The sequence below is a fragment of the Pelophylax lessonae genome, assembly GCF_965119305.1.
Source record: "Pelophylax lessonae genome assembly, chromosome: 4".
NCBI lineage: Eukaryota > Metazoa > Chordata > Amphibia > Anura > Ranidae > Pelophylax > Pelophylax lessonae.
Window position 1 is genome coordinate 423,889,559 of NC_138771.1, and position 288,358 is coordinate 424,177,916.

General features: G+C 43.6%; 3 protein-coding genes across 4 annotated transcripts; 2 read left to right on the top strand and 1 right to left on the bottom strand.

Annotated features, from left to right (window-relative positions):
* Window positions 1-2,920: 2,920 nt before the first annotated feature.
* Window positions 2,921-25,239, top strand: SRA1 (steroid receptor RNA activator 1). The gene is made up of 5 exons (XM_082256862.1): window positions 2,921-2,997; window positions 5,497-5,619; window positions 15,975-16,195; window positions 23,900-24,008; window positions 24,948-25,239. Exons 1-5 carry the CDS (start codon window positions 2,973-2,975, stop codon window positions 25,142-25,144), a joined length of 675 nt encoding a protein of 224 aa, XP_082112988.1. The 5' UTR covers window positions 2,921-2,972; the 3' UTR covers window positions 25,145-25,239.
* Window positions 25,240-38,079: 12,840 nt separating this feature from the next.
* C1QTNF2 (C1q and TNF related 2) lies at window positions 38,080-148,739 on the bottom strand. Of its 2 annotated transcripts, none has more exons than XM_082256864.1 (3): window positions 148,554-148,739; window positions 52,285-52,491; window positions 38,080-38,736 (listed from the first exon to the last, which is right to left on the bottom strand). In XM_082256864.1, exons 2-3 carry the CDS (start codon window positions 52,415-52,417, stop codon window positions 38,081-38,083), a joined length of 789 nt encoding a protein of 262 aa, XP_082112990.1. In that variant the 5' UTR covers window positions 52,418-52,491; window positions 148,554-148,739; the 3' UTR covers window position 38,080. The 2 variants fall into 2 exon arrangements, with proteins under 2 accessions (XP_082112990.1, XP_082112989.1); XM_082256863.1 differs by having other exon boundaries at window positions 52,285-52,542.
* Window positions 148,740-180,720: 31,981 nt separating this feature from the next.
* SLU7 (SLU7 homolog, splicing factor) lies at window positions 180,721-219,984 on the top strand. Its single transcript, XM_082256002.1, has 15 exons — window positions 180,721-180,883; window positions 181,660-181,813; window positions 181,901-181,981; window positions 184,066-184,230; window positions 186,981-187,049; window positions 190,010-190,057; window positions 193,091-193,216; window positions 193,317-193,414; window positions 193,970-194,037; window positions 194,795-194,934; window positions 203,279-203,440; window positions 205,322-205,426; window positions 207,937-208,008; window positions 208,608-208,712; window positions 219,740-219,984. The coding sequence occupies exons 1-15, from the start codon at window positions 180,732-180,734 to the stop codon at window positions 219,917-219,919; spliced, it is 1,725 nt and encodes a 574-aa protein (XP_082112128.1). The 5' UTR covers window positions 180,721-180,731; the 3' UTR covers window positions 219,920-219,984.
* Window positions 219,985-288,358: the final 68,374 nt, after the last annotated feature.

The following is a 288,358-nucleotide window of genomic DNA, read 5'->3' on the forward strand; positions in this document are numbered from 1 at the left end:
GATAAATATGTATACTGCACTATCTCCTGCAATAGCTGATAAATATATATATATGTATATATATATTGGCCAATCATGGCTCTGACAGGGAATTGTGCTGTGATTGTCCAAAGCATACAGGTCCAGCTGCATGTTTTGGCCAATCACAAGCATTGCATTATGGCGGACGAATTTCCCGCGCATGACTACATTTGTTTGTTGTTCTACGAACAAACAAACACCTGGTGTTTGAGTAGTGCCAGTTTATGCAGTAATAACCCCTAGTATTGGTGCCAGTTTACATAGTAATAAAGCCTAGTATTGATGCCAGTATATGCAGTAATAAAGCCTAGTATCAATGCCAGTTCACGCAGTAATAAAGCCTAGTATTGGTGCCAGTTTACGCAGTAATAACCCCTAGTAATGGTGCCAGTTTACACAGTAAAAACCCCTAGTATTGGTGCCAGTTTACGCAGTAATAGCCCCTAGTATTGGTGCCAGTTTACGCAGTAAAAGCCCCTAATATTGGTTCCCGTTTACGCAGTAATAAAGCCTAGTATTGGTGCCAGTTTATGCCGTAATCACCCCTAGTATCGGTGCCAGTTTACTCAGTGATAACCCTTAGTATTGTGCCGGTTTATGTAGTAATAAAGCCTAGTATTGGTGCCAGTTTACGCAGTAATAACCCCTAGTATTGGTGTCAGTTTACACAGTATTAAGGCCTAGTATTGGTGCCAGTATATGCAGTAATAAAGCCTAGTATTGATGCCAGTTCACGCAGTAATAAAGCCTAGTATTGGTGCCAGTTTACACAGTAATAACCCCTAGTAATGGTGCCAGTTTACACAGTAAGAACCCCTAGTATTGGTGCCAGTTTACGCAGTAATAGCCCCTAGTATTGGTGCCAGTTTACACAGTAAAAGCCCCTAATATTGGTAATAAAGCCTAGTATTGGTGCCAGTTTATGCAGTAACAAAGCCTAGTATTGGTGTCAGGTTATGCAGTAATCACCCCTAGTATCGGTGCCAGTTTACTCAGTAATAACCCCTAGTATTGGTGTCAGTTTACACAGTATTAAGGCCTAGTATTGATGCCAGTATATGCAGTAATAACGCCTAGTATTGATGCCAGTTCACGCAGTAATAAAGCCTAGTATTGTTGCCAGATTACACAGTAATATCCCTTAGTTTTGTGCCGGTTTATGCAGTAATAAAGCCTAGTATTGGCGCCAGTTTACGCAGTAATAAAGCCTAGTACTGGTGCCAGTTTACACAGTAATAACCCCTAGTATTGGTGCCAGTTTAAGCAGTAGTAACCCCTAGCATTGGTGCCAATTTACGCAGTAATAGCCCCTGTAATGGTGCCAATATATACAAAAATAGCCTCTAGTATTAGTGCCAGTTTATGCAGTAATAACGTCCTAGTACTGGTGCCTGTTTACACAGTAATAGCTCCTAGTATTGGTGCCAGTTTACGCAGTAATAGCCCCTAGTATTGGTGCCAGTTTACACAGTAAAAGCCCCTAATATTGGTAATAAAGCCTAGTATTGGTGCCAGTTTACGCAGTAACAAAGCCTAGTATTGGTGTCAGGTTATGCAGTAATCACCCCTAGTATCGGTGCCAGTTTACTCAGTAATAACCCCTAGTATTGGTGTCAGTTTACACAGTATTAAGGCCTAGTATTGATGCCAGTATATGCAGTAATAACGCCTAGTATTGATGCCAGTTCACGCAGTAATAAAGCCTAGTATTGTTGCCAGATTACACAGTAATAACCCTTAGTTTTGTGCCGGTTTATGCAGTAATAAAGCCTAGTATTGGCGCCAGTTTACGCAGTAATAAAGCCTAGTATTGGTGCCAGTTTACACAGTAATAACCCCTAGTATTGGTGCCAGTTTAAGCAGTAATAACCCCTAGCATTGGTGCCAATTTACGCAGTAATGGCCCCTGTAATGGTGCCAATATATACAAAAATAGCCTCTAGTATTAGTGCCAGTTTATGCAGTAATAACGTCCTAGTACTGGTGCCTGTTTACGCAGTAATAGCTCCTAGTATTGGTGCCAGTTTACGCAGTAATAGCCCCTAGTGTTGGTGCCAGTTTATGGAGTAATAACCCCTAGTAATGGCAGCAGTTTATGCAGTAATAGCCCTTAGTTATGGTGCCAGTTTACGCAGTAATAAAGCCTAGTATTGATGCCAGTTTACGCAGTAATAACCCCTAGTATTGGTGTCAGTTTACGCAGTAATAAAGCCTAGTATTGATGCCATGCTCTCAGCATGGAGGAGGAAAGGAAGAATAGTGAGACCTGCCAACCACAGTGATGAAAGTGTTAAGGCCAGCTGCGACAGTCTTAACTCTTTTATCAACTTCATGGGAGATCTTTGTGATTTCCCTGCGGGTCTCCTGAGCCGATGCTTCCTATATCGCTCCTGTCACAGACGGAGTGCTTTTGATATCACTCCGCATGTGACAGGAGCTGGAACTATACAGGAAGCATCGGCTACGCTTCCTCTAGTGCGGCTCTGTTCTTCTCAATAATGCTCAGGGATGACGGGTTGGGAACCCGCAATCTGGGCTTACCGACCCGCCATCCCAGAGCAGGAGGTGAGATCCTGTTGGGGGGGGGGTTTGGGAGAGACAGCACAATGTTGGGGGGGGGGCCCTTTGCCCCCCCCAGTTGTGCCACTGATTGCTGCTAAATTCACAATTTTGTTATAAACTTTGCAGATAGTAAATAATCACTTTGAATAACTTCTGCATTCAAATAAGAAGCTGCCTTCAGCTCATCTCTGTCCCTGTAAATGAGACTGTTCTCTGCATCTATGCCTAGATAGTCATTCTACTGCACTGGGCGCTCTTTAGCTACACACTAAAAGAAGTAGCAGCACAGTGTTTTGGTCGTACAAATAAAGCTTTGAAGGAAAAAAAAAAAAAAAAAGCAGCCACGAAGCAGCAGTGAGAGTTCCTGGAGAGGGAGGGGACAGAGAGCCATGGCTGAGCTGTATGTAAAGCCGGGTAAGAGGATGTGTGCATATACAGAACGCTGCTGGGTGATTGTTATTATTGATGATAATGACTGAAGTCTACAGCTTCAGTCGGGGCTCATTCAGATAAATCTGCTAGATGTGTTGTTAAACGTGTGAACTTTATACCAAGGATCCCAGGTGCGGTGGGGACATATTCCTTCTAAGCAGCATGTCTTAGGGCTCATTCACATTGCCAGCTGTGTTGATATGTATAGATTAACACAAACACGCATAGAAAACAGTTGTTTTTGAAAAAAAAAAAACTGTTCTGTGTGTGTGTTTTTTTTTTTTTGTGACCCTTCAATAAAGTTAAAGTAGTGCTTCTATTTGGCCAATGCAACATTCCCCCATACATCTTGTTTTAGGGCTCCGTCACACAGGAGCTTAGCCCTGTGCGTTGCACAGCACTACTGTTATTTTACTACTGCTGAGCTGTGTCCAGGCAATCCATAGAAAGTGAATGGGTGTGCATTGGCTAAGATTGACAGATATGCATCGATAGGCGCATGGACCCGGATGCACAGGTTCTTTGTCTGCGTCCATTTAGTCATGAGATTCACACAGCTCTGCCACACAGCACAGTTCTGCTTTTCTTGCTGCAGTTTCACTTGCACTTACAAGTCACTTCCCCACCCTGTGAGTGGAAATGAGAATCAGATACACTGATGAGCTTATCTCTCTGTCCCTTCGCTCATCCTATCGTCATTCTCCCTTCATCCTCACTTCTCCAATAAATCATGCTTTCTTTATTCTAGCTTCTCCCCCAGTCTTCATGCTGTTTTCATCCTCACTTCTCCCCCAGTCTTCATACAGTTTTCATCCTCACTTCTGCAATCCTCATGCTTTCTTTATTCTAGCTTCTCCCCCAGTCTTCTTGCTGTTTTCATCCTCGCTTCTCCCCCAGTCTTCATGCTCCCTTCATCCTCAATTCTCCAATCATCATGCTTTCTTTATTCTAGCTTCTCCACCAGTCTTCATGCTCTTTTCATCCTCGCTTCTCCCCCAGTCTTCATGCTCCCTTCATCCTCACTTCTCCAATAAATCATGCTTTCTTTATTCTAGCTTCTCCCCCAGTCTTCATGCTCCCTTCATCCTCACTTCTCCCCCAGTCTTCATACAGTTTTCATCCTCACTTCTGCAATCCTCATGCTTTCTTTATTCTAGCTTCTCCCCCAGTCTTCTTGCTGTTTTCATCCTCGCTTCTCCCCCAGTCTTCATGCTCCCTTCATCCTCAATTCTCCAATCATCATGCTTTCTTTATTCTAGCTTCTCCACCAGTCTTCATGCTCTTTTCATCCTCGCTTCTCCCCCAGTCTTCATGCTCCCTTCATCCTCACTTCTCCAATAAATCATGCTTTCTTTATTCTAGCTTCTCCCCCAGTCTTCATGCTGTTTTCATCCTCACTTCTCCCCCAGTCTTCATGCTCCCTTCATCCTCAATTCTCCAATCATCATGCTTTCTTTATTCTAGCTTCTCCACCAGTCTTCATGCTCTTTTCATCCTCACTTCTCCACCAGTCTTCATGCTCTTTTCATCCTCACTTCTCCACCAGTCTTCATGCTCTTTTCATCCTCACTTCTCCACCAGTCTTCATGCTCTTTTCATCCTCACTTCTCCACCAGTCTTCATGCTCTTTTCATCCTCACTTCTCCACCAGTCTTCATGTTCTTTTCATCCTCACTTCTCCACCAGTCTTCATGTTCTTTTCATCCTCACTTCTCCACCAGTCTTCATGCTGTTTTCATCCTCACTTCTCCACCAGTCTTCATGTTCTTTTCATCCTCACTTCTCCACCAGTCTTCATGCTGTTTTCATCCTCACTTCTCCACCAGTCTTCATGTTCTTTTCATCTTTACTTCTCCACCAGTCTTCATGCTGTTTTCATCTTTACTTCTCCACCAGTCTTCATGCTGTTTTCATCCTCACTTCTCCACCAGTCTTCATGCTGTTTTCATCCTCACTTCTCCACCAGTCTTCATGCTGTTTTCAGCCTCACTTCTCCACCAGTCTTCATGTTCTTTTCATCCTCACTTCTCCACCAGTCTTCATTCAGGTGTGAATGGGGCAATGAACACTTTCTTTACTAGATCAACAATGTTGCTCCTCCGTAGATACAGTGTGAAGATTGAGCATTGAGGTTTCTGGCTGGACCATCAGGTGAACAAGGAAAAAAAAAAGTCTGAAAAAGAAATCAAATGCAGCCATCACATCTAAGTACTGTTAAGGCTTCATTCACATGTCAGCGTAGCGATCGCGGGCAGAATCACCGCAATTCTGCCCGCGATCCGGAAATCATTGCAAATCGCGGGACGCCTGTGCGTTGCCCGTGATTTACAATAGCACCCCAAACGCTGTGCGATGTTACTGCGATTTGCGCCTGCTGAATCACGGTAACATCGCGCAAAAAAAATTGCTACTAAACAAACACTAAAATAAAGAACAGTATTTTAACTTTAAAACCTGTGACACATTTTTCTTTTTTAACAGGGAACAAAGAAAAGGGCTGGAATGACCCTCCCCAATTCTCTTATGGCTTGCAGGTGTCTGGAGGTGGAAAACGCACACTGTTGAATAAAAGAGTACCAGTACCTTTACAGGATCCTCCTACAGGTCAGTAGAAGCCAGTAAAAGATTCATAGTGAGCTCTTCTGTGTGAATCACAGTAAGCAGTGAATGTGTTTTTTGGTTGAACTAGATGGACTTGTTTGTTAGTTTTTTCAACCAGACTAACTACTTACGTAGAGTTGACTACAAATTTACATTTTAAAGCAAGCCATACATGATGCGATTTTTCTTTCCTGCAACCATGAGTTGATTCCTGCAGAGCTGTGGTGTTCTGCCAGTATGGGGGAATGCAGAAGCCTTCCCGGCCGGCAAAACACAGTGATTACTGCTAGCGGCTATAACGGAGTGCCCGCTGCTGATCATCTTATCGATCCTTTTACCGGCACATATCCTGCTCGCTGACCACCCGAGCCTCTTCAAGTCACTGCTGGTGTAATCTGCCTGTTCCTGACCCATGCCATGACAAGGGGAAAGAGCCGAGATGAGCCAGCCACGGCCAATACCCAAAATGGCACCCAAACTCCCCTCCTGCAGCATGCCAAGGACACAGTAAGTAAGGCAGGCAAGTCCAATAAAAAGGACCCTCCGCAGGACATGCTTTATTATACCCAAAAGCTACGCAGCCACAACAGTCTGGAGGCTCAGGGGAGTCTGCATTTGTCAGCAACACAAGCTTTACTGCTCCCCAGAGGAGAACACACAGATCTTGAGCTAGGCCCAGATGCAGACTTGATGGCAGAGGGGTCTGATCTACAGGAAGTGGAGGAGGAGGACGATTCACAACCCAAACTTAACGAAATGCTTAAAGCGGAGTTCCACACATTTTTGTGTTTATTAAAACTCAGCAGCTACAAAAAGTGTAGCTGCTAAATCTTAATAAACACACACTCACCTGTCCCAGGGCCCAGCGATGCAGCTGGCGGGAGCCTCGGTTATCTCCCTCTTCTCGCCATGACGCCGGGATCTCTAGTGTGCGACTTGTGACGTGCCCCAGAAGATTGCAGGGAGTGAGAGCCGCCTAGGTGGCCCGAGCGTAAGTGAGAGCGGGTACCTGTAAAATCTAGCTACCCGCTCCGCCACCCCCCCCCCCCCAAAAAAAAAATGTCATGCGAAATATGGCATGTCAGGGGGCCAGGAGGCATTAAAGCAGAAGTTCCATTTTTGGATTTTTGGGTTGGACTCCCCTTTAAGGCAGACCATACCTGCACTGCATCTCTGCATTCTGTCCCAAGATTAGCTGGGTGGGCTGAAGATGGAAGTCTCCCCGTTAAGGCAGGATTTACAGAAAATCAGTGAGCTCACTGGAGAGCCAGGTCGGCGACATTGAGGACAAACTACCCCGTTGAAGTCAGAGACCCAATGAAGTTCCCAATTGGCTAAGGCCAAAATATCTGTAATGAAGGTTTTTAAAATCGTCTAAGATTAAATGTGAGAGTCGTGGGGCTCCCGGAGCGGGTCGAGGGTAAGGATCCAACCGACTTTTTTGAACAATGGCTACTTACTTTATTCAAGGATGCTTTTACGCCACTATTTGCCGTTGAAAGGGCTCACAGAACCCAGCTCCGCTCTGGCCTCCCTCCACGACCTTTCCTAGCCAGACTTATAAACTATTGGGATCGTGAAAATATCCTATGCCTTGCCATAGAGCGCCAAGACATACGCAATAATGGGGACAGAGTCTCCTTTTACCCTGATTATTCAGCTGAAGTTCAACATCAACGCTGCGCATTCTTTCAAGGTTAAGAAGTAGGTCCAGCATCTTACTTATGGAATGTTGTAGCCAGCCAGGCTACGAATTACAGCCTTTGGGCAATCCCATTTGTTTGCGAAAGACTCCAGTACATCCTCCTGGTTGGACGTAAATTAATCCTCCATAAGGAACTGACCATCTGGGTCAGTGGACACCTGAAAATATGTAAAGGCCCTTCAACGTTCCTGCAGCATGATCTTACCTTTTCTTCATCTTGTATCGTTGATTGTCCACATTGAAGGCTCGCTTTTGTGCTCATTGTTGACGGTAACACCTACCTTTTGACTTTATCAGGGTAATACTCCTAACTACCTTAACTACAATGGATACACACTCTATCTTCTCTGCTTTGTCCCATAGCGTTCTCAGCACACCCTATACTGCCTGGAGTAGTGTTCTACTCTCACTTCAGCTTCTGGTACTTTGTTTTTTTATTACCTGCCAGTCAGATAGACATGTGTAACGGTCCTTCTCGCTGGCTGAACTTTTCTTTTGGCACTGTTGCACCTTGTTGCCACAGTCTTAACCCTCAAATATGGTTTCAAATGCTTATGGATATGTGCTATCTATGGTATTCAGGTGGGATATGCCTGTCAGTACACATCACATTCATATGGAGTCAGACTTCTAGTGCATTGCCAAATTACTTTGGATGCTTTGACGCAAGAGGTGGAGGGTGCAGGCAGATATATCTTTCTCCATTGTAAAATTTTCTATTTTGTCTGTGTTCTAGCTATTGTGTATGTTTCACCCCCCACCCCCCTTCTCCACACTGGTCCTGAGGCAGTTGGTGCGCTTCCTTCTTGACAGACCTGATGTATTGTTAATGATTTTGGACGATTTTAATGAGTATCTATGCCCTACGTTAGACAAACATCCACCTGTGGCTGTAGGCCCTCATTCTAGGGGAACCATGTTAAACAGATTTATAAATGAAGTGGGTTGGCTGGACGACCTCTGGAGATGTAGACATCCTGGGGAATGTCAATTCTCTTGATTCTCTAAAACTTGTATGTGGCTATCCAGAATAGATTTATGCCTAGTCACTTCTAATTGTGTACCATATGACTCTACTGTAAATTGCCCTATGCTACTAGGACAGTGTCTAATTACTCTCCCCTGGTTGCATGGTTTACCGCTTAACCTCAGTCAAATGTCCCCTCGAAGCTCATACTATTCCCAGATACCACGACTATTGCATCCCACATTACTGAATATTGTTGTATGCATGCAGACTTTCATGACCCCCTTCTTTGTTGGGATGCCTATAAATGTTATCTACAAGGATTATTCATCTCTTAAATTAAAGCAATGCAAAATGCCAATTGGGGACAGGATTCTCACTTTACCCAAAGGGCTCAGGAGACAGAGAAGAGATATGTCTCTGACCCCTCTCCTGTAAATTTAGGAGGCATGGCTAGAAGCTCAGAGAGTGCTTTAAGAATTGAGGGTTTCCACAGCAGAAAGGAAACAGGCCTACTTTGAGGAGGGTGAGCAGACTGGCAGCCAAAATGGTTAATGCACAGCAAGGAGCAACCTCTTTTTCTGCTCGCTAGGTAGATAGGACACTGACTAGCTCTCCTAAACTAATAATGGATGAGCTTGTTTAGTTTTATGAATAATTGTATCAGCCCAAAACACAGATGTCTGTGCCCACTATTGGTCGATATCTGGATCAGGTCAAACTTTTACAACTCTCCTTGGCACACAGAAGGGAATTTGATTCTCCTATTAGAGTGAAGGAGATTGCACCAGCTATAGCCTTCTTTCCCAGTTGCAAGGCCCTGGGGGATGATGGCATTCCCATTGAGGTATACAAGCTTTACTCTATGACCAGGGCACATGTCTTACTACTCTTAACACTGGGTAAGGAATCTACAGATCCAAACTCCTATAGACCCATATCTTTGCTACCTGTGGACATTAAAATCCTGGCAAAAATACTGGCCACACGCTTAAACAAGTGTATTGCAACGGTCATACACTCTGATAGAGCTGCACAATTAATCTTTAAAAAAAAATCACAATCTCGATTCAACCCCCCCCCCCCCACGATCTTAAATTGGAATTTCCTCTATTCATACAGAGCACATACTGTCTCTAGATGCCAATGAGGCATTCAAAAGCGTGGCAGACTGAGAAGCTTTGACTTCCGGGATGTTTTTGTCTCCTGGGTACAGCTGCTGTATAATTTCCTGGCGGCTTCCATCAGAGAGGGTGGTAAGGTTTTGAGGCCTTTTAGCGTAGACAGGGGTGCCCGCTTTCCCCCCCATCTCTTTGCCCTTGCCTTTGGCAGCTATGGTACGTGAAGATAATCAGATAGAGGGCTTTCAATATGGGGAATTATGTGAGAAAAACCCTTTATGCTAATGACATGTTGTTCCTCGAGGATACTGATACCTCCCTAAGGGAGGTCATAACCTCCTTTGGATCATACTCCGGACTGACGATTAACATGGCCAAATCAGCCTTATTGCTACTTGACACTGATGTTTCCTCATCATTAACCACTTTTTGTCCTGTACCAGTGGTTTAGTTGAATCCACATGTTTAACACATCTGACTGTATTCTACATATTCTCTGTTTCAAAAAATCTGGCTGAAGGTGTGGTCTATATAGGGTTTTACTGGGTTCACAAACTACCGTCCGCTATGGCATAACTCCATGTATACGAAACTAGCAAAACTGCCAGGGGATGTGGAAATGCTGGGGCATCACCCATTTGAGGCAGGTTTTTCAAAATGAAATGTTTTGCTCCTTTGAGGACTTCCGGGGCCACCTTCCACCTCCCCTCCACAATGCACTTTTTCTACCTCCAGCTTCGACATGCTGTCAACTCCCAGGGCGTATCAGCTGACTGGTCTCAGTCTCCCACACCAGTATTTCGGTATGTTCAATCTGTACAAGATACCAAGGGGTTTATTTCTAATTGCTATGAAATGCTGCTGCCATCCTACCTTGAACAGCAGGATATGGGTCCGATAGACATCGAGCTTTGGGATAATGTTCTTGAGTCGATACTACATAGCTTGCTTAACACGGTGCAAAGACTCTCCCAATTGTATATTGTGCTTCAAGCGCATCATACTCCCCTAAAACTAAATCGTATGGGTATCCTGCAAACTCCAATATGTGCTAAGTGCACCACTATGGATGGGGATCTTCTACATCTTCTATGGCAATGTTCCAAATTACACCACTACTGGGTGGTGATGGTCAGCACTATTCAATGTTTCACACTTCAATACCAATTGAGCCCACCAGATGTGTCTTGGGGATCCTAAATGATCTTCCACTCTGGGACCTTCAAAAATAGCTGTTAACAGAGCCATGTTTTAGGCCCGTAGGCTTCTCTTGCTACAATGGAAATGTGATAGGGCCCCCACTCACAAAGAATGGGTTTCGTGGACAAGCCATCTCGGGCTGGAGAATAAAGAGGAAGCATGTACACTCCAAGCCTCACACTGAGCACCACAGAGGTCGCGGCAGCATCGTAGGAGCAGTGCGACCTGGACATACTAGTGAAAATGCCAGGAGAGCTGCTTAGGGGAGAGGAGACGGAGCAAGGCATCGGGAGCGGTCAGTGTGCTGTACCAGCGCCTAGCGGTGCCAGTAGCCCAGGACCAGGCCAACCACCTCATTGAACAGGAGGAAGGGATGGCGACTGCAACTGCGGACAAGTCTAAGTCGGAGCCTGGTGAGTAACCACTGTTGGGGAAAGGGGGAAGCAGGTGAGGGACCCAGGTTACCAGAGGGGTCTCTGAACTGGTTGGGTTTCCTCTACTTACCAACCCCCCCCCCCCCCTTTTAGTGTAAGCCCACAGTTAGGGGAAAGAAAGTCACTGGTATGATCTCCCTCTTCTCTTCATCCCCCAGCGAAGCCCAGGAGGCCCCTGATAAACAGCCTTCTGCCGCAGCAGGGCCTAACTCCTGGAGGAGGAAGATAGGGGAGAAATAGAAAGTCAAGTCAGGCCACAGTTTAGATTGGGAAATGGATCTGGACCTGTTAGGTGAGACACATGAAGATGTCAGACTAAGCAGGGCATCTCTTTGTCCTAGAAGATCTGGAAGGGCTCCTGCAGGAAGGCTTGGGATGCAAATGCCTCGCTCATGGGTCCAGCCCTAGCAGCAGCCTGTGTAACCAGAAATAGACTTTTGGGTTCAAAGGCTGACCAAGCACCTATCTCGGGAGCCTGACTCTAATGATTTTGGTGACTCCCTATCAGTGATAGGAAAAGCCGTTGCATAACTTGCGGATGCCGCAGTTGAATCTGTAAGAGCTTTGGCTAAGATGGCCGCATTAATCAACTCAGCTTGAAGCACTGTCTGGGTTAAGGCATGGGAAGGAGATGTCATCTAAAGTTAAATTGTGGCCTTCCCTTTTAGAGCTCATTACTGTTTGAGCCAGGCCTAGATGACATTCTGTCTGGAGCCTCTGAAAAGGGGAAGACGTTCCCCATGAAGCCCGAAAAGGAAAAGGGCAATTCCAGCAAAGAGCCAAGAAAGAGCCCAATAGGAAATAGGACAAAGGTAGCGGAAGGCAAAGGAACAATTTACTGTTTTCCTCCCCCAGTGTCACGACCAAAGAGACTAAATGACGCCAGGATCAGGGTAGGGGGCTGCCTATCTCATTTAGTTTCCCAGTGGGAGAAAATATCAGACAGCACCTACATCTGCCAGACCTTACGAGAAGGCTATCGACTGGAATTTTCGGCAAACCCCCCCCCTTTATGTTTACCCTAATACATCCCAGGGATGCTTTGAAAAAGTTATCCCTTCTGGAGGGAATCCAGGAGTTGGCGGAACAGCAGGTGGTGGTACCTGTGCCAAAAGAACAACAAAACCAGGGATTCTACTCACACTTACTTGTTGTTCGCAAGCCATCAGGAAAATCTTGCCTCAGTATAAATCTCAGGAATCTGAACAAGTTCTTGGAATACAAAAGATTTTCAACGGAGAGTATCTATTTTGTGCACAAAAACCTCCTGAAGGAGACCTTTATGACGATACTGGACCTAAAGGATGCCTACCTGCATGTCCCAATCCACCCAGATCATTAGGCATTCCTGATGTTTGTGGTCGTCGCCAAAGAAGAGTTCTTTTATTGGTAGTTCAGAGCCCTTCCATTTGGCTTAGCAGCTAGCCCAAGGATTTTTGACAAAATCCTTGACTAAAAAGTGGCCTTCCTGCATCTGCGAGGTATAACTCTAATTCCCTACCTAGACAATCGGTTAATCTTCAGTCCCTCAGTGGCTCAGGTCAGATCAGACACCAACAGGGTAATCTTTGTCCTGGAGACATGGGGTTGGATAATCAGCACTGAAAAATCCTCACTTGAGCCAGAGCAGGTCAAGACCTTTCTAGGCTACTTGGTAGACACGAGACTAGAGAAACTCTTCTTGCCAGAAGACAATGTGGTAAAAGTGCTCCAGAAGTAAGGTGCTGAGAACTCTGGGTCTGATGTCAGCGAGCATACCGGCCTTTGTTTGGGCACAACTTCATTCAAGAGCCCTCCAATTCTTTCTTCTGTCCTGTTGGGACAAGAAGAGAGAGTCCCTGGACCAGAGATATTGCTCATCCCTCAGGTGAGATCTTCCCTAGAGTGATGAACAGTGCCCGACAACCTAAAGGGAGGCAGACCGTGGGCCCAATGGGACCCATTAAAGGTCACCACAGATGCAAGCAACCCGGGGGGGCCATCTAGGAAAAGTCAAGGATAAGGGTCAATGAAATGGCTCACTAGGTTGGATGTCATCCAGCTACAGGGAGCTCAGAGCGGTGGGTGAAGCCTTGAAAGCCCTCAAGGAAGACATCATGAACAGGGAGGTTCATGTTAGCTCCGGCAATGCCCCCACCACCATGGCTTACCTGAATCATCAGGGAGGAACCGGATCCAGACCGCTCCTAGACTCATCCAAGGGGATCCTGGGCTGGGCCAAGGGAAATGTTTTTTCCATCTTAGCTGTCCATATAAAAGGGGCAAACAACCTGGAGGCAGATTTCCTCAGTTGTCAGCCGATAAGACTGGGGGAGAGGGTGCTGAACCCGGAGGTGTTTCAGACCTTGGTACAACGTTTTGGAAATCTGGAAATGGATCCATTCGCCAACAGACAAAACAGAAAGGTGAAGAGATTTTTCTCAATATCCCGAGAGGAGTCAGAGGGTTTAGACGCCCTGACAGTGCAGGTTGGTATATGCCTAACCCCCCCCAGCCCAACCAGTCTCCAGGCTAGGTCCTTCTTATTGCGCTTTGGCGGCTGAGGAGGGCTTGCTTTCCCACCCTGAGATTCCTTGGCGGTGGCAGAGCCGCAGAGGCTCCCACAGCCAGGATCTTCTCAGGCAGGGCCCAGTGTTGCACCAGAGGCCAGAATTCTTCCAGCCAACAACATGGTTAGTGAACGCCAGCTCCTAAAACAAAAGGGCTCCTCTGACAGAGTGATAGATACTCTTCTTCTAAGCAGGAAGCCTGTGACTAATTAAATTTATTCCAAAGTTTGGAAAACTTTCTGTTCCTGATGTGAGCAAAAAAAGGTGACCTCTACCGCTGTTCTGGTAATCCTGGAGTTTCTCCAGGATGGCATTGAGAAAGGGTTGGCAGTCAGCACCCTTCAAATACAAAGCACATCCCTATACAATACTCAGTTTATCTTGATGAAAGATTAGCAAAAGACCTCTTGGTTAAGCTGTTCTTGGTGGCTGTGGAAAGGGTTACCCTGGTCACAAAGGTTAGATTTCTACCATGGGACCTGACAAGGGTGTTATAGGCATCTAAACATCCATTTGAACCTAAAATGATCTTTTTTTTTTTGTTCAATTACTACGGCCAGGAGGGTTTGGGATCTTCAAGGTTTGTCAATTAAAGATTCCATTCTGTTGATCCAGCCAGACAGTGACCCTAAGGCCAGATCCTTTACATATACCGTAGAGCATACTTATTTCATAGGACACAAGATATAACCTTGCCAACCTTTTGTGATATCCCAAAGAAAGGAAATTTCACTGCCTGGATGTAAGGAGTTGTCTCCTCACCTATTTGCACAGGGCAAAAAAGTTCAGGAAGGGACTTCAGGCACCCAAAACTTCAGTCTCAAAGGGAATTTTCTTTGCTTATGAAAGTTCAGGGATCCCTGCACCAGCAAAAGTTAAGGCTCATTCAACCAGATCACTATCAGCTTCCTGGGCTGAGAAAGCTGGGGCCTCCTGGGAACAAATTCGCAGTGCAGCCACCTGGTCCAGCCAGGACACCTTTTTGAAGTAATACCGTGTGGAATTGCTGTCACAGCAAGCCTTAGCAATTGGTCAGAAGGTTCTGCAGGCTGTGGTCCCACCCTGAAGGTAAGCCTCTGGTTACTTGATTATTTGCTCAGGTTTGCCCTCTTGGAAGGTGATAGGAGAAAACTTACGTTTAGACTCTCGCTACCTGTTTTTCTACGAACCTTCCAGGACAAGCAGGCCTACTTCCTGCCCATTTGAAGGAGGGAAAAGTGTTGAACACAAGGTACCTATGTGGAATGATTCTCCTTGTGAACCGGTTTACCGGAGTACTTTATTACAAACTGGGAAACAACGGGAAGGTTGGGGGCTTTTAACAAGCTGTCAATTGATTGTGTTTCCTGTAGGGAGGAGCCCCTCATCTCTTATGTGTGCCGTCCTGGAAGGTTCATAGAAATACCATTACCTGTAAGTCTAACTTAGGTTTTCCATTATCGTGGATGCCTGCACAGGTTGGTAGGCTCTGGGGTGACTGGTTAGCAGTACCAGGTTTTACACACGTTGACCTGGTGTTTGATTGAATACTGGGCTGATCTTTACTCTATAGTAATCAAGGGCACTGTTGTTCTATATTTCTTACTGAGCATGGGAATATTCCCCTATTTATGGTGCCAGACTATATGGCTTTGTAACGTTTTTCTTTATATTCTATATGTGTGCCCACTGTTCTCTGATTGTGGTATGCTTTATATGGCATTTAGACGCTCTGAAATATTGTCGTGTATTTTGGCTGTGTGTGTTATGTTTGCTTGTTAAACTTCAATACACTCAATTCCTGATTTTTTTTTTAAAAAAAAGGAAAATCAGACAGGCTGGTCATATTGAAGTTGATTGATCGACTTCAGTACAACCAACCTGCCAATAGATGGATCGAATCTCAGCCAGGACCTGCTGAACCAGCTGAGATTCGATCCTCCTTTGGCCAGCTTTACTGCAAGTTACAAGCAGGTTCGGAAAAATACATGATGCAATTTGACAACATTGGGGTCACTTATTGATGATGAAGATCATAGATAGACCTGTGAAGCTCTGTCAAAGAGGGAGGTATGCGCTCTTCCAGTTAAGCTCAGTAGGCGGTAAACCTAAAAGGTACGTTAAAGGTTTACACAGGATACAGGTATCAAAGAGTTGATGAATTAGGCTATGAACAGCTTCCCAGTAAGGTTTGATACAGGGGCAATACCACCATATGTGTTGAATTGTTCCAAGATCCCTCTGGTAACATCAGCAGAGGGGTATAGGAAGCATACCTTGTCTTGGGTATAGTACCATTGTATCTTGTATTGATTCTCTTTATATAGTGTAACCATTGGTCATTGTGTTACAAATAGAAGGAATTATAATTTGTGCTAAGAGCATGTTTCTGTTTTATTTTAGCATCTTCTGGGCAACCACTTTCTTCGTCCACCCCTCCAAAGATGCCACCAACAGGTTCGAAAAACATTGGCCCTCCTCCTCTGGTTCAAGCCTCCTCACCCCTCAGAGCAGACAACTCAAAGTCGTGTTCCAGTCAAACAGAATCTGAGGCTCCTGTAGAAGTTAAGGATGTTCTAACCCCACTCCATGAAATCTTGGAGGCCTGCAAGGACTTAATTAAGGTGTTTCCTGTTGATCTAAACTGGACCATCACAACTTTGTTTGTTTAAAAGAATTATGCTGATTATTTTTTACAAATGTACTATTCATTTTCTAGACGATAAGGTAGATCAGGCATCAGTAAATGGCGAACCGCAGGCCAAATCAATGTTTCATCCGTCCCTAGAAAGGGGGTGAGGACAGGAATGTGAAGGGGGTGCTATAAAGGGGGTGAGGACAGGAGTGTGAAGGGGGTGCAATAAAATAGATGAGGACAGGAATGTGAAGGGGGCTGCTATAGAGGGGGTGAAGACAGTTATGTTATTGGGAGTGCAATAAAATGGATGAGGACAGTTATGTGAAGGGGGGGTGCTATAAAGGGGCTGAGGATTGTAATGTGAAGGGGGGGATGATGTGCAGGGGGACCGAGAACACTGATGTAATAAAATAGATTGTGAAGTGAAGGATCTGAGACTAGGTACACATTATTGCGTAACGCCTGTAGGTGGCCCATTTTTTTCAGTGGGCTGCCTTATAAGCAGAGACGCAGAAAAATAAGTCCCTGGCCTTTTTTTTTTTTTTTTTTTTTTACTGCGCCATACCAAGCTGCATGGTATTGTGGCACCATGTGGTGTGGCACTCGTAAAAACGTGCCACGTTTGCCATTGTGCAGAGGTGTCATTTAGAGTTAAACACATGATTTTGATCTCAACTGGAAGAAAATTTTACTGACTGGACCTTCATGAATTTTAATTCAATACCCCTGGGGTAGATGTTTGTAGTGTATACATTTTACTTCTATTGTCAACTCTGTTTTCTAGTGCTTGAAAGCTTTGATCTGTGTGATCTCCAGGTCAAGCACCCTGCATGAGATAATAAACCCTTTTTTTTTCTAGGAGTCTTCATGTAGGCTTTGGGAAATCCCTAAAAACATACAATTCAAGACTCGGGTTGCAGGGTCTCTGAGTCTTCTTGACTAAAACTTTGAGCTGAAGATCAGAGATGTGGGGAATGTAACTCACATAGTAGCTCATATTTTTGCTGTTCTAGGATCCGCACTGACAAAACAGCTTACTTTTCCCCAAATATTAATATAGATTTTGGAAGGTACACTGACCTGGAAATAGTAAGGTTTTGACCTGTTTTACCATACTTGTTTCTGTTCAGTGGCTTAGAAACTCTTGTAGCAAGACGGCCAATTGGCTTTTTCAGGACAACAATGGCAGCCTGCATATCTCTATTGGGACAGGTTTCCTTCTATGAACTGACTTGTTGACTTAAATAAGTACTGCACCCTTAGCATTTTTAAGTTTAAAACATTAAGCACAATAAAATAACTCTTTCCCAATAAACTGTTTGCAACTTTTAGTGCTGCTGGCTCCTGCTCTCTGTTCTGCTTTCCTGGACTACTAGTCTTCATAGGAAAGAGTCAACAGTGGACACTGCAGCCTTTTAGCTTGAGGACGTGAGGAAGGAAGGGCTTGCATGCAGGGCTGTGTGTTTCTAGCAAACAGTATAGGGAGACAACTTTAGTCCATGCATGCAAGGATAGCTCCATAGGGTACTGCAAGAGAAATGATCCTCCCTGAAACAGGAACCTGGGACACAGGGAAAGGACTAAAAGATTAAGAAGTTGCTTACTCAGGAAGTGATTAGATCAGCTGCTGAAAGTGATTTAAAACAGAGTTTAATATCACTTTAACTGCACCTCTCCTCAGCATGAGCATCAAGTTGCATTGTATGTTTTCAGTTCTTCTGTACTAACTGTGCTGTCATTTGCTGGGATATAGAAGAGGAGCTGAGGCAAATGCCTTATTTTAAAGAGTAACTTCACTTTTGTTGAGAAGAAACAACCCCCTCTGGGTGATCTACACTGATCAAAATTATAAAGGCAACACTTTTGTTTTTGCCCCCATTTTTTATGAGCTGAACTCAAAGATCTAAGACTTTTTCTATGTACACAAAAGGCCTATTGCTCTCAATCTGTCTAAATCTGTGTTAGTGAGCACTTCTCCTTTGCCAAGATAATCCTTCCACCTTACAGGTGTGGCATATCAAGATGCTGATTAGACAGCATGATTATTGCACAGGTGATCCTTAGGCTGTCCACAATAAAGGCCACTCTAAAATGTGCAGTTTTACTGTATCGGGGGGCGAAAACCAGTCAGTATCTGGTGTGACCACCAATTGGCTGACAAAGAGCAACACATCTCCTTCGCATAGAGTTGATCAGGTTGTTGATTGTGGCCTGTGGAATGTTGGTCCACTCTTCTTCAATGGCTGTGCGAAGTTGCTGGATATTGGCAGGACCTGATACTAGGTTCTAATGAAGAAAGTGGCAGGGTCTGAATCCCTTTACACTTGATTTTGCTTTGGGAGTGTCTCCCCAAAAATGAAATTTTGTTGCAGATGGTGCCCAAAAAAAACTTGTATTTTCTGGGAAAATCAATAAGCCAATCGCATAAGCAATGCAATACACCACCTGTTTACAGAACACCTCCAGGTTGCTATATTAACCAACCTCCCACTGAAGATGGAAGCTGCCATCAGTGGAAGTTTACCATCGAAAATACTGCGGACCAGATGGTCCCCAGCAGTCTCTAAGACCTTCGGAGGCCGGGCGCGACGTTATGACGTCACGTCTGTCCTCGGCAGATGTAAACAGTTTAACAGAAAATTGCTTTTTTTTTTTTTTTTTATTATATCTGAGCCTGGGTTCACACTATTGCAAACACAGACATCGCATGGGATTCATACGGCATTGCTGTGCAGATCACATGTGATGTTTGTGCGATGCAAGTTCAGCCATAAAGTTTGTATGGCTGAACTCGCATTGAATTCGCATGAAAATGCTGCAGGAACCATTTTTTTGCCCCCACTGAAATCGGATGTTCACACCCATGCGATCCGATTCCTGTCTGAATCTACAGTTTGCACTGCGATCTGCGGACCGATCTGGGGATGTCATTAGCTTTGTATTGACACCCGCAGCGGTTCTTAGAGGGCAGTGTGAACTGCCTGCTAGAGAGATGCATCGTAATAATGTGAACTCAGGATCAGTCTTTACAGGCTAGAGGAGAAATGTGAGAACCCACATCTCTCTGTAAAGAGGACCTGTTATGCCCTATTCCTATTACAAGGGATGTTTACATGCTTTGTAATAGAAATAAAAGTGACCAAAAAAAAAAAAAAAAAAATTTTGGGAAAGTGTAAGAATAAAAAAAAATGTTAAACGCATTTAAAACACTTCTGTGCAAATACTGTGTAACCTAAAAAGTTGCCGTAATGACATTTTATTTTATTTTATTCCCTAGGATCTCTGCTAAAGGAACATATATAATGTTTGGGGGGTTCTGAGTAATTTTCTAGCACAAAAATATGATTTTTACATGTAGGAGAGGAGTGCCAGAATTTTCCCAGTATAGAAGTGGTTAATTTTTTTATTTGCGATTTATTTCCACAAAAGTGGAGTTACCATTTTAGTATAGAATTCTTCCCCACCCACAAAAAAAAACATAGGGTCCATATAGATGACTTAATTAAAAGGGTAGTGGTGCGCTTCAGGGATCAGCTCTAATGGATCTCTATTTGGGTTGGTGGTAGTGGTGTGTACAATTCTTGCTTTAAAGGTGCTCCGCTTGATAAATATAATATTTATATTTTTAAAATAATTAGGTGATGAAAGTGCAGGTGTGTTAATAAAGTCAGTAAATATCAAGGTTTTTCTTAAAATAAATAAATATATGAGTACGGTGTGTATCAATAGATAAATAAATAAATAAATATCAGAGTGCTACTTCTTTACCAGTGACATCAATAAATAAATTATATAAATCCAGTGTTGGTCTTCAATCTGATTCATAAACAGTAAAACAAATATATATTGTGCTCAAAATAAAGTGCTACATGCAATTTTTCTATTAAAACGGTGCTAGAAAAGATATCTGTGAATAGTTCGATTGTAATCCTTCAAATATCAATATTTAAATGAGATAGTCCAAAAGAAAAAATTATATAGAGAACATCCAAAATAGCTTGTGTGAATACGTTCCTCGCTTATATCCGTGCTTCACTCATGCAATAAAGTGACTATGATCTCCTTCACCTTGTGTGTCACCTCTGAGTGCTCTAGCCTCTCACCTTATAGGCAAGATCAATTTGCCTTTGGTATCTATCCAAGCTCAACGATAGACTCAATTTCTCTCAATCCGGATCCTTTCTTACTTAATGGAGCTGCTTTCTTGGATCCCTCTAAGTGTTTGTCTTGATCGTTTTTAGTACTATCCTCTTTGTCCGATCTTTAGTGTGCCTCAGAGACAAAGACTATTCATGGTGCAGTATATCCAACTCATTTATTAAAATATAAAGATTTACACTTACAATTTAGGCATGATACTTCAGCATGTAAACAAAAAACCAGCCGCCGCTGTGGAGATCGGGCTCCGTTGTAACGTCACTTCCGGCTCCTCCTACGCGTTACGTCACGAGGTCACGTGACTTCCTCAGATACCAAAGGCAAATTGATCTTGCCTATAAGGTGAGAGGCTAGAGCACTCAGAGGTGACACACAAGGTGAAGGAGATCATAGTCACTTTATTGCATGAGTGAAGCACGGATATAAGCGAGGAACGTATTCACACAAGCTATTTTGGATGTTCTCTATATAATTTTTTCTTTTGGACTATCTCATTTAAATATTGATATTTGAAGGATTACAATCGAACTATTCACAGATATCTTTTCTAGCACCGTTTTAATAGAAAAATTGCATGTAGCACTTTATTTTGAGCACAATATATATTTGTTTTACTGTTTATGAATCAGATTGAAGACCAACACTGGATTTATATAATTTATTTATTGATGTCACTGGTAAAGAAGTAGCACTCTGATATTTATTTATTTATCTATTGATACACACCGTACTCATATATTTATTTATTTTAAGAAAAACCTTGATATTTACTGACTTTATTAACACACCTGCACTTTCATCACCTAATTATTTTAAAAATATAAATATTATATTTATCAAGCGGAGCACCTTTAAAGCAAGAATTGTACACACCACTACCACCAACCCAAATAGAGATCCATTAGAGCTGATCCCTGAAGCGCACAACTACCCTTTTAATTATATCATTTACTGCTTTAGTATCAGTCCCAGTGGCGCTGCAGCAGGGAGTCTCTGGCCACCTCAGACAGCGCAGGGATCACACACACCCCCTGATCCATATAGATGACTGTTTGAGCCTGACCAAATCCTGCCTAGATCAAGCGTAGCTTAACTATGTTTCTTGTTGGGGTCGGTGACTCCACTTGCGTATACATTTGTTGTCCAATTCGGAAGAAAACAGTAATTGTAATTTCATTTATATGCGTATCTTAAACTGAACACTGTACATTCCTTTACATTAGGTGGCTTTATCTGTTTGTAACTCTGCAATTCCTTAACAAATACACTGCGGAGGACATGGCTCCCAAAATCATCACTGACTGGAAAATTTTGCATTTCATTTAGAAATCAAAGTCCCAGAGTCTGGAGGAAGGTGGTGAGGCACAGAATCCAAGTTGCATGAGGTCCAATGTGAAGTTTCCACAGTCAGTGATGATTTGGGGAGCCATGTCATCAAAGTCAGAACAGCCCTCTACCAGGAAATTCCACAGCACTTCATGCTTCCCTCTGCTGACCAGCTTTATGGAGATGCTGATTTTATTTTTTAGCAGGACTTGGCACCTGCCCACACTGCCAAAAGACCTAATACCTTATTTAATGATCATGGTATCACTGTGCTTGATTGGCCAGCAAATTCACCTGACCTACACCCCATAGAGAATCATTAGCAGTGTGCGATGTCTGCTTCCTGGCGGGAGTGGACAGGTGGGTTGGGACTAGGATCCCGAACACGCCTGAGCCCATCTCTGTTCAGAAGTGCCATAGGCTGATTTGCCTCCATGCCACGCCGCATTGATGCAGTAATTCATAAAAAAGGAAGCCCCAACCAAGTATTGAGTGCATACTCTACTGTACATGGACATACTTTTCAGTAAGCCAACATTTCTGTATTAAAAATCCTTTTTTTATTGGTCTTATGTAATGATCTCATTTTCTGATATACTGAATGTTGGGTTTTCAGTAGCTCTAAGCCAAAATCATCAAAATTAAAAGAAATAAATGCTTGAAATATCACTCTGTGTGTAACGCATCTATATAAAATCTGAGTTTCACATTTTGAATTGAATTACTGAAATGTAACTTTTTGATTATATTCTAATTTTAAGAGATGCACCTGTATATGTAACAAATGTAGAAAAAAAACATGTTTTTTTTGTGGGTGTGGAAGATTTCTATACTAAAAATAGTAACATACTAAAAATATTTAACCACTTTACCACCGGAGGATTTTGCTGTCTTACGTCCAGGCCACTTTTTGCAATTGGGCACTGTGCGACTTTAACTGACAATTGCGTGGTCATGCAATGCCGTACCCAAACGAAATTTACATCCTTTTTTTGCCCACAAACATAGCTTTCTTTTGGTGGTATTTGCTCACCTGTGCGATTTTTACTTTTTGCGCTATAAACAAAAAAAGAGCGACAATTTTGAAAAAATAACAATATTTTTCACTTTTTTTTTATATGAAATTCCCCCCCCCCCCCCCAAAAAATGTAAATTTTTTTTTATCATTTTAGGCCAATTTGTTTTCTGCTACATGTTTTATAATAAGCGTATTTTGATTGGTTTGCGCAAAAGTTATTGCGTTTACTAACTAAGGGAAAGATTTCTGTCATTTTTGGTGTTTTTTTTTTTTTAAACGAGTAATGGCGACGATCTGCGATATTTTTTTTTGCGTTTTTTTTTTTGCGGGACTGCGACATTGCGGCGGACAGATCGGACCCTTGACTGACATTTTTGACACTTTTGGGGGTACCAGTGACATTACTACAGTAATCAGTGCTATAAATATGCACTGTTACTGTAAAAGGGGTTAATTTTTATTGGAGAGTGATTGGTTAATGTATGCCTGGTGCTTACTGACGTGTGTGGGGGGAGGTGACTGAGTGACACAGGGACAGATCGCAGGTTCAGCCATGCTGAACCCTGCAATCTGACCCTGTCTGTCACTTAGGAGATCCGCCCGCTTGTACACAAGCGGGCGGATCGCCACACTCGATTCCCCGACGATCGGGGAAGAGCGGCAGTAATCACCGCCACTCCTCCCCTGGCCCGACTCCCGCTGTAACTGAATACAGCGGGAGCGAGCCTCTGGCGGCACGCGCGCGCCGCCCACAAGGGGAGGAGTCGCTGGACGGAATCGAACCACTTTGCCGCAGTAGCACCAATGTGAGCGGTCGGCAAGTGGTTAAACATTTTAATATCCGTTTTAGTCAGGTAGTTTTAAAATGTATGAATATTAACATTTACCACTTGCACCCAGCAGATGGCAAGCTCTATGCACAAAGAGAGCATTTTATAGCAGTGCGCTAAGAGCAGTGCTGGAAGAGCTATACACTCCTCTCTTCTAGCAGAGACAAGACCATCTTAATTATAAGTGTATTCAGGTTTTCAATAAGCATACAGGCAGCATTAGGCCTTATTATCTAACAGTCCAATATGCTTTTCAAATTGTCATAGATCCAATGACCAGTGGAAATGTGCTGGCCATTTGTTAAAATGGTTCAGCCTGCGGTTTTAAAATTCATATGCAAAATATTTTATTTTCCAGAAACAAGTGTTACTTGATATAAGTAAGAGACTTTCTATGCTGGAAGAAATGTGGAACAGTGGAAAGCTATCAAGTCCCGTGCAGAGAAGAATGGGAATACTGGTAAAGGGTAGGTACCCTGCTCACACTTTCTACCTTTTTATACTAAAATTGAAGAAGCAGTTTAGATAGATTTGTATCCTTTGCTTAGGGCAAACTTGTATTGATGAACTGCAGGTGTCATCATGCTAAACATCTGCAAATACCCCAAAAAAGGCTGTTCTGCCAGATTGTAAGGACACTAATCCCACAACCCCGAAAACCCAGAAAACACTGATCAATCAAATCCTGCCCTTATGTACAACCACTTATGAAAATCGAAGTTGCACACAACCTATTGATTGTATATGGGGACTCTGGTTGCCATGTACCCCCACTGTCCCTGATGTGACTTAAAGTCTTTGTAATTTTTCAGGATTTATGGGTCTTCTTTATGTTCTCTAACATGCAATAATGTTTTCTTCCAATTAACGCTGTAATTGAAAACCTGTGTATATGTCATATATATATATATATATATATATATATATATATATATATATATATATATATATATATATATATCAATGTTATACTTTGCTGTATTGATGATCCACCTGAACAACAAGAGACCATAATGAGATCCTTAACACTCGGTTCACACTGGGGCAGCACGACTCTGTACTACTTCGGGGGCGACTTGTGCATTCCCATGCACCACGACTTTGGAGCGACTTGCACGGACTTCACATAATGGAAGTCTATGCAAGTCGCTCCGAGGTCGCCCTGAAGTAGTACAGGACCCTTTTTCTAAGTCGGAGCGACTTGTGTCGCTCCTATTAGAACGGTTTCTGTAGCAGTCAATGAATCGCGAGGGAGCGCGACTTGTCAGGCTACAAGTCGCCTGACAAGTCGCGCTAGTGTGAATCGAGTCTAACTGTATTGTTTTTTTTTGTTATTTATATATGCAAAAGTTAATAAAAAGCATCTTAAAAAAAAAAAATTGTGACTGTTTTTTTTTTTTTTCCAGAGTTGAAAAGTCACAACTGTAACTCTGCCGATGAAATCCACAGGTCCCTGATGGTAGATCATGTAAATGAAGTTAGTCAGTGGATGGTGGGAGTGAAACGTTTAATTGCTGAAGCAAGAAATTTACCTCATGAGGAGCTGCCTGCAAAAGATGAGGCTGTAATAGAGGGCACTGACAGTGTCCAACAGGACACATAGGAGACCATTTTAGTACATGGTCATATTACTATGCAGTCCGCTAACAGTATCACATGACTTTTTCAGTAAATATTAACTTTGTTTTTATGGCACTTTTCTGGCCAGGCTTTTATCCTGGATTAAGGGGATACTTTTGTTCAATGGCATTGTTCATATTTTGCGATGGCAGCCATTTGAGGACTGAGTCAATATTAGTCACTATGCAGATTTTCATTTAATCAGGACTTGTGAATAACTGAGGCTATCTATATCTCATCTTCCACAATGGCTTCCTTCACAGTGTTCTTTAACATTGACTAGACTGCTGCTGACCTGTAAAAAAAAATTGCAAAGCATCTATGTTGTTGAAGCCATGAATGGCTATGAAGAGGAAACTGATAGAGCTTGGAGTTATTAATTTTTATGCAAGATTATTAATCCGTGACTGTTAACCATCTTCTTTTTTTTTTTTTTTTTTAATTGCTTAACACCAAGCCTTTAATTAAATGATTATTACACTAAAATTGATGTCATTTATTTAATGAATAGACATTCTGATAATCTGGTATTTTTTAATAAATGTTGTTATTCGAACCATATTATAGTTATATTTATTTACTGTACATAAAGTTAAACATATTTCCAGTTCATACAAATTTAATTTATGCTGATGACAAGCAGAATTGCTTTCACAGGATGCTGCAGTTCGAAAATTTCTTCATCAGAATTTAAAATTGTCTAGAAATGGCATCATAATAGCTTCAGTCACACTTTTTCACATGAAAGGTTAGAAAAGCAACAAAAAAATACAAAAATACAAAAATAAATGAAAGCAAGTAGTACTCATTTATATTTCCTCCTTTCAGTGGTGTTGTCCCGTAAGTGTTTAGGTCTAGGAGACCTGAAAAACAGTTTTACTTACTTAATGCTTGGCTCATGCATGCTCCCTCTATACTGCTAGACTGGTCTCCACAGCCTTTTCTTCCCTGTGTTCCAGCTGACACAGGTCCTCTGACATCACCAAGTACAATACAAATCCCAAAAAACTGCACTGGACATAGGGATGCTGAGGAACAGTCTACAGTGTGGGAAAGTAGAGATGAGCACTAGCTTAAAGGGGAACAGAGGACTGGGTAGGTAAAACTGCTTTTCCCTGTACCGTAGACCTAAACAAGCATTTAAATCTTGCAGTGTAGGGGCGGCCTCACTGCAAGGGGAATTTTTACTTTCCCCAGAGATGAGCTTCATTCCCACCCTTAAAAACCTAACCTAAACCCTCCTGACCTTGGCACTAACCTAATCTTTAACATATACATAAATCCAATAACGAGCTTCTCTTATTTGCTTCCTTTTGGTCGGTTTATTATACCATTGTAAGGGTTTTGTTCGGTATGTGCAAAAAAAAATAAAACTACCTGTTGATATTATGAGAAATCTAATGCTTTCATAAATGCTCTGCAGCATTATCTCAAGCACTATTATCAGCCATGATTCAAGAGAAATGGCCGCACACCAGGCAATAGCTCACGACGAAAGGCTTTATTGAACAAGAATGCAAGGTACAGCAAACCGAATGGTAGACATGTTTCACACGACTCACCGTGTGCTTGTTCACTACAACAACTGCAACAGAAGATCCAATTTAAATATGTGAGCTACAAGTGTGTCCACTCAACTTAATTTTAAAGTCTGTTGCTTCCCATGTGGTAGTGGGGATTGCTCTTGTTGTGCACACATCATAAAAGGCGATGTAGTTCAGTCATACAGCAATAATAAAGAACATAAGATTAGATCCTTCTATAATTGTAACACTACATACGTCATATATGTTGTAACATGTAAAGTTTGTCATGTACAATATATTGGATGCACGATTAGACGCCTGAGAGACCGATTTTATGAACATCTATTTAGTATTTCCAAAAATCGTTCTACAAATGTGGCTTGACCTTTCCTTAACCACCATGGAGGTTATACGTCTGTGGTGGGTGCACAGATTTTAGAGACAATCCATTCACCGAAAAGAGGAGGAGATTTGTTAAAATTATTATGCAAACGGGATGTGTTTTGGATATTTTTCTTTAAGACTAGGATTCCCTATGGCTTAAATCATGAATGGGATGTTACACACTACTATGAATAGATTATTACTAATAAGATATATGGGCATACTCTCCTTATAATGTGATTTGACACACAAATATTCATAGGATTATTTCGGGTTTTTTAACCATGTTCTTGGTGCCATAATAATTTTTTATATATTCTATTTTTTTACTGTCTATATATCAGATTGTAAGGAGACAGATTTTTCTTTCCCCACACACTAGATTGGAAGCAGATTGATCGTTACGATCATCCTCCCATGTCTTCATTAAGCATATAGAATTGCCTCTAAAAAAAGTGTGCAAGAGTTGGGTGTCTATATCAGATTGGAAGGAGACAGGTTTTTCTTTCCCCACACACTAGATTGGAAGCAGATTGATCGTTACGATCATCCTCCCATGTCTTCATTAAGCATATAGAATTGCCTCTAAAAATAGTGTGCAAGAGTTGGGTGTCTATATGAATAGCTTGGTCTATCTCATTTTCTGGCTTTTTGTCCTTTTTTGGAGTTGTTTCTCTCCATTAAGTGTTTTTATTACATCTAATTATGGTTTTACTAGCATTTAATATTAGGATTTGATACATATATGTTGGCTTCGTTTTAAACATGATTATTTCATGTGCTATTTGGACACTTTCGTTTTATTCACTTAATATTTTCAGGATTAGATATTTATACTTTTGTATTAGGATGATTCTATTTTATATTTCATCATCACATTTCATTTTATTTTTATAGTCTATATTTAATTCACGTTTTCTCTTTTTTTTTTCTAACCAATGGTTTTTATTATTCTTTATTCTGTAATCATATATTCACAAGACACTATTTTTTATTTTTTTATATACATGTACACATATTCTTTTGTTACATATATACATTTTTTCAGATAAATTCTTTTTGTCACTATAAATGATTGTTGATTTTCTGTTCCTATGTCTGTGCAATATGGGTATATGTTAAATATAGATCTATGCCTGCTATATGTACATGTGTGTATATATACATATATATTATATGCCAAATGCTATGTTGCTTTTATCTGATTGTCTCATGTAGCAGAATGGAAGCAACAGACTTTTCGATTAAGTGGACACACCTGTAACTCACATATTTAAATTGGATCTTCTGTTGCAGTTGTTGTAGTGAACAAGCACACTGTGAGTCCTGTGAAACATGTCTACCATCCATTTTGCTGTACCTTGCATCCTTGTTCAATAAAGCCTTTCATCGTGAGCTATTGGCTGGTGTGCAGCCATTTCTCTTGTATCCTGTCTGCGGTGGCGATCCGAGGTCCTGCACCCAAGGCTGGCTGTGAAGTTCCAAACTGCCTGAGCGGTGTACATCTCTTTCTCTATTATCAGCCATGCCCAGGTTACCTCTGTGGACTACCGAACTCCTCACCCTCTCCTCCTCTCCATAACCTAATCCTAACACACTTCCTGTTCTAAGGTGGCAACGTTGCTCCTTTATAGATACAGTAAGGTGGGAGAAAGTTGTCACCCAAGCACAGCTAGTATGTTACTGGCAGGATCACCATATGAAAATGGGAGAAAACCTGAAGAAAAGGAATTTAGTCACTACTACAAATAACTGGTTTACTGATATGTATTACATTTTTGTTCTTGGGTTTTTATAAACTTTAAAGCCTTAACATTCTAAACTCTTGTTCTGTGCCACAAAGATTAAATGTTAGGTGTACTGACCCAGGAAAAATGCTATGACATTTATGAAAAAGAAAACACTCTTACATTGTTACTGCAACTAAAAAGTAACCAGCAAAGTCAAAAAATTTTTATTAGTTTAACACTGACTCTGGACCCTATTTAAAATCCACTGGGAATCAAAATCCTTGTTAAACCAAAACCTAAATAGAAGGAAGATTTATAAAGCACAGTGGTAGGTTTTACAAATGTAGGTGAAGCCCTGTGACCTTCAATTAAAAGAAGGGGGGGGGGTAAAAGTGCCTGGAGGCATTGATAGTAACTAATCAAATTTTAGCCCTTGGCAGATATGGAATTCTGTGATAAAGGTTATATAAGTTATACCCTTTTCATGTATTTTGTTTTGTGCTACTCTTATTATGCTAATTTACCCTTTTTTATGCTTTGTAGAAATAATGCCATTATAGCATTTGCAAATACCCATTCATTTTAACAGTAACGCCTGTCACCATTTATCCTCGTGGTTTAAGCATCCCATAGATTATTTTGTTTTCCTATCTTCCACCACAGGTGGGAGCCTTCCCTGCTGGAATAACACAATGATCGCCGCTGGCAGTGATCACCTGAAACAAATCTGACAAAAATCAATGGATTGGATTCAGTACAACCAGCCTGCCCATAGATGGATACAATTTTGGATGGCCCCTGCTGAAGCAGCCGAGATTCTAACCATCTATGACCGGCCTTATGCCCCATACACACGTGCAGATTATCTGCAGACTTACCAAAACCATATAATATGAGGTCAAACCTAAACACTTTCAATTTGTATGCAATCCGGCAGGCCCTTGCACTACATAGAAAAGGTAAGTCTGCAGACAAAAGTCTGCAGATAATCTGCACGTGTGTATGGGGCATAAGGCTTTAGTGGAGATTTACTAAAATCAGAACAGAATATGGTGCAGCTGTGCATAGTAACCAATCAGCTTCTAACTTTAGCTTGTTCAATTAAAGGGTAAAGGGCCATACACACTATAAGATTTTCTGAAGACTTTTTCCTTCAGATTTACCTTTTCTATGTAGTTCAAGGGCCTGCCAGATTGCATACAAATTGAAAGTGTTTGACCTCATATTATATGGTTTTGGTAAATCTAAAGGAAAAGTTTTCCTAAAATCTTATAGTGTGTATGGCCCATTAGGCTCCTTTCACACGGTCCGCTGTCTGGTGTGGACCGTTCTCTGCTCAGTGATCAATCCGCTGAGAAGATGGTGTCAGAGCCCCGCTGCTCTCTATGGGGGAATTGGATGAGAGCGGACTGCCTGTCCGCTCTCATTCGATCCGATGCCCTGGATGGATGGAAAATAGGGTTTCCATGCGTCCGGATTTCACAGGCAGGATCGGATGCGGATGGCAGCGGGTGTCAGCGGACAGGTCTCCGCTGACATCCGCTGCCCCATAGGGATGCATGGAGAATCCAATCAGATCTGCCTAAAAAACTGACAGGCGGATCTGATCGGATCGTTCGTGTGAAAGAGGCCTTGCTCCACTTTTATAGAAAAAAAAAATAGTAAATAAATAAAAGTATAGCATTTACAGTTGTGACATAAATCATATTGTAATTGAATAGTATCAAAAATTTACCTTTCCTTTTTAATCTACAGCTCTGTAATTTTCTGTGAAATTATGGCTACCTGTAGGTGTACTGTACACACAATGTGTACAGAACACCCCCTAGATATTTAATTTCCTGCTTGTGTGATTAACTCACTGATTTTCCTAGAAGTCCACATTGGATTTCAGGCATCCCCTGCAACAAAAATGACAATTTTTGTTATGATCCTCCCAATATGAAAACACATCTAAAGGGATGCAGGCCCTGCAATTTTCCTTATTAGAGCTTTGGGGGTGCAGCAGCTGGTTGATGGTTATGAAACCACTCCCATTACACTCACTTCTGCACAAACACACAGGGATTTCTTTTGAATAACAAAAGGTAGAAATCTGCAACAAAGTTTGTCAAAATTCTTGTAATGTACAGTCAGGTCCATAAATATTGGGACATCAACACAACTCTAATCTTTTTGGCTCTATACACCACCACAATTGATTTGAAATGAAACAAACAAGATGTGCTTTAACTGCAGACTTTCAGCTTTAATTTGAGGGTATTTACATCCAAATCAGGTGAAAGGTGTAGGAATTACAACAGTTTGTATATGTGCCTTCCACTTTTTAAGGGACCAAAAGTAATGGGACAGATTAACAATCATAAATCAAACTTTCACTTTTTAATACTTGGTTGCAAATCCTTTGCAGTCAATTACAGCCTGAAGTCTGGAATGCATAGAAATCACCAGATGCTGGGTTTCATCCCTCGTGATGCTCTGCCAGGCCTCTACTGCAACTGTCTTCAGTTCCTGCTTGTTCTTGGGGCATTTTGTCTTCAGCAAGTGAAATGCATGCTCAATCGGATTCAGGTCAGGTGATTGAATTGGCCATTGCATAACATTTCACTTCTTTCTCTTAAAAAACGCTGGTTGCTTTCGCAGTATGCTTCGGGTCATTGTCCATCTGCACTGTGAAGCGCCGTCCAATGAGTTCTGAAGCATTTGGCTGAATATGAGCAGATAATATTGCCCAAAACACTTCATAATTCATCCTGCTGCTTTTGTCAGCAGTCACATCATCAATAAATACAAGAGAACCAGTTCCATTGGCAGCCATACATGCCCACGCCATGACACTACCACCACCATGCTTCACTGATGAGGTGGTATGCTTTGGATCATTATCAGTTCCTTTCATTCTCCATACTCTTCTCTTCCCATCACTCTGGTACAAGTTGATCTTGGTCTCATCTGTCCATAGTATGTTGTTCCAGAACTGTGAAGGCTTTTTTAGATGTTGTTTGGCAAACTCTAATCTGGTCTTCCTGTTTTTGAGGCTCACCAATTGTTTACATCTTGTGGTGAACCCTCTGTATTCACTCTGGTGAAATCTACTCTTGATTGTTGACTTTGACACACATACACCTACCTCCTGGAGAGTGTTCTTGATCTGGCCAACTGTTGTGAAGGGTGTTTTCTTCACCAGGGAAAGAATTCTTCGGTCATCCACCACAGTTGTTTTCCGTGGTCTTCCGGGTCTTTTGGTTTTGCTGAGCTCACTGGTGCGTTCTTTCTTTTTAAGGATGTTCCAAACAGTTGATTTGGCCACACCTAATGTTTTTACTATCTCTCTGATGGGTTTGTTTTGTTTTTCAGCCTAACGATGGCTTGCTTCACTGATAGTGACAGCTCTTTGGATCTCATTATGAGAGTTGACAGCAACAGATTCCAAATGCAAATATCACACTTGAAATGAACTCTGGACCTTTTATCTGCTCCTTGTAAATGGGATAATGAGGGAATAACACACACCTGGCCATGGAACAGCTGAGCAGCCAACTGTCCCATTACTTTTGGTCCCTTAAAAAGTGGGAGGCACATATATAAACTGTTGTAAGTCCTACTCCTTTCATCCGATTTGGATGTAAATACCCTCAAATTAAAGCTGAAAGTCTGCAGTTAAAGCACATCTTGTTTGTTTCATTTCAAATCCATTGTGGTGGTGTATAGAGCCAAAAAGATTAGAATTGTGTCGATGTCCCAATATTTATGGACCTGACTGTATATAGATCTCCCAGAAGGAAATGTTTTTTTCTCAACAAAAGTAGAGTTACGCTTTAAGCTTTGACAATAAAACTTAGAAGCTAATTGGTTACTATACACAGCTGCGCCAGATTATTGGGCACCAGTTTTAGTAAATCCTCCCCCTTTGTGCCCTAGGGTGACAGCAGTAACTCAGCATGATGTATCTCTTGAGGAGCGATATTGACACCTTAGGAAAGGACTACAAAACACCTCCCCCTTTCCTCTTCGTAACATGGGAGGTGGGTAATCCGAAGTCCATAGAGAGCTGGAAACAATGCCAGCTGATAAGAGTACGTCACAGGCAGATAGTAGAGAAAGTTTCAGCTTACAAAGTTCATTGTAGAAATAGAAGAATCTGGATGGCTGCATTCAAACGCAAGCACCTTTATTAGGTAAAATAGTTTATACAGCGACAAAAGGTACAAATGACAACAGTAGCAGTTGACGCATTTCACACCCTTTTCTGGTGCTTAATTATAGCTGAATGAACCACAAACTCAGAACAGATATATATGCAAAGATATGTAAAGACAATATTTAAAAGCATTTTGATTTATTTGGGACATTGCTTGATGTTAATAAATTTGCACATACACTAACCTTGAAGAAGCACTACTTTAACCACTTGCCGACTGCCGACAGTAATCCTACTGTGGCAGTGTGGCTCCCCTTGGTCCAGCGACTTAGACCTACAGCAGGAGTCGGGCCAGGGGAGGAGAGGCGCCTCTCTTCCACGATCGTCGTGGGGAAAGTGTGAGAAGACCCATCTGCTTATGTAAACAAAGCAGGCGGATCTTCTCAGTGACAGACAGGGAGAGATCACAGGATTCAGCATAGATGAACCTGCGATCTCTGTCTTTCCGTCACAGAACCCCCACACGTCAGTAAGCATGAGGCATATGTAACCCTTTGATCACCCATAGGTTAACCTCTTCCCTGCCAGTTTCATTATTACAGTAACAGTGCATATTTATAGCACTGATTCCTGTAGTAATGTCACTGGTCCCCCCAAAAGTGTCAAAAATGTCAGTTAGGGGTCCGATCTGTCCGCCACAATGTCGCAGTCCCGCAAAAAATCGCAGATCGCCACCATTACTAGTAAAAAAATACAAAACATTAAAAATGACATAAATCTTTCCCGTAGTTAGTAAACGCGCAAACCAATCAAAATACGCTTATTGCGATTTTTTTTTTTTTTTTACCAAAAAATATGTAGCAGAAAACAAACTGGCCTAAAATGTTAAAAAATTTTGATTTTTAAATTTTTTTTTTGGGAATGTTATATAGCAGAATGTGAAAAATATTTTTTTTTTTCCAAAATTGTCACTCTTTTTCGGTTTATAGCGCAAAAATTAAAAATCGCACAAGTAATCAAATACAACCAAAAGAAAGCTCTATTTGTGGGGGAAAAAGGATGTCAATTATATTTGGGTACAGCATCGCACGTGCAATTTTCTGTTAAAGTAACGCAGTGCCGAATCGCAAAATAGGGCCTGGTCAGGAAGGGGGTCAAATCTTCCTGTCTTTAAGTGGTTAATGAGCCAGGTGGTGTTGAGGGTATTTTGGAGGATACATCTTTCATGGGTGAGTGTCCTCCCTCTCCCCAATTATTCTCTGATGTGTGCGCTTTAAATGATTTAGTCGAGTTGGCTGACGAATCATGTCCTTGCCCTGGGGACCGGGTGGATGGGCATACTATTGTCCATTTAAATTAGGATCAGATTTTTACCCTGTCGGCTCACGGGTTATGGACATGGATCTTTCAAAAACTTGTGGAGAGGGATTTGACTAATTTAGCCCGCAACTCCCATGGTGATTTTATTTTGGATAACCTTACTGCTCCAGAAAAGACTGTGCTTAGGAGCCTTAATGAGGATGGTAGTATAGTCATCAGGAATGCAGACAAAGGGGGCTCGGTTGTAGTCTTGGACTCAGAAGTCTAAGAAAAAGAAACAATACGCCAGTTATTCGATACAGTCACCTATCATAGGCTTTAGGGGGATCCCATGCCACATTTCAGGAAGGAATTATCTACATTGTTGGATAGGGCATTTGCTGTGGGGGTTTTTTTCACAAGAAGAAAGAGATATGTTAATCCTGGAATTTTTGAGTCATGCCTGTTTTCCATCATCTCCCTAAAGTTCATAAGAGGTAAATCCCCTAACGGGAAGACCCATAGTTGTGGGCATCGGGTCCCTCAATGAGAGCCTGGGTCTATGGGTTGATCATCAACTACAGCCCCTGCTGTCAAATTTACCAGGCTTCCTCAGGGATGCTAAACAGCTTTTGAGTAAATTAAATAACTGTGTGGAGTGATGAATATAGATGGATTACTTGTGATGCCACAAGCCTCTATTCCCCATCTCTAGTCAACCTTTTCATGGGGTGGTGGGAGAGGTCCCACATCCTTGGACCTGGCAGTCTCCACCAGTAACACCCTTTTAAAGGTGGATTCTAGCCTTCCTATACATACTGTAAGGGGGATACCCATTGGCCAGTTTCTTAGACTGAAATGTATTTGTAGTAATGATACAGTCTTTAAGAAAGCGGCTGCTCATGTGATGCACAGATTTGAAGATAGGGGAAACTACAGACACATCCTTAAGAGGGCTATTCGAATTGCTGAGGATACTCCACATGATAGTCTGCTATTGGATAAAAGTAGTAATCAAAATAAGAATATTAGGCAGAGGGATAATCATGGTGGCGGTCCTCAGCAATTGAACATTTCTGTTTTTTCACTCCCTTCAGCTTAGAATTTGATAAAATTAGGAAAATTGTCCTTAAATATCTTCCAGTGTTATCCAATAATCTGATTTATGCCCAGATAATATCTAAGGGGATCAGGACGGTTTCCCGCAAAGCCCCCTCTTTGGACAAAGTTTTGTCCCCTAGCTTGCCAGCACCAGACCTCATTCGCACTGGTTACAATTTAAAGGTACTTGCAGGTGTGGTTTGAGTGGATGTTCCTATTGCCCCTATATCAAAAGAGGCGATACGGTCCATTCAGCCTCCACTGACAGGATGTTTAAGATCTCATCAATTATTAATTGTAATACCAAGTATTTGTTTTATGTTATTACATGTGATTCTTTCCACATTCAATATGTGGGTCAGACAACCCGCAGGTTGAGAGACTACCTTAAGGACTATCTTTATGACATAGAGCGGAATCATGCCACTAATGTGTCTAAATGCTGGAATGAACATCACAATAAATAGGTTTCCAGTCTCGTAATTCAAGGACTGGAAAAAAATCTCATTGCCAATTAGAGGGGGTGAAAAGTTCAGGATGCTATGGAAAAAAGGTATTTTGGATTTTTAGTCTTAATACTAGGAAGTCAAAAGGTTTGAATTTCGAATGGGATGTATCCTATTTTTACGAGTAACCATTTGTTACTATACTATATACTTTTGGTTTTATTAATTCAGTATTCTCTTATGGCATTTATATATGTGGTTCTGTGATTTTGTATCAGAAATTATTTTATTATTTGTTTTTCCTTTTTTGTGGGGTTCTTCTGTATAATTTTATTCATTGTTGCTCGAATGCAGAGGGTTTGTTTGAATTTGATTGATTTGATTTTACCCACTCTTTCTTAGTCACCCCCCCCCCCCCCATTTTATCTTAAATGTGGGGATGTATACTGTGGCTTTATATATTTGTGAGTTACCATCTACAAATATATACATGCATTTCTCTCAGCATTCCTGCAATAATTATGAACCCATTTTGGGTATTTAAATTTTTACTTCTTATTTGTCATTCTTACATCATTTTTCGTGTTTTGTATTCTGAGATCTTTTATGACTACATAATGCCTCTCCCTGTTTGGGTGGTGGCTGTCACCTACCTGTGAGGTCTTTGAGCTGCTGATCAGACAGTCTTTAAAGCGGAGTTCCAGCCATTCACTCACCTGTCCAACGGTCCAGCGATGCGGCCGCCCGAAGCCTCGATCCTCTCCCTCGGCGCCGGCATCACTGCTGTGGGCACCCGGCTGTTACAGTTTGCGGCTTCCCAGCCGGGTACCCACTGCGCATGCGCGAGTCGCGCTGCGCGCCGTGATTGGCCTGCAATCTTCTGGGACCTCTGACGTGTCCCAGAAGATTGCAGGGAGGGAGGGGGAGAGGAGAACTTCCGTTCAGGGCGCCGCGGCGCTCCGAGCGGAAGTGGGAGCGGGTACCTGTCAAAACTAGGTACCCGCTCCCCCCCCCAAACAAATGACATGCCAAATGTGGCATGTCAGGGGGTCAGGACTCCCTAAAGCGGAAGTTCCACTTTTGGGTGGAACTCCGCTTTAATAAGCTGGCTGGAGAGGGACTCCTGAGCATTTGTAGCCGGGACACTCCATTCTCATACTGAGAAATACTGAGAGCCACAGACACCTTATCCCTAAGGATATCTATATCAAGTTCCTTACTGGGACACAAGCTTTATCGACCCTTCTGGCTATATAGCTTAAGGGTCATCTCAGTCCGGTAAGTTGAACATCCAGAGGGGGAGGACCTATTCACAGCACTGGATTGATGGCATGATTTTGCACTTTCCTTTTGGCACTTAAGCACTTTTTGGGACTCCTTTGGACTTTTTGTGGTTTATACTTACTTATTGGACTACCACTGTTTATCTTTGCTTATATTGGACTGGCACTAATTTTCCACTGATCCCAATATTTATAACCCCGTAGTGGGGATACCACAGGATATTATTTGCACATGAATTGCACATGAATTGCATGTTGCACTTTAATATTATTCATTTATGAGTGGTATTTATTATTTATTTATTATATTTATTATTGTATACCTCTTTGCGCTCGTATTTGGCACTGTATTTTTAGAAATTTGGTCACCACCACATTTTTTGAACAGCTGCATGTAGGTATAGCACATTATATTTATCCATAGCGCGGTACACCTTTGATTTTAATTTACATATCTTTGCATATATTTCTGTTCTCTGAGTTTGTGATTCGTTCAGCTATGATTAAGCGCCAGTAAAGGATGTGAAACGCATCAGATGCTGCTGTCATTTGTACCTTTTTGTTGCTGTATGGACTATTTTACCTAATAAAGGTGTTTGCATTGGTGTGCAGTTCTATTTTTACAGTTTGCTTTCAGAGCCAGCACCCTTGCTGCATGGTGGAGGTGTGATTGAAGGACTGACACCTGGAGCAGTTAATAAGTTCATTGCTAGGGTGTACATACACTTAAAATACAGAAATACTTTGACAATATAATAGTAAGATTCACATTTACCATTTATTTTAAAGGAATTCTAAATTACTTATTACTAACTTATAAATAAAACAATTCATTTTTGCTGTCACTTATAGATAGAGATGACCTTTCACATAGTACTAACCGCTGTTTAACTTGAGCATACTGGATGCTTGAAAGCTACATGTTTCTACCAACATAAAGGTTACAACTCCCAGTTGCTTTACAGAAAATCAAACAAGCATTTGCAATGGCAAGAATGTTCAGTTCAACTCAACTCACACCTGCTGTTTCCTTGATCATGTTCTTTTTATCCTTCTTTTCATCAAGATATTCTTGCTCAGGATAGATGAGGAAACCTGTAAACAAACTGTCTGTCCAGTATGGATCATAAAAAAGTCCATTCTGTTCAGAATAAAAAATCTGTAGCCACACTTCATCTCCAGCTTTCAAAGGAAGAATGGTAGACCCTGATGCTATGTCATGGTTTCCAGTGTTGGCATCAAAAGTCTTGATTTTGTATTGGCCATTGTGAACTAGCCCAATAGCCAAGTGCTTGTTTGCCAGGGTGATGTCGTATGTGAAGAAATAAGTACCAGGTATGCTACATAAGTATTTGCCACTAGTGACATTGTAGTGTCCACCTTCATTCATAAGAACTTTATCAAACTTAATAGGTAGCCGTTCTCTCGGGTAACTTTTTGTGACGGCAACAGAAAATGCTGACTTTGCTTTTTTTGAGCCGCAGGTACATGGTCCAGGCATCCCTGTTTCGCCTTTCTTTCCTTTTGGTCCCTTATTTCCTGTTTCCCCCGGTGTCCCAGGATCACCTCGAATACCTTTTGGACCTCTTGGGCCAGCTCGTCCAATGGCTCCCTGCTTACCCTTACCACCTTCTTTTCCTGGATTTCCAACTCTGCCAGGAGTACCTGCAGAACATAAATGATTACTGTTTTTGTTGTATAGTATTACAATTGCTTACAGCTTAGCCTTATTACAAAGTGTTGGGAGCCCCTGTTAAGATTTCCTGTTTTTTTTTTTTTAATCTTTTTTCCTTTTTTATTGATAGAAAACATAACAAGCTACAATACAAAACAAACAAAAAGACATGGCCAATATGTCACAGTGCAGCAAGGCAAAAAAAAAAGATGACCTGTTTAGTTTATTTTCTCGTGTAGCACTGCCCCCTTGAGGACGGCTGGATTTCACACTTACAGGTCCCCCTGGGTTACCAATAGCAACTTTGACATTTCGAGTCTTATCACTTTACTTCTTGGCTCAGTCAATAATCCGTCCAGGGGTATATAGTTGTTTTGTATTTTATTTGATAAATTAGGGATAGGAGAATAGTGGGATACTCCAAATAACAATTGGTTGACGACTCCTATCTTCAGGTACAGCCAGGCTGTTCATTCACCCTGCCACTAAAGGTGAATTAGAATTAAGTCTCTTTCCTAAGACGACTTGGTGAATTATTGACTGTCTTAAGGACACTCTCCTCAGCATGCTCTCTCTCTCTTTACTGCTGACACCCGTTCTCTGACTATCCTACACGTTGGGTGGCCCCCTCAGGTCAGGTCACTTGAAGTGAGTCCCTGTACTCAAGATACTGTTTTTCCAGGGTCTCCAGTGCCCCCCTTCAGTCAGCTCTCCTGGACCTCTGGGTTCAGCTCCTCTCATCCATTCCTCCAGCCTTCAGGACGGCCTCCTGCGACCACGTGCCACTGCTACAGAGGAGGAGGCAGCCGCCCCCTCCCTCCGGGACTCTGCTCTCCAGCCAAAGACCCCGCAGCACATGTGCTCCTGGCTTTTATACAGTATCCCAGAATGCACCGAGGCGACCCGCCCCTGTCAATCACCAGGACTGTACCAAAGCCTATGCATCCAATTGTCAGGTTTCCTCCCACTGTCCAACATGCCTACCTATTGGACCAGTGTGAAACACTCTCTAGACATAAATAACATACTGAACACAATTAGCAGACTTCACTAACAGATCCTGCTCTCTAATAGGCAGACAGCAATATAGATTTGCCTGCTGCTCCTCTGATAGGCAGATAGAGCCAAAAACTATACTCTCTCACTAGCACCTACCTAGGAGGGTGCTAAACTTGTTTAAAGAAGAGTAGTTTCAGAAAGTAAACTTAATACTGAATGCCAGGCAAACAGTTGATCAAATAATTGGAAAACATATATGGGAATTGTTATACCTGCCAAAAGTTTTTGTAAGCCTATGAGACTGTACAGCACTTCCCAAGATCTCTCTACAGTCTACAAAACAGTTGTGCAATCCTAAGATAGACCCACAGCACACTGATAGACAATACTGTGCATTGCAGTATAGCCTCATAGACTCATTCAGAAAGTCACTTATCCTTTTTCCAGTCTGGTAACTGCTGCACAGAAGGTTAACATGAGGCTCACATCACAAAAGATTCATGTACTTTTGCCAGCTCTAACTGAGCATTAAATGGTGGCTTTTGACATACAGTGGGTACGGAAAGTATTCAGACCCCCTTAAATTTTTCACTCTTTGTTATATTGCAGCCATTTGCTAAAATCATTTAAGTTCATTCTTCTTCCTCATGAATGTACACATAGCACCCCATACTGACAGAAAAACACAGAATTGTTGACATTGTTGCAGATTTATTAAAAAAGAAAAACTGAAATATCACATGGTCCTAAGTATTCAGACCCTTTGGTGTGACACTCATATATTTAACTCAGGTGCTTTCCATTTCTTCTGATCATCCTTGAGATGGTTCTACACCTTCATTTGAGTCCAGCTGTGTTTGATTATACTGATTGGACTTGATTAGGAAAGCCACACACCTGTCTATATAAGACCTTCCAGATCACAATGCATGTCAGAGCAAATGAGAATCATGAGGTCAAAGGAACTGCCTGAAGAGCTCAGAGACAGAATTGTGGCAAGGCACAGATCTGGCCAAGGTTACAAAAAGATTTATGCTGCACTTAAGGTTCCTAAGAGCACAGTGGCCTCCATAATCCTCAAATGGAAGACGTTTGGGACGACCAGAACCCTTCCTAGAGCTGGCCGTCCGGCCAAACTGAGCTATCGGGGGAGAAGAGCCTTGGTGAGAGAGGTAAAGAAGAACCCAAAGATCAATGTGGCTGAGCTCCAGAGATGCAGTCAAGATATGGGAGAAAGTTGTAGAAAGTCAACCATCACTGAAGCCCTCCACCAGTCGGGGCTTTATGGCAGAGTGGCCCGATGGAAGCCTCTCCTCAGTGTAAGACACATGAAAGCCTGCATGGAGTTTGCTAAAAAACACCTGAAGGACTCCAAGATGGTGAGAAATAAGATTCTCTGGTCTGATGAGACCAAAATAGAACTTTTTGGCCTTAATTCTAAGCGGTATGTGTGGAGAAAACAAGGCACTGCTCATCACCTGTCCAATACAGTCCCAACAGTGAAGCATGGTGGTGGCAGCATCATGCTGTGGGGGTGTTTTTCAGCTGCAGGGACAGGACGACTGGTTGCAATCGAGGGAAAGATGAATGCGGCCAAGTACAGGGATATCCTGGACAAAAACCTTCTCCAGAGTGCTCTGGACCTCAGACTGGGCCGAAGGTTTACCTTCCAACAAGACAATGACCCTAAGCACACAGCTAAAATAACGAAGGAGTGGCTTCACAACAACTCCGTGACTGTTCTTGAATGGCCCAGCCAGAGCCCTGACTTAAACCCAATTGAGCATCTCTGGAGTGACCTAAAAATGGCTGTCCACCAACGTTTACCATCCAACCTGACAGAACTGGAGAGGATCTGCAAGGAGGAATGGCAGAGGATCCCCAAATCCAGGTGTGAAAGACTTGTTGCATCTTTCCCAAAAAGACTCCTGGCTGTATTAGATCAAAAGGGGGCTTCTACTAAATACTGAGCAAAGGGTCTGAATACTTAGGACCATGTGATATTTCAGTTTTTCTTTTTTAATAAATCTGCAACAATGTCAACAATTCTGTGTTTTTCTGTCAGTATGGGGTGCTATGTGTACATTCATGAGGAAGAAGAATGAACTTAAATGATTTTAGCAAATGGCTGCAATATAACAAAGAGTGAAAAATTTAAGGGGGTCTGAATACTTTCCGTACCCACTGTATATTTGTTTCAACTTGAAGACATTCAACGCACCACATGCAGAAGTAAACTTTAATTAAGCAATTTGTAATAATGCCTCAACTGGCATGAAATACAGCCTTCAACTTTTTCCGGCTAGCTTCCCCGGTTCCTTGAAGATTTTTTTCTCATTTTTCCTTGATGAATACTTCTATTTCAGAAATACCTCTGACTTGTTTGGGGTCTGCTAGCCCTTTCTACCAATCCCCCTACTGGTTTCCGCTCACCCAACAAATAAAATTGAAAATACTAACAACCTACAAAGCCATCCACCACTCCCCCCCACAGCTACATCACTAACTTTGTCTCAAAATACCAACCAAACTGTTCTCTTTGCTTCTCACAAGGCCTCCTGTTCTCAATCTCTCATTACCTCCTCTCATGTTGGCCTCTTGGACTTTTCTAGAGCCTCTCCCATCCTCTCAAACACCTTACCCTAGTCTGTCCGACTATCTCCTAGTCTACCTACCTTTAGGCGATCCCTCAAAAACAATCTATTCAGAGAGGTCTATCCTGCCTCCATTTAATAAACTGAACTTTTACTTTTTCCATCAGCTGATCCCCACGGTTATTACCTTTTTAAGTCACTTGACCCTTCCTTTTAAATTGTAAACTCTAGCAAGCAGGGCCCTCTGACTCCTGTTGTATTGAATTGTTTTGTAACTACTGTTTACCTCCATTTTGTAAAGTGTTGTGCAGTCTTTTGGCTCTATATATTTTAAATCCTGTATTATAATAATATTTGATGCAGAGGCTTAACAATATGGGTCGCAATTGCAACCTGGCCTCTATGCTTCAGGAGGTCTGCGCGGCTCCCCTGTCATATTTGGTTCTACACCTGGATAAGTGGGGAGGTGGGGGCAGCATATAGCAAAACCGATGCCCTCCATTTTCCTCTAGCACCTGCTGAAAGCCAGCTTCTCCTCCTCTCCCTCCCGCTGGCATTCAGAAGCTTCAGGAGGAAAATGGAGAGCATGGGTTTCTCTAAATGCTACCCCTCCTATCCAGGTTTCTTGTTCCCTGCTGCTCCCAAGCCCCTGTTTGCTCCCCTTGCCCCCCTTATCCCCCTTATCCCCTGGGATGGAGAGTGGGAGAAGGGGCCGGTAAATGTCATTGGTCTTGATCGCTCCTGTGTCCATTCATAACTGAAGCACAGTAAACTGTGTTGGCTATGCTTCAGTTTGTGAATGAATGGGAAGCTCTGTACAGAATTATTCCAGTTCATTCATTCTATGCAGCTGAGGCTTCAGAGATGGAGATTGAGGGCTGTGTCCTCAATATCCTTTCTCTGTATCAAAGGTGAAACATCAAAGATCTGTTTAGACTCCTGATTTTTCACCAAAGCCCCCCAATGGGACTCTATGAAATTATAATATAAAATAAAAGCTATTGATCCCACCCTCTGCCCTACTGACCATGTCCACTGCATTTCTGCCAAAGTCCACTACCATACTGACACAATTCACAGCCCTACTGACACCAGTGGTGGGACCGCGGGAGGGGGGCAAAGATAGAAAGAAGGGGGCCTGCTGCTGAACATGTAAAAGTGTCCAGCTGCAGGACTGTAATAAAGGGCCCCGGAATCAGAGGGAAGGGCCCCAAACGGGGGTCAGGAGGGCCCTTCATGGTTTCTTGCATCAGGACGCTGAATTAATAGAATAATAACAGACAGACCAAAGATTTTAAATAATAATCAAGTATGGGGACAGTGAAGATCCATGACCAGCAGAGATCTAGAGGACCAGGAAATATCTCACATACAGTACTTTTTGGTAGATCAATTCCATCACCAGATGGAAAAGAGCTGTTTAAATGCTTGTTTTTGCCCCCCTAAATTTACCTTTTGGGAATAATAACCAGATTTCAAGTTTTATTTACACATTCAAGTGATATCTTCCATACTTCAGATGCATAAACATGATCTGCATTGAAGAGTATGGAATACATTTGGTTGAGTCTGATTATCAATCAATTGCCAGACTGGGCAACGGGCTGGATAACTAGATCCAGTGGTCACCCCAGTCTGGCCAGCGAGCGCTAGGTCAGCTGCGACATAGCCCCTCTGGACCCCACTGGACGTGGGCTGGCCTGCGAGTTAAACACTTTGCGAGGTCGCATATGACCGGATCTCAGCCTGAGTCCCAGCGCTCCTCCTGGCCAACAGCCCTGCCCCCATTTCCATAGAAAGGGGTTCTGTCTGGGGCAGTGCCTGCCTGGTTCCTGGTATGGGGAGTAGCTGTCCACCCCCTCCCCCTGGAGGGTTTTGGAATGGACGTGGACCCCTCCTTCGGACAGTAGGACTCTTCCCCTCTTCCCGCAGGCACCCCCCCTCGCAGAGTCCCTCATCCTGCTACCCCTTCCACATACGCTGGGGCTTTTTGGGTGGTCTGCCCACTTTCCTGGGGTGGGGGCAGAGAGCTGACTGGCGATGGGGGCCGGGGGTGTGCCACCGGCGACCAGAGGATCGACTTTGTGGGGGGGTGGGTGGGGGGCTGTACCATTGGGGGCTCCTGCCAGGGCCCCCCAGCCTGCCTGGATCTGTCCTAGAGGCCTGGTCTCCCAATCCTAGGTCCCTGTATGCCGCATGGTGCCGTGTGGGGCTGCCATTTTGTTGTAGCCTGTGTGTTCTAGACTCGGTGGCCATGTTTGTGTATTTTGCTGCGGTTTGCCAATGAAAATAGCGGCGGCCATGACAGTGGAGCCCTGTGGGTGGCGATTTTGGCAGTAGGAGCCCTCCCGATCCCCTGGATAATTTTACTTCCTGATCACCACACATGTAGTGCAGATTATCCTGGTGGCTGCAGGTGCTTGTCTCTGCGGGTGGTGAGTCTGATGGGGTCCTCTCCCTCTCTGCTGGGGATCGCTGGTGCTTTGTGCCTGGTGACCGGGTGGTGCTGCCAGCGTGGTAGGGGTTGTCCCTTAGCAGTGTTTTGACACTTTTTTGTGGGGTCCCCCTGGTGACTCATGGAGTCTTTGGATCACATTTCAGCACCTGATCCCCTCTCTGAAGCCACAGGGCCTTCCAGGTCCCAACCATCCATCCATGCACTGCCGGCGGTCCTGGAGTCCCTTGTGTCCCTAGCAAAAATGCCCCCCCGCCTTCCTCCCCCTGCCTCATCTATCTCATCAGATCCTGAATCCTATCCGGCTGCCGCAGACGTGGGTCACCCTGCTGGGTCTCCAACCACGTGCCTGGAATCCTCTGATAATGAGGATGATTCCTCCATGTCTGCAATCGCGCATGAAAAGGTGCTGGTGGATGCACTGATTGTATCTGTGTGTGAGACCCTGAAGATAGAGGACGCAGCTTAAGCTGCGATAGAGGCACAGGTACCCTTTGGCACTCACAAGCCATCCAGAGCGGCAAAGGTGTCTCCTTTCTCGGCCTATTTGGACAGAATTGTCATTAAAGAGTGGGGACGACCAAAGCGTCCCTGTGGGGTCCCTAAGCACTTTACTAGGCGTTACACCTATGAGGAGTCTCTTGTTAAGAAGTGGACTGTGCCGCTGATGGTGGACACTCCAGTTTCCAGATTAAACAAGGCAACCATGATTCCGGTTGCAGAGTCCCCTGCCTTTAAGGATCCGGCTGACCGGAAGGCGGGAGCTGTGGCCCACAATATGTACACTCTGGCTTGTTCAGCAATGAGGCCGGTATTCACCTTTGGCTTAGTGTCGCAAACTGTGACAAAGTGGGCTAAGCTCTTACCCTGGAGGGGGAACAGCTCCTGACTGATCTTCTTTTCCAAGGAGATCGCCTGTTTGGAGCTACCCTGGATGACATCATTAAAGGTCTCACAGGGGGGATGAGTACTTTTCTACTCTACTAAGGGCAAGGAACCTCGTCGTAGACATGGGCCCTCCTTCTCAGCTCATAAGAAGTTTTTTCGTCTCTCAGGGTTGACTGACACAGGCTCAAAGCCTTTCTGGGGGTCTTCAGGAGGATCCAAATAAACCTGGTCTGGCAAGCCAAGATCGGGCTTCTCCAGACCCGTGGACAAGGCTCCTTCAGCATGAAGGTGTGCCCTCACCTGTATCGGGGGTGAGGGGACATCTTCGCTGGTTTCCTGGACCCATGGACTTCCCTAGTGCAAGACAAGTGGGTCCACAAAATCATTCAGTCCAGCTACAAGATCGAGTTTTGCTCTTGTCCCACGGCAAGGTTTTTTCCTTCCAACTTGCGCCTGTCCCCAGACCACTTACAGGACCTGTTTGGGTGGTACAAGACCTGTTCCTTCAAGGGGTGATTGTCCCGGTTCCAACTTCGGAACATTTTCAGGGTTTATACTCAAACCTGTTCACAGTCCCCAATCCTGGACCTCAAGGTGCTAAACTGCTTTGTGCTGGTACAGAAGTTCAGAATGGAGTCCATTCGAACGGTGGTGGCATCCCTGCATCAGGGGGATTTCCTCACCTCTATCGATATCAAGGATGCCTACCTTCACATTTCAATATGTGCCAGTTACCAGTGTTTTCTCCGCTTTGCTGTGGGAGAGGAGCATTATTAGTTTGTGGCGTTACCCTCGCCCCTGCTCTTTGGGTCTTCACAAAAGTGTTAGCCCCGGTGCTAGCCTTGCTATGCAAATGGGGGATCGTGGTACTGGGCTACCTGGATGATCTCCTCCTGCGAGCGGAGTCTCCCTCTGCTCTGGTGGACAACCTGGAGATCACAATATGATATCTGTGGGAGTACGGCTGGATTCTGAATTTCCAGAAGTCTTCTCTGGTTCCGTCCATGAAGCTGGACTATTTGGGCCTGACTTTGGGCTCAGCCTTAGCCAAAGTGTTCCTCTCTCTCTGGACAAACTCCAAAAAATGCAGGCTGCAATTCGCCTCCTGCTGTTCAATAGATTGTCATCCCTCTGGACTTGCACGCGGGTGCTGGGCCTGATGGTGTCTACCTTTGAGGCGGTTCCATTTGCACAGTTCCATACGTGGTCCCGGCAAGGGAGATTCTGATCAAATAGGACAAGACTCCCCAGTCTCTGGAAAATCAGATGCGACTCAGTTGGGGAACAAGGGAGTGCTTGATATGGTGGCTCCGTTCTCCAGTGCTTCGGCTGGGAAAATCCTTCCTCCCCTTGTATTGGACAGTGATCACCACGGATGCCTGTCTGGCTGGGGAGGTTTCCTTGGCAAGTATTCTGCTCAGGGGATCTGGATGCTGGAAGACTCCAGACTACCGATCAATGTCTTGAAACTCTGATTGATCAGACTGGGTTTGGATCATTGGACAGATCATCTTCAGGGTTGTCCAGTGCGCAATTAATCAGACAATGCCACGACTGTGGCTTATGTCAGTCATCAAGGGGGCACAAGAAGTGTCCTTGCAGCTCTGGAGGTAGCCAGCATTCTAAGGTAGGCAGAATGGTTCATTACAGCCCTCTCCCCTGTACACATTCCTGGGGTGGAAAATTGGCAGGTGGATTATCTCAGTTGGCAGGAGTTGGACCACAGGGAGTGGTCCCTTCATCCAGGGATGTTTCATCAGCTTTGTCCCTGGTGGGCACCCCCAAGGCGGATCTGTTGGCATCTCGGCTCAACAGAAAGGTGCAGAGGTTTGAAGCATGGTCAAGGGATCCTCTAGCAGGCGCCACAGAGACGCTGGTGGCCTCGTGGGGTCAGTATCAGCTGATTTACCTCCTCTCAAGCTTCTGCCCAGACTTCTATGCAGGATTGAGGCAGAAGAGATTCTGGTCATCTTAGTGGCTCTGGACTGGCCTCACCGGGCTGATCTGGTGTTGCTGGTCACAGACTCTCTTTGGAAACTTCCTCTCAGGGAGAAACTTCTGCCCAAGGGCTGATCTTCCATCCTGCTTTACAGTCAATGGCTTTGATGGCTTAGCTGTTGAATGCCAGGTGCTGAAGGATAGGGGTTTAGCTGAGTTGGTGATTCTTACTCTGTTGAAAGCTAGGAAATATACTTCTAGGAAGATATACCATTGTACATGGTAGACATACATTGCGTGGTGTGAGTCTCTTGGGGTTCATCCTCACTCCTTCTCAGTGGCTTGGATCTTAACCTTCCTTCAACCAGGGGTTGAACAGAAATTGACCTTGAGTACCATCAAGGGCCAGGTGTCAGCCTTGGTGGTCTGCTTCCACTCCCTGGTGCGTACCTTTCTTCAGGGTGTATCTGACATTTGGTTCCTCCAGTGCGGGCTTCGTTTCCGCCTTGGGATCTTAATTTGGTGCTTTCAGCTCTGCAGAAGCCTCCTTTTAAAAATATTCAGGAGATTCCCCTCCTTACACTGTCCTAGAAGGTTGTCTTTTTAGTGGCTATCACTTCTGCACGCAGGGTGTCGGAACTGGCAGCGTTACCCTGTTATTCACCTTACCTGGTGATTCACAGAGATAAGGTATTTCCTCGCCCCTGTCCATCGTTCCTTCCTAAGGTTTTCTCTGACTGTCATTTGAATGAAGACATTGTGTTGCCTTCCCTGTGTTCCAGGCCTTAACATCTGAAGGAAATTGTCTTGCATGTCTTGGATGTAGTCCAGGCAATTAGGGTGTACCTGTCAGCTACGGAGTCTTTCAGGAAGTCAGACTCCCTATGTCTGCTCACGGATGGACCTCAAAAAGGGTTGTCCGCTTCCTCTGCGACCATTTCCAGATGGATCAGACAGGGGTCAGGTTCCTTCTTTCCCTGTCAAGACATACTCTACTAGGGCACTTAGTGCCTCCTGGGCCTTTTCGTCATCAGCGTCAGTGGTCATCGGGGCACACTTTTACAAAGTTTTTTAAGATGGATGTGTTGGCATCTGCGGATTTGGCCGCAAGGTTTTGCAGGCTGCTGTTTAAGAGGACCTGATCCTCTTTGAGGGTGTATTGTTTTGGGCTCCAGTTGTTTGGTTGAGCCCATGTTGCCTGGTTAGCTAATGTTTAGCCTTGGGAATTTTTTGGTTGTTCCCACCCTTCATGTTTAACACTCCCAATGGTTATGAATACGAGGAGCTGTGTTCGTCAATGAACGAAAGAGAAAGTGGGAATTTTGACTTACTGTAAAATCTATTTCCCTGATGTTCATTGATGGACACAGCACCCACCCCTCTGCGGAGTTATTATTTTCCTGACACAGCTTGTTAAAAAAACTGAGTGGCTATAGCAGAGAGAGGGAGTATACCTTCTGGGACTGCCCAGATTTTTTTTCTGCCTAGTGTCATACTCTTGTAGGGGGCAGTAAACCCAATGGTTATGAATACAAGGAGCTGTGTCCGTCAATGAACATCAGAGAAATGGATTTTACGGTAAGTCAAAAATCCCATTTTTTCCTTGCACCTGATTGGAAGATAGAAATCAGCACAGCTTCCCCTCATTCCAGATCTCCCCCTCAGATCTACAGCAACTGCGCTTCCAAGTGCACTTATAGTGCACAGTCAATTTGCCTTTAGAAAGGCAACCCCACTGTCTGTTCTTAGGTGGGTATGTTCATTCCCCCACTGTATCTAAAGAGGAAGCCTTGGTTGCCACCCAGGGTGAACTTCAAACATGTCTGCCTTTGTCATTCTTTATTACATGGGACTGATGAGATATGAAGATAAGATTGCTTGCAATCTGTTGGGTCACAGGAAGTGCCTAGGACACCGCATTTCTGGCAAGATCAACAGGGATTCTCTGCACTTGCTGAAAATGCCCTTAGCCTGAAAAAGAAAACAAATGTAGCAAACCACATCTAAGCTGTATTGTATTACATTATTGTTCATGAGTTTATTCGTGCTTTAACCAAGTAAGTTCTATACTTTTCTGTGCATGCAGATCATATTTCTGCAAGCAATGCTGCAAAGAGGAACAGTGCACCACTATGCCTGTGACACACTAAACCTTGCTTTGGGTCCTTGGCAGTGATATAAAGGTTTTGCTTTGTATACTTAGAATATGATTTGAATGTATCAGTCATAAAAGAATCATAACTGTTATCACAAAAATAAGCATTTGAAGTATAAAAAAACACTTGGATATGTATGATGAAATCAAATACTCTTTGGCAACTGTCAGGTATCAGAGATATTGATTCAGTGGCGGTTCTACATTAAATTGCTCCCCGGGCGAGACTCCCTCCCGGCGCCCCCCCCAAAAAAATAACATGACAAAACTTCATAAACTGCAGAAATTATACCCCCTGTTGCGTTTAGTGGGCATTACTGATGAATGGGGCCTTGCTGCAACCATGTGCACTGCATGCAGTTGCAGCACAATGGTGGTGCATATAGGGAGAAAAAACTAGCAGTGAAAAGGTGACATTGCCTCCATACTGTCTGTAAATGCCTCTGAAAAGCAATCTGAGAATGGATTGCTTTTCAGTGGAGCAGCATTCTCTTTCTTAATGATCTAATGGCTTCAGTTCTTTCCGATTCAGTGACTCTGGCTCTGCATCAAGCATGCAAATCAGCTGCATGCTTTTTCCAGGTCAGGGACTCAGAAAGAAAAAAAAAGAGAAGACAATAGATCAAAAATACTGCCAGACTAATAGCCGGTCAGAGATGGCAGCCTTGGAGCTTCTAATAAGCTTGCTATTGGGTTCTCTCATTTCTAGTTATGTGCCTGCTGATAAAGCATATTATTCCCACAAGAACATGTACCTTACAGAAAAATGACAGCTTCCAATGCCTGCACAAGTATCCCTATAAATCTCAATATATACACTGAAATGCCTAAATAACCATCTAGATAGGTCACTGGACATGTGCTGAGCCACACAGGAACAGAGATGAATAAGAGCTGTTCTCTTGAAATATAATGCTCTTCAGTCTTTGCCTTGTTACCTTACTGACTGTGCACTGGGAGCTCCAGAAAGTAATTGCACTTGTATCTGAATAATCTTCTGTGAAGTATTTTTACTGGGGACAAAGCCAGTTATTGACAGAGGCAACAAGATTGGATTGCAAGCGGTTAAAAAGATTTGTGACAGCTTTATCCATTGTTTCCCTCTCTTGGACTCCATTTTATCTTCTCCTTATGGCTAGCTTTCACTAACTTAACAGAGGACATGGCATGAGAACGGGTTGATTCATTTGCAAAACAGTCTGACAAGTCTGACTCACTCTGCTCTCTCCCCCACTGTCGGCGGACACTGCACACTGTCACTGACTCACTGTTGAGGAGGAAGTCCGTAGCTGAAGGCTGTCTGCTGAATCTGAGCGCGCGCTGTTCAAAGTCATTGCGAGGGCGGAGCTGCGGGCAGGGCTATTGGACAGGCACAGAGGCCAGCCCCCACCACAGTTCGCCCAATCGCAGGGCGCCCGCCGGCCATCCTGAGCATGAAGAGGATTGTGACAGCTGCACTCAGCGCAGGGAGACAAGCTATAAGGTCAGACAGCCCCTCCTGCCTCTCCCACTGCGCGAGACAAGTCCCGGCCATGGCACAGGCTAGCACAGATGATTTTTCTTTTTACTCCACCAGGTTCGTGTGCTGAGTGCCGCCCCCCCATGTGATGCCGCCCCGGGCGGCTGCCCCATCCGCCCGTGCCTAAAACCGCCACTGTATTGATTGGTCTTCTAGAATGCTAAAGGCTCTGGATCTTTCTTAAGATCACACTGCAGTTAAGGAATACAGTATGTTCCAATGCTATACATATTTATCTGACCCCAGGCAATCCAAAAGATAAGTGTTTGGGGGGGTCTGCTCAGAGTCTCTCTCTCTCCTGGGGCCTTTGCCCCTGGTAGTCAGCCTGTGTAGCAGAAGAGCTATTAGGCCCCAGCCTGTGCTTGACTGAGGGCCTTGGAGGAACTTGAACATAAAGAAAATTGCTCGAAGACACTGTCTGTGAAAGCTCGTCTGAAAGAGGGAACCTTCTTTTAACTGGGAGTGTCTCAAGAAAGCTGACTGTGGAGCTGTCTCTTAAAACCTTTTGTCTAGAGCTCCAAGTGTGCTTGTGCTTTGAGGGTTAGACACCAGAAGCTGCTACAGTGACTGTTACTGCATTTACAGAGTCTCAGACTAGCTGGCTGTCCCCTCTACCTCCAGCAGGACTTTGCTGGAGAATCTGTCCTCTGATGCCTGTGTGTGTTTTGGAGTATCCTGCACCCTCATCCCCCTACCCACCTGTGTTGCAGTAAATCTTCAAAAAGACACCCCTAGTGTTTTGCTAGTGTGATCTTAAAACTGGTACCTGGGCCTGGCAGCCTCTGAACAGGTAAGGGAGGTCTGTCCAGCGGCCCCTGTAGGGGGAACTACACACACCAAACTAAAAAAAAAAAATGTTCAGCTTGTTGTCACCTTTGTGTTTTTTTAATATGAATCTTACTCCAAGTATCTCTTATGCCATGTGGGATGAGATTGTTCTATAATAATGTGTAGTCAAGAAAAAATAAAGGAGACATTTTAGTAGCATACCATCATCTCCTTTTTCTCCTTTATCCCCATCCTTTCCATCTTTGCCATCTTTCCCTGGAAAGCCCATTCTTCCAATAGTGCCCGTGGATCCAGGATGACCTGGAACTCCAGGTGGTCCAGGAGGTCCTGGCATGCTGCAGAGAAGCTCAGAGTTGCCTTTGGAATACCGTAACTCTCCTTTTGCAGAACTTGTGAGCAGGTTATTGGCTGCACATGGAAAAACCCAAATCAGAACCATGAGTGAAATCATTTCTCAACCTATAAAGTAATGAGAGAAAAAGAGAATACAGGTTAAAACCTGGAAATTAATGTAGCCAAGGAAAGACTGCATGAGTATTATTTCTGGGGATAATTAACGTGGCTCAATAGATAAGATAGCTATCCATTGGCTGTGCAGGAACATTTAGAGGCATGCCACTGGTATCAACAGGAGAAATTGGTTGATTAGCGGGAATGCCAAAATGTTATCTGAGGGGGAGTTGCCATATGTATGTCATCAATCAAGAGGAATATACTTGTGCTGTAATCTTTCCAAGGAAAGGGGGACTGCTGTTATCAGTTTCTGGTGGCAGAATGCAAGGGGTTCATGGGTACTATGTTGATGGGTACTATTGTCAACTTGCGTTAATAAGGTTATTTAGTGCTAACATCAGTTCTATGGATAGATGCAAGTGCCACCATGAGTCTGGAGGTTACATTGCCGATAGCATAGACACAATCTTACTAATATGCCACCGTTCGAAGGAAAATGGATATAAGACCAAGCTACTATTCAGCTATCAAAACACATGCTCCTGGGTCTAGCTTCATTGGGCTTTAGGTCCCTTTCATACTTGTTAGACTCCAATGTTGCGCCGACTTTGGAATGCAACTTTGATGCAACTTTGGATGGGTGCAACTTGGATATGACTTTGGCGTTGACCAGTTTTAATGGACAATTGTTGCACACAAGTTGCATTGTATAACATTCAGGTATGACTTTCATGCAACTTCTGAGGGTAACATTTAAGTCTATGGCCCTCAAGTTGCATGAAAGTTGGACCAAAGTAGTTCATGAACTAATTTGAAGTTGTTGCAACTTTATGTTGCGCATATATGAATGGTTATCATTGGAAAACATGGGGAACGACATGTCGTGCAACTCTGATGTCCAAAGTTGCAAGACAAGTTGCACAAGTGTAAAAGGGGCCTTAATTAAAGTGTCACTAAATCCACATTATCAATAAATGCTATATTATATGCTGTTTACACTCACTTAATCACTATGAGATTTTCTGTATTCTGCAAACCACTTGGTTGATCCTGCTGCTCTCTATCTCCACCTTCTGTTCATGTCCCCAATTCAGCTAGGGGTTTTGCAGCTGTGGTGGCTCTCTGCAAATGCTCAGTTTTCAGTGAGTTTCTATGCTGAGCATTTCCTCCCTATCTCATCTGAGCAGCCCAGCTAAACACAATTTGGGCAGGATATTACCTGTACATTAATGGTGGCTTCACCTCCCTCTTATTCTAAGAGGCTGGAGGGACGTGACACAGTCTGTGACTGGCAGAAATACACCCACACCATGTTATTTCCACAAAATAATAAAAATTTAATTTCAAATATATATTTATATGACAATTTAAAACAGTTTATTGATATTATTTAATTATTTTTACTCTGCATTCCAAGACCTGTTTTGTTTTATATTTTGAACATGTGACCAGCAGCAGAGGACTAGAAGCTCCTCCTGCTGATGTTTTCCTGCAGACTGGGTAAGAGCTGGATCATGTGATCGCTGTATAATGATTAGGAAAAGGGTACTTAAATGTTTTTTTTTTTTTTAATTTAAATAATTACAGTGCCATCATTCACATACAGAAATAGAAGGGACAATATTAATTAAACAGTGTGTGTTTAATATCACGTTAATGAAATTTACAATGAAACATTTGCTTGATGGCCTCTCTTGCTGATTACAATTTTTCTTGCTTGAATAATTAAAAATGCTGGATATCTATACTGATATGGACTGGGTAATGTGTTAGGAAGGAAAGGATGCCACATTATTTGATGGAAATTAAAATTACCATCCTACAGAGGGCTGAATTCAAAGACACCCTGAAAATCAAAGTAAAAAAATGATGCAGCAGGCTAGTCTATTTGGCTAAAATTTCATTGCAGCAACTCAAAATGGCACTCAACATCGGGGCATGCACCTAATGAGATGACAGATGGTGTCCTGGGGTATTTCCTCCCAGATCTGGACCAGGGCATCACTAAGCTCCTTAACAGACTGAGGTTCAACCTGGTGACATCGGATGGACCAAAACATAATGTCCCAGAGGTGTTCGATTGAATTTAGGCCAGGCCAATGTGGGGGTCATTCTATGGTATCAATTCCTTCATCCTCCAGGAACTGGCTGCATACTCTCATCACATGAGGCCGGGCATTGTCATGCACCAGGAGGAACCCAGGACCTACTGCACCAGCGTAGGGTCTGACAATGGGTCCAAGGATTTCATTTCAATACCTAATCACAGTCAGGGTGCCATTGTCTAGCCTGTAGAGGTCTGTGTGTCCCTCCATGGATATGTCTCCCCAGACCATCACTAACCCACCACCAAACTGGTCATGCTGAATGATGTTACAGACAGCATAAAGTTCTCCACTGCTTCTCCAGACCCTTTCACGTTGGGGAAACCAGTCAGGGACCAGCTTTGCTGGAGCAGAGCAATGCCCCTAGCTGTTAGGGGTTGAACTCCTCCAGTAAGGGCGGGAACAAGGCTAATGGTAAGGAAAGACAGATTCGGCCCTCTGGCATGATGTCAAGGAGACAATTGTTCAAATCACAGAAACAACGATTTCTCTAACCACAGAGTGTTGTTTATTACATATTTCTAACTGCACCATGAAGAAATACAAAACAAATTGCTGACGCGACACCTGCTCACGGCGGCCAAGTCCATTATTCCCAGACTATGGAAGTCCACGCATACCCCTACGCGCACTGATTGGCTCAAGGAGATAAATAATTTTTACGCCCTAGAAGAAACTAGGGCTATAGCCAATGAATACTCAGATAAATTTAATGATAACTGGGGGCCATGGATTGTGTTCAAACACTCAGATTCCTTCAGGAGTTTTTTCCATCTTAAGATACAACAGGTGGGCGTGTCCAGGCATTCTGACGTGATTTCCTTTCCGTTATGTCTCAACATTGGTAAGCAACCACCGTTCCTTCACCATTCTACTCCTTCCTGTCCTCCTTATTGTTTGCTTAACTCTTTCTACCATCTCTCTTTAACCCATCTTTTACTGAAAATATTTACATTTGTTCGCTATACGTTACTATAGCTAAAAAACCGATGTAACAATTTCTTTGTTAATTGTTGGTTGAGACCTTCCGTTTCACAAGTTGAACATGTTATGATCATCTTACAATGGCCTTATGTTTATTACTTGAATTTGTACAACTGTTTCATATTGAATTTCATCATACTTTATGCAAATTTCTGTATGTGCCTTTTACTCCAATAAAAATGTTATTAATAAAAAAAAAAAAAAAAAAAAAGGAAAGACAGATTCTGGTGGTAGGGGACTCAATTATTAGAAGGACAGAGAGGGCAATGTGTCAAAAAGACCGTAAGTGCCGAACTGTCTGGTGTTTACTGGTGCTTGGATTCGGCACATCACGGACCTGGTGGACAGATTATTGGGTGGGGCTTGGGAAGACCCAGCTGTCATGGTACACGTGGGTACCAATGACAAGGTTAGAGGGAGGTGGAGAGTCCTAAAAAACTATTTCAGGGATTTAGGAGCTAAATTGAGGAGTAGGACCTCCAAGGTAGTAATTTCAGAAATACTACCTGTACCTCGAGTCACGCCAAAGAGGCAGCGGGAGATTAGGGAAGTTGGCTGAGGAGCTGGTGTAGTAAGGAGGTTTTCGGGTTCCTGGAGAAATGGGCAGACTTCTCAGTCGGCTACCGGCTCTTTAGTAGGGATGGATTGCACCTAAATGGGGAGGGGGCAGCCGTAGTGGGAGAGAAGATGGCCAATAAGTTAGATGGGCTTTTAAACTAGGTGATGTGGGGGAGGGTACAGATATAGACTTAGCAAGCGGGGAGCAAGGTTTCCCCGCTTGCTAATTAAATGGGGGCATTAGCGTTAGGATGTTCAGAAATCCTAAACTCAGGGTGGATAGGCAGACAAATTGCGAGTGCAGCCTCAAAACATTTAACGAGGATATAGTATGCAGCCGGACAAAACTAAGAGGGTTTTATGCCAATGCTAGAAGCCTGGCCAACTAGATAGGAGAACTGGAGCTGCTAATGTATGAGGAGGATTTTGACTTTGTGGGAATTTCAGAGACTTGGTTTGACAGCTCTCATGATTGGCTGGCGACCATTCAGGACTATTCCCTATATCGCAGAGATAAAGAAGGTAAAAAAGGGGGAGGGGTATGTCTGTATATCAAGAACAATGTGCAGGTAAATATGAGGGACGATCATAATAATGGAGCTAGGGAGGAGGTAGAATCCCCATGGGTGAAACTTCAAAGGGAATGCGCTATAGGGAAAGTAATAATGGGCATATGCTATAGGCCCCCAAACCAGAGGGAGGAGGGGCAGATGGACCCCCTATCACAGCTTGGAATGGCAGCAAGGATGGGAAATGTCATTATAATAGGGGACTTTAATTATCCTTATATAGACTGGGCAGAAGGAACCGCGCATTCATCCAAGGCTCAGCAGTTCCTGAATGTTTTGCAGGACAATTTCATGGGTCAGATGGTGAACGCACCGACAAGAAACAATGCGTTACTAGACATACTGATTACTAACAATACAGACCTAATCACGAATATAGAAATACAGGGCAATTTAGGAAACAGTGACCATAGGTCAATTTGCTTCAGTATAAATCATACAGTAGTGTAGCAGGTTTTCCAGGCATTGAGCCTGAGGTGGATCTGCCATTGTTACCGGTTACCTATCCAGCCCATGTGAGCTGTGACCCCAGGTGTGAGAACTGAGACAATGACAATTCCGGCATCTTTGGTTTGGTTGTTTTATTGTATTTAGGGGATGGGAGAAGGGAATGAGTGGGATACTCCTCTGGCTCAACTAGGTACACTTTTGGGACTCTTTTGGCAAGAAATGCCTATTAGCGTTGTCTTGACGCCAGCCGACGCCAGCCGAGGCTAGCCAACGCTTCCTGACGCTTGAATACACTGTAACACTGAAAACTGTGCTGGAACCTCAACTTTAATTCAGAAGATCCAGGACTGTAGAATACTTGACTCCTGATACTGCTTTGCTCAAACGTCACTGAATAGCTCCATCCATCCCTGCGCTGGCTCCATGTAAATTCCTGTGCTGCTGCCACTCTCAACTGGTACACTCCACGTTGTACACTGACTCTTTAGGGCCCAACCTGCAGGTGTCCCCTTTAACCCTTCAGGGTCCTCTGACTAGGTACCCCCTCTAACTTCAGGGTCCTCTTACTAGGCACCCCCTTTACAGCTAACTGACACTTTGATCCTAAAACCTTCTCCGGAGTGGTCCCCTCTAACACTAGGCAGACCCCCAGGGACAATCTGCAGTACCCACAACCTGCGTAGGCTTTCTTGGGACTGGACCCCTCTCTCTCTCCACTGGTTCTCAGCACACCAGATCCCCTTCAGCTCAACTCGGCACCCTCTGGATTCTCAGGCAGCACCCAGAGACATACGCTTCCTCTGACAGGAGGAGAGACAGCCTACTCTCCCTCCTGGGACTCTGCTTCCTGCAAAAGACCATGAGTCATGCACTCCCCTCAAACTTATACCCACTCCCAGAATCCTCTATGGCAGAATCTGTCTTCTGGGATAGTTAGAAGCCTGAATGTGTCCCTGATTGGGTTTCCTCCACTGCCCTATGAGAAGCCTCTCAGAGCCAGTGGGGAGACTCCCCTCTCAGCAGACACACCTGGAAGCCATGACAACCTACCTGAAAAAAATAAATCATGGCTCTGCTGTAAGGCAGACAAAGTCCACTATATTTTACCTAGCACCCAGTGGTGGCCAGTTTATAGGGGGCGCAGGGGCGCCGCCCACCCCCCCAATCAGTGCAAAGAAAAAAGAATTATCATTTGAAGCCCACTAGGGGCGCCAAACCTACTGCTGGCTATGGGGGGGTGGGGTTTTGCACCCCACGTGCTACCACGCAGAGGCGCCGATTGGCGGCCTTCTGGGTGTCATCGGGGCGCATTGCTCTGCGCCCCGACACTCCCCACTCTAGTGCTGTCCTGACTGTGATTGGTCCAGACTCCAGCCTGGACCAAATTATACAGGACATCCCGGGTGACGTCGCGTGGGGGTGGTGCGTGCGTCAGTCACTCACCATCCCGGCGGCGTCACCTTCCCACCCGCTGTCAGAGAGGAGGAGCAGCGGCGCGCATGATCGAGGAAGAAGACGTCTCTCCCGAGTCACGACAGCAGCAGAGAGCAGCAGCAGCCAGTCCGGTCGTCGTGAGAGAGCCAGCCCGAGCCCAAGAGCAGGAGGTACATGATTCAATGCAGCCTTCTAACCCAGCCCATGGCAATGCCTTAACCAGGAAGTCCAGAATTAACTTTGCCCTGCTGGCCGTTCCCCTGCGCCTGGAAAGTGCCTTTTTAAATGTAAACATCCTTTATTGGCAACCTCTCCTCTTACCCTGTTTGTAACATAAAGTTCTTGTTTAGGAGATTTTCCTACCTACTGTGCCATGCCTGTACATACTTTTCCATGCCTGTACATACTGTGCCATGCCTATACCTACTGTGCCATGCCTGTACCTACTGTGCCATGCCTGTATTTACTGTGCCATGCCTGTACTTACTGTGCCATGCCTGTACATACTGTGACATGCCTATACCTACTGTGCCATGCCTGTACCTACGGTGCCATGCCTATACCATCACCTGTGCCATGCCTATACCATCATCTGTGCCATGCCTGTACCATCACCTGTGCCATGCCCTTACCATGACCTGTGCCATGCCTATACCATCTCCTGTACCATGACCTGTGACATGCCTGTACCATGACCTGTGCCATGCCTGTACCATCACCTGTGCCATGCCTATACCATCATCTGTGCCATGCCTGTGCCATGCCTGTACCATCACCTGTGCCATGAACTGTGCCATGCCCTTACCATGACCTGTGCCATGCCTATACCATCTCCTGTACCATGACCTGTGACATGCCTGTACCATGACCTCAAAGTCACGCAATTATTTACTGCGTTTTTTGCCGCGAAGCAATACCTATTACATTTTTCTTTTTGATGCGGTTTACTTATGTCTTATATGCCTGTGACATTCAGCACAAATGTGAGTGTGATACCTGCTTTTTAAATACAATAAATTGATTTTATATGCGGAATTACGCTATGTCCCTGTCTATATATTTTTCCCTACTCCTATCATGTGGATATCTGGTTTGAGTCGGTGAGGTGCCACTCTGTGGCCAGTCCTGGTATTACAATCAAATAAGCTCATATAGGTCTACTCATTAATTTGAGTGACCCACTTACTCCGGTAAGCTGCCATCTTATTTAACCACTTGGTGACTTGCACATCTGTGTTTTTTCCTTTCATCTTTCAAGTGTCGTGTGGATTTAATGATCACTGGGACTTGTGGCTGATTTCTTTATTTATACATCATTTCACTGTGGACTTTTTTGGATTTAAAAATCTTCTTATATTCATATTTTTTGCACGGATCATTTGTTTTATGCCTTTGAGATATTTGTATGTATTTTATGTATTTATTGAACACTAACGGTATAATTTGGTGACTTCACAATCACTATTTATAGCGCAGCACATTTTTGATTTCAGATATTAAAACTAAAAAAAGGGTCTTCAAAAAATACAAGGCTAAGGGGTCATTGGCAGCATTTCAACATTACAAAGAGTGCAATAAGAAATGTAAAGGCGAATTAAAGACGTCTAAATTAGAACACAAAAGGCACATAGTGGAAAAGAGTAAAAAACCCCCTAAGAAATTCTTTAAGTATATAAATAGTAAGAAAGCGAGACCAGAACACATTGGCCCCAGTCTTCACACAAGAATTGGGGGGGCTACACTAACCCAGCTTGTAATCTTAAAATAAATAATACACCTCAGGAAGCGCCCACATGGGACCGGATGGCTTGCACTCAAGGGCACTTAAATAACTCAGGTTACAGGTAATAGCCAGATCATTGTTCTTGATCTTTATGGATAGTCTACTGATGGGAATGGTGCCAGCTGTTTGGAAAAAAGCCAACGTGGTACCAATATTTAAAAAAGAGCCGAGATATATCCCGGGGAACTAAAGGGCAGTTAGCCTAACATCAGTAGTCTGCATGATTTTGGAGGGGATGTTAAGGGACTATATACAAGACTTTAGTAATGAAAACAGTATTATTAGTAGTAATCAGCATGGATTTATGAAAAATCGTTCTTGCCAGACCAATCTATTAACCTTCTATGAAGAAGTGAGTTACTATCTAGATAAAGGAAGGCCTGTTAATGTGGTGTATCTGAATTTTGCAAAAGCATTTGATACAGTTCCCCACAAACACTTACTGTACAAACTAAGGTACGTAGGTCTGGACCATAGGGTGAGTACCTGGATTGAAAACTGGCTCCAGGGGTGAGTTCAGAGAGTGGTGATAAATGGGTAGTACTTGGATTGGTCAGGTGTGGAAAGTGGGGTCCCCCAAGGATCTGTCCTGGGACTAGGGGTGATCCGAACACTACTCTGTTCGGTTCGCACCAGAACACCGCGAACGGGGGGCAAAGTTTGTTCGAACATTCAAACTCCATTAAAGTCTATGGGACTTGAACCTGAAAAATCAAAAGTCCTCATTTTAAAGGCTTTAATGCAAGTTATTGCCCAAAAAAGTGCATGTGGGTCCGGGTACTGACCTGGGGGACATGTACCAATGCAAAAAATATTTTTTAAAACAATCGTTTTTAAAGGAGCAGTGATTTTAATGATGTGTTAAGTGAAACAATAAAAATGAAAAATTCCTTTAAATATCGTGCATTGGGGGCCCCCTTAATGTGCCTGCAAAGTGGCGCATTTGTACGATGTATAGATCTTGCTACAGCAATACTGACATTTCTAAAGGAAAAAATATAATTTAAACTTGCTCGCTGTAATGTAATGTATTGCCGGCTCCCCGCAATACAAACAAAAAAAAGAAAACAATGGCGTAGGGTCCCCCACCCCAATCCCTCTGGATCTGATATGGATTTGGATCTGGTATGCCAAAATTATAAAAAAAAGAAATGCGCAGGAATGAGCCCTGCTGTTAAAAATTTGATACAAATTTGAATTCGCATGGGCTCTGCTGTTAAAAATGTGATACAAATTTGAAATTGCATGTACTTGTCATACAGGTGCAGAAAAATTGGGCCTTGGTTGTTGGTGGTGCCTGAACATCACAACCCCTCGCAGTTACTCTTGCTGGGCGCAGGAACGGGCCCTGCTGTTAAAAAATCAATACAAAATTTAAATCGCATGTACTTGTCATACAGGTGCAGAAAAATTAGGCCTTGGTTGTTAGTGGTGCCTGAACACCGTAACCCCTCACAGTTACTCTTGCTGGGTGCAGAAATGGGCCCTGCTTTTAAAAATTAGATTTGAAATTGCATGTATTTTTCATACAGGTGCAGTCTAATTGGGCCTTGGGTGTTGGCGGTGCCTGAACCCTGCAATCCTTCACAGTTACTCTTGCTGGGTGCAGGAACGAGCCCTGCTGTAAAATATTAGATATGAAATCGAAATTGCATGCACCTGTCTTACAAGTGCAGAAAAATTAGGCCTTGGGTGTTGGTGGTGCCCTAAACCAAAGACATTGTCGGAAGCTAGCATTATAAAGATTGAGGAATAGGATAGGCAGCATATGCAGTCTTCAAGGGATGGCAGACCCCTGGCAAATTCAATCAGTTACATCAGCATCAGGGGCTTAATAGCTGCTGTTGATCCAGGACTGATTAATTTTGATAAACATCAGCTGGTCAACGGAGTCTATGGACAGACGCACTCTTTAGTCCATCACAAAAAATCCAGCAGCACCGAATGTCCATTCAGTAAGCACGCTGGAAGCAGGACAGGTGAGTAGCTTCATTACATACAAGTTCTGGCCAGTGGTCCATCCTCAAGACCTAGTAACCCAGTGGATGCTCACTTGGAAAGGTCTCCAAGTCTGCTCTTGCCCCTAGATAATCCTGCACCATATGATGGAGACATTGCGGGTGGTTGCTTAAACCTAACAGCCCTGGGGGCTTAGGACTAAAGTATTGGTTAAAGGCATCTGTCAGCCGGCCGCCTTCTCCACCGCTCCTCCTATGGCTGAACAATGCCTCAGAAACACGTCCAGAGAATGTTAACCTCCCAGTGTCTGGAAAGGTGTTACAGAAATTTTTCTTCCAGGCCCCCCTAAGATGTTTTATCTTCTGCTCCCTCTGTGAAGGCAGGATGAGCTCTGCAACTTTACCCTTGTAACTTGGATCAAGAAGGGTTGCCAACCAGTAATAATCTCTCTCCTTGATACCACAAATCCTCTGGTCCTTTCGCAGGCTTTGCAGAATCAGGGAGCCCATGCAGTGTAAGTTTGAAAAGTCCTCTGGGTCACTAAAGATGACATTGTCAGGAGCAACCGCTCCCCAAACATGCACAACTCCTGGGGTTTCTGGGAATGACAACCATCCCTTGAAGACTGCTGTATGTTATCCTCTACATCCATGCTGCCACAATCCTCCTCCTCTTCCTCCTCTTGCTCTTTTGTGTTTTTTGGCCCCGCAGGAATGATATCTGCATAAAGGGGGCCTTGAGAGGAAAGGAAGTCCTCCTCTTCCTCCCACTGTTCTGCCTCAAGTGCCCTGTCCATGATTCCACAAAGCGTGTGCTCCAGCAGGAAGACTAGAGGGGTAGTGTCACTAATGCATGCATTGTCACGACTCACCATCCTTGTGGCCTCCTTAAATGGTGACAGGACAGTGCATGCATCCTTTATCAGCAGCCACTGGCGTGGTGAAAAGAAGCCAAGCTCCCCTGAGCCTGTTCTTGTGCCATACTCACACAGGTACTCATTAATGGCCCTCTGCTGTGTGTGCAGCTGCTGCAACATTGCCAATGTTGAGTTCCACCTGGTGGGCATGTCACAAATGAGGCGGTTGGTAGGCAGGTTGAATTCCTGTTGAATGTCAGATAGCTGAGCACTGGCATTGTACGACCACCGGAAATGGCCACAGACTTTTCTTGCCTTCCTCAGAAGATCTTGTAAGCCCGGGTACCTGTTCAAGAAACGCTGCACCACCAGATTCAGGACATGTGCCAAGCATGGAACATGTGTTAAGTGTCCCTGTCGGAGGGCAGAGAGAAGGTTGGTGCCATTGTTGCTTACAACCATTCCTGGATCAAGCTGCTGTGGCGTCAACCATCTCTCAGTCTGCCCCTGCAGAGCTGACAGAATCTCTGGCCCCATGTGGCTCCTGTCCCCTAGACAACCCAACTGGAGCACTGCATTGCATCTTTTAGCCTGAGTGCTTGCATAGCCCCTTAAACGCTTAGGGAGCACGACTAGTTCAGAGGACAATTCAGCAGAAGAGGACATAGAGGAAGAAGAGGAGGAGGGGTGGAGTAGACAGATGTGGCAGAATCAGCACCAGCTTTTTGGAGGCCTGGTGGCAGAACAAGCTGGTGGCAGAACCAGCACTGAACCCTGTCCTGTATCCTTCCCAGCTGCCAACAGAGTTACCCAGTGTGCCGTGAAAGAAATATAACGTCCCTGCCCATGCCTGCTGGACCAAGAGTCAGAAGTAATGTGAACCTTCCTGCTGACTGCTCGTTCTAAGGAGGCCAAAACACTACCTTCCACATGATGGTGAAGAGATGGAAAGGCCTTACGTGAAAATAAATGTCTTTTTGGAACCTGCCACTGTGCTATAGCACATTCCACAAATTCACGAAAAAGGGCAGAGTCTACCCGATAAAAAGGCAGCAGTTGTAGTGCTAGCAATTTGGCCAAGATAGCATTTAGATGCTGAGCATGTGGATGGCCTGGACAGTATTTCTTTTTATGGTTCAACAAACCATGGGGTAGCGAAATTTGCTTGCTGGTCAAATCAACAGGTGTTGTACTGCTAGCAGATTGGGTGCAAGTATCTGTGGCACTCATTGCTATACCATCAGCCCTCTCAGGTTTTTGAGAAGACATGAGATATAGTAGGGGTAGAGATCTCAGATGAGGAGCAAGGAGAAGTTTGCTTTTTTTATGATGTTGGTCTTAGAGGTGCTGTTGCCAACAGCCTGCATGGCAGGTCGTCATATGTCTTGTCAAGCATGTGGTGCCCAAGTGGATGGTGTTCTGGCCATGCTTGATCCACTTCAGACAGAGATTGCAAACAGCAACGCTGCAGTCTACTACACATGTGTTGAAAAAAGCCCACATCAATGAACTTTTGGAAGTCAGGGGGAGTTAACAGCACCCTGCACCTGTGGAGCTATGTGGTGTGATGCAATAGGGTGGCTTCCCTTAAGGCGGCCCCTGGAGCACATGCTGCCCTGTTGGAGTTGTTCCACCTCCTCCTCCTCCTCACTTTCCTCCTCTATTCCCTCAGGCACCCAAGTACAGTCAGTGACCTCACCATCCCATCCCTCCTTGTCACTAGAGCAAACTTGGCAGTATGCTGCAGCTGTGGGAACATGACTGCTAGTTTCTTGTCCGTCATTGTTACTCCCTCTCTCTAGGCTCACGTTATTCCCTTCCTCAATCTGGGAACCAACATCAGAGCATTTGAATTGCTGTGCATCCTCCAGCATCATGCAACTGACACTATGACCAAATATTTCAGGTGACTCCTCCATGCATGATGGTGAGGCTACTGAAGGAGTAGATGTGGACAAGGAGCCTGTGGAACAGGGCCACTTTGGCAGCTGTGGTGGAAGACAAACTAGTATGAGCCTGTGTGATAGAGGACGAGGGTGATGATGACAGCTTAGTTATCCATGTCACCAACTCTTCTGCATGTTGTAGTTCAATAACACGGCCAGCACTGGAAAAAAAGGACAGGCGTGCCCCGCCTGCAGAGGATGCACCATGTCCTTGGCCAACCCTTTTCAATGTGGACACAGAGGCTGCTTGCCCTCTTTTAGTGGCTTGTGAGCGTTTGCCTCTCCTTGTTGGCCTTTCGGACATGATGGGGATTTTGTGTGGGGGGGGGGGGGGTTATAACTGATTATTATAGAATGTGTGATGGAAATATGATGCTTGGGTGCAATAATTTTGTGCTTGGTGCACTATAAACAGTTTTATTTTTTGGGGGGGGGGGTTTTATAACTTTTTAGTATAGAGTGTGCAAAGGGAATATGGTGCTTGGGTGCAATACTTTTGTGCTTGGTGTACTATGAACAATTTTATTAATTTTTTTTTTTTATTAATAAAGAAAAAATAATAAAGCCAAAAAAAAAAAAGAAAGCCCCTGCTGAGGCAGAAGGAATAGCGCCTGAGATGCACAGGGGGGTACAGCAATTATGCCCCTAATATTATTGGTGCTGGTTTACCACCAAAAAAAAAAAACACCCACGTCTGGAGCAGAAGGAAGAGAGCCTGAGATGTACAAGTGGGTAAAGCAATTATGCCCCTAAAATTATTAGTGCTGGTTCACCACCAAAAAAAAAAACACCCACATCTGGAGCAGAAGGAAGAGTGTCTGAGATGCACAAGGGGGTACAGCAATCATACCTCTAATATTATTGGTGTTGGTTCACCACCAATAAAACAACACCCACGTCTGGAGCAGAAGGAAGAGCAACTGAGATGCACAAGGGGGTACAGCAATTATGCCCCTAAAATTATTAGTGCTGGTGCACCAACAACAAAAACATCCACGTCTGGAGCAGAAGGAATAGCGCCTGAGATGCACAAGGGGGTACAGCAATTATGCCCTCAATATTATTAGTGCTGGTGCTCCAACAACAAAAACACCCACGTCTGGAGCAGAAGGAAGAGCGTCTGAGATGCACAAGGGGGTACAGCAATTATGCCCTCAATATTATTAGTGCTGGTGCCCATCAAAAACACCCATGTCTGGAGCAGAAGTGATAGCATCTGAGATGCACAAGGGGGTACAGCAATTATGCCCCTAATATTATTATACCTGGTTTACCACCAAAAAAAAAAAAAAACACATCTGGAGCTGAAGGAATAGTGCCTGATATGCACAAGGGGAGCCACAATTATTCCCTTAATATTATTAGTGCTGCTGCAGAAAAGAAAAAAAAAAAAAAGAAAAATTGCTGCTGACGCAGAAGAACTCACTAGCACCGGCGACAAAGAAGGGGGAGTACTAATATTGCAGCAACAGAACCTGAAAAAAATTGAAAAGAAAAAAAAAATAATATATATATATGTAGCACCCTCCCAGGTAGGTGCTAGGCTTTGTCTGATTATCAGATAGGCCTTGATTGTTCAGCTAGGCTGTTATGGGTTCCCAGGTGTGCCTGTTGAGTTTGGGGAGTCTCCCCACTGTGTCCAATGGGGGCTCTCATTGGACAGAGGAGGAAACCTGACTAATACCACACCAGGGCTTGTATCTATCCCAGAGGGCAAAATATGCCGCAATGCATCCTGGGATGGGGTATAAGTCTGAGGGGAGCACATGACAGAGTATCTTTTGCGGGAAGCAGAGTCCCCGGAACAGGGTGATGGCTGTCTCTCCTCCTGTCAGCGTGAGGAAGGTGTCCTGGGCGGTTGGCCTAGAGGACAACAGGTTGAACTGAGCTGCAGAACGGGATCCAGTGTGCTGTGGACCAAGTGGAGTTGTTGGGGCGGACATTTCCAGGAAAGCAGTGTTGTGAGTACTGTAAACTGCCCAGGGGTCTGCCTAGGATAGGGGACCACTCCGGAAGGTCAGAGGGATCCAGGAGCCAGCTAGCCAGTAGAGAAGGCCAGAGTCTAAGCCCTGAAGAGAAGTCTTTTTTTCCTGGTTCTGGACATTCTACAGAGCTGAAACTTCACAGGTACACGTTTTAGACCCCCCTCAGACACTAAATCCAAAGAAATCTCATTTTTTTTTCAATAATTTTTTCAATAATTGGCTCTCTATCAAAAACGAAAATTTTTAAGTTTTTAACTTTTTTTTGCATGATTCATAGTCCCTGAGGCATGACCCAGAACCCTAGGCACTTTTTATGGGCATTTATTGGGTTTTAGGGCTTCAAAATGGTGTTTTTTGATTACCGAAGTTCGGGTCCCATCGATTTCAATGGGGTTCTGGAATCCGAACTGAACTTTCGGGAAATTCGGGTGTTCTGGCCGAACCGAACTTTTCAAAAGTTCGATCATCCCTACTGCTCACTGCTCAGGTAGTTAGTCCTGTAATTTCTTTATATATGTAGCTTGACTAACCTTTTCCTTTCTCTACAGGTGGGCTCACGGTAGAGGTAGATAGTGAGGGTAATACATGTATGCTTGAAAAGTAAAAGAGACTTATATATATATACGGTGTATATATATATTTTTTTTTTCACGTAAATTATTTTACATTTGTTTCTTCCCTTTTCCCCCTTTTCCAGGTTTGTGGAATACTCCTGAATTTTTGGTAGAATCTTTTGTAGGAGGCAGCTGCCTCAGAGTCAATGGGGACATGACTCATTTTTGGTGGGGGGTGGATGTAGCACCCTCCCAGGTAGGTGCTAGGCAAACTATAAAGGGGGGCTTTGTCTGATTATCAGATGGGCCTTGATTATTCAGCTAGGCTGTCATATGTTCCCAGGTGTGCCTGTTGAGCTTGGGGAGTTTCCCCACTGTGTCCAATGGGGGCTCTCATTGGACAGTGGAGGAAACCTGACCAATATCACACCAGGGCTTGTATCTATCCCAGAGGGCAGAAAATGCTGCAATGCATCCTGGGATGGGGTCAAAGTCTGAGGGGAGCACATGACAGAGCGTCTTTGGCAGGAAGCAGAGTTCCAGGAGGAGGGTGATGGCTGTCTCTCCTCCTGTCAGCATGAGGAAGGTGTCCTGGGTGGTTGACCTAGAGGACAACAGGTTGAGCTGAGCTGCAGAACGGGATCCAGTGTGCTGTGGAGTTGTTGGGGCGGACGTTTCCAGGAAAGCAGTGTCGTGAGTACTGTAAACTGCCCAGGGGTCTGCCAAGGATAGGGGACAACTCCGGAAGGTCAGAGGGATCCAGGAGCCAGCTATCCAGTAGAGGAGGTACCAGAGTCTAAGCCCTGAAGAGAAGTCTGTTAAGAGGGTGCCAGTGTGGGCCCTGAAGAGTTAAGAGTTGCAGCAGTTTCTAAAAGTAGCTACCTCAGCCAGGAGGGCTAAAGGGAGCAGTACAAAGGACTTTGTGTCACTGGGGAGTGTCAAAGTCAGTTAAGTGTTAACAGACAGCAAGTCAGCGTTAACAAGCGCCAACCATTTTTCTCAGTTGTCCCATTACTTTGTGAATAGGTGAGCCAGAGGAGTATCCCACTCATTCCCTTCTCCCATCCAAGTTCCTAAATAAATACAAAACCCAAAGATGCTGGACTGTTTCCTGTCTCAGTGCTCACACTTGGAGAACATGATTAAATGTGCTGTTGTTGCTAGCGGTAACCCTGGCGGACCCACATCCAGCAAAATGCCTAGGAATCCTGCTACATTTGGGGACTCGTCCGAGATTTTGCCATGGGTTACTGGGTCGGTTGCCCTCTGCAACGGCCAAAGAAAATGTCGGAAATCTCAATTTTTGTGCCCAGAACTTTTGTTCAAATCTCAAGCCAAGTGTGAGGTCAGCTCTGCGGGAGGCAGTGAGAGTGGGATGAAGATTGAAGTGCACATGGAAGGTTGCCCAAAGATGCTGGACTGTTTCCTGTCTCAGTGCTCACACTTGGAGAACATGCTTACATGTGCTGTTGTTGCTAGCGGTAACCCTGGCGGACCCACATTCAGCAAAATGGCTGGGAATCCTGATATATATATATATCAAAGAAATAAAAAATGGTATCAGTGGGGTGACAATGGCGTGTTGTCTACAATACACTTCAGTGGTCCCACTACAATAACAACACAGCACTAAACTGACTGCAGTACACTGTGTAACATAAGACTGCAGTACACTGCAATGGTTGATATATATATATACTGCTCTGGCTGATATATGCACTGGACTTGGCTGATATATATATATATATATACAGTAAAACCTTGGTTTGAGAGTAACTTGGTTTAAGAGCGCTTTGCAAGACAAGCAAAATTTTCAAATAAATTTTGACTTGATATACAAGCGATGTCTTGATATACAAGTAGCCTCAAGTCACAGCTGAGTATAAAAGAAGAGAGGCGCCTCTAAGTGTAGCAATATGGTTAAATTTAATGAAGGTACAACATTTAGCAACTCACATGGTTGATGATTGGAACAGGCACATCTAAGGATGCAGGCATCAGGGGTAAAGCTGTCCACATCCTTTCCATGCTGCCCCTCGCTTTCAGATCGCTTTATTGCAGGGTGGTCTTCCCAGTCAGGATTACAGACTAGCAGCCGGCGGTGCAGAAGATGGTCTATGTGGACAGCTTTACCCCAGATGCCTGCATACTCAGATGTGCCTGTTTTATTCATAAACCATGTGAGCTGCTAAATGTTGTACCTTCATTAAATGGAACCATATTGCTACACTTAGAGGCGCCTCTCTTCTCTTTGATACCTTGTAGCTCCTGCTGGATTTTGCTTCCAATCCCCTTGTGGAAGCGGCTATTTGTGGATGGACATTTTATGGTTACACAACCTATCGCAAAGCTATAATCTTTTTATATGGACTATAAATTGAAGGATTTATGAATAAATGGTTGTGGAACGAATCATCTGAGTTTACATTATTTCTTATGGGGAAATTTGCTTTGATATAAGAGTGCTTTGGATTACAAGCATGTTTCCGGAACGAATTATGCTCGCAGTCCAAGGTTTTACTGTATATATATACTGCACTATCTCCTGCAATAGTGCAATAGCTGATATCTATATCTATATCTATATATATATATATATATATATACAGTGGGTACGAAAAGTATTCAGACCCCCTTAAATTTTTCACTCTTTGTTATATTGCAGCCATTTGCTAAAATCATTTAGGTTCATTCTTCTTCCTCATAAATGTACACATAGCACCCCATACTGACAGAAAAACACAGAATTGTTGACATTGTTGCAGATTTATTAAAAAAGAAAAACTGAAATATCACATGGTCCTAAGTATTCAGACCCTTTGCTGTGATACTCATATATTTAACTCAGGTGCTTTCCATTTCTTCTGATCATCCTTGAGATGGTTCTACACCTTCATTTGAGTCCAGCTGTGTTTGATTATACTGATTGGACTTGATTAGGAAAGCCACACACCTGTCTATATAAGACCTTCCAGATCACAATGCATGTCAGAGCAAATGAGAATCATGAGGTCAAAGGAACTGCCTGAAGAGCTCAGAGACAGAATTGTGGCAAGGCACAGATCTGGCCAAGGTTACAAAAAGATTTCTGCTGCACTTAAGGTTCCTAAGATCACAGTGGCCTCCATAATCCTCAAATGGAAGACGTTTGGGACGACCAGAACCCTTCCTAGAGCAGGATTCCTAGGCAGAAATAGAATTAACCTGAACTAATTATCTAGCCATCTGGACAGAAACAATATGTGAGTTCATTAACATTTAACAATGGGACAGACAGGCTTAACAGAATCCACATCACATCTCAATACACAAACAATAGGGAGAGCCTGTCTCTGCCATTGAAGTACAATACACATTAGCATAAGTGTAAATACAGACCCCATTTGAAGCAATCCAAGCCATATTCTCAGTGTCCATTAACCACTTGCCGACTGCCGCACGACTATATACTGCGGCAGTCAGCCCCTCATAGGCAAAGTGACGTAGGGGTACGTCACTAGCCTGTGAGGCTCTAGGGAGCGAGCACGCGCTGCCGGAGGCACGCTCCCGCTCGCTCACGGACCCCCCCCCCGTGCATGTGAGCGGCGGACCTGATGTCCGCCGCTCACTCGCGATCGTCGGTTACACCGGAAGAAAGGCAGGTGGCTAATGTAAACATAGCCGCCTGTCATTCTCCCCTGTGTAACAGCAGAGATCATACAGTCCTGTTATGTAGGACCGTAGATCTCTGCTGTTACATGAAAAGCCACATCCTACAACAGTAAGAAGCACGCCCCTAGGGACACACATAGTCACTGCATCTCTAATAAAGTTAACCCCTTCCCTGCCAGTGTCATTTTTACAGTAACAGTGAATATGTATAGCACTGATTACTGTAGTAATGTCACTAGTACCCCCAAAAGTGTCAAAAATGTCAGTCAAGGGTCCGATCTGTCCGCTGCAATGTCGCAGTCCCGCAAAAAAAATTGCAGATCGCCGCCATTACTCGTTAAAAAAAAAAATAAAAATGACAAAAATCTTTCCCTTAGTAAACGCAATAACTTTTGCGCAAACCAATCAAAATATGCCTATTGCGATTTTTTTTACCAACCATATGTAGCAGAAATCAAATTGGCCTAAAATGTTAAAAAATTTTGATTTTTACATTTTTTTGGGGGAATTTCATATAAAAAAATGTGAAAAATATTGTTATTTTTGCAAAATTGTCGCTCTTTTTTTGTTTATAGCGCATGATCAAAAAATCGCACAGGTGATCAGTACCACCAAAAGAAAGCTCTGTTTTGGGAAAAAAAGGACGTCAATTTCATTTGGGTACAGCGTTGCACGACCGCGCAATTATCCGTTAAAGTCACGCAGTGCCGAAACGCAAAATAGGCCCTGGTCAGGAAGGGGGTAAAATCTTCCGGGCCTTAAGTGGTTAAGTATCTGTCTTTCACTCTCAGTGACGGTGAGTACCATCACATATCTCCCCCCCCCCCCCAAAGGTAAACTAACCAGGTACCAGACCTCCAATGGGTAGTCAGGTAACAAGTCCCAAAGAGTCAATCCATCATGGCAGCTTCCTTGACAAAGTTCCACATAGTTTGTAAGTTTGTCCTGGCAGGGCACATGGAGCTCTCATAGCCGATCAGTCTGTGGAAGTCTGGTTTGGGCAGGCCAGACTGGGCTTCTTGGTCACCCTGGGTCCCTAATAGACACAGGGTGACTTACACATAAGAGTGGCCTAGGGGGCTGAGAGAGGTATTTCCCAACCTCTCTAAGGTAAGCTGTGTTCCACAGGCCCCCCAACCAAAGTGACTCCCATCACAGGCTCGAACTTACGTTCGACTCGAACTCGAAGATCATCCTTAGCTGGGACAAATTCTGTTTAATTTATTCATAAACAACCTAGAGGATGGGGTAAACAGCACAATCTTGGTATTTGCGGACTATACTAAGCTAAGCAGGCCAATATCTTCTATGCAGGAAGTGGTAACCTTACAAGCAGATCTGAACAAAATAATGGGGTGGGCAACTACAGTACATGGCAGATGAGGATTAATGTTGAAAAATGTAAGTTAATGCACTTGGGTGTCAGAAATACGAATGCAAGTTACTCGCTAGGCGGTGATCCTCTGTGTGAATCTATGATGGAAAAGGACCTGGGGGTCCTAGTGGACAACAGGCTTGGCAATGGCATGCAATGCCAAGCTGCTGCAAGCAAAGCCAACGGAATACTGGCATGTATAAAAAAGTGGATTCACTCCAGAGATAAAGCGATTATTCTCCCACTCTACAAGACTCTGGTCCAGCCACATCTTGAATATGCAGTCCAGTTCTGGGCACCGTCCTAAGAAAGGATGTGCTGGAACTGGAGAAAGTCCAGAGAAGGGCAACAAAGATAATTAGAGCAATGGAGGACATCAGCTATGCGGAAAGACTGCAAGCATTGAACTTATTCTGTCTGGAGAAGAGACGCCTGAGAGGGGATATGATATCAATATACAAATACTGTACTGGTAACCTTAGTATAAGGAACAAACTCTTCAGAGAAAGTAAATTCAAAAAGACATGGGGGCACTCACTAAAACTAGAAGAGAAAAGGTTTAACCTTAAACTGCGTAAGGGGTTCTTTACAGTCAGAGCAGTAAGGATGTGGAATTCTCTTCTACAAGAAGTGGTATCAGCAGGGAGCATCGATAATTTCAAAAAACCTTTTAGATGGGCACCTTAAAGACCGCAACATACAGGGGTATGAAATGTATGGTTAACAGCAAACACACACATCATAGGTTGAACTGGACGGACTGATTTTTGGATGGACTTTTTTCAACCTCACTAACTATGTAACTTCCCTGTTTCCCCGAAAATAAGACAGTGTCTTATATTAATTTTTGCTCCCAAAGATGCGCTAGGTCTAATTTTCAGGGGATGCCTTATTTTTCCATGAAGAAGAATACGGTACACATTTATTTTTGAACAAAAAAAAGGAAATTTATTACCTGTATACGGTACGGTAGTAGTTATCACAAACCAGCAAATTACATCCTCCTGTGTCATTTTGATCCCCCCCCCCCCCTTCTGATCCTCCTGTGTCATTTTGATTGCCCCCTCTGATCCTCCTGTGTCATTTTAAGTTATCCCACTCCCCCCATCCCTGTGCCAGTGGACACCTTCACCAGACATCCACCCCACCACTTTATCAGACATTTCCCCCCTACCTCAGTCACCCCTGTGTGTCTACACAATGTGATCGAGAAGAATGTGACCGCACTCCGAGATGAAAATCAAACAATAGTGTATTTATTCCACATCAAAAATTGGCATCAAACTTCAAACTGTGAGACATAGGACAATAGGTAGATGCGTTTCACGACTAGGAATGTCGCTTACTCATTACCAAGTTCATTCTGAATGTGCACAGACCATAGATAAAGATACATATGCAGCTGAGGGTAATAAAGTTAATTGGATGTTCATGGAAGTGAACCGCTGCTAAATATCTATGGTCTGATTACATGGACAGAATAACCCCCAATCAAACCAAAAACATAATGGTGATAAAAGTAAAAAAGTGCATATACTAAAATTTGCAAAATCAAAATATAGATGATCACTATAACACACAAACATTATCTCTGCAATTCACATAAATATATTACTGTTATATATACATGTATTAGTATATATAGCTGGACAAAATCTAACATGTTATTAAGTGCAAAAATGTGAGTGAATTGATGAAAAATGTATTGATGAAAGATATATATAAAAAAATATATATAAAAATCGTATAAAAAACATATAAAAAAGAATGGTGATGTAATAATCAATGATCGTGTGAAACCATCATTAGTGATGTGAATGCCCCTTATTGAACACTGTGAATATAAATATAAACAAATAAAAGAGAAGGGATGTGCCCAAAATTCACTAATCGGTATTGGATCAAAAAATTTTAGATACCCCAATATACATAATGAGTTTAATTGTTGTTAAATTGAAATAAAAATAAAAATGAATGTAAAAATAAAACTAAAGGTAAAGTGAAATTACCCATTGAGGGAAACTCCAACCATAGTGATGAATGAAAAAGTGTAAATGAACACTATTAAAAATATGTGTTCGTGAAAAATATAAAAAAAATATATATTAAAGTGATGTAAAGTGATTTGACTATAGTGAGGAATCATATGATGTGAATCAAATACAATATTTCGTTAACATATATTCCAAACAATGTTTTAAAACCACAAACATGTAGCATACAAAGAATAGAGTTGCTGGTTGGTAATATGAATATATATATTTCGAGGTAATAAAGGGAGGGGAGGGAAGAAACCGGTAACAATAGGTAGGCTACATAGCGACTCATTGGGTATCATAAACCCGTATTGAATTAGCTTGTATTGCTGCCGAAAAACCCCTTGGATCGGCCAGTGTGTGGATGATGTAGGAGACCATACAATATAGATCTGTCAACAAAAAGGTCCTAAAGATATAAAATATTCGTTCTGACTAAAGATCATTATGCAAAAGAGCAAAAGGACCTGACAGACTATAGATACGTATAGCCATAACTGCCATATAATTATTGCTAAATAGCAAAAAGAAGGGGAAGGGGGCTATGTCATCCTACACAACCACTAAACAGAAGAAAAGGGATTGGGAATAAAAACTTTTTGGGATGAACCACCTACAAATAGAAAAACATAGTCCCAAATGTTATCTAAAATATATATGCATGTATATATATATACACGTATACGTGTTACACATATATACATGTAAAAATTTAAAAATGGTGAGAGGACGGGAAAAGGGAGGTGATTATATGGGTCATAGAAGTAGTAACTATAAACACTCATATAGTGACATGATAAAAAATTTTAAAAAGTTGTAAAAAAGTGTGTAAAAATTGACAATATATAATATAAGAAGAAAGACATGTTAAAGAAAATTGTTATAAATATAATGAGTGTTAAGTAATGTAATTACTATGACAGGCATGTGAATGGGATGAAAGTCTATAATATATAGATATATGGTTATATAAATAGTACATAGATAATACATGATAATATTAATAGATATTGGTGATAAACATCAATAAATATAGATGTTAAAAAATATTTAAAAATTGTTTAATAATTACCAATAAATACAAATATATGTAAAAACCATATAACACTAAGTATAAAAATGTGTCGCATCCCATTCAAAATTCATGCCCTCAGGTTGACGTGTACGGAGCTTATATTTCGAGAAAACCTCCCTTTTACAGAGTGTCTGGAATATATCTCCCCCTCTCTTGGATCTTAAAACTTTCTCTATCACTTGAACCATGACTAAGGAAGTGTCACCACTATGTAAGTTATTAAAGTGGCGGGCCACATTGGTGGATTTTAGACATCGAATGTCACTTAAGTGTTCTCTGAATCTGTCTTTAAGTTTCCTGGTAGTTCTACCTACATACTGTGCTGGACAATTCTTGCAGGAGACAAGATATATAATGTATTCAGTATTACAATTAAAGAATTTATTGATTTTAAAACTCCTGCCACTGGTAGAGGACTGAAACTGGGAACCTGTCAAAATGTGAGGACAGGTAATACAGTCTCGTGCCCCACATTTGTAGGTGCCCCTGCAGTGTAGCCATGTTTGGGATATAGAATTAGTCTTGGCAGAAAACAAACTGGGAGATAAAGTGTTGCCCAATGTGACCGCTCTTTTTGCTACAATGTTAACACCCTGTTCCAGAATATTTTCACATATGCTATCTGTATGTAAAATTGGCAGATGTTTCCTAATTATTTTCAGTTTGGATTCAATATGTCTACACAATGTGCCCGACTCCTGCCCCGCACGACTCACTGTCTAATTGTGAGTAAGCCAGACTCCGTTAGGGCAGAGCGAGCAGCAGGCGGCAGCTTGTCCTGGCGGCGGTGCGGGCTCTCTGATTAAAAGAGACCTCACACTTCCTGTCTGCTCTGGCTGCGCTGCGGCCAACAGTGAGCTGCGCGGCGGCGCCCGCCGCTATGGTCCAGAGTCCAGAGTTACGGTAGCTTTGGGGGGCCTTATTATCGGGGAGGCCTTATTATCAGGGAGGTCTTATTTTCGTGGGGTGCCTTATATTTAAGCAAGAGGTAAAACTGTAAGTAGGTCTTATTTTCTGGGGATGTCTTACTTTCGGGGAAACAGAGTATGTAACAAGGCTCTTCCCAATTCACCTGTAACATCCTCCAATGGAAAATACATAAAATTATTTAACAGGATGTTGAAGATGTGCTCCCTATCTGAAATCATCTTTCAATTGAAGACACCATGAGATTAAAAAAAAACTGTTAGATGATTTATGTCTGCTGTGCCTATAACAAAAAGCACCCATTTTGTGTACAGTGGCTATTAATGATCTTCAAAGTATTAAGTCAAGCAGGCTTATGCACATATCCATTTTTCCTGGTTCTGCAGTGTTGACCTGTGCCCCTATCTTCTCTGATGCAAAATGTGACCTGCGACACAAAAAAACTAATTATTTAATTGGACCTAAACACAAAGTTTTAGTCCACTTCTGAAAACTATAATTCAATGATATTTCACCTGGAAATAATACCCAATTGAGATGCAATGGAAATGAAAAAAAAATATTGTTTTCTTGCAGATGATTGGATGATGGAAGGCATCAGAACTTAAAGTGATATTAAAGGCAGATTTTTTTGTTTAAAAAAAAAAAAAAATATGTCATACTTACCTTCTCTGTGCAAAACATTCTGCTTTTCTCGGGTCCCCCGCCGGCGCTCCTGGCCCCTCCCTTCTGCTGAATGCCCCCATACCAACGGCTCTTGAGCCACTGTTCTTTGTGTCTAGTTACACACGGAGCGTGGCTCGGCCTCTCCCCTGCTCTCTCCTCATTGTCTCACTGGCTGTGATTGGCAGTAATGGAAGCCAGGCTCCCACTACTGTCTCAGCCAATGAGGAGGAAGAGACACGTGAGAGCAGCTGCTCTTGTGCACATGGCTGGAACAAGCTGGGGCTTAGATAAGTATTAGGGGGTCCGAGGGGGGGGGGGGGCTGCTGCACACACAGTTTTTGTAAAAAAAAAAAACTTGGGCTTTTACAACCACTTTAACATAATTTACTAGGCTATGGGAAAAAATGTAGAAATACAACTTCCCTTGCAAAGTGAACGATATAATCCTTGGTCCCCTGACACACTGGGTATGGGTCACATGTCTTAATGTCAATGCAGCAGTATGCTGATGCGCTATGATCGTCAAGGTGGCAGGTACATTTTCACAAATTAAAGTTAGGTTTGTTGTAATTACATCTAGTATATTCATTTTTTCTCACACAATGCTCCTGTGAGCTTTAAAGATCCCTTTTGTTAATTATATCATCATGACTGTGTAATTAGGGGGGAAGAAACAAATACTCATGAGAAAGGGTCATAGCTGGCCTTCACTGCTTGTCTCCACTGCTACTGATAGGAGTAAAATGGACACTTTCCTTTCCTCCAGTTCTTATAAATCATTCCCCTCAGTTTGCAACTTAAAGTACATAAAACACTTGACACTAGACATAAAAGTTTAGGAAATATTCCAAAGAGAAAATAATGTATTTTTCCATTTAAATCATTCGTGTTGCAAGAACTGCATGAATTGGCTATTACTGAAAACATATTTTTGCTCAGTTACAAATACAAAATTAAAAACAGAGACACAGACATGTCCTCCTTATACAATGAGTAGACATTGTCAAGGAGCGCCTATTGAGAGGATGAAATGTTTAATACTTTTAAGTCTGCACACATGTAGAACACTTCTGGCAAGACTTTCTTGGCAGGAAGCCTTTGAAAACCAAATTTCCGTAGAAAACTAAGAACAAATAAAGAGAAAAGGACATTCAGTGTTAATTCCACAGATAATTAAAATTTAATTGAATCCAAAAATAGTTGCACACATATGTTTCTATATCTGTGGAAGTGAGTGCATATGGCACTTGTTTCTAAGAAAACTACAAAAATAAATGGATAAATTGAATTTAAATATCAAGTTTCCAGTTGACTGTAATGCACAAAGTTACCTAAAGTTTATACTTAACCTGTTCCTCCACTGCTCATAAAAGTAAAGAAGAGAACACATGTGTAAGCTCCCAATCAATCTGGTCAGAATTTATGCAAGATAAGGACTGCACCCATGTGACAAGGAAATTTGCCAGTAAAAAACAAATCTTTTAGGGTTCTAATACCTTTGGTTACCCAGATTGCAGTTTCAGGAATCTGGATGAAACAGTGGAGATTCGGATTATTCCATAGTGGGGTGTGAGGGGACTAGTGGTTCAAGGAGGCCAAAGGAGGCACCCAGGTTTTATCCCACACCTTAATGGTCACTCTCTTTCGTGCGAGTGAGTGGATATGGAGCACGTCCACCTTAGTATAAAATGGATTGTAGCATTTCATAGGAGCCTAGCCTCTGTCACAATCAACGCTTTGTCCTTCTGTAGTGTTAGTCAATTATTTGCATGTATTAGTTGCTTGGCTAAAAAATACTGGTTAAAAATTGGTAAGGCCAAACATCCAAAGTCAGAGGGCTGCTTTGGGTGGCCAGGCTAGGCCTCGGTGCTCTACCACTCCACAGAAAGGAGGAACCAAGGTATCAAGTTGTTTGAACAGCGACAGAGGGATCCAAACTGGGAAATTTCTATTTAGGAATGTATAGAAAGGCTGGGAGCAATTTCTTTCTTATTAGATTCATTTTGCCAGTCAGGGAAAGCTGTAGTTTTCCAGGTTTCAAATCTAGATTTTTTGAATTGTAGGAGGGGCAGGGCATTTAGGGGTACAAAGTCATTAATAACATTCATCACCTGGACACCTAGGTTTTTTATTTGGTCACCTTCTAAAGTGGCAAGGAGCTGTCCCAGGGGGTATATCCCTTCTCTCTGCTATAGGATGTCAGTTTTAATCCGCCTAGTCAGGATTAAGGACCTAGTTCCTTGCTGGGATCTGTGGGCCTGGCAAAAAGTTTTTTCCTAGTTAGTTTTTTCTCCAGATTTTTTTCCTGTGAGATCTACAAGCAACTAAGCCGGATCTGGGCGACGTACTGGATATATAGATCCAGTGGTCACCCCAGCCTTCCAGCGAGCGCGCGCAGACATCACCTCCGTGCTAGGTCGACCGCCACATAGTGCCATCCGACGGGCACTGGCCCTGCCAGTTAAACGTCTCGCCAGGTCGCACACGACTGGGTCTAGGCTTGAGTTGCGGCGTTCCTATTGGCCGACAGCCCCCCCACTTCGGTGGAGAGGGGTTCTGTCAGGAGATGGCGCCCACCTGTTCCAGTTATGGTGAGTAATTTTTCCCCCCTCTCCCCTGGCAGGTTTTGGGGTGGACGCAGGCCCCTCCTTAGGACAGTCAGACCCCCGGGTTTCACCTCTGTCCTGTCACACACCCCCCCCTTTCCTGTCCCCCCTTTCCCCCTCCTCCCCTCACTTACTGGGGCTATGGGACGCTTGTACCTACCCCTGGGGGTCGAGACCGGGCATTAGGCCAACTGTGGGGACAGGGGGGGTGTGCCGCCAGCGACCAGACGATCGATCGAGGCGGGGGGACTCACCTGTCACTTCCAGGGACCCCATCCTGTCGATCCTGTCCAGAAGGCTGGGGAGTCCCCTCAAGGGTTTCTAGAAGCTCCGCAGACCATGTGGGCCACCATTTTCTTGTAGCCCATGTGCTGAGAAGGATCGGCAGCCATGTTGGTACACCCGGTGGCCATTTTGCAGTGGATTGCCATTACAAATCACTGGCGGCCATGTTTTTCGAGTCACTAGAGGCGTTTTTTTGGCGGTGGAGCTCCTCCTTTTTACCTAGTGCTGACACTCAGGTCCCTCCTGATCTTAGATCGCTGCAGACACGTGCTGTACAGACATCCTGGGCCTTCTTGATGCATCTCTGGTGCGGGTGGTGAGTCTGGGGCGTCTCTCTCTCTCTCTGCTGGGGGTCTTCAGTGCTTGTGCCTTACCTTTTGGGGGCGCATAGCGTGGTGGGACGTTTTAAAAAAAAAAAAAAGTTTTTTTTTCAAAATCTTCTGCGGAGTTTTCCTGCTGTGACATTGACTTTGTGGAACACGTTTCCCCACCTAACCCTCTCTCGGAGGCCGCAGGGCCCTCCGGATCCCAGTCATCCATAGATGCACTGTCAGGGGTCTTGGAATCCTTTGTGTCCCGAGTGGAGGTGGCCTTTAAGGGGCAAAGTGCTAAAAAAACGCCCCCCGCCTACCCCTACCTCTTCTGATGTGTCAGATTCTCATTCTGATTAAGCCACCGCAGACGTGGGTCTCCCTGCTGGGTCTACTACCTCGTGCCCTATCTCCTCTGATAATGAGGATGACACTTCTCCCTCAGCCAACGTGCAAGAAAAGGCACTGGTGGACGCACTGTTTGTTTCTGTGTGTGAGACCCTAAAAATGGAGGACGCAGCTGTGACAGCAACTGAGGCGCTGTGACTTTTGGCACTCACAAGCCATCCAGAGCGCCAAAGGTTTTTTCCCTTTCCCGCATATTTTGACAATATGGTCAAAAAAGAGTGGGACCGCCCCAAGCATCCCCCTGGGGTCCCTAAGTATATTGCTAGGCGCTACCCCTTTGAAGAGTCTCTTATTAAAAAGTGGACTGTTCCACCTACGGTGGACCCTCTGGTCTTCAGACTGAATAATGATTACAGTGGAGGATTCCCTGTCCTTTAAGGATCCGGTGAATAGTGTGGCCCGCAATATGTACTCCCTGGCGGGGTCTGCACTAAGACCGGTGTTTACTATTGCTCTTGTGTCACAAACTTTGACTGAATGGGTTAAGTTACTAAGCCATGACCTGGAGGGGGTACAACTTCCCTCTGTCTTTGCTAAGCTGAGGGACCAGATGATTCAGGGGCTGAAATTTCTTTGCGATGCCTCGCTGGATGTGCCTCCACTATTGGCCCAACTGTCGGTTTCGGCGTATACGTTGGTTAAAATGCTGGTCTGTGGAACAGACCTCAAAGAAGGCCTTGTCTGATCTATATTTTCAAGGTGATCACCTGTTTGGGGCTACCCTTGATGACTATATCAAAAGTCTTACAGGGGGTAAGAGTACCTTTCTCCCACAGGATAAGAAAGGTAAGGACCCTCGTCGTAGACGGGGTCCCTTCTTTGCAGCACATAAAAAGTTTTTTTGTCCCTCCGGGTCAATTGATAAGGGATCTAAGTCTTTCAAGGCCCCCTCGAGGGGCTCCAAGCGACCCTGGTCTGGAAAACAGAAGTCCGATTTCTCCAGACCTGTGGATAAGACCCCTTTGGCCTGAAGGTGCGCCCTCACCCGTATCTGAGGCGGGGGGACGTCTTTGCCAGTGGTTATCCCGGATTCAAGACAAGTGGGTTCACAAGGTCATTCGGTCTAATTAAAAGATCGAGTTTCGATCCGTCCCTCTGGAAAGGTTCTTCCCTTCCAATGTGTGGCTGTCCCCGGATCGCTTACAGACTCTCTTTGTGGCGGTACAAGACCTGTTACAACAAGGAGTAATAGTTCCGGTTCCGTCGGTTCGGAATGTTTTCAGGGCTTTTACTCAAACCTGTTTACGGTCCCCAGGAAGGAAGGAAATGTGCGTCCAATCCTGGACCTAAAGGCACTGAATTGCTTCGTGCGAGTTCAGAAATTCAAGATGGAATCCACTCACACGGTGGTGGCTTCCCTACATCAGGGGGATTTCCTGGCCTCCATAGACATCAAAGATGCCTACCTTCACACCCCAATATGTCCAAGACATCAACGGTTTCTGCGTTTTGCTTTGGATGTGGTTCGGGCAATCAGGGTGTACTTGGCAACTACTAAGTCTTTTCGAAAGTCAGATTCGCTCTTTGTTCTCACGGATGGATCAAAGAAAGGGCTGCCTGCGTCTGCTGTGACTATTTCCAGATGGATTAGACAGTCGGTTGTGCAGGCTTATTCAATTAGGGGCAGGTTCCTCCTTTCCCTGTTACTCAAGCGCTTAGTGCTTCCTGGGCCTTTCGCCATCAGGCACCTGTGGTTCAGGTTTGCAAGGCGGCTACTTGTTCGTCTGTTCATACCTCCACTAAGTTTTATAAGGTGGATGTGCTGGCATCTGCAGATGCCTCCTTTGGCCACAAAGTTTTGCAGGCTGCTGTTTAAGGGTGTTTTAGTCTCCCTTGAGGGCGTTTAATGTTGTTTTCAGGTGGGTCTCATCTTGTTGTTCTGATGAGTCCTATGTTGACTAGTTGGCTGTTGTTCAGCCTTGCGGAATTATTTTCTGCTGTTCCCACCCCTCATGGTTTATGGCACTGCTTTGGGATGTCCCTACTGTTATGAGGAACAGAGACTGTGTCCGTCAATGAACAATAGAGAAAATCTGGTTTTTGTCTTACCATAAAATCCTTTTCTCTGAAGTTCATTGATGGACACAGTACCCGCCTCTCTATTTTGAGTTTGGTTGTTGTTTTCTCTGACACTGCTTTGTTACAAAACTGACATCCTATAGCAGAGAGAAGGGATATACCCCCTGGGACTGCCCATAGGCATAGCCAGAACTTTTTTTCTGCCTAGTGTCCTACTCCTGTAGGAGGCAGTTTAACCCTACTGTTATGAAGAACAGAGACTGCGTCTGTCAATGAACTTCAGAGAAAAGGATTTTACAGTAAGACAAAAACCCAATTATTTCCTATTTTAATAGCTGCCTGGAGTTGCCTATACAGGAGGGCAAACCATTTCAGGAAAGAAGGGCCAAAGCCTATCCTTTCCAGCACCATGAGAATGTAAGTCGAGTTCGAGTTTTTTTCTATGTCAAGCGCCACTACCACCCTACTGCCCAAGTTTACATGAATGGCTTGAGTATATGTAAAGGGTTGCCTAACATTAATATCTGCCTATTTTTCAGGTATAAAACCTGTTTGATTCAAAACAACCAGGCCCTCAATGAATTTGGATAGGCGGGTCACCAGAAGTTTGGTAAGAATCTTTAGATCCATTTTCAATAAGGAGATTGGCCTGTACGAACCACAGCTTAGAGGATTCTTTTCAGGTTTGCTTTTAAGGACCTCATGCGTATGGTACAGGGAATCCTTGTAAAACTTTGCCTAAAGATCACAAGCTGGGACAAGCTCATTACCAAATAACGTATACCAATTAGTGGGTATACTATCAGGGCCTGGGGACATGTTACTGGGGAAGAATAGGATGGCTGCCTGAGCTTCTTCTGATGATATTGGGGTGTCTAAGAATTCCCTATAGGGAGTGGAGAAAGTAGATATGGGTAGATGCATTATTCTGTCAGACAGTGCCAAGGTGTCATATGATGGAATAGGTGCATAGACCAGTTCATGGTATTGCAAGAAAATGCATACAACATCAGCTGGAGCAGTCTGAATCCCACCAGGGTAATCTCTAACGCAGGGAATATCAGTAGTTTTGGTGGTAATCTGACACTAGATTAGCAATTGCCAACAATTTGCTGTTGTTATCTCAGCCAGCAAACAGTTCTGAAAACTTAAGAAAGGATCAGTGAATTTGTTATTTATTATGTAACAGGAGTTCACGCCTAGCTTTCTTCAATTCCTGATAATTGGATGGAGACAGGTCCGAGGCCAACCCCTGCTCTGCCAATTGGATGGAGGATTCCATCTCTCAGGCAACCATATTAGCAGTCACCCTTACACTTTATATTAGAAAAATATTGGCCCCTAATGGAGGCTTTATAGGCATTCCACTCAGTCAGGGGACTCACTATATCCCTGTTTAACTCCCAGTACACGGTCATCTGTTATCTAACTGTTATTATTCCCTGTTTACTGCAAACAAGACTTTGACATTTCAGACTATGCCCATACAGGGTATGATCCTACTAATCTGCCATTATTTGCCCCATTTTTCTATTTAATTAATAAAATGAAAATAAAAATAAAACGGGTCCCCCTGGGTTACCGTTAGTAACATTGGCATTCACAAACTAACACTTTAGAGAGAGGGGAAGAGTGGGATACTCCAACTCTGACTGCCTGTGACCATGTGCCACTGCTACAGAGGAGTAGGGATGATCGAACGGTTCGGGTCCACCATCGGTTCGGCCCGAACATTGGGTGTTCGAGGTTCGGCCGAATTTAGAACTTTTTGCCCAAAAAGTTCGGAATTCGGCAACCAGAACCGCCCAAAATGCAATGCTTCAGGAAATGGGCTTTAAAAGCCCGTGATTTGACCAGAACCATTAGCAAAAGCCAATTGAGGGGGCAGGAGAATGCTAGGAATGTGATTGGAGTGACTAGGGGGTCCCTAGACCAATCATTAGTGAATACGTCCCCCAGTATATAAGATCGCCCCCGCCATATTCCCAGCATTGTTATACTGGACATGGAAGAGAGTGGAAGCAGTTCTGTTAATTTTACTTTAAAAGTGTCATTTAGCTATTTTTAGTGTGAGGAAAGGGATATCTAGTGTAGTTAGAGTGCTCCTTTACACTTAAGTTAGCTTCAAAAATTTAGTTTCTGTAGGGAAAGTGTTAAGTGTCAGGGGACCGTAGTGTAGTGTAGGGTTAACTGACAGTGACTGCTATGGCAGGGTGACAAAACCCTTCCATAGCAGGGTGACCGCTATAGAGAAATGATCATTTCTCTGTGTTGCTTTGGGACAGGTATGTGGCTTCTCACCAGCAAGCATTTTTTAATGCTGCAGGGGCTGCCACTGTCAGTGCTTTTTTGAGGACATGTTTGATGTCAGACATGACATCTGAATATGTGTATAGGGGGAATATATAGACATATATGTCTGAATATATACCCCTAGACATATATAGGTGTGATAGTAGCAGAAATAAATGCTTGCGCTAATGAAATCATTTACAGTAATATATTTCTGCTACTATCACACCTATATATGTCTAGGGGTATATATTCAGACATATATGCCTATATATACCCCCTATACACATGTTCAGATGTTTTGCCTGCCTCAAAAGAACCCCAAAAAATGCCAAAAAAAACGCTAGCGTCAAAAAAAAAATGCCCAGGTGTGTTTTTGCTGGCATTTTTTGGGGGGTTTTGGAGGCAGGCAAAACATCAGAACTTGTGCACAGTACCACTATACACAAGTTCAGATGTTTTTCCTGACTGCAAAGAACCCAAAAAAATGCCTGCTATTAAACCGGCAAGGTGTTACAGCAGAGAAGCCATATTCCTGTGCTTAAAGTTTTCTAATACAAACGATCTTTTTTTTTTATGGTTCTGGACATGCTACAGAGCTGAAACTTCACAGGTACACCTTTTAGACCCCCCCAGACACAAAATCACACAAAAAAAGTTCTTAAAAATTGTCATTTTTGATAAAAAAGCCAATTATTGAAAAATTTAAAAAAAAAAAAAAAAAAAGAGATTTTTTGATTTTTACTTTGGATTTAGTATCTGGGGGGGTCTAAAAAGTGTACATGTGAAGTTTCAGCTCTGTAGCATGTCCAGAACCCCCAAAAATTAGCATTTTCTTATAATTTTTATTAGAACAGGTATACGGCTTCTCTACGGCGCTTTTTCTTGCATTTATTGGGCATTTTTGGAGGCAGGCATGACTTTTTTTGGATTTAGTGTCTGGGGGGTCTAAAAAGTGTACCTGTGAAGTTTCAGCTCTGTAGCATGTCCAGAACCAGAAAAAAGATAATTTTTCAGTAGAGCAGGGATGGTGGGACCCCTCTTTTACACTTATATGAGGTTTTTTTGGGGTTCTGGACATGCTACAGAGCTGAAACTTCACAGGTACACCTTTTAGACCTCCCAGACACAAAATCACACAAAAAAAAGTTCTTAAAAATTGTCATTTTTGATAAAAAAAGCCAATTATTGAAAAATTAAAAAAAAAAAAAAAGAGATTTTTTGATTTTTACTTTGGATTTAGTATCTGGGGGGTCTAAAAAGTGTACATGTGAAGTTTCAGCTCTGTAGCATGTCCAGAACCATAAAAAAAAAGATCGTTTGTATTAGAAAACTTTAAGCACAGGAATATGGCTTCTCTGCTGTAACACCTTGCCGGTTTAATAGCAGGCATTTTTTTGGGTTCTTTGCAGTCAGGAAAAACATCTGAACTTGTGTATAGTAGTACTGTGCACAAGTTCTGATGTTTTGCCTGCCTCCAAAATTCCCCAAAAAATGCCAGCAAAAACACACCTGGGCATTTTTTTTTTTTGACGCTAGCGTTTTTTTTGGCATTTTTTGGGGTTCTTTTGAGGCAGGCAAAACATCTGAACTTGTGTATAGTGGTACTGTGCACAAGTTCTGATGTTTTGCCTGCCTCCAAAACCCCCCAAAAAATGCCAGCAAAAACACACCTGGGCATTTTTTTTTTTTTGACGCTAGCGTTTTTTTGGCATTTTTTGGGGTTCTTTTGAGGCAGGGTGTATATATAGGCATATATGTCTGAATATATACCCCTAGACATATATAGGTGTGATAGTAGCAGAAATATATTACTGTAAATGATTTCATTAGCGCAAGCATTTATTTCTGCTACTATCACACCTATATATGTCTAGGGGTATATATTCAGACATATATGTCTATATATCCCCCCTATACACATGTTCAGATGTTTTGCCTGCCTCAAAAGAACCCCAAAAAATGCCAAAAAAACGCTAGCGTCAAAAAAAAAAATGCCCAGGTGTGTTTTTGCTGGCATTTTTTGGAGGGTTTTGGAGGCAGGCAAAACATCAGAACTTGTGCACAGTACCACTATACACAAGTTCAGATGTTTTTCCTGACTGCAAAGAACCCAAAAAAATGCCTGCTATTAAACCAGCAAGGTGTTACAGCAGAGAAGCCATATTCCTGTGCTTAAAGTTTTCTAATACAAACAATCTTTTTTTTCTGGTTCTGGACATGCTACAGAGCTGAAACTTCACATGTACACTTTTTAGACCCCCCAGATACTAAATCCAAAGTAAAAATCAAAAAATCTCTTTTTTTTTTTTAATTTTTCAATAATTGGCTTTTTTTATCAAAAATGACAATTTTTAAGAACTTTTTTTTGTGTGATTTTGTGTCTGGGGGGTCTAAAAGGTGTACCTGTGAAGTTTCAGCTCTGTAGCATGTCCAGAACCAGAAAAAAAGATCATATAGGTGTTAAAGTTAAAGGAGGCTCCCGAACCACATCCCTGTTCTACTGAAAAATTATCTTTTTTTTTTTTTCATGGTTCTGGACATTCTACAGAGCTGAAACTTCACATGCACACCTTTTAGACCCCCCAGATACTAAATCCAAAGTAAAAATCAAAAAATCTCTTTTTTTTTTTTTTTTAATTTTTCAATAATTGGCTTTTTTATCAAAAATGACAATTTTTAAGAACTTTTTTTGTGTGATTAATAGTTAATGGGGCATGACCCAGAACCCTAGGCACTTTTTAGGGGCATTTATTGGGTTTTAGGGCTTAAAAATGGTGTTTTTTGATTACAGAAGTTCGGGTCCCATTGATTTCAATGGGGTTCTGAAATCCGGGCCGAACTTTCGTGAAGTTCGGGTGTTCTGGTCGAACCGAACTTTTCAAAAGTTCGATCATCCCTACAGAGGAGGAGGCAGCAATTGGCATTCCACCTTGAGGATATACTTTCCAGGCTGCATTTTGGTGATATCTCCACATAAAGCATGCTTCAATGCTATCCACATATTCTTGGGTGCATTTTCCCATACACATTTTTTATTCACTGCGATAGTGCAAGATACTACATACACATTCCTTATTTCCATCCCCTTTTAGAGAGGGCTGTTCAAAGTTACCATTGTATTGATTCTCCTGAGATGGTGTACCATCTATGATATATGGAACTATACATATTCCCCAAGTAAGTAGATACCTATTTTCCACACAGGTATCAGTGGCTCGGCTAGACACATAGCTGTAGATTATACTTATTCATCTCATTTTCAGATATCCATAGTTGGTCTTGATTGGGCCATTTGATGTGTACCATCTATGATATACGGAACTGTATATATTCCCGGAGCAAGTAGGTATCCATCCCCCATACACGTATCAGCAGCTTGGCTAGACACATAGCTGTAGATTACATCTACTTATCTTACTTTCAGATATCCAGCGTAAGTCCTGATTTCTCGGATCCCTGTGGAACCCATCTGATGACACTGCCTCTTCTCCTGGTGGGAATTTTTCCACATTGGAGTAATTGTACATACATATACATACATACTCCCTTGCTTCTGCCTCCATTGGCATCTTCTTATGCCAAAGTGACTATGGTGGTGCGTATAACTTATATCTGACATGTCTAAGATATACAAATGTACCTTAAGAGAATATTCTTGTATATATATATGTATGCGAATGTTTAGCTATGCATATATTTATTTTTACTAATATTCAGATATAAATGAAGGAATTCCAGTAGACCTTTGAAGAAGATTACGACTGAAACGCGTCAGATCTTTCCTGGAATCAAGGCATTTACTCAGCCCCTTTGTTATATGTGACATATGTTGTTAGCCGTGACTTTGTTTGTTTTTTATCATGATGTATTGTTGTTTCTATATCCATACATTGTAATTGAGAATGTTTTTTACATGTTAATCCAATAAATATGTCTTTTTATATATATGGGTGTACCCATTATTGGATGTATAAGTTGCCTTTAAAGTCCCACACTCTAGGGGAATTATTTTTGCAACTCCCAATACACGGTCATCTGATGACTAACTGCTATTATTCCCTGTTTACTGCAAACAAGACTTTGACATTTCAGACTAAAGGTGCCCATACAGGGGATGATCCTACTAATCTGCCTTTATTTGCCCCATTTATCTATTTAACTAAAAAAAAGCAAAAAACATTAAAATTCAGAAGTATGACGATAACATCTCAAGTATAGACAGTCTAGGTCACATTTTTCTATTCACTGAGAAATTTAATGTGGCCTGTAAGGAAGCAAATTGCAACCCCACCTTATTATCTCATAGCATTGTAGCACTGCCCCCTTGAGGACTGCTGGATAATACACTCACAGGTCCTCCTGGGTTACCGTTAGCAACATTGGCATTCACAAATTAACACTTTACTTCTTTGGCTCAGGCAATGATCAATCCAGGGGTATGTAGTTGTTTTTGGTGTTTTATTTTAAATAGGGATGAGAGAAGGGAAGAGTGGGATACACCAAATTGAACTATTCACAATGGATGAGGACTCTTATCTGGAGATGCAGCCAGGCTGCAGATTCGCCTTGCCACTAGATGAATTTAGGTCAAGTCTCTGTTCAGACGACTTAGGTAGATTATCTTTGGGATACCTGCCTAGTATCCCCTTTCACTCCACAGACTGACACCCATCCTCTGACTATCCTACACCAGGATGGCCCCCCTCCGGTCAGGCCCCTAGACACGATCCCCTAAACTCACAATACTATTTTTCTAGGGTCTCTAGTGTCTCAACCCCTCCATTCCGTTCTCCTGGACCTCTGGGTTTAGTTCCTTTCTTCCTGGTCCCCAGGCCAACTGCCTGTGACCACGTGCCACTGCTACAGAGGAGGAGGCAGCCGCGAGACTCTGCTCACCAGTCAAAGACCCCACAGCACATGTGCTCCTGGCTTTTATACAGTATCCCATAATGCACCGAGACAGCCAGTCTCTACCAATCACTGGGATTGTATCAAAGCCTGTGTACCCATTGATACAGTTTCCTCCCACTGTCCAACATGCCTTACTATTGGACCAGTGAGGAAACACTATCTAGACTCAATAAATCACACAATGAGCACACTTAGCAGACCTAACTCACAGATCCTGCTCTCTGGTAGGCAGAAAGCAATATAGATCTCCCTACTGCTCCTCTGATAGGCCGACAGAGCCAAAAACTATACTCTCTCACTAGCACCTACCTAGGAGGGTGCTACAACATTATTTCACATAGGGAGGGGTTTTTTAACCACTTCCCGCCCGCCCTATAACAGAATGACGGCGGGATTGTGGTTGTGGTCATATGACGTCGGCAGGATAACACAGCTCTGGGCACCTCCCGGGGGCGCGCAGAGCGGCGATCGGTGATGCGAGGTGTCAGTCTGACACCCTGCATCTCCGATCTCGGTAAAGAGCCTCTGACGGACTTTACCATTATTTGAAATCTCGCCTTGCGGATTTTTATGTATTTGGATTTGGGGACTATGTATTAGCTCCCTTGATATGTTGACCATTGAGCAATTTTTTATGTGATGTTCTGATTTTGTGTACCAATAAATGTGCAAACTTTTCCATGCCAGCTTTGTCACGTCTCACGCAAAGTCCCAACCTTCCTTTTTTATCCAATTGATCAGAGATGGAAAAGCACCGCACTCCCACCGTGCGCCTTAATTAAGTCCCACACCTTCCCCCCCTTCTTACTATTGGAGTGTAATGGTGGCCATACACTCTATGAAAAATTGGCCGAAATTCGGTCATTTGCACAGTTCGTTCGTTTTTCAGCCACTTAATGGGCAATCATTAATCGGATGTGACGTTTTTGAGCCGAAGAAAATCAAGGATGTTTAGAAATTTTCTGCCAAACGAACATTAATTTGAAAGCTTAATGTGTTTCTTGTCCAAAGTGTTTGCACTAGGTATATGTGAAAAAAAAAAAACAAACAAAAACACTGATTCATTTATGTCCATTGAACAATTTATTGGTCATTACATGAAGGCACAATTGTTTGTTCTCATGGCCGAGTTTGAAAATGAGTTTGAACTATTTTTTGTATAGTGTATGGCCAGCATTGCCTTGCAGGAGCAGGGTCCTCCTAGCCCTCTTGTATTAAATTGTATTGTTAATGTATTGTCTCCCTTTATATTTTAAAGCGCTGCGCAAACTGTTGGGGCTATATAAATCCTGCTTAATAATAATAAATAATAGGTATTCTCCTTAACCTCTAGTTTTATAGGTTTAAAATTTTGTATTTTCCCTCAATTTCTGTTTCAGTGACAGTGGTCACCAGTACAAATAGAAGGGCAAATTTTCCAAATAGGAGCAAAGACAGTAATACAATTAAAATAAATCTCAATCAGCAAATTTGACAGGGGGTGCTGCCTGTCTAACTCTGCAGCCCAAGCTGAAATATTTGTGGCCACTAGGTAAAGCATCCGGCCGCATTATGTGCACAGTCCTTCTGGACTACACCACTGCACAACATTTCTTAAAAAACCTTGAAGGGTGTCACGTACTTGACTGTGGAGCCTAAGATGATATGGGTGGCCTCTTGCACAATTCACATCCAAGCATCCCCGGTGGTGTAGACAAAGACTGAAAGGGCAGGGGAAGGGCACAGGTGCCAGGACATTGGTACAACGAACTTGAACTTGGAGAGGCTGAGCCCAGATTGCAAGCAATTGAGCTGCAAGTTTGAAAATGACTTGCTAAGCTATTGCCAGACTTGCCATTCTTTACAAATTTGTTGCACAATTGCTGCAAGTCTGCATTGCATGACTTCAGATCAACTTTCTTTGCAAACATTCTGCAAATCGAATGCAAGTTTTGGTTCAGTTATGTTGTGCAGTAGTCATCCCACCACACGGGTAACTGTGACATGCAGAGCTCTTGCTGTAGACTCACCACTGTAACTTTGCTCTTACTAGAGACCTGCCATCCAAATTTGCTAAAAAATTGAAGTTTTAACTAGAACTTGTGCTTCAAGTGCTCTGCAAGTGTACAACTTGCTAGTGAAAATGTGCAGCAAGTTAACAAGACTTACAATTCAACACTGGCACAATTTTGTAGCATGTTATCCCTGCTATCTTGGAGGTTGAATGAGCAAAAGCTAGGAGTCAGGTCACAAGCCAAGTTCGGTAACTGCCAGGCAGGTAGGTACAGAATCACAATCAGAATCCAAGTCATAGACACGCAGGGGCTCGTAAGACAAAATCAGCAAGCAGAAACTTGGTCATAAATGCAGGCCAGGGTCAGTAACATGGATCAGTAGCAGACAAATCAGACAAGGGAAATTCAACGTACAGAATGACCTGGACAAAATTACGGAGTGGGCAACGACATGGCAAATGAGGTTTAATGTGGAGAAGTGTAAGGTTTTGCACTTGGGGACCAAAAACATAAAAACACAATACACGTTAGGAGGGGAACCCTTGGGGGAATCAAAAATGGAGAAAGATCTGGGAGTCTTGGTTGATGATAGATTAGGCAACAGCATGCAATGCCAAGCGGCAGCTTCCAAAGCCAACAGAATATTAGCATGCATAAAGAAAGGGATGCATTCCAGAGATAAGACTATAATCCTTCCACTTTATAAAACTCTGGTCCGACCGCATCTGGAGTATTCTGTCCAGTTCTGGTCGCCAGTCCTCAGGAGGGATGTGTTGGAGCTGGAGAGAGTCCAGAGAAGGGCAACTAAACTAATTAGGGGATTGGAGGACCTTACCTATGAAGAGCGGCTGCAATCGCTCGATTTATTTTCCCTGGAGAAGAGACGTCTGAGAGGGGACATGATAGCAATTTATAAATATCTTAATGGGGATCTCAGCTTACAAAAAAAGCTGTTCATTCGAAGGAATTGCATGAGGACTCGAGGACATACAATGCGATTAGAGGAGAAGCGTTTTAACCTCAGGCAACGTGGGGGGTTCTTTACTGTTAGGGCTACAAGATTGTGGAATTGTCTACCACAAGAGGTGGTTTCTGCGGGTAGTATGGTGACTTTCAAAAGACTCTTAGACTTACATCTCAAGGATCAGGAGATAAAGGGCTATGTTAGATGATTACAGTCACACACACCTACACAGGTTGAACTGGATGGACTATTGTCTTTATTCAACCTCACCTACTATGTAACTATGTAACGTGGTTGGGTCGGTAGCAAGATCAGCAGGTGTTCAGGAGTACAGAACACAGGAACCAGAGCAGAAGACAATTTAGCAATGAGGCTAGGCATACCAGATTTCAATAAGCGCCAGGATCTGTGGACATGCCTGTCTTGTTTATCCATATCTTGTTAAACTCCTATGCTCATGGGTATATGCACATTCCCGCGCGTGCTTATGCACATGAAAATGAGTACTTGCTGCATGGGGTTCTTGATAAGGAGACATTTTACTGAAGGAAACAGTATACTGTGACATTTGTGTCTGTATCATCTTAATAAATAGGGCACTGAACATAGTTCTGAGTGAGAGGTAGCCGGTGTAGACAGTTACCTGGTTTGCAAGGGACCTGTGCAATATAGTCAGGTGTTCGAGGAGAAAATCATCAGGTTTATTCAGTAGGTATAAGAGATAATAATAATAATGTGCTAGATGCACTGACCTACAGTATATCAGTCAATTAGGTTTTAGATGACAAAAATCTCTTAGATTGTAAGCTCTAACGAGCTCAGCCAATGTGACGCGAGTGCTAATGGAGAGGGGCATGGGATTAACAAACAAGGATGCTGTGCAAGTGCCTGATGTCCTCCTTATCAACCATTGATGTCATTGGTTGTAAGGATGCTGGCAACTGAAAGGTTGTAATGGTGCATAATGAAAACCTGTGGTTTTGTGTAACTAAAAGGCTGGCTTGATCCACCTGCTGACTTATATACAGTTTTTGGACAATTTTTTAGCAATTTGCCAAGGCACCCCCTGAAGGAACCTGAAGGCACCCTGAATAAAAAAAAGGCTGAGATAAGACATAACTTTTGCTATTAGGGAACCACACTTTGCACATTACAGTTGCTGTTAGCTCTGCCCTACTGAATATCCTTCTAGGGGAGGCAATTCATCATAATTACTAGATGAAATTTCAGTCATGTGGCGAAAGGTATCTAGCTATCATGTTCCAAACTAGGCATCCCACTTCAGTTTAAAATGAATATGTGCTTTGCCCATGCAGGACAACACAACAGGTTCAGGTTGGGTTGAGGTCAGGACTGTGCAGGCCAGTCAAGTTCCTCCTCCCCAAACTCCCTCATCCATGTCTTTATGGAGCTTGCTTTGTGCACTGGTGCACAGTCATGTTGGAACAGGAAAGGGCCAACCCAAACTGTTCTCACAAATTTAGGAGCATGAAATTGTCCAAAATGTTTTGGTATGCTGATGCCTTAAGCACTCCCTTTACTGGAGCTAAGGGGCCAAGTCCAACCCAGAAAAACAACCCCACACCATAATCCTCCCTCCACCAAATGATTTGGACCAGTGCACAAAGCAAGGTCCACAAAGACATCGATAAGCAAGTTTGGGGTGGAGGAACTTGACTGGCCTGCATCTCAACCCGAGAGAGCACCTTTGGGATGAATTTAAACAGAGACTGTGAGCGAAGCCTTCTCATCCAACATCAGTGCCTAACCTCACAAATGCGCATTACAGTTATTGTTGGCAGAAGAATGGTCAAACATTCCCACTGACACTCTCCTAAACCTTGTGGACAGCCTTCCCAGAAGAGTTTAAGCTGTTACAGCTGCAAAGGGTGGGCCAACCCAATATTGAACCCTACGGACTAAGACTGGGATGCCATTAAAGTTCATGTGCGTGTAAAGACAGGTGTCCCGATACTTTTGACAATATAGTATAAATGTGGGATTATGAGATGCACCAAAATGATTATTTTCCAAAAACTGGATAAGGATGTGTTTACGTCTTAAAAAAAAAAAATATGGAATACATTTATAGTATTGTGCAGTACTTTCATTTCTCTAGAGATTCTTTTCTTTCATACTTGGCATCTCCAATGGAAAATGTCATAATAAATCCAGACTGAGAAAGCCCCTGGTCTTAATAATGTCATAAATAAAAATAGTACAATTACATAGTGGCTTCTTAAAATATTCTGAAAGCTACCATTGATACAGATGGAGACAGAGAGAGTAGTAAAAAAGTAAATACAAATCTAATTTGTCTGTTTATTTATAAGGACAGGAGCACAACCGCATGCAAAATATATTAAAAAGAAACATATCTGGAAAGGTATAGCGGAGCTGCCATTGCTGTGGTAATCAGAAGGTCACCTGAAGTCTGAGAGTTGTTGGTCAGACAACTACTTTACTTACTGTTTCCACTATTTGAGTGTGCAGTGCATGAAAATAAGGTAGTTACAGGCAAAAACTGTTCCTGACACTCCAGCTAAAATATCATACTTGGACAAAGTATGTAAAGCTAAAGAACTTTCGGGGGCGTGGCCTGAAGACCTATGTGAGCGGACGTGTTCTAGAGAGGCTCTCCCGGCGGATCTCCGTTTAAGCTATCCTGCGGCTCCAAACTCGAGCGATACCCCTACCCCCGACCGCCGGTGGACACCGCCATCCAGCCCTGGCCATGTCTCCGCCGAAACGGCCATCCGAAGCGGCGGCTAAGCTGGAGAAGTTTCGGCGCCAGGAGGTGAGCGGCGTGGCCCAAAATGGCGGACCGTCCCAGCCAGCTCCTGCTGCAACGGCTCAGGCTGCGGACCAGGCAGTCATTCTGGCTGCCATCACGGATTGCAAGGCGTCCCTTACCACTAAAATAGAGGAGATAAAGGTGGACATATCTTTACTCAGGCAGGACTTTCAAAAGTTGCGGGGCAGGATGTCGGAAGCCGAGGGACGGCTCTCCAGAGTGGAGGATGATTTACCCCCCATACAGAACGCTGCTGAACAGGCCGCCAGGGATATACAGTTCTTGCTACATAAACAGGATGATCTGGAGAACAGAGCCCGGCGTAATAACGTTAGTTTTATTGGCTTGCCGGAGGCTGCGGAGGGGTCGTCCCCTGCCACGTTCCTGGAAGATCTACTGGTTAAGTCATACGGCAGGGAGGCATTCTCACAGGCCTTTGTTGTGGAACGGGCGCACCGAATGCCAGCTAAAAAACCGCCCCCAGGTGCACCTCCCCGGGTCTTTATTGCCAGATTCATGAACTTTCGGGACAGGGATGCGGTGCTCCGGCTATCCAGGGAGCGGGGGAATATCTCACTGGACAACCATAACATCATGGCGTTCCCGGACTTCTCGGCGGAAGTCCAGAAGCAGCGTAGCCAGTTTGGAGAAGTCAAGAGGCGCCTTAGGACCCGCAACCTCAAGTATGCGATGTTATATCCGGCCAGGCTACGAGTGGTTGGAGAGGATAGGGTACATTTTTTCGAAGACCCTGACGCGGCGATAGCCTGGTTGGATCGTCTGCCGTGAGCGGTGAGTCTGTTGCCTCTTCCCCGCCCCTGGGTACATTGGAAGACTGTACGTTCTCCAGTCTGAACTGCCCTGATGATTCTCCCTTTGCTTCTCGCCCCCTTCACCTGCCCTACATGCCTTGGAAGTTCGTGGTGGCACTCCCTCTGTTCCCCTGACACACTAGTATTTTTGGACTGAACTCCTTCGGGGGATGCCTGCTTGCCCTTTTACCTGCCCCCCCCCCCCTTTTTTTCTTTTTTTGCCTCCCCTTGGTCGTACGGACTCTTTTCCCTCCCCCCCCCCCATGGACCTTTTTTCTTTTCTCATCTGTTTTGCCGATACAGACTTTTTTTTTTCTTCTATATTTGACTTCCGGCCGGGAGGTCTCTATGCCCATCATGGGTGCTGTGAACCCTCGTTGTCATACTTTGTGCTCACTGATGTGTTCCAGAAATGGGACCCCTCTTCGGAGATTGTTCGCCCCCACGGGCTCGTGGTGCTCTGGTTGGTCCTGGGGGGCTTCGCCTTTTGGTGGAGCTACCCGGGGCGGCCGGTCACTGCTGCCCGTGGACTGTTTGGTTTTGGGATTGATGCTCACACAAGTTGGGGTGTGTGTTGGGCTGGGTGGGGGGTGGGGGTTTATGTTTATTGAGTTATGCTATGTGATTTGTGTACTGACATGTATTTGCACTACCCTGTATTTTCGCACTGTTTGGTTGAACTCCTGGATTTCAGGCCATGGGCGGCGGGTGCGGTTTACACTTGTCCTGGGTTGCTGTCCACATCCTGTGCCACGGCATGTTCTCTCCTCCTTGATGTTATGGCAGGGCTGACCTTTCTTACGTGGAACGTGCGGGGCATCCGAGACAAGGTCAAGCGCACGGTTATCCTGTCCTACCTCAAGGAACAGAGGGCAGATGTCATTGCACTAGTTGAAACGCATGCTGAGGGAAACTTGCTTGGGGCCATCCGCAGACCGTGGGTCGGCTGGGCTTTTCATGCGTCACATTCCTCTCATTCGAGGGGTGTGTCGTTGCTGGTCTCCCGGTCTGTGGCTTTCGCAGTAAAGGAGGTGGTGACGGACCCCATGGGTAGGTATGTCTTTGTGGCTGGAGCTATGGGGGGGAATGACATACTTCTCTTAGCCTGGTACTTTCCTCCCCCCTTTAGTGCTACCCTCCTGACGGAGGGCATGATGTTTATGGCAAGATACCCCTCGGTTCCTGCAGTCTGGATGGGGGACTTTAATACGGTCTCCAATCCGTTTCTGGATAGGGTGGGTGCCCCGGGCTCCCCACCCTGCCCGGATAGAGCCACACGCTTTCATAGATTGTTGACCAGCTGTCACCTCTTTGACTCGTGGAGGTGTTTACATCCCACTACACGGGCCTACTCGTGCTTTTCCACGACCCACTCCACCATGTCTAGGATTGATGGTATATGGATCTCCCAGGCCCTTCTGCCCAAGCTTCTGGGCGCCCGTTTTGGCCCGAGACTGCTCTCGGACCACGCCCCGTATATGGCTGCTCTGTCCCCGCTTACCACCCCTCCCCAGAGACATTGGCGCTTAAATCCCTTTTGGCTCAAGACTATCCCGGACATTGACTCCCTGGCGACAGAATGGGACTTTTTTTTCAGCTCCAACTCTGACACTGCTTCCGCGTTGTCGGTGTGGGAGGCCTTCAAGGGCCATGCACGTTTACTTTTGACGTCGCGTATTGCTCGACATCGCAGGGCGTCGCGGACCGACCTTCTTGCTGCTGAACGTCAATTGGCTGAACTGGAGGCTGAATATGCCGGCTCTCCGACGCCGGACGCACTTTCTCAACTCAAATTACGGTCTAGGGCCCTGGACCATATGTTCCAGGAACGGGCTACTCATAAATTATTTTTCGGCCGTCAACGTATTTTTGAGCATGGTGAGCGATCGGGCAAATTGCTTGCCTATTTGGCACATATGGACGATAGACCGCCCGTGGTGATTACACTTCACCCCTCGGTGCTGGGGGACTCCTCGGATCCAGCGGCTGTGGCGGAGCTCTTTGCTTCGTATTTTAGCGAGGTTTATTCCTCTAAGGTGGATTATGATCCGTTGGATCTGACCAGTTTGCTGGATACCCTGGAGTTCCCTGCACTGACCCCTGCACAGGTTGCGGTGCTTGAGGCCCCGATTTCTCGGACCGAGATAGTCTCTGCCATTTCTAGTTTTGCTAGGGCTAAAGCGCCTGGATCTGATGGCCTCCCCATCGAGTTTTATTTGCAGTATTCGGAGTCCTTGACCTCCCGTCTGCTCGCGGTGTTTGAGGCGGCATTTGAGTTGGGCTCTTTACCTGCCTCGATGTGTGAGGCACTGATCATTTTGCTCCCCAAGCCTGGCAAGGATCCCCGGTATCCGGATTCCTACAGGCCCATCTCCCTGTTACAGTGCGATGTTAAAATCCTGGCCAAGGTACTTGCCCTTAGACTCAACGTAGTGATCCTCTCCTTGGTACACCCCGATCAGACGGGATTCATGCCGGCCAAGAATACGGCCTTCAACACCAGGCGCTTGTTCATGAACATGCAGGCCCCCCATGACTGTGTCGGTACCAGGGTGGTTGTGACTTTGGATGCCGCCAAGGCCTTTGATTCTGTCGAGTGGTCGTACCTGTGGCAATGTCTCCGTAAATTTGGGTTCGGTCCGAAGTTCATTAAGTGGCTTACAGTGTTATACAGTCAACCTCGGGCTCGGGTGGTGGCCAATGGCTGGACTTCTAGGTCCTTTCCTCTTTCTCGAGGTACGCGTCAGGGGTGTCCCATCTCCCCACTGCTGTATGCCCTGGCGGTCGAGCCACTTGCGATGGCCCTCCGGGCGGACCCGGGCATAAAGGGTCTCCGCCGCGGGGACCTTGAGGAGCGTGTTGGGCTGTACGCAGACGACATGATCCTGTACCTGGCGGACTCCGGGCCCTCTTTGAGGCGTGCCCTGGAGGTCATACAGCGGTTCGGGAGATTTTCTGGCCTGACGGTCAATTGGGACAAGTCCCTTGTCCTTCCTATAGACAGTTTCCCCCCAGCAGCTGACCAAGCGTCGCTCCCCCTGTCGCGGGTGTCGGAATTCAAGCATCTTGGGGTCCGGGTGACTAGATCCCTTCCTGACTATATCCCGTTAAATATTGAACCCCTTTTTGCCTTGGTCAAGGACAAAACGCAAGTTTGGGCTAGGCTACCCTTGGGCGTCATGGGCAGGGTGGGCCTGGTAAAGATGATCCTGCTCCCCAAAATCCTATACCTGCTGTGGCACTCTCCAGTTTATATTCCATATAGATACTTTATGACTCTAGAGAGCCTGCTGAGATCATTTATTTGGGGCTCCTCCAGACACAAGCTGTCCTGGAGGCACACCCAGAAGCCGACCAAGTTGGGGGGCCTGGCGGTTCCTGAATTGGCAAGGTATTACCTGGCTGCCCAATTATCGCATTTCTTTCATCTGGATAAACAGGACTCGGACAGGTATATGGCGCTGGTCTGCAGAGGTGCGGAGTCGCGGCTCCCTCACCCGTTCTGTGATGTCCTTAGAGGAGTTGCTGGGTCTACCCCTGTGGCTCCTCGGGGAGGTCTCCTGTTCCATCATAGGCGGGTCTGGGACCTGGCGATGTCCAGAACCGGGGATGCAACGTTGCATTCCATGACTCCCTTGTGGTTTAATCGTCAGCTGCCGGAGCTCCTCCATATCCCTGATCCTGGGGTGTGGATTCGTAGGGGTATATATTTGCTGTCCCATGTTGTTTCTGCTGGGTCTGTTAAGTCTTTTAGCCTACTCCAGGAGGAGTTCCAACTCCCGGCATTCATGCACTTTTACTATTTGCAGTTGTCCCACGCTTTGAGAGGACAATTTGCCCATGCCATCCCGGACTTACCGTCAGTTGACATACTTGAGGTGATCAGGGGCCAGGAACACCGCAAACTCATATCATTGCTCTATGAAATGTTAGGCACCAAGCGGGTGACTGCCCTGGCATATGGGGTGCGGGAGTCCTGGGTGGGCGATGCTGGGGAGCTGGGGGACGAGGAGTGGGACGAGGCCTTGGAAGCTTGCACCTTGGTCTCTCCTAAATTGTCGGACCGGCTAACTCAGATCTATATTGTCCACAGATCGTATCTTACCCCTGTGCGACTGGCTCGATTTGACTCCTCCCGCTCCTCTGCATGCCCTAGGTGTTCTCACTCCCCGGGCACCTTCGGGCACATGATTTGGTCCTGCTCGGACGTGCAGGGATTTTGGACGCAGGTTGTCCGGTTCCTGCATGACCGTATGGGATGCCCGACTACCCTGGACCCCAAGCTGTGCCTACTTGGGATTTTTCCCGAGTCTGACGCGGACAAACATATGGTTCAATTTCTCCGGGAGACCCTGTTTGCTGCTAGGAAAGTAATAGCCCTGAAATGGATGCAGCCTGTGTCCCCTACCCTTGAGGCTTGGAAGGCAGTGGTGAGCGCTACTCTCCCTTTCAAGAAGGTCATGTATGCTAATAGGGGTTGCCCCAAAAGGTACAACAAAATATGGGATAGGTGGCTGGAGGCCCCTGACACATGTCAGACTTAAGAAACAGGGGATACTGCACGTATACGCTTTGACACAGCGACTGGTTTCTGGACCTGCGCCCATGGTCTCTACTGTGTGTTGGACTGTGATGGATAGTCTTTGATTACGACCCGTCAAGTGTATTGTTATCTTATTGTTTGACTCCTATGCCTTGTACTTTTTGCCCAGTGTGAGGCCTGCATTTTTTTTGATTATGTACTCCTGTACTTGTGCAAATGTCTGACGGTATTTTTTTCTTTTGTATGTTTATATGTCATGTTTAACTCAATAAACGTTTGTTTGGTTCAAAAAAAAAAGCTAAAGAACTTTCTAAACAAAAGGCCAGTTTACCATCCTTCAGACTTTAGGGGGGCCGGACAGTGCCGCATGGGAGTAAAGAATGTCTAATCTTTGGTATTACAAAAAAGAAGATAAATGCACAAGAATTGTGCTAATACCCCTCTTGGACTTAAAATGACACATGCCATATGAATATACAGTATTTTAAAAATTATTTTATTGCATTTACAAACATAATGAGATAAAAACATCAAGAAATGGAAAATACATTACCGATTGTAAAAATAAACAACAATGGCATAAGTGCCCATGGTGAAACATACACCAATACTCACTGGAGAAACCAATAGTACGTCGCCACTTGGGGTGTACCCTATGGTGGCTATGAGGTGTAGGTCATGGGTTCGTCTAACATGTTTCGGACTAAAAATTATGTTGAGTCCTTCTTCAGAGATGTGCCAAATAAAGGGCATTTACATTATTGTTCTGAAAGCATAAATATTAGCTTATTAGTGATACATGTTCTATCAATATTCGTCATTCAATGTATGGTTTATGTCCTCATAATGATGTGATCTAGTAAACATAAAACAAAAATGAGCTCAAACCAATACTCACACAGATGTAACTGACATATTATACACAGTGAAACATGAAATACATGGTGGTAACAGATGGTAAGGATATCCAGTACTGCCAGAGTGTTACCGAAACCTTTAATTGGTGAGATGGTGATGGTAAGGAGGTTGTTCACAAGGACCCCCAACAGCAGCAGGACTATGCCTCTGCTTGAATTATCGATAGGCGATGTCTAGAAATGAGATATATAGATATATGAAAGTTTACAAATATAAAGAGATATAAACGCTAATGCAGCCTCAAACTACATAGTTTCCCTATTAAGTATTTGTATCATAAGCTAAATTTGTATCACTCCAACCTGGTCTTCTTGCCTAGATAGGCCCTTAATTAGTTTGAAATAAATGATAAAGGGGGAGAAATCCAACATGTAAAAAATCCACCTCTTGAAAAATCCCCATTAGAAGTATTGTGTGACCAATAGACCATGGGTAGAGAGAGGGGGAGAGAGGGACAAAAAGAGCTTCAGTGTCTCCTACCTTGAGAGTGGTCAGTCAAAGTTCAGCCGATGGAGGGATATGTACCGCTGTACTCTCCATGCTACAACCTGAGCATGGGAGACGGCGGCAGTAAAATAACCCCCCAACAGCTGTAGACATCTAAGATTCCCGGCCAGACAGCTGGCCGGGCGCCAATCGACGGGAACGGGTGTTGTCGTGGTGACACCTGCCGCTTCTCTAAAGTCGCCTTGTGAAGCGGTGCCGCCCCGTCCCGTCCCGCATCACGACGCCACCAAGGAAGTAAATGCAGAAAGCTTGCATCCCAGTCCGGAACGCAAGCTGAAGGAAAGTCAGGACAGCACTTCCTTCTGCTGCAAAGATTGGACCCCTGGCTCACCAGAAGGGAGAAAGGTGCCCATTGTGCGCCGGGTGAGCAAGCCTCCATCCCAGAAGGTCCCGCCACAGTGCGGCACAGGACAGCCTTTTACAAAATGGAAAAAAGGAAAAACAAAAAAAAGAGAAAAAAACTGAAATAATGTGCCTAGATGAAGACTTGTATATAAGACTTGTGGCTATGTATATACATACAAAACACGTGAACATGGTATATGCAAATATCCAAAAAATAATAATAATATTAATGAGAGATGAGAGAAAAAAAAAAGGAGGGAGAAAGGGGAAAAGGGAGGGAAAGGGAGATTTACATTTGTAAAGCCTATAGGTCCTCTTCATAAGGTCTAAAATAGAAACCCGTTAAATAGGGTTTGAAATTGAAAGCTTTGTTCAACCCTGGGGGCGTAGTCGTTTGGAGATGGAAAATCCACCTTAATTCACTTTGTAGAAGTGATTTTTTGAGATCCCCTTCTCTGGAATTGGGATGTATATGATCGAGGGCTAGGAATTTCACTTTGGGGATGGAATCAATATGAACCAGAGCACTGTGTCTTTCTAAAGGTAATTCGGGATCTTTTTTACTAATACTCGTCAGATGGTGATAAATTCTTCCCCAAAATTCTAGTTTAGTTTTCCTGACATAATAACATTCGCATTCACAGGTTAACAGATATACAACTCCTGAGGTGCGACAATTTACATAGTGTTCAGGTTTAAATTTTTTATTGTTTGGTAGAATAATTTGTGTTCTTGTATCCATGTGTGTACAGTAGTTGCATCCACTACATTGGAAAGTTCCCTTCATTTTGCATTTGTCCTTTGTCTTTTTTAAATTCAGTATGGTACCAAGCTATGTATACCGTTACATAGACGACATCTTCTTTCCATGGGATGGCTCTGAGATACAGCTTTTGGAATTGTTGAATTACATGAACCATTGTAATAACTTCAACCTTAAATTCACCATGACCTTTGACAAATCAAATATCACATTTCTGGATGTATCAATACACAAGAGTTTAGAAGGTCAACTGCAAAGTTATTTATATAGAAAACCCACAGCAGGTAATAGAATTCTAGAGGCTTCTAGTTTTCATCCAAAGCCCCTTCTCAGATCCATCCCATTTGAACAATATATTCGAGCAAGACACAATTGCTCAACCGATGCTCTTTTTTTGAACTTGAAGCAATAAAAATCTACATTCCAGATTATTGGAAAGAGGGTATTCCAATTAGATCCTAAAAAGGGCATACAAAAAAGATAAGAGCAGATCACGGAGTGATCTCCTCTTTGGTCTACACAAACCTAAGGAGGATAAATTTACTCGTATCATCACCCAATACTCCGCACAACATGAACAAATAAAATTAATTTACACCAAATATTGGCACTTCTTCTGTACAGATCCCTCTCTGTCAGCTTTTGTACCAGAACAACCTATGATAACATATAGATGAGTCTCATCACTGAGGGACAATTTGGATCATAGTGAATTTAACCACTTTACCACTGGAGGATTTTGCTGTCTTATGTCCAGGCCACTTTTTGCGATTCGGCGCTGTGCGACTTTAACTGACAATTGCGCGGTCGTGCGACGCCGTACCCAAACGAAATTTACGTCCTTTTTTGCGCTATAAACAAAAAAAGAGCGTTTATTTTTAAAAAATAACAATATTTTTAACATTTTTTATATGAAATTCCCCCCAAAAAAGATGTAAAAAACAATTTTTTTTTACATTTTTGGCCAATTTGTTTCCTGCTACCCATGTTTGGTAAAAAAAATCACAATAAGCGTATTTTGATTGGTTTGCGCAAAAGTTATTGCGTTTACTAACAAAGGGAAAGATTTCTGTCATTTTTGGTGTTTTTTTTTTTAACGCGTAATGGCGGCGATCTGCGATTTTTTTTGCGGTACTGCGACATTGCGGCGGACAGATCGGACCCTTGACTGACATTTTTGACACTTTTGGGGGTACCAGTGACATTACTGCAGTAATCAGTGCTATAAATATGCACTGTTACTGTAAAAATGACACTGGCAGGGAAGGGGTTAATTTTATTGGAGAGGGAGGGGTTAATGTATGCCTGGTGCTTACTGAGGTGTGGAGGGGGAGGTGACTGAGTGAGCCAGGGACAGATCGGATGTCCAGCTATGCTGAACACTCCGATCTGTCACTCCCTGTCACTTGGGAGATCCTCTCGCTTGTGTTTACACAGGCGGGCGGATCTCCACACTAGATCCCCGACGATCGGGGATGAGCGGCGGCGATCGCCGCTGCTCTTCCCCTGGCCCGACTCCCGCTGTGACCGAAAACAGCGGGAGCGAGCCTCCGGCGGCGCGCAAGCGCCGCCCAGAAGGGGGAGTGTCTGACGATGTAGTACTACGTCGTCAGACGATAACGAGCCACTCTGCCGCAGTAATATTACTGTGGGCGGAGGTAAGTGGTTAAAAAAGACAGAAAGGACAAATGCAAAATGCAGGGAACTTTACAATGTGGTGGATGCAACTTCTGTACACACATGAATACAAGAACACAAATCATTCTACCAAACAATAAAAACATTTAAATGTAAACATTTTGTAAATTGTTACACCTCAGGAGTTGTATATCTGTTAACCTGTGAATAAGGGTGTTATTATGTTGGGAAAACTAAACTAGAATTTTGGCAAAGAATTTATTGCCATCTGACGAGTATTAAAAACATGTAACAGACATGTACAAACCTTAATACAGTAGTGTAGTAAAAAAGATTCCGAATTACCTTTAGGAAGACACAGTGCTCTGGTTCATGGCGATTCCCTCCCCAAAGTGAAATTCCTAGCCCTTGATCATATACAGCCCAATTCCAGAGTAGGGGATCTCAATAAATCACTTCTACAAAGTGAATTGAGGTGAATTTTCCATCTCCAAGCGACTACGCCCCCAGGCTTGAACAAAGCTTTTAATTTCAAACCCTATTTAACGGGTTTCTATTCTAGGCCTTCTGAAGGGGACCTATAGGCTTTATAAATGAACACAACTTTGCAAACCATGCTACACTGTTAGCATTGCGGATATTGTTGGAGCTATGTTTTGGTGGGTTCTCCACCCTAATAATATCCAACCACTAATTTACTTTTCCCCACCCCTTCTCCTTTTAAATCTCCCTTCCCCTCCCTTTTCCCTTTCTCCCATCTTTTTTTTTTTTTCCTCAATATTATTATTTTTTTTGGATATTTGCATATACCATGTTCACATGTTTTTTATGTATATACAGTACATAGCCAAGTTTTCATCTAGGCACATATTGTCGATAATATTATTTGTTTTTCAGGTTTTTTTTTTTTTTTTTGTTTTTCCTTTTTTCCAAATTGTAAAAGGCTGTCCCCTGCTGCACTGTGGCGGGACCTTCTGGGATGGGGGCTTGCTCACCCGGTGCACAAAGGGCCCCTTTCTCCCTTCTGATGAGCCAGGGGCCCAATCTTTGCAGTAGAGGGAAGTGCTGTCCTGACCTTCCTTCACCTTGCATTTCGGACTGGGACGCAAGCTTTCTGCATTTCCAGCGTCGGTGGCGTCGTGACGCGGGACGCCGCCCCGCCCCTGTAATGTGGGGACTCTAAGGGAGCGTCAGGTGTCACCATGATGACACCCACTCCCGCCGATTGGCGCCCGGCCAGATGTCCGCCCGGAAATATTAATTGTCTACAGCTGATGGGGGTTATTTTACCGCCGCCATCTCCCATGCTTAGGTTGTAGCATGGAGAGTATGGCGGTGCATACCCCTCCATCGGCTGAACTTTGACTGACCACTCTCAAGGTAGGAGACACTCAAGCTCTATTTGTCCCTCTCTCCCCCTCTCTCTACCCATGGTCTATTGGTCACACAATACTTCTAATGGGGACTTTTCAGGAGGTTGATTTTTTACATGTTGGACCTCTCCCCCATTATCATTTATTGCAAACTAATTAAGGGCCTATCTAGGCAAGAATACCAGATTGGAGTGATACAAATTTAGCTTATAATACAAATACTTAATAGGGAAACTGTAGTTTGAGGCTGGATTAGTCTTTACATCTCTTTAAATTTGTATACTTTCATATATCTATATATCTCATTTCTAGACATTGCCTATCGATAATACAAGCAGAGGCATAGTCCTGCTGCTGTTGGGGGTTCTTGTGAACATCCTCCTTACCATCACTATCCCACCAATTGAGGGTTTTCGGTCACACTCTGGCAGTACTGGACATCCTTACCATCTGTTACCAACATGTATTTCATGTTACACTGTGTATAATATGTCAGTTACATCTGTGTGAGTATTGGTTTGAGCTCATTTTTGTTTGATGTTTACTAGAGCACATCATTATGAGGACATAAACCATACATTGAATGACGAATATTGATAAGAACATGTATCACTAATTAGCTAATATTTATGCTTTCAGAACTATAATGTAAACGCCCTTTATTAGGCATGTCTCTGAAGAAGGACTCGACATAATTTTTAGTCCGAAACATGTTAGACGAACCCATGACCTACACCTCATAGCCAACATAGGGTACACCCCAAGTGGCAACGTACTATTGATTTCTCCAATGAGCATTGGTGTATGATTCACTATGGGCACTATTGCCATTGTTTGTTTTTTTAGTCAGTAATGTGTTTTCCATTTCTTGATGTTTTTATCTCACTATGCTTGTAAATCCAATAAAATAATTTTTTATATATATTCATACGGCATGTCATTTTCAGTCCATGAGGGGTATTAGCACAATTCTTCTCTCTTGTTGTATATTTAGTGGACAAGACTTACAATATGTTATACGACTTTGTCTATTCATACCGCACCCCCCTTACTGTTATATGCATCTTTGGTATCAGGGGGAGAAATAGTTGGTGTCAGTGGGAGGAATAGTGCCCCATTTTTGTGGTGAGTGAGAGGAATTATGCTCCATCGTTAGTGTCAGTGGAAGGAATAGTGCCCCAATGTTAGTGTCAGTGGCAGGAAAAATGCCTCAAGGGCTGCATAAAAGCAAGCAAAAGGTCACATCTGGCTGTGGGTGTGGTCAAATTGGATCAACAGTGGGAGGGGCTTAAAGAGCCATATGCTTTAATGACTATGCCACAAGCGAGTATGTAACAGACATGTACAAACCGTAGTACAGTAGTGCAGTACCCGCCAAGAGTACCCACATTCAGTACCAGCCAGCATACCCACCAGCAGTACCAGCCAGCAGTACTCACCACCAGTACCTGCAATCAGTACCAGCCAGCAGTACAAGCCAGCAGTACCCACCAGCATCACCCGCCTGCAGTACCAGCCAGCAGTACCCACAAGCAGTTCTCGCCAGCAGTACCCGCCAGCAGTGCCCACCAACAGTACATGCCAGCAGTACCAGCCAGCTGTACCAGCCAGCAGTACCCACCAGCAGTACCAGCCAGCAGTACCCACCAGCAGGACCCACCAGCAGTACCTGCCAGCAGAACCCACCAGCAGTACCAGCCAGCACTACCCACCAACAGTATCAGCCAGCACTACCCACCAACAGTATCAGCCAGCAGTACCCACCAGCAGTATTAGCTAGCAGTACCAGCCAGCAGTACCCACCATCAGTACCCACCAGCAGTACCCTCCAGCAGTACCCACCAGCAGTACCCACCAGCAGTACCAGCCAGCAGTACCAGCCAGCAGTACCAACCAGCAGTACTTGCCAGAAGCACCCACCAGCAGAACCTGCCAGCAGTACTCACCAGCAGTACCAGCCAGCAGTACTCACTAGCAGAACCAGCCAGCAGTACCAGCCAGCAGTACCAGCCCTGGAGGACAGCCAGCAGCAGCCACCAGCTATACTCATCTGGAGGACAGCAGCAGCCAGCAATACCTGCAGGAATCCTGAGGAAGAAGTGAAGATTGAGGTCAGTTGAGATGCAGTTAAATCGCAGTGCATCCGTGTGAAAGCAGCCTTAGGCCCCTTTCACCCAATCGGTCTGTGCGTTAGCAATTACATTTTCTGGCTACTTAAATCACATGTGCTAGGGCTGCAACTAGCCCCCAGCACATAATTGTAAATAACCCAGCATGTGCAGTGTTTCTGACTCCTACCACCAAGACCACTTCAAGTCATTGAAGTGGTCATGGTGGTTAGAGTGTTCCTTTAATATCTCTCAGAAGAAGTAAACCTCTGTGTCCTGATTCCATTTAATTTGCTCATCCTCTAGTTGTGTTAAATTGGTGGAGGGCGCGGAGTGCCACCTCCCTAAAATGAGTTTGCCACCTCCCTGAAATGCAGGTTGGGATGTCTGTCCTTTTCTACACACAGCTAACCTTATCAAAGAATGTGCTGTACTTAGAATGCAGTAGTCAGGAGTATGAAATGTAAAACACACAGTGAGGAGCAGCTGTGCATAGCAACCAATCAGCTTGTACCTTCAGCTTGTTCAGTTAAGCTTTGAAAATGAAAGCTATGAGCTGATTGGTTGCCATGCACAGCTGTTCCAGATTCTGTCTGCTCTAATTTTAAAAAATTTCCCTAAGGGCTCATTCAGACAGGCGCTGAGACACGTCCTGTATGCTGAGACACTTTTTGCTGCATCTGCATCCACCTTCACTTATAGAAGTGGGTGCTCAGATTTGGATATGTGCACCCCTTCCGGCCTGCATGTCAAATTTTGTTATTAAACTATGTCCATGCAGCTGCTTCCAGGGCCGGCCTTTGGGGTGTGCGAGCTGTGCGGCCGCACAGGGCGCCATGGGCAACAGGGGCGCCGTGCGGTCATCACAGCTCGCAGATGATCAGGGCGCACAGCGGGAGGTAAGCGGCGATCGCTTCCTGGAGGTTCAGTGTGGGGGTCTCTGATGTAAGGGGGGCTCTATGTGGGGGGGTCTCTGATGTAAGGGGGGCTCTATGTGGGGGGGTCTCTGATGTAAGGGGTGCTCTGTGTGGGGGTCTCTGATGTAAGGGGGGGGCTCTGTGGGGGTCTCTAATGTAAGGGGGTCTTTGATGTAAGGGGGGGGCTCTGTGGGGATCTCTAATGTAAAGGGGTATTTGATGTAAGGGGGGCTCTGTGAGGGGTCTCTAATGTAAGGGGGGCTAAGTTATTAGTGATCATAAAAAAGAAAAGTCAAATAAAGTGCAAAAAAGTGCAAGAAAATGTGCGGGGGGGGGGGGGGGTCACGCGCGCGGTGGGGGCGCCACAGGATTAGCTCGCACAGGGCGCCTGAACACCTAAGGCCGGCCCTGGCTGCTTCCTCCAAATCGACTATGATTGTACTGCCTGCACCGGGATTCACAGAATACCTGTACATCCCCATGCGATTCTGTTTGGCATTTGATAAATGTCCCCATTTATGTTGTGAACTCACTGACTCCAGGATCATCCTCCAGGGCCCAGGCAGGCTCTTCCTCAGCCCAGGCTTTAGATCCAGGCTCTTTCTCCCTGAAGGTAACAGGTCTTTCAAGCACCCTCTTTCCTAGTCTAGAGGTCCTCCACGATCCCCTTTGCATAGGCAATGAACCTCCAGACATCTGCTGTCTTAGTCCAGAGCCTCCAGACACCCCCTTTTCCTAATCTTGGACCTCCAGACACCCTTCCTCACCTAGCCCAGTATTTCCCTTGAACCCCCCCCCCCCATCAAGGGCCTCTGCCACACCAACCCCCATTTCCTAGTCAAGGGCCTGCTCTGCACCCCACTTGTAGTCCAGGGTCTCCTCCACATCCCCCCCCCAGTCTAGGCCTTCTCTGCCCCCACCCCCCTGCCCAGGGCATTCTCTGCACTCCCCTCCCAGTCCAGGGCCTCCTCTGCACTCCCCCTCTCCTTATTACATAGTTACATAGTTACATAGTAGGTAAGGTTGAATATAGGCAATAGTTCATTCAGTTCAACCTGTATAGGTGTACGTGTGTCATTGTAAATCATTATTTTCCATATCCCTGTATGCTGTATTCGTTAAGTTGCACATCCAAGAGTTTTTTTTTTTTTTAAATATCAATACTCCCCGCTGACACCACCAATTGTGGAAGAGAGTTCCACATTCCTATCGCCCTGACAGTGAAAAACCCCTGCGTAGCTTAAGGTTAAATTGCTTCTCCTCCAATCTCATTGTGTGGGCCCCATGTCCTCTTACACTTCCTAAGACTGAATCGCTTTTCTCCTACACTGGGATCACCATTTATGTATTTGTGAATTTATATCATGTCCCCTCTCAAGCGTCTCTTCTACAGCGGGAATAAATTTAGTGCTTGTAGTCTTTTGATTCATGGTCTTTGCCACAGCAGCCTTTTCCTAGTCCATGCCTCCTCTGCACCCCCCAGTCCAGAGCCTCCTCTACACACCGCCATCCAAGTCAAGGGCCTCCTCTGCATCCCCCCCATCCCAGGGCATCCTCTGCACCCCTTCCTAGTCAAGGGCCTCCTCTGCAGCCCCCTCCCCCCCAAGTCCAGGGCCTCCTCTACATCCCCCTAGTCCAGGGCCTCCTCTGCCCCCAATCTTTTGCCATACCAAACCCCCTTTACTAGTCCAGGGACCCCACTGCACCACCCCCCCCCTCATCCAGTTCAATGTTCAAGCGGCGGCAAATACCGGAGAAATAAAATGAAGGAGGGAGATCACACAGTGCACTAGAATCACTCCACTCCTCCAACCCAGCTGTCCTGTAGAAAAGCATTCCAGAGTGATGTTGCAGCTACTGTTGCTTAGCAACATAGCAACAGTAGCTGAAGCGTAGCTCAGAAATGCTTTCCTATAGCACGGGTGGGCAGGAGGAGCGGAGTGATTCAGCGCTAGGGCGTTTTATTGGATTCCCTGGTATTTGCCAAACTATGCAGTGGTAATTACCTGTCCATTACACTTGATCAGGTGGAAGTGGCACCCTTAGAGCAGTTCCCAGTGAGGGTGAGGGCGGCGCCCCTCTAGATGTGGCACCCAGGGCATATGCCCCCCCCCCCCCCCCAGTTTTGGCCCTGTTCACAGTTATATTATCTGAGGACCAAATATTTAAATTGCAGCAGTAGTTCAATCAAAGTAGAATAAAGGGATCTATTTTTCTTTCTGTAGATATTGTTAACTACATAATAATGATTGATGTTTATTAACTACTTGCCGCCTGCCCACCGTCAAATGATAGCAGGGCGGTGCGGCTCTCGTTCTGGGACGACGTCATATGATGGCACCCCATAACAGCCTCTTTCACGCGCGCGCAGTGCGGAGATCGTGGCCCCAATCTTGGTAAAGAGCCAATGACATGGGTTCTTTACTCAATGAGGAATGAGGAAGTGCCGTTTATTGAATCTCCTCGCCTCACACTGTCAGAGTGTGTGGCGAGGAGCGCAGATCAGTGGCTTCTCCTCAAAGGGGAGCCTAGGACAGGTAATCAGGGCACTGATCATCAGTGCCTTGATTACTGTAAAGTAAAAAAACAGTGCCCATAAGTCCCCCCGTCCAATGCCCATCAGTGCCCACAGTGCCCACAATCAGTACCCATAGTGTTTCCAGTCAGAGCCTGCTCGTCTGTGCTGCCCATCAGTGTCCATCAGTGCTGCCCGTCAGTGCTCATCAGTGCCGCCCGTCAGTGCTCATCAGTGCCGCCCGTCAGTGCCCATCAGTGCTGCCCATCAGTGCCCATCAGTGAAGCCTGTCAGTGCCCATCAGTGCCACCTATCAGTGCCCATCAGTGCCACCTCTCAGTGCACATCAGTGCTGCCTTTCAGTGCCCATCAGTGCCGCCTATCAGTGCCCATCAGTGCGGCATATTAGTACCTCCTCATCAGTGCCACCTCATCAGTGCCCATAAGTGCCACCTCATCAGTGCCCATCAGTGCAGCCTATCAGTGCCCATCAGTGAAGGAGAAAATGTACTTATTTTCAAAATTTACTCACAGAAAATAAGAAAAACTTTTTTTCTAAATTTTCTGTCTTTTTTTTTTTTTAATAATAAATAAAAAACCCAGCAGCAATTAAATAACTCCAAAAGAAAGCTATTTTTGTGTGAAAAAAATTATAAAAATTTCACATGGGTACAGTGTAGCATGACCGCGCAATTGTCATTCAAAGTTTGAGAGCGCTGAAAGCTGAAAATTGGCCTGGGCAGGAAGGGGGTGAAAGGGCACTGTATTGAAGTGGTTAAACCAGTTCTTGCCACTCAGAGCACATATGCTGCCATCCAGGCAACGAAGGCTAATTAAAATGGAGGAGTAGTGGAACAATTCAATACACAAAAAAACAATACAAGGTAGGGGGCTATCATAGGAAGTACTGGAAATCAGGACCAGGCATAGGTAATCATTTAGGATTGACTGGCAATGGCTTCAGAGTCGTGTTGATCTACAGTAGTAGCATTTGAGTCCAGCCAGATTTCCCACACTTTGTGGAACTTTTTTGGGCAGCCTCGACACATTTACGTCTTCTTGTAAAGGGGTATAGCAGTTATCCACTACCAATTTCAATAATCCCAGGGTGAGAGCAGTGTTCCTGACTTCCATTTAATAATGATAAATTTTCTAGCATAAAACAATAGTAACTCAATCAGTGTCTGAACAGCCCTGGTGGGGGTCAAAGCCTCCACCAGCCCAAAAAGCCATATATCCACCTGCGGTGGGATAGGGATAGTAGTCAACCGTGTAAGAAAAATTGGAGAACTCTTGAATAGAAAGTTTGCAGGTATGGGCAGGACTAAATCATATGGAAATAATCAGCCGGCTCCACTTTGCAATACCAGCAATGTCTGTGGGGCCGTATATAGAACCAGTGTAGAATTTCGAACTCGATCAGCCAATCCCTGGAAGACGCTAGTTGGGAAACTGGGGACTCCCAAATGTCCTTCCAAACCTTGCCGTCCAGCCCCAGCAGCACTGCCAGCCAGGAAGACTTGAATTTGTCAAGACCGTGATGTATGGTTATCCTGCAAGGCCTTGTATATAGCTGAAAGTCCCAAGAGAGTCTCGAAGGAGCAATTAGATGTCAAACAGTTGTACATTCAGGGGGGAACTTCCAAAATGCACAGAAAAGGCATGGCGTAGCTGAAGGAAACAAAAGAAGTAGTATTTGGGCAAGCTAAACTGCTGTTTGAGAGTATCAAATGTCTTTAGCACGCAATTCTCACAGATGTGGGCCACCCTGGTATACATCTTAACCCTTTTTTTGAATATTAGTACCACATTTGATCCACACCAATCATTTAATACCATTTCAGTCAGACTTTAAAAATTATTGCTCAAGGTTTTGATATAACAGAGTTAGGCTCCCTGCGAACTTGTCGGTGAAAGCCATCTGGTCCTGGTGATTGATTTACATTAAAGTTTTCTAGTCTGTTTTTAATCCAGATTCCTGTCAGCCACAGTGGTAAATTTAGTACATTTGTGTTAGTATGAATGCTTTGCCTATTAATCTATCTTTATTCATTTGTTTAAAATGCACAGAAAAGTATATTTAATACATCTACCTTTTACCTGTCATTTGTGACCAAATTTTATAATGTTCATTTCTTTATGCTGCCTTTGTGCTCTCTCCTTACCTTTTTACTATTTATATACAGTATTTGAAAAAAAGATATGCTCTTTTTAATCTCTGGTTGCATTCCTTGTGCTAAAAAAGGTGATGGCCCTTCTGTTTGTTTGTACTTTTTAAAGTCCAGTTTTCTCTCATTTATTTTCTTTTTCACACTACATTTTAGCCACATAAGTTTAACTGTTAACCTTTTATATGTGTTACCCTGGCAATTATCTTTGTTAAGAATATTTGGTACCACTTATCCTGTCCCCTTCTGGCCCCTTTTTTGCTGGGGATTGGTTGAGGACCTCATAAATATGCATGGCCACCCTCCAGCTCTGGAAGTTTCTACCAGCTTCCAGACAAGAGGGAGGTGCCAGAGAGAGCTTTCTGGTGGGCCATCCAGCCCTTGAGTCTCTGAACCCTGACCCAGATTCTCAACCCAGGCCTGGTCCTCAGACAAGCCAAACTACACTAACAACTACTTCTAGCACACACTAGAGCAGTGATGGCGAACCGGTGGCACGCGTACCACAGCTGGCACGAAAACCCCTCTCTGTGGGGAAGCAAACTATACTCCCTCAAAATCCTATATGAAGTGGCGGCTGCATGCCGCCCAGTGGATAGAGAGAACCGACCATTGTGACAGCTGCCGATGCCAGGACTCCTTACACTCGGCTTCTCCTTGGGCACCATCATCACCCCTCCCACTTCCCGACTCTTGTGTCTGACTCCTTCCCTCTTCTCACCCTGGCCGCTGTCTCGGCTAACATGCTCCAGTCCCGGCTGATGTCACACCTGTCTCTGGCTAAATGGATGATGGGCAAATCAGGCTGGAAACAAAGGGACTCCTCTCAGGGAGTTTGAGAGAAACATGTCACACCTGTGGGGGGAGGAGGGCCAGGAGTGGACCAGGAAACTCAGTTGGAGAGAGAGAGAGACAGTGATTTTCTACAGAGGGACCTCATATCATCACCTCATAAGAGAGACAGGGGAGTGTGAGGGTGCGTTTCAGGGGGGTCTGATATAGAAGTAGTTAGATGTCTGGAGTCTTATATAGATGTTTGTAGGTATCAGGGGGTCTAATGTAGAGGTAAGTGGGTGTCAGTTGGTTTTATATAGAGGTAAGTGGGTGTCAGGGGATCTTATATAGAGGTGGGTAGGTGTCAGGAGATCTTGTATAGAGGTAGGTAGGTGTCCAGGGGTCTTATATAGAAGGAAGTGAGTATCAGGGGGTGTTTTATAGAGATTACTATGTATTCGGAGGTCTTATATATAGGTCAGTAGGTGTCTGGAGTCTTATATAGAAGTAAGTAGGCATCAGGGGGTCTTATGTGTTGGGTGGTCTTATATAGAGGTCAGTAAGTGTCAAGGGGTCTTATATAGAGGTCAGTGTTTCGGTGGTCTTATATAGAGGTCAGTAGGTCTTATATTGAGGTCAGTGTGTTGGGTGGTCTTATATAGAGGTCAGTGTGTTGGGTGGTCTTTGTAGGTGTCTGGAGACTTATATAGAGATAATGTGTAGAACGGTCTTATACAGAGATTGGTAGGTATTGGGTGTCTTTTATAGAAGTCAGTAGGTGTCAGGGAGTCTTATAAAAAGGTGATTCTAATATTCCTCGATAAAGGTAATTGTGTCAGAATTGTGTCAGAGGGTCTTATATTGAGGTCAGTAGGTGTTGGGGGTTTTATATACAAGTTGGTAGGAGTCAGCGGGTCTTTATATAGAGGTTAGTAGGTGTCAGGGGGTTTTATATAGAGGTCAGCAGATGTTGCAGTGTTGGCACTTTGAAATTAATAAGTTGGTTTTGTGTTGCAGTTTGGGCACTCGGGCTCAAGAAGGTTCGCCATCACTGCACTAGAGAGTGCTACATGTACATATGTAATGAGTATGGTATTGTTTCATATTATTAGATCCAACAGCCAACATTTTTTTCTAGCTAGAGCTTCAACCATTCGACCAATTAAATTGTTTATAATATGTTTAAAACATGAGAAGCCTTAGCGGAGTGTACTGTTACATTTGTCTACTCTGTATCAGGATAATTAAAGTTGCCCATCATAACACTGTCCTGGTTCACAGCCATTTTTAAGCACTTGAGGACCGTAAGATTTTCCCCCTTAATTGCTTGCCGACCGCCCACCGCATATATACTGCGGCAAGCTGGCTTGGCTGTGCGAATCGCCGTCCCTGTACGGGCTTTCGTGGAAGCGTTCCTGGGGGCGAGGGCACGGCCGCCTCCACTAGGCAGCGGGGATGCCGATCCACGGGACCAGCCGCATCAATTGCCTCCAGGCACCCACGATTGCTCCCGCTGGGAGAGAACAAGGGTCGGGTGTTGTAAACACAGCAGACCGTTGTTCTCTCTGAAATGATCACAGAGTGCCTGTGATCCTCCTATATAGGATTACAAGTCTCTGTGTTCATTTCACAAGTCCATCCCCCTCACAGTTAGAAAACATTCCCCTAGGCTCACATTTAACCCTTTGATCACCATCAAAATATGCTTATTGGGATTTTTTTACCAAAAATATGTAGCAGAATACAAATTTGCCTACAAGGATAAAAAAAAAAAAATAGATTTTTATTTATTTTTTGGGGAAAGTTAAAAAAATTGATTTTTAAATACAGACTTATCTGTGAAATCCATTTCTTCAAGTACATCACGGGACACAGAGCCATAAATCATAACATATGGGCTATATAGCCACCTTTAGGTAAAGGACACTGGCAACCAATCAGAATTGATGCCCCCCTATATAACCCCTCTCACTCAGGAAGTGCTTCAGTTTTGTAGCAAGCAAAAAAAGGCCCCATAGAAGAGGGGAGGGACCTCTGTGTCCCGTGATGTACTTCAAGAAATGGATTTTACAGGTAAGTCTGCATTAAAAAATCTATTTTTCTTTTCGTACATCACGGGACACAGAGCCATAAATCATAACATATGGGATGTCCCAAAGCAATGCATCTGAGGGGAGGGGGACACCAAAAAATACCGCCATCTGACCCAAAAAGAAGGATTACACCACTGCCTGCACAACACTGCGGCCAAACGCAGATTCCTCCTGGGTCCCAATATCCACTCGATAGAAAAGAGTGAACATATGCACTGACGACCAGGGTGTGGCCTTGCAAATCTGAGCCCAAGAGGCACCTACTCCTCTGGTAGAATGTGCCTTTACAGGAAAAGGTGGAACCTTTCCTATAAACCATACGCCTGGGTAATAACCTGGCGAATCCAACAAGAAATCATAGATTTAGATGCTGCCAACCCCTTTATGGGGCCTTCTGGCAGCACAAATAAGCTCTCTGTCTTATGAATCTGAGCTGTTTTCTGTAAGCGAAACTTAAGTGAACGCATTACATCAAGAGAATGCAATAACTTTTCCTCCTCTGAGTGAGGATCTGGAAAAAAAAAGGTAGTATAATGTCCTGATTCAAATAAAAAGTGGACACTACCTTGGGCAAAAAACCTTGGTGTGGACATAGAATCACCCTATCTTGATGAAATATCAAGAATGTCTCTTTACAAGAAAGAGCTGCTAGTTCCAATACTCTTATAGCTGAAGTTATCGCAATCAAAAAGACCAGTTTTCTGGTCAAAAGAACCAGGAGAACTTGCCCCAGAGGCTCAAAAGGCTGTTTTTGAAAAACTGCCAACACCAAATTCAAGTCCCAAGGATATAATGGTGGCTTCACTGGCGGAAGCAAGCGTAACATTCCCCGGACGAAGGTCTGCACCAACAAATGGGAAGCGATCGGTTCATGGAAAAAAAGGCTGATATCTGCCCTTTGATAGTGCTCAAATCTAACTTCATATCTACTCCTTTTTGAAGGAAAGATAAAATTCTCCCGATGATATATTTACGGGGATGCCATTTCCTGGCTTCACACCAGGCAATGTAAGATTTCCAGTTTCTGTAATAAACATTTCTAGACACTGGTTTTCTAGCGTTTATCAGTGAATGAACTGCAGGGCCAGATACACCCCGCTCCTTCAAGATTAAGGCTTCAATAGCCAAGCCATCAAATTTAGAGACTGTACAGCAGGGTGGAATATCGGACCTTGAGAGAGTAGGTCCGGAAACAGTGGAAGGGCCCAAAGCCTCGTTACTGCCAATCTCTGGATTTGTGCAAACCAAAGCCTCCTCGGCCATGCTGGGGCTACCAGAATTACAGGTTTCCCCTCTAGCTGGATTCTGCGCAACAGACGCAGTATCAGCTGCACCGGAGGAAAGGCATATATCAGGGAATACTCCATCCAAGGAGTCACCAAAACATCCCCTCTGACTGCGAGTGGATCCCTGGTCCTGGACACAAATTTCTTTAACTTGTTGCTGAACCTGGATGCCAACAGATCTACGTCTGGGACTCCCCAGCGTAGGCAGATTAATTGAAATAACTTAGGGTGTAAGGACCACTCTCCCGGAAACATCTGTTGAGGACTCAAAAAGTCTGCCTGTGAGTTCTCTATCCCTGGAATAAAAACTGCTTTTAGGCATGGTACAAACTTCTCTGCCCAAGACAGGATGAGGTCCACCTCTTTCTGGACTGACCGACTCGTTGTGCCTCCTTGATGGTTGATATAAGCTACAGACGCAGTGTTGTTGGTTTGTATCCTGACAGGGATAAGTCTAAGCCTAATAACTAATAAAATAATAAATAATAATAAAATAATATAATAATAAAATAATTAGGGATAACCCTAAGCCTGAATGTCCAGAATTTCAAAGCCCAACTGACTGCTCGGATTTCAAACATTGATGGGGAGACTTTTCTCTACCCAATACCATTTCCCCTGGACAGTGGCTTCCTCCAGAACTGCTCCCCGGCCCGAGGGACTGGCATCTGTAGAGACTAATTTCCAAGTCATTGGAAGAAAGGATTTCCGTTTCTCCAAATTTCTGGCCAACAACCACCAATTTAGACTCTGACGTACTCTTGGTATCAGAGACATGGATCGGTCCAGAGACTGAACCTTTCTGGTCCAGGCAGACACAATGTTGTTCTGTAAGGGTCTGGCATGGAACTGAGCATAGTTTATTTGCCTCGAGATTCTACAGTACCATGCCCGCAGTGCTGCATCTCCTGTGCCATGCCTGTATCATCTGTGCCATGCCTGTGTACCATCTCCTGTGCCATACCTGTGTCCCATCTCCTGTGCCATGCCTGTACCATCTGTGCCATGCCTGTGTACCATCTACTATGCCATGCCTGTGTACCATCTCCTGTGCCATGCCTGTACCATCTCCTGTACCATGCCCACAGCCTTGCATCTCCTGTACCATGTCCGCAGCCCCTGCACCATGCCAGAAGCCCCTGTTTTGGGTCTCGTGGTGGTCCAGTTGGGTCCAGTAGCTGCTGCATTTCCCACTCTAGGCTTATACTCGAGTCAATAAGTTTTCACAGTTCTTTTAGGTAAAATTAGGTCCCTCGGCTTATGTTCGGGTCGGCTTATACTTGAGTATATACGGGTAACCCCTTTGATTCAGTGATCTTTGATCGGGGTATGTAGCATATCTTCTTTCTTCTTTGAAGACAAATGTGGAGAGACTCTCCTCAGTGACCATCACCTTTAGACACTGGTGAACAAAACTGAGGCACTTCCTGTGTGAGAGGGGTTATATAGGGTGGGCATCAATTTTGATTGGTTGCCAGTGTCCTTCACCTAAAGGTGGCTATATAACCCATATATTATGATTTATGGCTCTGTGTCCCGTGATGTACGAAAATAAATATTCTTGTTTTTTTTTTCAGACCAAAAATATGTAGCAGAATACAAATTGGCCTAAAATTATGAAAAATATGTAGCAGAATACAAATTGGCCTAAAATGATGAAAAAATTTGATTTCAATTTTTTTTTTATTGGGAATGTTATATAGCAGAAAGTGAAAAATATTGTATATTTTTCGGAACTGTCGCTCTTTTTTTGTTTATAGCGCAAAAAAAAAAAAAAAACTACAGAGGTAATCAAATGCTACCAAAAGAAAGCTTGTGTGAAAAAAAAGACATAAATTTTATTTGGGTACAGCGTCGCACGACCGCACAATTGTCAGTTAAAGTAATGCAGTGCCGAATCAAAAAAAAGGGCCTGGTTAACGACCAGGCCATTTTTTGCAATTCACCACTGCTTTACATTAATGGACAATTGTGCAGTCGTGCGATGCTGTATCCAAAGAAAATTGATGTCCTTTTTTTTCCCACAAAGAGAGCTTTCTTTTGGTGGTATTTGATTACCTCTGCAATTTTTATTTTTTGCACTATAAACAAAAAAAGAGCGACAATTCTGAAAAAAAATAAAAACATTTTCATTTTCTGCTATATAACATTCCCAATAAAAAAAAAAAATCTATTTTTTTCAGCATTTTAGGCCAATTTGCATTCTGCTACATATTTTTGGTAAAAAAAAAAAATCCCAATAAGTGTAAATTGATTGGTTTGCGCAAAAGTTATCGCGTCTACAAACTAGGGGAAAGATTTATGTCATTTTCATTTATTTATTTTTTATTAGTAATAGCGGTGATGAACGATTTTTATCGGGACTGCAACATTGCGGCGGACAGATCTGACACCTAACTGGCATTTTTGACACTTTTGGAGGGACCAGTGACATTACTACAGTAATCAGTGCTAAAAATATGCACTGTTACTGTACTAATGACACTGGCAGGAAAGGGGTTAACCCAGGGGTGATCAAAGGGTTAAATAGAAGCCTAGGGGGTGTTTTCTAACTGTGTGGGGGGGCTCATGGAGTCAACACAGAGACCTGTGCTCCTAAATAGGAGAAGCACAGGAGCTCTGTGGTGATTGCTGAGAGAACAACGATCGGCCGTGTTTACAACAGCAGACCGCCGTTCTCTCTTCAAAAGGAGCGATCGCGGGTGCCCAGCGGGAATTCTGGCCGCCGGCCCCATAGATCAGCTTCCCCGCTGCCGAATCGGCACGCCGCACCCAAGATCGCTCCCGTGAACCGCCGTACAGGTAGGGCTATTCGCGGGAACCTGCGGACCTGCCGCCGTATATCTGTAGTGGTTGGTCCACAAGTGGTTAAGCTCTAAAAGGAGCTGAATTTGTTCCTAATTGCTTATGCTTGGTGGCCTATAACATACCCCTACAATTAATTTGTTTGTTGCACTCAGATAAAACTCCAGTCATAAAGATTCTGTTGCTTTCTCCTCCTCTCAGCATGCTTTTTAGCAGCACATTGACTGATTGACAACTGCTGATTTTTTTTCTCTCACACACCAGCCCTGCTGTACAGGGACTGTAAAGAGGCTCATTCAAATTCAGGAACTTTCACTCCTTTCCCTTCAAAATATTTTTATTGACATAATGATTACAAAGCATGATTAATCTGTGTCTTTTATATCTGCAAGGAGTTTATCTTTGAAGACTTAAAATGGTTCTTAATCTAAAGACTAAATAGTAATACAAATGTTATCGTGTTGGTAAAGCTGCTGGCACAAAGCAATTGCGTATGATTGCATATATCAAACATCAAAAAATTGGCCACGCTATAAAAAATAATGAGAAAAAATATCAAATGCTCAAATATAAATCCAATTTTTGTGGCTGTCAGCAATTTTTAGTATATGGTGAAAAAGCACTGCAGTGATTTACCTGTTGCTGTATTAACCACATCAACGTTCTCTACGCAAATTAAATTTATATTTAAGAACGAAAATTTGTGTAATTCTTCACCCCTTTGAACTTTCACCAATGGATTCGTTATTGGACTGAGATTACTTGTGTGTTTTTTATGATTCAATTTGATGTGTATATGTTTTCCCAATATTCTTTACAGTGTGGCCAATTTTTTATTACATTAGGTTCTACGGGCTTAAGGTTTTTTTTTACCTTAATGCATTCTATGTGTAGCACCCTACAAATAGGTGCTAGGTAAAACTATAGTGGGCCTTGTCTGCCTAACAGCAGGGCTGTGATTTATCTAGTCAGGGTGTCATGGCTTCCAGATGTGCCTGCTGAGGGGAGAAGTATCCCCACTGGCTCCTGTGAGATGTTTCTCATAGGGCAGTGTGGGAAGCCCATTCAGGGGACACATCCCAGCTTGTAACTACCCCAGAAGGCAGATTACGCTGCAAGGGATTCTGGGAGTGGGTATAAGTTTGGGGGGAAGTGCGTGGCAAGGTGTCTTTGGCGGGAGCAGAGTACCAGGAAGGAGAGTGCGGCTGTCTCTCCTCCTGTCTGAGGAAGGTGGATGTCTCGTGGTGTCACCTGAGAGTCCAGAGAGTGCTGAGTTGAGCTGAGTGGGATCCGGTGTGCCAAGAGCCTGCGGAGAGATAGGGGTCCAGGCCCAGGAAAGCCTACACATTGTGCAGGGGCTGGGGATGACCCAGCGGTCATGGTGCATGTGGGCACTAATGACAAAGTAAAAGGAAGGTGGAGGATCCTAAAGAATGATTTCAGGGACTTAGGTAATAGATTGAGGAATAGGACCTCCAAGGTGGTTTTCTCTGAAATACTGCCTGTATCTCAAGCCACACAAGAGAGGCAGAAGGAGATTAGGGAACTTAACAAGTTGCTGAGGAATTGGTGTAGGAAGGAGGGGTTTGGGTTCCTGGAGAACTGGGCTGACTTCTCAGTCGGCTACCGGCTCTTTAGTAAGGATGGGCTGGACCCTAATGGGGACGGTACAGCTCTTTTGGGGAGAAAGATGGCCACCAAGTTGGAGGGGCTTTTAAACTAGGAGACGGGGGGGTGGGCTCAGATGTAGAGTCAGTGAGGAGGGAGCAAAGGACAGAAGGCAGTAATAGAGTCAGCAGCGACAGTAGTTCCTTAACGTCAATTGGGGGGTCTGTGCGGGAAAACATCAGACCAAACAGGAATAAACATAATCACCATTCACGATCAACTTCCACAAAACTAAGAGGGGTATATGCTAATGCCAGGAGCCTAGCTAATAAAATGGATGAGTTGGAAATGTTAGTACATGAGGAATACCTAGACCTTGTGGGAATAACGGAAACTTGGTTCGACCCCTCACATGACTGGCTTACCAATATCCAAGGGTATTCGGTGTACCGGAAGGACAGGGTAGGAAAAAGAGGGGGAGGGGTACGTCTCTATGTCAAGGATAATGTAAGGGTGATAGAGAGGAATGATATTATGGAAGGAATGAGTATGGAGTTAGAATCCGTGTGGGTAGAACTCCATAGGGAAGAAGTAAAGGCAAAAGTAATTGTGGGGGTTTGCTATAGGCCACCCAACCAAAGGGAGGAGGTAGAGCTGGAATTTATATCACTGTTGGGTAAAGTGGCAAAACTGGGATCAGTCATCATATTGGGGGACTTCAATTATCCCGACATTGACTGGGAAGAGGGGGCTACACACTCACAGAAGGCCCGTGTATTCATGGAAACCTTACAGGACAACTACATGTCACAGTTGGCGGATTCTCCTACTAGAGAAAATGCAGTCCTGGATCTATTGATTACTAATGACCCAGACCTAATCTCGGAGGTAGGAGTCCAGGACAACCTGGGCTCTAGCGATCACAGGATGATCACATTTAGCGTAAACAACAATATAACAAGGCAAGTGCGGAACATAAGAACCCTAAACTTCAGAAGGGCAAACTTTCCAAAAAGTGCATTCCTATGGGAAATAAATTTAGAAGAGACAAGGCCAAACCTGGCTGGCTAAACCGTAATTTTAAAAAACGTATTAGGGGAAAAAAAATGGCCTTCAAGAAATATAAATCAGAGGGCACAGTATCGGCTTTCGAGCAATACAAGGAGGCAAATAAGAAAATTAAATACGAAAAAAGAATGGCTAAAATCAACTTTGAGAGACAAATAGTGGAGGATAGTAAAAATAACCCAAAGAAATTCTTTAAATATATCAACAGCAAAAAAGCTAGGGCAGAGCATATTGCACACATAATTAATGAAGATGGGGGATGGTTACAGAGGACACTGAAAAGGCAACCGTGCTGAACGCCTTTTTCTCATCAGTCTTTACTCAGGAAAAGGAGGGGTACACTGACCATGACTGTATGGTCAGTAGTATTACACAGGACTTGCCGCCATGGCTAACAGAGGGTGAAATCAGGGAAAGGCTGGATAAAATTAACACAAACAAATCACCAGGCCCGGATGGCGTACATCTGAAAGTACTCAAAGAACTCAGTAAGGTTATATCTAAACCACTGTTCCTGATCTTTGCTGATAGTATTAGGACTGGAAATGTACCAGGGGATTGGAGGAAAGCTAACGTGATACCGATATTCAAAAAAGGGCAGAGGCATGTCCCGGGTAATTATAGGCCTGTCAGTCTGACATCGATAGTATGTAAACTTCTGGAGGGGATGGTAAGGGACTATATCGTAGAGTTTGCTAAATACAATAACATCATCAGCAGTAATCAGCACGGGTTTACAAATGGGCGTTCTTGTCAAACCAATCTCTTAACATTCTACGAGGAGGTGAGCTGTGAGCTAGATAGGGGCAGACCAGTGGATGTGGTGTACCTGGATTTCGCCAAGGCGTTTGATACAGTTCCCCACAAGCACCTAATTTATAAAAAAGGTCTGCAGGTATCGACCGCAGGGTTTGCTCTTGGATACGGAATTGGCTAAAAGGGCGTGTCCAAAGGGTGGTAATAAACAGCGCATACTCAGACTGGTCTGAGGTGGTAAGCGGGGTCCTCCAAGGCTCAGTCCTGGGACCAACCTTGTTCAATTTATTCATAAATAGAATCGAGGATAGGATCAGTAGTTCTATATCAGTTTTTGCGGATGACACAAAATTGGGCTGGGCAATAACTGCACAGCATGAAGCAGATATCCTACAAAATGACCTTGACAAATTAACGGAGTGGGCTACGACATGGCAAATGAGGTTTAATGTGGAGAAGTGTAAGGTTTTGCACTTGGGGACTAAAAACATAAAAGCACAATACACGCTAGGGGGGGGGGGGACCCTTGGGGGAATCAAAAATGGAGAAAGATCTGGGAGTTTTGGTAGATGATAGACTAGGCAATAGCATGCAATGTCAAGCGGCAGCTGCCAAAGCCAGCAGAATATTAGCATGCATAAAGAAAGGGATGTATTCCAGAGATAAGACTATAATCCTTCCACTTTATAAAACTCAGACCACATCTGGAGTATTCTGTCCAGTTCTGGTCGCCAGTCCACAGGAGGGATGTGTTGGAGCTGGAGAGGATCCAGAGAAGGGCAACTAAACTAATTAGAGGATTGGAGGACCTTGATTATGAAGAGCGTCTGCAATCGCTTGATTTATTCTCCCTGGAGAAGAGACGCCTGAGAGGGGACATGATAGCAATTTATAAATATCTCAATGGTGACCTCGACATAGAAAAAAAGCTATTCAGTCATAGAGAGTGCATGAGGACTCGAGGGCATACATTGCGATTAGAGGAGAAGCGTTTTAACCTCAGGCAACGTGGGGGGTTCTTTACTGTTAGAGCTACAAGATTGTGGAATTCTCTACCACAAAAGGTGTTTTCTGCGGGAAGTATGGTGGCTTTCAAAAGACTCTTAGACATACATCTCAAGGATCAGAACATTCAGGGGTATGTGAGATGATTAGGGCCACACCCACCTACACAGGTTGAACTGGATGGACTATTGTCTTTATTCAACCTCAACTACTATGAAACTATGAAACTATGAAACTACTGAGGATTGCCCCTGGGGGTCTGCCTAGTGTCAGAGGGGACCACTCCGGAAGAGGTTCGGGGATCCAAGGTCAGCTAGCTGTAAAGGGGGTACCTAGGTTGAGGACTCTGAAGTGTAAAGGGGGTACATAGTCAGTGGACCCTGAAGAATTCAAGGAGCAAAGGGGGCACCTGCAGGCTGGGCCCTGAATTGTATTGCGTGTGCCAGTTACAGTGTTAGCTATTTGGAGTTCTACAAAATACTACCTCAAGCTGTGCCAGGCGGGGGAAAAGTATTCAAAGACTTACACAGTGAAGCAGTGTCAGGAGTTCTACAGTTCTCAGCCTTGGTTCTACTAGACTATAGGTCGGGGATTCAAAACTTCCTCTGTTGTACAGAGTGTTCTCAGAGTCAGTGAGCGTTGGCTGGCACTGGCTAGCGTCAAGGAGGCGCCAACGGCATTTTTCCAGGATCAAATTCCCAATTGTAATTAGTTCAAGCCGAGAGGAGTATCCCACTCATTCCCTTCTCCCATCCCCTTAATTTATAATAAAAAACACAAACAAAGATGCCGAAGTTGTCACTGTTTCAATTGTCACACCTGGGGACTCAGCTCACATGGGCTGGAGAGCATTCCGTTACTAATGGCAGACCCACATCAGGCCACAGGCCTGGAAACCTTGCTACATATGCATGAAGGTAAAAAAAAAAATCTGTGTGCTGCATCCCACTCCCCCCTAATATTTATTTGAGCTCCATCACGATCCAGCGATGTGCACAAGTGTCTCAGTTCTCTGGAGACTCTCCCTCCTCATTGGCTGAAACAACAGTGGGAGTTATTGGCTTCCGCTGCTGTCAATCACAGACAGTGAGCCAGAGGGGGTGGGGCCGAGCCGTGTCTCCACGTCTGAATGGACACGCAAAGCAGTGGCTCAGGAACGCACCTACTTGGGTGACCCCATTGCAAGCTGCTTGCTCAGGGGACACTTGACAGGAGGGAGGAGCCAGGAGCACCAGCAGGGGACCTGAGAAGAGAAGGATCAGGGATTCTCTGTGCAAAATCGCTGCACAAAGCAGGTAAGTAGGACATTTATTTTTTTTATTGTGCCTTTAATATTACTTTAAGACTTTCAAATACCACTCCATTCAATAAATGATCACACTTTTGGTAGTGTGAGTACATGCAGGAAATCGATTACAGTTGTAGCGCTACCCCAGTAGGAGCGGCATGTTTGATTGCTCAGAGTTTTTTTTCCCAGTAATTACCAGTAATTACCTTGCAGCCAAGCACACAGTCACTGTCAATCTTTAGGTCCATGAACACTCTAGGTGTGCAGGGCTTAACAAAGATTGACTGGGACAGTATAAATATTCATGCTGGCCTTTTATATTACTCCCCACCTATGTCCCAGAACTAGCCAAGGGGTTCTGAAAATAAAGGAAGAGAGCAATCAAATCTGCAGCCTGCGAGACCCAGAACAGACCTAACTAATCACATGCAGCTGCATTGATTACAGTGAGCTACAACTAAATTTGCCTAACCTAGAAATTGTAGCCACAGTGATTACAACGAGGCAAGCTAAATTTACCTAACAATAAAAATACAGCTCCACTGAACACAGTGGGCCAGAACTAACTCTACCTAATCCTAGCACCTATCTAGGAGGGTGCTACACAGTAAATAACATTTATTTTGTTGATAGGGCATTACATTTTTATTACAGCCCACCTTAAAAATTGCATCCCCTTTAAAAAGGCTTCTTTACCATGTTCCACAGACAAAAGATCTGTGAATTATGTATACATATTCACTTGTAAAGTTATTCCAGTACATCCAGCTTAGGCATTTCCAGCTAATGATTCACATACATGTGTGTACAATATGTATAGACGTCTGGGGCAAAATATAAATACCTCCCCCCCTCACATTTCTTAATGAAAAATCTCTTGGGGCTGCATATTTTTAAAACAGTGAGATAGAAAAAAGGGATATGGTGATAACATATTAAAGAGGGGGTAAAAGAATAGAAAAAAAAGCATGTGACAATAACAAAATTTTGTATTTTTGTATTATATGACCACACATGTATAGAATATCTATCTATCTATCTATCTATCTATCTATCTATCTATCTATCTATCTATCTATCTATCTATCTATCTATCTATCTATCTATCTATCTATCTATCTATCTATCTATCTATCTATCTATCTATCTATCTATCTATCTATCTATCTATCTATCTATCTATCTATCTATCTATCTATCTATCATACCTATACTTTTCCTGTAGTCAAAGATCACATTAAAGCACAAAAAAAAGAACCAAGGCGCTGAACTACTGTGCCCAATTAAACTGAAATTAGTCCCAACTGTCCAGCTGCTGTGAGATACTACTTGAGGATAGGAAAAAACAAGCAACAATATCTCAGAGTAAAGACTCGAAGGGTCATGGTAATGAGGAGTTAGTCTCTTTATTTGTGGCCCACTGTAAAAACAAAGACTTGCATCTTTAGGTCACATATGAGATAGACTGAAAATTAAGCTTTTCTGGACATGGAATTATTTAATGATGGGTAGACTATACCTACCAAAAATCACAATAAACTGACCAGTGGGAACTCCTACCTACATTATGGGAGTTGCCACCACCTTCCTGGCAGAACAATATTCCTGTAGGTCAATTTCATCGATTTAGCAGGAATTGCGCTGGAATAGATTATTTCAAGACACAAAGTTTATTTTAATTGAAAAATTTAAAGAGAAGGGTTATCCCGATTAATTAGTAAGGAGTGTTTATGAGAGATATTTGGATTATCAACCAAATATCAATCATACTACATCTGATGGTGGGGATATTACTAACGTGAGATTCACCACGGGGTTCAATTGCCATTATCATGCCATAGTAAAATGTTTGAGAAAACACTGGCACATACTTCAGTTGGACTCCAAGTTAAGGCCAAGCCTTCTGTAAGTACATGTTATCACTTTCAAGAAAGCTCAGAGCCTCAAAAATATTATTGCCCCCAGTAAATTGCAAAGCCACAAGGTTAATATACAGAGAATGACAGATATTCTCTTTGGTCAGCGTACAAGAATCTTTCAATGTAAAAGAATTAGTGATATTTGTCTTGAAGTGTCCATGTAATTGGCTGTATGTAGATTGCATGAAGTGTACCCACCAAGAGAATAGGATAACAATGAGGATGGGTGCGCCAAACGCAGTGTACCGCAAAACATCCTGAAACATCATAAAATAGCCGCATCTGGGCAGGTGTTGTTGGGGACTAAACATATATCGAAATATAACCCTTACTGACAAGATTTCTAAACATGTGCAGTCACCAAACAGCCTCAATGAAGCTAGAAGTGTATGTTCTTTGATTTTGGTATCATCAATATCATTTTTTTTTTTTTTTTATTGATTTATTTAAAGTGCCCATTGTCCACTCATTTATATGTAGCACCCTACAAGTAGGTGCTAAGTAAATGCATAGTGGGCCTTGTCTGCCTAACAGCAGGGCCATGATTGCTTTTTGGTGAGAGTGTCATGGCTCCCAGGTGTGTCTGCTGAAAGGGGAGTCTCCCCACTGGCTCTGTGAGAGGCTTCTCATAGGGCAGTGGAGGAAAACCAATCAAGGACACATTCAGGCTTCTAACTACCCCAGAAGGCAGATTTTGCTGCAAAGGATTCTGGGAGTGGGTATAAGTCTGAGGGACGTGCGTGACTCATGGTCTTTGGCGGGAAGCAGAGTTCTAGGAGGGAGAGTGCGGCTGTCTCTTCTCCTGTCAGAGGAAGCAGATATCTTGGGTGCTGCCTGAGAATCCAGAGAGTGCTGAGTTGAGCTGAGGGGGATCCGGTGGGAGAACCAGTGGAGAGAGAGAGGGGTCCAGTCCCAGGAAAGCCTACACAGGTCGTGAGTACTGAGAATTGCCCCTGGGGGTCTGCCTAGTGTCAGAGAGGACCACTCCGGAGAAGGTTCTAGGATCCAAGTATCAGCTAGCTGTAAAGGGGGTGCCTGGTCAGAGGACCCTGAAGTGGTAAAGGGGGTACCTGTAGTTTGGGCCCTGAAGAGTCAGAGCACAGTGTGTAGTGCATCAGTTAGGAGTTGCAGCCATACAGGAATCCACAGCAAGCTACCTCAAGCCAGTGCAAGGCTGGAGGGAGTAGTCAGTAATTTTGCAGTGCAAGCAGTGTCAGAAGTTCAATATTCTACAGTCCTGGATCTTTTGGACTTAAGTCGGAGTTCCAGCACAGCTTTCAGAGATACAGTGTGTTCAAGCGCCAGTGAGCATTGGCTAGCGTCGGCTGGCGTCAAGACAGCGCTAACGGGTATTTTTGCTATAAAGTCTCTGAGTTGTATATAGTCGAGCCAAAGGAGTATCCCACTCATTCCCTTCTCCCATCCCCTAAAACTACAATAAAACAACCAAACAAAGATGCCGGAGTTGTCGATGTGTCAGTTCTCACACCCAGGGCCACAGCTCACATGGGCTGGAGAGGTAACCGGTAACAATGGCAGACCCACCTCAGGCCACAGGCCTGGAAATATTGCTACATATACAAGTGTTCCATCATTCCTTCTAAAGTGAATGAAAATGAATAAAGTGCTTTGTGTCCAAATTATTGTGCAATTAAAAAGGGTGTAAACTGCAAAAAGAGAAAAAAAATAAAAAAACCCTGTAAGACAAAGCCATAATGAGCTAGTATGCATCACATACTAGCTTATTATGTAAAACTTACCTTAGATCGAAGCTGCTCCAGCGGCGCCCGCACACCGCTGACACTGCTGACATTTTCCCCAGAGTTTCTTCTGGGTTTGCAGGCTCTGGTGCTGTGATTGTCTTAAGCCACAATGACGTTATTCCCACGCATGCGTGTAGGAGCCACAGTTCACGGCACGGGGCTCGGAAGGTACAGCACCCATGGTCATCCCTTCAGAGCGAATGCGCCAGTGATGTCACTGGCTGCATGTAATGTAAATATCTCCTAAATGGTACACATTTAGGAGATAGTTTTACTACCTATAGGTAAGCCTTATTATAGGCTTATCTATAGCTATATGTTTACTTCCTCTTTAATATGTTGCCCAATTACACAGGAGGGTTCAGCCATTCAGCCATAATTGTGTTGGAGGGCTCTGCCAATCCTTCTAAATAGTCCAAAATGTCCCCATAGGGAGTTTAGTTTTAAACACACAGAGATATGGATATAAAATATATACTTATATAATGGTACATGGTTTTGATATACAGATCTTATAGTAATAATACCCACCATTCATTTCAGTTTATTTTTATTTTTGTTAAAATCTGAGTGTGCTATGAGCTGTTTAGCCAATCATAATCTGTTTATTTATTGCAGAGTTTTTTTGCATTGTTTTAATATTTTAATGCATTGATGCTTTTTCAACATTTAAACCTTGTTTTATAGATATGGTTCATTATTTATATTGTTTCATGTAAATTTTAGAATTGTTGCAAAGATGTACAATTGCAGTATCACCAGTATCATGGCAGATGCAGTGTGTAGTTAACACTTAGGCCGCTGACCCCCCAACCCCCTCTGGTCTAATTGACTAACACTATTTATTCTTGCTTCTGGTCTCCTTCTACAAGATTTGACAAAGCAACAAAAAATGATAGAGAAAGATGGGGCTTTACAGGCCAGTGGGAGTAGAAGGATCAGACTCAAAACCAATTTATAAAACCAAAAAACATTTTATTAGTATATAAGGGATAAAAAGCATGGACTACCATGCATACTAAGTGCAAGCAGATTGACATACAATAATAAAATCAAACAAAATGAGTCATTAGCAACATAGAAATACATCCCATAAGGGGAATATAACCAAATAGCCTGTGTTGGATGGAGGGTAGGTCTCAAGATGGATTTCGGTCAATGTAGGTCCCCAGCAAGCCGACGCGTTTCGCTCAAGGCTTCCTCAGGGCCTGAGAGACCATAACAGACCGGTATTTCCTTATTGATAGTGACTCATAGTAGACGACAAGGTTGTAACGACACAAATGCTGCTTAGGAATCACTGCTTCCGTGTTCCAGGTATAAATTCTATGTTGGCGTCATAAATATTTTCATTACGCTGGGTACGATAATTTAGACCCCCCGTGTACCACAGAGGCAAGGCTTATGGTTTCCACTGACGGTAGTCTCCTGAGGAATCTCACCCACCTGTGCCCTCTCCCTGGTATATTCACAATTACATATGTTCACCATTAGGTGTGATGAATCTATTATTATACAGGGGTAGCCTAAAGAGGCAGGTTGTTGGCGGATTACAATTACAAAGGGCTTGTGGAGCCCGGGACCTATTGTCCCCTCTATCAAAAATAGCAACATATATGCACCCCTTTTCCTGCCTGGAGCCATTTTTATACCAATGATAGGTCATTTGCTGTTGCCTCCCAGGATGTCTAGGTCTGGAATATGTTGCTTCCCCTGACCGCATAGAATAAGGTCTGCCCTCGCCCTCTTTAGGCTACCCCTGTATAATAATAGATTCATCACACCTAATGGTGAACATATGTAATTGTGAATATACTAGGGAGAGGGCACAGGTGGGTGAGATTCCTCAGGAGACTACCGTCAGTGGAAACCATAAGCCTTACCTCTGTGGTACACGGGTGGTCTAAATTATCGTACCCAGCGTAATGAAAATATTTATGACGCCAACATAGAATTTATCCCTGGAACACGGAAGCAGTGATTCCTAAGCAGCATTTGTGTCGTTACAACCTTGTCGTCTACTATGAGTCACTATCAATAAGGAAATACCGGTCTGTTATGGTCTCTCAGGCCCTGAGGAAGCCTTGAGCGAAACGCGTCGGCTTGCTGGGGACCTACATTGACCAAAATCCATCTTGAGACCTACCCTCTATCCTACACAGGCTATTTGGTTATATTCCCCTTATGGGATGTATTTCTATGTTGCTAATGACTCATTTTGTTTGATTTTATTATTGTATGTCAATCTGCTTGCACTAAGTATGCATGGTAGTCCATGCTTTTTATCCCTTATATACTAATAAAATGTTTTTTGGTTTTATAAATTGGTTTTGAGTCTCATCCTTCTACTCCCACAGGCCCGTAAAGCCCCATCTTTCTCTATCATTTTTTGTTGGTTTCCTCATAGGGGTAAGGGCCTAAACTACACGGCAACATTTGTATAGAAGATTTGACAAAGAGGCTGTGCCTTGAAACCTTGAAGCATGTAATCTTGGAGATAAGAGACTTTTTTAGCTGCCGGGGACTCCAGATTGATAGATATGCTAGTGATGCACTTTTGGTTTGCTCACTCCTTACACTTCACACTCTTTCCCCATTGGGGTGGCTACTGAAGCTGCCTGGTGGGGTTTGGAGGAGTTGGGTTTAAAGTGTATTGGCAGGTGGGAATCTGAGCGCTTTAAGTTATACGTGCGTCCGGAGTTGGTATAGAGTATTTATCTATTTTCGCTTATCCCTGTTTGTTTGTCCTGTTTGTGGGGACATCTTTCCTCCTATGTTTGTTGTGATGTATTTTATTTTACAGACGCTGCTGCCTTCCTCCTGTGGATATTGAGTCATTCTTATGTGTTTTGGGGAGTTAAGTGGGCTGATGTTAGAACCAACGGGTGGCAGCTTGTTTTTCTTAGGACAGTTGCCACGGTTAGGTGGATAGGGGTTCCAGGTTTGTTATGGTGTAAGGTCCTTCCGTAACTGCACCATTTTGCCCAGCTTAACAGAGTAGCGGACATCTTGGTATTGCACGCAGGTGGGAATGACCTGGGTGTTTGGTCAATGTGTCACCTCATCCATGATATGAAATTAGATTTTCTCAGGCTTTCGGCCACATTTTGTGGTGATTTTCACGATCAGTCGAGAAGCTGAACAAGGCAGGTATCAAGGTAAACAAGGAGGTCAGTCGGTTTGTGATATGTAAAGGCGGCTTTGTTGTCCAGCATCAGGAACTGGAAGTGGATACCTGGCGGTATATACAGAGCGATGGGGTCCACTTGAATGCTGTAGGGACGGACTTGTGGTTTCTTGGCATCCAAGATGGTGTTCAGAGGGCCTTGCGTTTGTGGAGGGGCCCACAGATGTAAGGCTTTACACCTATGAGTGGTGGCGGTTGAGGTCTTTGGAGGCATTAACATTTTGGAACAGTTCAGAGTGTGACCCATCTAAGGTATGGCATTCCCTGTTGGATCCCAGTTAATGGTAACAAGGAGGTATCTGTGGTGAAGTGTGTTTGTCTCCAAGCTGCTGCTGAAAGTGCGGTCCGTATGTGCGCGCTTTCTGCGTTCTCACCCTGCTGCTGCTCGTCTGTCTGCACTGCAGCGTAACTTTGGCCTTCCTGCTCACCGCCTCGTATGCGACATGCCCACCAGGTGGAACTCCACCTTACATATGCTGGAGAGACTGTGCGAGCAGCAGCATGCGATAGTGGAGTTTCAGATGCAGTATGCAAGGGGTAGTCGCTCTGCAGATCAGCACGACTTCACCACCAGTGACTGGGCCTGCATGCGACACCTGTGTACCTTGTTGCGGTCTTTGGAATACTCAACCAACATGGCCAGTGCTGACGACGCCGTTGTTAGCATGACAATACCCCTTCTATGTCTACTTGAAAAAAATATTACGGCGATGATGGAAGAGGATGCGGCACAGGAGGAGGGGGAAGAGGGGCCATTTCACAGGGTTTCAGGCAGGTCATATAGAAGTGGCTCAGAGGGTGGGTTCCTGCACCAGCAGAGGCCAAGTACACATGTGGACAGCCAGGGCACACTTCTGGAGGACGAGGAGGATGAGGTAGAGGAGGAGGAACAGGTTTCACTGCAGGGTGGCACCCTATGCAGCTCAGGGCCATCACTGGAGCGTGGCTGGGGAGATACGGAGGACACAGATGATACACCACCTACAGAGGACAGCTTATCATTACCTCTGGGTAGCCTGGCACACATGAGCGACTACATGCTGCAGTGCCTGCGCAACGACAGCAGAGTTGCCCACACTTTAACTAGTGCTGACTACTGGGTTGCCACCCTGCTTGATCCCCAGTACAAGGACAACGTGCCGACCTTAATTCCCGCACTGGAGCGTGATAGGAAGATGCGAGACTACAAGTGCACGCTGGTAGACGCGCTCCTGAGGACATTCCCAACTGACACGGGGGGACAAGTGCAAGCACAAGGCGAAAGGCAGAGGCAGAGGTCGCCAACACAGCTGTGTCACGGCCAGCTCCTCAGACAGCAGGGTTTGCATGACCGAGATGTGGAAACGTTTTGTCAGCTTGCCACACCAAACTGCACCACCAGCTGTTAGCAGGAGGCAGCATTTCAACAACATGGTGGAACAGTATGTGTGCACACACCTCCACGTACTGACTGATGGTTCTGCCCCATTCAACTTCTGGGTCTCCAAATTGTCCACATGGCCAGAGCTTCCCCTTTATGCCTTGCAGGTGCTGGCCTGCCCTGCGGCAAGTGTATTGTCTGAACGTGTATTTAGCACGGCAGGGGGCATCATTACAGACAAAGGCAGCCGCCTGTCCACAGCCAACGTGGACAAGCTCACGTTCATTAAAATGAACCAGGCATGGATCCCACAGGACTTGTCTGTACCTTGTGCAGAATAGATATTTATAACTGCCTCGCCCTCAACCATACATTCTTGTACTCCAGGGCACTTCTTTATTGAATCCTCTTTTTTAAATTGTACCATTATTTTGGGGGCAACCCCAAGTTTAATGAACCTCTCCTCTGTCTGGGTGTCAGGGGCCTAAAATTCAGTTAATTGCCTGCTGCTTTGGTGTGTGACATTAACCTCTTTTTGCTGTCAAATGACCTCTCCTCTGTCTGGGTGTCAGGGGCCTACAATTCAGTTAATCGCCTGCTGCTTTGGTGCGTGACATTAACCTCTTTTTGCTGTCAAATGACCTCTCCTCTGTCTGGGTGTCAGGGGCCTAAAATTCAGTTAATCGCCTGCTGCTTTGGTGCGTGACATTAACCTCTTTTTGCTGTCAAATGACCTCTCCTCTGTCTGGGTGTCAGGGGCCTCAAATTCAGTTAATCGCCTGCTGCTTTGGCGGATGACATCAAGCCTGATTTTCTGCTATGGGACCTCTCTCTCTTGCTGCTAGGGCCTAAATAACTGAAAATAGCCTTTTCCATTGCTGGGTGACATGAAGCCTGATTTTCTGCTATGGGACCTCTCATCTCTGTCTGGGTGTCAGGGGCCTACATAAATGATAATGACCTGTTCCATTGCAGGTTGACCTGAGGCCTGTGTTGCTGTTACAGGACCGCTCTCCTCTTTGCAGGTGCCATGGTCCTGAATTAGTGAATGAGGCCTGTGGCACTACTGGGTGAAATCAATACTGTTTTGGCATGATTGCAACTCTCCTCTTTGTGGGTGCCATGGGTCTGAATCTGTGAATGAGGCCTGTGGCATTGCTGGGTTAAATCAATACTGTCTTGGCGTGATTTTAACTCTCCTCTTTGTGGGTCCAGTGGGCCTGAATGTTTGAATGAGGCCTGTGGCCCTGCAAGCAGACAAGATTCCTTCTTGGCTGTGATGAAAATTTCAACTCCCATGTATGGTTGCCATTGGCCTGAGTCTGTGAGTGAGGCCTGTGACACTGCTGGCAGACATGAATCCTTCTTGGCTGTGATGTGAACTTCAACTCTCATGTATGGTTGCCATGGCCCTGTGACACTGCTGGCAGACATGAATCCTTTTTGGCTGTGATGAGAACTTCAACTCCCATAGCATTCCCACCTGACTCTACCCCAACCTCCTATTCCACCTACTCCTCCAAGTTGTCTGGATGTCAGGGGCCTAAAATTCAGTTAATCGCCTGCTGCTTTGGTGCGTGACATTAACCTCTTTTTGCTGTCAAATGACCTCTCCTCTGTCTGGGTGTCAGGGGCCTAAAATTCAGTTAATCGCCTGCTGCTTTGGCGGATGACATCAAGCCTGATTTTCTGCTATGGGACCTCTCTCTCTGGCTGCTAGGGCCTAAATAACTGAAAATGGCCTTTTCCATTGCTGGGTGACATGAAGCCTGATTTTCTGCTATGGGACCTCTCTCCTCTGTCTGGGTGTCAGGGGCCTACATAAATGATAATGACCTCTTCCATTGCAGGTTGACCTGAGGCCTGTGTTGCTGTTACGGGACCGCTCTCCTCTTTGCAGGTGCCATGGTACTGAATTAGTGAATGAGGCCTGTGGCACTACTGGGTGAAATCAATACTGTTTTGGTTTGCCATTGGCCTGAGTCTGTGAGTGAGGCCTGTGACACTGCTGGCAGACATGAATCCTTCTTGGCTGTGATGTGAACTTCAACTCTCATGTATGGTTGCCATGGCCCTGTGACACTGCTGGCAGACATGAATCCTTTTTGGCTGTGATGAGAACTTCAACTCCCATTGCATTCCCACCTGACTCTACCCCAACCTCCTATTCCACCTACTACTCCAAGTTGCCAATTGATATTGGTTAATTTTTATTTATTTTATTTTATTTTAAGTCATTTTCCTATCCACATTTGTTTGCAGGGGATTTACCTACATTGTGGTGCCTTTTGCAGCCCTCTAGCCCTTTCCATGGCTATTTTATAGCCTTTTTAGTGCCCAAAAGTTCGGGTCCCCATTGACTTCAACATTTTCGTGAAGTGCGGCTGAACTTCAAGAACCCGAACATCCAGGTGTCCACTCAACTCTATATAGTACACCATATGTGAATGAGGCCTAAGAACTGGAAAACTGCAAAACAAATACATTTTTTGTTTTTGAGTTTAAGACTGCTTTAAGGCAAGGGCTACACTAGCATTTTAATCTCTCTCTACTGAGAGATGTAATTTCCCGAGTTATTTCTTTAGAATCACTTTGGCTTTGTGCACTGCAAATGAGGTGACTGCAAACAAGTAGTTAAGTCTCTTGGTAGCAAAAAGATATATTTGTCAGTGTTGCCTTTGCTTTAGGCTGGGAGGTCTGCTCTCTAAGATATACTATAGACTGAAAAAGAATGTTGTCTGGCAAACTGTACTGCGGGAAATTTGCTCCTGTAGGCACTTTGCTACCCCTAGCGACTCTGCGCGACCGCTTCGGCGATTTTCCGATGTCCAACTGGCGATATAGGCAATTGACTGACTTCTTCGGCACACTCCCGACTGCTACACGCCCGATTACTGGCCTCTCGGCCTTCGAGAAGTGGTTTGTTGACCCTCCGGAATCCCGCCATCTACTGTCGCACATGTACAAATTGTTATTGAGTGGGGTTTCCTCCTTGCCTCCCTATTTCATGAAGGAATGGGAGAGAGAGCGGGTGGTAGAATTCGCTCCCCCACAACTCTCTCGCATTCTGCGATTGACCCATGTCTCCTCCATTAGCACCAGGATACAGGAGTCGGCCTATAAATTTGTAGCCCGATGGTACAGGACCCCTGCCAAATTAGCCCGGATTTTTCCAGGCTCGGACCCCCATTGTTGGAGGGGCTGCGGCCAGGTGGGCACTTTTGTCCACATTTGGTGGGAGTGCCCCCTACTGCAGCCCTTCTGGGACGCTGTACATCTTTGGGTATCCAAGCTGTCGCTTACCCCTCCTTCCCGCACTCCCCTTCAGTACCTGTTCCATGATACACGCTCCTCAATCAAACGCTACAAACGTAGTATAGTTCCTTTCCTGCTGAACGCTGCCAAGTGCCTCATACCGAGGCATTGGCGGAGTTCCACCTGCCCCACGCTTTCTGAGTGGAAATGGGAGGTCAACCTGGTGATGGAGGCGGAACGGCGGGTTCTCACATCGCAGGGCAGGGAGGAACGCTTTAAAGACACTTGGATGGGGTGGAAGTATTACTCTGATGAGATCTCAGATGTGCACACACCTATTATTAGAGACTGAACTCTAGGACTCCAGCCTGACCTTCTCCTACCTGGGGCCCGCGCCCCTAACCCAGACCTCCCTTTCCCTATCTGTTATTATCCTTCCTGCTTGTCTCTTCCCCTCTACTGTGTCTCCTTTTTTTTTCTTAACTTTCTTTCTCTCTCAACATCTCTTCCCTGAGGCCAGTGGCTGATTCTGTGGAAGTATATACTGTAACATGGATACTAATGTGCACTGATGTTAGCACGATGTGTGGTGTCTGTCGGGCTCTCCGGACTCCTTTGCGGAGATCCCTTTTTTTTGGGCAGCACTGACAGACACGGCGCATCCTGGGGGTTATTGGATGTACTTGCTGTTTGGCCGATATTGGCACACGCCTTCACAATGCCTGATTGACTGACCCCTATGGACACTCCTGTTTCACTAATGGTGTCCGGACTGAACATAATGCAGATTGTGCCTTCTCTGTGTTCCTTTTTCTAAATGCACTTCTGTACTACTTTGCTATTTTATGTTTTGTATGTAATTTTGAACTTGTTAAATAAAGATTATTTAAAAAAAAAAAAAAGAATGTTGTCTTTAACCACTTGCCTACAGTGCACTTTCACCCCCTTCCTGCCCAGACCGATTTTCAGCTTTCAGCGCTCTCACACTTTGACTGAGAATTACTCAGTCATGCAACACTTTACCCATACAAAAATTGTGTCCTTTTTTTCACACAAATAGAGCTTTCTTTTGATGGTATTTGATCAATACTGGGTTTTTTATTTTTTGTGCTATAAATAAAAAAAGACTGAAAATATCGTGAAAAAAACGCATTTTTCTTTGTTTCTGTCATAAAATTTTGCAAATTAGTCATTTTTCTTCACAAATTTTGGCCAAAATTTATACTGCTACTTATCTTTGGTAAAAAAAACCCAAATAAGTGTATATTATTTGGTCTTTGTGAAAGTTATAGAGTCCACAAGTTATGGTGCTATTCATTGAAAATTGATCACACCTGATGTACTGAAGGCCTATCTCATTTCTTGAGACACTAAAAGGTCAGGAAAGTACAAATACCCCCCAAATGACCCCTTTTTGGAAAGTAGACATTCCAAGGTATTTAATAAGGGGCATGGTGAGTTTTTTGAAGTTGTAATTTTTTCCCACAATGCTTTGCAAAATGAAGATTTTTTTTTTATATTTTTTATTTTTTACAAATTGCCGTATTAACAGGTTATTTCTCTCACACAGCACATGTATACTTGCAACTACACCCCAAAACACATTCTACTACTCCTCCTGAGTATGGCGATACCACATGTGTGAGACTTTTTCACAGCCTGGCCACATACAGAGGCCTAACATCCGAGTAGCAGCGTCCGGCATTCTAGGAGCACAAATTACACATATCATTTCCTGACAACCTATCGCACTTTTGAAGGCCCTGGAGCACCAGGACAATGGAAACCCCCATAAAATGACCCCATTTTGGAAAGCAAACAGCCCAACGTATAATTTTTGAGGCATAATGAGTCTTTTGAATATGTCATCTTTTTCCACAAGTTTTTGGAAAATGTGGAAAGAAAATGAAAACACATTTTTTTTTACACAAAGCTGTCCATTTATGCAATATTTCTAACACATCGCATGTACATAGCAAAACTTGCACCCCAAAATACATTCTGCTATTCCTCCTGAGTATGGCGATACCACATGTGTAACACTTTTTCACAGCCTGGCCACATACATAGGCCTCACATCCAAGTAGCGCTTTACACAAAGTTGTCCATTTATCCACTTTAAGACTGGGCCTATTTTTGACACTTGGTGTTTACAAGCTAAAATCATTTTTTTTGCTAGAAAACTACTCGGAACCCCCAAACATTATATATTTTTTTTTAGCAGAGACCCTAGAGAATAAAATGGAGATCATTGCAATATTTTTTATCACACCATATTTGCGCAGCAGTCTTCCAAATGCGATTTTTTTGAAAAAAATTCACTTTTTTGAACTAAAAAATAAGGAAACAGTAAATTTAGCCCAATTTTTTTCCATAATGTGAAAGATAATGTTACGCTGAGTAATTAGATACCCAACATGTCATGCTTCAAAATTGCGCATGCTCACAGAATGGCGCCAAACATTGGTACTTAAAAATTCCCATAGGCAACATTTTAAAAATTTCTGCAGGTTACTAGCTTAGAGTTACAGAGGAGGTCTAGGGCTCAAATTATTGCACTCGCTCTAACGATCGCGGCGATACCTCACATGTATGGTTTGAACACCGTTTACATATGTGGGCGGGACTTGCGTATGCGTTTGCTTCTGCGCGCGAGCTAACGGGGACAGGGCGCTTTAATTTTTTTTTTTTTTTTTTTTTCCTATTTATTTTATTTATTATTTTTTTATTTTTACACAGTTTAAAAAAAAAAATGTTTTGATCATTTTTATTCCTATTACAAGGAATGTAAACATCCCTTGTAATAGAAATAGGCATGACAGGTCCTCTTTATTGTGAGATCTGGGGTCAAAAAGACCTCACACCTCACAACTACACTAAAAAAGAAAAAAAAAAAAAAAATTGTTGAAAGAGGAAAAAAAAAAAAGCAAAAAAAAAAAGCGGCCCTTTAAACCTGTTGCTAGGCAACGTCTTTTGACGTAGCTCCGGTCCTCCAAGACCATAGAGTTGAGTGAGGGCCATCTTGCCCTCACTCGACTTCCTGTCTCTGAGGATCCGGGACCGGATAGTTTTCCCCGCTGCCGGCGGGTCCGGTAAGCTGGGAAGGTACATGTATTTAAACATGTTGATCATATCCCCCTTAATCTCCTTAATCTCCTCTTCTCAAGAGAGAATAAATTCAGTTCCTCTAATCTATCCTCATAGCTGAGCTCCTCCTTGCCTCTTATCAGTTTGGTTGCCCTTCTCTGCACTTTCTCCAGCTCCCCGATATCCTTTTTGAGAAATGGTGCCCAAAACTGAACTGCATATCAGTGGCGTAGCGTGGGGGGTGCAGGGGGGGCCGGCCGCACCGGGCGCAACATTTGGGGGGGGGGGCGCATCCCACGCCAGTGTCACTCTAGCAAACTTTAAAAATTCTTCCTAGCGTGTCACTTCAGCCGCCGCCATCTTCAGGCTAAACGATGGCCGGTCGCGCCCTGTGATTGGGCCAACACTGTCATGTGCGGCAGCAGGGCTGGCCAGTGGCAGAGCCCCGCCTCACTTCTGGAGCCTGCCTCGCCGTCTTCTAAGTCAGCCCTGCATGTGCCTCCGTTCCGCCTCCTCTAAGCTCTCACAATCCTCCCCGACCCGCCCCCTGTAAGGGCTCGATGACGCGGTGGTGTCCTCTGTGTAGTGGGCAGTGTAGTGTAGTGGGCAGTGTAGTGGTCAGGTAGGAATCAGGTAGGTCATTGTAAGGGTCAGTGTCGTTGACAGGTAGGTCAGTGTAGTGGCCAGTACAGGAATCAGGTATGTTAGCGTAGTGGACTGGTAGGTCAATATAGGAATCAGGCTGGTCAGTACTATTGTAGGAAGGGACTCTGGGAGTACTAAAAGTCCGCAGGTTAGGGGGCGCAAATTACTTGCCTTGCCCCGGGCGCTGACAACACACGCTACGCCACTGCTGCATATTCCAGATGAGGTCTTACTAATGATTTGTACAGTGGCAAAATTATATCTCTCTCTCTGGAATTTATACCTATCTTAATACAAGAAAGGACTTTGCTCGCTTTGGAAACAGCAGCTTGGCATCACATGCTATTATTAAGCTTATGATTTACCAGAACACCCAGATCCTTCTCCACTATGGATTCCCCCAAATCTACCCCCCCCCCCAGTATGTATGATGCATGCATATTCTTAGCCCCCAAGTGCATAACTTTACATTTATCAACATTCAATTTCATTTGACCCATAGATGCCCAATTAAATAGTGCATTGAGGTCAGCTTGGTGATCAGTGATACAATATGCACTGTCACTGTACTAATGGCACTGGCTGGGAAGGAGTTAACATCAGGGGGCGATCAAAGGGTTAACTGTGTGCCTAACCAGTGTTTTTCTCATTGTGTGGGAGGTGCCTTTACTAGAGAAAGGCATTGATCCGTGTTCCTGCATTGCAGGAACACAGGACCAATGTCTTCCCTACTGACAGAACAGCGATCTGCCTTGTTTACATAGGCAGACCACTGTTCTGGCTCTCTGCCTAAAGATCGGCGGACACTTAGCTGGTCGCTGGTGGTGTGCATGCGCACCCTAGGCCCGGAAGTGTCGGATCATATACTAGGTACGTAATCCAGCGCAGAGCGGCCGCTCTGCCGCAGTATATGTGCGGTGGGCAGGCGTAAAGTAGTTAATTGTTATAAGGAATATAACAGAATATGTAAAAGGAAAATAAAGTCTGCAAAAATTTAAAATGAATGACAGGTTGCAAAAGAGAGTAGAACAAACCCCCCAAAATTCTTCAAATAATTAGACAGTAAAAAGGTCAGGTCTTAGCATGTAGGCCTTTTACTAGATCATTTTGAGTTGGTTATTGAGGATATAGAGAAGGCTAGTTTATTAAATACGTTCTTCAGTTCAGTGTATATACAATAAATGAAATGGGGAGGCTCAACCCTTATATTGACATAGCTCCAAATGATCCACAATGGCTCGAAACTGACATGGTCCAGAAACATTTAGACAATATAAAGGTGAATAAAGCACCTGGACCAGATGGCTTAGATCCCAAAGGGTCTCATACGTTAAGCTCTGTTATATCTAAACAATTGTTTCTAATTTTAGAAAATCCTAAAGGATTAGCATGGAACCACTGGATTGGCGTAATGCTAATGTGGTGCCTATGTTTAAAAATGATAAAAGTCTTTACCAAGTAACTATAAACTGGTTAGTTTAACTTCTATAACCGGAAAGATACTTAAGAGTTAAATAAAATGCCATATAGAAGGGATTTTGCAAGAAAATAATATTTTAAGTAATAGTCTGCATAGATTCACTAATGACTGAAGTTGTCAAACAAATCTGATTTCTTTTTATGAGGAGGTAAGCAAAAACTTAGACAAAATAGTGGCTGTGGACATAGTGTACTTGGATTTTGCCAAAGCATTTAACACAGTTCCCCACACATGGTTAATCTGTAAAAGTCTACAGCAGTGGCAGCTGGTGCATGATAATTTGGGGGGGGGGGCAGCAAATCCACCACCCCCCCCAGTGGGACGGTCGGCAGGCAAATACACCCCGCCTCCAGCGAGACGGATGGACGGCCAGCAAGTACACCACCCCCCCCCCACCTCCTCCGAATGTGCGTCTTCTCCCTCTTCCTGGCCAATGGCCAGTAAAATCGCTTCTCTTTTCAGCCAATCAGGAACGGGGTCTCACAACCCACTTCCTGATTGGCTGGGAGGAGAATCAGTGTGATAATAGCGAATATTCATTCGCTATTGTCATTCAACTAGGTGTTGATTAGGGGACCGGATGCATGGATGAGGGGGCCGCGCCCCTGCATTCCCAGTGGAGAGGAGTGGAGCGGTGAGGTCTCGATCAGCTGATTTGTTTGTACAATGAGAGTTTTGGTTTTAGATTGCTGTAAGTGCATAGATTGAGGGTTAGGGTGGATTTTTTAACAATAAAATTTATGTTGACATACTGCCCTATGAGCCCCTTCTTTTGCTTATATATTTACTGCCGATATACTGGATTGTGCTGGAGTATGTGGATCGCTTAGTGTATGGTATGCAGATTGGGGAGATTCTGTGCCTAAGGATCCCAAGGTGGTCGGCATCCGGTGTATCTGGAGGATATTTAAAGGCTCTCCTTACAAAGAGTTCTGGTGAGTGAGCAATACCTAAGGGGGGACACGTGGTGTGGTGGAAGTCTTTTCTTGTGTCTTCATCCGTGGATATCATTCTCCTGTGGATTTTGTCTCATTAACAAAGGTGGACTCTATATGTGGACTCTTTCATTGGGTTTGCTGAGCGCTGCTTATGTGTTGAACTCTTCATACTTTCTGACTTTTAAGAGGATTAAGCACATGTTTTTACCATTTTGATTATCTTAAAGCAGCAGCTATATGCCAGGTTAACGTATTTATATCTGGCATATTGTTTTATGTTTATTTTTTCCTGAGCGCGGGGTGATTGCGATAATATTCAGTTATTTCATTATTATCTCAGTCTGTGTTTATTAGGTCTACAGTTATTAGTGATGTACACCAAAGCTCTGAGTTGGGACATTTTCATTTTAACATATTTATAAATGATAGAAGGTTTGGGATTAAAAGTACCATTTCAGTGTTTGCAGATGACACCAAGCTATGTAGCAGAATAACATCCTTAAAGGATGCCTCCAACTTACAAGTCAACCTCAATGCACTGTTTAATTGGGCAACTATGTGGCAAATGAGGTTTAAAAATGTTGATAAATGTAAAGTTTTGCACTTGGGGGTAAAAACATGCCTTCATCTTACATACTAGGAGGAGAACAGCTGGAGGAGTCAATGGTGGAGAAGGATCTGGGTGTTCTGGTTGGTAACTTAATCATGGCATGCAATGCCAAGCTGAAGTTCCTAAAGCTAGCAAAATACTCTTTTATAATAAAAGAGGTATAAACTCCGAAAGGCAAGACATCATTTCCCCCCTGTACAAATCATTAGTAAGACCTCATCTGGAAAGTTCAGTTCAATTTTGGACACCAGTTCACAAAAAAAAATATTGGGGAACTGGAGAAAGTACAGAGAAGGGCAACCAAATTAATAAGATGCCAGGAGGTGCTCAGTTATGAGGAAAGATAAGCTGAACTTAAAGTAGAACTATAGGCAAACTTTTTTTTGGATAGAGTAAGGGAGGGTTATACCCCTGTTGGATTTTTTTTTCGCCATCTGTGTCCCATTGCGGAGATTTCCCTTCACTTTCTGTCCCATAACCAAACAGGCAAAATAAGTGAATTCCTTGGGGACTCCCAGGTCACCAGAACTAGTTTCCCCATTGGAAGATTTCCCCTCTTTTACTTTTCTGGGGACAACCCAAAATCTGTGGTTTTCTTTTTACTTTCACTTTCAATGATAATGGTAAATAGGACAAATGGAGGATAAATTTCCTAAACGGGGGGGGGGGGGGGCATAGAGAACAATAAAATTTGACAGGTAATCTAATCCCTCTACACTCTATCAAAAAAAATCTATTTGGTGATTTTGGTGTAGATTTATTAATTTTTCAGTCATTACAGAGGACAAGGGGGCACTCTTTACATCTGGAGTAAAAGAGATTTAACCTTTACATACTGAAAGGCTTCTTCACAGTAAGAGCTGTAAGAATGTGGAATAGACTCCCACAAGAACTGGTTCTGGACTGCTAGTAGATTGCTTAAAAAAAAAAAGCTAGATGCATTCCTAAATTCAAACAATATAAATGTATATTAATATTTAATGGCAATAACAACAGGGAATATCTGATTGCCTAATTGGGGATCAGGAAGGATTTTTTCCCCCAACTGGGGCAAATTGAATGCTTTATTGTTTTTTTTTTTTTTTGCCTTTCTCTGGATCAACTATGGGTATAGGATTGTGTATACGGAGGTTTTCTATTTGTGTGTGCTTATGTTATTGGCTGAACTACATGTATTTTCCTGACTAACAACCTATGTAAAAAAAATAATTTACAGTAAGTATATTTATTTATGTATCTATTGGGCATTCATGAGTGTCACAGTAAGCAGCCTATTAGTTTTGAGTGGGATGTCAATACACTACAACAAAGCTCTAATGGACCTACAACTTTTTTTTTCACAACCCAAATATGGTTCACATCTTTGCACTGGGGTGCCAATCAAAAAGGAATGACACTACAACATACCACAATTCACACGTTGCTGTGCATTGCAGTATCACGCATTACCAAAACACAAAGAGATGAACTCGGCCTCAGGGATTGCTTTTTTTTTTTTTTAATCATTATTTAAATGAAACAGCCAGTAACACAGATTTTTCATGATTCTTTCATCTCTAGGTGTTGCCTTCTGATAATCACCATTGCTGAATGCTGATACTCATCCTCCACATATGCTGGGCTGAAGCATCAGGGAGTGGAATACTGCTGATCTTACGGAAAACATCTGTATTTACTGAACGCTAGGGCTAAACGCATTGTTTTTATTTTGCTTTTACAATGTACTATACTGTAAGTACTGGCATATATACCTCTTATAACACCATTAAATAAATGTAAGAGTCACCATGTACATTACCATCATAGAATACACTGCAATCAACATTCAATTTACCAAAATCATGCAATATGAGCACCTGCCTAAAATATTGTATTTTTTATCCAGCCTAGTAGGCCCTTACATTACTTAAGCCTTCCATACACAACTCAAATTCAAGTTCTGGGTGGCCCAATCTGCACCACCAGACTTGACATTTTTTTAAAATTTTTAATTAACTTTTGGGTGAAAAATTGCTGCCTGAGCAGGACAGGTGCAGTCACTGTTCAGGTGTTCAGCCGTGGGTGCCAGCTGTCAGATTACTATAGGAGTCCTCTGTCTATACAGTTTAGCGTGAATGGAGAAATCAATACTTTTATGGCTTGCCTTAGTTGTTGGTAGATATTGTACAATTTAAAAACTGTGTGAAAATAACCAGGTATGGTGGGAAAGGGGAACAGGGGCAGAAGGGGAAAAGGGAAAGGGGAAAAGGAAGGGGAACAAGGAAAGGAAAGGGGAGGGAAGGTTGAATCAACCAATCCTGGAAATGGGGATTTTAATGTGCCCAAACATATCAGACAAAATATGCTAAAAGGAATTATTCCATATTTATTTAAAGTCCAAAAGAAAAAAAAAAAAACACAGTAACAAAATAATGTATAACAATATATGCATATAATGCATCACATGACCCAGGGAATAGACCATATGATAAAGCTGTGGATCAAAATTGTACAATCTGTTTGTGATGAGCACAAATGTCCTTTCTGATTGCATAATATATTAAAAAAATTCCTGCCATGAATGAACTCTTGCAAAGAATGCATGCAAATTGGCCTGAGAGATTTAGAAGCCAGACAGCAATAAATTAATATCTCACACAGGAAAAAAAAAGTACACACAGATATCAATTACAGAAAGAGTAAAAAAATGTTTTCCAGAACGTTTTACGTAGGTCCCCAAGGGTATCATAACAATTAATGCCTGCGTCTGTACTAGTATCATTATAACAAAAAATATTAATTAACATTCCTTTGCTTATGACTTTTTGTACTGCAATTAATTTTCTCAGGGAACAGAAAATACTTATTCACTGTAACACTATATTACAGAAATGATGCTTATCATCTCCGTACAAACTGCTCTCCAGACTGCAAGTGGAAAGTATGCAAGTGTTAGCAGGCCTGAAGTCATATAAAAGATACGTGCTGTACCCGGTTTACTCACGTTTTATCAGCTTTCTAATCAGTGTAGGAAAAACTCAAATGAACAGCTGTAGAGTTTTAGAAGCGTCACTTGAGGAGTATGTGAAATTCTTCATCTGAGTGGGGCGTCCTGTACCGCCAGGCTGTTTTCTGTAAAATATGTGAGCGTAGTCCCATCTGCTGATACTCCTAGCTCTCAGACTGAACTTTTTCATTTGCTTTTGCCAAAGCATATTTTTCTAATGTTGTAATTGGCTTTGAGCTCTCTTTACATGCTACGTCACAAAGGAAATCTAGCCTCTAAACAGATGGTCGTACAGTACATTGACCCCATCCAGATTATAAGAATTTATCATATAGAAAATCTAGCTTCTAAATAGATTGTTGTATGGAATTTCGACTCCTAGAAATGCAATAGTAGGAGAAGTATACCACTCTAGTGCAATAAAATTCAGATACTTAAAAAAAAAACAAGCACAGTGATAAATTATCCAAAACATTGTGCAATTATCACATTCTGCAGCTTTGCAGCCTGAAATGAAGACAGGCACAGTTTTTGTTTTATCCAGTTGTATTTACTAGGCCAAATTATAACATCTAAGTGAAAGATATAGCCCCAACATGTCAGAAAAAAAAGCAAAAACAAACACAGAATCACTGAGTTGGAAAATGATCACTCCCTTATCTCAGTATTTTGTTGGACTACATTTTGCTTTAATTACAACCTTTAGTCTGTTGGGATATGTCTCTATTAACTTTGCACATCTAGACTTTGCAATATCTGCCCACTCTTCTTTGGAGACCCACTCAAGTTCAGTTCAATTTGATTATGTAGTTTGTGGACTGCAGTCTTCAAGTCATTCCATATATTTTCAATGGGTTTTAAGTCTGGGCTATGACTAGGCCATGCAAGGACATTCACGTTTTTCTCATTCAACCACTGTGTGATCATTTTTGTTGTGTGCTTTGGGTCATTGTCATTTTAAAAAGGTAAACCTTCTTTCTACTGACAACTTTCTAACAGAGTGCAGCAGATTTTACTCAAATATTTGATGGTATCTTGCCCCATTCATTTTTCCTTCTATCCTGACAGGTGCTCCAGTCCCTGCTGCAGAGAAACACCCCCATAATAGGATATTACCACCTCCATGCTTTACTGTAGGAATGGTGTTATTTGGATGGTGAGCTGTATTAGATATCTGCCAGACATATAGTTTGGTGTTGAGGCCAAATAATTACATTTTAGTCTCATGTGGCCACTTAAACGCACCTTGAAGATTCTGAGGCCTCGTGGAAAAAGTGTTATGGTCAGATGAGACTAAGATTGAATTATTTGGCCTCAACGCCAGACGATATGTCTAGCGAAAATCCAATATAGCCCACCAGGCTTTAAATTGTGTTCTCATTGTTCTGGTTTAGGGCGAATTGCAATGTCCATCTTGCAGGATCATCAGAAGTTGTCAAAATCCAATGATGGATGACTTCTTGTATTTTCGCAGCTTGTTCCATAACTGTGAGCTTGGCTAATGCTGCTGCTTCTTTTTTTTCCTTCCTTCTGGATTTCTAGCTGGGCTTCTGCCTAAACCGCTTCTGCATCAGCCTGCATTCTTTTTTGGGCAGCTTGTGCTCCTGCCTGGACAGCTTCTATTTCTGCCTGTGCAGCTTCTATTTCTGCCTGTGCTCATGCTTAGGTGGCTTGTGCTTCTGCCTGGGCACAAGTGGTGCTTGCGCTTTGATGGCTGCTTCCCCTGTTAATACAGTCAACTTCAGCTTTAGCTTCTTCTGCTTTCGTTTGGGCCATTATGAGTTGACTGCTCAATAAGGATCGAGCTTATGGGTTATTATTGGGCACAAGTGGTGCTTGTGCTTTGATGGCTGCTTCCCCTGTTAATACAGTCAACTTCAACGTTAGCTTCTTCTGCTTTCGTTTGGGCCATTATGAGTTGACTGCTCAATATGGATCGCTGAGAAAATACTTTTTATGATGCCTGCTGTGAGTGAGACCTTAGTGATTCATAAGATCCCTACAGCTGGCCATAGATGGATAGAATCTTGGTCAGTTTAGCAGGCAACCAACCAAGATTTGATCTATCTATGGCCAGGGGAACCAAACAGTTTAATAAAAGTCAAAGTGAGACTTTTTCTTTAAAGTATATCGAAGTCCAAAACTTTTTTTTGTTTTAGTCTTGAACAGAGTGGTGAGGGGTTGATGCTGTTTTTGCCACTTGTTCACTCTCTCTCTTTGTCACCAGAGCTTAACGTATGAGAAAATCCAAAATCTGAGTAGCCAGCAGAAAAGGAATATAGGAGAACTTTCCAAATGGAACACTTACCCTGGTGAAAAATGACTAAGAGGGATTTCCATCGATTTGGAGAGATCTATTCTCCTATATGTTTACAAGACAGGAAATCTTTCAAGTTGTTGTTTTGAAGTATAACTAAAGGCATAACTTTTTTGAGATTTGGATGCAGTGGAAAGGAGATTAGAACACCTGTTGGGTTATTATTGCTGTCTGGGTTTCGTGTTAGGGAGATTCACCCTCTCCATTTGTCCTGTGACTGTTAATACAAAAAATGAAATCAAAAGAAAGGCCCAAATTTTGGGTTGTCATCAGAACCAGGAATACAGGGGAAAACATCCACTGGGGACAGTAGTTATGTTGACCCTGGTGACAACTAGGGATCTCCTTCCTTTCCTTTTCCTCTCACTTTCTGCTTGAGCTATAGGACAGGAAGCAAACGTAAGTCTCCCCAATGGGACACAGATAGCAAAAAACAAAGTTGACAGGGGTTATAATGCTCCCTGACGATACTCAGAATGTAGAAAATAAAAGTTTGTCTTTAGTTCTACTTTAAAGTGGCATTAAAGTGGTTCTGAAGTCAAAATAGTGTTTTACCCTAAAGTGGTTGTAACCTCAGACATAATATATGAACAAAGCACATTCCTCTATATTGTGTACTTGTCTCTATCCAAAGCACAAAGAGTGTGATTTCTCTCTGCTGCCTCGTTCCTCTGTCATCTGCATAACTTCTGACAGATTATCCCAACTCCAAGAGAGAATTAGGGGAGGATGGCTTCAGCACACAGCCTATGATTGACAGCCACAACTGTGCATGTTTCTGTGTAATGTGAGCAAGGGTGTGTGTCGCTTCCCTTCAATAAGCTCTGCAGTGTAAGACTTCAGATTCCTGCCCACTGCTTTTCAAAACCGAGAGATGCATGTAAAATGCGTATTGTAGAAGCCTATAGAGTAGCGAGAGCTGCAGATAAACAGGTACACCTTACATATGAGGCTTTGTATAATCTCTGTGTATCACCTGATGATAATCACTATACTTGGTATATGTAAGGGTTTATAACCAATTAATTGCATTCTCTGCATTATAGCAGTATTAAACCCAAAACAAAAAATGAAATATATTACAGCTTACCAATCATTAGATGTGGTAGCTGCATAGGGTTTCTTCTTTTCAGGCTTTTTTCCATCTGTTTTAACCTGGTGATCTGGCCAGTAGCTTTTGGCGCACCTTTCTGTCTCCTGGGTTTTGTACAACGCTTTTATACCTTGGCTTTTGTGAGTATGCATTCAATTGTTTTAATTTATTAAATGAAGACAGTGATACACTAGGCCTTTGTGCCCTTTCCTTTGTTTGTCTAAACATTCACCTGACTTCTCTCACAGATCAAGTGCTGTTGTAGCTGCAGCACTATTCTCCTCTTCCTTGCTTTAACAGGAGACACTAAGAGCAGCAGGAGCCATAGGATCCCACTGTTGTCAGTCAAACTTCTGTGATTAGGGTGAGGGGGTTACTGGCGCTGTGTTTGTTTATGGACACACACAGTCAAGATCAGGAGCGCGCCCACACAAGTGTCCCTGGGTTGATAAGGGGGAACTCAGAAGAAGAAAGAGCGGACAGTGATTGAGGGGCCCGCCACAGAGCAGGTAAGGAACCACTCTGTGCAATATAATTTGCTGCTCATGGAGCCAAGTTGCAGCCATCTGACTCAACAGGCAGCTACAGACCAGACACAGATAAACTAGTGAGACTCTCTTGCAGCAATAGGTGTGCTGGGATCACAGGAGTAGGAGATACAGCAATCTTAGGCAGATGTAGTTTCTGGGTACAGCAGAACACAGGAATTAGAGTCTTTAGCAGTTCTGTGAATACAGGATACTAGCTGGAGGGCAAAAGGCCATGTGGAGCAGTGGATGTAGGCTGGAATGCATGCGGTGATGGGGAGCGCAGGGTGCAGGGTAAAGCCTCTTTCACACGGGCGTTCCGTATGTCCATATATTACCCCATCCGTTTGAGGGTGATATACGGACATAATGCATGTCAATGGGATTGCGGATGTCAGCGGATGACCATCCGCTGACATCTGATTTGCGTCCTTTCAGTTCTGTTCCGTTTTTTGGAACGGAACAGAACCCTATTTTTCTTCCGTTTAAAAAACGGAAAGGATGCAAAATCGGATGTCGGCGGTGTCATCCGCTGACATCCGCAATTCCATAGACATACATTATGTCCGTATATCATCCGCAAACGGATGGGATGATATGCGGACATACGGATCGGATGTCATCCGTGTCCGTTAAAAAAAAAAGTGACTGAACGGACTAAATACACTGAGTGGCCGTGTGAAAGAAGCCTAAGGAAGCAGGCTGCATGCACAGGGTCTCAGGAGCACAGGTTTTAGGATGGAGTGCACAGGGTCACAAAAGCATGGGAGGATGGAGTGCACAGGTCACAGGAGACTGGAGTGCAAGGGGTCAAAGGAAAACAGAATGCAGGCCAAAGTGCATGGTGTTTCAGGAGCACATGATGTGGCCTGGAGCACACTTGGTCACATAGGAACACAGAATGCTAGCTGGAGTGCAGGGGTCACTTGGAGCACAATCCATACTGGAGATCATTCAGAAGATTTACGGAAGGGGCCAGGAGACACAGGGGGGTCCAGCTGCTAGCATGTGGGTGAACAACACAACCCACACCATGATTGGCTGTGGTGCCTACAGAACCCCACACAGAATGGAAGCTCTGGCATTGGAGTGTGGAGCAGGTGAATGTGACATTCTGACAAGATCAAAAGGTATTCTTTTTTTCTTTGTTTCTTCTTTGTTTAACAAAGCAAAAGGAAGCACATAAGAGAAGTTCACTGTTACAGTTTATGTACATTTTAATGCTGTTTGAAACTTGTTTTAACCACTTGTCAAATGCCCCATAGCAAATTTACTGCTACAGGGGGCCTCACTGTGGAGAATCACGTACTGTATATACAGCGTACCTCCCGACAATCCCGGATTGGGCGGGACTTTCCCGCATTTACACCTGTGTCCCGCTGCCCCAATCTACAGGTGTGTTGTCCCGCATAATCCTGTTGATTATAACTTTTAGCTCACCTGCAGCAGTGTGGACATCCAGCATAGGCAGGGATTGGCAAACAAGCCAACTGGGTGTGCACTGTGCAGCCATGATAGAGACTTCAGCTGTCAAATCCAAGCTGTGATGTTGGGTATGGGCAGGACTGCTACCCAGACCCGCCCCCTCAAGCAACCAGGGTATAAGGAAAGAGCGCTGGGACAAAGCTGCAATGGGTCAGGATCAGTTGTCTATTCCTCTCCCCAGGGTTTTTTTTCAGCCTCAGTTAGTCCTGCACTTCACTAGTTGAAAGTGAAAGTAACATCTCTCCCACAGCTCTTTCATCAGCCTCCCTAATCTGCACTAGAGTTGGGACTGGCTGACTACAGTGTGTTCAAGGGGAGGAGGGGGTGCACCCTAATCCTTATCTCCTACCTGCTGGAGGAGTTCAGGAGCCGAAAAAAAGTGTGTACTTAGTGCACGGAAAGGGAAAGAAAAGCTAGTTACAGAAAGGTGATGAAGGTAGAGGAGAGGGGGCAGGGCCGGTGCTTCCACTAGGCAAACTAGGCAGCTGCCTAGGGCGCATTGCCACCTAGGGGCGCAGCCAGGAGTTGGCACTCTCTCTCCATCATGAATGATTATTGTGAGCTGAGGGGAGAGGTGGCGGTAGGGGAGGAAGAAGGGACAGAGAAAGATGCCAGGTGTCTTGGGCAGTGGCGGAACTATAAGGCCCTGGCTTTCCACCACTGTTGGAGGGGCCCCAAGAGGCAGGAATGGAGCCCACCAGAGTGCTGCCTGCATGATGATCCTCTTCAGCTGGAGCTAAACGGCCTTAACCCCAGGCAGGAAGTGACTCTCTCTACTGAGCTGGTAGGCAGCCGTTCATTTCCCTGGGTTTCTATTAAGCAGGGACTGGAGGAGAGATGAACCTGAGCCGGAGCTCGGCACTGGAGGGCGGAACCTTTACTGGGGCAGAAGCGACGAGGCTCTGGAATGGTCTGAGGAGGTTGGTAATGAAGGACATGCGGAGCTCTCTGACTGCTGCTTTTCCCTCCACCAGGAGCCGGTTGAAGCTGTGGTGAGCACTGTGGTCCAGGAGAGGAGCGTCCTGGGAGAAGGAATCAGCAGGATCACTGTGAAGGAGGGCAGAGTGGGGCCACTTTCTTCATACCGCCCAGTTAGTATCCCCAGAACAGGGGATCGGGATCCCTGGGTGTTACATGGAGCATCCCTGGTATGAAAGGGAATCGGGGTCACCAGGTGTGCCATGGGGAATCAGAGTCACCAGGTGTGACATGGAGGATAGGGGTCACCGGGTGTAACAGGAGTTCGGGGTCACCAGGTGTGCCATGAGGAATTGGGGTCCCTGGGTGTGCCATGGGGGATTGGGTCCCCAAGTGTGACAAGGAGGAACATCAGGGTCCCCAGGTGTGACATGGAGGAACATCAGGGTCCCCAACTGTGACATGGAAAAACATCAGGGTCTGACATAGTGGAACATTGGGGTCACTGAGTATGACAGCATGACATGGAGGAACACAGGGGTCCCTGGGTGTGACATGGAGGAACATCAGGGTCAGTGGGTATGACAGCATGCCATGGAGGAATATTGGGGTCCAAGGGTGTGACATAGAAAAACATCAAAGTCCCTGGGTGTGACACGGAGGGACATTAGGGTCCCCGAGTGTGACATGGAGGAATATGGGGGGTCACTGGGTATGAAAGCATAACATGGAGGAACCATCGGATCAGGGTCACTGGGTATGACATAGAGAAGTTTTTAACCCCTTCCCTTTTTTTGGGGGGGGCGCAAGTAGCTGGTCTTGCCTAGGGTGTAAAACAGTCTAGCACCGGCCCTGAGGGGGGGGGGTGCAGAGATTATAGCTGAAGAGATGTGCAATAGTGAGATGTGGATGGTTGACTGCACCTAGCACTCTTGAACCCTGCACCCTGTGGGCTGGTGCTACCACTAGGCAAACTAGGCAGCCCCATAGGGCACACTGCAGCCTAGGGTGCAGCCACAGCCGCTGGCTTACCTACTCTTCACCTTCACTGGGAGGAGGGGGTGCCTGGAGCTTGTCAGTGCCTCATCCTCTGCCCCGCTGTGTGACCAGTGGCATAACATGGGGGGGGGGGTCAGGCTGGACTACTGCCCCGGGTGCAGAATTTAAATGGGCGCTGACTCGAGTGTGAACTGGCTATTGCAGGGCAAATAGACCCTTGTTATCCCCGAGAGTCAGGTTCTGTGGTAGCAGCAATCAGCAGCGTCCTTAGGGTGTGGGCGGCCGGGCATCCGTCCATCGCCACACGGCAATGATTAGCAAGAGCCCGGGAATCGGGAGAAGAGCTCCACCACCTCCTCCTTGACCTCACCCCCTGACCCCACCCCCATAAGAGGCAGGGGGCTCAGCGTACCCTGTGCCTACAGAGCACAGACTCCTCCAAATTCCCCTGCGCTCTAACGTGAGGCAGTGTGAAGGTCTTACCTTGCCTTCCTGTTGGCAGCCATCTTGAACATGTGCAGACTGCTGTCTCTTATAAACTCTGTTTGCATCATCACTTGTCTGCTGCCTGGGCGTCACTCAGTGATGATGTTGCACACCTGACTATATATATCACCTGATGGCTTTCAAACCTTGCCCTTGTCTTTGTGCTCCAAGGTGCATCACTTCTAGCAGTCCACTGGTCTCTGTGGTTTCTCTGTGCATGACTTGGCTTAGCTGACGACCTTCCTGGCTCTGGATTGCACATTGGCAGATGATCCCGCATCAGGCAACGACCCGGCTTTGGCAGACTACACACTTCTGGATTCTATCTTGGCTTGGATGACTATCTATTCCTGGACTCGATCCTGGCTTGGATGACTACCCGCTTCCGAACTTGACCCCGGCTGTTCTTGATTTTGCTCCTCTCTCTTGCTGTGCGATTATTATTGTTGCATAAATAAATCTTTACTTTAGGCTCCGTTCACATGTAAGCGTTTTGGGGCGATTTTGGGGAGTTTTTCTGCTCTAGGATTAGCTCTCAAAACGCCCAACAAGACAAATCCTATTCATTTCAATGGCCCCTGTTCACATCTGTGCGTTTTGACGCTGTGAGCAAAACGCCCAACGCTCAAAAAAGTACACGAGCTTCTTTTTGGCAGATTACAGGCGTTTTTTATTGGTCTCTATTCAATCTAAAAACGCCTGCACAAAAAACGCCTGTAAAAACGCCTGTAAATCGCGGTAAAAATCACGGTAAAAAACGCTATTCTCAGGTGTGAATGTAGCCTTATCTTCGTGTGGTCTGGTTTCCTGGCACCCTGAGAGTATGCAAGAGCCAATGCATCCTAAGGATGCGGGTGCTCCTATGCTTCCCATGCTGGTTACCAGGCTCGATCAACAAGATCACATTTTGGGTCAGTTCGCTCAGGCGTTGCAGACGTTGCTTGCACGCACAGCACACCTTGCTCTTGGTGCTGCTAGGCCGGTGGTTACTCCTGTTGTTGCATCCGCTGCTGCTCCTGTTGCCGCTCCTGCAGTTGAAGTCGCTGTTACCAGAGGGATGACTGGTTCGGCCCCCCTCACGCAGAGCTATGTCGGTGAACCGAGTCAGCGTTGTGGCTTCCTAAACCAAGTGGGCATTTATATTGAGATGATTCCTCAGGCTTTCCCTCTGACAGGTCCAAAGGTGGGCTTCCTAATCTCGTTGCTCTCGGACAAGGCCCTGTCCGATAATTTCCGTGATTCTTGATTACCCGAGTTTTTTTGCCTCCTTTCGTAGGGTATTCGATGTGCCTGCTCGCTCTGCTTCTGCTGCTAAGCTGCTCCTGTCCATTCAACAGGGTATTCGAACCGTTGCTAAGTATGCCATTGAATTTCGTACCCTGGCAGCAGAGGTGGGCTGGAATAATGAGGCTCTGGTGGGGTCTTCTCTCATGGTCTTTCCGATGCATTGAAGGATGAGATCGTGGCCAAGGATCTCCCTGATGAGCTTGAGGCTCTCATTTCCTTCCTGATTTTGATCGACACCAGGCTCAGAGAAAGACCATTGTTTAAGGAGCGCCTGCTGAGGCCTCCTACCAGATTGGCTCCTATGATTTCTTTCCCACCCATTCCTCCCTCACCTCCTGGGAATGGTGCATCTGGCTGTGAATCCATGCTGCTATGGTAACTTGCCCTTCTGAGGCTCAGCAAGCCTTTAGGAGGAGGGAGGGCCAGTATCTGTATTGCGGCCTTAGTGGACATTTCCTGAAATCTTGTCCTACCCGTCCGGAAAACGCTTGCACCTAAGATCCTGTCAGCGGCAGATCTTAGGTGGAATTTCCTTGTCCCTGGTTTCCCATAAAGATAAACCGCTAATCACAGTTGTCCTCTCCTGGGCAGCAGGCTCGGTGGTTACCCAGGCATTGGTAGACTCCGGTGCTGGCGGTTACTGTATGTTTGCTGCTGCAAATTCCATACCCTTGCAGCCCCGTGTTGCTCCACTGGTCATCGAGGTGATTGATGGCAGACTGCTGCAAACGGCACAGGTTACCCACGAGACTGTTCCAGTTGACATGGCTATAGGGGCTGTTCACAGGGAGGCAGCCTGTTTCCAGGTTATATCATCCCCACACTACTCTGTTGTTTTAGGGTACCCTTGGCTTCAGAAGCATAACTCGACCTTTGATTGGCAATCGGTTAAGATCCTCTCTTGGTCTCCACAGGTAGGCACTGTTTGTATCCATGGGTCTGTTAAGGTACTTTGTACCTCCTCAGATTCAGTATTGCCTCCTGAATATCATGAGTATCAGGATGTACAGTTTGGCAAGGTGCGCGCTGGTACTCTTCCTCCTCATCGTCCGTACGATTGTCTTGCAACCTGGTGCCATTCCCCCTCGTAGCAGGGTTTATCCTCTCTCGGTTGCAGAGAATAAGGCCACGGAGGAGTACGCGGTGGATGCGTTTGCCTGAGGGCGCATTCACAAGTCCACTTCTCCAGCGGGTGCCGGATTTTTCTTCGTAAAGAAGAAGGGGGGTGAGTTGAGACCTTGCATTGATTATAGGGGTCTCAATCGCATCACGGTCAAGAATCCATACCCGATTCCGTTGATTACTGAATTGTTCGAACGCCTCAAGGGAGCAACGGTCTTTACCAAGCTTGACCTAAGGGCTGCGTATAACCTTGTAAGGATCAAGGAGGGCGATGAGTGGAAGACCGCGTTAAATACCAGAACCAGTCATTACGAATATTGAGTAATGCCCTTTGGCTTGTGCAATGCGCCCGCTGTCTTCCAGAAGATCATCAATGAAGTCTTTCGTGATATATTGCAGCAATGCGTGGTTGTCTATTGGGACAACATCTTGATTTACTCTGACTCCATTGAATCACACTACCTGGATGTCAGCCGGGTGCTGCAACGGTTACACGAGAATGGGCTTTTCTGTAAGTTTGAGAAATGTGAATTCCACCTGTCTCAGGTTGCCTTCTTGGGCTACATAATTTCTACTGAGGGGTTCTCCATGGACCCTCAGAAGGTTTTGGCTGTTCTACAGTGGCCTCGCCCTAGTGGTCTCCGTTCCTTTCAGCTTTTCCTTGGGTTTGCCAACTACTATCGTAAATTTATCAGGAACTTTTCCTCTTTGGCTAAACCTATCTCAGATCTGACCAAGAGGGGCAGCGATCCCCACGATTGGACGCCTGCTACTATCCAAACTTTCGAGGCCCTCAAGCTTTCACTTCGGCTCCCATTCTGTCTCATCCCAATCCTGGCTTGCCCTTTGTCCTAGAGGTGGAGGCGTCTGAGACGGGAGTAGGTGCCCTCCTGTCTCAGCGTTAGACACCTGATGGACCCTTACTTTCTTGTGGGTTCTACTCCTGGTTCTACTCTTGGAAGCTGTCTCCAGCTGAATGCAACTACAAGATTGGAGTGGAGAAACTTGCTCGAAGGTTCTGTGGTTCCAGTTTTCATTCTCACCGAGAAGATAAGATGAGGGGCTGAGAGAGAGAGGGGGAGCTGAAAGAGAGGGAGGGACTGAGAGAGAGGGGGGGCTGAGACAGAGGGGGGGGCTAACAAAGAGGGGGGGGCTGAGATAGGGAGGGCTGCGAGAGAGAGGTCTGAGAGAAAGGGGAGCTGAGAGAGAGGAGGGCTCAGATAGGCATGTCTGCAAGAGGGAGAGCTGAGAGAGAGGGGGGTTTAGAGATGGGGGGCTGAGAGACAGTGGGGTTTGAGGGAGAGGGGTTGAATGAGGGGGGAGCTGAGCAAGGGAGGGAAGAGGGAGGGCTGAGAGAGAGGGCTTGAGAGAGGGCATTGAGATAGAGAGAGAGAGAGAGAGAAAGAGGGAAAATGAGAGAGACCCCTAGCCCTGTCCCTATCTGCAGTCCCTCCACTTTCCCATTGTCCAAGTCTCTGTATGCAGATCTGCAGGCCAGGTCTGTGTATGATGACCGTACCTTCCATGATGCCAGTCTGTCTCTTTTTTGATCTGCTTTGATCCTTCCAGCAGCCTGCGCCTCCTATCCGTCCTCTGTGCCCCCTGTCAGCCTGTGCTCCCTGCCTGTCAGGGTGCCAGGAAACCAGACCACACGAAGATAAAGTAAAAAAAAAAAAAAAGCGATTTATTTATGCAAAAATAATAATCGCACAGCAAGAGAGAGGAGCAAAATCAAAAACAGCCGGGGTCAAGTTCGGAAGCCGGGATCGAGTCCAGGAACAGGTAGTTATCCAAGCCGAGATAGAGTGCAGAAGCGGGTTGTCTGCCGAAGCCGGGTCATCGTCTTATGCGGTGTCGTCTGCGGATGCGGAATTCAGAGCCAGGAAGGTTGTGAGCCAAGTCAAGTCATGAACGGAAAAACCACAGAGACCAGAGGAGTGCTACCAGTGATGCACCTTGGAGCGCAAAGGCAAAGTCTAAAAGCCATCCGGTGATATATATAGTCAGGTGTGCAACATCATCACTGAGCGACGCCCAGGCAGCAGACAAGTGATGATGCAAACAGAGTTTATAAGAGACAGCAGTCTGCACATGTCCAAGATGGCTGCCAACAGGAAGGCAAGGTAACACCTTGACAGTACCCTCCCGTCACGGCCCCTCCTCCACGGAGCAAAAAAATTTCTGAGGAAAGTGAGCATGGAAATCGCGGAGAAGGGCGGGAGCATGAACATCAGTAAAGGGAACCTAGGAGCGCTCCTCAGGACCATAACCTTTCCAGTGAACCAGGTATTGAACCTGCTAAGTAGTATGTTTTGGCGCTGTTGCATCACTTCCGGTTCCTGACATACTGGTGGAACGCATTGCGTTCCGGGACGCCATTTCCTCGTTTGAACATTTTCTTGTCATATTGTGAGTACCCAGCTTTTTACTTAATAATAAAAATCAGTGTTACGGTATCACACTATCGAGACTTTTCTTCTGCCCTGTATATTCTACTGCTGAGTGGCTGGCCTTTACCCACGGATTCCGCATATACTACCATCCTTATTGGTGAGGACCTTAAGGACCCTGTTTTCCTTCGGTGACACCCGGGACCCCCAGGGACGGCATCCAATACCTCCCCGACCCACTAAGAAGTTAGGAGCGAAGGGAAGGAGTTCAATTCACAGCTTAATACCCGCCCTGTACCCCTGTGTGGGGTGGGTACTTCTGGTTAGTAGGTTATTTACTAGTGGGATCCCCCTGCACCTCGCCAGTTGCCCACCACGGGGTCACCTAAATCTTTCTTCATCCATCCACTGGTCCTCTTTTATCCATTCACCGATTTCTTCTTGATTTTTCTTTTATTCGGACTATTGCTTACCACTAATATTGCCCATTAGGACTTTATAAATTTTTAATCAGTCACTACACTATATATTGCCTTTTTGCACACCATTGCACTTTTTGCACTTTATTCACCTGATTTGGCATGACTACTGGCCATTAGGATTAAATATATGTATATACAGGGCCAGATTAACATAGGGGCTATTGGAGCTGCAGCTCCAGGCCCCTACCTTAATATAGGCCCCGGGTTGGCCATATTCACTGTTACCGCTCTTCTGTCACTTGTAAACACAGAAGTCTGGCTTCTATGCTCGCTTCCCCAGGCAGCTCCCTCAGAACCTCCCCACACAGCACGAAGGCCGGACAAGGAGGGACAGTTGCCGATGCATGGATGTGTTTATGGGCTTCAGAGACAGCATCCCATGTTGAATTTGGCATGCATGGCTGCACCCTTCCTCCTCTGGGTGCATGCCAAGCCACGGCCCTTAAGGCCCTTCAAAATCCTCAGCACCAAGCCCATGATGCTCTTAATCCGGCCCTGTGTATATATATATATATATATATATATATTTTCAGCTAGCTATCATATATCATTTATATTATATTATTATTATTATATTATCATTAATATTATATATTTTTTTCGCTAGCTACTATATACTATTTATCGTTTTGCACAACACTGCATTTATTGCGATTCTTTCCCAGTATAATTGTTCTCTATTTACTGCACAATATTTGTCACTTTACATATTATTATTTATTTAACCGTTTCACATATATCACTGGATTGCACCTTTGTATCACTGGGATATATTATCTATTTTGTACATGTTGATTTTATCATTTTATCTCTGTTTTTATATGTGGGTTTATTTATTTAATTGTGCATACTGACACTTGCATAGACACTATCATTTATCCACATATATCACATTGTGATTCAAACTACAATTATTTCATATAGGCAGTGCCAATTACCCATATTTCTAACCTCCCAGGTATTGAACCTGACCTCGGAACAGATGAGAATCCAAGATGTTGCTAACCTCATACTCCTCATGATTGCCTACAGCAGGGGTCTACAACTACAATTATGGCCCTCCAGTTGTTCAGGAACTACAATTCCTATCATGCCTAGTCATGTCTGTGAATGTCAGAGTTTTACAATGCCTCATGGGATGTGTAGTTCTGCAACAGCTGGAGGGCCTTAGTATGAAAATCCCTGGCCTACAGGAATGGGACGAGGGCGAGGAAGTGAAGAAGTATAGTGATTGCAAACCAGTGACTTCAAAAGTGACACGGGAAAGACATTGGAGATACGCATGCCAGGAGGAAGATCAAGGGCATAGGCCACTAGGTTCACCTTATGGAGGATGCGAAAAGGGCCAACAAAACAAGGTGCCAGTTTTGAAGTGGGCACCTTGAGGTTGATATTATGGGCTGACAACCACACCCTCTCCCCGACCTGGTACGAAGGAGCAGATAAACGTCTCTGGTGTGCCTGGAGCTTCTGACGCTGTGCAGAGACCTGTAAAGACTCTTGAATCTGCACCCAAGAGGAATGGAGGACATGAAGGTGATCCTCCACAGCCGGCATGTCCTGTGGCGAGAACGACTCAGGCAACACAGCCAGATGGAACCCATAATTAGCCATGAATGGAGACATTCTGGAGGACGAGTTGATGGCAGAGTTCCTGGCAAACTCTGCCCAGGGTAGCAGATCAACCCAATTTTCCTGATGGTCAGAGATATAGTGGCGGAGAAATTGCTCCAGAGCTTGGTTGGAACGTTCAGCGGCACCATTGGACTGGGGATGGTAGGCTGAGGGGAAGGAGAGTCGAATACCCAACTGAAAGCAAAAGGCGTGCCGGGACCTAGAAACAAACTGACTCCCACGGTCTGAGACAATCTTAGGCAACCCGTGTAAGCGAAAAACTTCCCTGGCAAACACCGTGGTAAGCTCCTGAGTGGTAGGCAGCTGCTTTAAAGGAAAACAGTGGCACATTTTGGAAAACCGGTCGAAAACCATGAGGATAACCATGTAACCGCGAGACACGGGGGGGTTCTGCAAAAAAATGGATGGCCAGGTGAGACCAGGGATGCTCCCCATTGGGAATGGGATGCAGTAGGCCCAAGGGAAGGTGCCCCGGAGATTTGTTCTGGGCACAGACCAAACAAGCAGCCACATATGCAGCAACATCAGTGCGGAGAGATGGCCACCAGACTGACGGGAAATAGCCCAGGACATCTGGTTCTTACCAGAATGACTGGTAGTCTTGGAATTGTGGTACATGCGCAACAGTCTGATGCGCAACCCCTCAGGTACAAAACATTTGCCAGCAGGTCTCTTAGTGGGAGCAATAGGTTGGGCAGCCAAGATCTGTTCCCCAAGAGGAGAGGTTAAGTTGGTGCGGATGGCAGCCAGGATATGATCTGAAGGTATGACTGGTGTCAGCATGGAGTCCTCCCTGGACAACTTAGAATACTTCACTCTGTATCTGGCACCCTCCTGAACCCTGCACTCTATACATAACACACTTCAGAACCCTGCTTCCTATGCAGAAACCTGCAGTCTGTACCTAGTTCTCACCTGAGCCCTGCACTATGTGCGTAAAGCACTCCATAAACCTGCCCCCTGTGCATATCATACTCCTGAACCCTGCACTCTGTACATATCGCACTCCTGAATGCTGCAATTTGTACATAGCGCACTCCTGAACCCTGCACTGTGTACAGCTTGTATAACACTGAAAATTTGCTGTCCCCTCAAATCAACTCAACACACAGCCATTAATGTCTAAACCACTGGCAACAAAAGTGAGTACACCACCAAAGTGAAAATGTCCAAATTGGGCTCAAAGTGTCAATATTTTATGTGGCCACCATTACTTTCCAGCACTGCTTTAACCCTCTTGGGCATGGAGTTCACCAGTGCTTCACAGGTTGCCACTGGAGTCCTCTTCCACTCCTCCATGATGACATCATAGGGCTGTTGGATGTTAGAGACCTTGCGCTCCTCCACCTTCCGTTTGAGGATGCCCCACAGATGCTCAATGGGGTTTAGTTCTGGAGACATGCTTGGCCAGTCCATTACCTTTACCCTCAGCTACTTTAGCAAGGCAGTGGTCATCTTGGAGGTGTGTTTGGGGACATTATCATGTTGGAATACTCTGCCCAGTCTCCGAAAGGAGGGGATCATGCTCTGCTTCAGTATGTCACAGTACATGTTTGCATTCATGGTTCCCTTAATAAACTGTAGCTCCACAGTTCCGGCAGCACTCATGCACTCCCACCACCATGCTTGACTGTAGGCAAGACACACTTGTCTTTGTACTCCTCACCTGGTTGCCGCCACACACACTTGACACCATCTGAACCAAATAAGTCTATCATCAGACCACAGGACATGGTTCCAGTAATCTATGTCCTTAGTCTGTTTGTCTTCAGCAAGCTGTTTGCGGGCTTTCTTGTAGATCATCTTTAGAAGAGGCTTTCCTTCTGGGACAACAGCCATGCAGACCAATTTGATGCAGTGTGCAGCGTATGGTCTGAGCACTGACAGGCTGACCCCCCCACCCCTTCAGACACTGTAGCAACGCTGGCAGCACTCATATATCTATTTCCCAAAGACAACCTCTGGATATGATGCTGAGCATGTGCACTCTTTGGTCAAACATGGCGAGGCCTGTTCTGAGTGGAACCTGTCCTGTTAAACCACCGTGCTGCAGCTCAGTTTCAGGGTCTTGGCAATCTTCTTATAGCCTAGGTCATCTTTATGTAGAGCAACAATTCTTTTTCTTAGATCCTCACAGAGTTCTTTGCCATGAGGTGCCATGCTGAACTTCCAGTGACCAGTATCAGAGAGTGAGTGCAATAACACCAAATTTAACACACCTGCTCCCCATTTCACCTTGTAACACTAACGAGTCACATGACTCGGAGTGAAAATGGCTAATTGGGCCCAATTTGGACATTGTCACTTAGGAGTGTACTCATTTTTGTTGCCAGCGGTTTAGACATTAATGGCTGTGTATTGGGTTTTTTTGAGAGGACAGCAAATTTACACCGTTATACAAGCTGTACACTTACTACTTTACATTGTAGCAAAGTGCCATTTCTTCAGTGTTGTCACATAAAAGAGAAAATAAAATATTTACAAAAATATGAGGGGTGTACGCACTTTTGTGAGATACTGTATACGTGATTTTGAACTTCCAGGTGTTGGGCGCGAGTGTGTGCTGGCGGCTCGCTCCTGCTGTGATTTTACACAGCGGGAGCTGATCAGCAGCAGCAGGTCCCGTGGCCCTGATGTCCGCCGGCACCCGCTGATCGTTCGGTACACTGACAGAATGCCAGTATGCCTATGTAAACAAGGCTGATTGTCATTCTGTCAGTAGAGAAAACAGAAACTGAAACATAAGCTAGGCACACAGTTAACCCTTTGATCGCCCTTGATGTTAACCCCTTCCCTGCCAGTGTCATTAGTACAGTGATAGTGCATATTTTTTGTACTGATTGCTGTAATAATGTCACTCAGTCCCCAAAAAAGTGTCAAAAGTGTCAGTTAGGTGTCTGATTTGTCTTCCGCAATATCGCAGTCCCTCTATAAGTCGCTGAGCTCCCGCATTACTAGTAAAAATAACAATGAAAAAAAAACAAAATCCCATAATTTGTAGACGCTATAAAACTTTTGTGCAAACCAATCAATATATGCTTATTGGGATTTTCTTTTACCAAAAATATGTATCAGAATATATATTAGCCTAAATTGATGAATAAACTATATTTTTTACATTTTTTTTATAGGATGTATTTTAGAGCAGAAAGTAAAAAATATTGTTTTTTCAGAATTGTCAGTCGTTCTTAGCGCAAAAAAAAAGAAAGTCAGAGGTGATCAAATACAACCAAAGGAAAGCTCTGTTTGTGGGGAAAAAGGACATAAATGTTATTTGGGTACAGTGTCGAACGGCTGCACAATTGTTAGGTAAAGTAACGCAGTGCCCCATCACAAAAAATGGCCTGGTCAGGAAGGTGGGGTAAACCTTCCGAAGGTAAAGTGGTTAATGAACATTAGATACATTCTTTAGAAAAACCATAATGCAATACATTTCATGGAGTAATTTAGTGATAACAAGTAAACAAAGTTACATTTGATAAAAAGATGGTTGATTTCCAAAATTACATCATTCCTAGTAATGGAAGAACTCACATAAACTCAGTTTAGATGAAGTCCATCCAGTGCACACAGAAAAACAAACATGTATCATAGCTGTGTTGAGTAAATAACGTTGACATTGATGAAAAGCAGCACATGATCACTTTTTTCTAAACTTTAACATTTCTTTTAGTGAGTCAATCCATCACATACTGTACATATAATTATTATTATTATTATAATACAGGATTTATATAGCGCCAACAATTTGCGCAGCGCTTTACAATATGAGGGAAGACAATACAGTTACAATACAATTCAATACAGGAAGAATTAGAGGGCCCTGCTCGTTAGAGCTTACAGTCTAGAAGGGAGGGTCAAGTGAAACAAAAGGCAATAACTGTGGGGGATGAGCTAATGGAGAAATTACAACTTGGAAGTACAGTTTTTAGGTGTGGGTAGGATAGGCTTCTCTGAAACGGAGGGTTTTCAGGGATTGTCTAAAAGCTAATAAAGTAGGAGATAATCGGGCAGATTGTAGTAAGGAGTTGCATAGGATTGGAGAGGCTCTGGAAAAGTCCTGGAGGCGAGTATGGGAGGAGGTGACGAGGGAGCTAGAGAGCAGGAAGTTTTGAGAGGAACGAAGAGAGTGATTAGGTTGGTATTTTGAGACCAGGCTAGTGATGTAGCTGGGGGACTAAATTGTGGATGGCTTTGTAAGATGTTGTTAGTATTTTTAATTGAATTTTTTGGGTGAGCGGAAGCCAGTGGATGGATTGACAGAGAGGAGTGGCAGACACTGAGCGATTGGTAAGGTTGATGAGATTGGCAGCAGCATTAATGATGGATTGAAGGGGGGATAGCCTATGTAGTGGTAAGCCAATGAGAAGGGAATAATAAATGCATAGGTGCAGTCTAAATACTACCTGACCATGTGTAACAATATTACATTTGTACATCTTCTTAACCTTTTTGCACTCAGCATGAAGCTTACATGAAGGCCAAAATGCAATTTCATTAGCAGGCATAAAATAATGTGGGGATAGGGGGGAAATTAGGAATCAGAAGGATAGGCTTGTTTTATTTTTCCATAAACAAGCAAAATACAGCTTCTTCAGCTAAATAAAAAGACAAATAGGCTTTTCTTCCAATTTAACCACCCTCTTATTCTTGCCCAAGGCTTGCTCTTTACATACCCTCCATCCCACCCTCTTCCCTCGTTTCAGGACTGGGGACTGCACATTTCAGGTAAAGTGGCGAAAGACCTGGGAAAGGATGTTTGCATTCTGATGCACTCTTCCAAGACTAGGAATGACTGTAAAACTGAAATACTGTAGACAGAGAAATCAACTGGTGATTCTTCAGTTCCTGTTTTTATTCTGTGCCATCCAGGTATGGGTGGTATGATCTGACACTAGCTAGAAAAGCTGGCCCAACAAATATTTATTTTATTTATTTCAGGTTCTTATATAGCGCTGTCAATTTACGCAGCGCTTTACATATACATTGCACATTCACATCAGTCCCTGCCCTCATGGAGCTTACAATCTAAGGTCCCTGACTCACATTCATACACACATTGTAGGGCCAATTTTATACAGGATCCAATTAACCTACCAGCATGTCTTTGGAGTGTGAGAGGAAACTGGAGTATCCGGAGGAAACCCACGCAGGCACAGGGAGAACATGCAAACTCCAGGCAGGTAGCATCGTGGTTGGGATTCGAACCAGCGGCCCTATTGCTGCTAGGTGAAAGTGCTAACCACTACACCACTGTGCCTCCCTAAATAGTACTAGAGTGTCTCTAAGGCCCACTTTCTTGCAAGACACTCCCTTTCCACAACTGAATTCCAGTTCAAATGAAACTAACTGGGACAAGACCACACCCAGTCCCACTTTAGACAGGCCAGGAACTCTTTCTGAAAGTCTGGGTCTTCAAGGACTGGTTCCTGGTAAACAGTTTGCTTCAACTGTGAGAATGTTGCTTATGTCTCAGTACATTAGTAGATGACAGTAGAGTTAGTTCCCTTCGTGAGGTCTATCAAAGATGCAGCCAAGCGATAAAAGTTGGAGACACGGTAAATCTCCTGTAATTTATGAGAGGGAGCAGCTATTTATGAATCGTCTCCACTGTGTTTAGTTGATGATGTCCTGCCTACTATGTACCCCAAAAAGCAGGCCTCCTTTAATACAGTCTTGCTTTTTTAAGGGTTCTGCGTGAACCCTGCTCTCTGTTGGTCATCCAGGGCTACCTGGACCCTTTTAGATTACTTTTCCTGTCCCTGAGAACTCAGGGCTTTGTCCATTTCTCTTTGAAAATTGCCCAGGGCCCCCGTGCAACCCAGACAGCATTCTGGCATACTGCCACAAACCCCTCTGGTGTGGCAAATTTATTTTTTTATTTAGCTTCTTTGGAGAGTGGAATAGTGATGTATCAGGCTGGACCTAGCCTTTCAATTAATTTGTCCAACCGTATGGGTGCACCCAGTATGGAGACTTAATTTGATTTTCAAAAGTTATCACAGAGTCTCCAAGAGCCTTTTAGCTTGGATATTCAGACTATAGGGGTTTGACCAAGTGTTGATGGACTACTTAATGATCTCAAGGTTGAACATATTATTCAAGGATAAGTTCACCTTTGGGTACATGTTATATGTTCCACCCATTTTTAGGGTGGAACATGTAAAATGTTCCCACTGCAGCACCTGCCGTCCGTTGCTCATTCACCCTGTGGCAGCAGTATGAGGGGAAGTTTCTCGTACTAGCTGTCACTTTTTGAAAAGCTCCGCCCACACAGTTGCATCATTCATACACAGAGCTCTGTGTATGAACTACAAGTCCCGACATCCTTTGCGGCTGATGGCTTGTAGTTTTCAATGGTAGTTCATTGATTCTTCCTGTCAGATTGTATCAGTTTCCTTCTATGAGGTGCGAGCAAGCAGGTACACTGACAGGTCTGTAGGAGACCTGCATAGCATCAGCGATCTGCTGATAGCTGGTACAATGCTTTACAGGCTCCTGTAACAAAAAATAATAAATGCATATTTTTTTACCTGCAAAGTGAACTTATCCTATACTCTTTGCTGATACAATATCTCAGCAGGCTTCAGGAATTTGGTTATTTGGAATTAATGTTCACGCAGACGCTAGGATGTGTAAGACTACCATTTCCATTTACATTAGTTAGGCCCAGCAAGTTTGAGAAAGGTTATCAATTTTCTCAGGTTTCAGTGGTAGTGAGCCCTTATAGAACACCAACTTGGGGTTCCGCAGGGTGCAAGGTCTAAGGCTTTGCCTGCTTCTTCATCAGAACCCCTGACAGTAGGGATGGACTTGCAGCAAGCTTGAACCAGGTTGCGGCCCCCAGATACGCCCTGCTGAGGATGTGGAGACCACTCGTGTGTGTGGAGTACAAATGGCAGGAGACAGGAGAAGATCCAAGAAACAACCTGAGGTCAGGGCAGGCAGGAGGCAAGCCCAAACCATAGAAGCTGGGTTCACAGGAAGTTAGACATTGAATACATGTAATACTAGGCAAACAGGAGCTCAGAGAACTAGGAAGTTGGTCAGGCAACCTGGGCTGCACAGAGCATGTCTATATACATAAGGAAGCGGACAGGGAGGCGGGCCAAAAAGTAATAGAAAGAAACAGGATATAAATCCACAATGGAGCAGGCGATGATCATAGGTGAACAGAAAACCCAGCAGCACATGTGAATTGAATCACAGATCTAGCAGAGACACTAAAGCAAGCAGGTAAGAATTTCACAAACAGAAAGTTGCAGATTAGACTGTGACTCTGCAAGAATTCCCAGAACTGTTGTTGAGAGGGAGAGCTGGCCTCTGCTATCCCTGTTTTTTTTTTTTTTGGGGAGGGGTCTTCCTGGACTCTCATATCTACTGTTCCAGGGTTTGATCAGGTTGTAAAGCTGTGTGTGCTATATAAATCCTGTATAATAATAATACCCTTATTTTTAGATTGAAGGGGTATTATTGTTATTCATTCATCAGGGTTCCTTCTCATTAAAGAATGTAAATCATCTCACCTCTTGACCAGCACAATCAATGATTCTGTGAATGAATAAACTAAAAGTCCCCTCTTCCATCCCCATTCACTGTTTTTGCAGCTTGAGGCACTGCCAACCACATTTGTAAACGAGACCATAGGCAGTTGGGTCACATTTTTACAGTTTTCAAACTGCTTATCTTACCCACCCACAATTCTTGAAACAGGGAGCGATGGAGGGGTATACATGGCAAAGTTAGCTTTAGCTCATGTTACAATGAGGCAAAAATAATGCTGCCAACACAGTTTGAAAGATGTTGATGCTTTGCAACCATCTCCATTCACTTCAATTGAAAAACACCACAAGCACACTGTAAATACCTCTTAGGCATTTGCAGTGAAAGTAAACCCTCTTATAGTTTTTAGCCAAGGAAGCTGCTATTTTGGCCTGTTTTATATTCAACTGCTATGATGCTGCACATGCGATCAGTTATGACACCAGCCCATTAGATGGCTTGATAGTTTGGTTGAAACCCCAACAATGTAAAAGTTAGTTACATTTCTTGGGACGTGCCGAGAATGCAACTGTTTTTTTAAACTGTTAAATCGATGGGTCTTCTTCTGCTTTAGGCCCCTTTCACACAGGCGGACTGTTCCGTTTTTCAGGCGGATCTGAACGGATGCCCCATGCATCTCTATGGGGCATCGGATGTCAGCGAAGACATGTCCGTCAAATCTGGATGGATGGAAACCCTATTTTTCATCTGTCCAACGGATCTGATTGGATGGACGGTCCGTTCCCATCCGTTTCCACCATAGAGAACAGCGGGCACTTGACAGCTCTGTCTCCGCACACAGCGCGGAGACAGAGTAGCCATCCGCCTGCTCAGCGGGGGATCGGCAGATCGATCCCCCGCTGAGATAAACGGAGTCCGCCAAAAGGACTCCCCTGTGTGAAAGGGGCCTTAAGGTGATGTTGCAAAGTGTCAAAAGTGATAATTTGCCATTTTATCATTTAAAAAAAATTTAAAGACACTAGCAGGGCTTTTGTGGAGAATCAGTTTAGGTGAATTATTACATCTGTGCAATGCATCAAAAACACTCATTAAAGCGGAACTAAACCCTCCTATCCTTTTCAGCCAAGGAAGCTGCCATCTTAGCCTTTGTTTGATTTGCAACTGCCATGTTGCTGCTTATGTGATCAGTTACGACACCAGCCATTTAATAGTTTGGTTGAGTGCACACCCACATGTGACAGTTAGCATTTATAGCATTCCGGGAATTTAACTGTTTTTTGAAACTGGTAAATCAACGGGTTTAGTTTTGCTTTATAGGGGAACTATACTCCTATACTTTTCAGCCAAGGAGGCTGCCATCTTAGCCTTTGTTTGATCTGCAACTACCTTGGTGCTGCACACACTGTATGATCAGTTATTACTCCAGCCATTTGATGGTTTGACAGTTTGGTTGAAAGCACCAGCAAACGTGACAGCATTCTAAGCAAATATTTTTTTTAAACTGTTAAATCAAATGGTTAAAGATGTGTTCCAGCTGTGGAAAAAAAAATTAAAGTCAGCAGCTACAAATACTGTAGCTGCTGACTTTTAATATATAGACACTTACCTGTCCAGGGAACACGCATAGTTGCCAACATTTGAAAAAAATTTCCAGGGACACTTTGCAGCACAGCTATCAATTACTTACCACACCCACTTCCATGAAGCTCCACCCACTCCTCATAATTAATCTCCGCCTACTTAACAGATTATAGGGTCTACTTCATAAAGAGAGAATTACAGGAAATTGAAAAGGGAATTGAAAACTTAAGGCCAAAGTAGCAGAGTTGGAATAATTCTCCCATTCAGCATCTTCTTTCTGCCAAGACCAGGTAGCGTTTCAACAGTGCCCTTTGCCTTGAATTTGCGAATGATGCTTCCTATGGTGTCTCTTGGTATGTTTAACATCTTTGCAATCTTCTTATAGCCATTGCCCTTCCTGTGAAGAGTAATCACCTCTTCTCTTGTCTTCCTGGACCATTCTCTTGACTTCACCATGTTTGTAACCACACCAGTAAATGTCTAGAAGGAGCTGAGTATCAGTTATTTTAAAGCTGCCTAATTGGTGCTTATTAGGCTTTATTGCTTCTCCCTGACATCCAGAGGTATTTTCAATACCTGATTGAAGACACTTCAATGAACCTCTGTTCTTCAGAGTGGTAGTCTTTAAGGGGTTGAATAATTGTGTCAATGAAGAATTCACAAAAGAAACATTTACTACTGTATTACAAAACCAATTGATGTCATTTTAGTTGCATATGGTTCTTTAAGAAGTCCTTATAGGATTTCATTCCGAATACAATTACAAATGTACACTAAATTCCCTAAAACCCTTTACAGCATTGGGGGTTGAATAATTTTGAACACAACTGTATTTAGTGTTGTCACACCAGCATTATTCATCTTATATTTTTAATTTTGATTGGGACAGCTTCTTACATTTTTATCCATTCTTTTTATTTGTGCTCACACGGCTGACCCGGGTAAGATCAGTTAGATATTTGCACATTCGCACTGTTTATCCACAGCATCTATTTATCTCACGCTTTTGGTTACTATTAGTTTCATAGTAACACATTGTTTCCGTTTTTGTAAACACGATTGTCCCTTGGAAGATTAGTTAGATTACTGTTCACTCGGATCGTTTATTTACAGCATTCATTGATTTTACAACTTTTTGCTATTTTGGGATATTTTATTGCACTGATTATTCACCTGCACGGATATCGGATTTGTTTAGTAGTTTCGCATTTATTTTGAAGTATCTCACTTGTCACAAGTCTACTACAGATTTGTTCACCTACATGTATTTATGCGGATTCGTTAATCCTTCACATCATTATATACCTGCACGAATATCATGGATCTTTTTAGGAATATCTATTTTCCACATATTTTTTGATCAAGTTTTTCATATTAATTAGCGCCAATTTTTATGCCGATGTTGATTCACCCCTATATGTGCCATCTGTATATTCACTCTTGTTTTGGGAGTTCATAAGATTTTTTTGAATTGGCGCCGATTTTTGTTTATACCATATACAATTAATGGAGTGTGATGCCTCCAGCTTGTCGAAAGGTGCTCTGCCTCCCCCTGCTGGCGGATTTTGGAAAGTGCACCATGCTGACACCCTGCCTTTGGTGACACGTTAAATTTGCGACAGGCGGGAAGAGTGAGCGGGCACAGAGAGAGAGACAACCTGCTGCCAGAACTACAACTCCTAGCTGGGGTGAGAGCGACACTGTGTGGCACAAAATAAAAAAAAAAAAAAAATGATTTACATTGTCCCTGATTAACAGGGACAATGTAAAATGCCCGGGACAGGCTCCTATTTGCCGGGATTGTCCCGGGAAAAACGGGACAGTTGGCAGGTATGAACACGTGATGTCAGCACCCCGGCCGATTTCCATTCACTCTAAAGAAAACTGGCAATGAAGCCTTTCGGCTTTACAGCCGGTTCCCTACTGGGCATGCGCGAAGCGCGCTGCGCTTTCTTATTGGATCTGTGGCGGGGGAAGGAATTTCTGAGGGACGGCGCCGCGGCGCTGTCTCCCGGAAGTGGGTTTGGGTACCTGTCAAAAACAGGTACCCGTTCCCCCCTCCCCCCTGAAAGGTGCCAAATGAGGCACCAGAGGGGGGGAGGGAAGCAGATGAGCGGAAGTTCCACTTTTAGGTGGAACTCCACTTTAAGTTCTGCTTTAACTACATAGTAATCTTGTATAGGATCCCCTCTTGTTCTGGTACGACGTCATATGACGTCGCCCTAGTGACACCGATATTGCATGCCCGCGTGGGCGCACAGCATGGCGATATCGACGTGTCCCTGCTTGTCATTGATTTTAACAGGTTCCCTGCATGCAATTGCACGAACATCAGCCCCAGTGACAACAGCCCTTTGCAGGGTGTACGGATCTCTACGTCCATGTGAATGAGGCCTTCCTGTAGGCTCGTTAAATGTTGCTTCTACACCTATCTGGTTCTGAACAAAGCCAAATGCATGGTCTTTTGTTTAAAAAAAAACAACAGCCTACATGTGAGTAAGTATAAAACCTAGTTAACATGGTGTAGCGGCATATTCCATTATAGGTGTAGATAGGAAAGGGCGCATGTTCCCGATAACACGTTCAGCACAGATGAGAAACACCAACACAAAAGCACTACGCCAAGCCACGCCTCTCTACAAGACGCATCATTTCCAGCAGCTCATGGGTTATGGCCGTCAGTAAACCCTACCCCGTCAGAACTATCTACCCTCCCAGGTGTTGTTGGATTGCCTCACTTCCGGGTTATAGTACTACTTCCGATTCTTCCTCCTAGTTGTTGTTGGATGCCTTACTTCCGGGTTATAGTACTACTTCCGATTCTTCTTCCTAGGTAGAAGCGACTAGACTTTGTGTTGGTGTGTCCGGTGAGTTTATCGTGCAAACGGGAACTGTCTGTGTATACCTAGGTAATGTCAGGGGAATAGCCTGTATGACTATAGGTGGGTCTATATACGGTGGGTACACTGAGATACATAATACTCGGCTTCTGTCATCACCACAGTCAGCTGGCTCCATAGACTTAAATGGAATCCCATCAAATACACATATATATGCATTTTTTTTATTTGTGCTGCATTTTCAAGCATGACACCTCCTAGCAACATCAACCCAAAGCTTGCCATTGACCAAAAAAAAAATATGTATCGTATGGAAAAACTCATCAACAATACAGTAAAGTGCACTGCAAAACCGCATCAACCGCACGTGCATAGATATTTGAACCTAACATCTGTGTTTTTGGTGTGCTTTTGAAACAGGGCACCACATTTGCAGCATGCAGGACTTTAAAAATACACAGTGTAGTGATGTGAACAGTTACCTAGGATTTAAGGGTGATCAAAACATAAAATAAATTGCTCTAAGGCACATACTCAAGCACTCACAAAAGATTGTTGTCACAATATAAAAGTCCACTATGTGAAAGCATGAAGTGGCAAGAGAAAAGCAGCTGTCAAGGGAAACTAATTATTGAACTAAATTGCTGTGCAGTATATACTGGGTCACAAATACCAATTAAGGCATATTTCTGTAAGTCTTCCTGTGATGTTTTAGTAAACTTTGACACTTTTTTGACCCTGCGCCCTGGCTATTTGTGTGTAGGAAGGGTGGACTAGTTTCATTTGCTTTTGTCATGCTGGAAGGGTGCGTTTTAGCTAGTGTGAACAGGGTCTATAGCATCCCACATCGAAACTGCACATGAATGCATGAAAACACATGTAAATGCTAGGGATGCACCGAATGTTCGGCGGCCGAACATTATTCGGCCGAAAATATAAAAAATAGCACTTTCGGTGTTCGGCCGAATAAGTCAAAAGGCCGAATAATTTTGTGCCGAATAATAGGGCTGAACGATAGTCGATATGATATCAACTATCGTTCTGTGGCCGTAGGCAATATTCATATCGCCGAGGTCACGATATTTACAGGGGGAAGGGACTCGGAGGAGGACAGGAGGACTCTCAGACTTCCGTGAAGCCGGGACACTTCAGCGGTGAGCATACATTACATTACTCACTCGTGCACTGCAGCCCGCCCCACACATTCAGTGAGTCTTACTCTCCTCCCTAGTTTTTTCAATGACACATTCAGGAAGCCAATCACGCCGTGATTAGCTGCACAGCGAACCAATCACGCGTGCCTGTATGCGGCTGTGTTCCTTTCCAGGCTCCTACTAGTCCACCTCCAGCCTCCTACTACCACCACTATGACTGACTCTGTCACTGTATAATCTGATCGAGTCCACACTGACACTGACTGACTGTCACTGAGTAATTGATGTTACCACATTAACCCTGACCTGCCCAGTGCCCTGTATCTGCAATTAAAATTTACAAGGCTGCCTGCATGCTTCCTGATTTCCATTCCCAGCATCCTTCCCAATCCCTACAGTGTCACTAACATTAACCCTATGGTACAAGGCTGCAGTGTGCACTGAATCCCATTCCCTACAGTAACATTTAGGGAGAGAGAGAGAGACATGAGAGGACAAGAGAGAGAGAGAGAGAGAGAGACATGAGAGGACGAGAGAGAGAGAGAGAGAGAGAGAGACACGAGAGGACAAGAGAGAGGACAAAAAATTGGCAAAATAAATGGAAAAAATGCGAAACACCGCGTTCGGTATTCGGCCTTCGGCCAAACATTTTATTATTATTCGGCTTCGGCCAAGAATTTCATTTCGGTGCATCCCTAGTAAATGCAACCTAATAAATAAAATAAATCCCCCCCCCCCCCACGCTTCTAGCCAAATCGCAGCAGGGTTATGAGCGGAAGTTCAGACCCTCCCTCCTTCGACACATCACAGGTCCTGCGGGACCATTCGCACAGCACTGCTTGTGCATGCGCAGTTGGAAGCTGGCTGTGAAGCCACACAACTTTTCTGCTGGTTTCCCTTAGTCAAGATGCCAGCTCCTGGACCTGAAGCAGATTAAAAAAATTGGGTTGGGTGAGGACAGTGCTGGGTCCAGGGGCCATTAAGCCTCGTACACACGCAACGATTATCGGTCGACCGATCGTCCGACTTTTGTCCAGTGTTGTTGTGTTAGTTGGAATGTGCTCTAGACTGCACACAAATTTTCTCGGCCAACAAAAATCTACTTCAGAAGTGATGTCATGTGCTGGTTTACTTTCCGTGTGTTTTTTCTTCTCTGAGCATGCCCAGTCTTGCTCATCAGATTTTTGTCTGCCAAAATCTGTACTGACGGACGGAAAAATCGGCCGTTGTGTTGACGGCCAACAAAAATTTTATAGCCTGCACACCAGATTTTTTTCGGTCGAAAAGTTGGAGTCGGTATTTGAAAGCATCATACTAACAAGCCGAAAATCGGCCGATCGGACGTTGGCCGAAAATTCAAGGCCAATAATCGATGCGTGTGTACGGGGCATTAGTGTCCTTATATTAAAAGTCAGCAGCTATAGTATTTATAGCTGCTTACTTTTATTTTTTTGGGAGAGACTGGACCTCCTCTTTAACTCTTCTGAGGGGTGTTCAGTAACCTGTATATAACAAAGTCATATAGTAGACTCCTGATTGTACCTTCTTTATGACAAACGTCTTGGTGCTGGTGTCAGTGAACGCTACAGAATATCCCATAATATTGGCTTTAGGGGGGATTACAGCAGAACTCTGGGCAAAAATAGAAACTGTATAAACCCAAATAAAAAAGGTTTAGTATCCATTTTCACACTTAAACAGGCAATAGTTGTGTTCTTTTTTTCGTTCAACCCACCGGTTGAAAAATAAAAGATTTGGTTTCCCCCCCATCCACACAATCTATGTGAATGGGGGAATCCTCCTGAGCCTTTGTGTTTTGACAGTAGGGAGATTTCTCAGTTGTCAGAGTGCACTGATCAGCGCTGCCAGTTATAGCCAGCAGCGCTGATAAAAGTGGCAACATCCAACAGGGCGATTGTACAGAAGTCGATCAGTAGATAGACTTCTGTACAAACAGCCTGCCCCATACATGGATCGAAACCCTGCTCCCTGCTGGACTAGCTGAATTCCAATCCATGTATGGCCAGCCTAACACCTAATCTGTTTATAATGGTTAGTTCTTCTTTAATGACATGTAAAAAAAAATCAATGTACAAAACAGCTTTGTCTGTGTATATTAAATCACTGTCCCCTGTTTTTAAAAGGGATCCTTCAGCTGCTTCTACTTCTACTGTGCCCCCCCCCCCCCTGTCCTGTCTAAATATCAGGACAGACCGGCCATTGGATGTGTGGCCCCAGCACCTCATGAACAATTAGCTACAAGAACCCAACTTGCCTAACTGGTAGATAGTTCTCGGAGCACATCCCCAAGTGTACATCCTTATGGGACTGATGCACAGATCAGAACGCAGTCCGTTTACGCTTGGAGATTGGTGCAGCTACCTGCCTGTCATTGATTTGAATGGGTTGCCTGCATGCAGTTGCGCAAACACCCACACATGCCACACAATCAAAGTCAGCCCTTGGCAGGGATGTACGGAATATTATGTTCGTGTGAATGAGGCACAAAGGTGGAGTTACCCTTTAACCTGCCTGGCGGTTTGATTATGTCCAGTTTTCTGTGCTAAAAGCGGTACATTGTTTTGCATAGAAATCTGTTGTTTTACATTTTAAAACTCACCTTCTCCTGCGATCCCCCGCCGTCCTTCCGCTTGGTGCTCAGGCCAAGGCCGGCACCTGTCTTCCGGTTCCCTTCCCTGCGAACGTTGTGACGCAGAGGGGTGGAACTGGCGGCAAATTCAAAAGTGTAAATACACAAATGACATGATACAAAGCTGTATTACACCGATTACACTGTATCATGCCATTTCACCGACAGGATTGCACCTGGTGACTTTTCCAGTGCCCTGCCTGTTCTTTTCCAATTCTTTGTACCTGGAAAAATAGAGAACGACCATGGCATCCAAAAAGCATTCTTTTTGCGCAAAAGCGCTTTTGGACAAACTGGAAAACAGTGACAGCGAAACTGAGTTACTTGAAGAACTGAGCGATAGCGATTTGGGGGAAATTTTGTCATCAAGTACGGAAAGTGACGACAGCGACAATTCTGATGTCTCTTTCTGGCACATAGCTCCGTTGGAAATTCTGAAGAATCATTTGATATATTTTCCAAATTCCAGAAGTTATGTGCCAGAAAGAGACATCAGAATCGTTGCTGTCGTCACTTTCCGTACCTGACGACAAATTTTCCCACGAATCGCTATCGCTCAGTTCTTCAAGTAACTCAGTTTCGCTGTCGCTGTTTTCCAGTTTGTCTAAAAGCGCTTTTGAGCAAAGAAAACACTTTTTGGACACCATGGTCATTCAAAATTTTCCAGGCACAAAGCACTGGAAAAGTCACCAGGTGAAATCATATGATACAGTGTAATCCGTTAGGATCACAGCTTTGTATCATGTCATTTAGTGTTTTTACACTTTTGAATTTGCCCCCGGTTCCACCCCCCTGCGTTGTAACACTCGCAGGGAGGGAACCGGAAGGCAAGTGCCGGCAATCGGCTATGCACAGAGCGGGGAGAGACTGTGAGGAGGAAGGTGAGTAACATTCTGGGGTAATCCCCAGTGTGGCTCGGGGTTACTGCTTTTGGTACTGAAAAGTTAACCCCGAGCCACAATCGGGAATACCTCCAGGGAGGTTAAAACTGTTCTATGTTTACTTAACTTTAGTTTGTTTGGACCACTCTGGTCCAAACAAACAATTTCCTTCACTAAATGATGCAGCGGCTTTCAGGACTGTATGAAATATATATAGCCTTAGCTGCGTACAGTACACAGGGCTGTGAGCATTGTGTCTCACACCTGAAACAAAATAATTGGTCTAAGTGGAGCTCAGCCATTCATAGGTGGCTTTGTATTCTATGAATACAAAGCTTCCTCTGGCTGATTCAGAGTTCATGTCATCAACAGCACACCTCTCCATTTCAGCCAGTCAGAGGAAGCTTTGTATTCATTCCTAGAATACAAAGCTACCTATAAATTTCTGAGCGCTACTCAGCCTGACTCTATTTTGTTCCGGGTGTGAGATGAGAAGTTCTCATCTCACAGCCAGAAAACAGTGCTGAAGCTACATACAGTGCTAAGAAGAGTTGCATCAGTTAGTAAAGGAAATAGTTTAGTGACTGATGTTACCGTAAACTTGCAAATCGACTTTAATTCTAAACTAGAAAAAAACAGTTTTAGTTGGAACTATACTTTGAATGCTAGATGACTAATCAGATTTGTAGAGAGGTTTAGAACATACAGGTGTTTTTTAGCAGATCATTTTGCAAAGTGTCATACTGAGTCATTTGCTGGCTTGTAGTTATGTTGAGTTAGATTATGCCATTCATGTTTTGTTTTATTTTAGACAATTACCCCAAAATGTCGGGAGGCACAGTCATTGCTGTGCCAGGTGAATCTTCTGGCATTGAAGAGCCAAAAAAGATGACGAGGGAGGATTGGAGAAAGAAAAAGGAACTAGAAGAACAGCGTAAGTTGGGTAATGCCCCGGCTGAAGTGGATGAAGAGGGAAAGTAAGTATTGTTTTAAAAAAGTATTATTTTTTTTAAATAACTTTTTTTTTTTTTTTTTTTTACCTTGAAATGGACCTTATTCCCTTAATTCTGAAAAGCACAGTGTGTGCAGCTCAGTATGCTGAGCTGTAAACATCATGCATAAGTCCTATGTAAAATAAATGCTGGTAAAATAGAGTGTACAATTTTGTTCTGGTATTCGGAGACACTGATGAAGTAGCCAGTGGTTCACAGCCTCCCCCTTGGAAGTTGAAAGGCTACGTCATCAGTGCCTTCAAGGGCAAGCTCATTTTTTAACTGTGAGATCGCATGTAAAAACACCGTTTTAAAATACTATGCCAGATTTTGTATAGCACATGTGCGAGATCTGGTGCAGACTTTTTTTTTTTTTATTGTGGTGCGGGTCTAACCCAAGAGGGACAGACCATTGGGCCTGGAAAAAAAAATGAAGACTAAAGAAGCAAGTAATTATAAGTAACCTTAGTTTTCCTTCAGAGATTTCATTAGTGCTGTTGGCTTACAATAGAAGCGGTGGGGGGAGTTTTCATACTCTGACACGGTTTTTCTATCCTCCATCTTGTTTTAAAAGATTTTACTTTTTCAACTGTCATAGACTACAATAAAATGTATAGGTGCAAGACTACTGTCTATACTGTATATGTAACCTTGCCATCTCATGTGCTGGAAATGTTCTATTAACCTTTATCCTGATAAAATTAGTTCTTCAAAATAAAATTATTGTTTTTTTTTTTTTTTTTTTTTTTTTATGTTTTTAGGGACATCAACCCTCACATCCCTCAGTATATTTCCTCAGTCCCCTGGTATGTGGATCCTTCCAAAAGACCCACTTTAAAGCACCAGAGGCCTCAGGATGAGAAGCAGACAGAATACTCAGCAATGGGAGAATGGTTCAAGAAAGGTGTTAAGGAGGTAAATGGAAAGTATTCTATAATTTTATAATACATACAAAATGGTCTAATATCTGAACAAATGATTTAACGTATCATTTAATTTAAGGGGTCAATTGCAACAAAATATCGACAGGGAGCTTGTGAGAACTGTGGCTCTTTGACACATAAGAAGAAAGACTGTTTTGAGGTTAGTGCCTTATTTTGTATCTATTACATTACTTGGATTTATTATGAAGATTTGTGCTATTTCTGCTCTTAGATCAGGGGTGCCCAACTTTTTGAAGCAAGGGTCAATTAAGTGATTTGGTAACCTGTCCCAGGCCAAACTAAAATGAAATGGCTCAAAATTAATTCTGTTTTTTTTTTTTTTTAATTGCATAGTGAAGATTTTGAACAATAATCTTAATAAATCCCCTGTTGGATGTTTACCCACTATTTAATCGCAATCACAAAAAGAGTGGATGACGCTACTGTGAACCCTGACTGTTTACTTTTTACAAGGACTCTATTTCAGCGGTTGCAGAAGGAAAATGGAAAGGATTGGTTCCTGTATGTGCTGCCCAACCCCGCTGCCCCTCCTGTCCAAGTGTAAAACAGAATGTGACAGGGAGGCAGCATAGGGCAGGGTCGCCATTGCTCTGACGATACCCTAGTGGTTGGGGGGTTGTTGAGAGCAGGTCTCAACTATGGTGTTTTACCCCCCCCCCCCAATTTGCTAATGTAAACAACCCCTTACAGCCCTGATCCCCCTCTAAGGCTGTTTTTATGCTGATGCGCTACAGCAGGTTAACCCACGCCGTGGGTGCAGTGCGGTGCCCCTGTGGTTTGCCTGTGGGTTAGCTGCACCTTGACATAGACTTAATTTATATTTTGCGGGTGTGGTGCACTTTTTGAATGCACATCAAAACTCCTGCATTCAGGAGTTTTGGTGCGTTTTCAGAAAGCGCACCAAACCTGCAGAATATATTAGAACTCTATGGCTCAGTGCAGCTAACCCGCAGGAAAGCCATGGATCAGTGTGAAAGCAGCCTAATGGTTGTTAACCCTTTTATAGGTACTAATATGTCCATTGCAAAAGAACAGCATATGAGTTGTTTAATGCAATTACCTTCTTTTCCTCTTCCAGCTTCTGCTGGCATCATTCTCCAGGCTGCTAGAAAGGTCCCAGTTGAAGTCCACTTGGTTACCCTCCACCTGGGGCAGGAGTCGGCCCTACAGAGAAAGCATCAGCTTATGCAGCTCCTGCTTCCTCCCCTGCCGGCGCTTACTGAGTGCGTTCTGATGCTCTGGGATGGGGGTCGGCAACCTGTTGATCGCTATTTGGGCTTGCCAAGATAGCTCGCTATCCCAGAACATGGGGCAATGCGCTTCCCTGGCTTTAGCTTGCAGACCACATCCCAGGGCTCCGTGGGCCTTCTTTTTTTTTTTTCAGATCCTCAGAGAGTTCTTTGCCATGAGGTGCCATGTTGAACCTCCAGTGATTAGTATGAAAGAGTGAGAGCAATAATACCAAATTTAACACACCTGCTCCCCATTCACACTTGAGACCTTGTAAGACTAACGAGTCACATGACACTGGGGAGGGAAAATGGCTAATTGGGCCCAATTTGGACAATTTAACTTAAGGATGTACTCACTTTTGTTGCCAGCGGTTTAGACATTAATGGCTGTGTGTTGAGCTATTTTGAGGGGCCAGCAAATATACACTGTTATACAAGCTGTATACTCCCTTCTTTACATTGTAGCAAAGTGTCCTTTCTTCAGTGTTGTCGCATAAAAAAAATATACTATATTTACAAAAATGTGAGTGGTGTACTCACTTTTGTGAGCTACTTTATGTTATAGAGATTTGGGGCGGGGGTGTTCTTTACTCTTAACACATTTCCTGTCTTATGGAGTCAATGCTGCTTCACCATAGTGCTATACTATAGATAAAGTACTTAAATGTTGTTACTATAGAGTAGGAAATGTTACTGGTAGGATAACTAAGTAAATAGGGAATAAAAGCCTGTAAATAGAAAACTATTGAAGCCACCACAGCTAAGGACTGGTAAGCAGCAAAATTTCATTTTTGTTCTTGGGCTTCAGTACACTTAACATGTCTGCAGTTAAAATGACGACTGTATAAGAAGTTGTGAATGTTCAATCGCTGAAACAGCTCAGGTTTTATTCTCTATGTGCGTGCACTAGGCTTCATGACATGAGCGATTTTACCAGCAAGTGTGTTTTCTGAGTTCTTGTCAATTTGAAGATGTTTTGTTCGCTTTTCAGAGACCTCGTAAAGTTGGAGCAAAATTCAATGGTATGAATATCGCTGCAGATGAGTATGAGCAACCAGAGCTTATGTTGGATTACGATGGGAAGAGAGACCGGTGGAATGGCTATAACCCAGAAGAACACCAGAAGATTGTGGAAGAACATGCCAAAGTGGACTTGGTATGTCATTATTGATTTTCATACACTAAAAGTGTTATTAAAGTGATATTAAGCATTTTTATAAGCAGTTTCAGCAGATGGTTTAACCCTTTCGCTGCTAGAGCAGTTTTTGCTTTCTTTTGCACACCTTTGAAAAGTTATTTTTGGCCTGAAGATTACATAAAAAACCCCAAAGCATTATATTTTCTGAAAGCAGACTCCCTAAAGAATAAAATAGCTGTAGTTACAATTTTGTTATGTCACACGATACTAGCGCAAACGTTTATAAAATTAAAATTTCAGCTAATAATACACTAACGTTGATTTTGGGGCACACAAACACAAGAAATTACCCAATTTTGTTGGTAAAATATAAAAGATAAGGTTGTGCTGAGTAAACAGCCAACATGCCCAACACTAAAATTGTGTGTGCCCATGAAATGGAAACAAACTTCAGCACCCCATATTTTCCATAGGCAACGCTTTAAAACCCTCTACCAGTCATCAGTTTAGTATTAACCATGAATAATGGGACTAGAATGACTCTCTGGTGTGTGTGGTGATATGTAATGTGTAGTGCAATAGACTTTTTCATGTTTATGGAAGGAGCTCAAAATTTTTTTTTGAGGGAGATTTTAAGTGCTTGGGTGAAACTTTTTTTGTATCCCACAATTATAAAAAAAAATATATTTATTTTATTTTTTACTAAACTTTTTTTTCATGGCATGGGATCAAAAAGTCCACTATGTGATCATTTTTTGGTGATATGTTCTCTTTAAAAAGACATCAGGGGTCTAAAAGAAATGTTCACTGATCTCCCTCCCCTCTGCCCAGTGGTTCCTGCCATGCCTGTTCGGTGGTCTGCCAAATGGAGGTGTGGAGCTCAGGAAACGTTGCGGGGGCGCAGGAGGACCCATAGTAACTGGGGTGTGTGAAAGCAATGCAGTAGCTGCAAGATCACTCCTGTCTGACAGCAGGTAGTCTGCCTGTCAGATTTACACATGCAGCTGCTAGGAGTGTGAGTAAAACTCCCCGCTGCCACCCCTTCACTTACTGAGCAATCCGCTTATTTAACCCCTAATCCTTGCCTATATTCCATTTTAAGCTGCTGTCTAGGTTTCCTGTTTCAGATTGGAGTTCTTCTTTTGCAGGATCTTATGGAGCCACCTTTGCATGTAGAGACTACATTTGTCTCCCTACACTGTGTGCATTAATAGAAGCACAAATAGCCTAGGATGGCAGGGCACTCAATTCCTCCTTCCCTCCCCCTTCTCTAAGCTAAGATACTGGCTTAGAAACTACACTGTCCAATGCTAACTCTGTCCTGTGAAGACTGAAAGTTTATTGGAGAAACAGCACTAAGCAAGAGCCAGCCGCTATGAAAGCTGTAATCTGCAAGTTCTGGGGTAGGAACTTAAATAGTTTACTGGGAAATGTTTCTTTTTTTTTTTGTGTTCTGTCTATTAAAGGAAGGTAAAGGCAAATGTTTTTTATGTTAATGCATTCTATGCTTTAAGATAAAAAGCCTTCTGTGTGCAGCAGCCTCCCTAGCACCCCCTAATACTTACCTGAGCCCCATCTCTGTCCAGCGATGTCCACAAGTCTCTTGGCCATCCGGGACTCTCCATCCTGATTGGCTGAGACACAGCCGCTGCACCATTGGCTCTGAATGGACACACGGAGCTGCAACTCGACTCGGGTGCACCCATAGGAAGCTGCTTGCTGTGGGGGCACTCAATAGGAAGGAGGGGCCAGGAGCAGCAGCGAGGGACCCGAAAAGAGTAGAATCCAGGCTACCCTGTGCAAAACCAACTACACAGAGGAGGTAAGTATAACATGTTTGTTATTTTAAAAAAACAAGACTTTACAATCACTTAAAGCTAAAAAAAAAGCTGAGAGTTTAAGCCCCGGTTCACACTACTGCGTGTGCGGGGTTCGCATGTAATGTCGGAGCGCACTGCTCCAACATGACATGCGATCAGCTGTGCGGTGCGAGTATAGCCATACAGTTTGTATGGCTAAATTCGCATCGCACCCGCAGCAAACACGCACAGGAGGCATTTTTGCTGCCGAATCAGGATCGGATCGCACAGCGGTTCACACTTGTGCGATCCGATCCTGTGCGAACTGCACGATCGCACTGCGATATGCGATCAAACTGGGGGTGTCGTTAAGAAGACATTGACACCCCCAGCGGATCGCATATGGCAGTGTGAACTGCCGGGGGTGCGTGTGCGATGCGGGAACAGGCTGCGAATTCGCAGCCTTCCCGCATCGCATCAGTGTGAACCGGCACTAACACTGGTTATTTATTTTTTTTTCTCTGAAAATATATATTTGATAAAAATGTGCACAATTCAGCAACAAACAATATAATGCGACCACCTTTCTTAAAACATTTTTGGGGTTTTAAGTAATTGTGAAGCCAAAAATGCATTTTAAAATAGAAACATAAGAGTGATGGCAGAAATGTGGTCCATCAAGACTGTCCCTTTTTTTTTTTTTTTTTTTTTTTTTTTTTTTTTTACTTTGAGTATAGATCACGTAGTGTTGTCTACCTCTGCCAGAAATCTGCTCCAGGCATCAATTTACTATTTTGTTAAAATAATGCTTTCTAAGGTTAATTTTAAACACACACACATACACACCCAATCGTGTGTGCAGAAAATGAAAAAAGGGGGAAAAAAAAGACTGTCAGTGAAAAAGTTAAACATTAACCATTTATCATGAAGAATATCAGATGTTACTGAGACTATGTGTCCTTCTTCTAGGCAAAACGTACATTGAAGGCTCAGAAACTTCAAGAGGAGCTCGCCTCCGGAAAGCTTTCAGAACATGTGGTAAGTATTTTATGATAGGCCCATTTGTGGGATGTGTAACCAACCAGCTTAAACCTATGACTGAACATCACCTGTGACTTTTTCATAAATTGCATTTAAGTACAAAGTTGAATTGCATGCTACCACTGAGGATGTTTTAGCAGTATGAAAGTATATCAGGTTCAGAAGGGTCTTATAGTATTTTTATTTATTTATTACCTTCTTCTTCCTTTTATAATCTGAAAGTCCAAATCTAGTCAGAACAACAAGAAAAGGTTTTTATTGCGACATGGGACAATCATACTGGCACAAAGAACATGAATTAGGCTACATCCCATAGGTAATATGGTATAATAAAGGCAATAAAAAGTTCAATAAAAGATTTAAAAGGAAGTTCAAAATAGGTCCTTGATGATGTTCTTGTGCTGGCTCTTTTAAACAGCTGCTCAGTGGGCAAGCAAGAAGGGGCTTATGGGTTACTGGAGAGAAAACACAAGCGCCACCTAAGTGTAGCACATCAAGTGATTTATTGGCAAGAGGTATACAGGTACTCACAATTGGATATGTGATAGAGTATATAAGGCGCTATGAAGCATATCCCCCTGTGGGAAGGAATTCATCAGGAATGCCTCGGCGGCTGCGGATGGATGTGACCGATGGATGTGAGCACTTCCAATGATCAGCGATGAGTCCGCGCGGCTTTACGTGACGTGCACTTCTGGGTGCAGGGGGGTTGCCAAGGCGATGTGTTTGTGGAGAATGCACTTCTTCTTCAGGCCTCCTCCCCTGAAGAAGGAGCGCATGCTCCGCAAACTCGCTGCCTTGGCAACCCCCCTGCACCTGGAAGTGCCAAGTCACGGAAAGCCGTGCTGACATCCATCGGTTACATTTTTGCCAGCAGCAGCCGCCGAGGCCATCCAGATGAATTCCTTCCCACAGGGCGATATGCTTCATAGCGCCTTATATGCTCTATCACATATCCAATTGTGAGTACCTGTATACCTCTTGCCAATAATGCTGCTACACTTAGATGGCGCTTGTGGAAACAGATTGTATGCGCTACCAGATGGCGGTTTACTAAACGCATGAAATAATTAGTATGTGCCACATCCTAATTGAAGACTAGACTAAAGATATGGGAACACATGGACTTTGGAGGCACAGAGTAAAAAAAAAAAAAAAAAAAAAAAACATTTTATTCTTATACTTGTTTTAAAAAAGACAGAAAAAACATAAATACATTGCCTAAAAAAGTAAGAGCTGGTTGAATTGGGATAGTTATCTGAATGGTATTTCACATCAGGACGATCCGTTGAAGCAAGCGTAATGCGAAACATATTGAGCAATCTATCTCAATGAATTTTTGTATCTATTTATGACCACATTGATTGATCTCTTTGGGAGGACAGCTCATACACCTGTCATCTTCAACGGATCGTCCTGATGTGAAATACCATTCAGATAACTATGCTAATTCAACCAACTCTTACTTGCTTGTCTTATTTATTGTATTATCATTGATTAATCACATTGATGTCTAGTACACTGATGCCTTTTTAGGCGATGTATTTGTTTTTTCTGTCTTTTTTAAAACAAGTATAAGAATAAAATGTTTATGTTTTATTTTACTCTGCCTCCAAAGTCCCATGTTTTCCCATATCTTTAGTCTAGATGGCGCCTGTTTTTTCTCCCCATGTTTTTATTGCGGTCTGACTCTTCTGGAAAAATTCCCCTAACGTCATGTCTCTTTGATACCAGGACATAAAAAATGAGGGGAAATAGGTATCGCTGGTATAGAAAGGCACAGGCAGCAGTAAGTACCATGCAGAGATTCTAACCTTTACATTGGAGAATCTTTTCAACACCTCCTGTCCCTGTGATACTTCTTCTAGACAGGAAGTTAGTGGAGTTCTCTCCAATGGGCAATACTGTATAAACCTAACCCTTCCCCCTTCTGTCTAAAACTAGCTAGAGTTTGGCTTTAATGTTTTATATTATGCGGGTTTTCAGTTAGGTGTGTGTGTGTGTGTGTGTGTGTGTGTGTGTGTGTGTGTGTGTGTGACAAAGTAAAAGATTCAGGTGTGTGTGTGTGTGTGTGTGACAAAGTAAAAGTACTACTTTCTCTGGTCATAGCAAATAATGACCCCTTTTAATCAATTTTTACTGTGTATTATCACTCCTGTGTTCCACTATAGTTCTCAATTATCATGATGTTGAAATGTGTATATCACACTCTGAAAGGTAGCGAATCTTCCTAATAGATGCAGTGTGTGTGTGAAAGACCTAGCACAGTGACTAAGTGGTTAGCTCTTTTGCCTGGCAACACTAGGGTCATTGGTTTGAATCCCAACCACGACACTACCTGCATGGAGTTTGCATGTTCCACCTGTGCCTATATGGGTTTCCTCCAACACTCCAAAGACATGCTGGTAGGTTAATTGTCTCCTGTCTAAACTGGCCCTAGTATTTGTATGTATGAATGTGAGTTGGGGACCTTAGATTGTAAGTTTCTTGAGGACAGGGACTGATGTGAATGGATAATAAATGTGAAAACTGCTGCGTAAAGTGCCTGTAATAAATAAAAAATATTCTGTTTAATTTTTTCACCCATTAGGTTTTTCTGAACACATAGGTGATATTTATAACATTGTTGTCTACATGCTGGTTTATTAGACATTTTAACTAAAATAACTGCTGGACATCTTTTGGATCCTGGTAAAAAAATAAATAAATGGCATATACACTTCAAAAGTGATGATTCTGGATTTGTTTGCATGCACAGCAGTATAAGTGGTCACCTGGACTCACAAGTCATAAGGGTCATGAATGGAACCTACTGATCCCGACCCTTTTACATCCCTGCAGCCTCTTTTACCCCTATAATTATCTTGTTTACTTACCTCAGCAGGGTAACAGTCTGACTCTTCTCTAAGCTTGACCCTGTATTTTCTATGTCACCGATCTTGCTTTCTTTACTCCAGAGCTCTCCAAGACACCAGTGGGGAGAAGAGGAACAGAATACTCAGACCGTAAGCTTTTTTTCCAACTTGGATAATATGTATACTCTGTTTGACCACATCCTAATGATACTAAACTTGCATTATCTTTAAGGAGCACACAGTCCCATGAACGGCTGCAAGGCTATTTGTAATTTAAAGGAAATGGTACATAATGAAGGGTTAATTCATCAACAGCAGATCTTTCAGCTTTTGTGTAGATCAGGCAAGATGCCTGATTATGACTTCTGTGTATTGTGGAGGTGAGATCTCTTTTTGGGGGCTGCTCTGCTTGTTTGAGCAGCAAATGTGGGGAACTCTGTCAGAGAAATCTCACCTTTTGAATTGGGCAAGATACTGCTAACAAGTTGATGATTTAGTCTGTTAGAGTCCACTTACTGTTTACCTGAAATACCTACCTTTAAACAAATCTTAGACCGTGTTTTCATATAGCAGTTTCGACTATCATATTAATAAAAACACAATGTCATAGTTTTTCTTTGCATTTTGAAAGTTGTAAAATATTTCAAGAAACAGAGTGAGTTATCAGTTTTTAGATATGGTAAAACATCTTCTCACCAAAAGCAAATGGGATCAAAGCTTTTTTGTCTCTACTTCTCCTGTGTATTACAGTAGTGCACTTAGTTCTGTACTCCTATGAAGACCAAGAACTGAGCGATATTGTCTTTGATCGCTGAGTTCCCAGACTTAGGCAGCAGGAGACAGATGCATCAGAGGATTGATGCTACATTAATCTAGGTGACAGTGTGTTTGGTTTTATTTAAATCCCCGAACTTCTCTTTTAAAGCTTTTTTTTTTTTTTTTTTTAAAGTAACCCATACACCTACCATAGGACGGCAACTTTCTATGACAGGCTATCACTTGGCTTATGTTGGCCTATCCTCTTATGAGCTAATTTGGGCTACTAAAACTGATAGGTTTTCTAAACAGTCTTTTTTATATAATTTTCGTCTCCTGCATATCTCAGGGAATTTGAAATCATATTGACAGTTTGGCTGTTTTTTGTATTGGCACCTAAGCAGAGTGACCAAAGGGTATTTTACATAGTATTATTTATTGTCTTTCCTTTATGCTACTCCTATTTAACCACTTGCCGACCGCCCGCTGGCTTTTTACTGCGGCAGGGTGGCTCGGCTGCGTCCAGTCTAGTACTACGTGACTGGACTGCATGTGGTTTTGGCGGCGACAGCGGGAGGCGGACTGCGGGAGGAGCGGAGGCGATTGCCTCTGCCGTCCCGTGATCGTCTGGGAAACTGTGAGAAGATCCGCCTGCTTATGTAAACAAAGCAGGCAGATTTTCTGTGAAGACAGTAGCTGACACTGCGATCTGTCTGTGCCTGTCACTGAACCCCCCCTCCCCCCCTCACAAGTCAGTAAGCACTTTAGGCATACATTTAACCCCTTGAGCACCCACAGTGTTAACCCCGTCCCTGCCAGTGTCATTATTACAGTAACAGTGCATATTTTTAGCACTGATTACTGTAGTAATGTCACTGGTCCCCCCAAAAGTGTCAAAAATGTCAGTCAGAGGTCCGATCTGTCTGCCGCAATGTCGCAGTTCCGCAAAAAAAATTGCAGATCGCCGCCATTAGTAGTAAAAAAAAAAAAAAAAACAATAAAAATGACATAAATCTTTCCTGTAGTTAGTAGACGCAATAACCTTTGCGCAAACCAATCATAAATACGCTTATTGCGATATTTTTTGGTAAAAAAAAAAAAAAAAATTTAGCAGAAAACAAATTGGCCTAAAATGTTAAATTTTGATTTTTACATTATTTTTTTTTTTAGGAATGTTATAAAGCAGAATGTGAAAAATATTTTTTTTTTTTGTTTCAAAATTGTCGCTCTTTTTTTGTCTATAGTGCAAAAAATAAAAATCGCACAGGTGATCAAATACCACCAAAAGAAAGCTCTATTTGTGGGAAAAAAAGGATGTAAATTTCGTTTGGGTACAGCATCGCACAATCGTGCAATTGTCCGTTAAAATAACGCAGTGTTGAATCGCAAAATAGGGCATGGTCATTAAGGGGGCAAATCCTTCTGGTCAAGAAGTGGTTAAAGTAGCACTTCAGCTTTGTCAGGTTTTAATTGCTGTGTGCACTTGTGGAGGAGGGTTTCTTATAATTTTTTGACTGTGATTCCAAGTACAGAATGTTTAGAGGATACTTCTCCAGTGTAAACACAGGTAGCAAATAAAAAAAAAACTGACAATAGGCTGGGAATGCTACTGTAATCTATCTCCACTCAAAAAAAAAGAAAAATCTTGTTGGAGTTACAACTGAAACCCCAACTTTAATTTTGCGTGGACACAGCGTTATGAGCTACCAGCGATCTTCTGTTGTGTCTTCACTCCACTTTGAGAAATACAGTTAACTAGTTTTATAGAATCTTGTAGAAGTAGAAATTCTGTAAAACGATGCTGGGATACCCAAAACATGCCAGTGGGTACAGAGCTGCTCTTTAGCTGGTTGTAAGTGACCTTAAGCCTGGGTTCACACTGCTGCCCTGTGATGTGGTGCGAATTTTGATGCAGGTTTTTGTCCAAGATGAGGTGCGAATTTATGTTACAATTTTGTGGTGTGGAGGTGCGAACAAATTTGCATTGAATCATAGAAGTTTGCATCGAACCCGCACCAAAGAAGCACAGGAGTCTTCTTTTACCTGCATCAAATTTACAACGCTGATATATGAACAAAACACATAGATTCTATTCTATTCAAGTGACATGCAAATCTTGGGCTCTCTAACTGCATCTAAACCGCTCAAGATTCGTAGCGGTGTGAACCCAGGCTAAAAGTTCAGGTAAAGCAGACCCCAACACAGACTGCAAAAAAAAAAAATGTTATGGGTAGATGGTGGTATTTTAAAAAATTATTTTGAGTGAAGCTTATGTTTAGATTTCTGTATTCTGAAAAGAGTTATGTAATCACATGTAAGATGACTCCAATATGACTCCAAAGCTAATGTCAGAGAGCCGAATAGATACTCTATATATCCTTGGTGTTAATAGTTTGGTCCTAATAATTCTTCTATTATACTTTTTAGGACCGCAACAGTGAAGATGAGGATGAAGATAAATACGCAGATGATATTGATATGCCAGGACAGAACTTTGATTCCAAGAGACGAATTACAGTCAGAAACCTGCGTATTCGTGAAGATACTGCCAAGGTAAAATCTGAATGTGTCTAAAACTAAGCAGCAAACCTGTTTTTATACAGTATGTATGCTTTAGTATTTTGATCTTCATATATTGCTTGTATCCCTGTAGTACTTAAGAAATCTGAATCCAAACTCTGCATACTACGATCCCAAAACCAGAGCCATGAGGGAAAATCCATATTCTGATGCAGGAAAGAATCCAGATGAGTATGTGACAATATTAAATTGTGTACTAAAGATTTAGCCTGTTGGAGGTTATTGAGCTGTTGGTCACACCACTGAGCTGCAGCACTCTGTTTGGAAAACTATACATTGATTTTTAATGTGCTATCGCGCATCGCACTTTTAGGACAGTACAACCGAATTTTAGGTTAAAAAAGAAATTGCTGTATTTTTTTGTATTTGCTACGATGAAACCAAATCAAAGCTTTCTTTTTACTTTTTTGAAGAGAAGAATGCAGAAAAAAATCAGAACAGAGCAGATCATGTATTGAATGTTCTTTGGCATACATTCAAAACTTGAAATCTGCAAGAAGTCTTCATGCAGTTTCAATTGCATAGTCTACCTATTGTGAATAGTCCTCAGAAATGTTTATAGACCATAATCATATTTATATTGTTGAGCTACAATTTTATATCTGAAAAGCAGGTGGCAGTTAAGGTGGAAAAAGTGTAAAGTAAAGTTGTTGGTCTTTACAATATTTAACAGTTTTTTTTAGTCTTGTATTCTATCTTATTGGTGAACATGAACTTTCTTTACAGTGTCAGTTATGCTGGTGATAATTTTGTACGTTATACTGGAGCCACAATTGCTATGGCACAAACTCAACGTAAGTAAAGTTTCTATTTTAGTCATTAATCTAATTTTGAATTAGGCATGTTAGGGTTAATGTTGATGAGAGTTGTTTTCTTGCTTTGATATGTGTTTAGAAGGCACCTCAAATGCAGGTTAGCAAATTCCCTTTAACTTTAATTAAGCTGTATGCCTGGCAGTTCCGAGGCTGCATTTGACCTGCTTTGCATTGGGCTATGCCTCTTTGGATGTAAAATGTCCTATTGAGGTGCATTTGAACTACAGACAAAGCGGGTCAAATGCAATCTTTTGCCAAATGCATTTGCCATTCAAACACATGCTTTTGCATTCAAATCACAAATGCAGCTTGTGAAGAGCTTGTCCACCAATGTTAGCCCTTACTGAAGTTTGGAGGTGTTGCACTTTTTAATATGGTGGCAGCCAGTTGGACAAAATTTGCCTATTGGTAGTGCCTCTCTATCGTAGCAGGAAGGAATCACTGCTATTTACAGTATACTGCTCAAAAGACTGACGTGCATGCATTCATGTCATCTGTCAGCAGATAAGGTCACTGCTATGCCAAGGTAATAGAAACCTCTAAGTAAATATAAAGTAGGTGTCATCCCAGTTCGACTGCAAAAGTGAAAATACACTTTAGGAAATTTTTATATCCATCCCTAATTCTGATCTTACTAAAATGAGGAATAAATATATTATAGTAAATATTGTTCTTGACAACATTTTATAGGAGCAATAGGTAATGGCTAACATTTACTCTATGTTTTCTTGTGCAGTGTTTGCCTGGGAGGCCTATGAAAAAGGTTCAGATGTCCACCTTCAGGCTGATCCCACCAAGCTAGAAGTTTTATGCAAATCGTTTAAAGTAAAGAAAGAGGACTTTAAAGAAGAACAGAAAAAGAGCATCCTGGAAAAAGTATGTTGCTCATATGGATGATGCTGAATGTATATATATATATTGGGGAAAATAATTTTTTTGATCCCCTGTAGATTTTGTACGTTTGCCCTCTTACAAAGAAAGGAAGGGTCTATAATTTTTACCATAGGTGTATTTTAAATGATAGAGACAACATATCAACCCAAAATCTAAAAAAAAAAAAACACATGACACAAATGTTATAAATTGAGTTGCAGTTCGGTGAGTAAAATATGTATTTTATCCTCTACCAACCAAAAATAATTCTGCCCACCTCCCCCCCCCCCTCCTTAAGGTCTACCAGCCTGGCCTACGAGCGTGAGCAGGTTATAGTCCCACACTAGGCCTCGCCACGACATATCCCTGTTTTTTGGATGGGTACGGGCCAGCGAGTGGATGTCTCTCTGGGACGCGATTACCTGGAACGCCCTGAGTCACAGCGTACCTCTGGCACGCTGGCAGCACCCCCACTCTGGGTGGGAGCTGGTGTGTCTGGAGCAGGGCCCACCCGGTCCATAGTATGGTGAGTAAATGCAGCACCCCCTCCCCCCCATATCCCTTAGCTGTCTTTAGGGGGTGGGCCCACTCCTGGGGATGATAGGACCTAGTACTTCCTAAAAGATCCCCCTGGCCTGTTAGGATACCTGGCCCTGTGCCCATCCCCCTCCCCCGCCCCCTGCCCTTATTGCGGTTTTCACCTGGGGGGCGCTATTGCTGCTGCGCCTGGCGTCCTGGGGGGAGGGGGGTGAAAATGGTACCTTTTCCTGCTGGGTCTTGTTGTAGATCCTCTGTAACCTCCAATTTGGTGGTCCCCTGACCGCATGGTGTGCCGTCGGGGCCACCATCTTTAGTGTGGGCATTAGGAGAATTTCTCCCCTTTGACCTGCATGGTGCAGCCATTTTCCCTGTGCCTTCCGTTGACTTGCATTGGCAGCCATTTTTGTGTAGCCCTATGGAGCTACACAGGCAGTGTGACCTTTCACATTCTTTCCAGGCTGATGTCATATCCTGTGACTTTCATTTTCATTTCCTACTGCGCAGATTGGCTCTGGAGGTTTCTAAAATACTGGGGTCGCTGTGGGCATATCCCTGCGCACTGTGCTATCTGCATATATTTAAGGGGACTCGGCGGTGGGGACCACGCTCAGCGCTCATAAAGAGACAGTACACCTGTTTTCTCTTGAACTAATTATGGAGTCCCAGGTAGTGGTTTCACCCTCAGACCCCCTTAGTTTGACTACCGGACCTTCCGGATCGCAGTCGCTGGCCCTGATTTCAGCAGCACTGGAAAGCCTGGCAACCAAGGTCGATTTTGTGATGAAAAAGGTTAATAGCCGAAAATGGCCGATGCCTTCACCGTCATCGATGGGGTCCTCTGATTCAGAGGCTGATATGGTCGCTATGGACGTCCCCCTCCTTGAGGGATCGCTGTCCTCGCAATCAGATGGTGAAAAGGACCTGTCCTCTTCAGCTGCAGTGCGGGAACGCGCTTTGGTGGAAGCCCTGATTGTTTCAGTAAGGGAAACTTTAAAAATGGCAGATGATCCCACACTGGTAGGGACACGGGTGTCTTTTGCCTCCCGTAAAACCCAAAAATCGGGCAAGGTTTTCCCTTGTCCCGAGAATCTTCATGATATTGTTATTAAACCATGGCGGCGCATCAAGCACGTGCTAGTAGTGCCTAAGCGCTTTAAACACCGTTATCCCTTTGCAGAAACGGTTTCAAACCGCTGGACGGTACCGCCTAAGGTGGATCACCCTGTATCTAGGTTGAACATACCTACTATAGCGCCTGTGGAAGATTCCCCTGTGTTTTCAGACCAGGTGGACAGGTGGGTGGAATCCCTTTCCCACCACCTTCATGTGTTGGTTGGTTCAATCCTGAAACCGATTTTTGTGTCTTCTGGTATCACAGACGGTTACGGAATGGGTAACGGTTTTTAAGGGGAACCTAGATGCTGACTTATTTTCCCCAGAGCTGATGGAACTTATGGACCAGATGACCCAGGCCCTGGTGTTCCTGTGTGATGCGTCCTTGGATGCGGCTCCCCTGGTGGCCAGAGTGTCGGCCGTGGGGATTGCCATAAGACGCATGGTTTGGCTGAAGAGCTGGTTGGCAGACCAGGCTTCCAAGAAGACCTTAACAGATCTCCCCTGGGAGAGTGATTATTTGGCAACTCGCTGGATGAGTTGATCAAAGCTCTAACTGATGGGAAGAGTACTCTTCTTCCTTCCTCAATCCTACAAAGGTAAGGCACCCCGTAGTAAGCTGGGGCCTTCTTTCACCGCTCATAGGCGTTTTTATCGTGCCTCGGGCACAAGAAAAAGGTAAGCCGTTTAGGGCTTCTGGAGGGGCTAAAAAGACATTGACCAGGCAAGACCAAGACTAGCCAGTCCGGTTCTGCAGACTAGTCCTCTTCAGCATGAAGGGGAGCCCTCAACCATTTCTGGGGTGGGGGGACATCTTCGCTTCTTTCAGGAACCCTGGACTTGCTTCATTCAAGACAAATGGGTTCACTAACTAATTCAATCAAGACAAATGGGTTCACTAACTGATTCATTTAAGACAAATGGGTTCACTAACTGATTCCTTCAAGACAAATGGGTTCACAAACTGAGTTGTTCCGGGTACAAGATCGAATTTCTTTCCCGGCCAGGGGACAGGTTCTTTCAGTCAAATCTTGGCCTGTCTCCGGCTTGTTTGAAGGATCTCCAAGATGCAGTGCAGGATCTCCTTGCTCAAGGAGTGATTGTGCCGTTTCCTCCACAGGAACGCTTTCAAGGTTTCTATTCAAACCTGTTCACATTGCCCAGAAAAGAGGGCAAACCTGGACCTCAAGCCTCTGAACCGCTCTATTGCAGGTGCAGAAGTTTTGAATGGAATCAATTCGGTCGGTGGTAGCGTATTTCAATTGGGGATTTTCTGGCCTCCATCGATATCAAAGATGCGTATCTACACATCCCCATCTATGGGGGACACCAGCGATTTCTCCGCTTTGCGGTGGCAGAGGAGCATTTTCAATTTGACCCTTTGATCTCGCCTCCGCTCCCAGAGTCTCTACCAAGGTACTGGCTCCGGTATTGGCTTTGTTGCGCCAAAAAGGGATTGCGATCCTGGGATATCTGGACGATCTCCTATTGAGAGCGGACTCTCACTCGGCTCTATTGGGTGACCTGTCGATTACAGTTCAGACCCTTCAGGAATTCGGGTGGACTATCAATTTCAAAAAATCTGCTCTGACACTTTCAGTGAGGTTGGCTTATCTGGGGCTGACTCTAGATTCCGCCTTGGCGAGGGTCTTTCTTCCCCTGGAAAAACTTCAGAAGTTGCAGGGAGCGATCCGGTTGCTGTTGAAAACGGATCTATCCTCACTACAGACTTGCATGAGAGCCCTGGGTCTCATGGTATCAACGTTTGAGGCAGTTTCATTTGCTTAGTCTCGAGACCTCTGCAAAAGGAGATTCTTGCCAAATGGAACAGAGATCCACAGTCTTTAGACAAAATGATACGCTTGATCCGACTCACAAGGTCTGCTCTCCAGTCGCCAGCATTGTGGCTGGGCAAGTCCTTCCTACCAATGTTTTGGACGGTGGTCCCCACGGTCGCCAGCCTGTCAGGCTGGGGTGGAGTGCTGGGGATGCTCTGTGTCCAGGGGACCTGGTCAACAGAGTAGTCTTCCTTACTGATCAATATGCTGGAAGAGTGTCCTGGCAGCCAAGGAGTTGGCCGAGATTCTGGTATGGGACGGAAGACAATGTTTCGGGTCTTTCCACAATCCACATTCCGGGTGTGGAGATTTGGCAAGCGGATTACCTGAGTCAGGTGCTGGATCAAAGGGAATGGTCCCTTCACCCGGAGGTGTTTTCATCTCCTCTGTGTCCGGTGGGGAACTCCGGAGGTAGACCTGTTTGCGTCTCACCTCAACAAAAAAGTCCAGAGGTTTGTGGCCAGGTCTCTGGATCCTCTGGCCGACGCCACAGACGCCTTGGTGGCTCCTTGGAGCCAGTATCGGCTGATATATGCCTTCTCTTCGATAAAACTCTTGCCAAGATTTCTCTTCCTTCCACCACAGGCTGGTAGTGGAAGGAATCCGGGTCGTTCTGGTGGCTCCAGACTGGCCTCATTGGTCTTGGTATGCAGACCTTGTAAAAATGGTCGCCGATCCTCCAAGGAGACTTCCTCTAAGGGAGGATCTGCTGTCCCAGGTACCGATCTTCCATCCTGCTTTACGGTCACTGGCTTTAACGGCATGGCTGTTGAGGGGCAGGTGTTGAGAGAATAGGGGTCTCTCTGAATCTGTGATTCCTACCCTGTTGAAGGCTAGGAAGGCGACTTCTAGGAAGATTTATCATCTTACGCGGAAACCGTACATTTCATGGTCTGAATCGCTGAAGCTGCACCCATGCTTGTTTTCTATTGCTAGGGTTTTAGCCTTTTTACAAAAAAGGGTTGAGCAGCAGTTGGCCTTGGGCACTATCAAGGGCCAAGTGTCGGCCTTGGCTATTTACTTCCAACGTCCGTTGGCTGCTAATGCCTTGATTCGCACTTTTTTTTGAAGGGGTGCATCATCTAGCTCCCCCGAGGAGATTTCCGTTGCCTCCATGGGATCTCAATCTGGTTTTAACTGTTCTTCAAAAGCCTCCTTTTGAGAACATTAGGGAGATTTCTCTGCTTTCTTTATCCAATAAGGTTGCTTTTCTGGTGGTGATTACTTCTGCCTGCAGAGTGTCTGAGTTGGCGGCGCTGTCCTGTCGTTCGCCTTATTTGGTGGTCCACAGAGATAAAGTGGTACTTCACCCTAATCCATCTTTTCTCCCTAAGGTGGTTTCTGATTTCAATCTAAATGAAGACATTCTGTTGCCTTCACTCTGTTCTAAGCCTAAGCATCCCAAGGAAATTGCTTTGCACTCTCTGGATGTGGTTCGGGAGATCAGGGTTTACCTGACGGCCACTGAGTCTCTTAGGAAGTCAGATGCTCTTTTTGTCCTTACTGAGGGATCTCGTAAAGGTTTGGCTGCATCTGCTGCGACTATATGCAGATGGATTAGGCAGACGGTTGTTCAGCCTTATTCATTGAAAGGTCAAGTTCCTCCTTTCCCTTTGAAGGCGCATACTACTAGAGCGCTGAGTGCCTCTTGGGCTTTTTGCCATCAGGCCTCAGTGGTGCAAGTTTGTAAGGCGGCGACTTGGTCGTCTGTGCACACATTTACAAAATTCTACAAGGTCGTCCCAATGGTTTAAGAAGCATAAGAGCTGCGTCTGTCAATGGACAATAGAGAAAACTGGATTTGTGTAAGAACTTAACGTAAAATCCTTTTCTCTGAAGTCCATTGAGAGACGCAGCACCCGCCCCTCTGATATGGGGATGGTTTGTGTCTTCTTATCACTGCTTTAAACCAAACTGGTATGCTGGAACAGGGTGTGTGGGGTTATGCCTACAGGGACAGCCCCTGTAGGCGTGGTAAATGTTTTTTTCCTGCCTAGTACTACTCCTGTAGGGGGCAGCATAACCCAATGGTCTAAGAAACATAAGCGCTGCGTCTGTCAATGGACTTCAGAGAAAAGGATTTTACACTAAGATTTTACAAAAATCCAGTTTTCACAATAATTTTGCTGTTTATTCTGTTGTTCATGACAGGCTACACAAATAATTGTAAAGGAATCTGATGTACTGTAAAAGTTGGGCATGAAGTAAGGTCCAAGTACATTTGATGCAGATGTTTGATGATGAACTAGTGCTCTTGTTTAAAGCACTAGTTTATTTAAAGGACAATTAGAGAAATGTTTAATCTGTTTGTCTTTTTAGTAATTTCATTACATTGATAGCAGAGCCCTACGTTTTTTACCTGAATTACTAAAGTTAATTACATTATAGCTATTAGGGATCAACAGATTATCGGCAAAGCCGATATATCGAGGGCCGATATGCACTTTCCCCGATATATCGGAATCGGCCCGGAGGTTACCGATATTACCGATATTTCAGAAAGTGCTTGTACCGGAGTGATGCCTGCAGCAAGAGGCATCACCCCGGTATCGGCGTCCATAGCCGACGGTCGGCTGTCTTGTAATGACAACCGATGCAGAGACCCAGACAACCAGCCTGCACGGCCGCCGAAGACCCGATCAAAGCCGCATTCGGCTCTGATCGGGTCTCCATGCAAAAACCCGGAAGTGATGTCCGGGTACTGGCGCCAGATTAAAAAAATGACAGCATTCAAAACAGCCAAACTTGACGTTTTGAATGCTTTTAAGTGCAGAGGAGGGGTTTGGGGTCTTAGACCCCCAGATCCCTCCACAAGAGTACCTGTCAAGTAAAAAAAAAAAAATGTTTTAAATTGTACGTAAATATCAGCCGATACGCAATTATCAAAATATGGATATCAGTCCATCACTAATAGCTGTTACAGAAAATGTATTGAAATGGGAATGAAGTAGCCTAAGGCAGTGTTGCCAAGTGTCCATTATTTACCAGACCGTAAGAAAAAAAAAAAAAAGTAGCCTTTTGATGTCCAAAGGAGGGGGAAGAGTGGGGAGGCTGCTTTTCCTGTCCTCTGAACATAGGCAGGCAGATGGTCTTTTGCAGCTCAAGCACTGCCCAGAGTTGGTCTTTTAAGGTTAACCTGTGGAAGAGCTTGAATATACTATTAAAGACTACTGGGGAGGGAATTTTTGATGCTGTTTTTGGGTATCCTGTACCCTCAACCATCTCTTGCTTGGACATCTGCACGAATAAAATACCAAAAAGAAGGCTGATGGAGCGAAAGCCCGTTTGTTGCTTTCAGCGGGTTGGGGGCCTGTCCAGGTGCAGCCACTGGCCAAATAACTAGTAGGAAGGCTAGGTGGGTCCATTAAAACCAGCAGCTTTTGTGAGGGTCATTGCTACATGGGCCACTGTGTATTTGCACCCCAAAGTCAAGTAGCCAGTGGACACAGATGGCTCTTTGAGTTCAAGTGGTAGTTTACTGTAACTATATACATATTTCAGATGCTCTGCACTTTTTGTGCATTGCAAAAATGTAGCCTGGGGAAGTGAAATTTTGGGGCTTACTGATCCATACAGTCTGAGCATATCTGGGAACTGCAGTGAGGAGATTTTGCTGGTAGGGGTCACTGCACCACCAAGCTGAGTGTTGCAGTCATAGGAGAGCAAGCATGATTTGATGATGGAGGTGACTTGGCCTAGGTGGATGTCCCTGTTGATACACAGGACACTGAGACCTGGTAAATAAAAATGGAAGGCACTCTAGTAAGACTAGGCAGCTGCTGTATGGTGCTTTCTCTGGTCCTGTTGATAATTTAAGTATCTAGTTTCAAGCAATTGATGAAGCAGTGCCTGTGTCAGCTCTGCAACATGTTCCTTGCTCGATGACGCGACGGTGTTGTAACATAATCCGGCAGCGGTCTGTGCGTCCCACCTCAGCCCCTCCTCCTCTCAGTCAGCTGTTCGTAAGTCTTAGAATTTCATCGGACCTTGAAAATGCCTTGTGCGCATGCGCACCGGGGCTCGCAGCAGCTGGTGGTGACGGAGCGTCCCGGGAAGTGACGAGGGTCCGGAATTTTCACAGGTCCGACTAAATTTTAGAACACCTGTTCTCCATATCTGATAAGGGTGATGAGCCAATAGGATTAATGGTGGTAAGTGTGGATCCTGAATATTAGACAACTGTTTTTTTTTTTTTTTTCTTTTAAAGATCTGAATAAATCTCTCTCCTTTTTTTACACTTCCTCCTTTTTTTTTAATTTTTTTTTTTTTTTATTAATCTTTTCTCCCCCCCCCTTCCCTCTCTTACTACCCCCCACCCTCTATCACCCCTATTTTTTTTTTCTCCCACTTACACCACAAACACTGGCCTCCCCAATAACACCACAAATGCTGGGGCATTTTTTCCTCTACCTTTTTTTGCGCCATATTTTACTGCGGCACTAGTGAACCCTTCGTCTTGCTGCGCACATTAAAAGCACTGCAACCATGGTCACTATTTTGTTGCAGGATTATAAATACTCAATTTAGGCTTGCAGCACGCTGTTGGTAACCCTGCTCCACCTCAAATCTTGGGCTCGCCTAAGTAAAATAAAATTCCAAGGTATGATAATCGGTGCTATAAAGAGAAGATAATATAGACAGGCTATAAATTGGATCTCGATAAAAGGTTCAGAGCACCCAACTAACCATTTTAATTGTGCTCCATTTTTGTTGCACTCCCTGTTTGACTTTATAGTAGGAGGAATTGGCATATTTGAGGTTGTCAGCAAAAATGTGTTTCATAAAACTTTATTCTGTTTTGCCAGTAAAAAGAGTTGGTAAACTTGATCCGAGATGACTTTCTCTGTGTTTTACAGTACGGAGGTCAGGAACACCTTGACGCTCCACCTGTGGAGCTGCTTCTGGCTCAGACCGAGGACTATGTGGAGTATTCCAGACATGGCACTGTTATAAAGGGACAGGAGAAAGCAGTAGCGCGTTCCAAATATGAGGAGGATGTTCTCATCAATAATCACACAGTAAGTATCTGTACTCATCATACATCACACTATACAGTGTTTATAAAAAAAAAAAAATCCACCTTTGGATTTGTCAAGAAATTGTGAAAAATTCAGTTTTCATTGGTGATAATGAGACTGGGTCGTTCTTTTGGTGGAACATGGGGTCGTGCACGTTCATGATTGTGTGGTAACACTGTTAAACTATGTACATTATCTTGTTCATTACACAAAATAACTGAATTCCATATACACTGTTGTATATTGCATATACTGGATCACTGCAATCTCTATAGTGTACTATATAATGCACACTGCACTATATTCTGCATACCCCAGACCCTGTACACTGTATATGCAATACACCCAGACATCTGCATGCTGTCCATTGCATTGTACATTCCTATCACTAGGAATTTTGTAAGGAATCCTGAATTTTGCTCATTTTTATTTTAAGCGCAAATCCATTGTAAATCACAAACTGATAGAGGCTGATGACTTCTTGTCCACCCTTCTGTTGCCTGAAGCCTGATAAGACCTGTTACAGATAAAATGCATATACAGGTGTATCTCATAAAATTAGAATATCATCAACAAGTTAATTTTTTTTACTAATTAAATTTAAAAAATGGAACTCAGATATTTTATATAGATGCGTTACACACAGAGTGATATATTTCAAGCATTTTCATTTTGATGATTATGGCTTACACCAAGTTAAAACCCAAAATTCTGTATCTCAGAAAGTAAGAATATTACAGAAGACCAATATATAAAAAAGGATTTTTAATACAGAAATGTTGGCTTACTGAAAAGTATGTCCATGTACAGTATAGTATGCACCCAATGCTTGGTTAGGGCCCCGTTTGCATGAAATGCTGCATCAGTGTAGCGTGGCATGGAGGGGATCAACCTGTGGCACTGCTGAGGTGTTATAGAAGCCCAGGTTTCTTTGATAGTGGCTTTCAGCTCTTCTGCATTGTTCAGTCTTGTGTGTCTCATCTTCCTCTTGACAATACCCCATAGTTTCTTTATGGGGTTTAGGTCAGGCGAGTTTGCTGGCCAATCAGGCACAGTGATACCATGATCATTAAATCAGGTATTACTACTTTTGGCAGTGTGGGCAGGTGCCAAGGCCTGCTGGAAAATGCATCTCCATAAAGCTGGTCAGCAGAGGGAAGCATGAAGTGCTCTAGAATTTCCTGGTAAAAGGTTGCGCTGACTTTGGACTTGGTAAAACACAGTGGACCAACACCAACAGATAACATGGCTCCCCAAATCATCACTGACTGTGGAAACTTCACACTAGACCTCATGCAACTTGGATTCTGTGCCCCTACACTCTTCCTTTTCCTTTTAGACTCTGGGGCATTGATTTCCAAATAAAATGCAACATTTTCTGCAATCCGTGATGATATCATTCACTCTGTGTGTAACACATCCATATAAAATAAAGGGGTTTTACATTTTTAATTGATTTACTGAAATAAATTAAGTTTTTGATGATATTCTAATTTAATAAGATGCACCTGTATATTCCAGCCTGAGCCTAGGATCTCTTAGAGCGTGATGAAACCTTCTCAGGCTTTTTTCAACTTGCTATGTAGACTAGCGATAACACTGGGTGCTTATTGGATTTTATATCATCTTCTCTTCTGGCTCACTAATGTCAGTGTAGAGAGCTTTGCTGAGACATGACTATATATTCTGCAATGTCTGACTATAGATATGTTTTATTGAAGAATTGTCATTACCTGCCTAAATGGAGCTGCCTGTAGCAGTATTACCGCTGTATGTGTATTGAATGTGTTTTTCTGTGTATAGGTTGTTCAGTTATTTTGAACTAGTACATTTGAAGGGAGTTTTGATTTTTTGTTTTTTTTTCTTTTGTTCTCTTTCTAGTGTATTTGGGGCTCATATTGGAAAGACGGAAAATGGGGCTACAAATGTTGTCACTCATTTGTTAAAATGTCTTATTGCACTGGAGAAGCCGGGAAAGACATGAGTGTGAGTATCTGTATCGTATGTTTGTTCTTGTTTTTGTGTTTTTTTTTTTTTTTTTTTTTTTTTTTTTTGTACAGATGTGTTTTAAAGTGACCTTCCACCTTAGAGTCACTTGTAAACTAAGGCTGTTTTCACACTGAGGAGTTTTTCAAGCGTCTTTGCATTAGAAAACACGCCTGAAAAGCCCATGTGCTTTTCAAACGCATATAAGCGTTTTAGCCATGGTTTTTCAGTTGATCAGTGTGAAAGTAGCCTAACGCCAACCTAAAACAAAAGAACAGCTATACTTACTTTTCTGACTCCCAGCCTCTGCAAGTATTGCACATGTCGGGTGGGTCAATTACCAGTTTTCCCTGCTACATGTTGCGATTCCATCTACTGGGTTATATGTCCTGTAGTCTATCCAAGCTCGTAACCGCAAGCATAGTGTAAGATGGAAGGTACCTGCAAATGCTGCCAAGCGGCAAAGTGCCAAGGTTTAAAGTCATGGGCCGCTGGAAAGGCAAGTATAAATGCTTTTCTTTTTTAGGCTGTGCTTATTTTCCAAGTGGCCTTCCGATGGAAGCAAAGCAATCTGTTATGTTACTTAAAGAAGGCTTGCTCTCCTATCCTATGATTAATAGCATAGCATGAAGCATATCAGAAAAAATGGATTACGTTGAGGTTAACTGTGGGTCAGTGGCCAGTGCATTGGGTGTGATGAGTTTATAACGCAACAGACAAAAGCTGTTTGTACCTAAAGTTTTGTGCCAACATTTCTGTCATTGAAACATTCACACCAAAAGCATATTGATTTTTTAGAAGCTGAAACCCAACTTACTGCCCATTAATGTACTTTATATGCACCTAATGCAGTTATTGGGGTGAGGTCTTTCCAAATGTTTGACTGTAGAATATATGCTGCTACTTTGTATCTGAAAACGATTTTAAATATAGATTTTTAATGGCCTGTTTTAAGAGACCAGCTCTTCTAATAATTTTTTGGAAAATCTTTATTGGTTCTAGCTGAAAATGCTCTGAAGCCCAAATATTAGAGGTGATCTCAAATGGTTTTCTGGGCTGGAAAGGCAAAAAGTATTTTTGTACTTTTGCACAGTACATAAGTTGCCTCTAATGAAGTTTGCCCCATCCCTGGCTGCTGCAGCGTTTGTTAAATCTTTTCCTGTTACTCTGCCTGCAGTCTTCTGTTGTGCTGCAAGTCCCATAGTGAGACTTGTATTGCCAGCTGTAGTACAATTATCACAGGAGGCTGATTATTCTGTAGGTGGAGGAAGGAGATTGTGACATTCATCTACACATCCTCCATTCCCCGGACATGTTGCATTTTGTGGAAAGAATGCAAGGCCTTTTCTGAATGAAGGCGGTGCTGAATAAATGGTCTCCTGTGATATCTGTATTACAACCAGAACTACATACTCTGGTTGAAAAGTGACACAAGTTCAACTAATTCAACCAAACATTCTGCCCTGATAGGAGACTGTGGACTGAATAAAAGTAAAAGATTTACCTAGGGCTTTTTTCTTCGAGAATGGATGTGGGAACTCAACCTCCCACCCCCCTCTGCAGGGGGAGAGTCTGCCGCATCAAATAGTGAGTGTGGTCAAATTGCACTAACAGTGTGAGGGTCTTAAAGGCGCATTCAATACCAGGAGTGCTCTGCGCACAGAGTGCAGGGTGCAAGAATGCATTTCTCACTGGCCATTTTACAACCAAAAAAATCACACTCCCTTACCCCTCAAATTGCACCCCAGTATAGAGGTCTCCTACCACCTCCAAATCCTTCTTGACATTACCAGAAAGAGAACTGATGCTGCAGAAGAGCAGCTACAACTTAACCTCAGGAGGATACTGGACAGTATAGGCTGTGGCATAGGCTGCAGAAGCTACTGCTGGCAGACTAGTGCAGCTATGTACTTTCCCCATCTTTCTCTTTCCCTCTCGTAGCCATGTGCAGGGCAGGAAGGATTCAGTACAGCCACTGGAAAGAAGTGCTGTTACTTCTAAACACAGAAGATGGGTTTCTGTGTTTAGAAGTGACAGTAGTGAGCAGAAAGTACAGGGCCAGTGCCAAAACCCTGAATTTAATACAGTAGCAGCCACAGATGTAGCTCACCTTATTAGGGATAACTTATTTTTCAGTCCAAATGTACTAAAATCGCTATACTTTAGCTTTAGGCGTGAAAACAAGTAAGGCTACACATCCACTTTTGTGTGGGAATTGTAGCACGCATTTATATACGCGTTACAGGATGCGATGTATGCTCTTTGCAGCATGTTGCCATTCATTTTCAGTGATGTCCCAGCATGCATATACAGACAAAATTAAAAACAAGGCTCCTAGCATACCACAAAACATGTGTTAACACTTGTGTTACCTTGCAATGCACAAGGGAAAAAAAAGGCAGGTGCGTTTTTTTTGGTTCCTTTCAGTGTCATTGGGCCCTCAAAATGGAAATTAAAGCATATTATTTAGGAGAAATGTCTGATATGGTATTATCTGTTGACTTTCCTAGAATACTGATCTTTGTGAAGAGGATTTGATAGAACCAGAAGAGGAAATGACTATACCAAAGACCCTAGTGGAGGTAAGTGTAAAATGACAAAGGGCATTATTACTTTTTCACTGTATTGAGTGAAAACCAGGGTTGTCCTTTTATTACTCTGATTCGGAAGTAAGGAACACCCCCCAAGCTTGAAGAGTCCCAAGTTTTTTTTTTTCCTACAAAGCATAAAGTACAAGCTAGAACATCAGGGGGACTCCATGGATTCCCCTTCATCAGAGCTTTATGTACTGCAAAATCATTGTCTAATATTGCTTGATAATAATTGTGGGAAAAGTTTCATATCAGTTGGGGGTTAGTTGACTTTAGTAGGGCTGCTGACACTGGCTGCTAAATCTTCCTTGATTTGAAGCTTTTTATACATTGCATGTGCACACATTTCACACACACAAAAAAAAGTTACAGCTGCTTTGCACACCTGTCACCTAGGCATGTAGAACATTTCCCATACTGATTAATACTGTAATCTAAGTTTACTGGAAAAGAGCCTCTGCTTTTGAGGCATTTGTGAATTTGGGATTTTCAGGACCAAACATCTGAAGAGATGCTCGTGGATATTGTTATTCAGCTTTTACTATACCTGGCAAAAGAATTTTCCCAGTAACTCCTATCATTGTCCACAGATCCACCAGGAAAAGATGAAAAAGAAAAAGAAGAAAAAGCACCGTAAGAGTGGAGATTCCGATAGTGAAAATGAAGAGAAAAAGAAGCAGGAAAAGCTAAAGAAGGTAGATGCAGAGTTTTTCATTTTAATACATTCTTCAATCTAAAGATCAAATGTGTGTGTTCATTAGAATATTTATGAAGAATTGTAATCATCTGAGAAAAGAAAACGTTGTATAAATGAGCTGTAGCAAAGAACAAATATATGCTTGCCCTCTAGTGATAGCATCAAACATTTCTATGCATAGTATAGTTATTTAGCATCCATTGAGAGATACAGGAATTTTTACAATGTTAGGCTGTACCTCTGCTCACAGAAGAAATGGACACTATAAACCAGGGGTGCTCAACTTTTTGAACAAAGAGGGAAACTTATTTGGTAACTAGTTGCGTGCCACAATGAAAGGAAATTGTTCAGGATTTCAAATGTTTTATTTTAAATCGCATAATGAACATTTTAAACAACAATCCGGTTAATCATTTTCTGTGGGACCAATTCCTGTTGGATCTTTACCCAGTGTTTAAACCCAATCACAAAAAGAAAGCGGACAGGCGAAAACGGACAGGCGGACCCGATTGGACCGCTCGTGAAATGGGCTTAAGGATGCTTTCACACTGATGAGCTGCGGTTTACTGGCACTGTGGGAGCAGAACACCTGCGGGTTAGTTTTGCTTTGCCATAGACTACTTTTTACATCTTGCGGGTGTGCTGCACTTTCTGAAAATTTTTATTTCTGCATTCAGGAGTTTTGATGCGCTTTCAGAAAGCATATCAAATGCGCAGGATGTAGTAGAAGTTAATGGCTCCATGCAGCTAACCAGCAGGACAGCTGCAGGTGCCCTGTGCTGCACCTGTCGCTCACTGTGAAAGCAATCTAATAATTATTTTTTAATAGTGTTCCTATATGCCCATTGCAAAAATATGATGTTTAATACATAATATGCCCATTGCTAACCTGTGATGTTTAATAAACTGACCTTTCAGTTTCTGCTGGCATCGCTAGCTTTTAGGTTCCTGTCCCAGGCAGAGTGATACCAAATGCACTTCCAATGGTACAGGAGCTGGTGCTATAGAGGATGCTTATGTGGCTCTGGGTTACCAACCGGCCATCCCAGATCATCAGAGTGGATGAAGCAATCCCAGAGCAGGAGGTCACCGGTTGAGCACCCGTGCCATATACAAAAAAGCCACTGGCCACCACAGGTTAACCCTACCCACAACCATCATGCCTTTTGCTATTGTTCTTGGAAAACTGGATGTGTTTTCGGAGGTTTATTTTTTTTTGTGTTTGATTGGAAGAATTTTTCTACTATCAACAGCGGTTGATAGATTCATGCTAGATAAGTTAAATTCTAGAAGTCAGATGCATGCCAGATAAATCCTTGAAGTTTAGTCAGCCACTAAGTGCATGTTTATGCTGGTGTTCTCTCTGACAGTCCTGAATTTCTGGACTACTCAGCAGTATGAAAAGCGAGAGGGCAAACAGCAGGTTGAAGTACCTCATGGTCTCTGACAAAGCACTTTAAACAATTCTATATGTTTAGCTTCTTGGGCTCGAGCGCAGTTAGAGTCAGTGTTTTTCCTAAACCTTCCCTGCCAGATAGTCTCTTGTAACCAGACCAGCATGAGTCTGCAGCCCATCCCACCCACCTCTACAGAACTATGCTCTGCCCATCTCCTTCTCTATCCCCTCTCCACTGGCAAGGAGTGATTCCCAATGTGAACTGTAGCTTCTTCAACCTGGAATACCAAGGCTGGGGAAGGGGAACAATGTAATGTTTAGAACAGAGTAAGGATAGGCAAAGAAGTTCTGCTACTTCAAAAAGCTGCTCCCCCACAGCCTTTTCCAGCACCTTTCTGTCCAGCTTGAACAGCATTAACAGCTGGTAATATGCAGCTGGTGTGCATAGATTGCATTAACTAAATACTTTAGCCCTTAAAGGGGAGGGCTGCACTTTGCTACACACAGCACTTAAACAATATGCATTTCCTCTTTCCAAACTAAGATTTTTCTCTGTTACCCTCCTAATGCATTTTGATTGAAAGCAGTAGTAAAGTCTCGAAACATAAAAAAAAATAAAAAATTCCCCTGCAAGTTAATGTCATAATGTCTTTTTATTGAAAAATCGAGATGTATAGGTACAAAACATAGCCTTTGGGCATTCCCTGGCTAATACATAAAACATAGAACTACTAATAACACCTTTCTATTCTAGAACCCAAAAAAATACACCTCGCTCTGTCATTCTCTTACAATATCACTTCAAGGGGTGATGAATCATAAGGAGATTCCTGTTCCCTCTCCACCATCAGGATAATGTATTGGAAGAATATTAACTCGTGTTTAGAATCCTACCTGAACAATTGTAATGTGAGAGGAATACATTTGTTCATATCATAAACTAAACCTTATCGGGGGTGGGGGGGGAATGAATTAAGTCTGTGGACTCCTGATCATCTGTTGTACACTCCGAATCTGTCTACAAGTGCCAGACCTTCTCAAATTTCCTAGGGCAACCCTGGGACAAATGAGTAGCTTTGTATAGGGGTACAACCTTATTGATTAAACCTTGGGTGTCCAAGCTTTTGGCTTCTCTGGGCCACACTGAGTGTAGAGAAATTTACATTTAACATATTACAATTTAAAATATATACTATTTCCATAAACTGAAGCCCTCCAGTGGCACGCTGTTGTTGCTGACAGGGCTTCCATCTTTACCCAGCCTTACTTCTGGGTTCAGGGGCTCTCGGAGCTGCAATGGCATAATTTCCCTGCATGGAAGTCACGCCCATGCACAGCGCTCTTAAGGGGTGGCATGCTGTCCTTCCAGAGTGTAGTGCATATGCGCCAATTACAAATTGACTGCAAAAGTAGTGACCATCTCCTAAATGGTGCAGGTTTAGGAGACATTCCTTGCACCTACAGGTAAGCTTGTAGGTACAAGTGAGGTGTTTACTACCGCTTTAAAGCTGTGTTGCTAATGGCATGTTCAAGGACCTTGGGGGACCTGTGTTTATTTGTAAACCTAACCAAGTGGCAAGTGGAAGTTTGCTGATTTAACTTTTTGGCACCCCAGGTGTTGGGTTTTTAGGTACCAAGGACTTGATTTACCACCAACTATTAAAGAGGCAATTAGATATTCCCTGTACCCCACCACATAGTTTACTATATGGACCACTAATTAGACATATGCCGGTTTTCGGTAATTCGATATATCGCGGTATTGCATAGCCACGGTATTGTTATTGTGGCATTTTTAAAATACAGAGTTTCTCTGTCAAGTCTGCCTGACTTGTGAATTGATACATTTCAGTGAGCTGGATGACTCATTCACTCACACAGCTAAGGCTACATTCACACCTGAGCGTAGCGTTTTTCGCGCGTTTTTTACTGCGATTTTACCGCGATTTTTGCGGCGTTTTTTACCGCGATTTTTACCGCGATTTTTGTGCAGGCGTTTTTAGATTGAATAGAGATCAATGGAAAACGCCTGTAATCTGCCCAAAAAGAAGCTCATGTACTTTTTTGAGCGTTGGGCGTTTTGTATACAGCGTCAAAACGCTCAGATGTGAACAGGGGCCATTGAAATGAATAGGATTTGTCTTGTTGGGCGTTTTGAGAGCTGATCCTAGAGCAGAAAAACGCCCCCAAAACGCCTAGATGTGAACGGAGCCTAAGCCTTTCAGCATTAAGTCTCCTAACTATAAACAAAAATGATTACATTTGTATCTTTTCCTTCCCTCTGCCAGGGAGAAAGGAAGTTTAACCTCTTAAAGACTGGATCTTTTTCTGACACTTGTTGCTTGCAAGTTAAAATCAGTTTTTTTTTTGCTAGAAAAGTACTTAGAACCCCCAAACATTTTATATATTTTTTTAGCAGAGACCCTACAGAATAAAATGGCGATTGTTGTAATATTTTATGTCACACTGTATTTGCGCAGCAGTCTTTCAAACGCAATGATTAGACTTTAATGAATAAAAAAAAAAAAAAAAACGTAACAGTAAAGTTATCCCAATTTTTTTTTTTTTTTGTTACACAGAGAATCGTGAGAGAATCATGATCTTTATTCCAAGCTAAAAAATCGTGATTCTCATTTTGGCCAGAATCGTGCAGGTCTAATATATACACACACACACACACACACACACACACACACACACACACACACACACGCATAGCAGCCCACATTACATTATTATATAGCCATCAAGCAGTGTCTGGCCTACCTGGTGATGACTGGTCCTGGCGCTCTGATCCGATGGCCTGGTCTTTAAAGGGGCAAATCCTTGCGATCCAGAAGTGGTTAAACCTGCAGGAGGACCGGTGTTTTTATCTATTAATGACTTTACTATTGCTTTAGGCCTGGTTCACATGTATGCGGGTTGGCGGTTCACATGTATGCGGGTTGGCGGTTCACATGTATGCGGGTTGGCGGCCCACATTTGCACAGGCATAGCAGCCCATTGATTTGAACGGGCTGCTATGCCCTCATTTTCCGCAGAAAAAAGGTGCATGCAGCATTTTTTTAAAATTCAGTGGCCTTGAAATCCATCCTGCTTTTGCACCATGCGACCTACCTGCAGTTCCTGCTCTGGCAAGCTTTCTGCATTTTTTGTATACATGGGCACGGCATTTAAAAATAAACAGTTTGCGTGTGCAGCAACGGCAGGTAAGTCGCATGGTGCAAAAGAAGGATGGATTTCATGGCCACTGCATTTTTTTAAATTCTGCATGCACCTTTTTTCAGCTGAAAACGCAGGCATAGCAGCTCAAGCCCATTCACATCAATGGGCTGCTATGCCTGTGCAAATGTGGGCCCCCAACCCGCATACATGTGAACCAGGCCTAAAGCAATAGTAAAGTCATTAATAGATAAAAACACCGCTCCTCCTGCAGGTTTAACCAATTAATGACTTTACTATTGCTTTAGGCCTGGTTCACATGTATGCGGGTTGGGGGCCCACATTTGCACAGGCATAGCAGCCCATTGATGTGAATGGGCTTGAGCTGCTATGCCTGCGTTTTCAGCTGAAAAAAGGTGCATGCAGAATTTAAAAAAATGCAGTGGCCACGAAATCCATCCTTCTTTTGCACCATGCGACTTACCTGCCGTTGCTGCACACGCAAACTGTTTTTAAATGCCGTGCCCACGTATACAAAAAATGCAGAAAGCTTGCCAGAGCAGGAACTGCAGGTTAGTCGCATGGTGCAAAAGCAGGATGGATTTCAAGGCCACTGAATTTTAAAAAAATGCTGCATGCACCTTTTTTCTGCGGAAAATGAGGGCATAGCAGCCCGTTCAAATCAATGGGCTGTTATGCCTGTGCAAATGTGGGCTGCCAACCCGCATACATGTGAACCGCCAACCCGCATACATGTGAACCGCCAACCCGCATACATGTGAACCACCAACCCGCATACATGTGAACCACCAACCCGCATACATGTGAACCAGGCCTAAAGCAATAGTAAAGTCATTTATAAACAACACCTCCTTCAGGTTTAACCACTTCTTGACCACAAGGATTTGCCCTCTTAATGACCAGGCCATCGGATCGGAGCCGAGCGCCAGGACCAGTTATCACCAGTTAGGCCAGACACTGCTTGATGACCTATTTTAGGCTTGGTTCACAGAGTCTGTACTGACTGACTATATAATAATGTGCATAAGTGAACCAAAGCCCCTAAATTCAGCAATGAAATTGAAGTGAGGTGGAAATTTAATAATTTAAATTTAATAATAGAATACCGTGATAATACCGTATACCGTGGCAAAACCTTAATCAATTAATCGCAGCATGAAAATCTGATACCGTCACAAGCCTACCACTAATATATTTATACATTTTGATCATATCCCCCTTAATCGCCTTTTCTTGAGAGAATAAATTCTGTTCCTCTAATCTTGCCTTTATAGCTGAGCTACCCCATGACTCTTATCAGTTTGGTTGCCTTTCTCCGCACTTTCTCCATGTACCTTTTTTGTGAACTAGTGCCCAAAACTGAATATTCCAGTTGGGGTCTTACTAATGATTTGTACAGGGGCAAAATGGTATCTCTCTCTCTCTGCATTCCATACCTCTTTTAGGGCTTATGCACACAGCGCTTAAATATCTCCTCTTTTACAGGCGTTTGATTTTTTTTTCTTTAGCCTGTAAAAGCTGTTAGTCTTTGTGTCCATGTACACATAGGCATTTAGAAAAGTATTAGAAGATGCGGTTTTACAAAAAAAAAACAATCACCAGCGCATGCAGGAGAGGAGCTTTTGGGCAGAAAAAAAAATGCTTGATACGCGGAAAGACTTCTAAACACTAGATGTGTTTAGTGCTTGGGTGTTCATTCCAGCAGCCAAAATATATTAATATTCTGGCCAATAGAAACCACGAAGGCTCAAATGCTTAATGCGCCTAAACGTGCATGCAGAACGTGATTTAGACACGTTTCCTAACCTGCTTTTTCCTGCCAGGAGTACAATGCATTCCGGGGAGAAAAATAAACTCCCAGTGTGCATTAGGCCTTAAAGTGTTATTAAACCCAGGGCGCTGCATTCACTATATTGGGTCTCCCAAAGTACACAGAACATGGAAATGCTATTATTTTTAGTAAATATAAACTTCTAAATACCTTTTCTCATCAGCAGTATATAGCAGTCTTGTGACTTCTGTCAGTGTCTGGTTAAAGCTTGTAGGAGGAGTTTTCATTCTCCCCTGATTGTCCTATAAGGTTACAGGACCCCTGCCCTACTGGACAGTGCTGATTGGCCCTGTGTTGATCATATGTACTCTCCCAAGAAAAAAAACGACTCTCTAGCAAAACACACCAAACTCTGAGCATGTGCAGCTTGTCCCCTAGCCTCTGTACTATCAGGAGATGGATTGGGGACAGTAAAAGCAGGGTCCTCTTTTGGGGTGCCTGGCCGCGCTTCTGGTTCCTTCCCTCCTTATCATGTGGGCTCAATGTGTCCATTTATGCACCCAGCTTGGCTCTGCCCCATCAACCCACCCCCACGGTCACTTCTCAAAGGCTGTGATTAAAAGCAGCAGGAGCCTTCTGATAATGCTAGTGGTCTGGCTGTCATAGTAAGCCACTTGCTTCAATTCTCTTGGGTAAGTGACATTGAGCAGGTATAGAGATTAGGAGTTTGAACTTTACTTTATATATTCATACTTGTTCTTAGTGACACAAAAAGGCCATTTCTCTCATGACTGGTTTAAGGCTAGGTTCACATATGTGCGGGTTTTTCCTGCTGCGGGTTTTGCACCGGTTCCCGCAACCACTTGCACAAATACACAGAAGATGCAGGTGGGTGCTATTAATCCTAATGGCACGTTGCACGCACTTGAAATCACTCCCACACTGGGAACTGCACTGAACTTGCAGTTCCCATGCAGACTGCGATTCCAGAAATGGTGCCAGGACCTTTTCCCTTTGTTTTAAGAGGCACTGCAGCCCATTCAAATGAATCGGCAGCCATGCCCCCCAAAAAATGCGCCCTACCAATGTGAACCTAGCTTAAGGAATAACTTTTACCTTACAAGAAATTAATAAAAAAAAGACAAACCTTTACAGGCAACAAACCTTTTTTGTTTTTAATATATTAAAGTGAAGTTGTAATTAAAATAAGCCATGATGGCATATCTCCAGCTTGTTCAGCGTAAAGGTAATTATTAATAAAAGCATTTATGAATAGATGCTAGTATACATTTTAATAATGCTTACTTGCAAAAAAAAAAAAAAAAACTTGCATGTAGCTCTTTTTTTTAGGCTTTAAAAGCTCAGATCATGTGACTGCTCTTCACAGACTTGCAGGTGGGAGTTTACAGAATGGGGTAGACGTCAATGAAGGATGTGATGCAATGCCGCTGGGCGTCAGCATGTCCAAGGTGATGAAACGCAATCATACCCTGCGGCATTGTGTTACCCCCCCCCCCCCCTTTTCTCAGCAAACTGACATTGCTGGCATTCAGTGGAGGAGGAATGGCTAGGGGGCGTGGTTTAACCTGATCACAAAGGATACAGGCACATTGTGCGTTTGCACAGCATGCTTGTATCTAAATATGGGATGACAGAGCATGTAAACTGCCCACGCAAGCATGGAGCGGCTTCCACGCTAGCATTGTCAATTTATTAACAGGAACTGGCAGGATCAACCAGGTAATCATGAAACACTGCCACCACAATTACAATAACATTATTATTATTATTATTATTATTATTATTGAAACACTGCCACCACAATTACAATAACATTATTATTATTATTATATTAAAATACTAATAGCAATCGCTAATGAGACAGAGATGTTTTTTTTATTCTTGGGTTCACTAACCCTTTTTTAAAGTTTAATCTAACTGTTAGAGGGTGTAACGGTTCATTCTCCATGGTATGTAGGAGTACAGCCACTCTCTCTTGCTTACACCTGCATTGGACTATGGTCTAAGTATTTGGAGCATGCATAGAGCAGTGCACATGACCACAACTAACTGAAGTGAAAAATAGATCCCAGAGCAAGTAGTGAATATGTAAGGATCATTTTTGGGAATAAAAAATATAGTATATGGGTCACTTTTTACCCTATGATTCACAGACTGTTATCATATCAGCAGACTAAGCAGCTAGAACATTTTTTTTTTCTTTGACAAAATACCTATGCCTTTTAATAGGAAATTCCAAGTTTTATCTAGGCCTAATGGGCTAAGAACAGTGGACAGCATTTATTAGGTGTGAATTTTACAAGGCACGTTTCTATTAGTAGTCTGGAGTATCTCGGCTGCCTCCCTTCACTTCTTAGTTAAACAATATTCAGAAGCATCATTGGACCAGGATTTCCCAAACCTTATTCTGTCTTTATCAACACCACCTTCAAACTTCTGTAGCGTCTATGTAGCTTGACATCTGACCTGCCCAGGTTCTCTTTCCTCTGTCAGTTACTGGAGGGCCTTCCTATTACAGTATTTCTAACACAAGGTGACCTATTGTCCAGATATTATACAGTCTGAAGGTGTGCCTGCTTCTCAGTGCTCTAAGTAGCATGTATTGAGGGGAAATATTATAAGTGTGATGTGATCTAGCTAATACTTGCCATTGGCAGCCATCATCAAACAGACATGCAGTATCTTACAAAAGTGAGTACACCCCTTCCATTTTTGTAAATATTTTATTATATCTTTTCATGTGACAACACTGAAGAAATGACACTTTGCTACAATGTAAAGTAGTGAGTGTACTGCTTGTATAACAGTGCAAATTTGCTGTCCCCTCAAAATAACTCAACACACAGCCATTAATATCTAAACCGCTGGCAACAAAGGTGAATACACCCCTAAGTGGAAATGTCCAAATTGGGCCCAAAGTGTCAATATTTTGTGTGGCCACCATTATTTTCCAGCACTGCCTTAACCCTCTTGGGCATGGAGTTCATCAGAGCTTCACAGATTGCCACTGGAGTCCTCTTCCACTCCCCCATGACGACATCACAGAGCTGGTGGATGTTGGAGACCTTGCGCCCCTCCACCTTCTGTTTGAGGATGCCCCACAGATGCTAAATAGGGTTTAGGTCTGGAGACATGCTTGGCCATTCCATCATCTTTGCTCTCTGCTTCTTTAGCAAGGCAGTGTTTGTCTTGGAGGTGTGTTTGGGGTTGTTATCATGTTGGCATACTGCCCTGCGGCCCAGTCTCCAAAGGGAGGGGATAATGCTCTGCTTCAGTATGTCACAGTACATGCTGGCATTCATAGTTCCCTCAATGAACTATAGCTCCCCAGTGCCGGCAGCACTCATGCAGCCCCAGACCATGATACTCCCACCACCATGCTTGACTGTAGGCAAGACACACTTGTCTTTGTACTCCTCACTGGGTTGCCGCCACACATGAATGACACCATCTGAACCAGATAAGTTTTATCTTGGTCTCATCACGCCACAGGACATGGTTTCAGTAATCCATGTCCTTAGTCTGCTTATCTTCCGCAAACTATTTGCAGACTTTCTTGTGCATCATCTTTAGATGAGGCTTTCTTCTTAGACAACAGCCATGCAGACCAATTTGATGCAGTGTGCGACGTATGGTCTGTGCACTGACAGGCTGACCCCCCACCCCTTCAACCTCTGCAGCAATGCTGGCAGCACCCATACGTCTATTTCCCCAAGCCTACCTCCGGATATGATACTGAGCACGTGCACTCAACTTCTTTGGTCGACCATGGCGAGGCCTGTTCTGAGTGGCACCTGTCGTGTTAAACTGCTGTATGATCTTGGCCACTGTGCTGCAGCTCAGTTTCAGGGTCTTGGCAATCTTCATATAGCCTAGGCCATCTTTATGTAGAGCAACAATTCTTTTTTTCAGATCCTCAGAGTTCTTTGCTATGAAGAGTGCCATCTTGAACTTCCAGTGACCAGTATAAGAGAGTGAGAGCGATAACACCAAATTTAACACACCTGCTCCCATTCACACCTGAGACCTTGTAACACTAATGAGTTACATGGCACCAGGGGAGAGAAAATGGCTAATTTGGCCCAATTTGGACATTTTCACTTAGGGGTGTACTCACTTTTGTTGCCAGTGGTTTAGAAATTAATGACTGTGTGTTGAGTTATTTTGAGGGAACAGCAAATTTACACGGTTATACTCACTATTACATTGTAGCAAAGTGTAATTTCTTCAGTGCTGTCACATAAAAAGAGAAAAAAATATATTTACAAAAATGTGAAGGGTGTACTCACTTTGTGAGGTACTGTATATTCCAGTACAACACATTTTATAGTACTGGAAATCATTGGTAGTTTTGAATGCGGGACTTCTGGCAGTGAGAACAATTTAACTGTTCCAACTGATTACCATAACCCAAGCCCTTACAATAAAGTCCTGCTGCATACTAGTCTTAAACAAGGAGTCTGAGCAGGGAACAAAAAGAGCACTGGAATCTTGGTTTCAGGCAAAGCTGATTTGTACAAGGAGTACTGTAAGGATCCAGAGTAAAAGCAATGGTACACATGTTATGCTAGTTTATGCAAACCTATATGAAAATTTCCACTGATTTTTTTGTAACATTGCAGTGTTTCTATAACTATTTAATTTCTAAATGCAGGCTTTGAATGCGGAAGAAACTCGTCTTAAGCAGGTACAGGAGATGTTGCAGATGGATGAGAGGAAAAGAGCATACAACAGTATTTATGAGACACGGGAACCCACAGAGGAAGAGATGGAGGCATACAGAATGAAACGCCAAAGGCCCGATGACCCAATGGCCTCCTTCCTGGGGCAATAGTGGAGGGCGTCTTTGCATGTTTTGTACAGTTTTTATTGCAAGGAAATATCTGTTTTGTTACAAAACCTTATAGAAATGTGGGGAAAAAATCTATTGATTATACTGTGTATAGATGTAAATTTATGTTCTCAATAAATAGTCATATTTACCCTTATAACTGTTTTTTTCCCCTCTTTTTTGAGGTGATCAACTGCCTTTTAATACTTTGCTGAGTCACTGACCTAAAAATGTAAAAATAGTGTACGGTACAGGACACAGGCTGAGTGTTTATAGACCCAGAGTTATAGGTGTTAACTTCATGTACAAGGGATATAGTTGTTTAATATACTGCCATCTTGTGGTCATTTCGGTTACTGCATCTTTTTCAGTGTTCCCTCCTATTCTATGATGTATTTCCCCTTCCTGTTTAGTTTGTGTGGAGGTGAAATAAAGGACGGAGTGCAGAACCACGTCGTGTCTGTGGTATATTTACATGGTAGCAGAGGATGGTTTCCAACTATAGAGTACCGCCTAAGTTTGACGAAGCCAGACCATACAAATGCTGGAAGAATGAAATGAGTATTTGGAAACTTGTTACGGATCTGGACAAGAAGAAGCAGGCACTCGCGGTTGTGTTGGGGCTTGAGGGGCAAGCCAGAGAGACCGCTTTGGAGATACCTGCGAGCGATCTAAACGAGGACAATGGGATGGAAACTTTGATAGCTAAGCTGGACTCTGTATTTTTGAGAGAAGAAAAAGACCGCGCTTATGAAGCGTACTCTCATTTCGACTCGATTTCTAAAGACAGCGAGGTGTCCATGACAGACTACATCATAGACTTTGAGCAGAGATACAACCGCATGAAGAGGTACACCATGACCTTGCCTGATGCTGTGTTAGCATTTAAACTACTGGACACGGCTTGTCTTGAAGAAAAGAGTAGGCAGCTAGCACTTACAGCGTGCACGGATTTAACATTTGCATCCATGAAGTCAGCGTTAAAAAGGATTTTCGGAGGAAAAACCAGTGGAGTGAGCGGAGGCAGTGAGACTCAAGATGCAGCGTTTTTCACGGAGCAGAGGCCACCGGGTAAATTCAAACGGAACAACAGCCAGTCACAGAGCAGACAGTGGCAACCACAGCAAGGTACTAACCCACTCGACAAATATGGTAAGCGATCAAAATGCGCAATTTGTCAGAGCACATACCATTGGGCCAAAGACTGTCCTCATCGGAGAAATGAAGTAAAGCTAGCAGAAGATGAAAATGTTGAGGAATGTAACATTACACTGTTTACAAAAGTTATGACGGACTCTGAGATTTTCCTAACTGAATCACTGGGATCAGCTATCATTGACACAGCATGCACACGTACTGTCTGTGGTGAAAAGTGGCTGGATAGTTACATGAAAGACCTGAGCCAAAGCCAAATAAACAAACTGATGCAAACAGAATCTTCAAGCTGCAGACCTTTCAGATTTGGTGATGGTCAGGTGGTACACTCCAACAGAAAGGTAAAGCTTCCCGCTAAGATCGGACCAACAAAATGTCACATTGAAACGGAAGTTGTTCCTGTTGATATTCCTTTATTGCTGAGCAAAATGGCTCTAAAGAGAGCGGGAACTGTCTTAGACATGGAGAATGACAAAGTTGTCATGTTCAAGCAACCAGTGCCTCTTGAGCTCACTAGTTCGGGACACTACTGTGTTGACATTAGAGATGGTAATACTGAAGTGGACACCAATGTAAGTGAAGTCCTTGTCATCACAGCAGCGATGTCTACAAAAGAGAAGCGTAAAGTCCTTTTGAAGCTTCACAAGCAGTTTGGCCATGCCTCTGCAGACCGGCTGCAAAGGCTTATCCTCAGCTCTGGAAATACTGACAAAGACTGTCCAGTTATTCTGCAAGAGATCATCCGTGACTGTGAGGTATGTCAAAGATACAGCAGGACCAAGCCCAGGCCTGCTGTCGGTTTGCCTTTAGCCTCAGAGTATAATGAGACGGTGGCAATGGACTTACATGAGCTGGAACCTGGCATATGGTACCTCCACATCATCAACCATTTCACACGCTTCAGCGCTGGAAACATTGTGAGAACAAAGAAAGCATCTGAGATCGTCAACTCTTTCATTCACTCGTGGATAAGTGTTCATGGTGCCCCAAAACGGATATACACTGACAACGGTGGTGAGTTCAACAATGAGGAGATAAGAGAGATGGCAGAAAAATTCAACATCGAGATGAAGACTACAGCGGCATACAGTCCTTGGAGCAACGGGCTGCTGGAGAGACACAACATGACTCTGACTGAGATCCTCCTGAAGGTGAAAAGGGAAAATGGGTGTGGCTGGCAGATTGCTCTAGACTGGGCTCTAATGGCCAAAAACAGTATGATCAATGTGCATGGTTATAGTTCACACCAGCTGGTGTTTGGTCACAGTCCTAATCTTCCCTCCGTTTTGGTTAATGAACTGCCTGCTCTAGAAGGCACTTCTATGAGTACTAGAGTAGGACAGCACCTAGCAGCATTGCATGCTTCCAGAAGAGCATTCACAGAGGTGGAATGCTCAGAAAGAATAAAAAGAGCTTTACGAAAGCAGCTCAGGCCTACAGATGAAAAGTATGAGACAGGAGACAGAGTGTACTACAAACGAGCAGACAGTACAGAGTGGAAAGGTCCAGCTGTAGTTATCGGTCAAGATGGCTCTGTAGTGTTTGTCAGACATGGTGGTATCCTTGTTAGAGCACACCAGTCCAGACTGAATAAAGTTAATGCACAGGATAAGGATACACCTGTACTACCTGATATCACTGAAAATAGTAAAGAAAAAGAAAATGTAATCCACACTGATGGGTCAGAGAATTCAGATGATGAAATGAGTGTCAATAGCGAAGTGCAAATCCCTGAAAACACAGAAAATGATGGTAGAGAAGATGTGAGACAAACTAATACTACTAATACAGGGGGTTCCACGGGTGTGCAACTGAGAAAAGGTCAGACAGTGACATTTACAAACAGAGATGATGGTGCTGAACACACTGCCAGAGTCTTAGGCAGAGCAGGGAAAGCAAAAGGGCAATATAGAAACTGGTACAATGTGCAGTATCTAGAACCAAATGGCAGCGAGGGTCAAAAGGAAGCTTTAGACATGTCACAAGTTGATGATCTTCTCACTGGATGTGAAAACACCGATGGTGATGTACTTATTACCAAAGACATTTGTTTTGATGCTGCTAAACAACAAGAGATTGAAAACTGGCAAATTAATAATGTTTATGAAGTAGTCACAGACAAAGGTCAAAAATGTATCTCTACTAGATGGGTCTGTACGTTAAAGGAAACTTCTAGTGGTGGTGTTCCCAAAGCCCGTCTTGTGGCGAGAGGTTTTGAAGAAGTCAATATGCATGAATTACAGAAAGATTCTCCCACATGTGCATCAGAATCACTCAGGCTCCTGTTAGCTGTTATTTGTCAAAACAAATGGCAAGTGAACTCTATGGATGTTAAGTCTGCTTTTTTGCAGGGAATGGAGCTCTCAAGAGACATTTACATTCGTCCCCCACCAGAAGCGAGCGTGGACAATGTGTTGTGGAAACTAAAGAAATGTGTGTATGGACTTGCAGATGCTTCCCTCTACTGGTACAACAAGGTCAAAGAACTCATGCTGAACAGTGGGGGTAAAATGTCACGGGTTGATCCTGCAGTGTTTTATTGGCAGAATGAGCAGTCTGAGGTAACAGGAGTACTGGCATGCCATGTGGATGATTTTTTTTGGGCAGGTTCAGAGCATTTTGTAACTAATGTCATCCCTGTGCTTAAATCTGCATTTCACGTGGGTCGTGAAGAGTGTGAGAGTTTTTCATATGTGGAACATTGCTACTGTGGGTGGTGTAGTGCAGGTGCATCAGCACAGTTATATTGAAAACCTACTACCAATTGATTTGCAGGCAACACGTGCTGTACAGAGAGAGGCCCCACTGACTGAGGAAGAAAGAGAACAACTCGGATCCAAAATAGGACAGGTTCTGTGGGTTGCTAAACAAACAAGACCAGATGTTATGTTTGACACATGTAGCCTAGCATCCAACATTAAGAATGCTACTGTTCAGTCCATACATGAAGTGAACAAAGTGATCCGTAAACTTAAATCAGAGAAGGTGACACTTAAGTTTCAATACTTGGGTAACAGTGAGGATTTGAGTTTGGTAGTATTCAGTGATGCTTCACTGGGTAATCTTCCAGATGGAGGTACACAGGGTGGGGCTCTAATTGCCCTCATGGAAAAATCAGGAAAGTTCTCCCCACTGTTTTGGCAATCTAAAAAAATTAGACGTGTGGTAAGAAGCACACTGGCAGGAGAAACCCTTGCCATGTCAGATGGTATTGACAATGCTATGTTCTTGGCTATGCTATACTCTGAACTCACTACTGGTAAAGCTGATCTTAATGCTCTTCCTCTTATCTGTGTTACTGATAACCATTCCCTGTTTGACGCATTTTAAGTCTACAAAACAGGTCACAGAGAAGAGACTAAGATTAGAAATAAGCAATGTCAAAGAGCTCATACATGCTAATAAAATCAAAGAAGTGCGTTGGTCAACAGCCAAGTCACAACTTGCTGACTGTTTGACAAAAAAAGGTGCTTCCTCTCTTATGCTTCTTAAAGCACTGTATGAGGGTGTATGGAAACTGTAAAATCTGGTCCATTGAGCATATATCTTGGTATTTTTTTGTTTGTTTAAATACACAAACTTACTTGAATGCTACTGTGTTCTAAAAATCATTTTTGTGTGACAATGTTTTATGTCAAACTCACCCGTTCTTTTTATCTTAAAGCGGAGTTCCGGGCACAGAAATGATTTTTTGCTGAACATACCCCCGGGACAGTCAGGGCTAGCACATTCCACAATGGCTAGCCTCTGATCTGTCCCGGTTCGCACTTACCTTTTAGAAGAAATACTTACTTAGAAAATTTCTTCCACAGCGTTTCCATCTCTGTTGTGGGCAGCTGAAGCCGGCGCGGTCCTCTTCTCTGTCTTCTTCCGCGTCTTCGTGTCCCAGAATGCACTGCACCGGCCCCTCTCGTCACTTCTGGTGCGGCGCCGCATTCCTAAACAGCTTCTGGGCATGCCCAGAAGCTGTTTAGCAGGGGAATGCGGCGTCGCCCAGAAATGACGAGCGGGGCCGGTGCCGTCGCATTGATTCCTGGGAGCTATGACGTTTAGCTCCCAGGAATCATCGCGAGGCAGAAAGTGACGGGGTGAGCCGCGGCTCCGAGGGAGGAAGCAGTCAGAGGTGAGTATTTACGATCTTCAATAAAAAGGTGAGTAAACAAAAAAAATAAAAATAACTATCCAATTCCTTTTCAGGTGAGCTCTACCTAGCGGAGGGGCACAAAAAAAAAAAATCGTTTTTGTGCCCGGAACTCCGCTTTAAGAAGAGAGTGAGATTGTTAACTTCATGTACAAGGGATATAGTTGTTTAATATGCTGCCATCTTGTGGTCATTTCTGTGGTCATTTCGGTTACTGCATCTTTTTCAGTGTTCCCTCCTATTCTATGATGTATTTCCCCTTCCTGTTTAGTTTGTGTGGAGGTGAAATAAAGGACGGAGTGCAGAACCACGTCGTGTCTGTGGTATATTTACAATAGGGACACACCTCCAGGTGATTGAACACCAGCAAACCTTTGAGGACACACCCTCTGGGTGCCTCACCTATAATGATGCACCACTTCATGAGTATTTCTTTTTTTTTTTTTCTAGTGTCCCAAGGTAGGTGATGGACCCCTCATCGCTTACAGAGAAATCATTCTTAGCTTAACTAGTTTATTATTTTATCTTTAGAGTCTTCAACCAATGCTTCAATCAATTACTTTACTGTCTTCCAATACCACAATGGAACCAGTGCATCTGGATTGGTGTAACTGCCCCAAAACCTAATCTGGATCCTGTGCCATGGGAATGGCATGTAATTTTGCTTCAGGCACTGGACAGGCGCTGACTTTGGCACTCGGTGTAACATGTGTAGACAGCCGCAGGGGTCTATACAGGTCCAGGGCCGTTGTCCATCCCTATGAAACTCAGACTCTGAAGACCCCTTTAGGGGTATGCTCATAATGATGGGCAATGCCTGGACTCTTTGGTCCAGCATTATGGACAGGGTCACCCTGAATTTTTGACCCTTGCTGTAAAAATAGAGGTTATGCTTGTATGTATTCACATTGCAGTGTAAACATTTCAAAGTTGGTGCTAAAATTCAACCACTCAGAGCTTAGTCTAAGGATGATTACCAGGTGTTAGATCATACACTGGTCACATACCTTACCACCATTCAGCCTAGAGCCCTTGTAAGGTACTAAAGCATTCCCCCTGCCCCTTCACAACAAGGACTTTGCTACAGGACAGTCTACATCCGTGTTCCTGAATACTTCTTCTAGACACGCTTACCCTACATTCCGCACACAAATTTGTGCATATCTCTCACAGACTACTTTTTCCCATCACTATAGCAACAAAAGGGAGCCACAGCAAAATATCAGGCAAATATTCGTCTGCCAAAAGCTTGCAAAACAATCTCAGATTGCTGAGGCTTCCCTTGCGTCAGAGAAGGACCTGATATTGTCACTGGTCTCTGCATCTAATGCTAGTTACATTTTCAGGCACTCAACAAGCAACCTTTCTGACAAAAGCAGATTTTCCTGCATCTATGTCAAAATTCCTTGGAAAACTAACCACTTCAATAAAGCCATCCACTGTCCAGGGCTCCATAATGCCAAGGCCTTCTCCAGGTCCTCTGTCTTTATTTGAATCTGACCTCAGTATGACCAGCCTAGAAGAGGTGACCATGGAAGGGGACCAAGAGGACAGGGGACAATGTTAGAGGAAGCTGCAGTGGGTTTCTCACCCCCACACTCCTTTTACACCTAAACCACTTTAGCCCCAGAAGGAATTGCCCCCTTTCTGACTAGGCCCTATTTTGCGATTCGGCACTGCGTTACTTTAATGGACAATTGCGAGGTCATGCGACGCTGTACCCAAATGAAGTTTACGTCCTTTTTTCCCCCACAAATAGAGCTTTCTTTTGATGGTATTTGATCACCTGTGCCATTTTTTAATTTTTGCGCTATAAACCAAAAAGAGCGACAATTTTGAAAAAAATACAATATTTTTATAAAAAAATCACATTTTTTTTTAACATTTTAGGCCAATTTGTTTTCTGCTACATATTTTTGGTAAAAAAAATTGCAATAAGCGTATTTTGATTGGTTTTACGCAAAAGTTATCGCGTTTTACTAACTACGGGAAAGATTTATGTAATTTTTTTATTGTTTTTTTTTTTTTTTTTTTTTTACTTGTAATGGTGGCGATCTGCGTTTTTTTTTTTTTGCGAGATTGCGGCGGACAGTTTGGACCCCTAACTGACATGTTTGACACTTTTAGAGGGATCAGTGACATTACTACAGTAATCAGTGCTAAAAATATGCACTGTTACTGTAATAATGACACTGGCAGGGCAGGGGTTAACCTTATGGGTGATCTATGGGTTAAATGTATGCCTCATGCTTACTGACGTGGGGGGGATCTCTGTGACAGACACAGAGATCGCAGGTTTAGCTATGCTGAATCTAGTGATCTCTTCCTGTCTGTCACTGAGAAGACCCGCCTGCTTTGTTTACATAAGCAGGCAGATCTTCTCACAGTTTTCGTGATGATCAGAGGAGGAAGGCAGCAATCGCCGCCTCTCCTCCCCTGGCCCGACTCGAAGCGCGCCTCCGGCGGCACGCCTGCACCGCTGAAATCACCAGGAGTCCAGTGACGTAGTCTACGTAGCTGGACCCAGGCGAGCCACACTGCCGCAGTAATACTACTGTGAGCAGTCGGCAAGTGGTTAACCACTTCTGGACCTGAAGGTTTTCCCTCTTAATGACCAGGCCATTTTTTTGCGATTCGGCACTGCGTTACTTTAACAATTGCCTAGTCGTGCGACGCTGTACACAAAATGTATGTCCTTTTACCACAAATAGAGCTTTCTTTTGGTGGTATTTGATCACCTCTGCGGTTTTTATTTTTTGCGCTATAAACCAAAGAAGTGACAATTTTGAAAAAAAATAAAAAATATATTTTTTGCTTTCTGCATTTTTTTTCATCATTTCAGGCCAATATGTATTCTGCTACTTATGTTTGGTAAAAAAAAAAAAGATCCCAATAAGGGTACATTGATTGGTTTGCGCAAAAGTTATCGCGTCTACAAACTAGGGGAAAGATGTATGTCATATTTTTTACTTTTTAGTAGTGATGGCGGCGATCTGCGATTTTTTTTTTTTTTTTTTATCGGGACTGCGACATTGAAGCGAACAGACCGGACACCTAACTGACATTTTTTACACTTTTGGGGGGACCAGTGACATTACGACAGTAATCAGTGCTAAAAATATGCACTGATACTGTACTAATGACACTGGCAGGGAAGGGGTTAACACCAGGGGCGATCAAAATGGTTAGATGTGTCCCTAGGGGTTCTAACTGTGTGGGGGATATACTTATGGAATGAACACAGGGACCTGTGTTCTTAAATAGGAGGAACACAGGAACCCCGTGATCATTGCTGACAGAACAACAGCAGACTGCCGTTCTGTCTCCACGGGGAACAATCATACTGCTGGCGGTCGGCAAGTGGTTAAGCTGCAGCTTCATGTAACATGCTTGCTAATGTGGATATGCTCATTTCTGCTGTGCACAGAAGCCTTGACATTGTCACACTTGATTCTCTCTGCATTGCTATGCTGCTTTGGGTATGAGACCTGCAAAATATAAAAAAGATATTCTCCATTCATAAACAATTTGTAGAAACCATCCTCTCTTTAACTTCAGATTTTTCACAGATGTCATCAAGTTACCATCCAAAATTTGCTGAAATTTTATTGAATCCATTTTCCTTCTACTCGTGAGATGCTCCCTGTGCCACTGGCTACAATACAACCCCAAAGCATGATTGATCCACCCCCATGCTCAACAGTTGGACAGAGGTTCTTTTCATTAAATTCTGTGCTCCTTCTTCTCCAAACGTACCTTTGCTCATTCCGGCCAAAATGCATCAGGCTTGTCTATATGTTCATTTGCAAAGTTCAAACGCTGATTTTTGTGGTGAGGACGTAGAAGAGGTTTTCTTCTGATGATTCTTCCATGAAGACCATATTTGTACAAGTATCTCTTTATAGTGGAATAGTGTACCACAATGCCAGTGTCTGCCAGATCTTTCTGGAGGGATCGTGCAGTCAAACGTGGGTTTTGAATTGTTTTTCTCACAATCCTGCAAGCTGTTCTGTCTGATATTTTTCTTGGTCTTCCAGATCTTGCTTTAACTTCCACTGTTCCTGATGAATGCCATTTCTTAATTACATTCCGAACAGAGGATATTGACATCTGAAAATGCTTTGCTATCTTCTTATAGCCTTCTCCAGATTTGTGAGCGTCAACTATTTTCAGTTTCAGTTTTCTAGACAACTGCTTAGAAGTTGCCATGGTGCTGATTGTTGGGGCAAGGTCAGATGAGTCTGGGCATTTAAAATCTTTGAGATTGACATAACCTGGTCTTCCCAGACGATGATTGAGAACAATCCATGACACTGGCAGGTCTCAGCCTTGCAAAGGGGGCAGTGCATGCTATAAATTCTGCTTAAACAAGAATTGAAAGACTCTTGGCTGGCTACAAAAAGCGTTTACAATCTATGATACTTCCGAAGGGGATGCAAAAGATATTAACTCTACAGGGTGCCCAAACTTTTGCAGACGCCATTTTTTTTGTTTTCTGTAATTTTGAAGTGTAAATGATGGAAATAAAATCTAACTTTTGTGCCTTTTGAAGATTTTTCCATCTTTCCTTTGCTTCTTTATGCACATTAATACAAATTTTTACCTGGGGTGCCCAAACTTTCGATCCCACTTTAGATGTGTCCGATATACTCAAAACTCTACCAAAAAAAAATAATTTGTGCAATATAACAAAGATATAGTGCACTATATATAACGTGCAATTACCACACATTAACCACTTCAATACAGGGCACTTTCACCCCCTTCCTGTCCAGGCTAATTTTTAGCAATTGCGCGGTCATGCAACACCTAAACCAAATTTATGTATTTTTTTTCTCCACAAATTGAGCTTTCTTTTGGTGGTATTTGATCGCCGCAAGGTTTTTTTCTTTTTTGCTACACAAATAAAAAAAGACAAAAGTTTTAAAGAAAGTTTTTTTTGTTTGTTATAACATTTTGTAAATAGATAAATGTTTTTTCCTGCACTGATGAGGCCGCACTGATGGGGTGGCATTAATATGTAGCACTGATAGGAGGCAATAATGGGCACTGATAGATTGCAATGAAGGGAAATGGTGGGCAGCACTGATATATGGCAATCATGGGCAGCTCTGATGGGGAGGACGCTGAAAGGGTCCCTGAGCCCTGATTGCCATCCCTGGTGGCCATGGGTGGGCATCCCTGGTGGCCATGGGTGGGCAATCCCTGGTGGCTCTAGTGGCACCCCCCCCCCCAAGGGTCTGCACTGGTAATACATGCTCTGGTTACGATTACCAGCACAGACCCCCCCCCTGTCAGGAGAGCCGCAGATCGGCTCTCCTCTGCTCGTGCCTGTCAGGCACGAACTGAAGAAAGCCGATCAACGGCTCTTCCTATTTACTATGTGACCAGCTGTGATTGGACACAGCTGGTCAGTGTTCACAAGGTAAAGAGCCTATGTCTGTAGGCTCTTTACCAAGATCGGAGATGCGGTGTGTCAGAGTGACACACCGCAGCACCAATTGCCGCTCTGCGCGCCCTCCAGGAATTTGTTGCCAGAGGCCGACGCGATTGGTTGCCCGTGTCCGGGTCATCTCTGGGAGTTGATTTGAAGTTACTGTCATCAACTGTGCAAAATTCCTTGGCTCCCAAAACATGGGCAGATTATATGGCCGCATGGCAGGGGTGGCTGGATTTCAGTTTAAACGCTGTTTTTTTACCATACTCGCCATGCGAGCAGTCAATTTTAGCTTTTTTATGCGCACTCATGCATAAGCAATTTTCTTATAGCCATATTAACAAGACTTTAGCGGGCGTATCATTTTTCTTCAAGTTGCATAACTTACCTACATGCAACAGTTATTTCCTGGTCAGACAAGCTTTAAAGGGTTTCAAAAAATTTACCTTTATTCCTGATGGTCGCAGACCCATTTCGCCAGATGTTTTGTCCAGATTATGCTCAGCCACAAAGGTTCTCTGCTATTCGGATTACGAAGCGTTGTTATTTAATGCAGCTTTTGTGTTAAGTTTTTTTGCAGCGCTTCGTATTTCGGAATTGTTGCCCCCTAATAAGCATAGTTATGCGGGTTTGAAATATAACGAGGTTGTAGTTTCTTCTGATAAAGTTTTTGTATTTATCAGAAGGTCCAAAACAGACCAATTAGGTAAAGGTCATTGGCTCACTTTGAACGCTTGTGGCGACTCCGATATCTGTCCTTTCTTGTCCATTAACAGATTTCTAGCCGTTAGACATCCTCTTGCTGGCAATTTTTTAATTCACTCGGATGGTTCTGCCCTTTCTAAATTTCAATTTTCTTCAGTCTTCAGGAGATGTATCTCTTTTCTAGGCTTAGCTGCTTTTAAATTTTCCCACCATTCTTTCCGTATAGGAGCTGCCACGGAAGCTGCTAAAATGGGCCTGGATGTGGAAATCATAAAAAAACTGGGTAGATGGGAGTCTGATAGTTTTAAGCTTTACATTCATCCTAATCTATCTCTCTGATTCAGTTTGCAGATCATACATCTGGATAATTGGACATTCCTATGTATATTGGGCTCGGAAATGGGCAGAACGCAGAGTATATACTTCCAATTTGTCATTTAAGATTGATGAAGTCCAGGTGTTATGGAAAGGCATTAGAGGGCTTCAATGGGAAAACTTACTTCATCACATCTTGCGTTTATTAAATAGTTGGCCAATTCCTTCAGTTTTAATTATTCACCTGGGTGGAAATGATGTGGGTAGGCGAAAAACATTGGATTTATTACTTAATATTAAATATGATCTGAAAAAGCTAAGTGATATTCTTCCAGGGACTCAGTTAGTTTTTTCAGAAATGATCTCGCGTTTTATCTGGACGTCCTCTAAGGAGGGTAAGCCTTTAGAGAAGATCAGAGATTGAACAGATCTTTGGAAAAATTTTTACCACTCATCGGGGGGTTCTCCTTCCGTCATGTTGAGCTGGAGGGAGGGCTCCCTGGTCTCTACAGACAAGATGGGATACATCTATCGGATGTTGGTCTAGACATTTTTAATCTAGACCTTCAGACTATGATAGAATTGTCCGCGGCTGTTGGGCGGGCCGGTGGCTTTCAGCACCGGCTGTTGGGGGACTTGTTTGAAAATTTAAAGTTATATTTTGAATGGTCATCACTCGAGTCCTACGGCTGAGTGATATGGTTTTTCTGGATTTAATTTATTAATATGTATGGATTATTTATTTATTTATATTTATTAATATTTATGATTATTTATTTGATGAATTATTAAAGTTGTTTGCAATAATTTAAAGAAACCAATAAATGTGCCGCGGCCAATTTTTTATCCATCCATGAGTGGTCTGTTAATTATTGAGTGGTCTGTTTCATTTAAGGTTTTTAAGTATTTATCAATATTTATTGACATGGCAGTCTACATTCCCATGTCAGTTGGGCATAATAAATTGCCTAAACGGCATGGGATTGTGGCTGCCGTCATGTTTTTATAATGTAATTTAATTCCGTTAGTTTAAACGTTTTCGCCGCTATTGTTTTAACTTATCGGCTTTTTGAACTGAGTTTTTAGGCGGGAAGCACTCGGATTGGCTGATTTGATTCAAATGAGGCGGGAAAGTCACGCGTCAGCCGGACGGGAAACACGTGAGCCACGTGCGGCTACGTCATGGACATAGGCATATATAAAGGGCTGCGCGGCATAGGTCTCCTCAGTGTCTCTGAGTCGGCTTGGCGAGCTCCCCACCCCCCCACCCTGTCGTGGCACGTTTATGTGGTCTGTCACCCTTGGATCAAGGGAGGACTTGTTTGAAGATTTAAAGTTATATTTTGAATGGTCATCACTCGAGTCCTACGGCTGAGTGATATGGTTTTTCTGGATTTAATTTATTAATATGTATGGATTATTTATTTATTTATATTTATGATTATTTATTTGATGAATTATTAAAGTTGTTTGCAATAATTTAAAGAAACCAATAAATGTGCCGCGGCCAATTTTATATCCATCCATGAGTGGTCTGTTAATTATTGAGTGGTCTGTTTCATTTAAGGTTTTTAAGTATTTATCAATATTTATTGACATGGCAGTCTACATTCCCATCCCAGAGCTCTGTTTGTGCCATGTATGGTGCATACATTAAATTTAGTTGTGTGTGATGCTGCTAAGGGATCTGTGGATGCTATGAGCTATTTTGGTGTACTGCAAAAGCTTTACACATTATTTTCAGCCTCCTCCCAAAGATGGTCCATTCTGAAGAACCATGTGAGCATCACCTTAAAGATGTGGGCAGAAACAAGGTGGGAGAGCAAGATCAAGAGCGTTGAGCCCATGAGGTACCACGGAGCTGCTGTGAGAGAGGCTTTAACTTGAGGTGAGAGACAACACCAAAGACCCTGCTATAAAGGCTGAGGCCCAGTCTTTGTCTGAGGAGGTGGGGTCGTACCGCTTCAGCATCTGCACGGTTGCTTGGTATGACATGCTATCTGCAATACAGCATGTCAGCAAACTCATGCAGTCTCCAAATATGCATGTCGACCTAGCTGTGAATCTTTTTAAGAAGACAAGGGCAAGTGGCTTTGTGACTGCACAGATGGCGGCCAAAGACATTTGTGAAGAAATTAATGTGGAAGCTGTTTTGAAACAAAAAAGGCTGAGGTCCACAAAGCGCCACTTCTCATATGAATCACATGATGAGCCTTTCAGTGATGCCCTTAGGAAGTTGGAGATTGGATTCTTCAATGTTGTTCTTGTTGCAGCCCTGTCAGCCATCGCGGAGAGATTTACCACATTGGAAAATGTGGAAAACAAATTTGGGGTTTTGACAAATTTCCCTAGTCTTGCAGATGAGGAGCTGGCAGAGCAGTGCAATGCACTAGGTACCACACTGCACTTCGAAGGGCATTCTGATTTGGACAGTAGAGAGCTTTTGCAGGAAATCAAGAACTTCCCTCACCTGCCATCAAAAAGCATGAGCCTCCTTGAGCTTATCACTTTCATGCGCGATAAGGATCTATCTGAGATCTACCCCAACTTTTGGACTGCTCTCAGGATTGCACTTACCCTGCCAGTAACTGTGGCTCAAGCAGAGAGGAGCTTTTCCAAACTGAAATTAATCAAGACATACCTGAGGTCAACCATGTCTCAGGAACGGCTCACTGGCCTTGCTGTCATAAGCATTAATCATTCAGTAGGGAGCATATCTCATATGATGCCATTATTGATGACTTTGCATCTAGAAAGGCCAGAAATGTCAGATTTTAGTTTCAGTTTGTGTTTTCTGTTCTACAGTGAAATAATTTAATTTTCTTTAGTGTGATTTATTCTATATTTTATTTGTATATTATTCTTAATAATTTAAAATATTTTTTCTTAAATAATATTGGTTTGTACAGAGTATATTTAAGTTATGAGCAGTTTATTTATTTATTTTTTTTGCAAAAATTGGTCTGTTACAGAATGACATAGTATTACTACAATAAAACGTGTGATGTGTACAGAATGTTAAGTTTTGTCATGTTATTTTTTTTGGGGGGGGGGGGGGGCGCCGGGAGGGAGTCTCGCCCGGGGAGCAATTTAATGTAGAACCGCCACTATTACTGCATGTCGGGAAACATGCCCAAAAGCGCATGCATTCCCAACACACACACACAAATGTGCTGCTCTTTAACAAATGCACAGGGGTGTCATTAATTCTTAATGGTATCCCCCAAGCATTAGCAAATGCAGTGCATTTTTAGTGTGGCCCGATTAAAAAAAAAAAAAAAATGATTCGGGGACTAGGACTGGTTCACACCAGAACATGCAGGAAAGACACGCTCCATTTGCACCCCATACACAGATTGCAAATGCAGCGTGTTTGAAGGCACCAGATTGCATGGTACCGCAGTAGTACATGTACTACTTTTTCTGCGCTCCAGTGCGATTTGCAAAAAGCAAGGAAGCCCCCCTTGGGGTGGGACTATGTAGGCTACCACACATCCAATTGACATAAAAATATAATTTTATTTAATACATTAAAAAAGATCAATATTTGATCATAGTAAGAAATAACTTACAGATATGTACAGTATCAACAGACAGAGACAAATACATATATATATAACCGAAGTTGTTTGGATAAAAACAAAACAACGGCTTGTATACAGTATCAATCACGACTGTGATTGTGACATGTGGAAATCCCCCAAACCTGACGCGTTTCATGTAGAATCACCTTTCTTCAGGGGTATATAGATGGAGTATTGTGATTTCCTAAATTGTGTTAATAAAAAACATACATCACTTTAATTGAAAAACATTTGTAATAGTTATTTACATGTACATCAACAATAGAGCTTATGTCTATGTACCAGATGAATGGATGGCCATGTACAGTAGAATACCCTGAAGGCCAAATGAAAGAGAGACTGTGCATAAGAGTAATATGGGTGACACTGTCAACAGGATGATGCTGCTTGCTAAAAGGCGGCAGATGGATGGTACTGCTGAATCCTGACCAATAGGATCCCCGCCCCTGGAACGCATGGCGCATCCACGACAAAGCGGAAGTGCGCCATGCGTTCCAGGGGCGTCGGCGCACAAAAATGACTGCTGTCCATTGGGACGGAGCTCGTCAAAGGGTGGTGGGCCTACATCCCTGGGAGGAGGCATATTGGGTGGGGCGACAGGTGGATGTGTACGCCCTTTGTGTGTCAGACCCTGGGGAAAAGAGCAGCAAGCAAACCCATGCAGCAAGAATGTCGGGATATGAACCTGTCAAAATAATGATGGGGGAAATAAAATAAATAAGGAATGAGACATATATGTCACAGACGGAACGCTGTATGGAGATAAAGATGGGAATCAAGTGCAAATAGGAATAGAAATAATATAAAATAGAATTGATAGTCTTTAATAAGAATGGATGAAGTGGAAAATAAATTAAAATAAAATAATATATAACAATAAAAAAAATAAATAAAAATAAAATAAATTAGAATAAATATGAGAATGAAAAATAAACAAAAATAATCAGAATAAATGAGAATGAAAAATAAACAAAAATAATCAGAAACCTGAAAATCTAATTCAAAGCAACAGCTTTGATTAGGAAGATGAATTTTCTTTTAGCAGTGTTAACCACTTTAAGCCCAGAAGGATTTGCCCCTTAATGACCAGGCTCGTTTTTGCGATTCGGCACTGTGTTACTTTAATGGACAATTGTGCGGTCGTGCGACGCTGTACCCAAATAAAATTAATGTTCTTTTTTTCCCACAAATAGAGCTTTCTTTTAGTGGTATTTGATCACCTGTGTGATTTTTATTTTTGCGCTATAAACAAAAAAAGAGGGGCAATTTTGAAAAAAAAAAAACAATATTTTTCACATTCTGCTATATGACATTCTCAAAAAAGAAAAAAAATCTGAATTTTTTAACATTTTAGGTCAATTTGTTTTCTGCTACATATTTTTAGTAAAAAAAAAATCCCAATAAGTGTATTTTGATTGATTGGCGCAAAAGTTATTGCGTCTACTAACTACGGGAAAGATTTATGTCATTTTTATTGTTTTTTTTTTTTATACTAGTAATGGCGGCGATCTGCAATTGTTTGCGGGACTGCGACATTGCGGCGGACAGATCGGACCCCTAACTGACATTTTTTACACTTATGGGGGTACCAGTGACATTACTACAGTAATCAGTGCATAAAAATATGCACTTTTACTGTAATAATGCCATTGGCATGGAAGGGGTTAACCCTGTGGGTGATCAGTGGATTAAATGTGAGCCTAGGAGAGTGATTCTAACTGGGGGGGGGGGGGGGGGGCGTGGCTTCTGAAATGACCATAGTGACTTGGTGTTGCTATTTACAGGCGTTTTTTTTAGGAGTTTTTATAGGCGTTTTTTAGGCGTTTTTTCAGGCGTTTTTACAGGCTTTTTCGTGCAGGTGTTTTTAGGTTGACTAATAACTAATGGAAAAAAATAAAAACGCCTATAATCTGCCCAAAAAGAAGCTCATGTACTTTTTTGAGCGTTGGGTGTTTTGCTTAAGGCTCCGTTCACATGTAGGCGTTTTGAGGCGTTTTTGGGGAGTTTTTCTGCTCCAGGATCAGCTCTCAAAAAGCCCAACAAGACAAATCCTATTAATTTCAATGGCCCCTGTTCACATATGAGCGTTTTGACGCTGTGAGCAAAACGCCCAACGCTCAAAAAAGTACATGAGTTTCTTTTTGGGCAGATTACAGGCGTTTTCCATTGGTCTCTATTCAATCTATAAACGCCTGCACAGAAATCGCGGTAAAAATCGCGGTAAAATCGTGGTAAAAACCGCGCGAAAACGCTACGCTCAGGTGTGAATGTAGCCTTAAACATCAAAACGCTCAGATGTTAACAGGGGCTATTGAAATGAATAGCATTTGTCTTGTTGGGCGTTTTTTGAGCTGATCCTAGAGCAGAAAAACTCCCCAAAAACGCCCCAAAACACCTACATGTGAACTTAGCCTTAGGCTGCATTCACACTTGAGCGTAGCGTTTTACCGCGTTTTTTAACGCAATTTTACCACGATTTTTACCGCGATTTTACCGCGATTTTTTCAGGCGTATTTGGAGGCAGGCATTGACATCTATCAAAAACGCTGGTAATCAGCCCAAAAAGAAGCTCATGTACTTTTTTCAGCTACAGGCGTTTTGCAAAATGCTCAGATGTGAACAGGGGCCATTTAAATGAATGGGGTTTTACTTGTTGGGCGTTTTGGAACGTTTTTTTTGAGCGTTTTTGGAGCTGAAAAACACTCAAAAACGCCCAGGTGTGAATGGAGCCTTAAGGTTTGAACATGCACTACAGACACAGATTTAGAGCCGGTTCACACTGGGGCGACTTGTCAGGCGACTTGGTCACCTGACAAGTCGCCGTGGGTCGCCTGCCATAGATTAGCACAGGACCCGTTCTAATAGGAGCGACACAAGTCGCTCCGACTTAGAAAAAGGGTCCTGTACTACTTTGGGGCGACCTGGAGCGACCTGCATTGACTTCAATGATATGAAGTCCGTGCATGCCACTCCGAGGTCGCGGTGCGCGCTGTGCACCGCGACTTCACAAATCGCCCCGGCAAGTCGGATCGCCTCAGTGTGAACCGGCTCTTAGCCATTGTGATATATGACGTTTTTATAAATAAAAACAAGTTTTATAAACAAACAAAAATGTTGTTTTTTGACAAACAGAAGTGCAACTTAAATACAAAAAACCCCAAAACCCCAAAACTGTAAAATCTATTGGCTGTAATGTCACTGCACATAATAATTTATGTTGGTAATACATTCAGATACTAAGAAAAAATTATGAAAAAGGTTTTTCTTATATTTTTTCACTTTCAGCCCCTTACTTATGCTTATGCGGTAGTGCCATACATAAACTTTAACGTGCCGTTATTATAGGCTCTGGATGGAATTGTTTTGCTGATTTAGAAATGGTCAGCAGAGTAGTGTTGATTTTGATGTCAATTTTCAATTTAGTTTTAGTCATAGTCTTGACTAAAATGCCATCTTAGTTTTAGTCGTATTTCAGTCTTCTGAATTGTTTTAGTTTTAGTCGTATTTTAGTCGACCAAAATTGTGTTAATTTTGTCGATGAAAATATTTTAGTAGACGAAATTAACACTGCCTTTTAGTCCTGTCCTTAGAACCTTGCAAGGGACACCCTGCTTCCAAGTCTGCCATCACACAATGGATAAAAAAAAATCTTCTTGCTAGAGATTACATTCTAAGGGGCAACTCTCCTGTGCATTTACTCCACCAGGTAGGTGAGAGTTTCTTGTGCATTCCAGCACCAGGCCTCTGTAGCTCAGCTTTGTAAGGCTACCACCTGGTCCTCTGTTCATACCTTTTCAAAGTTCTACCAATTGGATGTCCAACCTTTTGCAGGTGCAGATTTCTGCTGAAGTTGACCTTTGACCCTTGTTGTTGTAGGACATGTTGGCACAGTTCTATTTGCCTATTTGTTGCCCATACTTTTCATTCATTGTGTGGGAACATCCCAGGGTCTATGAACACTCAGTTTTCTGCACTGTACTATTAAAATAGGAGGACTTACCGATAAATTCCATATTTTGGAGTACAGTACAGGACACCCCTCTATTCTGTTACTCTGCCATAGGTGTGCAGCCTATTGCATTAGGGTGTGCACCCCAAAGCTCAAACACACATGCATTTCTCTGCAGCCTCAGCTGCCCTGGACAGTGAATGAATGGGAAGTGCTCTGTGTTGAGCGACATACTGTTCATTCACAAACGAAAGCATAGGAAATGCAGTTTCCTATGCTTCAGTTATGAATTAACACAGTTAGTGTGTTCACTGAGTGTTCACTGTGTTCATTCAGAACAGGAAGGGGCAGGTGAATTACATATTTACTAGCCCCTCCTCTTGCTCCCCATTCTGAAACATCCCCAACAGCAGCCAGGGAGAGAGGAGAGGAGGAAAGCCAGCAGCACTGCTGGGGGGAAAGGTGCAAAACAAAATGGGGGGGGGGGGGCTGGGTAGTAGGGGGAATCCACACGTAGTGGTTAGGGTGTACCCAGGCACACCTGGCACACCCCCTGCACACGCCTATATCTGCATTGCTTTCTACAGAACTGTGGATCCATAGAGTGGGGTAGAATTATAGGGGAGGCAACCATGGGTTGTATTCTCCAATGCTTGCCAGTGTCCAAACACCTGAAGGTACGAGCCTATAAACTCAGGGTCTATGAATACTCAGCCTGTGTCCTGTACTTTGCTCCAATATATGGAATTCATAGGCAAGTCAAAATTATTCATTTTTAAAGTGATTGTAAAGTCTAGTATATATATATATATTTTTTTTTTTTTTTTAAATAACCAACATGTTATACTTACCTGTGCAGTTGGTTTTGCGATCCTGCAGTATCCTGGATCCTCCACGTCTCAGGTCCCTCGTCTGTCCTTTAGGCCCCTCCCTCCTGTTGAGTGCCCCCTCAGCAAGCAGCTTCCTATGGGGGCACCCGAGCGTAGTCACAGCTCCCTGTGCCCATTCAGGCATGGAGCCATCACCCGGCCCCACCCCCTATTTCCTGATTTGCTGACCGACTTTGATTGACAGCAGTGGGAGCCAATTGCACCATGCTGCTGTCTCAGCCAATAAGGAGGGGAGTCCTGGGCAGCTGAGAAACTCTTGCAACATTGCTGGATAAAGATGGGCTCAGGTGTGTATTAGGGGGCTGAGGGGGGCTGCTGCACACAGGTTTTTATTTTTTTTATCTTAATGCATAGAATGCATTAAGATTAAAAAAAAAAAACCTTCTGCCTTTACAATCACTTTAAGTTATGGTATGTGAATGTGAACATTTAAAAAATATAAAGTAGGTAAGGGCTAATTTTGTCTGGAAAATATTGTTTCTGGGAGACCCACTCGTTTGCATTCCTTTTCCCCTTAATTTCTATGTTTCTAGGATTGGACCTCCCCTACCTAAGATATAGTATCTGTAGGCTCCCTGTCTAGCTTGTCACCTGGGTTACCAATTTTAAAAGGTCTGCTAAAGCTCCTGACTATTCTCTTGGCTCATATAGTGATATGTTTTGGAGAAGGGCAAGATTGCTATTTTTTTTTATGTGAAAATTGCACGTGTACAGCCTATGTATCGCCACATTTATTTGTATGTTGCCACAATTTTGTGATGCTCTGAGTATGTGAGCAAAAGCAGTATTTGAGCAATATATTACCCCTAAAAAGGTTTGTTACTATTAAATATATATATACAGAAAAAGCTATACTTCCTGCTACTCAAATTCCGTAACACAACATAACACTGTTTTTGCTATGGATGAACTGAACACAAGGCACTATGGTTTTACATGGTTTGCTACTATGTGTGACATGAAGACTTTTCTCGATTTTGAGGTTTACCAGGATCTGCAAATTCTCAGTTGCGCTGATCTGCCAGTGATTTACTTATTTGATTCTACATTCTTATTTACCATGTTCAATCAGGAAACTACCCTAATTCAAAACCTAAATAACCTCAGAATTATTCAGCTCTGCTTCTAGTTCTTTTTGCATTTTTCTTCTTAATATGTAATCTAAATAATGATGGAAATACTGTGAAAAGTTACTGTGAAATCTGGCATTGCATACATGTTCACGAAAATTAATAAAACAAAATTGTCATATTTGAGATTTTTTTTTTGTAAATAAAGTCCCCAAGGAGACTCACACTAATATTATCCCAGGTATGTTAATCTTTAGTAAGGATCTAGTAAACCATAAGGACACATTGGATAAAGCACAGCCCCCACATAATTTTGCAATTACATAGAATCAATTGGAAATATAAATTTGCCTGCTTTCCCTCCAACCACTGCTGGAATCCAATTAAATTGATGAGGACATCTCTTTAACCCTTTTTTTATTTATGGTTAGGTTCATTCAGCTCTTTTCAGATTCCCTTGCTTTAATGATGCTACTGTGAGCCAAACTGCAGAACTGAGCCCCACAGGTTCTTATATTTAAATCCGAAACAACCTATGGAACTCAGTTCTCACAGCTGGGAACTCATGACTGGCCATGGCTTTTTCTTCAAGTACTGGAGACACCTTTATTAAAAGAAAAAATACTGAATAAATAAGAAACCGATTAATGCTTTGTACATAAAATGATCATTTCCATACCTGCCAACTGTTCCGTTTTTGCCGGGACAGTCCCGGCAAATAGTACTCTGTCCCAGGTAATTTAATTTGTCCCGGCTGCCCATAAATGCCCATTACGGACAGCCGGTGCCCATAAAAAAATGGTTGCGGGCCAACATCGTTACGGCGCATGCACCATTTCGACGCCTGCCAGGCTCCGGAAAGCTTGTACAACCTAGGCTGGGTGAGCGCATGCGCAGTTACGTAATGGCACCCCCTGGCATCATTTTTTAATCAAAGGCACTCGTTCTTGGCAGCGCCTCACCTGCACCATCTGCCACAGTCACCTGCAGAGCAGAGAAGGACCGTCACCCGGGAGTGCTGCTGGACACTACTTGCCCCTTGCAGGGGATGAACATTCTGTGGAAGGTGAGAAAGCCTTTCATTTTGAATGGGCCAATCTCTGACAAGTAGAAGCATTCAAAGGAGAAAAAGTAAAGCCCTGTACACAAGAGTCAAAATTCGGCCGGGAATTTTCCTCCGACGACCGATCTTCCGATTTTCGGCTTGTTAGTATGGTGCTTCCAGCAACCGACTCCGACGGCCGAAAAAATCCTGGTGTGCAGGCTATATAATTTTTGTCGACCATCAAAACACGTCTGATTTTTGTCTCATTAGTACAGATTTCGATGTGGAAAAATCTTATGAGCAAGATTAGGCATGCTCAGAGAGGAAAGAACACATACAAAGCAATCCAACACATGACATCACTTCTGAAGTAGAATTCTGTCGTACGGGAAAATTCGTGTGCAGTCTAGGCACATTCCAACCAACAGACAGCACTCTGGACAAAAGACGGATGACCGGTCGGCGGAAATTCGTTGCGTGTGCACGAGGCTTTAGAGATAGGCAGAGGCACTTCCTGGAATTAAACAACAGGGCTACAAGGACCATTGGAAACCTATTCTGCACCTACTACCCTTCATCAAAAATAAACATAGGATTTATGAGTGCAAGTCCTCACTTACAAAAACAATGGTATGCATTAAAACTTGGAAAAGCATAAATTGAAATAACCATTTTAAATTACAATTTCAGCCTCAAGGGAGGGCAAATGTAACCAAAGTGTTTCCAATGAGCATGTGTCACTTATGATATAATTCATTACCGGTATATGTGCACCTCCTTTTTCAATTTCCTGTAATTCTCTCTTTGAGTAGACCCTATAATCTGATAAGTAGGCAGAGATGAATTATGTGGAGTGGGCGGAGCTTCTATGAAGTGGGTGTGGTAAGTAATTGATAGCTGTGCTGCAAAGTGTCCTTGGAAATATTTTTCAAATGTTGGCAACTATGCATTTCTATTTTTTCCTTCAGTTTAATTAAACCTGTCACAAACTGTGGAGATACAAGTGGAATTAAAAAAAACATACGCAGAGATTCCCAGAAACCCACATGTCAAAATGATCTGTAGATCCAGAGATAGAGGAAGACAAATTTAGATGCTAATATTGACTTTTCCAGTAAACATTGAATGTGAATTCCTCTTTTCCACCTTCTGATTCACCTATTGTTCAGTGAGGTATCCATTACATTCAGCCCTGTTTCACACTTATGCAATGCGGGAAATCCCACTGCATTGCACAGCGTCCATGCAATCTGTTATGGGTGTCAATGTTAGATAAACGACACCCCGAAATAGATTGCAAAACACAGTGCGAGTGCCAGAATCACATCACATGGGTATTCACATTCAGGTGCGTGGGGGAAAAAAGGGTCCTGCACCATTTTTGAGCAAATGGGATGCGATTTGAGCCATGCAAAATGTATAGCTCAAACCACACCGCACAGATATCACATATGATGTGCACAGGAATGCAGTGCGATTCCTGTGCAAATCCCATGCAGTGTTTTCCATGCACTGCATGGGATTTGTTCCAGTGTGAACCTAGGCTCAGTGATGAACTTCAGCTTCTGAATCGACTGTTCATTTTGACATGTAGTTGTCACTGAACTGCCCATATTTGTGAAAGCCAGGTTTGTTTACCTTAATAAAAATGTTAAGAGATACCTTGACACAGTAGAAAAAAAACCTGGTAATAGCAACAGTTTAAGGAAGAGAGGGTTTATGATAATGAAGATAATACACCGTTCAAAAGAATTAAAGGAACTCTTTAAAAACACATCAGATCTAGATGAAATATCATTCTCGATATCTATACGGATATGGACTGGGTGATGTGTTAGGAACAAAAAGATGCCACATCGTCTGTTGGAAATGAAAATGATCAACCTACAGAGGGCTAAATTCAAAGACAACCCAAAAATCAAAGTGAAAAAATGATGCAGCAGGCTAGTCCATTTTGCTGAAATTCCATTGCAACTCAAAACGGTCATTTCTATGGCCCCCACGTGCTTGGATGCATGCCTGACAACTTTGCAGCTCGCTCCTATAGAGACGATGGATGGTGTCCTGGGGTATTTCCTCCCAGATCTGGACAAGGGCATCACTGAGCTCCTGAACAGACTGAGGGGCAATCTGGCGAGGTCAGATGGACCAAAACATAATATCCCAGAAGTGTACTATTGGATTTAGGTCAGGGGACCGTGAGGGCCATTTAATGGTGTCAATTCCTTCATCCTCCAGGAACTGGCTGCATACTCTCAACACATGAAGCTGGGCATTGTTGTGCACTAGGAGGAACCCAGGACTCACTGCAGCAATGTAGGGTCTGACAATAGTTCCAAGGATTTCATACCTAATGGCAGTCAGGGTGCCATTGTCTATCCTTTACCCTGAGCACATGTCGGTCACATGTGCTCAGCGTAAACCTGCTCTCATCTGTGAAAAACACAGGGCGCCGGTGGCAGACCTGCCAATTCTGGTGTTCAACGGCAAATGCCAATAAGGCTCCATGGTGCCGGGCAGTGAGCACAGGGCCCACTAGAGGATGTTGGGCCCTTAGGCCACCCTCATTAAATCTGTTTCTGATTGTTTGGTCAGAAACACTCACAACAGTGGCCTGCTGGAGGTAATTTTGTATGGCTCTGGCAGTGCTAATCCTGTTACTCCTTGCACAAAGGAGCAGATACTGGTCCTGTTGATGAATTAAGGACCTTCTACGGCCCTGTCCAGCTCTCCTAGAGTGACTGCCGGTCTCCTGGAATCTCCTCCATGCTCTTGAGACTGTGCTGGGAGACACAACAAACCTTCTGGCAATGGCACGTATTGATGTGCCATCCTGGAGGAGTTGGACTGCCTGTGCAACCTCTATAGGGTCCAAGCATCGTCTCATGCTACCAGTAGTGCCACTTACCCCAGTCAAATGCAAAACAAGTGAAAAACAGTCAGAAAAGATGAGTTGGGGAAATAATGTCAGTGGCCTACACGTGTAAAATCATTCCTGTTTTGGAGGTCGTCTTGTTGTTGCTCATCTAGTGCACCTGTTGCTAGTTTAATTAACACCAAAGCAGCTGAAACTGATAAACAACCCCCTCTGCTACTTAACTGACCAGATCAATATTCCAGAAGTTTAATTGGCTTGATGCTTTACTCTGATTAAAAAGTGTTCCTTTAATTTTTTTGAGCAGTGTATAAATTTTGTATATTGATCATTAGAAAAAAAAAAAAGTCACATCATTTTAAAGTAACCATTTACACTGCAACTGCAAAAAAGGTCTGTAGTATTCCTTTTTTAGGAAAGATCCAAGTATAGCATTTAGGAAGCTTATTTCACTTTTGCAATCAGATTTGAGAAAACCCTACTACTTGTGTCCCTATTAACCACTTTACCACCGGAGGATTTTGCTGTCTAACGTCCAGGCCACTTTTTGCGATTCGGCACTGTGCGACTTTAACTGACAATTGCGCGGTCATGCAATGCCGTACCCAAACGAAATTTACGTCCTTTTTTCCCCCACAAACAGAGCTTTCGTTTGGTGGTATTTGATCACCTTTGCGATTTTCATTTTTTGCAATATTAATTAAAAAAAGCGACAATTTTGAAAAAATAACAATATTTTTCTACTTTGACAGTTAAAAAATATCCAATATATTAAATTTTTGTCATATATTTAGGCCAAAATGTATTTAGCTACATGTCTTTGACAAAAAAATTCTCAATGAGCGTATTTTTAACCGCTTTATGACCGGAAGGTTTTACCCCATTCCTGACCAGGCCAATTTTTTGCGATTCGGCACTGCACTGCGATTCGGCACTTACTGTAACGGACAATTGCGTGGACATGCAACACTGTACCCACATTAAATTTATGTCCTTTTTTCCCCATAAATAGAGCTTTATTTTGGTGGTATTTTATCACCTGTGCGATTTTTACTTTTTGCGCTATAAACAAAAAAAGAGCAACAATTTTGAAAAAATAACAATATTTTTCAATTTTTTTTATATGAAATCCCCCCCCCCCCCCCCAAAAATGTAAAAATCAAAATTTTTTATCATTTTAGGCCAATTTGTTTTCTGCTACATATTTTTGGTAAAAAAAAAATCGCAATAAGCGTATTTTGATTGGTTTGCGCAAAAGTTATTGCGTTTACTAACTAAGGGAAAGATTTCTGTCATTTTTGGTGTTTTTTTTTTTAACGAGTAATGGCGGCGATCTGAGATTTTTTTTGCGGGACTGCGACATTGCGGCGGAAAGATCAGACCCTTGACTGACATTTTTGACACTTTTGGGGGTACCAGTGACATTACCACAGTAATCAGTGCTATACATATGCACTTTTACTGTAAAAATGACACTGGCAGGGAAGGGGTTAATTTTTATTGGTGATCAAGGGGTTAATGTATGCCTGGTGCTTACTAACGTGTGTGGGGGGAGGGGACTGAGTGACACAGGGACAGATCGCAGGTTCAGCTATGCTGAACCCTGCAATCTGACCCTGCCTGTCACTTAGGAGATCCGCCCGCTTTGTTTACACAAGCGGGCGGATTTCCACACTAGATCCCCGACAATCGGGGAAGAGCAGCGGTGATCGCCGCTGCTCCTCCCCTGGCCCGACTCCCGCTGTAACTGAATACAGCGGGAGCGAGCCTCCAGCGGCGCGAGTGCGCCGCCGAGAGAGGGAATGTCTAGTGTCTACGTCGCCAGACGATAACGAGCCACTTTGCCGCAGTACAGTGAACGTGACTGGTCGGCAAGTGGTTAACGCAGCATACCTAAAAAAATATTTCTTATCTTTTAGATGTTTCTCAGGACAAGGTTTCATGGCTGAGTGCAAGGTTTTTTGTTTTATTTTTAACAATGTTAGAGTAACTCTTTCCTCATTAACATGCAAGAAGCCCAGCCCCTAAACCTCTAAGGGTGCATTCACACTTACCAATGCACCCTGTCTGAAATCAGCTATAAGAACCCCAGTGGGGGTTCCCATAATTAGCTGCAAGTAGGCAGCCCCATTGAAAGCAATGGGAAGGTGCCGACTATTGCAGATAATCGCACCGCTCGCATGTAATCGCTCAAACAGTTATCGCACGCGAGTGATCGGCCCTGGATGCAGGCAGTTTGCTGGGGTTCTCGCAGCTGATCGCAGGCAGGGTGTATTCACGCTTGCAAATCCTTTGTTAGGCAGGACAGTGTTCAAATCTAGTTACAATTGACAATGAAGTTCTGCCTGCACATAGTGACAAGGCTATAGCAAACACAGCTGCCCAGCTCCCTCACAAAGAAAACTATGTAGATTTTTTCCTTGCAGGAGGATCTAGAATAGAGCTTCTAAAAAAAAGGTAAGCTGCGATTTTTTTTTTTTTTAAGTTTTGCTACGTGAACAGGGACATGTAACAAAGAAAAATTAGTTCTTAAAAAGTGGAGACTTGATTTAGCTAAAATGATTGTTTTGTGTCAAAGAAAAACATTCACACACCAATGTGATATTTGGGTATGTCCAGGCAACACTATTTTCATAAAATAATAAACAGTTAAAAGAAGTTATCCATTTTACTAAATCGGCCCTGCTAAGAAAGCAATTTATATTTATGGCGGAAATAAAGTAAGTATTGCTTAATTAACACTATTATTTCCAGTAAACCAAGAAACACATCATTTTTATTTATATCAATTAAAAGCATGACACTGAATATCAATTTTGAGGATTGACTCAGTTTGCAGGTTTAATGGCCCAATTTTATAGCAGAATGTACGCTTGACATATAAATATAAACCAAACCAAAAGCAAACCATTTAATTCTGACAAGGGTTCTTATAATGAACATCTTTTATATATGTAAAACCTTTATCCTAAAAGGAAAAAACTGCTGTCATTTCTAATAAAGTGTTATCAAGAGATTGGCTTCAATTTGTTAGTGTATTTAAATCTGCTAGTCCATCTAACGCTCCCCTCACCCCAGACTGACACTGCTACTGTTCAAAGGTGCCCCCTGTGTTCATTCATCCAGAATTTAGGCACTGTAATACAGGAGGTGTGTTACAGGGCAGTTCACTAGGTGAATACGGAGTGAAAAAAGCCTAAAAAAAAAGAAAACAAATGCAGCCACTGCATCTAATGATTGGTAAACTGCAATTTATTACCTTTCTGGTTTGGGGTTTCTTCTTTCTGTAGTTTACATAAGGCAGTACATTTTAAGTTCATCCAGTCTCTTTTGTTATGTTTTGCCACCTAGACCTTCCACCTGCAAAAAAATCCTTTTATCTTAATAAAGAAAAAAAAAACGTGTGTGCACAATTACTGGCACACTTAGCTCAGGACTGTACATACATGGCCCTACTTAACCATCACCACGATCAGTTCTCAGCATCTCTACACTAGAAACAAATTAATCTGGATTTTGAAATTATTTTTTTGTATGTTTTCTAGAATATTTATGCCTACTATTTTATTAATTTTGTTTTGCATTTTTAGGTTTATAATAATCCCAGTAGTATGAATTAGAAAAGTAAAAAAAAAATTGGCTTCATATTCCATTTTTATTTGCCCCTATTTTCCCCAAATACTAGAACAGATGCAATTTCCAAAAGTATTAAAATAGTTTTTGCAGTACTTTTGAACCTCAAACTATGTTGTATTTTTTATGCTATTTATACATATTAGAATCTTGACAATTCTGCCATGACACTTAAAGTATACTTGGGGGCAGGGAGTAATATTTTTTATGTATAATCTATTTTATAATTTAAAAAAATGAAATATAATGTAATTTACTATATGAATAATAATTATACCTACCTGATTCTCTTATCTCACTCGCAGTCTCCCAGACAGCCATTGTGGTTGATTTACTTAAACTGGAAAGTGCCAAATCTGATTGGCTACCATGCACAGCTGCACTAGATTTTGCATTCACCACTTTTAGTAAATCAACTAGGGATGCGCTGATACCGAGTATCTTTAAGAGTACTTGTACTCGTGAAAATGCTCCCAATGCCGATACTTTTTGTGCGATTTGTGCCAATTCAAAATGAGCAGGCAGAAATCATACTCCAAAGAATCACATGCAATTTGAACAGGAATGCGGTGCGATTCCTGTCCAAAATTGGATGCGGTTTCCCTCACTGCTCCTTTGTGAACCCACGCTGAAATCACTATGACATGTGATTCTTTGCAGTGTGATTTGCGGCCGTTCATTTTGATTGGATGCAAATTGCACCGCAGAAATTGGTACTCGATATAAGCAAGTACTTAACCGAAAGTATCGGTACTCGTAATTGCCGATTAAAAAAAAACAATATTTATGCATCCCTAAAATCAGCCCAAGTATTATCTCCTTCAAAACAATAGAATATCCGCATTTGGAACAGTGTTTTTTTTTTTTTTTTTAATTTATGGCAAGAACAAAACAATAATTTTATTATAATTTAATAATATTTGTTTAAGTCGACACAAGCAAGTTCAATGTGTCTTATGACTTTGTTTTATATAACAAAAAGGACATCTCACCTTTCATTGACACCAACTATCTCAAGCATGAGGTATGAAACGTATTTCCTGGAAAAACACTTTTATTAAGGTATCAATGAACACATTAATCGTTTTAATAGACAGATGATGGAAAATCCACTTATTTTATTAAGTGTGGTGTGGATACTAATCATATCTATGTCTGCTAAAATTAAGACCCAGATGGGTTAAAATGCATCTGTAAGTTTTTTTTGGTGTTAGATAAAGAGTTATAGATTTGATTACAACTTAATTGTTGTCATTTCGATTGATTTACAACGTAACTTGCCTGATCATAATTGTGTGATCGTACATCATGTTACAATATATAACTTTAGCCAGATGTATACAGTTACTCACCATATATGTGATAGTTTCCTTTTACGTGTCTTCATTTGTATTTGATTTCCATTTTTGTGCATAATTTAGATTTTGTCTGCTCTGCATAAAATATGAACTAGGTTCTCTCCAGAAATTTATATATAGAAGTATTCCAGAGTTGATTCATCATTCTGCCCTTGCAAAAGATACACAGAAGTGTCATGCTGCAAATATATAAGGGGTGTTGCACTGCTCATTTGCATAAGTATTTATTCCTCTAAGCAACCGGCACGTTAACTGCTGTGGAAAGTCCCTTCTACTGTATATACCCTTCTCTCTCAAGTGTTAAGGAAGGAACTTAACATGCATACCATAAAACTTTTCAGAGAGTGAGTTTAGCTGAAAACATTTTATATATGTCTATCTATCTATCTATCTATCTATCTATCTATCTATCTATCTATCTATCTATCTATCTATCTATCTATCTATCTATCTATCTATCTATCTATCTATCTATCTATCTATCTATCTATCTATCTATCTATCTATCTATCTATCTATCTATCTATCTATCTATCTATCTATCTATCTATCTATCTATCTATCTATCTATCTATCTATCTATCTATCTATCTATCTATCTATCTATCTATCTATCTATCTATCTATCTATCTATCTATCTATCTATCTATCTATCTATCTATCTATCTATCTATCTATCTATCTATCTATCTATCTATCTATCTATCTATCTATCTATCTATCTATCTATCTATCTATCTATCTATCTATCTATCTATCTATCTATCTATCTATCTATCTATCTATCTATCTATCTATCTATCTATCTATCTATCTATCTATCTATCTATCTATCTATCTATCTATCTATCTATCTATCTATCTATCTATCTATCTATCTATCTATCTATCTATCTATCTATCTATCTATCTATCTATCTATCTATCTATCTATCTATCTATCTATCTATCTATCTATCTATCTATCTATCTATCTATCTATCTATCTATCTATCTATCTATCTATCTATCTATCTATCTATCTATCTATCTATCTATCTATCTATCTATCTATCTATCTATCTATCTATCTATCTATCTATCTATCTATCTATCTATCTATCTATCTATCTATCTATCTATCTATCTATCTATCTATCTATCTATCTATCTATCTATCTATCTATCTATCTATCTATCTATCTATCTATCTATCTATCTATCTATCTATCTATCTATCTATCTATCTATCTATCTATCTATCTATCTATCTATCTATCTATCTATCTATCTATCTATCTATCTATCTATCTATCTATCTATCTATCTATCTATCTATCTCTATCTATCTCTATCTATCTCTATCTATCTATCTATCCTACAAAAATACCAATAGACATTCAATGGTTGTTACCTGGGAGGACAGATATTAACCATTTGACCAGTCTGTAATACCTCTTCATTACCAGGTAATTTTTCAGTTTGTAGTGCTGATACTTTGACTAAATAAATACTCCTACTTATAAACACTTACTTACTTATAAACTTATAAATACTCTTATACATATAAACAGTATATATTAAATACTATCTAAAAGAAAAAAGACCAGAAATTAAAAAACATTTAAAAAATAAAAAGAGCGAGGACAGTGCAAAAACCCCAGAAACTGATCCATTTTTGGAAAGTAGACATTCCAAAATGTCCCTTTTTTTTGCCAAAATTTTTTTAGAGATGAATGAAAATGCTGGTATTCAGAGGATTAAAACATGGAGCTTGATAATGATGCATTAGATACAGGTCATACAAAAAGAGGGGAGGAGTGAAGGGGTTAATGTACAAGTCATATACAGTAGGAAAATAGAAATGAAGGGGTATGGTACAGATGTGCAGGATAAAAGAGGTAAAGGGTTAATATACAGATCACATAGAGAGACGGAGGGAGGGTTACACTTTATTTGCAGCTGCCGTGATTGTGCAAGCTGCTCAGGCAGTGGCGTAGCGTGGGTTGTCAGCACCCGGGGCAAGGCAAGTAATTTGCGCCCCCTAACCCGCCGGATTTTAACACTCAAGTCTCTTTCATTAGATTAGTTAAAGAAACCTTTACCCCCTAAGCACATGTATTGTTTGTTATGAAAATACTGATGTAATTAAAGTAAAATGCATCTAAATACAAGTTTGAATGACCAGCGTGCCCCCTTTCAATGCAGAATGACCAGCATGCCCCCTTTCAATGCAGAGAGACCAGCGTACCCCCTTTTAATGCAGAATGACCAGCATGCCCCCATTCAATGCAGAGACCAGTGTGCCCCCTTTCAATGCAGAATGACCAGCATACCCCTTTTCAATGGCAGAGAGACCAGCGTACCCCCTTTTAATGCAGAATGACCAGCATGCCCCCATTCAATGCAGAGAGACCAGTGTGCCCCCTTTCAATGCAGAAGGACCAGCGTGCCCCCTTTTGAAGCAGAATGATCAGTGTGCCCCCTTTCAATGCAGAATGACCAGCGTGCCCCCTTTCAATGCAGAATGACCAGCGTGCCCCCTTTCAATGCAAAATGACCAGCGTGCCCCCTTTCAATGCAGAGACACCAGCGTGCCCCCTTTCAATGCAGAATGACCAGCGTACCCCCATTCAATGCAGAGAGAGCAGCGTGCCCCCTTTCAATGCAGAGAGACCAGTGTGCCACCTTTCAATGCAGAATGACCAGTGTGCCCCCTTTCAATGCAGGTAGACCAGCATGCCCCCTTTCAATGCAGAATGACCAGCGTGCCCCCTTTCAATGCAGAATGACCAGCGTGCCCCCTTTCAATGCAGAATGACCAGCGTGCCCCCCTTCAATGCAGGGAGATCATCGTGCCCCCTTTCAATGCAGACAGACCAGCATGCCCCCTTCAATGCAGAGAGACTTACCTGCAGCGGCGGCTTCTCCTCAGTTCCCCGCATCTCCTCGAGTCCTCCCGCCTCCTCCTCGGCCAATGGCATGCGTTCGCCTTTCGGCCAATCAAGAAGCAAGTCTCTGACCCGCTTCCTGATTGGAATGACCATAGAGACCTGTGATCCAAATAGAAGGATCACAGGGGCTCTGTGATCATTCCAGGGAGAAGAACGGGCAGCTGAGTTTACAACAGCTGACCATTCTCTCTCAGCAGGGAGCGATCGCGGGTGTCAGGCGGCAATCGGAGCCGCCTGCCCCGTGCATCGGCTTCCCTGCTGCTGAGTTGGGGCGGGAGCGTGCCACCGGTGGGGCGCACTCGCTCCCTAGCTGCAGGCACGCGACCAATGTAGGTCTACGTCGGTTTGCGCAGGAGGGCCACACTGCTGCAGTAAAAAGGCGGCGGGAGGTGTGCAAGAGGTTAAAGCTGACCTGTCAGACAAAACTGCCTCCCCATCTCCGTGATTATATTTACACCTACTGTCTCTCTAAACATTTTATCATTAATTATCAGAGGAATCTATATAAAAAAAACTTTCACGTGACCTTTACATTTTTACTTGTAATTGCTCTGATATGTTTGTTATTGTATTAAAAATAGAGCTTTCTAGATAAGCCACTAGAGGGCAATTTCAGCAGTGTGTCTCTGCCTATCACTGGACGTGTGATATTTTTAATAATATGGCCCACTCATACAATGTGTAGAATTGCATTGATAGGGGGAGCATAAAAACAAACAAACAAGCAGATAACAGAACCTGTGAATATACTGAGCAAATATGACTGCCACCTTGAACGTATACAATATAAAGCAAAAAATAGTGCAGCGCTGTGAAAAAATTGTCCAATGATCATATGTAAAAGTCCCAAAATCCAGTGAAAATCATAGTCCCACAACTGTTGTGATAGGTAGGAGATCCTGATATAAACCCAGTGACACCTCTCACACTGAAACCCTGCGTACCAGATTTTGTGTGACCCCCCTGTTAGAGTGGTCAACAAACGCCTGTGTGTATAACGGCTCACCAGACACAGTGGTAAGAGAAGGTCAACGTTAGATAAAACCAAGGATTATTTCCATGCGGTGTGATCACTTCCAGCAAAATCGTAACATTAAAAATAAAAGATTGCCAACATAGCGTGATATACGCACATCACTACGCATGCGCGGTGCGAGTCGGCCATTTTCAATTCTGGATATTAAGGATTTTATAGCGTTTGATATACCAATCAATGCCTGTATTTTATGCTGAAAATGTGAGTGCACCCACAATTGTTTTAATAAATTCTAGTTTATATGATATCATGCTATGTTGGCAATCTTTTATTTTTAATGTTACGATTTTTCTTGATCACGCTGCAATGAAGTACTTCCTGGTTTTATCTGACCAGCTGCACTATTTTTTGCTTTATATTTTTTGTGTTTTTGTATTATGAACACAGTGTTCAGCAGTTCTTTGAGTTTTATTCTGGGGCAGATTTGTTTTTGTTTTTGATTCATGTATACAGTAGGATTATACACTTTTGATACGAAAAACATTTCTAAAACACAAAAACAAATGAGTTTTAAAGATGTTTTAAAGGCATACTAAAAATAGTATAAGAATAAACATTTTCTTTAATATTTAGGATGAATGTAGTAGTGTGTATATAGAATGCATTTCTATAGACGTTGTAAACATTGGTGGGGAAGTGCACATCATGGAAGTGACGTTGAATACAGAAGTATGCACATGTGTAGTGGCATCAAGTACAGAAGTGTGTGGTGGTAAGGGCAGATATATGCATTGGTCAGTGGCAGCAAATGCAAATTGTGTGTTGGAAAAGTAGCAGTCAGAAGTGCACAGGGACATGCATTTCGATGCAATGGTGGTAAGTGAAGTAATACATGTTTGTGTGTTGGCAGCAAGTGAGGTGTGTAAATACTGTACATAAACATATACTGTTTATACACACATACTGATATGAAGAAAACAAACTACAAATTATGCATGTGCGGTAATGGTCGCACACTAGGCCTGCTCTGCACTACCTAGGGGTAAGCCAGGACTTTAATGCTTACATACAGGAAGTGGACCCCACAGAAGTAAAACCCTGACTTCTCCATAATGCCCATTACTCTCTGGTATCATGTCCAGTGTCCAACACAAAGCTCTAGCCTGCCCACCTGTCTACAAAAAGGGGCCTAGCTAGAGTGAGCTCCAAGATGGTGTCAGCAAACCTGGAACACAACACACCAGCTGGGACTGACATGGGAGATCCAGAACCTTCTTTGGACAGGATCTCCCTATTCTCACCATGCAGGCTGCAGATATGCAGTCCGCACTTTTGGAGAGATTCAAGGAATTGCTACCCTAGGACCCTAGAAGCAACATAGTGGGAGATAACTGACCAATTAAACTGTGAAATTCTCAAATTGGGCTACTGCCCTCAAAAACTTGAAGGCTGTATGAATGATGTGACGGCTTTGCTGGATAGTCATGGGGAAGACAATAATTCCCTCAAAGTAGACATTAAAACACTCCATTATAAATTAGAAGGTGTGAAAAACAGGTAAGAGACATCCTAGAATAAGTTGTGAATCTGAATGCCACTATCTCAGTACTATTTCTTCTGTTCACTAATGTTCAACACACAAACACACACACACACCATTATAGCTCCCCTTTAAATGAGCTAAGTTGGCAACTTTTTTTGTCTGATTTTCACTCCCAGGAAGCTGAAGTCTGGGAAAGTACTGTTCTGCTTGTTTCAAAACCTGTTTCTGTCAGTGTAAAATGTGCTGTTTCAAAGCTATGCTGGCATTTTGGAAGTTGACACAATGAGAACACAATCATAGGGGATCATTTCCTGAGTATACAGGCAGAAAATGGCAGTATCTTCTTTTTGCTAGCACACCTTTACAGGGATTGCTTCTGAAGGGCTGATGGAAAAAAAAAAAAAGAATATATAAATACATTTCCTAAAAAAATCTAACTGTAAAAATCTAAATGTAACCTATGATGACCCTTCTAAAGTTGGCCTTAGCATCATTGACCCCTGGTTATGAAAGGGTTAAACAGCATGTTTGACATAAGAAAATTAAAAAAATACCATAAAATTGTTAGCAGGAAAATCTGTAAATAACTCTTTATCTTCCTAATCACCCTTTATAATTAAGTAATCATTGTTATACGTTTTGTTAAAAGTAAAAGTCTTTCCTAAGCATAATATTGTTGCATATTGCCCTTACCCCCTGAGGAGCCGCTTGTTATGACTGGTTCTCTGTTCTTTATCGTGACTCTGAAAACTGCTTCACCCCCTCTGACACCCCCTGGTTAGGTAATGAGATGCTGAAAATAATTCTGAGCTTGAGTATTAGTATACTACCTTAACTATATTAGCATATAGGAAATAGGCACCAGGCTACTTAGATGTGAATAAAGTAAGTATTTTATCACAAGGCAAATAAATGGTAATGTACAAAAATCAATGAACAGGAAAAATAGTCCATTTAAATGCAATAAACTAGCTAATGTGAATACTAGGCTATAATATGGCAATTGTCGAAAGCCACCAAGTGCTAAGCAAAATTAACCTAGTATCAGTAGCAATGGTAAAGAGCAGCATAAACAGTATAAACAATGAACAGCATAAACTGTAAGGAAAAGTCTCACGGTACCCCTCTGCAACAAATGATCACAAAGTGTCCCAGAGTGCACTCTATTTATGTCCCCCAAGTGTGGGTATATATCTATTTCCTGAAAGGGGTACCCCTGGGAGGTGGTTCAATATCTGCCGCCTGATTTGCAAACTTTGGCTGGCTAACAGTGGTGCCCAATCTGTACAGTGGTGCACATATTATCGTCCCTTTTTGCCTGCATGGAGTGATTAGTTTTGGAGCTATTAGGTAAATAGGTAGTCTCCTCTTGTACTAAACTGCTAAACAGTAGTAAAGTAAGCACAGCCACAATCGCTCACCAGTCCTGGCACCCAGCGACCCTTGTCCTGCTGGACACCTGTCTACCTCTGATCTTCAGGAACCAGACCCACAGTAGCTAGGTGGCAACACTTTAGTCCTCACAGGCTCAATCTCAGCACTCAGGGCTCTGCACAGGCTTAGTCTCAGCACTCTGGTCTCTGCATGGGCTCAGGAACAGGTCTTTACCACTCAAGTCCCAGCACAGCAAGACCTTGATCTCTCTCTCAGCCTGGGAAAATTCTCCACTTCCCTCCCCTTTTTGTAGGGATGTCTGTGTGTTTCAGTCCACAGCCCCACTCACCTTTATATAGTGCAGCGCTCCCCATGAACTACACTTCTCATAGTCCTGTGCGGCTGACTGATCAATTTCTTCACTGCCACTGCAGACAAATCCAGATGGGGGGAGGAGCAGAAACCACATACACATTTAACAGCAGTTTCAACGCTCGTCTAGCAAGGCGAGTATATGGCTACATGTTACAGTATTTTTTGGCTTACATAAGTTTAATATCTAATGAAGATTTCCATTGCTTGCTACCAACTCCACAGAAAGCTACAAGAAAAGTATGGAATTAATTGATTCTCTGAGCCCCCTTCTGGTCTGCTATGGATTTTAAGAGGGGCTCCATGCAAAAGTCAAGGGAAAACAATGGGAGATCCCCCCAAAAATCTATACCAGACCTTTTTACAAGCATGGAGGCCTACATCTCCTGAACCATACCAGGCCACATGTTCACAACATGATGGGGGGGGGGGGTTACCCCCTGGCAAAGCACCTTGTCCCCATGTAGATGAAGACAAATGCTTGTCCCCATGTAGATGAAGACAAATGCCTCTTCTCTTCCTCCCAATCCTCGCTCAGTGATTGTAGGAGTCTGTAGGTGATCTTTTTTGAATCTGGAAACCTTTAACCCAAATAAAAAGTATGCCTATCCCTACTGATTAAAAAATAAAATCTAAACAGAAAAATAAACACAGTGTTTGACAAGTAATTTAGTATATCCACCATTCATCACATCATCCAGAGATGTAGATCCTCATTAATCATAATGCCCGCCAAGTAACTGAAAGAAAAAAAACAACATCCCCTGACACACATCTGGTCTCGTCATGAATGACAACTGCTTTATACAGGAGTGGGGTCTTCCAGTTGACGTCGTTGACCATATATGGTCAATTATATCATGGGAATCCCAGTGTCAATATTAACCAGGAGGAAGGGAAGGGAGGCCACATGCTCGTTACCCCCTTTCCTGGCCTGCAAGGGCTGCATGCTCAGGTAAGGGTCTGGAAAGGATTTTTTTTCTTGATTTATGCCTTCCACCTTAAAACCCATATGAGATCTGACACTAATCAAAAATGGGAACATGTGATACATCAGGACAGAAAATGTGAAGGCATAGTGGAAAGAACACTTGAAATAATGTGTATCTGTTTATAAAAAGAGGAAATACAAGGCAAGTGGCTGACTGCTATGTTCCTTGAACACAATGCCTGTGTATTCTTATCTGTATGTTCCAAAACACATAGTATGCCCTAATTGTGTTCGCTAAGCGTTACTGAATGTCCCATGGGGTGAAAAGAGCTGAAACAGCATGCTATTTTTTTTAGACAGATAAGGTGTATGAGTAAGGGCTCTTTCACACGGGCGGTCCGATCAGATCCGCCTGTCAGTTTTTTAGGCGGATCTGATCGGATCCTCCATGCAGCTCTATGGGGCAGCGGGTGTCAGCGGAGGTGACCTCCGCTGACACCCGCTGCCATCCGCATCCGATCCTGTGCTGAAATCTGGACGGATGGAAACCCTATTTTTCCATCCGTTCAGTAATCGGAGCGGAGCGGATCTGATGAGAGCGGACAAGCGGTCCGCTCTCCTCCGATCCCCCATAGGGGGCAGCGGGTGCTGAGACACCTCCCTCTCCGCTCTGCAAGCGGAGACGGAGCTGTCATCCGCCCGGCTCAGCGGGGATCGCGGATCGATCCCCGCTGAGCAACACGGATCCGCCTGCGGAGGCGGACCGTGTGAAAGAAGCCTAACAGTAGACTTTAAAGCCAAGTCTTTAAAGCCAAAGCCAATTAACCCAAGAAAATGTAGCTGCATTGGTTTTTTTTTTTTTTTTTTTTTTTTGGGCTTTTTTCAGTTTTTACACCTGGTAATCCTGCAAATAACATTCTATCTATAGAAGAAGCCATGGCTGTCACATTGGCTGGACTTCTAAGATTTTTTGCTTTATATACACTTTAGGACAGGAGTATCAAACCCAATGTTATCACGGGCTGCATCATATTGTTGCCCTCAAAGGGCCATATCTGTTAGACTATATACATTTGAATAGGGCTTTTTTTCCTCATCAAATAGGTGCAGGAACTCAACCACGCCCCAACCCACTGGTCAGCATCTGTGCACCCGGGCACAGATGGGGATCACAGTGCACTCTTAACACATAATGCCGCATCCCACGCTGCACCTGCATCTCCCTTGTCCCATCGTGAGTGCAGGGCAGGCAGGGATCTGTGAAAGCTGGGGTCAAGGGCCACATGAAATGGCTTGGAGGGCCAGACTCTAACCACAGGCCTTAGGTTTAACACATGTGCATTAGGATAACAGGATCATCCTTGTTACATTCAGAACTTACGATATAAAAACATTTCATATGCTTTTGTAGCACGCCTTTACCCCTGGGGCAGATGAGGAGGACCCCCAGGTGGCTCGGTAGGCTAGTAGCTCAAACCTCAGGGTGGAATTCTTGACTCTTTGTGGTCTGGAAGGCAATGTCTACCCTGAGACTTTAGAACATTTAAATAGTTTACAAGAGATGCAAATAAATATTTTTTTTCATAAATTTGTGGCAAAATGTATTCTCCTACAATTCTTTGGTAAAAATAAAAAGACATTAGAAACACCCACAAATCGACCCAATTTTGGCATGGTGAGTTATTTGAAGATCACATTTTTTGCCACAAGTTTTAGAAAATGCATAAAGGAAATGAAAATGTATTTCTCCTGACAGACTCCATGGCAGCCTACGTGTGGGGTTAAAACCGCCTCCTCTCCAAGGTTATAGGACCCCCTCTCCCATAAATTTCAGCTCATGGGTCTAGACTGCGTTCCTTTTTTGTCCTCCTCCAAGGACCCTATGGGATTACCTGCATGAAGGACGGCGTCCTGCTTGTTTCACGTAGAAATTACAGTGTTGGTGTTGCCCAGGGCCCAGCCATGGGCGGGTGAGTGGCTTTTCAATCAGCGGCCGGAGTAAGTCCTGGCAGGGTCTGAAGATTCTTTTTACATTTAATTTTAAGATTTACTCACTTAATAGCAGCTTCTTTGTTCTGTGTGTATTTTGCTTTCCCTGGTGCTAGTGGTCATGGCCCTCATGGCGGCTGAAATGCTCCCTGCATTCCAGGTGCTTACTTCCTCCTTCTCCACCACTCAGATCTGCTGGGGTGCATTCGCGAATCGCGGATGGATCCGAGGCTTGATTCCGCACATGCGCAGTTTGCGATTGCGGCCGTGTCAGCCAATGACGTCATTCTGGCGGGGAATTTAAACAGCTGTCAGCCCCAGTGCTTTTGGGGAGTCCTGTGGGCATCGCGACAGCTTCCCCGTGCTGCCTGCTTCTACTACCCAGGTATGTGCAAGGGTATCGGTGGAGTGTTGTAGCAGTGGTGGTGGCGGCGGGGGGGGGGGGGGATGTGGCAAAGAATGCTCACCTTTGCTGATCCTATGTTACCCTTCCTTCTCCAGTCATTTTTTGCCTGAAGTATGGTTCCTGCTTCACCGCCCTCCTGTGGCCAGCCCTCTCATTTCAGGTGGGTGCTAGTGCAGTTAAGGGGCGTGGGGGAGTTGGGGGAAGCTGGCTCCTGGTTCACGGCTAACGTTCCTTTCCTTATGGAACTTAAGGATGTCATCACTGATGAGTGGAGCAAAGGGGACAGCAAATCTTCCCTATCCTCCAAGCTGGCAAAACTGTACCCAATTAAATCAGAGGACGCTTGTCACCTAGAGTTGGCTCCCTTGGGGGATGCTGGGGTTACAAGGCTGGCAAAACATGTCACCCTACCCCTAGATGATGCTGTTTCCTTCAAAGACCCCTTAGACAGGAAAATAAACCTAGACCTAAAGAGGATTTATGTTACGGCAGGCGCAGCCTGTAAGCCTATCTTGGCACTGGCGGCTATGTCTAAGACCATGGAAGTCTGGGTTTCCGATGCCGAGTCCAAACTTGGAAGCATTTCGGATGAGGTAGCTGAAAACTCTCCCATTCAGGAACTTAAACTGGCATCAGTTTTCTTGGGAGAAGCCTCCATCGACATCCTTCGTCTCCTGTCCAGGGCTATGGTTTCATCCGTAATGGCAAAAGGAGTCCTTTGGCTGCGCCCCTGGCTTGCTGATCCAGCTTCTAAACAAGCTTGGTGTAAGATTCCATTTGAAGGTTCCTCTCTATTTGGAAACAAACTTTACAGTGTTATAGCACGGGCCACCAGGGGAAAATCGGGCTTCCTTCCCCAGGATAAGCACCTGTTTAGCCAGAAGAGATCCCAGCCAAGGTAGCAATATAGCAATATCCGGAGCGAGCAAGGGAAGCCCACTCCTACAGGCCTGGTCGGGACTTTCGGAGGAATTGGAGGGGAGGCCAGTTGTCCTCCCGAAGACCAACTAGAAATCCAGCGCCCTCTGGGCAGGAAGCCACAAAGTCTTTTTGAGATTGGACCCTCTGAGGCATGCCAGGTGGGGGCATGCCTGCTCTTAATTTCAGCATATCTGGGTGGCCTCAATCTCATACTTTTGGACCATCAAAACGGTCGCCACGGGTCACACATGGTCCTTCCTGGCGAACCCTGTTTCCAGATTTATTCCCACTCTCTTGCCTCGTCTAGAAGAGAAAAGGGGAGTCTTGCTCGCCTATGTGTCCCAAGGCGCAGTGGTTCCGGTGCCGGATCAAGAGAGGTTCCAAGGAGTATACTCACCCCTCTTTCTAGTAAAAAAAAGAATGGATCATGGAGGCCCATCATAGACCTCACCTACCTAAACAAATTTATAAGAAACGAGAAATTCAAGATGGAGACTCTATCCACCATTCAGAAAGTGGTACTACCAGGCGACTGGTTGGCCTCGATAGACCTCAAGGACGCGTAATTCCATGTGCCTGTGGCAGAGGCGTACCTCCGGTTCGCGGTCAAACATCGGCACTTCCAGTTTACCTGCCTTCCTTTCGGCCTGTCCACATTCCCGAGGGTGTTCTCTAAGGTTCTCCTGGCAGTAGTGGCTCTCATCAGGATCAGAAGGGTACGCCTACACCACTACCTCGACGATCTCCTACTTGCCTCCCAGAGCAGGGACCAACTGCTAGCCCACAGAGATCAGGTCATCACGACCCTCAGGGAATTCGGCTGGTTGCTGAACCTGTAGAAGAGCCACCTAGAGCCTACCCAACGCATGATTTATCTAGGTTCGACACAGTCAGGAGTACGATCTTCCCTACCCCTAGAGAAGATCCCGGTGGTATAGGAGAGGATTCTTCCAGCTCTCTCCTCCTCCTTTCTGAGAACTTCCCAGTGCCTCAAAATCATTGGCACAATGGTCTCCACGGCTCCCATGGTCAAATGGGCTCTCTGGAGGATGCATCCTTTTCAAAGAGGCTTTCTTCAACAGTGGGACCTGCGACGTGCCAGAACCGCAGGGGCGACACGTGAGGTGCACGGTGGGCCGATTAGAGACAGCAATAATACAGTTCATAGGTTTACTCACGGTTAGCAGAAAGCCTCCCTGGGCTGGTCGCACAGTGAAGAGGAAGACAGCACGAAATCCTCCGGGGCACGCTCTGTGAAAGGGAAATGCCAGCCAAGATGGTGGTTGAGGTGCCCGTGATGACAGGGGTGTTTAGAGTGCTTGTGGCGGCTGGGTCCCTTGATGGTATTTGTCGTGACGCCAGTACCGTTAATGGTGGTACAACCAGTTGTAGTAGCAATATTGAAGAATGAGCTAGAAAGTGGTAGGATACAACTCACAACTTTTACTGTGACTGGTTTTGGTTGCAGTATAAACATCCAGATAGACTACAGTCTCTGGGTAAATAGAGGAATTCTGCTGATCGTGGCGGCTATACAACAGGCCTATAGAGCAGAGGAATAAAACAAGCAGGGCTGGTACTTCCACTAGGCAAACTAGGCAACCGCCTAGGGCGAATTGCAACCTAGGGGCGCAGCCATGAGTTGGCACTCTCTGTCCATCATGAATGATCCTTGTGAGCTGAAGGGAGGGGGCGGCAGTGGGGGAGGAAGAATGGACAGAGGAAGATGCCAGGTGTCTGGGACAGTGGCTGAACTACCAGGCCCTGGCTTTCCACCACTGTTGGGGGGGGGGCCCAAAAGGCAGGAAGGGAGCCCACAGGAGTGCTACGTGCATCATGATCCTCTTTGGCTGGAGCTGAATGGTGTAAACCCTGGGCAGGAAGTGACTCTCTGCACTGAGCTGGTGGGCAGCCGTTCATTTCCCTGGGTCGGTATTAAGCAGGGAGCGGAGGAGAGCTGAACCTGACCCCAAACTTGGCGCTGGAGGGTGGCACCTTTACTGGAGCAGAAACGACGAGGCACCGGAATGATCTGAGGAGGTTTGGGATAAGGGACGTGCGGAGTTCTCGGACTGCTGCTTCTCCCTTCACCAGGAGCCGATTGGAGCTGTGGTGAGCACTGTGGTCCAGAAGAGGAGCATCCTAGAAGAAGGAATCAGCAGGATCATGGTGAAGGAGGGCAGAGTGTGGGCCACTCTCTTCATACCGCCCAGTGAGTGTCCCCAGAACAGGGGATCAGTGTCCCTGGGTGTGACATGGAGGTTCCCTGGTGGGAAAGGGAATCAGGGTCACCACATGTGCCATAGGGGAAAGGAGTCACCGGGTGTGCAATGAGGAATTGGGGTCCCTGGGTGTGCCATGGGGGACTGAGGTCCCCAGGTGTGACATGGAAAAACATCAGGGTCTCTGGTTATGACATTGAGGAACATCAGGTGCCCCTGGTGTGACATGAGGATCTTCGGGGTCCCTTGGCGTGGCATAGAGGGACATTAGGGTCCCCAGGTGTGACATGGAGGAATATGGGGGTCACTGGGTATGACAGCATAACATAGAGGAGCCATCAGATCAGGGTCACTGGGTATGACATAGAGGAGTTTTTAACCCCTTCCCCTTTTATTTTTTTGGGAGCGGGGGGGGGGGGGGGGTGCGCAAGTAGCTGGTCTTGCTGCCTAGGGCGTAAAATAGTCTAGCACCGGCCCTGAAAACAAGTAAAAGTGTAACCACGCTTAAAGCTTTAAAAAGAGCAGCAGCTTTATAGTGAGATAACACCAAGCAAAAATATAAAGAAAGAAAGCTGTGCTAATGTGAGCAACATGTAAATAATTGATAAATGAATAATACACCAATCTCAATATTATTAATATGAGTAACAAATAGTGCATGAAAGACACCTGAAATGCCAATATACTGCATCAAATGATAAGTGAAAGACACCAAAAATGCTAACAAATTGCATAAAAACTACTATGAATCACAAAAACATGAAAAATGTATAAATAAAAAATAGTCCATAAATAAATATAGCATATAATAAAGGTCCCAAAGATGAAAATCCAAAAATTATAGGAGTAAGTGAAGTGGATAAAGGATAAGAAACCAGTATCTGTTGTCACCACAGTGCTCCAACAAATGTGACATGCATATCTGCTTACCAGATTCTGGTATAAAAACAGCCTGTATAAATGGTTTCCTCAAAGCGCCACTCTAAATAGGAGATTCCTTGCTTCAGCGAGCCTCCATGAATATGGCCAGAGAAGGAGGGATGAGACTGATCCTGATATTAAACCCAGGTGGGGACTCCGGTGGCACCTGTGTCTGTAGTCTAACAAAGTCTCGTTCTAAGGTAAGCCTCCTTTACAAAGCAAACATTGGTATCCAAGTTTAGGGTATAAGCAGCCATGCTCCTAGTTGCCTCCTCACAAGGAGACATACACACACTTGGAGAAGAGTAGACCAGAATATTGTGCCTTCACCAGCCAATATCTCGCTTGTCTGCTTAATCCCAACCTGCAACTACTCATTACCGACCTTTGGCTACTCCTTGACTACGCTTCAGCTTAATTTCTATTTGCTACTGGACCCTGGCTTGCTCACCTCCTGGTGGGGCGTTTCTGAGGACTGCGACCTGGTGCCAACATGCAGCAAAATCCATCTCCACCATCAGGAGCTCTGGTGTTGACTGGTTAGTACTTAGATTCCGCACTTCAGTGTGGATCTCTGACGTCAAGAAAGAGCAGCTGTTTAGGTTGTCAGTGAATAAGTCACACATATGTGAAAGAGAAGGGGTTGACTGTTTGGTGGTTTCAGAATCCATTGCATTGCCTTTTTCTGAAGTGAGAGTCTTGAAAGCCATTGGTTATTACAATAGCTGGTAAGGGTACCATCGCCTCATTCCCATCACGTGGTGCTGTGGAGGATAAAAGCTTGCGAACCATTATTGCACCTTTTTTCCATTTGCACCTTATTAATAAGAAGATTAATTTGCACATTTTGCACAAATTTGTGGACTCTTTTCTGGGACTTGATTTATATATCATTCACTTTATATTGTTCACCTTATTCCATCACTGTATTTTCTGTGTATTTTTGCATAAATAGTGCATTTTTTAAATTTTATTTTTGTTGTGTACCCATTTATACCTAGTATTATTTTAATAATCTCATTTTAGTACATTTTCTTAGAAAATTATATGTTTGATTTCATCACACATATCAAGCGCACCTTATAAATCTTTTTTTAAAGCTTTGTCATCGTTCTTATTTAGGTTTATATTCAAAATTACAGATTTTATGGAGTTGATCTTAAAATTTGACAGTTCTTCATAGCTTTTAATTTATTTAATCAAATTCAGCAGTGTTATTCTGGGATTGTAAATGTAAAAGAGAACATCGTCAGTGTATGCCGCAACCTTATGTTCCTCTCCTCCAATCTTCACCCCCCCCATATCTGCATTGTCTCGTATAGTTGTCAATAATGGTTCCAGAGACAGCACAAACAGCAGGGGTGAGAGTGGACACCCCTGTCTTGTTCCGTTATACATTTCAAACGGAGCAGACAAACTCCTGTTTATTTTTACTGAAGCAGTTGGATGGTTATATAGGGTTTTAATCCACTGTACCATCTTGTTCCCCAGTCCCAGTGCTTCTAATGCAGTTTCTCAACTCCGGTCCTCAGGGCACACTAACAGGCCAGATTTTAAGTATTACTTTGGGGAGATGCAGACTAGAATACTGCAATCACTGAGCAGCAAATTATATCACCTGTGATGTATTTCAGTTTTCTTGCAAACCTGGGCTGTTAGTGTGCCCTGAGGACCGGAGTTGAGAAACACTTTTAACCACTTCCATACCGAGTCATAGTAATATGACGTCGGCATAGTGGTTGTACGGATCCGAGCGGCCGTCATATGACGTCCGCCCGCTCTAGCTGCTACTGCGCGCCCCCGGGGGTGCGCAGCGCAGCGATCAGGGGTGAGGCTCGTCCCTCGGACATAGCCCATCCCTGATCAAGGTAAACAGCCAATAGAAATTGGCTGTTTACCATGTGATCGGCTGTGTCAATCACAGCCGATCACATGAGCGGCTCCAGCACGAGCCGCTCGTTCTCTCTGCAATGCGCACCCCCGGGGGCGCGCAGAGCAGCGATCGGGGACGAGGCTCGTCCCTCGGACAGAGTCGATCCCCGATCTAGGTAAAGAGCCAATGAAATTGGCTCTTTACCACGTGACTGGCTGTGTCCAATCACAGCCGGTCACAAATGTCAACAGAGAACACGGTAACTAGCTGTCACCGTGTTCTCCTCCTCACACACTGATCCTGTGTGAGGAAGAGAGTGTGGTAACAGCTAGTTACCGATTACAGTGCACGCTAAACACACTGATTGCCCCCCCCCCCAATAAAGAGCACCTGTCACTAGCCCATCAAAGTACCCGAGTACCTGTCACCAACCCATCAGGTACTCTGATGACAGGTACTCGGGTACTCTGATGGGCTGGTGACAGGTATTCGGGTACTCTGATGGGCTGGTGACAGGTATTCAGGTACTCTGATGACGGGTACTCTGATGACAGGTACTCGGGTACTCTGATGACAGGTACTCGGGTACTCTGATGACAGGTATTTGGGTACTCTGATGACAGGTACTTGGGTACTCTGATGACAGTTACTCGGGTACTCTGATGACAGGTACTTGGGTACTCTGATGACAGGTACTCGGGTACTCTGATGACAGGTACGCAGGTACTCTGATGACCGGTACGCAGGTACTCTGATGACAGGTACTCGGGTACTCTGATGACGGGTACTCAAATACTCTGATGACGGGTACTCGGGTACTCTGATGACAGGTACTCGGGTACTCTGATGACGGATACTCGGGTACTCTGATGACGGATACTCGGGTACTCTGATGACAGGTACTCGGGTACTCTGATGACAGGTACTCGGGTACTTTGAGTACCTGTCAACGGAGTACCCGTCATCAGAGTACCTGAGTACCTGTCACCTACCCATCAGAGTACCCAAGTACCTGTCACCTACCCATCAGAGTACCCGAGTACCTTCCACCTGCTCATCATAATACCTGACACCTGAAGTACCCGAGTACTTGCCGCCTGCTCATCCGTACTCATCACTACTCATCAGTACTCATCAGTACCTATCACGTATCAGTACTGATCATCAGTACCCATCAGTACAGTATCACCTATCAGTATCAGTACTACTCATCAGTACCTATCACCTGCCTGTCACCTGCCCATCAGAGTACCCGAGTACCTGTCACCTGCCTATCGGAGTACCCGAGTACCTGCCACCTGCTCATCAGTACCAGAGTACCTGTCACCTGCCTGTCACCTGCCCAATAAAGTACCCGAGTACCTGTCACCCTTCATACAGCCACCATGTCCAAGTCCAAAAAGGTTTATATACGTCCTCTGTTTAAACCTAAATACCGGTGTTATGGCAGCAGATAGCTGCCATAACCCTGGTATTTTTTTAAATGGTGGACGGTTGGCTTTCCGATAAGGGTGGTCCCAGCAGCGGATTCGCCGTGAGATCACCCTTCCAGGATGGCGGAAGAGGTGCCCCCCCCCTCCCGCCGCTTCCGGTCCTTTTCCCCGCTTACCGGACCCGCCGGCAGCGGGGAAAATGATCCGGTCCCGGATCCTCACAGACAGGATGTCGAGTGAGGGCAAGCTTGCCCTCACTTGACTCTATGGTCTTGGAGGACCGGAGCTACGGAAAATGTTGTTGCCTAGCAACAGGTTTAAAGGTCCTTTTTTTTTTTTTTTTCATTTTATATAATAATTTTTTTTTTTTTCTATCTTTTAGTGTACTTATGAGATCTGAGGACTTTTTGACCCCAGATCTCACAAAAAAGAGGTCCTGTCGTGCCTTTTTCTATTACAAGTAATGTTTACATTTCTTGTAATAGAAATAAAAATGACGGTGTAAAAATAAAAAATAATAAATAAAATAAATAGTAAAAAAAAAAAAAAAAAAAAAATTAAAGCGCCCTGTCCCCGTGAGCTCGCAGAAGCGACGCATACGGAAACCCCGCCCACATGTGTAAACGGTGTTCAAACCACACATGTGAGGTATCGCCGCGATCGTTAGAGCAAGGGGAATAATTTGAGCCCTAGACCTCCTCTGTAACTCAAAGATGGCAACCTGTAAAAAATGTTAAATTGTCGCCTATGGGGATTTTTAAGTACCAAAGTTTGTCGCCATTCTGTGAGCGTGCGCAATTTTGAAACATGACATGTTGGGTATCTATTTACTCGGCGTAACATTATCTTTCACATTATGGAAAAAATTAAAAAATTATAACTTCAAAAAACTCACCATGCCTCTTACTAAATACCTTGGACTGTCTACTTTACAAAAAGGGGTCATTTGGGGGGTATTTGTATTGTCCTGACATTTCAGGGCCTAAAGAAAGGAGATAGGCCATCAGTACATCTGGTGTGATCAATTTTCAGTAATTGGTACCATAGCTTCTAGACTCAATAACTTTCACACAGACTAAATAATATACACTAATTTGGGTTAATTTTACCAGAGATATGTAGCAGTATAATTTTTGGCCCAAATGTATGAAGAAAAATTAATTTTTTGCAAAATTGTATAATAGAAACTAAAAAAAAAGTGTTTTTTTTTTCAAAATTTATGCTCTTTTTTTGCTTATATCACGAAGAAAAAAAAAACCCAGTTGTGATCAAATACCACCAAAAGAAAGCTCTATTTGTGTGAAAAAAATGATAAAAATTTTGTTTGGTTACAGTGTAGCATGACTGTGCAATTGTCATTCAAAGTGTGAGAGTGCTGAAAGCTGAAAATTGGTCTGGGAAGGAAGGGGGTCTAACTGCTCTGTATGGAAGTGGTTAACGTATTGATCATGAATTGCCAGTCTACCCTGTCAAATGCCTTTTCGGCATCTATTGACAGGAATAGAACTGGAGATTGTTCTTTTACTGAATTTTGTAATAGGAGCACAGTCTTTATCCCATTTTCTTTACCTTCCGTTCCTGGAACAAACCCAGATTGGTCCACATGTCCCCACTTAGGCATCAATTCTTTTATTCTCATAGATAAGTGATGGCCTATGCTGCACACCTTTGCTGCCTCCTGTTGCCTGTTTCCCGCAGGCTCCCGTTTGTTTTTTCATTGGCTGTCTTATCTGTGTTCACTTTTTTAATTGTCCATTGACTCGCCCCTATTTGAGGAGATTTTATAGTCCCGCTTCCTTTAACTGGTTTACCCCTCATTCCCATTTTCCTCTTCTTTTCTTCCCCTCTTTGACTTTTTTTTTTTATAATCTTTATTTCAACTTTTCATAAACATACACAAGAATAAACAATGGGTAAGGAAATAGAGAAAGAGGATGATCACATAACAAGGAGAAATCAGCCATCAAAGGCCCTACTCCCATGAGCATCACAACAATTCAGTGGAGAAGAAAGCAGATCCCTGTGCAGGGCGCCTAGAACTAAATGTCAAGGGCTACAGCCCCTTCCAGCATCAACAGCTTAGACACCATGGTAGACGCTCCGTCCCATCTGAATACTCACATTAAAGGCCCATCTAAGCAAAGATTCAGGGAAGAAGGGATATGGTGACAAATAAAGAAGAGAGGGCCTGAGGGGCAGCCAGAATAGGTAGGGGGGTAGGGAAGGGGAGAAGGGAATAGGGAGTAAGGGGACAGAAAACAGAACAGTGAAGGTCTAAAGGTCTCAAATATCCATCAGTGGTGCATAACAATATACAAACTCAGGTTCAATGACCCCTAGGATGGTGAGAAGCCAGAGGTTTTTGTCTAACTAGAAGGGTGTGAGCCAGGGGGAGGTGAGGTGAGTCTTCCAAGGCCTCCAGTTGTGGAATGTAGCCACACTGCCCATTTCGTAACAAAATTATCGTAGAGATCCCTGCAGCGAGCCATCCATTCCTCAGCCGCCATGATGTAGTTTACTAATTTTATCCAGGCTGCTCGGTCAGGCACCACCGCCTGCTTCCAATAAATCGTAACCAGGCGGCGGCAGCGTTCAAAAGATGCGGCAGCACACTTTTTTTATATCTGCTAAGAGGAATGGATGGCACGTGGAGCAGAAAGTGTCGCGGGTCATCCGGGATGTCCAAGTCCAGGATCGCCAAGATCTGTGCCTGTATGTCTAGCCAGAAGGGCCGCAGGAGCAGGCACCCCCACCATATATGTAGGAAGGAGCCCCGGCCCCCACAGCCTCTCCAGCAGCGATCCGACAGGCCCGGGTAGATCTGCGCGAGCCGGGAGGGCACTCTATACCATCTGGTGAGTACTTTGTACCCATTTTCCTGTATCCTTGTATCTACCGTGCTAAAATGTGTCAGGTGGTACCTGTGGTTTAGTTGTTATTCATAGAAGGTGCCCTGTAAGTCCCTCTCCCACTCCCACACAAACAGGGGCTTGGATGCCCTCTTTGATTTTAAATGTACTTTTACTTTTCCCCCCACTCTTACAGCCAGACTTCACCTCCTCCCTCTCCTTCCAAGATCTAAGATCGAGCTTCTGTGTACACGCTTCTGTCAATGGGTCTCTTTAAAGCTTTTTCTACCAGGCCTCTCAAGTGTGTTGTGTTAGTTCTCATAAACATCTATGTCTGTCACAGGGAAAAAAATAAATGAGAGGAAGGAAGGAAGTCACCACACCTCACGAATGCTGGCAGCTCTTCGGCTTAGTCCCACGTCCTGTGTAACTGTGGGCTCGGTATACTGGATTGGTTGTTGTGGGGTGGTACTGGGGGTTAACCGCACCATATTTGGCTGCCTGTGCTTACCAAGGGAGCTCCGATATCTCCTGGGCTCCTCTCCTTGTTTAGAGGTTTAACATCCATTGTGGGAATTCAGTGAGGCAGACTGTCCACTCTCCAGCTGAAGCTTCGCTCAGTTAGCCATGGCTCCGGTGTAGATTCCGCCGCCTCATCCCGCTTTGGGACTCGTCTGTGTTTTCCACCATTCCTCTAACGGCTCTAGTCTCTCTCGCCATGTGCTGTGGCTGCTCACACTTTCCCGGACCGGATCTGACTTTCTTCCCCTCTCTCTTTACTGACTCAGTTATGTATCCGGAGACTGGAATGGAAGGAGACACAGGACTCCTGCCCCGCTTTAGACGAGGCTTGTATGGCTTCAGGAGGAGAGGCAGGGGTGTAGGGACATTAATGGCTCCTGGACGTACCTATAGCTTTCCTAGCACGAGCTCCATGCTGGCGCCATGCTCAAACCCTTCCCCCATTGGAATGTGCTGGGTGGATTTGTGTTATTTAATCAAGTCATTTAAACCCTGTGCTGCTGTTGTGTTTTCACTGACTGGCACTGTAGTGGACCATTTATGATAGGTGGGACTCTCTATTTGTATAGTGTTATAATTGGTGCTGCGGAGTCCTGCCCATGTGATGAGTATGGAGCATGAGGATACCCTTAGGGCTATTGATAGGCATGGTGGCCCAAACAGTAAGGATCCTATGTAGGATATGGTGGTGGTGATGTTGGTAGTGAATGTTGTACACTATAATAAACACTTGGAGTGGTGTTGGGGATGTGAGACTGAATGACACGGAAAAGGTTCATATTCATGGTCACTCTCCTCTAGGTTCCTGTCTAATATGTGGTATTAACGTCATGGCCAAATTATAATTCTCTGAATCATCAACAGCACAATGTTCACTTAATCTGTAGATGGCAATCTGGAGATTGTCATCCACTTGGAGATGTGGGGTTCTGCAGCTGCTAGGAACTGGGTAGCAGCTGGTAGCTGGGCTGTATGCTTTGTGGATCGGTGGTTCAGACTCCATGTTTGTCCAACAACAGACTCAACGTGGCACTCATCATGGGGAAAATAATTTTCAAATAAAGGCTATGACAGGGACAGAGGATCGTAGAATGCAGCTTCAGCATCCTACTAAATAAATTGAGAATTCTATTCTCTTCCATAAATTTAAATGTAGAAAATGCTTTCATTGTGATCAAGGCAACTGTGACCACTATGACTATCTGCATAGTCATGAGGCATACAACATTGAAGATGACCTGCACCACAGCTTGCTGCAAAACCGATGGGCCCCACTATTGCTATTGCCTTCCGGCTGAGGAATAACATGGTTAATTATTTCCCCAATCATCTTTCAGGACAGCAACTGAAGAGAGTATCTTCACCCACTTTCCCAGGAAACATTGTGACTTTGATCTTTAAAAGGCAGGATGCTTCCACCATGGCCTTAGTTTTTGCATTTCCTCTGCCATGGTGGGAGCACTACATTTGGGAAAACTGTGTGGAGCTATGTTTTTCTCAGGTGGAGGGTATTTTTTTCAGTTGTCATACATTTTTATTTCTCTGTAGAGATGACCATCCCAACCCACCCAACAGGTGGGTTCTAGGTTCCCTTCTGGGTTTTTAAATTTGGCAAAAGTTAGGGCTGTCTTGGGATTTCAGTCTGTGCTGGAGTGAGTGGGGGGCATTGGTTCCCATCAATGTATAGGCAGTTTGTGCTGTAGCTGTTCACTCTGGGTCCCAGTGGTGGGTGACATCACTTCTGGGTATTGCTAGACTTCCAGGGTAGGCGTGCAGTATCTGGCTGGTGCTTTAAGTTCCGGCCCCTCGCAGCAGGACCTGAAACCTTTTGCCAATTTAAAGCCACAGCCACAACATCTCTGATGTTCTCTCTGCATCATCATAAGAGTCTTTAGAGGCCTTGTTGGGAGTAGGATCAAGTGCAATGAGTACCAGCCAATGCCATGCCAAGGTAAGCTGGATGCAGGGGCGCCCCTTTGTCCAGTATGCTGTTTTTCCCTTGTAGGACTGGGTCTGTGATCTGTCTTCTTAGGGTTATTCCTCTTGGGAGTACATTTTGGATGTTTTAAAGCTTTGGCGTTTGGTTTGTGCACTGGAAACTTCTTTTCCATTGGGTTAGTTTATGGGTTTTTGGTCTGTTTTTGTTTTGAGAAACAAAAGCCACAGGGAAATCAAAATCCTCTCCTCCTGCAAAAGTACCCTAAATAATTCAGGTCTAAATCTTTGTGCAAAGCATGTATTGCTAACATGATTAGGCAGGAATCTTCTTTTCAGTGCAGCAAGCTTATTGCTAAGGGTAAACAAGAGTTGTCAGACACCTTTTCAGTCTTTCCGCACTATGTTGGTTCATTTTTCTGCGCAACAGACCTCTAGTTAGCATGTTGTTCCATCCAACACCTCAGCTGCTAAAAGGCTAGTGACTTAGCTTTCCAGTGATCTAGTACTTGGAAATGTCAAGAGATTTCAGGAAGGCCAGTTCTTTATTTGTCCTGCTTTCTGGGCAATAAAGGTCTTAAAGCCACTAAGAGCACCCTGGGTAGGTGGTTAAGGTTTGCCATCAAAGAGGCCTATACCACATCTGCTCTGGAGGCCCCAGAGGGTATTGCAGTTCATTCAACTATAGCAGTGACTGCACTTGGGCAGAGAGGGCTAGAGCTTCTCCAGATCAGATATGCAAAATTCATCTGATATTATCTGATGGATTTGTTTCCCAGAAAACACTGTGCCTTAGATCTTAAAAAGGCAGAATACTTCCACCATGGCCTCAGTTGTAGAAGAGTACCACAAGTCATGCTGGAAGACCAAACATGACACAAGAACACACCACAAAAAATATAGAAATAATGGCGGGTAGTTAAAGTGGTTGTAAAGCCAGAGATCCCAATTCCTGCCAGCCCCTCTGTAATAAGATTGCATAGAATATATTTTATGTATGATATTAACCTGCAATTTTCTCCCTTGCTTTGACTTTAAAAAGCCCTGAGACTGCTGCTGGGCATCGCCATCTTGGATGTGATGTCAACAACCCCAGCCGGCTGTCACTCCATAATATTCCCCTTCGTTCCAACAGCTACATAAAATTTTTTGTAGGGAGGTGAAGGAAGGGACAGAGGTGCTGGTTATCCCAGGCAGTAATTGGACACTACAAGAAGAGGAGGGTGTGATGTGCATGGAGAGAGGGGGGTGTGCTAGAGAATTTACTTTCTTGAAGAAGTCAAATTTGGTAGTAGGTTCAAGGGCATATTTTAGGTTAAAGCTGATCCTCAGCTTTTAGTGAAGCTTAAACAGTTTGCTTGAACCGCACTACTAGATGTGCCCACTGTAAGTGCTGTATAAACTGTATGTTGCCTCAGGTACAGTATTCCAGCAGTGGGACAGAAACTTCCCATACCACTCCTGGAACAAAATCAAGACAGGTTGAGCGCTGTTCAGCCATTCACAGGTAACTAGTATTCTATCAATATAAGAATATGTAGATTGTGGGACTTTAACGGTACTCAATAAATTGATCAAGTATACCACAATTACATAGGAGTTAAAAAATACACATTCATTTTATTTCCATACAAATACATAAAAACATTTATCCAAAATAGGTCTTATGGGTATGTGGATATAGGGTGAATTACTAAGCTTCAATTTCCAACCGGTTTCGCCGGAATGGCTTCTTCAGGGAAATGAAGATGTACAATACACACTAATAAAGAAAAAGAACATGTCAAATATTTTTGCAGTTTATACATTTTATAAATTTCCCATGGTGTATACAAATACAGTAAAAAACATGTTACTCATAGACTCAAAGCCAGTCCATGCAGAGAAGAAAAAAACATTTTTTTTGAAACAGCCATACCTGAAGCATGGGACCTCAATTATTACGGAGGGAAGGAAACAATATATTTTGAGTGTAGTTCTGAAAGCCCAGTTCAAGTGGGAGTGATGAAAAGGCCCCACCAAATGGGTCACCTGCAGAGGGGATATCCAGCCCACAAAGGACATGTAGGTATTATTAAAACCTTTAAAAATATAGGTATTTAATGCACTACTTAGGGTACCCAGACCTATATTTCAATAAAAAATATCCATAAAAGAAAAAAGAGCAAGAGACAAAAAAATACTTACATATATCACTGTGTGCAACTTATACACCTGACATGCTCCATTTGTCCCACATATTAAAGCTTACAAATTTAATCCTCGCAAAGATCTCCAAATTTTTCAAAAACACAAGAAATTTATTTTTCAAAGTGTGCAAGGAGAGATTGTGGACATCCATAAGGGCTACAGCATCCACAATAAAGGCATGATTACGATAAACCAAAATCCAGCCTAAAATTAAATTAAGACAGATTTCCTGATCAAAGATCCTCGTATGGGCAAAAGATTTCGTAAAAGTCAAAGATCCAATAAGGGTTTACCTTTGAACTTAACGGACCACACACCGGCGCTCAGTGAATGCTGACAAATACTGAAAATAGTCTAGCCGGGGCTTCAACTTATATCCCTTCCACCCTGTTGATGCATGACATCAGAGTGGGATGCGGACGTGATCTTGGAGGGCCGCGCCCGCGCACCAGTGCTCCCATAGACGCCAGCAGTGGTGTCCGCACTTCCGCCCGTGTCTATTGTACATCTACATTTCCCTGAAGAAGCCATTCCGGCGAAACCAGTTGGAAATGAAAGCTTAGTAATTCACCCTATATCCACATACCCATAAGACATATTTTGGATAAATGTTTTTATGTATTTGTATGGAAATAAAGTTAATGTGTATTTTTTTTTTACTCCTGTGTAATTGCGGTATACTTGATCAACTTATAGAGTACCGTTAAGGTCCCACAACCTATACATATTCTTATATTCTTATTTATAGGGATGTTGGTACTCTAATTTCTAGTTTTCTTTGGTTCCATCCACTATTTACCATTTTTAGTATTCTATCAATGAATACAAAGCTTCCTCTGAATAAATGAGTCGAAGATCCTGATGTAATTCGCCCGCCTCTTCACCTTAGCCAATCAGAGGAAGCTTTGCATTCATTCATAGAATATAAAGCTCCCTGCGGAAAAGGAAGTTCTCATCCTGCTGCTGAAACACAGTATTGTATACTGTATATAGCTGAGGCTACATACACTTTATACAGCGGGCACAGCTAGTTATAGCAGCGTAGTCCTAACAAACTATTTAAACGTCACTAAAAGCTAGATATCAACTTTAATAAAAAATAAATTATGCAAAATTCAAGGTCAGCTTTATATATTTACCCCCACAAAAAAATAGCTTAAGAAAAAAAAAAACTGCAGAGAAACAAATTAGTAAATATACTTACCTTACCCCTGGCTTCCTTACTGCATAATTTGACATTGCCATCCTTCAGGCAAGATTCTGGGAAATGCTGAGTATCCCAAATGTCACAATAAGGTGTTCCACAGTAGATTTGGAATACTCAATTCAATGTATTTAATTCCCCAGAACATTTGTGATTTTACCCTCACATAGGCACTGCAAGTAAAAGCAAAGGATAAAGATAATTTAATTTCACAAATGTTTTTCTTAATTTTTTTTTTTTTTTTATCCTGAAATAAATTAGGGGTAATGATAAGTGGAACTTGCTTTTTAGTGCAAAGTACACATTAAATGGCATTGTAGTTGGATGAATCGGGCTAGTGTATGTAGACAGACACACCCCCACTTACATGAATCATGAAGAATTAATGTACCACACTTATTTTTTTATAGCAGCATTTGAGAAACAAATGCAGGAAGTTTTAAGTTTAAATACGTTTTAAGACTGATGACAGACAGACGACACTGCCGCTACCCATACTACCAATGGCAATTTGTAGCAATCACCAGTGGCAGGATCACTAAGAGGCTACCTGTTTTTGGCCATGGAATCGGTACCCCTGTATGTGAGGCAGCAAGATGTTGTTCCTATAGCTAGCGATCGAGCATCAGCAGTGTTTGGGCAAGAGCGACATCTTGCTGCATCTGGCTATAGAGAAATCGACTCTGTAGGGACAGACAGACCAAGACTGCCCATTCAAAAACAGAGGGTTGGGAAGTACCCTGCCCTTCACACCTATATCCCCCTGTGGCATAACGCGGCCTTGGCGAAGTTCCGGTCTCTGCCGGACTCTGCGCTGTGGAGCGGCAGGGGAATTCTCTATCTTTCACATTTAATGCAGGGAGCGGACCTGCGCTCGTTTGCAGACTTGAGCTCCACTTATTCTCTCCCAGCCCATATGCTTTTCCGCTACTATCAGATCAGACATGCATTCAGAGCCCAGTTCCCGTCTCCTCCTCCCCCACTTGAGACCCTCTCCATGCTTGAATTTATCAAGAGTACTGATCCACAACACCTGATCTCCGTCCTCTACGCAGAACTCCACACCCCCTCCTCTACTGTTATAGCCTATGCTGTCAAAACCACTTGGGAGGCGGATTTGGTTGCCATGGATGACTAGGATTGGGATGACGCCCTGGGGACGTGTAAAACAGTATCCCCTAGGTTGTCGGACAGACTTACCCAACTGTTTATTCTGCACCGAACGTATCCGACTCCCCTTGGCCTAACACGCTACCGACCTGCGATGTCCCCAAACTGCCAGATGTGCCGGACGGCTGTGGGCACCTTTTTCCACCTTCTCTGGAGTTGTCCTCTGTTCCAGGGATACTGGAAACAAATCATTACCTTCTTACACGACCAAATGGGTTCTTCGGTGCAGTTAGCCCCTAAACAATGCCTCTTGGGTATATACCCGGAAGACGACATGGACAAATATCTTCTTATTTTTTTGCAGACCACACTGTTTCTAGCCAGGAAGCTGATTGCCAGACAGTGGATGCGGGATCGTCCGCCCATGTTTGGCGCATGGAAGGCAGAGGTCAATAATGTCATACTGTACCACAAACTTATGTACAAACACAGAGGTAACCCCGCCAAGTTCACTAAGATCTGGGAAAGATGGGTCCAGAGCTCGAATACCTGTCCTATAGCTGGAGTCCTTCGGGGACACTTTGTTATTTTTATGGATTGTTCTTTTCCATTGAACTCGTATACGCCCTGTAGGCATGCACTGTTCTGGTTTTATCTGTATGAACAGTTCTTGTTACTGTTACTATGCAATTTTTTGTTCAATACACTCACTGTTTTCCAAAAAAAAAAAACAGAGGGTTGGGAAGTATGCATTGCTATATGATTATAAAAAAAAATGCTTATCCTGTTTTTAAAATACGGAAGTTTATTCAGAGACTAGTCCCCACTATAAGTCAGCAACCACAGCTATCGTAAAGCATTAGTAATTACAGACATAAATGTTCCCCTTTGAAATTGCAAAGTACAGCCAACTGATTAGTACAGAGATTTCACATGGTGGGTTTTTTAAGGGCACACTGCCTGCATGTGATTCAGTTACAACACTGGCTGATTCATGTTTCTTGGTTCTGGCACCTGCATTATGTGAATAGGACAGTTTCCCAACAGATCTTGTGAAAGAAATCACATGTAACACAAAAAATGTAATTTTCAGGTTTAATGCTACACTATTTCTCTCCTGGGTTTGCTGTGAGTTGTTCATTGCTCACCCATATGAATAAGTAGTTTAAAGTTGAAAGGCAACACTTTTTTTGTGTAGTTTGGATTGTGGAAAGGTTAAAACCTCTGCCAACTTTTTATTGCCATCTGTGTCCCTGCTGGAGAGATTCACTAAACATTTTTGCCCCTGTAACTTTTGTCACTGGTACTAAATGTGAGGGAAAAGCAAACATTTTGAGTTTTCACTAGAAAAAAAATAGAGGAAATCCTTCAATAGGGTTATAGGGACACTTGTTCCCATTAAAACTTTCTAGTGAGAATTTACGTCACATTGAAAAGATATCTTCTCACTTCCTGTTGAATCTTCAGGACAGGAATGGAAGAGAGATCTTCCTATTGAAAAAGAAACCTGGCCATGGTTTTATCCCACCCCATACTCCATTTCTGATTACCTGTAGTAGTGGTATGCCTATAGTTTGGTGACTGGGGACTATTACATTAAAGACCCATAAACATGGGCAAAGTGTCGGGAGACATTTGCTGGTTCAAAAAAACGGACGACATTCTGCCTGTGTGTATGTCAGTCTGTCCAACAGAGGCTGGCCGTTTGAAAAACCAGCATCCGTTCGACTCCCGATCAGCACTCTCGGCCAACACAACAGCTCAGCAGGGGGAGATCACTGGACTAACCTCACTTTGTAAGTGCAGCGGCTCCAACCAGATCTGACAGGTTTTTTTTGTGCAATCGGTAGGGTTGCACGAAAAGAAAACTGTACTGTGTACCCGGCTTTAAGATTCGCAGCATCACTTATCAAAGGCCCATCTCCCGCTGTCACACAAAGAATAGCAAAAGCTGGCTGCCCTGCCTGTATTGCTTATTAGATGTAAGACCTACTGCCGACACCCAGTAAGCAAATGGGTGACAGGCAATATGGGTATGGTCATGGGGCACCTTGAGGCTAGATCTAGAGAAACATATATGAGGGTATCACTGTATAGTAGGAAAAAGAACAATACGTTTCTAGAGGGAACACAGTTAAACTTACCCAGGGATGTAATCTGTACCTATTGATACTGCCATTATTTATATTTGGAGAAAAAAAAAGTTGGTGTGACAGACCCACCCAAGACAGAGGCTTTTAGAGGGGACTGCAAGCCGGCCTCTTGCCTACTGACTATGGGCCCTGGCTTTTTAGGGAACATCACTCTTTGTGGGGTGTATGCTGGGGGGACCACTGGAGTAATGTTACTTTGGATTCAAGTCCATGTCTCCCCAAGACACACAAACTCTGGGACTCTAGGCCCGGGATCCATGTTTAGGGCCTAGCTGCCCCATTACCAACAAGAACTGCTCCACACAGTCAGACTCATAGCAGATGTTAATATCAGCTCAACCACCCTTCTTACACACATTAGTTGTGGTAATTAACACACCTATTGTCTGCTAGCAAACTATCGGGGATGTATTTACACTTGAAATAATGTGTATTGTACTTTGTGAGCTCCATGGCGGCAAGTCTGACCTGGAATGAGATCCCTGATTGTCTAGGTGGCTAATTGTTATATTAACTTAATTATTAACTGTTAATTATATTTCTGTATACAGTTGCATTTGCATATGATAATGTGATCAACTTGTGTGAGTAGTGTATATAAAGCCTGTATTCTTGTTCAATAAACAGTTCCAGTTTTGCAGTTGAGCTAGTCCCATCTAGTCCTTGGTTGCAATATGTGGCTATAATATCTGATATCTATGTTCTTTTTTTTTAAAGGTATTTTATTGAACAAACAGAACAATGCACAACAGAGAAATAAAATGAAGCATGTCAATGGAGGAGTCAAAAAAGACACACAAGACTCCATCTTACATCAAAAGTTATGACATAAATAATATACATAACTGTCAGCTGTAACATCAGTAAAGAACCCTCCCAGCCAAAAGAAAATCTCCCAGAGGCTGTAATGGACATCGTCTATGTAGAGTCAGAAACTGAAGAGGTAGTCCGGTCAGAGTCCACCCAAAAAGACCAAATTTTCCGGAACTTCTTGGGGCAGCCTCTGGCCTCATACGTCATTTTATACAAAGGTAATGCCTGGTTAATAAGCGCAATCCATAATGGAACGTCATGGGGAGCATAAGATTTCCATCTAGTAGCTATAGCCTTCCTAGCATAGAAGAATGTCAAGCGGAGAAAAATTTAGTACGAGCAGGGGCGTCCTCGTCATCCACATAGCCCAGCAAGCAACGAAGGGGGCTGCAAATATTGGATAACTGAGAGATATCAGCAATAAAAGCCGTGACTAGGGGGACATTCCCAGAACATATGGAAAAATGAGCCATCCGCAACAGTACACTTAGAGCATAGCGGAGAAGGCAATGTACCTATTTTGTGCAAGAATATGGGGGTATAGTATGCTCTATAAAGAAGCTTCAATTGGATAACCCTATCCCTAGAGGAGATAACAACAGGTATTTGTTCCGGAAGGACGTCTTGCCACACCTCCTCCGACAATTCTGGGATATCCTCCCGCCACTGAGACTCAACCACCGCCAGCCTCTTGGAATGAGAATGTAAAAGTCGGGTATAATATGTAGAGACCAGCTTCTCGTGTGAGGAGTCAGAAAGAAGGTTTTCCAAGGGGGTCGGTTCAAGCGAGACATCACGAAGGCCAAATTGCGCGGCCGCCGTGTGTCTCAGTTGCAAGTATCGGTAGTAAGCCGTGGAGGGCAGACCAAAAGCAGATTGCATGTCCGCAAAGGACCTGAAGGTTCCCTGGACATACAAATGGGAAATGGATTTCACACCGAGACGGGACCAGAAAAGGCCATCATCTCGACCAAAAAACTCCTTCAGCCGCGGGTTGCACCAAAGGGGGGCATTGGGGGAATGCAGCTCTGGAGGGTCAGAACCATCCAGGGTTGCAGCCGCAAAAATTTGCAGGGTGACAGAAACAAGAGCAGCGTTTGGTCTGCCCATAATGGATCTACGATGTATTAGGTTTTGCAGCGATTCATAGGAGGTGAAAATAGCTGCTTCCACAGTAGCCGCAGCATTAGCATACTCCGGGTGGAACCACCAGTGAGCATGGGCCAATTGGGAAGCGAAATAATATAGACGCAAGTTAGGCGCAGCCAGCCCACCTGCGAGAACCGGTAGTTGCAGAGCATCCCTGGCCACACGCGCCGCTCGACCCCCCAAATAAAGGAGGTCAAGAGCGAGTCAATGGCCTGAAAGCGGCGCTTGGGGACATAAACCGGGGAATGACTGAGCACATATAAAAAACGGGGGAGAAAAATTATTTTAAAAATGTTAATCCGGCCTAGCACCGTAAGGGGAAGCGTAGACCAAAGCCGCAGTGAGGACCTAAGACGGGCAACCAAGGGATCGAGGTTGTTGAGAAAGAATCGAGACAAGGGGAGCTGAATCTCAATCCCCAAATATCGAAACCGGTCCACAACCTGGAGAGGACAAGAGGCGAGGGAAGGGGGCAGGGCCTGGGGGTCCAGGGGGAACAGAGTGGACTTACTCCAATTCACCCTGAAACCAGAGAAGTGACCAAAGCGTTCAATAACAGTCAGCAGAATGGGGAGGGATTGATAGGGATCCGCCAGGTATATCAACATATCATCCGCGTATAGGGAGACCTTTTCTTCCAAGCCATTGATCACAAAGCCCGCAATACCCTCACAAAGGCGGATTTGCGCGGCCAGGGGCTCAATGGCCAGGGCAAACAATAGCGGGGATAGCGGACAGCCCTGCCTAGTACCCCGAAAAATGGGAAAGGGGTCTGACACAAAACCATTCACCCTAAGATGAGCATGGGGTAAGTAATAGAGAAGGCGGACCCAATTTATAAACCCGGGCCCAAAGCCAAATTTCGCCAATACTTCCAATAAATAAGGCCATTCCACGGAGTCGAAAGCCTTATGAGTGTCCAGGGTCACAGCGACCCTGGACCCCACAGAGGCATGAGTCGTCTGGAGGTTAGTAAAGAGTCTACGTAAGTTGATCGATGTAGAACGGCCAGGAATAAATCCCGACTGATCTGCACCCACCAAATCCGTGACAACCGTATTCAGACGCCTCGCAATGACTTTGGCAAGAATCTTCACATCAGTATTAATAGGTGAGATCGGGCGGTATGATTCACAGAGAAGGGGGTCTTTACGTGGCTTGGGGATGAGTACAATGAGAGCCTCTGTCATAGAGGGTGGCAGACGTCCTTCCTTCAGAGCACAAGTGAACACAGTCAGTAAATGGGGGACTAGCAATTCCCTATAGTGTAAGTACCATTCAATAGGAAAACCATCCAGGCCGGGTGTCTTAATGTTTGCAAACATGGCAAGGGCCTTGTTTATCTCATCCACAGTCAGGGGCGAATCCAAATAACTAGATTGGTCGGCCGACAATGTAGGCAAAGTAATATCATATAAGAAATCATCAAGTTCAACAATGGTATAATGAGCTCTAGATTGGTACAAGGAGGAATAAAAAGCAACAAAACTGGCCAGAACATCAGGAGTTTGTTCCACAATGACACCGGCGTGGCTGGTAATCCGAGGGATGACACAGGGTTGGAATTCCGGCCTAGCTAAATAAGCCAGGAGGCGACTGTTCTTATCACCTAGTTCAAAAATGCGCTGATTTTGATACAAGAGCTTCTTCTGCGTACGTTCAACAACAACCAAATCCAAGTCTCGGGCCCTAGATCGCCAAGAGGCGTGATTCTGAGGGGTAGGGTCATCAGTGTATTGTCGTTCAGCCGCATGCAACGCCAGTTCGGCGTCAACCAACTCAGTCTGGCGAGCTTTCCTGGCATTGCCCACGGCAGACGAAAAGGTACCTCTCATGCAGAGATGTATAGTAACGAAGTAGAACTACTTAAGTACTGTACTTAAGTACCGAAATGCGGTATCTGTACTTTCCTAGAGTAGAATTTTTTTCTCCTACTTCTACTTTTACTTCACTACATTTTTTCGATGATTTCGATACTTCTACTCAAGTATTTTTTTTTTGTGCTGCATAGTTACTCGTTACTTTTAAAAAAATTACGACTGCCAGAACAGTAGATGGCAGGTTGCATAAAGCTCAAAAAAATGTGTATAATGTCATTTGTAAATCAGCGCATAGGAAAATAAAGGCTGTGTATAATAAAAGCTGCTATACCAAATCTTTCCAATAAAAAGAAAATATGAAACAAACAAATAAATGGTGCTACAGCGCTTAAAGTGCATCAAGAAACTACTAACAAACACAGGTTAATCATTTGAATAAATCATTTGAAATAATAAAAACAATATGATGTTCAAACTTTTGACTTATTTCTTTAATAACTACATAACACAGTACTTGTACTTCTACTTTCAGTACTTGAGTAGAATTTTTTTTTCAAAACTACTGGTACTTTTTACTTAAGTAGCAAATTTTTTGAAAAAACTACTTGCAATACTTAAGTAAAAAAAATGTTGAATACTTTAGTACTTCTACTTAAGTAACTTTTTCTGCGAGCACTTCCACTTCTACTCAAGTAATTTTTTGATCGAGCACTTGTACTTTTACTCAAGTAGAAATTTCGAGTACTTTATACAAGTCTGCTCTCATGGTCGCCTTAAAGGCCTCCCAGGTCAACAACTCAGAGCCAGATTGCCTATTAAGTGCCCAATAGGAGTTCATCTCTGCCAGCCCCTGATCAGTTACTGCCTGGTCCGCCAGCCACAGGGGGCTGAGCCTCCAAAGTCTATAATTAGGGGGGGACCCCAAAGCAAGATCCACCAGCAAGGGGGAGTGATCAGATACTGCACGGGGCAGATACCTGACGCCCGAGAGAAGACTCAGCAGTTCCAGAGGAAGCAGGCAGAGATCAATGCGGGACAGTGTATTGTGGGAGCTAGAGTAACAAGAATATTCAGTGATCCCCCCATGTTTCCACCTCCAGGCGTCCAGGAGATCTAATTTGTTCAAATAGGAGCATAAAGGAGTTGGACCGTATTAAAGTCACCCGCCATAATAAGGGGACCCTCAGCCATTTCCAAGACCAGACCCAGCACACGGTCAAAGAACTGTCTAGTAAATGGTGGAGGGACATAAACATTAACCAGAGTGTAAGGCTTACCCAGAAATTCGAAGACAAGGATAATAAAACACCCAGAAAGGTCAGTTTTCAAATGCTTGATGGTGACAGGGGCTGATTTTGCAATCAGAATCGAAGTGCCACGGGCATATGAGGAGTATGTGGAGTGTAGCGCGTACGCCACATGCGCCCTTTTTAGGGCCATCACCCTGGACCCCTGGAGATGTGTTTCCTGTAGTAGAACAATGTGTGGGTTATGACGTTTTAAATATTCAAAAACCAGGGAGCGCTTGACTTTAGAATTAAGCCCCCTGACGTTCCAAGAGATCATACAAAGAGTAGACATAGTGATACAATAGAAATCAGCGTTGGTGTCAGGGCGGACCCTGAAAAAGGGGGAGCCCCACCCTGAGCACCAAGACTACACAGCATTCTAGGCAAAACCAACAACAGGCAATATGCATGGGAGAGAAATGCAGAAACAAGAACCATAATAATAACAAGTACAGCAAGGCAGAAATAGAAATCACAGCACCTAGGTGTGAGAAAAGTCCCTGAGGAGAGTCCAAGAAGACATGGCAGAGCGAACACAAATCAAAAAAAAGGGGAAAACCCCAAAACCCCAAACGAGCATAAGAACGGTAGCAGCCAAACACCCATCCCACCCTAACCCACCCGGCCCTCAGTCCCCAACATTTGAGAGCTTTAAATCCCATAACCAAAGGACAGTGTAGTTCAGGGAAACGTGGATCTGCTCGTCCTGAAGCAGACAAATATGGCAGCAACAGAAAAAGAAAGAGGGGGAGCAACCATCCCAAAAATGCCCTTCCAGAAAAACAAGGAGGGTCCCCCATATTCAGGAGGATACCCGACGACCATGGAAAAAATTGCAGGGAGGATCACAAAATGAAAAGGTGTATCCCAACGACATCCAAAAGGGAAAATGGAACCCAGCAGCAGTGTCAGCACTGACCAGCGATCATCGAGGAGGAGACCTACGATCCTGGGAAGGAGGTGAGCGGCGTCCCAAGGAGTCCACCCATTGCGCAGCATCCTGAGGATCTTGAAAAAAGTGGGCTTTACCTTGATAGATGACCCTCAGATGAGCAGGATACAGTATACTATACGGCAATTGCAAGTCCCGCAGCCTTCTCTTAACTGCCATGAAGGAGGCCCTCTGCTTCTGGGTAGCAGCAGAGAAGTCCAGGAAGATGGAGATAGCATGATTATTATACAGGATTCGGCCCTTGTCCCTAGAGGCCCGGAGCACAGCCTCCCTATCACGAAAATGCAGGAGTTTGATGAGAAGAGGACGGGGTGGGGCCCCAGGCGGCAGGGGGCGCAATGGCACTCTATGCGCCCGTTCAATGGCAAATAATGGAGAGAACACTGCCACTCCAAAGGTATCAGTAAGCCACTTTTCCATAAAGGATTCAGGATTTTTGCCCTCCGATCCCTTCGGAAAACCCAGAAAACGCAAATTGTTGAGCCGGAGGCGGTCCTCCATGTCCGTAAGTTTGTCTGTGGTAGCAACATGACCTCTCTGCAACTCGGATACAGTGGCCTGCATGGGGCGGTGGACATCCTCCAAGTCACTAATACGCTGTTCCGCGTTGCCCACCCTGTGGCGGAGGTTGTGCACATCCTGCTTGAGAAAGGACATGTCCATCCGGACAGATTCAATCTGTGTAGCAAGGGAAGCCTGGCAATGTTGGATGGCATCCATGATGGCAGACAGGGTAGGTTCAGGCCTATCCACAGAGGGATCAGGCTCAGATGGAGCAGGGGAGCCCAGGGGAGGAGAGAGGACACTACTCACAGTCACCGCCAGCTGAGAGGATCCGGAGGGGGCCGCCTCCCCATCCACAGAGGCCGATGTCGTCCGCACGGCCGAGGAGCGAACGTCCTGAGAGGAAGGACCCGCAGCGCATGGAGGGCCGGCACCATCTTGGGATCGCGGCAGCGGGAAGTCCGGCGGGTGGAAGCCGGGCGCCTCCAGACTGGGAGGACCGATTTTGACCATCGCTGCGGGTGCACCGAGGTATCGGGAATCAGGAGATGTCCGGATCAGGTAAGTAGGAGGTCGGGTTCCAGCAGGATCACGGAAGGATCAGGGCAGACAGGACGGAGCTCCGGAGCCGCGCTGCTTTCACATCCGGTAGCCGGCCACGCCCCCTGATATCTATGTTCAGACTGGAGGAAACAGTATACTGACAGAAGCACTCAAGCGGAGTGTGGGACAGTTCCATCACAGTTGGACCAGTAGGTTTTGGGGTGTAAATTTTTTTGTATGTTGTGTGCATATAGGGACTATATGGATACAGCGTTGATAGTTTGTCTTGATAAGGAAAATTTTGGAATAGGAGTTACTGTTAGCTAATGAGTTGTGTTAGGATTCAGGATAGGAGACTATGATTAGAATTTTTATTTAGGGGGTTACTGTATGTGTTGAGTGAAGTATTAGAGATTGAGCCAGATTAGAGTCTAAAGTGAATGTGTACTTTGTCTATTTAAACCCAAGGAGCAGGGGTGAGTAACCTCTCATCATCCCCATATAGCAGTGGGGGGATCAGGAAATATTTTTCCCTATGCAAATTGCACCAGGATTTAAAGGGGTTTCTTTTTGCTTTCCTCTAGTCAGCTGTGGGTATAGGGTTCTGTATATGGAGGTTTTCTATTTGCTTATTTATACTGTTGGTTGAACTAGATGGATTTGCTTATTTTTTCATCCTAACTATGTATGAGAGTGCCCCCACTCTATTGTGGGGAGGCAGACGAGAGAATCTTCTGTGTCTCCATACCTGGAAGGAAAGAGGCTATTCTCCAGGACCAGTGGGAAAACGAGTGGAAGGGAGCACATGGAAGGAAAGTACAAGCTGCTTATCCTTCTTATTCTAAGCAAGGTTATCTTTCCCTGAATTGCAAAGTTCACATTAGCTGTAAGGTTAGGGGTAACGTTTAAGGTGAACAATTTCAGATTAAGAGTTAAATTTAAACTCTGGTCATGTCCCCTCTCTGTAATTCTTCTAGTCAGAAGTTTACTGTATCGTTTAGAACTTCACTAATTTCCCAGTGTCTGCTGCCTCACCATTTTTTTTCTGATCCACAATAATAATATTCCTAAGAGGACCTATAAGAGTCCACCCTCACTCGATTAATGCTGCCAAGAACTGTATTCCGGAACTATGAAAACAAGTGCATGATCCCACTGTAGCTATGGTATCAGTGTAATTTAATGCATGAAGAGTTAATTGCCTACAGCAGAAACACTTGGCAGATTCTGGTTTCACTGCAGTGAGCTCTCTACCACTTCAATATACAAAGCTCCTAAGCGCACTCATTTTCTACACTAAGAGGCGGGATGAATTTGTGAAAATGGGGACTGGGGTTCCAGGTTGGAGGGCGGAAGA

Excerpts from the sequence above, each read along its gene's own strand:
- C1QTNF2 (XM_082256863.1), bottom strand. The coding sequence starts at position 52,534 with ATGATTTCACTCATGGTTCTGATTTGGGTTTTTCCATGTGCAGCCAAT. Across the intron at positions 38,737-52,284 it reads AGGAGAAAAAGGAGATGATG|GTACTCCTGGCAGAGTTGGA; the intron begins GTATGCTACTAA and ends TATGTTCTGCAG.
- SRA1 (XM_082256862.1), top strand. The coding sequence starts at position 2,973 with ATGGCTGAGCTGTATGTAAAGCCGG. Across the intron at positions 5,620-15,974 it reads TTTACAGGATCCTCCTACAG|CATCTTCTGGGCAACCACTT; the intron begins GTCAGTAGAAGC and ends GTTTTATTTTAG. Across the intron at positions 24,009-24,947 it reads AATGGGAATACTGGTAAAGG|AGTTGAAAAGTCACAACTGT; the intron begins GTAGGTACCCTG and ends TTTTTTTTCCAG.
- SLU7 (XM_082256002.1), top strand. The coding sequence starts at position 180,732 with ATGTCGGGAGGCACAGTCATTGCTGTGCCAGGTGAATCTTCTGGCATT. Across the intron at positions 181,982-184,065 it reads AGAAGAAAGACTGTTTTGAG|AGACCTCGTAAAGTTGGAGC; the intron begins GTTAGTGCCTTA and ends TTCGCTTTTCAG. Across the intron at positions 184,231-186,980 it reads AACATGCCAAAGTGGACTTG|GCAAAACGTACATTGAAGGC; the intron begins GTATGTCATTAT and ends TCCTTCTTCTAG.